This window comes from Mytilus galloprovincialis, chromosome 7 (assembly GCF_965363235.1).
Source record: "Mytilus galloprovincialis chromosome 7, xbMytGall1.hap1.1, whole genome shotgun sequence".
NCBI classification, from domain to species: Eukaryota; Metazoa; Mollusca; class Bivalvia; order Mytilida; family Mytilidae; genus Mytilus; species Mytilus galloprovincialis.
In genome coordinates, this window is record NC_134844.1 from 42,497,659 (window position 1) to 42,743,658 (window position 246,000).

General features: G+C 31.0%; 3 protein-coding genes across 7 annotated transcripts; 1 reads left to right on the plus strand and 2 right to left on the minus strand.

Annotated features, from left to right (window-relative positions):
- Nucleotides 1–17,142: 17,142 nt before the first annotated feature.
- Nucleotides 17,143–43,027, minus strand: LOC143083036 (potassium voltage-gated channel protein Shaw-like). Of its 2 annotated transcripts, XM_076259162.1 has the most exons (5): nucleotides 42,150–43,026; nucleotides 32,323–33,250; nucleotides 21,949–22,053; nucleotides 19,291–19,518; nucleotides 17,143–17,545 (listed from the first exon to the last, which is right to left on the minus strand). In XM_076259162.1, the coding sequence occupies exons 1-5, from the start codon at nucleotides 42,741–42,743 to the stop codon at nucleotides 17,481–17,483; spliced, it is 1,920 nt and encodes a 639-aa protein (XP_076115277.1). In that variant the 5' UTR covers nucleotides 42,744–43,026; the 3' UTR covers nucleotides 17,143–17,480. The 2 variants fall into 2 exon arrangements, with proteins under 2 accessions (XP_076115277.1, XP_076115278.1); XM_076259163.1 differs by lacking the exon at nucleotides 21,949–22,053 and having other exon boundaries at nucleotides 42,150–43,027.
- Nucleotides 43,028–77,887: 34,860 nt separating this feature from the next.
- LOC143083037 (uncharacterized) lies at nucleotides 77,888–85,037 on the plus strand. Of its 2 annotated transcripts, none has more exons than XM_076259165.1 (2): nucleotides 77,888–77,952; nucleotides 81,697–85,037. In XM_076259165.1, the coding sequence occupies exon 2, from the start codon at nucleotides 81,703–81,705 to the stop codon at nucleotides 82,684–82,686; it is 984 nt and encodes a 327-aa protein (XP_076115280.1). In that variant the 5' UTR covers nucleotides 77,888–77,952; nucleotides 81,697–81,702; the 3' UTR covers nucleotides 82,687–85,037. The 2 variants fall into 2 exon arrangements, with proteins under 2 accessions (XP_076115280.1, XP_076115279.1); XM_076259164.1 differs by lacking the exon at nucleotides 77,888–77,952 and adding an exon at nucleotides 80,565–80,761.
- Nucleotides 85,038–101,327: 16,290 nt separating this feature from the next.
- LOC143083038 (ephrin-4-like) lies at nucleotides 101,328–235,057 on the minus strand. 3 transcript variants are annotated; one of them, XM_076259168.1, is made up of 7 exons: nucleotides 234,743–235,057; nucleotides 112,157–112,277; nucleotides 111,358–111,532; nucleotides 109,892–110,014; nucleotides 108,280–108,297; nucleotides 107,160–107,315; nucleotides 101,328–106,046 (listed from the first exon to the last, which is right to left on the minus strand). In XM_076259168.1, exons 1-7 carry the CDS (start codon nucleotides 234,868–234,870, stop codon nucleotides 105,880–105,882), a joined length of 888 nt encoding a protein of 295 aa, XP_076115283.1. In that variant the 5' UTR covers nucleotides 234,871–235,057; the 3' UTR covers nucleotides 101,328–105,879. The 3 variants fall into 3 exon arrangements, with proteins under 3 accessions (XP_076115283.1, XP_076115281.1, XP_076115282.1); XM_076259166.1 differs by lacking the exon at nucleotides 234,743–235,057 and adding an exon at nucleotides 149,914–150,232; XM_076259167.1 differs by lacking the exons at nucleotides 108,280–108,297; nucleotides 234,743–235,057 and adding an exon at nucleotides 149,914–150,230.
- Nucleotides 235,058–246,000: the final 10,943 nt, after the last annotated feature.

A 246,000-nucleotide genomic window follows, 5' to 3' on the forward strand; every position in this document is an offset into this window, starting at 1 on the left:
TGTAGGTTGATGCCATCTGGAAATTAACAAATGAAATAGATGTCGTCATACCGCTTTGCTGTCATAAACTTGGAGAAATTCAGTTGTTTTTCCAAATTTGTTTCTTTCTCATATAGTCGGTGACAAATACGATATGCGCCAATGCCTTACCCAAACAGAAAATTTATTTCCTGATGAAGGTTTATAAAGAAAAAACGCTTCGGACACATGAAATTTATAGCGTGTTGTATTCATATTTTAAAATAATTTTATAAAATAAAATTTGTAAAACAATATATGTTGGGATTACGACTTAGCTCACAATTCACAACTACACGAAGTTCAAAGCCTTTAGTGTAAATATGTAAGACACAATTCAAATATATAATTACTTATGCCTTATGAATATATGAATATTGAATTTGTCAAACGGCCTTTAGGGTATGTGGCACCGTTAAAGTCCACAATTCATCTAAAGTCCACAACACCGCTAAAGTCCACAACAATTTAAATCTATAATATCAGGTGTAAGAAACAGAAAATTGATCTTTTGATAACAAAAAAAAAATGTTCGGACTTTGACGGTGCTTTTTTGTGGACTTTAGCGGAATTTGTTACTGTGGACTTTAACGGTGTTTTCTTGTGGACTTTAGTGGAAGTCATTTTGTGGACTTTAGCGGAAAGTTTGTGGACTTTAACGGCGTTGTGGACTTTAGCGTCAAATTGTTGTGGACTTTAGCGGTGTTGTGGACTTTAGATGAATTGTGGACTTTAACAGTGCCACAAGGGTATATTACAATCAGTAACTGTAATTGTTGTATGGTTGCTGTATATCATAATTGATCTACAGTCACACAGTTTGATCGGCGTTTTGCATTTGCGCCGATCTGCATTTCACTTGCGCCGAGTTTTTCTTTAGTTTGCTCTATAAAAAGAAAGGTAAAGTTCGAGAATAGTTAGATGCCTTGTAAGATTATTGAGATCCATGTTGGTTTTATTTCTTTTTCAAATAAGTTTTTATCGGTAAAGAAACAATGCGCGTCATCCCCATTTGCACAACAGCTACATGTACCAGACGGATCAGACTTAATACCAACGCTATTACAAATATACAAATAACACAATGATAATAATGTACCAGACGGATCAGACTTAATACCAACGATATTACAAATATACAAATAACACTATGATAATAATGCATGTACTATTAAAGATGTAGTCCAAATTGTATATATAGATCAAGGCTGATAGTTGGATAAATAATTTAAAATTGACAATTTATTCTAATTCTCCAGCATATGGCCTTTACGCGAAATATTTAAATTTATAAGTATGTAAGTTCGATGATTTGAGGCAATTCATATATATATTAACATACCAAAATAAAACTGATACGGAATAAAAGCTATAATTATTTGGTGCCTGAAATGTCAAAACTGTTAAATTATTCTAACATTTCACAATGGCTTATTATATTGATTAAATATGTAGGTTGCTATAATCTGGATATTAACGAATGAATTGGTCGCCGTCATATAACTTTGCTGTCATAAACTAGGTGAAATTCATTTTTTTTCCAAATTTGGCTCTTTCGCATATATAGTCAGTGACAAAAACGATGTAAGACAATGCCTTATCCAAAAAAGATATTTTATTTCCTGATGAAGGTAAATAAAGAAAAAAATGCTCCGGATGCATGACATTTATAACGTGTTGTTTTCACATATTTTACAAACAATCTTAATAAAATACAAGTTTTAGCTTTCTAAAAAGCTATGGACTGCTTCGTTCTCCCATTATTTAAGGTTATATGTGTGTGTGTGGTTGTTAAATTAGTATTGGAAATGTGGAATTTTTAGATATTGATTGATATAGAATGGATGTACTTTAAGATTGTGTGTTAAACACCCATGCTTTTAAAAAAAAAATTTCTTGTTGAAAATTAAAATAATTTTAAATTTAGACATGACTCTTGAGGTGAGCCTTTCTGTAGGTGTGCCTAATATATTGTCAGAAGTTATAAAATACAGATAATACATTTTTGTAAACATTGTATAGGAACATTGTTTAGCAAAGCAAATCGTACAAATTGCAGAATAACAAAGCAATTAAACACGTATTAATAATTGATATTTCGATATTGAATTTATCTGTGAAATGTATGCATAATAAAACGAACATGAATTAATGACAGTTGATCGGAACTGAAATACAGATAGCTAATTTTCCAGCATTCGATGTCTTATCCTGGACGAGAAATGTCTGTAATCCTTTTTCTCATTTCAGCCAATAGCTGTTGCTGTATCTCAGCCTTATTATAATGCAACTAATCAGAATCTATACGTGATGAGCAATTTATTCAAGATGGCGTGTATTTCGACTGAAACTAATAGCTCCGCACCGTGATGCGAAGCAAAAATTAGTTTGTACACAATATATGTTTGGTAACGACTTGGTTCATACCTAGTTATTATTTTCTTGATCTCATTTAAGGTCATTTTGACAGTTATGTACTTGCTACACGAAGTTCAAAGCCTTAGTGCAAATATGTAAGACACAATTCAAATATATAAATACTGACGCCTTATGAATATCTGAATAGTGTTAATTCGTAGAATCACAATATCTATTCGAAGTCAAGGAGGGAGAGGACGTATCGCACCTTTTCGTTTAGCAGTAGTATTTATCTTCACAACGGATAGTATTTTACTGATTGTCAAACGGACGAAAGGGTATACTAGAATCAGTGGCTGTCATGAATTGTTGAATTGTTAGTGTTGCAAAATTGATCGTTTGATCATTCCGTTATTAAAAGGATATACAGTCATTCGTGTATCGTCTTTTGCGACTGTAACTGAACTGCAGTATGTTAAGATTGTTTCCGTTGTTTAATGAATCTAAAAGTTTAAAAGAAGTCCGAGGCCGATATGGCAGAAAAAGTATCATAAGAAACTGAGCAAAATGACAATGATACATAAATGAACAAAGGACTACTAGCAGTTACTGACATGTTAGCTCCAGACCTCAATTAAACTAATTGAAAGATATGTCTTCATCATATGAAAATCAAGTACAATCCATGCCTTTAGGGGTTTAGCATCATGGTCATCATGAAATATATGAAAAGGACATAACTCGTATCATGCCAACAACTGGTTCAAGAATAAATGTGTTAATTTCCGATGCAAACTTCGGACCTTATAAGTGAATCAATATTAATACCAAATTAAGCAATCCTTAATGATTTGACAACTGTATCGTAACTATATATTCTTTTCGAATAAGTCTATTTATAGGTTTCGTTTGCTTTTGAGCTGAATTACGGACATTTTTGTGCTTTATAAAGAATATTACCATAAAATATTCAGTGGATGTAAAATACCTGAAAGTATAAGATGTCTGCATGTTTATTTATAATTACGAATGATGTTTTTGTACCGATGATAAAATTTAGCAAAATGTTTTGACTAGTTTGTAATATCGTAAACCATTGTGTTATAATTTTTCAATAACACAAAGATTTCTTCCGTTGAAATCAAATACATTGTTACATACACGAGCGAATCGAACAAGTTGAGATATACATATAAACAATATAAGTTACTATATACTATATTATGTAAATATTATTATTTGTAACATAATACGACATTTTTCCTTTGAAGTTTTTACGTGATAATCTGCTTAATAGTTCGGTTTTTGAAAAATCATGGTTTAATATAAAGATTGATATGTCATTCCATTAAAAAGAATCATGACGTACTTTATCCTTGCAACTTCATGTAAATAGGCGGAGCTTGGACTGATCTGATATTTTTTATGTTAAACCATGATTTAAACTCCGCCACTTTGTTACGTCTCCGTGTGATTGACAGTTTAGTAAATGCACGAGGACAAGGATTTCGTTTGATTACAAATAGGATTTCTACTTTCCGTCAATGACTTAATAATTTCAACGATTTTTTTTAGACACACCTCTTACGTCTAGGGGAAAAGAGGGGGAAAAGTCTTTCTATGTTGTGAAGTTACACTATTGTTTCAGATAAGGGTAAAGGTTGGTACCTTAAAACATGTAAACCCGCAGCATTTTTTGGACCTGTCCTAAATCAGGAATCTGATGTTCAGTAGTTTTCGCTTGTTGATTTGGGTCATAAGCGTTTCTCGTTTCTCGTTTTTATATAGATTATACCGTTGGTTTTCCCGTTTGAATGGTTTTACAAAATTTACACTAGTCATTTTTGGGACCCTTTATAGCGTGCTGTTCGGTGTGAGCCAAGGCTCCGTGTTGAAGACCGTACTTTGACCTATAATGGTTTACTTTTACAAATTGTGACTTGAATGGAAGAGTTGTCTCATTGGCACTTATACCACATCTTCTTATATCAGCTCACAAAACTAAATTGTTTTACATCGTCTTATCGGGGCCTTTTATAGCTCACTAGGCGGTATGGGCTTTGCTCATTGTTGAAGGCCGTACGGTGACCTATAGTTAATGTCTGTGTCATTTTGGTCTTTTGTGGATAGTTGTCTCATTGGCAATCATACCACATCTTCTTTTTTATAACCAGCACAATAACAATAAAAAATATGAGAAATTAACAACTATAGGTTACCGTACGGCCTTCAACAATGAGCAAAGCCCATACCGCATAGTCAGCTATAAAAGGCCCCCAAAATTGATCCTTATCGTCCAAACTACTTTACATAGATGCAGATTTATCGAGTCTCTGTTTAGGGGTGTGTGCCTGTAATCATGTAATAACTCATCGGTGTGCGTTGGTAGTCATTAAACCATTTCCTTCGGTTATAAAATTATCACACCAATGAAATAACGCATTATGATAAAATAATCAGCCTGAAAATGCCTTTGTTATCATGTAATCATGCAATCCAAAACACTAACATAGTCCCGTTTCATTATAGACATACTGCAAAGATTCCGTCTTGAACTTGCATTGCGGTGAGACCGTTGAAAGCATCACTGTGACTTTGAGATGAAGAACAGAAATATAACTGCTCTTCCGTTGTTTTGGGCTTTGTCAAGTGTATGTAGAAATTTTGTCTCACGAATTTATACACCATATTCATTGTTACTGATTACACAAACAATTATTACGACAGACCTACACATTAATACTATAATATATCAAATATTTGCATCAGTATAGACATTTGGGAAATATGTGTGCAAGATATAAAAGTTGAAGGTAGTTTTTTTATGATTTTCTTCACATAATGAATTTAACAGTTCTACATTTTGTACGTGTTTCTGGTACAAGTTAACTAGGCTATGAATAAAAATTGTCAATTATGATCAACATAAATTAAAAAAAAAAAGAAAACAAAAAAGAACACAAATACGTTTTGATATGCAAACTAGTCTATCAAGACTTCAATTTGGTAATTAAATGATGTCCATTTCCCAAACATCACTGATAAGAAACCGTTAAATTCTGTTCTAAATGAGGGACAATTTTCGTAGCTCTTTGTTACTTCCAAAAGTTTCCCACATGACCCAGACTATCTTGTAAAACAAACTGAACACTGTACGAAAGTATAAAAACAATTTTAATTTGGTCTGGACTATTTCTTTGATGTATTTTCTCAAGTACTGCAAGGCATCTCTACTAGCAGAAGAAAGGTTTTCAAGAAAGATAAGGCTTCCCAAAACGTTCTTAACAGTCGGTTGTTACGTATTGTAAAGCTGTTGTTATTTCGTTGGATTGATCAAGGTTCCCAAGTCCGAACAGTGTACTTTGGTTGCTGAACTAGTTCTTTATGTGGAATTTCCTTTATGATTAATAGGTTGAAACTGTCAGGTTTTCCCACTTTTTACGAGAGTGGCTATCAAGAAAATCTGCAAGGTTTATTTTGTCGATCTCTGCAAAGTTTTCCAAAGCAAATAACAAAGCTTCATTCTCAAATGGAGTCCGGTACTAAAAAGATATACATTATATCCGGTTTTACCTAACAAAACATTGCTTCTTCAAATATAACTCAGTCTAGTGCAATTGAACCATACAAGATTTAAAGTTGTGCGCACAAGATTAAAAAAGTTGTGTGCACAAGTTTAAAAAAGTTGTACGCTCAAGTTTAAAAAAGTTGTACGCACAAGTTTAAAAAAGTTGTGCGCACAAGTTTAAAAGTTGTGCGCTCAAGATTTAAAGTTGTGCGCACAAGTTTAAAAGTTAGGCACACAAGATTAAAAGTTGTGCCCACAAGATTTAAAGTTGTGCGCACAAGATTTAAAGTCGCGCGTACAAATATTTTTATGAAACATTATATAATGGTGGAATAAAACAAAAATATATATTAAGTTAACATTTCTCTTCATCAACTCAGAATATCTTCTAAAAACTGACATCCTAATTATGTTTTGAAGTGGTGGTATTTTTTATGAGAATTTATTCGATTCATTTTAATTCCTCAGATTATAACTTAATTAATCGACGCATTATTCAAAATGAAATTTCCGGTGAATTTATTAAGCAATTTTTTTTAAAATTATGCAACATTTTAACTGCAAGTGCATTTTATCGTGTGAAATATGCATTCTGTCCATGATCACCCAATTAGTATAATGCAATAATTCATTCATTAGTAGTTGTAATATTGAAATTTGTATGTCAGACGCGTAGAAGGTTTATTCGATCATTTATAATTTTGAAAGGGAAGCAACTGCGTCATACCTAGTACAAGGCTGACGAAGAATTATGTACTCTCTATTATGAGGCGTCTAATTTAATATAATTTGACATTTGTATACGTTTCTGTAATCTAGCCCATTATGTTGATGTATTAACTTATAATGTCTGTCAGATTTGCAACAAGTGTTAACTGTTGTTCGTACGTTTTCACATCGTGCAGGACTTTGATGTTCTTTTCTTTGATCCTAAAACTTGAAAGTGTGCAAGAAAGCATGTAATATTTTTGTCCGCATATAAATATTCTTCTTTCATCTGCCAGAATAGTCTTTAAAAATATAAATAATATAAGGACAATTAAAATTGCTAATTGAAAGATAACCTTTGCATCTTTAGTTTGTAAAGCTTTGGTTTCTTAAAGATTTTTTTGTAAGTGGAAATTTCAGTTTGTAAAACTCCAGTTTCTTAATGATATGCTTTTGATTTTCATGGTAAGGGGAAAGGGGACTAAGTGTACTTTTAAGTTTCATTTTTAGTTAACATTGTAATTGAAATTTTAAATCCTGTCATGAAATGTCAAACATATTATCATTTGTTCGTGTATAGTTGAGATAGTAGTTAAGGTTGTTAAGGTCAAAAAGCTATTGTAATATGTATGATACCACACTTTTACAAACGTCTTCTTATTCAAAGCTTTTAGGCGAAAAAATGTGATACTATTGATAGTTCAGTGTTTAATGTCCAGTGGCAAATTGTCCATGCATGTTCAAAACGAAAACAAATTAACAATCAATTATATTAGATAATTAGGTGCGGGTTGAAGTTAGAGGGAGGGGTTTGTGGAGCTGTCCCCGGAAATTTAGGGTATATTTTATCGGATAGGGACAATAACTTTGCCTTGCAACAGATCACCTCCAGAACCTCCGATGAGATGTTGCAAGGATTTTTAACGTACAAAGAGCCTGACACTCTCTTTACACTAGGGATCGGAGTTTAATGTTCTTATTTTAAACTGATGTGACTGCGTACTTCTACATCCAGGACAGCCAAACGAACGTCCACTTTTCCCAGGTTTCACTGCCAGTAGAAAAAAGACTAAACTTACCATATGTATTTACCCAGTCACCCAGTGACACTTATATAAATTGCACTCAATGATTTTGTTTATCTATAAGACACTCATAGCTATATATCGATATTTGACATCCACACTTTTCCTGAAAAGTTAAACGATTCATTAACTACAATATTTGAAGTGGCGGATCCAGGGGAGTGTTTCGGGTTGAAACTTTTTTTGACGATCTATACATTTGAATAAGTACATTTATCTGGAACACCCTCCCCCTCTTTCAGTCTATCCTGAGTTGGACCCTGCTCTGTCAAGGTTTATTGCTAAGGAACAAATGGGAGCCTGAGGACATGGCACCACTAATGTCTACTTGCATAGTCCAATGTACTTCTGTTAAGTTTGGGTCATCATTATGTAAACTTCGCTAATAATATGTAGTTATTTAACAATCTAAGAGCTGAATTTTAGGAAGATTGCACTACCACACTCCTCACACATAGTTACAATACAGTGCAGCATATATTATTCATCATGGCTATATATCTTAATTGTCAGTCTTTCATTTTGTCGTTAGCTGTGAGATATGATAGAGGACGCATCCATGCCTTACAGATTTATTTGCAATTTCTGACAAATAATAAGCACTATGGATGGCATGCTTAAATTTATATGATATAATATCAAAATGTTCATCTTTAAATATAAATGAAAGATAACCTTCCCACACACCGTTTCCAATGTTTTATTCTCTTTACAAAAAGAATACTTTTAGATTTCTAAACAAGCTTTATGGACAGTACCTATAGTTTGATACTTGGTTATGCCAAATATTAATATACTTTTAGTGTGCCCTTTATCTTACGTTTTAGTGTTGCCTTAACACATACTGGCTTTACTAGTTAAAATCAACTTATGCACTACTTGCATAAACGTTGGTCGATATATTTCTTGACATAGTGGACAGACGTTTGTCTTTTATTTGAAGACTGTGATATGTTCACTCTTGAACCGCCATGTCGAAAAAAAGAGGGGCGAAATATACCAGAGGGACAGTCAACTTATAGATTGAAAACAAACTGAAAACGCCATCATGGCTAAAAAAAAAATAGAAAAGACAAACAGACAAACAATAATACAGAAGACACAACATAGCAAACTAAAGACTAAGCATCACGAACCCCACCAAAAACTGGGGTGATCTACGGTGCTCCGGAAGGTTAAATTTAGTGTGTGTGTCAGCTTTTGTTAATGAGAATGATGGTGTAAAGAATGCCCTTTATCGTCAAGCGTCAAATGAGTCTTATCTTTTCATCTTCATTCGTCAAATCTCATTTTATAGCTACCGTTAACGTTAGCGTCAAATAATGTAAGATGATTATCGTTAACTTACGGTTCTTTAACAAATACATGTAGTTTACCGTCATTCATCATGCATGGTACCCTATTTCGACCCTCTGTATATTTTAGATGCCATGCAGCAATTAAATATCCTCATTTGATTGTGTTTTCATGTGTCTTGTAGGGAGTATGTGTCATGCAAAAAACTCGACTTTTTTTTCTCGAGATGTCTTAAGAGTTTGTTTTTTTAAACTTTAATTTACACTCTTTAGTATGACTATAATTTATAGTCTGTTTTAATGAAAATCACATTTAAAATATTTCAAAAAAAGTAAAAACGTGCTGATACTAATGATGCCATAATTGCAATGTCTGATGTATGACGTATGAAGTAGACATATATTGGTTCTAAGTTGCGAAGGTACTTTTTACGTGAAGGGTCGCTACTAATGGGGCATTTTTCGACAATTATAAAAAAAAAGAAGATGTGGTATGATTGCCAATGAGACAACTATCCACAAAAGACCAAATGAGACATTAACAACTATAGGTCACCGTACGGCCTTCAACAATGAGCAAAGCCCATACCGCATAGACAGCTATAAAAGGCCCCGATAAGACAATGTATTTTAACAATTCAAACTAGAAAAATATAAATTATGCTCACTGTACAAAGATGCTTACACTCGTTTATATTTTGTTGAAATTTAGATAGAAAAAATAAGATGTGATATGATTGCAAATGATACAACTCTCCAACAGAGACTAAATGACGTGGAAGATTATGTAGTTTTACTTAATCTCATTGTTTGGCCTTCAACAACGAAGCTACGAAACTGGAGAAATGAAAGAGAAAAAAAAACAGTCTGACTAATATACAACTCATGTTTATATATTTTTTCGGGATACATAGCAACAACTTTATCAAAATATATTTATGTTTTTTAATCAACTCCTCTCAAATTCATAAATCCTTCACTGCATGGTGTTCCCATAAACATCGAATTTGTGCACGTGATGAAATCGATTTACGTTTATTTTTTTCAAATATCCTACACATTTTGTTGAAACCATTGGTGTTGAGTATTACATACAAACTAATTTGTTATTTCAATGTTTTATTGTTAGCTGATTGATCGGGATTTACATTGGCCTCTGAGAATGAAAACGAAGCATATTTGATAAATAGTTTCGGAGAAAGATGGGAGTCAGCTGTTCTTGTTTTATCAATCCTTTCAGTACTGTGCGATGAAATTGGCTGCTGGAATACATAAGATAAGTTACAACATATGCGTGTGCCCTGCAAAACTAAATGATACTGTGAACCCTTTTCCTGTGTGGATATTTTATTTGGCATTTATCCCTTTCCAGTTAAACCGATTTAATTCCGCAATTTTCAAATGACTGAATGAGGAAAGATTCAATTTTTGCATATTCGCGACGATATATATTCGCGTTATTTTTCTTCTCGCGAAATTCACAAAAATTAGTTTGTAAACCAGTTAAGTAGTAAATAACAGACCAGTGTCATTAAATGCATCTGTTGCAAGTTAATGGAACACATAGTTACAACACATTTAATGAACCACCTTGAAATTAATAACTTCATCTATGATCTCCAACAGGGCTTCTGAAATTTACGCTCGTGTAAAACTCCGCTATTTTCCTTTATAAAAAAATTATTACAAACAGACAATAAAAAGCATTCAAATCGATTTAATTATCATGAATTTTGCTGATGCAATTGATAAAGTGCTGCGTTCAAGACTTTTCTATAGATTTAAATAGTATGGCATCTCTGGACAAACGGTTGACTGGGTACAAGTTTTTATTTCGAACCGTACACACACTGTTGTCTTAGATGGAAAGTCATCATTCACCGTCACATCTGGTGTTCCGAAAGATACTGTATTTGGCCCTGTCTTGTTTCTGGTATACAATAATGAACTACCGACTACTCGACCTACAGTTCAACTTAGTTCAGGCTATTCGCAGATGATAGCATTATATACAAATAAAATTTATAAATATCATACTATTTTGATGCTATTCCGTATGACATACTCATAAAAGCAGACTCAAGAACTAGGAAAACCATGCATTCACATACAAGGATAAACATACATTTAAGGACTCTTACAGACATTCATACATTCTCTATACAATACAGCGGAATCAGCTCGTTGTGGTACTTGTCCAGGCACCATCTGTTGGTTGTTTCAGGGAACAGCACACTCAAGCTGTTCTCTGTCCTATTATTTAATAGCATTTGTTATGATTACATAAAGTTTTAATCCTGCACAAAGTTTCTGTTTTCATTGCACAAATTAATTATATTTTGTTTAAATTGAGGGAGAAGAAGAAGAAGAACATGTTCCTTCAAGCGAATCACTGTCGTTTGGGAACGTATGCAACAATATGTAATCATCGGATGTCGATGGAATAGTGTATACCATAAAAAAAAAAAAAAGAAGACGAATTCCTTTAAGCGAAATTTTCTCTTTAAACCTATTAGAAATTACATTCTTAACTATTACTTTCGTTTGGGAAAATTTCATTTTAGTCAGTGGAAAAAACAGAAGACAACAGCGAAGAAATGGTGTCTATTGTCGAATTCGTTGATAAATACGAGATTATTTGTAAATTTACAACTCAAAAGATGACCAACTGTTTAAGTTTGAAAACGAAACTACTTGTATGAATGGTTCAGAGAGATGGACAAGACTGTGACCATCTAAAACGCAATTAGAAATAAACAACTCTTTCCCAAGACTTGGTACGTTTAGGTCCAGCAGAAGGAATCTTTGACATAAATGCTTGCGCCCAAAATATACTATCTATGGATTCATTTTCGTTGGATACAAATTTGTGTTGATTTCCAGGGGAACCACGAATCTAAATATTTAATGAATTGCAAATTTTCTAAAAGAACATATGCAGACTTTGCCAAAACAACGAAATCAAATATCCACGAAAATGCATGTTTTTCTCAATCCACGAAAAATTTGTTCCAACGAAATCTATACTATTAAACGAGAAGACCTCATTTTTGGTGTCGCTTCTCTTCTTTCCACAATAAATTAATCAACACGACTCTGTGTCCTATATATACAGTGCATAGTCGCATTTGTCATCCATTCATATGATTATTCAGATTGAGTTATTTTGGGAGAAAAACGAGAAAAAAGGCATCCGGATATTGTCCCGTCATTGGACGAAATTTTAAGTCAGATTATACTTCCGGTTTGCGTTTTTCTGTATACTTTGAACAAACAAATAGTACGAATAAAGTGTATTTTAATTCTGTTCAGAGTTTATTAAATGGAGAGGGTCTGTATACTATGTCAATTGACCACCATAGATCGATTACTAAACTAAGAATTGAAAGTAAATACACTTTATTTACATAGTAATATACAGATAAGCGCTAAAATTATTCATGTAAACTTTTGATACCTTTTCTGAAATTCTCCATTCATTAAATATTTTACAAAATTCATTGATTACAAAAAAAAAAGATGTGGTATGATTGCCATGTTGAGACAACTCTCCACAAGAGACCAAAATGACACAGAAATTTACGACTATAGGTCACCGTACGGCCTTCAACAACGAGCAAAGCCCATACCGCATACTCAGCTTTAAAAGGCCCCGAAATGACGATGTAAAAAAATTCAAATGAGAAAACTAGCGGCCTTATTTATGTACAAAAAAGGAACGAAAAACAAATATGTAACACACAAACAAACGACAAGCACTAAACTACAGGCTCCTTACTTAAATGTTCATAACATATTAAATGTATGTTCATATTGAAATTGATAGAAAACCAAAAATTGGGAATTTTGGAAATGAAGGAGGAGGTATAAAACTTCTAACAACACTTTACATACTTTTAACTCCGCTCTGAATGCCCGCGATTTCGCGGGTGTGTTCTAGTATATATGAATCCACAGTATGAAAAAAAAAACGTTTGATAAATCGAGTTATGCGATACGTCATATAAAGAGACTAATCTAAAGTGTTCAGATTTAAAATTTGAAATAAATATGCTTTACTAGTTCCATATAGACAGCAACCGTAAACCTGTCAAAGTAACCACTTTAACTCTACCACAAGGAATTGTATTTTAAAACATACGATACTTTTCGGGAAAAAATATAGGAAAACTAGATGTGTCAAAACGACACGAATGACCCCGTCTCAAAAAAGTTGAAAAATCTGCAATTTCAGTGGACACAAACATGATGGTAGACTCACATATCAAAAATCAGCTCAAAATCTGAAGGCGTATAGAAAAAAGTCCGCATAACTGTGATTTTCATCAATTTTCAATGTTGTAAACCCTTAACAGTTTTGGCAAAAATCAGCGGAGGGGAACGAAACATAAACTTGATCTGTAACTCATGATGGTTAACTCACATACTAAAAATCAGTCCAATATCTGAAAGCGTTTAGAAACTAGAGGCTCTCAAGAGCCTGGGTCGCTCACCTTGGTCTTTGTGCATATTAACAATGGACACAGATAAATTCATGACAAAATTGTGTTTTGGTGGTGGTGATGTGTTTGTAGATCTTTCTTTACTGAACATTCTTGTTGCTACAATTATCTCTATCTATAATGAACTTGGCCCAGTAATTACAGTGGAAAATATTTCCTAAAATTTTACAAAAATTTACAAAAATTTATGAAAATTGTTAACAATTGACTATAAAGAGCAATAACTCCTTAAGGGATCAATTGACAATTTTGGTCATGTTGACTTATTTGTAGATCTGATTTTGCTGAACATTATTGCTGTTTACAGTTTATCTCTATCTATAATAATATCTTACCATCGAGTCGTGCAGTTATGTCAATAAATTAAAACGGTAAGATTAGACATTAAAACACTAAAAACTAGGGTTTACCATTAATTTTTAACCCAACCATATGATAGTACTATTGTAAACTTATGGAAACACATGATACAGTCATGAAATTGAATATTTGAAATAGTACGACCAGAACAATACAAGACAGAGTTGTAAACAAAAGAAAGTAATGATACATATCGAATTTTTAATCCCAATGTACAAATTAGGAACCGTAGTTTTCATTTAATTTATTTATCAAAAATGTACGCTTGGGTTTAACAATGGAAATTAACACTGTATATTTATATAAACGATCAATCTTGTAATATTCAAGATAATAACCAAAATCTGAAAAAATTCCTTAAAATTACTAATTCGGGGGCAGCAACCCAACAACAGGTTGTCCGATTTGTCTGAAATTTCAGGGCAGATAGATCTTGACCTGATTATTAATTTTATCCCATGACAGATTTGCTCTAAATGCTTTGGTTTTTGAGTTATAAGCCAAAAACTGCATTTTACCCCTATGTTCTATTTTTAGCCATGGCAGCCATCGTGGTTGGTTGGCGGGGTCACGCCACAAATTTTTTAAACTATATACCCAAATGATAATTGTGGCCAAGTTTGGTTAAATTTGGCCCAGTAGTTTCAGAGGAGAAGATTTTTGTAAAAGTTAACGACGACGACGGACGACGGACGCCGGACGCCAAGTGATGAGAAAAGCTCACATGGCCCTTTGGGCCAGGTGAGCTAAAAAAGGTCCGTATAACTTTGATTTTCAAAAAATTATCAAAGTCCAAAGCCCGTAATTTCGAAAAGAATTAGCCGAGCAGAACGAAACTTAAACTTGATCTGTAACTCATCATGGGTAACTCACATACAGCTGTACCAAAAATCAGCCCAATATCTGAAGGCTATTTTTAGAAAAAAAAATCCGTATAATGGTTTGTTGCGGAATAACAGAATGACGGGCAAGGCTATATGTTACCGACAACTTCGTTGCGGGGCCATAAAAAAAGAAACGATATATTGAAACAAGTGACACATTCTTCATATACAATGGCATAACATAAACGGTACAATGTAACAATTTAAGTGCACCAGATGCGCCTTTCGACAAGTGAAGTCTCTTTATTGATGATCAAGGCCAAACTATTTGAAAATCCATGAGTCCGTTAGCTTTCTCGTTTGAATTGTATTACATATGTGATTTCGGGGTCTTTTAAAGCTAACTATGCGGTGTGGGTGATGACCAATAGCTGTTAATTTCTGTGTAATTTGGTAGCTTGTGGAGATTTGTCTCATTGGCAATCATACCACACCTTCTTTTTCATATATACTTGCATGATGAAGAATTCCATAATTAAAGATTGAAAAGAAAACCCAAAACAAATTATTCCCCTCGCTCTCTATCTCTCTCGTACAGCTGGTTCAAAACGGAATGATGGTGGTCTGTTGAAAACGCTTCTACCAAGCATAATACATGTGTTGTCTATTGAAATTGTTATCTGGTGAAGAAATATGTATGAAAAAAAAACAAAATCATATATCAAGAGATTATCTGAAGTGACTATTCTAAACATTATACTATCTTCAAGAATTTTAACGGAAGTTCACGCTTGATAGGATCATAGATTATTTTCAAAAATGTATACTACAGTCACAGTGGTAAATTAAAGTCGAATTGTATGTGACATATGTAATGTTCTAAATAAATTGTATTGTGGGTCAGGATATTCATTTTTAAAGTTGTACAAAGATTTATTTTAGAAACAGCAAGATTTGGTCCATAACAATTATTTTTATGTCGATGTCGATTAAGATGTTGAAACTTTATTTAGAGTGACCTTATTTTCGAAACATTTACATATTTCTAAGCTACATGGACCACATTTTTCGGTCAAACTGACTTCTGAGTAACGGGCAAACCACAGAATAAACATTTTAAATAAGAATTGAAACTTATATTATACGAGTTTCTTATACTATGTTCCTAATTTTGCCATTTTTTAAAGGGAGACGGATTTATATAAGTTTTGCTTGTTTCCAAATCCCTGTATTTATATTGTATAATTATATTTTGTACACTTTTTGAAAATAAAATATTGTTTAAACTAAAATTCAATGTCGCATTTTGATTTAGAACATTATTTCTGAAATCATAAAAGACAGCATGGTATAATGTTTGCATACTTGTTTGTTGACGCCTTTGTCAGATTTATGTTTATATTTGTTTGAATTGTTTTTTACGTCAGTTGTGCTTTGCATCTATTATGTGATAGGTTTACACAATTTCGGCTGCGACTTACTAAATTATTGACACCTTAACTTGACATGGTGTAACTTTACGCCATCACAGCACAAAAATGCTATATCGTGGGCATTTTGTCAAACTCATGGAACTATATAAACAACTGGTATACAAGCGAGAGGTTTAGCTTGCCATCAAACCATGTTTTACCAACAGTTTTCTTCAGAAAGTGCTTCTATTCAGTCAGTAATCTTCCATTCATTCTGTTGGTTGCCATCAGCGTTTGGTCTTTGTAATGTTTTATGGAATTCCTCCTCCCCCCATTTTCAATTCATCTTGAAGTTCGCTGATGTGTTGCTTAACTTATGTCCAAGATTCAAAAAGAAGGACAAAGATACTAAGAGGACGAGATAAAACCTTAAGTCAATGAAAAACAGACTACATCATCATGTAAAAGACACACAACAAAAAGAAAACGAAGTTCTACAAAACACAACAAATGAAACTTAAGACGGAGCTTCACGAATCCCGACAAAAACCAGGAGTGATAGTGAAAAATAAATATTGACACTTGATTGTTGTCTCTTTTTATTTGTCCTGTTAACTTATGCTAAATGTGTTGTGCAAATGTCTGTTTCTTAATTTAATGGTCAGGTTTGTTGAATAACAGCTCGTTAGATTAACATTCATTTCCTCCTTTGTTTTTTTTATATAAGAGCCAGTTAGTAGTCGGTTCTTCCCAAATGTACTGGCACAATAAATTGATATATTTAATGTACATTTACAGTTCTTATCATAATGGTCAATCTTATATAAATACATATATATCTATATATAAATGTTGCATCTCCGTAAGGACATTTTGATCTTTGACGGGTATGCTTTTCTGTTTAGGCATCAAACATGATTATACGTTATTAATTGTTATAGGTGATTATTACCATTTAATCATTACGGAAAGTTAAAATTATTTAAGATATTTAGAAAAAATCAAGAGACTGTGGAGTTCAATTTTAATGATGATAAACCATCATGATAGACTTCAGTAGAACATATAATAATTGGATATTCAAAATGTAAGGATTTCTCATGAGAGTAGTTCCATGGTCATGATGTAAACCAGTGCGGTGTTCTGAAAAAATGTGTATATCTGTTATTCTTTAATTAAACATCTACGCCTTTCAAGGTCGGTTTCTTTGTTCTGGTACTCTCTGGCACGTAGTTAAACGTCTTTACTTGTCAAGGACGTTTACTTTGAACTTGTACCCTCTGACACGTAGTCACACGTCTAAACTTGTCAGTGAGGTTTTTGTTTTAACTGGTACTCTCTTGCACGTAGTTACACGTCTATACTTGTCAATGACGTTTTCTTTGAGCTTGTACCCTGTGGTGCAAAGTAGCTACCTGAAATATACAATTTTGGTTGCGTTTATAATTCAGACTTTGAAGAACATTGGTTAACTTATTAAAATATAAACCTGGTACTACCAAAGTCGTTTCACAAAAACATTGACCTCTTGTGTATATTTCCTCTTTCGTATCTGTTGATCGTTGTTGTTTAGTCTGTCATCGGCTTTACTCTTACTATTACTTTTTTAAATTATTTTTTATTTGCTTTCATTTTCTAGTGTCTTTATAAATGTATAAGTTCGACTTGAGCTTCTGATAGATTTACTCAGTGTTGAAGACCATGAATACACTTATGAGCTCAGCAAAAACTGTCTCGTGTATCATTCAAACATTACATTGGCACATCGTTCTTTTTGTATGTGCTTATTTCCAAAACCAACACATAGATGTATACACAATATTGAATGATTACGCACATAGTTTGCGTTGTTTAAAGAAACATTTTTAAAGGCTTTTAAATTTTAAGTGCAAATGTTCTCTCAACTAAAGACCTTACTATAGCTATTAAGTAGAAGACGAAAGATTATAGCGCGTTGTTTCATTGCTATAACTATTTGCCAGTTTATAATTTAAAAATATTGTATATACACCTACAACATTTCGTATTTCTCTAAACGCAACAAATCAATTAAGTTTATCCATGTTAAAACAGCATGCTGATAGAACGCACTGAATAATTATAAAACAGATTATACATAATTTGTCAATAATAAATTATATCTTTTCAAGCTTAACTTACAGCAGATAGAAATATTAGAAATAAACAGATGGGAATTGTATAAAATAATGAGCACTGAAAGACCTATACATTGCCTCCAGTAATAGATTGATTAACAACTTGTTAATTTTTTGTTTCTGTCGACATCACTTTGTTTTTCCTACTAACAAAGCTGTGTGGAATGTTAATATCGTCGTTGGTACATAGTCAAAGCTTATTAGTTAAGACACACATCTCGTTTATCTCTCGTTAGATTAACAAGATAAATTTCAGATGCGATTTTAGATCATTTTAGTATTTCAAATCCCTATATTTTCGTTAGTCATATTATAAGAAGACGCACATCTCGTTTGATTAACGAGATAAATTTAAGACGAGATTTCTGTATTTCAAATCCCGTTATTTTTATAAGCAGATCAAAAGAAAACCTCATTTGACACAATCCAATGCTAATTGGCTTTACGTTCGTTCATATGGACAATTTAAGACTTTGCAGCAAATTATTTAAACCGAGGAATTGTATATTTAATATACAATTCCTTGTTTAAACCGACTGACCTCTAATATAAGATGCCAAATGACAGCAGAATAAACCATTAAGACGTATATTTTGACAGATGGACGTATTCGGATAGTGACATTCGCCATAATCATTTATACTACACCAAACACATCAAAAGCAAATTGTCATAGATGGTGACCTAATATATCAAACATGCTATAGGAGCTGGAATCACAACGGCCACTGGCATCGACTTGCCCTCCAATATAGATCCTTTTATCCAACTTATCTTGTTAGGCGACAAATGTTTTTTAAATATCAAATTTCCTTACTACTCACTCCCCATAATTTGTAAGTAAGATTAACATTGTGTTTCCTGATATATGTTTTTTTTTTTCTCTATTTTCTTCTGTTGCAAATGATTGCTTGTGAATTTTTTTCTACCTTTATCAATTGCTATTGATTATTGTCTTGTGTCCGATTTTTTTAACGCTTTGAACTCTGAATTTTACTATTTACCTCGTTTTAGTCTGTGTCGGCGATGAATTGGTAGTTCCTCCGCATGTTCATATAAAACACAATTTTCTTTACTGGTTTGTATATTGTTATTATCAACGTCTACGTGGTGCCGAATATCATCACATAAAACAGGCGATGACGTCACTGATGGTGTTATTTGATTGTCTGTTAAATCATCTGTAAATATCACACTTATACCAGTTGTACCATTTTGAGATTCTTGCGATGCTGAAATAAAATGCACATCTTTATTAAAAATGTGTAAATGTCAGTCTTATCAAATCTTTTTCACTTGAAACAATATACATGTGCTTTTAAATCAACATCATACATGCATCAGGAACACTCCAAATCAAAAATGATTGTGTCAGGGTTGTTTAAATAAAGGCAACAGTAAGTAGTATACCGCTTTTCGAAATTGAAAAAACAAATCCGGGTTACAAACTAAAACTGAGGGAAACACATCAAATATAAAAGGAGAACTACGACACAACAGAAACCCAACACTAAAATGTAATACACACAGAAACGAACTATAATATAACAATGGTCATTTTCCTGACTTGGTACAGAACATTTTAAGAAAACAATTGGTGGGTTGAACCTGGTTTGGTGTCTAGCCAAACCACGCACTATTATGGCAATGTGAAATATAACACTTAAATGACACCATTTCATGACATGAATACAGTACAACATTACCGACAGAGAATTACGCAGATAATCAATACAATATAGTACAAAGAAACAACCGAAACACGGAAGTGAACAAACAACTAACGACAATGCGATACAAACAATAACAAACTATACGATAACAATTGCCATTTTCCTGACTTGGGACAGGACATTTTTAAGAAAAATATGGTGGATTTGATCTGGTTTTGTGGCTAACCAAACCTTCCGCTTTTAAGGCAATGTTAAATATAACATTAAAATGACAACATTACATGACGGGGCTACAATGAAAATAAATGGCAGAACGTATAGGACAGAGAAACACACACAAATAATAGCTATCAAAAGGTACCAGGTTTATTCTTTAATACACCAGACGCGCGTTTCGTCTACACAAGACTAACCAATGACGCTCAGATCAAACAAGTTCGAAAGCCAAAACAAATGCTAAATGCGCTATATTCCCTTAAATTTAAAACAGGACAACACAGACTATTTATATTTATAAAAGGTCAAATTTGCTTAGATCGTCTGAATTATTTTCTCATAATTGGTAAATTTATGAACGGAAAATTTTAGTCAAAATCAAGTCAGTTGCAAAAGAATATACACTGGGCTTATCATTACCCCAGGAACAAACATTCATAGTGATTTTCATAGTGATTCAAAGTTATGTATAACATATATATAAAACACTCATTAAACGCTTATTGTTATATTTCCATGTTGCCAGCAACATTTTTCACTATAAAGTGTTCATTTGTTGACACCAAGAGGATTTTCAGTCGATGTTTGTATGAAGTTGAAAAGATGAAAAACAAATCAATTGTACAGTCGTCTGCTTTATTATAAGTTATCGCACCTCAATTTCTAAAAGGGTGGTAAATAATAATGCAAGTGTCCGTTCGTCCGTTGGTTCGTTTGTCATTGCCTATTCTTATATAACTGCTTAACAGAAGTTTGTGAAAAATTCACAGAATCTTACTAGCATTATGCTCTTATTCATCTGCTATTTCATTTCTTAATTTTAATCTAAATGAGATCCGGGGTTAACATTGGGTGACATGGACTTCATATACAAATAAAGTAAACATTTGTATCTCTTCATAAGAAACCATGCTTAAGCTAGCAGCCACTACGCTAGCAGCCAGTTTTCGGATATGTATATGAACCCAAAAGTATATTGTCAGTTTTCAATATATAATAAAGCAGTTTGAGACCGTTGCACTTTTCAATGAATTTTAAAAAATCAAGTCATGCGCATTAATTTAAAGACAATAGTAATCGTTGTCACTATACCAAACAGCGTGCTACCCGCTTTTGAATTTTAATATTCAACAGTTTCGGATGTATATAAAATCGTAAATAGTTATAAAATATATATTGAAATGCTTGCAAAATTGCTTGTAACATGAAATTGACTTTGAAACCAAAAATTATGTTTGTGATATTGTGTCAAATAGCTTTCCATATTCTCGGCATCCTGTCAAATAGTTTCTGAAAAGTAATAATTGTTCTGCATTACAAGAATAGAAAATTGCGCTCGTGCTTTAATATTTTTTTAATAAGACAAATATGTTTTAACGAAACATTCTATAAGTTACTGAAGCAGTGGATATTGATTGGACAAAAGGTTTTTTTTCTTGTGTACACACAGTATAGTGGGCAAGGATATTATTTATTATCTATACAAACAAAAATCCGTGCTATACCCCGACTTGGAATTTTGGTCAACTAGGCCCTAGGCCCAAAGCTTTCGTTTCCATCTAGTGTGAGTATTGCCATAGGGAATGTTTTATTAACATTACCGAAAGGGTTGGGGTATGGTGTCCGACCCCAAATTCTGACTTAATTTTAAAAAAAAAAGAACTAAGCCGAACTACACCCTGCATTTTTTCTCAAGTAGACATTAGCTACTCAGCTGTACTTTGCACATAGTTTCGAAAAATGTATTGCCTCAGGGAATTTTATAATCATTACCGTAAGAGTGGGGTAGGGTGTCCGATGGTGTAATTTGATTGTCTGTTAAATCATCTGTAAATATCACACTTATACCAGTTGTACCATTTGTAGATTCTTGTGATGCTGAAATAATATGCACATTTTTACTATGTGTAAATGTCAATCTTATCAAATATTTTCGCTTGAAACAATATACATGTGCTTTTAAATCAACATCATACATGCATCAGGAACACTCCAAATCAAAATTGTTTGTGTCAAGGTTGTATAAATGCTAATTGCGCTATATTCCCTTAAAACAGGACACCAAACACTAACTAGATTCAATATCAACTTTGCTTAGATCGTCTGAACTTTTTCCCCAATATTTGTAAATTTATTAAAAATCATGTCAGTTGCAAAACAATATACACAGGGCTAACAATTACCCCAGGGACAAACAGCCACCAAAGAAGCGGTATCAACCTATTGCTTGTAAATAAACAAAATACTTTATGCATTTGGTGCTTCTGAAGCTATAAAGGGACACACTAAAAAAAAAACAGATACAAACTGTGTGATACTATTATAACTTCAGGATTCTTGTCATGCTTGTTGTATCTTTTCGTTAATTTTAATTTAACTATCTTTTAATATCATCATTTTATAAGTCTTGAGTTTATTAAAAAAAAAAATGCTCATATTATGCTGAATTTTTCTTTCAATTTATCAAACTTTTCATTTTAAAACAACGTCGAAATGTTTCATCATTGGCACAGCAATTTTGGTTAAAAAATCCAATAGCTTATAATCTTTTAAAATCGTTGGCATGATGAATGCTCAGTGGTATTCAGCATGTCTGCATTTATTAGTGACTCAAATTTATATATGGAACAGATATTGAAATACTGTCACTTATTATTTCCCTGTTGCCAACAGCATTTGCCACTTGGGTGTTCATTTGTTGACGTGAGGATAGTGTAAGTACATGTTTGCATGCATTTGATGAGATAAATAACATAAATCAATTTTACAATCATCTGTTTTATAACGTTGTCGTACCTAACTTTCTAAAGAGGTGGTATATAATAATGGAAGTGTCCGTCCGTCCGTTTGTTCGTTCGTCATTGCCCCTTTTGTTCTATTATTGCTTAACAGATTGGGCAATGAAAAATTCTCAGAATCTTACTAGCATTATGTTCTTTTCATCTTTTATTTCTTAATCTAAATGAGATTCGGGGTTAACATTGGGGTGACAGTGTACTTCATCTACAAATTATAGTACGCATTTGTTTCCCCTCTCCGAAAACCGTCTTTATAAATCTGTTTCAGATACTTAAATATAAAGGAGGGGCGAAAGATATCAAAGGGGCAGTCAAACTCATGGATCGAAAATAAACTGACAACGACAAACAAACTATTGTCTTTGTTATTGCTTTATTTAGAGGATACCCATTTGGTAGTCGCAACTCCTACTTAACCTCTTATTACTCATATAGTATTTATCGAAATCTTTGCACAATCTTAACCATATAGTGCTTTTGTACACCTGTTATTTTGTTTAATGGTTAGAATCGTTTTTGGTGCTTCCCTAACTTAAACATTGAGTTTGCCATTGCTTTATCAATAAATGTGAATCGGAAACTCCTCAGCAACCTGTTACAACAATCTATTTAAAGTGTCTTTTATTTTCAAATAATAATTTTTATTGACCTCTATAGTTCATCTTTGATCAAATTCATTTGCACAGTTTTCTTCAGCAAATCAGCTTGTGATCACTACAGTCCACATTTACATGCTCTTTTTCTCATTAACTCTTGATCCAGATTTTATGAAATTTTCTTAGAATCTACACCAGATTATGATATGCATTTTGCGCCTCATATTTGTGTTTTCTCAATTATTCAGAAGGTTTCCCTAAACAAGATCATAGACTTTGCAGGGAGCGGAGGTTATCATTGTGTTATAACCAAGAGAAACACTATCAAGAAGAACAACACAAACATTAAATAATAACAACACATCCATTGTACATTTGAAAATAAACTTTTCCAGAATACAACAAATGCAACAAAAATCCAACCGACATGGCCTCATTATAAAAAGATTGAAAAAACGGAGTTTTATTTGAAAAATATATCAGAGACGAATGCAGAACTATAGCAACTTAACATAAATTTTTAAAAAAGAGAGATAATATGATATCGACATTTTTACTAAAATATCAAAATATCAAAATGAATCTTATATTTTTGAATGAACTAAAATACGTTTTCATTGGCATGCCTAGAATGTGACATATTTTGGTAGTTGGTATTTTCTTATCAGGTACAAAGAAATCGCTAAAACTGGGTTATTTTTTTGATAAAAAAGTAAGATACATGTTTAATAGTGAGTGTTATAGAACATATGTTTACTTTATAAAAACTTTTCGTGACTTCAAAGAATCTCAACTACTTTGAATCCAACAGAAAGAAGGTAGTGTTTCTGTTCTAAAAGGTTAAACATATCGTAGTTATCCAAGAAAAACATCCACACTTCAACTGGTGGATTAAAACGATATTGTTTAGTTGACATGTGTGTCAGCAAGTATGTGAAAAAGATTTGCTTCTCTTAATTGATGTTTAGGTTTGTTTCTGCTCTAAGTTTTTACGCATCTCAAGCCCTGGTTAAGATTTCGTATATAAGCTATTAATTACTAATATTTCTGAAACAATATTTATATAATAAACACTGATCTTGCTAATGAGATATATCAGTAGGAATCAGTGTCTCGGTTATGAAAACTCCAATGAGTTTCACAGACGTATAAACATACAGCATGTAGGTGCATTTAATGAGATTTAATTATTTACTTAAATCTCAATTAGCAGAATTTTTTTTAAATTACTGTGGTAGATGAATTTATTAATTCATTGTGGATAAATGATTTTATGTTCAAAATTGTTTTAAAACCTCATTTTTAATATAAACTAAATAATATAAATATTAAATAAATTTAACTGATGATATAAAGATGAGAAAATATGAAACGATTGCCAATGGGGCAACTCTCCACCAAAACCCAAAAATCGAAGTTTACAACAATTTACTATAGGTCACCGTACGACCTACAACAATGAGCAAAGCCCATACCGCACAGTCAGCTAAAAAAAACCGCACCGACTGAATTACAAATGTAGAACAAACAATTCAAACTAGGAAACTAACGGCCTGATTTGTGTACAAAACAATGAACGAAAAAAAAATATGACATACAGCGATAAACTACAACCTCTGAATTACAGGCTTCTGACTCGGAACAGGCACGTACAGAATGTGGCGGGGTTAATCTAGTTTATTTGGCGCCAGACCCCCTCCCCCTTTTCCAACAACCTTGACAGGGATGAAACAGTACAAAATATAAACAAACTATCAAAAATCTGTTGTAAAGGGCTTAAGTCATCAGATTGATACATAGCAGACAAACATCTACTCTTCCTTACCAGCTGTCTAATTATTTTTTTTTTGTCGATTAACAATTATAATCATTACTATTTAAAGTCGTTAATAGAATTATGTAAATGCCTTTTTTAGATAGAATACCAGAAATCAATATTAGTTTTTTCGGATATTTAAAAATTTCTGTATTTGCAGAAAGTTTTAAACAAAATGCATCATAATATTTTTTTTCTCTTATGTAAATGTAAAGTTTCATAAATTTGAACGATGATGCAGGGCGAACTTGTTCTGCTGTATATTTGATTCACTCATAGAATCAAACAAAAGAAGAGTATGTCTATACATATTCTTAATTGTTTTCAACAGTTGAAACATTTTTAAATGGCAATGGCAAACTATAATTATGTGCCTAATGTTTATATTTAAAGTTTGAGGCGTTTTGATAGAAAACTCTCAGATAATTGGTGCTTATTAAAAACCACAAATAGCTGCATGGTCAAAATAATTATGACGTCTGGTAAGGCTATTTTTATGTTTTGCTGTGACGTCTTCATACGACGACTATGAAAGCGTCATAGCAAGAAATTGCTTTCATGATATCATATTCATAATTATTTGGACACATAAATAGCTTAAAATTTACAACCAAAATAAAATGATGAACAAAAATCATCATTTGGTACGTAGCGTCATATGTTTATAAAGTATCTTATAATTCAATCGTTTGATCTCACTTTCTATTAATCATATAACAAACATTGAAGAGTCAAATATATCTAAACAAAAATAAGAACAACAGGCCTATAACAAGATAAACATAACAAGTAATTTAATAGCGAGACACAACATGACGAATAGGAAATATTTTTACTGTTGCTATAAACCTTAAACAGACAAAGACATAATCCGCCCTTAACAATTCATGACCATCAACAACAATGCATTATACAGAATAAAGCTACATTCCTATAAAACTTGGAACACAATAACTTTGTTTAAATAGTTCGATCCAAGATATGATTGTATTGATAATCGATGACAAGCAGCCGGGAACCAGTTCGCAAATCGACAAGAAATACTTTCCAAGACGTGTTACAAGGTCTTAAAAGAAAATGACTATGCAACGATTTTTAAATATTAAGATACACTACAGTACATGTACAGTTAGTTTATTTTGTATTGTGTACTGCATATAGTAAGTAGTATGTAACACAAATTTGAAAAGTCGCACATGAAAATTTACTTGATATTCCCTATTCATACTTGACGTGGCTGCGTACTTATACATCCCTATCATAATACGGTGCCTCAAGGTAAGAGTGGTCGTACAGGCTTAATACACCATAATCATACTAGGCAAGATTGTAATTTGGAAGAAGTAACTTATATTCATAATTGAATAAAGAAGAGGAGTCTTTTCATTTTCTCAGTGAGATATTTTTGTATTCATTATAATTTATACTTTAACAATTATTTCGGTTAAAGCACAAACATTATTATACGAGTGTTGTTATGTGATGATTAATACACGATAACTTCATTTGTGAAGCTATATACTAGATACGTTCTAAATTATACATTGCTATTTCTACACTTAATGTAAAACAGCTACTTAAAATAGAATGGAGATTGTATTAATATCTTTTCAATTATAAAACTGCAATCAGAAACAACACAGTTCCTGCGCGCTTTGACAAGAAAATTAAAAGGAGAATGTTTATTTCATCAAAATGTTATCGTTTGTACATCGAAGCCGATTTGTTAGGCATCTGTTGAATGGGGAATAAACATCGAGTAACTAAGTGTTAAAATAAAAATCTTTAAACAAACGTTGTGAAGTCATTTTCAGAATTACATTATATTCCTCCGGCCAGTAAGAAATCTATAACACTAATGTAACTATGTTTTAAGAGAAAACTACCATCAAAATGATTGCCTTGATTCATGGATTACCAAGGTATAAAACCAGGTGTTTATCAAGTAACATAGTATATCCTCCTTAACTTTGTATAAACAAAAATAATAATTGTTTCCTAAATACATAGCCAAAATATATAATTTGTATCTTACTTTTTTCTAATTCATATGAAGAGTAAAAATAAACTATCTTGTTACATACTACTGTAGAATGTGTATAACATTTAAACATTTAGTTGTATTGGTTGAAAAAAGTTAATGGTGGAATTAAGAAGAAAAGAATATCTTCATGTTTTGGTAAAATGTTGAATGTATTGACGGACGTCTCTACAGTAACAAAGGTAAACAAAGGCAACAGTATAATACTGGGGTGGTTTTCTCGAAAGTATCGTAAGATTCGTCCTAAGTCATAGATAAGAACAATTTTAAGATGGACTTAAGATCGACCTAGGACACTCTTAAGTTGTGTCTCGAAGCTATCTCAGACACATCTTATGTTAGGACGTCCTAAACATAGCCTATGTGTGAAATTCTAAATAGTTGAAGTAATTGTTTGATAAAACATTTATTAAAGACAAAACCAATTGATAAAATTGTTTACGAAATTTTGAAATAATATGTATTTAATCAAATGCATGATTTCAAATGTAATTATAAAAAAATATATCAAAAAGGATTGTGATTTAAAGTGGAAAACAAATTGTTTTGAAGTGAGAATATTGAATTCGAAGTGTCATCGTATCGTAAAACACGAAGTTCAAAGTTTAAAATCATGCAACATTTCTTTATACGAGTTAATAACCGATGGTGCATTTCATTTTATGTTCATCTTCACGTGGAAAAAAGAGAAAAAAGCATGCACAAAGCTAGGATGTAGATATGATGATCTTAAGACACCTAATTAGGTGTCCTAAAGTTAGGACGAAAAATGTGATAAATCCTAAGTTATGAGAGCTTCGAGAACACGACTTAGGATAAAGACTTGTCATAAGATGGTCTTAGGACACGTCCTAATCCTAAGATAGCTTCGAGAACACCACCCCTGGTCAATAGTCATAAATCGCTACTGAAACAAATCCGGGTCACAAACCAAAACCGAGGAACAACAAAAGAACAATAAAAACACTGAGCTGCTACAAAAAAAAACGCTAACGCACACAGAAACGGACTAGTTAATTTTCAAAGAAAACGGTTTCCATTTTAGTCTTTAATTGATATAATGTTGTTGAGTTAGTACCCCTTTTTAATCAAGTACACTTTAACGATGAAAGTTGTTTGTATTCTTATAATTACCGTATGCAAAAGAAAAGTTTTTGATATCAACTTGATTTCTTTTTCGAAATTTGCTTATTTCAAACACAGTCTACTGACCGTGCGATTCCCCCTCTTGGTATAAAAATACGACAAACGCCCTATGAGTAGTGATAACGATAATTCTAACAGGTGTACTATGCATACTGTTAAAAGATGATTTTAAGTAATGCTGAAACAATTAAGTTCATATTCCATTTATCGTGAACAAAAACTTTAGATCTTTCAAAAGCTCATTTTATTCCAGTTGTTTAAAGATTATGATTTTAAGTTATATTGAGAAAATGAAATTCGTATTCCAGTTATCATGAACAAAAACTTGCGCTCTTTAAAAAGCTCTTTTAACTTCAGTTTTAACAGAACTTGCTTAATTTTCAAGACTTGCTAATATACTTTTTACAGAATATGAATCATCGGGTTTTCTCGACATTCAAACGATGGTAACAAGAAAATCAATGGAATATTGTAAAATATAGTACCCAGAATATAGCATGTCTCAATATCTTCCTTCTTTCATGTCTTCTAATTCGAACAAAACATGGTTGCTGCACATATTTTTATCCCAAACACATGGCATACCAGCACGTGTGATTTCACTTTATCTTTAATTTGCAATAGCATCAATTATTGTGTATGCGTTATACAAATTATAATATAATGCGAAATGGTTGTATAAAATAATCTCAGGTATAATGTACAAAACAGAATGATGGGTTGATGAATTAAATAAGGAAAATAACTTTGGTTATAATAAGAACGAGGACATGCATTTTAACAGTCATTATTTAGGGAATCATCTTATTCTATAGTTGAGATGCCTCATTTCATTATATCACACAATAGACTTCGTCAATGGTTGATATCAGTATAGCACAAAGCCAAAAAGGATTATATTTTTGAGGGATGGCATATCTATCACATTCTCTGTGGTGTTTTGTTGCTATTTTATTGTAGGGTTAATTGCTGCTTCATTATGTATCATATGTTTCATATGAATATTCTGTTTGTCTTTTTACAGGAATGTGAAACGTTTTAGATCTTTACAGTAAAATAAATCACTCAGTAGAAACTAACAGCTGTCTGAACTCTCATCTAATTCCTCTGTCATCTTTCATAAATTCACTGATGATATAAGTACTTCAGCTACATGTTCAGTTCATGGAGACTGGCTATGTACTTCGGTAATGGTGTTAATCAAAACTAGAGTTAATGTCTACAATCGCATTATGTCAAATGCTAACTGAAACAGTTCTCATATATATGTAATTGGTTTCCATCACTATTAATATTATCGTTTGATTTCCAATTTGTATTGTTTCACATATTGTTATTCGGAGCTTTTTCATATAGCCATATACAGATACCTGCTGCATTTGTTTGCACCTGTCTTAAGCCAGGAACCTGATGATCAGTGGTTGTCGTTTGTTGATGTGGTTCACAAATGTTATATACAGATACCTGCTGCATTTGTTTGCACCTGTCCCAAGTCAGGAACCTGATGATCAGTGGTTGTCGTTTGTTGATGTGGTTCATAAATGTTTCTTTTTTTTTTTATACATATTATAGATTAGACCGCTGGTAATCCCGTTAGAATGTTTTGGAGCCCTTAATAGCTTGCTGTTCGAAGTGAGCCAAGGCTCCGTGTTTGACCAATAATATGGTTTACTTTTACAAAAGTTGTGACTTGGATGGAGAGTTGTCTCAAAGGCACTCATACCACATCTTCTTATATATATAAATAGGAATTGTTCATTTTGATGGTCGAATAATAACCAGTTGTTGTTTAAATTCTTGTCATGTATTAAAATAAGGAGATGTTGCATATGACAACAATTATTATACTTCACGTTAAAATGCCATATTTTGATTGGCTAATACGAGGGTGTTAATTTACTCTATCACATGGCTGCGCGGATGACATTTTTTTTAATGTTACCCTCTCGTCCAGACCAATCAAAAATCGACAATTTAAATTACAATAAATTAAATGTACATCAAGTGATTGAATAAAATGTTTGTTTTACGTTTTTGCCCAGATTGTATTATTTACATTCAGTATAATAAATAAAATAACACATAGCTTCCCCGCAGTTGACAATGTTTTCTAGGGGTACCAATCTGCTCTATCCCCCTCTCAGCTATGTGTTATTTATATATTGTCATATGCAACATCTCTTTTAATATATAACAAGAATTTAAACAACAACTCCTGGGATACCAATCTACTCTATCACCCTAGCTCTCAGCTGTGTGTTATTTATATAATGTCAGCAACTATAGGTCATTGTAAGGCAATCAACAAATCAAACGAGAAGACAAACAGCTTGATTTATGACAAAATAATTGACAAAAAAACAAATATGACAGTTAACAACCAACAACAACCACAGATACACAAAGAATGCCTTTTGGTAGATATAGTCTCATTGGCATTGATATGTCTTTATTTTTTATAAATATCGCATGTGATGACTTATTCTTCGGTAAATAGTTGTAAGGGTTTTATGCAACTAATATAACAACGATAAGTATACTATTTTCGGCCAGTGCTTTGAATAGCGGTAAATGAATTAAATTTCACATCTTACAGTGAAAAAAATATATATCAAAAGTACTTAAATATTTTTGTAGACGAATCCTCCAAATTTATAGAAATTATCATCTATAAATTTGATATCTGATGTTTTTGTAGTTTTTGCATTACATTTTGATCTTCAAACTGACAGTGAGTACTAAGTTTATTTTTTACATTGGAAAAATTATTAAAAGATCGTTATGCTTGCAGACGTAACTTTAAAATTTATCGAAATTATCTTTTTGATATCGGATGTTTTTAGGTGTTTATGCATTAAAATTTGACAGCGAGAATTATTTTGCTTCATTTCATATCTTCATAATTCATATATTTACATATCAGTTTTGAAGTTTTCATTTTAAAAATGAGTCAAAAGTTTTAATCGTTGAAATCTTATCAAGCAGAACACCTACAAACACATCATAAATGTCTAAATCTTTATGATAATTTATCTAAGTGGAGAGGATTGAGACTTATTTTAAAATTCTGTGGTTTTACGACATACGAATGAAAAGACCTATTATATCTAAGGGTGGTATCCGTTGAGATATTATCCCTAGAAATCTAAGGGGAAATACACATACAATGGAAAAGATTGTGTAAAAATAATGTGACGCAATATAAGATCTAATCGGTCGGTTAAAATAACCAAAAATAAAATCTGTAATGGAGAAAAAAAAAACACAATTTTAATACAACATTGTACAATGACAAGAACTTGCAAGGTTCAAATGTAGCGCATATTTCACGTAATGACCCAAATTAAAAAGTCACATTTGTTTACAAGTGTTCCGAAACTAAAATATTCTAGATTTGTGAAACAGTGCAAAGACTAAATCACGGATTAGTGGGAGTTGAAAATATAAAATCACTTATTGGTGAACAAATGCTTGACTTAATCAAGGATTATTGCACGAAAAACATTATAAGGTTAAATCAATGATTGATGAAAAAGAGTATGGTTCGGTAAGGCTCAATTTTGGTTACTAAATTTCCTTTTTTCCTTTTTTTTTTTTTTGTAAATTATCAGCAAAACGTACAGAGGAGAACACAAATTGGTCACATTGATCCCTGTATATGATTATGCTTCGTTCGAAACTTCACTACTTTGTAGCACAATGATATATCAAACAGTTTGCTTTTCTATTGTGACTTTTTTAGATACTTACTGTTATTATCGCTACCTAAAGCACTGTCCCCACTGGTTTTTCTTTCGAAATCTTTCCCGCAACTGTTTCCGGTTGCTGGTTTAGTTTCGTCTTCTTCCGCAATAGATTGGTTTGATATTGTTTCCTTAAGCATGTGTTCTGCACCAACTAAAATCTTTTTCGTTTTCTTTGGAAGTTTCATCTTTGCTTGAGCATGAGAGTAATATAATGTGAAATTATTGACTATTATCGGTACCGGAAGTGTTAACATCAGCAGTCCGCAAACAGCACATATAGTACCAACTAAGTATCCGAATCCAGTCCGTGGCGCCATGTCACCATATCCAAGTGTTGTCATAGTAACAACAGCCCACCAGAATCCCATTGGAATGTTTTGAAAATCATTCACAGAATTTTCATCAATCTGTTCGGCAAAGAATATCACAACGGCAAATATCAGAATGCCGATAATAAGAACTAGAAAAAGTAGAAGTAATTCTTTAGCACTGGCGCGAATTGTATGACCTATAATTTTAAGTCCACTAAAATGTCTAGTCAATCTAAGAATTCGAAAAATTCTTATTAAGCGCAATGCACTTACACAAAGAAAGACCACAGTACCTTCCATACTTAAAATTTCCAAGACTCTTGCAGCATAAAATGGAATAATGGATACAATATCCAACCAGTTCAAAGGTTCTTTTGCAAATGCTTTAAAAGTAGGACATGCTAAAAGTCGAGCAAATATTTCTAAAGTAAAAAATGCATTACAACCATATTCTATAATATCTATAAATAGTAACGGACGGGTGAGCCTCTGTGTTTCGGAAACCTTTAGTCCGGATAGTGATATATTAGGGTTGACCTTGTACCGGAACTGTATATGAGTCTCCAAACAAAATACTGCTATTGATGTGATGATAAAAGCTATGGAAATAATGGCATAAATCTGAAAATAGAAACAGAAAAATACATTTTAGATAGTTTGTAATTCAAAATATGTACTTTAAGTTGATTCTTTTGTTGGAAATTTATTATGGAAACGAAGAGAATGTCAATGGTTACAGATGCACGCTTTACACTCTGTAAATAAAATTAGATATGACTTCGTGGTATTATCATGCTGTGAGGTATACGTATATATACATGTATATATATATTTGCAGTTCATGGTCGTGTTATAGAGCACACCCTCTATAACAACATTGCAGCAGCATATTGCAACAATTAGACATTTGATTCTGAGAGTGAAAAGGAAAGAAGATTGATACAGATACAGACAATACAGGGCATATATACTGCAGCTTTCTTACATTTATAAAACCCGATGTTGTGTCTGAATGTCGTTATGTAATATGTATAATGATGTCACTTTAAGCAAGAATATGAAGGGAAAAAAAGAACCTCATGAATATGTAAGAATATTTGTCACTGGGCGTTAATTACCAGCATAAAACATTCGAATTTCATTTTTTAACAGAAACAAAAAAAAGCACACTAGAACATTGTGATACTAATATTGTGATAGTGCTACTGCAGGGGCGTATAAGCAATAAAGAGCAAAAAAAACTATTAATTCTACATTAAAAAAAGATATTGACTAAACGGATTAGATAAACAATTATACAAAGAATGAATAGCAGTTCTATTGCACAATTGTAGATCAAATCCCATATTCACGGAATTACTGTTCAGAGGCATTCTAGTACAGTACAATAACAGCCATAACTTATTTATGCGATTGCCAAAAAATATAAGAAGTTTTTAGAAAATTATCGAAAGCACTCATCGGTGTTCTTCAAATTTATCAAACTACAAGTTTTTGCATTGAATAATCTGTATTTACTTTTGAATTTGATTATTTGTGCCAAATTATCTACCACTAGAGATATAAATCTTCAATGGAAATGAAACACATTAAATGTTGCATTATACAGCTAGTTTACTGTTCTCACTTAATAAATCATAACTTCAGCCGTACATTGATGTTAACATACATCAAAAGTCAATCTGTACTTTTATCCTACATTTGTTTGTTTTAGTGAAATTTAATAGGAATGACTCTATTTCTGCATTTACGAGATTCAAGTGCACACCTGTATGTTTCTATTCAACTCTTCTTATTCTCTATTCTTTATGTGAGTCGGGAGCGTGAAAAAATAAGCAAAATTCCTCTTAAATACAATAAACAAATTGAAAATAGCTATACGATAGGTCAAACGATGTTCTTTAAATCAAACGGCTTTGTACAATTGTTACATTTGGAAACAATCAAACAACAGATTGTTCAATGACGCATTCTACTTGTAATTATAAATTATAATGGAAGAGGAGATGCCACCTTTCAAGGTGTTCCAAAATATCAACATAATGAAACATTAAGTATACTTGATCATTGTACAAGAAAAGTTATCTGTAATAACAAAAATATTGAACTCCATAAAAACAAAAACAAAAACGGTCGACTATATCAACCTTAAATCTAGAAAACATCTGTCAAATTCCTGATTTGGTACATGTACATGTTATTTTCCAAATAAAATGATGGGTTAAACCTCACGGGTTTTCTATCTTGACTGATCCATGTGTATACAATCCCCTCTTTGACTTGAAAAGTTTAAATATTTTAAAAGCGAAAAGCGCTGATAACCAAACCCAAAGATGTTAACCGATACAAAAAGATAAAATTTAGAATATAAATAATAATTAATCAACGATTGATGTCGAATTATCATTAGATTTGTAAATGCTGTGCAAAAAGAGAAAAATAAAAATCGGTAAAATATTAATTTTCATCAGTTTTTTTCATGACAATTTTATTCTAAGGACAGAGCTGGCTTGAAAACACAAATGTTTTTATTTAGGTGGTTAATTATGTGGTTATGTTTTACATCCGGGTATTGTAGAATCAATTGTTGCAGCTAAAGCCTACCAGAAAAATAAATTGTTACTGATGCTATGTCATTTTGTAGTCCAAAAAGATAAAGATAGCAGACCCGCATTTAAAATGTCGATTATCAAGAAATTTAAATAGAAAAAAATGTTGAAGTAAAAACATCCTTTTTATTGAAACCAAGCTTGGTAGAATCATCCAAACGTTGGTAAAGGTTGATAATTTTTTCAAGCAATACGTGTTGGTTATAAAAACCAACACAAAATTCTCAGTTTGATTTGTCATATGAAATCTAATGTCATTTAAGCGAAGAAAACGCTTATTCGATGCAGCTTCTTTAATTGATTTTTACAACAATTTGATGGTTGCAACAAAGTAACAACACTTGGTCAGCACCTCATAAGGAACATTCATGCCATGTTTGGTTTCATTCCATTCAGTGGTTCTCTAAAAGAAGTCATTTGTATGCATTTCCCATAGGGTCCTATGTTAAACTAAGTCCCCCGCTGGCGGCCATCTTGGATGATGGATCGGCCACAAAGTAACAACACTTGGTCAGCACCTCATAAGGAACATTCATGCCATGTTTGGTTTCATTCCATTCAGTGGTTCTCTAGAAGAAGTTCAAAATGTAAAAAGTTAACGACGACGACAGACGACGGACGACGGACGCCAAGTGATGAGAAAAGCTCACTTGGCCTTTCGGGCCAGGTGAGCTAAAAAAGGTCGTTAAATGGATTTGTAATTTAACATATTTTTTACAAATATAATTGATATTTCTCTTTAATTTCAACAAAACAAAATTGTTTTTACTCAGTGAACCTTTTTATATGGAGTATCATTAACAATGACTTTTAGCACAACATCTCCATGTATTACATAGCATTATTTAAAACAGACCGAGAGAAGCATTTCATATGTCTGTTTGTTGGTGTAAAGGTTCTTCATTTCAAATTTACTTTTTCAAATATTTATGATACAGACACGCAGATGTATACATATATACATGAAGTAATTAAGATCTGCATGCATGCAAAACTATATACTTCGTTTTCCAGAAACACTCAACACTCAACTTTAAGATATTTTAAACACGAGATGAAAAACAAATACGGACATGGAAGTAAACTTCAGGCATGACATACAGAGTTCGTAAACAAGAGGAAACAGTGTGCAAACGAGACATTATACCTTGATAACAGTAATTACTGATTTACATATAAAACATTAAGTGTTATTGACTAAGACATATACATGGTATTGTAAGTAATTATGTACATCTTCATTGCTGCTTTAAATCATAGAAATAGTATAACAGCCTGCTTTTAATTAACCAATTAACCTTGTTTTTTTCATCACAACTTCTAAAGCAAATATTGCATACCCAATCTTTATAAACTTTCTATCGTCTGCATGGTATTTCTTCGAACTATAAAGATGTCGTCTGCAACCTGCTCTACGAATGCAAAGTTAATCGAAACCAAAAGAAAAGGTGAGATAAACGTCAGTCAGACAGCAACTTAACAACTCAAAACATCAAAAAGACATCTAAGTTACTGTACAACATACACATTTAAAGCAATTTAGAATACAATTTTACTTTCTTTTCCTTCATTGATCTGCCCACTGATACCATGGAAGGATTATACTTCACTTTACTTCTCGTAGTTGATACAAATATATATTACACGAGGGGGAAAGATACCAGTGGGACAGTCAAACTCATATATTGAAAATAAACTGACAACGCCATAGGTTAAATCTACGTCGTTTGACGCTCGTTTCAATAGAAGTCTTTAAGATTTAGTGCAAAAAGTAAAATCACAAAAATACTGAACTCCGAAGAAAATTCAATCGGAAAGTCCCTTATCACATGGCAAAATCAAATTTAAAAACACATCAAACGAATGGACAACAACTGTCATATTCCTGACACATTTGATAAAAAAAAATCATCATGCATGACTGCAAAAATACATAAATACGAAGTATACAGGTAAGATAAATATTGGCCATTTCCCTATTTTTACAAATTTAACAAAACTGTATGTGCATGGTAATAGACCGATAAGTATATATGCATAAAAATATAATTTATATTTGTAGTAAATATATAATAATAAGATAGATATACTATAAAGAACTGTGATACAACTTCTAAAACTGTAAATTCTTCTTGACAACATTTACACACATTTCAGGAATATTAACGTTTATCGTAGAGTTGTAGATATTCCTATATGCACCAAGTGCGCCCCTTTAAAAAAAGAGCTTGTTCCTGTATACATATGGTATACATATATTGTCATGTATCCTCTTTTATGACAAAACTCGGTAAATATCTGTCTAAACATTGATTGATAACGTACATGTAACTAAGTATGTATTGCTTTACTTTATTTTTGCGACGTAGTCGGTATAATTTCGGTTTGTGCCCTTTGAACTTAAGGACGCTTAACTATGGCAACACAATACGCATGCTCGAAAATCCTTTCTGTGAATGGACAAAATGCTGTCATGGTGGGTGATTTGGTTGTGTTTGAAAAAACGTCTCGTTAATTATATGGTGATGGAAAGCAAATGAAAAACTATAAATATTTGAACTAGATCTTACAAAGATTTATATTTTTATTAAAATAATTGTTTCTCCAATAGCTCTTTGCATCCGTGACAGCTGTTTATTCGGGACAATTATATAATTTTTAATGTAAACTTTGTTATACGAACGTAGATGACTTTTAGAACGCACCTACGCATGTGAAATTTCCGCGGGGTTTTGGTGAATGTAAACACAAAGATACGAGGACCGAGAATACTGAACACAAACAGAGAAAACGTTATTTAAATGGTATCTTTGTGCTTCTGAAGGTTATTGAAATGATAGTTTTAAACATATACTCAAATTTAAATACGTCGGATATCTTTTTTAAAGATAGTTCTTGTTTTGAATGGTTCTACACATCATGTAGATATCAATATGTACTTATATTTTTGGCATTGCCGCTGATAAGATTATGGTTTTCTCAGACTGCTAGCATAATCCTTACACTAAATCCGTTGGATGTGTACTATATTTTATCTTAGTCTTAAAGAACAAGATTTGTTTATATATAGTTATTATTTCCTTTGAACTAGTTTTTTTTTTAAAGATAAGTCAATTTTATATCGTAGATGTAGATTATGAATAATGATATTTAAGATATTCGGTTAACGATATTCTCCCATTTTATGTGATGCTAGAAGGATTCACGATAATATATTTTTCCGAAATATCTGAATTCCTGACAGACGTAATAAATATCCAAATAGAAGATTCAAATCATATAAATTTGATTGAAATCATTCTTACATACACATTTAGTATGGAGTCAGAATATAAAAAGGAAAATTAAGGCAAATTCCACATTCTTTCAAAGACTGTATAAACCAAACTCCACTATTTTTTTTTTAAATTAGCTGTTCAATGTGTGGTTGTTTTAACAATTTGATACGTATCTTTTTCAAAATGAGGTTCTCGTCTTATTTGTAGGATTAGTAGAGAACAAAATGAACTTTTCTATCAGAAGTTTTGGGATTCAAGTTTATGTTCGTCAGAGGGGATAATCTTTTTTTGGCTGAAAATCCAAATGACTTTACCTATAAAATTGTCCAGAATTTCATTTTCTATAATGAAGTTGAGATAAATGTTTCGGTAATGGTTGAAATAAAAATGGCATAAGCCTTACTATGCTTAAATATATGTACGACATTATTCACATTATATTCTCCTCAGCATAATATATATCCCTGATGTTTCCGATTAAAATTTATGAAAAGATTGTGAAACAGAAACAAGCCCTATAATGTTAGTTCTAGCGTATAAACAAGCATTTTTTTCCTTCATTTTTTTACATATTTTTCAATAGCATCTGCGTTATGAGTCACAAGATGTATGCTCTAATATATACTAACATTTAACCATATTTTCATTCTACTTTTATGATTTTCCTAATGTTTGTTGCTTTTTGTAGACTAAAATGTGCTTTATTTTCCCTAATAATACCATACCATAATATCGGCTATTGATTCTGCAAAAGCAATACGTTACACAGAATAAAATTTTCTGTACGCGATTGCAAAATCCATTTCATTCCAATGGCAATCGGAACGGCAGACAACAATCTGTTGTGTACGATGGCAAAAACAATTGTTTTGAATGGCAATCGGTAACACAGAACCTATCGTACCTGCCTTAGTTGTTGGTAGCAGGTAATAGGGTATGTATATAATGCGCTCAAAAAGAAAAACAAATGTCACAACGCTGTTTTTAAATTAAATTAAATTACAGAAATGAATCAATTAACTGCTGCAATTAAATTTAAACAATAAAAGAAATTTATTTACACAAATAAATTATGTTGCTACTGGAATTATAACTAAATAACGCAAACATTTTTTATTTTTTTTTATAATAAATTTATATAAAGGGAAATTAAAAATTAGAAAGCAGACATGATTAAAATCAAGAGTTCTCCAATATCAAGTACAGACATGCATAAGATATTAAGAGCACACAAGACCATTCAAAAGTTATATTAATGTTAAGTGCAAAAAGGTCAATTCCGAGGTGCAAATTAAAGATTTTGATTGAATGATGATTGCTCAAAACAGCTTCCATTGACAGCCTTCTGTCTGAGACATTTATACATCATTTTGTCTGCTTGTTTTTTTGTTGTTTTCAAAGACATAGAGAACTGTTATTAATGTGTATAAATTCTTACACTATATCTATCTTTCATTATCGAGGATTTGTGTGCTAATACGTCATTTCAAATGGTTTCAGAAGTGTGATTATTTTTTTTTCTATCCTTCAAATTGTAAGCAATTGCAACATAGACATAAATCACGTACTGACATTATTATGTAACTTTCATATTTTAGACATTTGACGTGATAATTGAACTAGTATGAATAAAAGGTGGGTTTGATGGTATACTTGCTGTATTTCTTTGATTTTCTGGATAAATTTTCTCTGTTGTTTAGTTTTTTTGTTGTCACACATCTCATTTTAGAACCCCGTTTTTCTCTTTTTCCCTTTTCTCGAATTCTTGGGACAATGTTTTCCTTTTTTTTTTGTTCTTGTCTACATAATATATTATTATCGATTCTTTAAATCTTGTTCAGGCTGTCGTCTCGACAATGTTAAATACAGAGATCTATTTTTTACGACAACAAAATGAATGATTGAGATCAACATAAGGTCTTAGAAAATTTCAACTAGTAATCCCCTATACAATATGTTTAGCTGTAAATATCCCGGTATATAAACCTTTATTTATTTAAGTTTTCTCTATTAGAGTTTAAGCTTTTATCGGTTGTCTTTTCTGTTGTATAATGATGTAAACAGGATTCTCTAAGAAAATGATATATAGGTCAATCAGACAAAACTTTCAAGTAGAACAATCAAAAACACTGAACATCTATATGACATTTATACATGCTCAGCTAGTGATATCATATATAGACAGGTCTTTGTTCTGGTAACGGTACGTTTACCTAAGTTGTGTTAAGAAAAGGAACTATTAGTAAATAACGATAAGACAGCAACAAAAAGATTCATTAAAAGAAAACAAAACAAAAAAAAAAAGAGATCGTGTACTTCAGCATTTTCTATTTTTGTAGATATTTTTCTTGAAACAATACCATAAAACCTAGATGAACAATAGCAAACTCAGTAAACTTATTTATATATTTTCAGTAAAATAGAAGAAAATAGAGACCTCACAATCCATCACCATATCACGTTTTAAACAAATCATAAAAAGTGTTGCATTTTAAAACGATATGAATTGAGACAATCCAAATTCATTTTTTTAAAGCCAAAACAGAGATAGTGGATAAAGGTTTTTCCGGATCTTGGAGGGTAACGTGTTTCTCAATAATCAATTTACTATGAATAATATTGACTGTACCAGTCTTACTACACAAGATACGCATTTCGAGAAATAATATCTTTTAGTGATGCTCAGGGCCACAATAGTTGAAAACTCAAAACCTAATAAAAACCGTTGAAGAGCAGCTATGACAAAAAAGTATTGTCGTTTCGTCTTTTTCTATTGGTAAAATAAAACTCTTCGTCTATATTTGACTTCCGGTTCTAATTACCACTTGGGTATCCTCTAGACTTTTTTAAATATACATCGTGTACATTATTGTCTGCTGTTATAGACAATAGATATCCATCAATCAAAAAGTACATGTACAACTAATATAACTAATACTTTAACTTAACAGATTATTAGTTATAAAGTTAAAGAACTTAGTATCTGCATTTGATAAATAATGAAATTGAAACATTTTAAATGAATTTCTGTGTGTATGCCAACGTATATTTGTTCCGCCTAACAGATGCGGGAGACTTTGTTATAAATAATGTCATACTATCTGTTCCTGTTGGAACCACCATTATATACCTTTTTTCCGTAAGATATTTGTTTCAATGGATATATTATTACAGAATATTTCTTCCACTTGGAACTTATATTATGAAGCAACTTCTATTTCTTGACATACAGACATCAAGCTTTGTCGTCCCAGACACTCAAATGACTAGTCAATAGCGAGGAAAATGTCTTAGAATATTCCTTATTTGGAAAAGTTTCGTTCATCTTTTTAAATCCTTTCTAAAATATTAAGTGACTGCCATTACAAGACGTAAGAAAATTTTGTTTAGGAAATTTAAATCAACTTATAAATTGAATAACTGAAAATATATATGACGGAAAAAAATCAGGTCATTTTAAAATTGATCAGATAATATTAAAGAAACAAAAAGAAATCTTGGGGAAATATATGAGACAGTAATTATAATCCATCAATGCAACCATTTTGAGAATAAAATATTCTTAACCAAACATAAAACTTTTATATAATTATTCATGCGTTAGAACGTGCATTTAAAAAAAAAGCATTATACCTTTGAAGCTCTGTCCGCTCTTGGATTGTCCAGAAAATTCCAAAGCCGTGGTCTCAATTTATCCCAGCAAGATTTTTCCTTTTCAATGAAATCATCAGAAATTCCAAATCGTGCCCTCATTTCCATTTCTTCTTCATCATCGCTATCATTTTCATTGTCACTATTAGAAAATTCCCTCAAAGTTTCCTGTGCATCTCTGTGTGACCTATATGAATTCCAACAACATGGTTCTATTTGAGTTTCGTCAAGGCCCCAGTAAGCTAGTTCCTCTTCAAAGGCCGGCCCGCAGACATCCATTGGCACATGTAGTTTGCCTGTTCGGTAATAGTTTAAAATCATTTGAAACATACCGGGATGTCGATCAAAAAAGTATTCTCCTGTGCTTGGGTCATAGTCAGGATTGAGACTTCTGTTTTCTGATAACCATGACAGTCTTGTATCCGGAATAGCTTTTAACGTTGTTTTGTAAGTTTCAAACTTCCGACCTCCTACGTTTATACATATTCTATTTTCATTTCTCCTGCCAACAGACGAAAGTTTTGGTACAATTGAAGTTTTCGGCGCAAAAATTGATTTTCTAAAATGTGTATCCATCCCAAACAACTCAAAGAATGGCAAATTATATCCTTTACATGATTATTAATATAGTTCTGATAAGTTGTTTAGACATACTTCTATAGCGTGTAACTTTCACTGTTCGAAACCGATGTTAAGTGTGCTCTTAAAGAATAAGAAAATGTTTTAATTAAAATTGGCACATAACAAAACAACAAAAACAAAAGAATCCCAAAACACTTGAACATTGGACATAATTATAAACATTGATTCCATGCCAAAAACAATAAGATGTTTATGGTTTGTCGTTACTGCTTGTGTCTTGGTTAATCTGTAGATGATGTAAAATTTTGTTAATTGCTTAGCTCTCAGCCAATCGTAATGCTCGTTACTTCTGTGGTAAATCTTTGGAACAGACAAAATTCACCTGCCTGGAATATGAACAGGTGGAATGGATTTATGCTAGCAAATTGATATCGGAATAAATGTTTGGATAAACATATCTGTCAAAATTATCTAAAAAGATGGACATATTATATGTGTGAATGGGTTTGTTAAAACTCTTCAATACAAACTGACGTACAATTAACAATTAAGTGACTGTGATCGTTATATTTTGTTTAAACAGAAGTCATCTGATTTAAAATCAAAGAAAGAATCAATTGTCAACCGGACATTGTGTAACGAGTAAACTATGTCAAATCTGGAGTCAACAAACGGATTTTACATATTAGATACACCGAGTTTTTAATCTATCAGCTGTGAGATACTTCTAAGGTTGAGATCTCACAAAATATTTGTAAACCCGTTTTTTGCGACTGTCCCAATTTAAAAAAAAAAAAATCTGGCCTTTGTTAGTCATGTTTTTTCTTTTTTTTTTTTTTTTATTTTTGGTTTATTTATATGCTTCGGAGTTTAGTGTGACGTCCATTCTCGCTGAACTATAGAATATTTTTTAAGGGACCTGAAGCCCGCTTCTTACGGAGTGTTCTCGCAGTGTTGAAGACCCATTGATGGCCATCGGCTGCGTTCTGCTGTTTGGTTGGGTTGATGTCTTTGACACATGTTCTGTTCCAATTCTCAATTCTATAATTTGAAAAATTTACCGTACTGAAAAAAGGTATTTGCCACGCAATGACCAGTTACTGTATATTGATAAACTAAATGTACTACACAAAATCCAAAATTCATATTTATATCTGAGACCAATGTATATCTTATTGACATTCATGTTTGTATTTAATGACCAATTTCAAGCTGGTTTTTTATATTGATATTTATTTTCAGACATGTTGACCTATAGAGGAAGTCGAATATATTGCCAAGCAAGAAACATTTTATTGTATACTGCTGTTTAATAAGTTAATTTTCAAACTAGGAATACCATTGATGAACTTTGGCCATGTTTTATGCATTGAACCAAAATAGCACATGCGGTCAGTAATGAAACTTATGACTATCAAATAAAAACATAATGGATTTCCAATAAACCGGATGAAAGGAAATTATAAACAAATTATGATAAGATAAAATCCAGATAATATATACTACCGAAGGCGTTTAATCCCGACATAAAACCAAACGATCAATTGAATTCTCACATATGACAATGTGTCAACATTTGATTTGAAAAGGCAGGTTCTTTTTCATCAATTTTCGCATTTTTAAACTTCTAATTAAAAAATAAAATAAGGAACGTAAGCATCTTGCTACATTTGCCTGGTTTACTTTTACTGAAGCTGTAATAAAAAAAAATCATTTTGATGACAGATGCATAAAAAACATGTGTTTAAGTTTTCAGCGACCAGTGTTAAAAGGAACCTATTATCTTACAATATAAAAATAAGCAGCTGTGATAGGGTGAAAATAGGACAACTATCTATCATGGCATATTACAAGTCATCTATAGAAGGCCCCGATATGACATAATGTGAAAAATTAGAATGAGAAAACCTACGGCCTGATTTACGACATAGCATCAAACGAAAAACAAATATGACAGACAGCGATTCGAACAACTGTTTTTGATTATTTGTTAGACACCACCTTTTGTTCAGTACATTTAGCTGATCATTATAATAATTGTGATACGCGTTTGTGGGTTCATTCACTCGTACTTTTGTCCATTCGTTTTTTTCGATCTTACCTATTTTCATCCATATTTTACATCTGAAAGAACTCGTCAGCGTATGTTTCTTTAACAAAAAGGGCACTAGACGTTTTAAATATCTAGTTTTGGGCAGATATTCAGCTTACTTTGTGAAAAATCACACAGAGTCAAGGAAAAAATACACCGAAGAGGATATCACTGCCATGCTGGACTTTTTAATTAACAACATATTTGTTGAATTTGGAGGTTTGGTCTTCCAACAGACTATTGAAATCCCAATGGGTACCAATTTCGCTCCTCTACTTGCAGATTTGTTTTTGTATTCCTATGAAGCAGAATTTATCCAAGGGCTTGTACAGAAAGGAGGAAAGAAATAAGCCCAGTCTTTTAATTTCACCTTTCGATATATTGATGATGTACTGTCTCTTAATAATAATAGATTCAGTGATCACTTACATTTAATATATCCAAATGAACTTGAAATTAAAGATACTACCGACACAGATAAATCTGCTTCATATTTAGACCTTTTTCTCGAAATGACTACTGATGGTAGGTTGAATACCAAAATTTATGACAAACGCGATGATTTTAATTTTACTATAATCAACTTTCCATTTCTGTGTAGCAACATCCCAGCGGCACCAGCATATGGAGTATATGTGTCTCAATTGATACGTTACTCTAGAGCTAGCTCAAATAAAGGCAACAGTAGTATACCGCTGTTCAAAACTCATAAATCCATGGACAAAAAACAAAATCGGGATAACAAACTAAAACCGAGGGAAACGCATTAAATATAAGAGGAGAACAACGACATAACACTAAAATGTAACATATAGACAAAATCCCACGAGAATAACAAATATAACATATATATATATAACATCAAAACCAAATACATGAATTTGGGATAGACAAGTACCGTGACACGTCTTATCGCAATGTGAATTTACACTCAAAAATAAGAGAAAACAAACGACACAACGTTATAATGTAATACACACAGAAACGAACTATAATATAACAATGACCATATTCCTGACTTGGTACAGGGCATTTTTAAAGGAAAAAATGGTGGGTTGAACCTGGTTTTGTGGCATGCCAAACCTCGCACTTTTATGGCCATATGAAATATAACATCAAAATGACAACACAGGACTACAATATAAATAAATTGGAGAACACAATTGACAAAGAATCACACGAACAACAGCCAACAAAAGGCAACAAGTTTAAAATTTTAATACGCCAGAAGTGTATTTTGTCCACACAAGACCTATGTGTGACGCACAGATACAAAAGTTTGAAAGCCGAAACGAGTACAAAGTTGAACAGCATCGAGGACCAAAAGATCAAAAAGGTTGTGCCAAAAACGGCAAGGGTTTTCCGTTAAGTTACCAGAAAATCCCTATAATTTAGAGTAATTTATACTTTTGCAAACAGTAAATTTAATAAAATGAATATTCAAAAGATGTACATGATAAAGCTGAAGTATTAACTAATTACAGGAAACAACTGAAATACATTTACATAACCAGACATTTGAAACACAAAAGTAGACACATCCGAATACGTTTAAACCTCTACGCCAAGTGACGTCCTATTTGAAACTGAAAAATGACGAAAAAATGACGTCATTAGAATTAGTAAAACAGAGCATCAAAAAATGAAAAATGACGAAAAAATGACGTCATTAGAATTAGGATTAATTTAAGATTATATATTTGAACTAAATACTGATATTGCATTTAATAACAAAGCACATTTTAATTCTTATTAATATAAAACTGAGGTAGCAATTAACTATATTATAAAACTATGTCAGGTTTGTTATGAATCTAACTTCAAACGTAAAATATCGTACTGATTACTTTGAACGAAATCAAATCTGATAAATGAAGGCGGTGATTAATTTTCTTTACCATAACACAGAAATATAATAGAAAAGACGTCAACACATTTGACAAAATCCGATGAGAATTACAAATATAACATTAAACATTTAAACTAAATACATGAATTTGGGATGTATAAGTACCGTACCACGTCTTATAGTAATGTGAGTTCACACTCGGCAAAACAGTCACAATCGGGAATAAGTCACGTTTGGTAATTAAAAGATTAGACGACATTATGACAAAACACAATCTACCATGTGGTAAAAATGTCCTTAGCTAGTTTGGTCAACGAAACATCGTATGGATCCACCAAATCGTGATGGTGTCCATAAAATTTACGGAGTGTCAATTTTAATCTGTCCTCCTCATCAAAGTACGTTGATTTTGTTGAACGAGGAATACTGCTTTCTCAAAAGTTGCTAAGACAGGGCTATGAATCAATCAAATTAAGGTCATCACTCAAGAAATTTTACGGTTGCCATCATGAGCTGATTGGCCATTATGACAAAAGTGTGTCAGAAATCATATCTAATATTCTTTCTCAATCATATAACCTTCCATCATTACCCAACTGAACAAAGAAATAACACGACGGGTGCCGTATACGGTGCAGGAAATGCTTACCCTTCCGGAGCACCTGATTTCACTCCCGAATTTTAGTGGAGTTCGTTTTGTTTCTTATTTCTTATTTATAACTGTTGATGTATATGTCCTTTGTTTTTTTAGTCTTTGTTTACTCCTTGGTTTTGATTGTTATTGTCTTATTAGATTCCCACAAAATTCATTTGATAATTTGAATCACCTTTATGCTTTTTGCACCTCACATTTAATAATTATTTGTGCTGGTAAAGAATTTTAGTGGGCATTCTTATTCTATCTGTCTTCGGTGATGGATGGGAAAGAGAACTTTCTTGTCTTTCTTTTTAGATTGGCACTTTCAAATTTTGATAGTATAACATGTATTTTCCGTATCTTAACCGATGGGTGATAAGATTTCAAAGAGGAAATTAAGAACAAAACTACGAAGTAAGATAGACAACAATAAAGCTTCAAAAGGAAGAAGGACACTAAAACAAACTAAAGTCCACAAAAATATTACCTGAAAAGTAACACCCAAAAAACACGAAACTCATCAAAAATTGATGTGAACTCAGGTGCTCCGTATGCTCCAGAAGGAACATGTGTCTATCATCGTGTTGCTCAAGACGGAGAAAATTCAAGTTGAAAGTCGCTACGGCATAAACGAGCTTGAGAATGGAGACTTAAATCGTGGCTTCGAAAAAGTTATATCAATGTTTCTACATTAAAATTAAAGGTTAACAACCGAATTTGAAATTTGGTTCTCAAGAGAACCTTACCGTAATGTTTTAGAGGACAAGTTATCATACGAAACATACCTACTTGTAATTACGGTATCTTTTGTATCTCGATATGTTAGATGTGAACTATTCAATGAGATAGTCTTGTTATTTTCGATTTAGATAAGCGAAGGTGAGTGACAGTCTCACATCTCTTTGAAGATTACTTGCCTCTTTTTTGGTGGTAAACTTATACTTTAGGAATGAAAAAATATTTAACATAATTTAATTTAACTTACCGCCTGGTTAACGTACTGGCTTTTAAGTCCTCTATAATAATAATAAAAAAACAAATCTATTTTACAATTGCCAACGTCTGAGAATGTTTATCGTTTACATATATTATCAAGGGAGATAATAAAACAAACTTCTAAATATTTGTGGCTAATTTTAAGGAAATAGGTTGATTGTTCATCATTTATCTGAAAGAGCGAGAAATAAATTGAAGATAATGCTTATGTTTTTTTAAAAAAAAACTTAAGATGAAATATGCAGATTTTAAAACATGCAGTATAATTATTTCAATACTGTTGAGGAATATGGGCTCCGTACGGTGACCTGTAGTTGATAATTTCTGTGTCATTTGGTCTCTTCTGGAGAGTTGTTTCATTGGCAATCATACCACATCTTTTTATATATATATATGCGCTGCAGCTTTGCAAAATTTGAAAAATAAACTACAATATGAATATTCGGATTACAAATTTTCGACCTTATTTGTAAGAATAAATCCATTTAGCTCGAAAGTAATTTGTAAACGCAAATGAAGAAATATTTCTTAAAAGCAGTATCTGCAAATGCTTTTACTACCAACAGTATCTTTTTAAGCTGAGATAGTTTCCACCTTCATGCAATAACAATTAATTAACATAATGAACACAATGCATGAAAATGTACCATTAATTAATGCTCCCACCAAAGCACTACCTACAATCTTTGAAATAATACTAATAGCCCGGTTCTCTGCCTTGAAACATATGGGAATCTGACCCAAACAGATAAAAAACAAGGTCATTATATATCTGGTCTGCACTGTTCGGTACATTACAAATAAAAAAAAATAATCTTTTCGCTTAACAAGAAATTTGATAAATCTATGCGATAATCAGAATCAATTTCATAACTCAATTGTGCGTCACTTTATGATACTAAAGCAAGAAATGAAACCAGTAATAGTGAAAAAATCTGAAGCAGCAGAGACACGGATCTTCATAAAAAGCTGGAATACACGAAAGTAAATAACAGAACAAAATTGATCAGGTAGCAACGAGATGCAGGTACATATCAGTAGGACAGCTTTTAAACTGTAACAAAAATCCAAAACATATAACAGACAACAGAATTTCTTCAACTTTGAACAAGAGATTTGTATCTGTAAATGTTTCAATACATCTATGCATATATGTTGTTATGTATTTACCGTAGAAAATTGTAGGTTAAACCTCGTTAAATAGCTAGTCAAACCTCCCACTCGTATGCATGAAACAAAAGTTCCGTTACTGACAAAAAATAGTGTGAGCAGCCCAAACTTTCACAAAATTTACTTGATAGTAAAATATAATATACGGTCATAGAAAAATCTCATGAACATTATCACGCTCCAAATTGGTAATGTCGGTAGGTGCCAAGTATGTTTATACAACACCAACCAAAAGAAACGCATTCGAAATCAGTTGAGATAATATATAACACAACATAAACTGCTTAGAGTTATTTTACCGAACGCACACACACACTTTTGAGTTCAAATTGGAGTTATATATTTTTGAACACTTAATTATTACCGTTTTTTTTGTACTTTATTTTATTTTTCACATTTAAACCCATTCCATGCCCCTACTATGGTTTCGGTTTTGATATCGGTTTTGGCTTACAAATATGTATTATGCAGATGTCTATATGTAAACTCTTTAACATTTATACACTGGGGGAGCATATATATACCAGACAAACTACACTGCACTCGTATTCTACTTTCAATGACAGGTACTTAAGGAAGAACACTTTATCATGTCTTTCAATGTGCTATTCATACCGATGTTTAAAAATATATAAACTTTAAGTTTTTCTAAATTCAATTTGGAAGGTACTGGATTTCATTTCTCAACTATAAAAAAGATCAAAATTTGCTCTCTCGGTTGAAAAAAAAAACATTATTAGTAGCATGTATTTGATGTAAAATCAGTACGGATATAATACTGTGATTCTAACTAGTCACTTTTATGCTTTTTATTATATACCTTATTTCGGGTTGTTTGGTTTTGTTTTTTTTTCGCTTTGTTTTGAATTTCATTGTTTGTCTAGCAGAAATTTGATTGATCAGTAAATTTTCAATATTTTAATTAGTGCAAATTTGTATTTAGTATGAAATGAGAAAATTCATAGCATGTTAGTTTAAGGGTCTGCTACAAGCTTATGAACGGATTTTTGCCCACAGATAAATAGGCAATGTATGACTAAAATTCACTATTGGCATCATTGTCGGTGATATGATTGCTTCCGTTTCTTATAGCCTATCAATCTCTTAGATAATTTAGGGCTTCTTGCATTTCATATTTCATACTTCATATTTTCCATTCAGAGACAGGTTATACCTTAACTAAATTAAAGAAGGAAAGAAATGAAACCTACAACCGTGAGAAAAACACGAGGCATAACAAAACAGATTTGCATAGAAAGCTGGAATACAACAACAGCAAATAAATGTAACAGCAAGGTAAGTAAGGCAGCAACAAGATGAGGAAACCAAAGCAATGCGACACATTCTAACTATAACAAAAATCCGATACATCTAAAAGCAAGAAGAAATTATTCAACTTTCGTCGTTTACATTTGACCGAAACGATCATATCAAGTTGTATTTAAAAAAAGGCGACTGAAAGAAACAAGGGGACTAGAAACTGCGTTTAAACAGAATAACATAACGAAAAGACATGTAAAACGATGTTTGTTTGTACTGATGTGGATAGATACCCCAAATTCTTGGTCTTCTATATTCAAAATTGTGTTTATTACTTTATACTCTTTATATCGTCTATCACCCTTCTACCATCTCTATGACAAATACTACTGTAATTATTTCAGGAGTACGATGACAATTTACAATATCAAATCAACCCTGTAACGAAGAGCACAAACATCGTCATAATTCTATTTAGTATCAACAGCGGCTTACACTAAACATATTTGGTGCTACACGTTTACTTAATGAAAAACAGAAAGTTGTGTTTACAATTGTTATCGGTAAATAAGACCAACAACTATTTAATTATAACAAGAAATGAATTGAATGCATTCTGCAAAAATGATGTAATGTGCATAAATACCGAGGACTCTATTTGACAAACACTAATGTGAACCATAATCATCCACTCATGATCGAGCATTCAAAAGATGAAAGGGATAATTAGCATAAACAGCGAGATTTATCGCAAAGAAAAGGGGATTAATGCTCTTTTTAGAAAGAAAAAGTACTGACGCTACTTCAAGAAATCATCAGTCAACATAGCATATAAAGACCCTTTTAGCTACTAGAGTAACAGAGTTGCAATCGTAAGAATACCGTATAACGTTTTATTTTGGCAGATGTAAAATTTCGCGATTTTCATTGAATAAATTAAACGAAATATTGGCGGATTCAAAACTTTTATCAATACCTTTGCATATGCACTTAAAAATGAGCGGAATTTATTTTGGCAATTTTGTTCCATCCGCAAAAAATTTACACCCCGCGAAAAACACCCGCAATGCGGTACAAATGATTCCCCAGCAACAATACTTTACCGCTGTTCAATAGTCATAAATCGATTAAGAAAAAACAACAAATCCAAGTCTAAAACCATACGGAGGGAAACATATCAACTATGAGAGGAAAACAACGGAACAACAGAAACACTGAACTGCAACAATAATGAACGATCATATAAACATACTATTTGATAACAACTGTCGTATTTCTGATTTGGTACAGGACATTTTACGCAAAAAATGTAACCATGTTTTAGCGGTCATTTTCAGCTCAATGTGTCTTTTATCATGATGACACATTCTTGATTTTTCAGACTTATTTAAACACATTTAATATGGTTTAATTTTAATTAGCCTTTTCGTGAGATTCATAATTATTCATTTCTTCGTTTGACTATGCGGGAAATGTGAATATGCAACTAGGTCCAGTTTGATTTAGAACGCTTAATGATGCCATGGTCTCTTCAGCTTAAAGAATCCTGACAACAACTCTTTGAGTTGTCCGTATGTAGCTAGTTCCAAGGTAAAATTTGTATCCAACAATTTTCGGTAGAAATCGAAGTATTTCGCCTTCATCATACTTCCCAGAACCTATATATTGGCTTATATTGGTTAATTTATTTCAAAGAAGTCGTCTATAATTTGCATGAAATTTTGCCAATATAAATTAGTAAAACAACAACCAATTCATCTGAACATGACAACATTCCAAGGGATGTTCAAATAATGTACACCGCAAGCCCGCTATGCAGAAAATGCAGTTATTACTGATATTAGAATGACACACTTTTAGTATGATACTTTAGTGTAACTAGAATGTGACAGTCACATTAAAAGGACAATTACCTTAGTGAAACGACATACCCTTAATTTTTATTTTGGACCCGATATCAGATGAGTTGGAAATCAAATATGATTATAACGTTGATATTCATATCAGATTGTATAAAATTTACCCTTTTTTCTCAATGGCTATGGATGATGCATGCTATTGTCAAAAATCATGATGAGTAATTGTATTCCATGCTAGTATTTTATTCCTAAAGTCTCCAGCATAAAAAAAATGCTCATCCAATCGCAGGTTGAGAAATGCGGTCTTCGTTTATAATATTTCGGAGTAGAGTGCATGTTTTTATTCAGGTTTATTACATATTTTATTTAATCTTTGTTTCCCAAACAGTATATATTAACAATAGTAAGAAAGATGAGAAACCGACATAAAATTAACCACTTCATAAACAAAATTGTCATTTGTTTAGTTTCAAATAAGGAACAAGAGACGATATATTTATATTTCAAGATGTATAACCTAATATATCACAGTTAAGTATCAAAGCTACTTTAGCTTATATAATGTTTTCTAAGATCTATCAGGTCTGTAAATTAAAAATTAACATTTTTTTTACCTATCATATAGATGCTTTCATGTTATATATTAGCGCAAATGACATTCGGTAGAACGCGAAGATTTGTAGAACTTCAACACAAATAGATATTTCAGAATTGTTTGTAAAAAGCAGGTAAGAAATATTGATTAAAAAAACCTGAAGGCATGAGTTTAAGTATAAATTTAGATATTTTTGTTCCAGATGTCATTCAAACAAATCTGTTTGCAAGAGTTTGTAATGTTGTTTGCACATATGTTAAGAGATGTTTTTTTTTAAGTTGCCCTAAAATGTTTTACAAATAATGAAGAATATAAAATAACTGTACCTCAATACTGTTGAAACATCAACGTACAGGACTTGTAAACCGTTAATGTCATACAAACTATACAAATATCAAATATAAAACTTAAAGGCCATATTCACCATATACCACACAATTATTTTGTTTTGGCAATTTGCAAATTAATGACTTTATGCAACAATTATCAATATTGATTTTTGTTTTCATTAAAATAAGTAACCTACTCCGAAATGACTGTTTGTCGGTTTATTCATTTATCAAATATAAATATTTTTAAATATTAAAAAGTTTATGGTGTCTATATTTGATTTCAAGGCTTGGTTAGCTATAGTCTTAGTCTAACTCGTTTCGTAATAGGTTAACGTAGGTTATTTTAAATGAGACATAGGCTAATATCATCAAAATAAAAAAAAATTAGCTAGCTGATGACCATATTTCTATAATCCAGTCAACCATTTGAATGTAAGAATTAAAGATGGAGACATAGCAACAACTAGAAGAAAAACCCAAACCATTGAAATGCAGAAAAAAATCTATACATTTTATTTCTTGTAGACTCTGTGTTACAAATCATCAACACACTATTTCTTTTATTTAAAACATAATATGAGTTCTTAAAGCTTTTAATGTGTACATCAGTACCTCCCACGAACATAACAGTAAAATTTATGATTAATTATCTTTTTTAAATCTTTTTTTCAACCGGTCGTTTTTTACAGATGAAATACTACTATTGAAACGCAAACTGTAAGATAGTAATTATGTCCTATGATTAGTTAATATATTTATAGTTCCACTAAAATAACTGCGGTGAAGTAACGAATAAATTTTAAAAAATGAGTCAATGATCAATAAAAGTTATAAATAGAAGTCGTAAAAGCTGAAAATTAAGGGAGAACAAAAATTTTAAAAGTAGAATTCACTACACTCAAACTTTGAACAAAGTGTAGTTAAACTTAGAATGAAATTGGGTAATGTTTCAAAGAGACAACAATCCGACTTAAAAGTCAACAAACTATGTACTAGTTCAGTGATAATGGACGTCTTATTAAATTCCGAAACATCTAAATGAACTAAAATTAAATTCAAAAAAGACTAATAAAGGGCAGAGGCTTTTGACTTGCGATAGGCGCAAAAAATGCGGCGGTGTTAAACATGTTTTGTTAGATCTCAATCCTCCTCCTATACCTTTAGCCAATGTAGAAAAACAATCACAAAGCAATATGCACAGTAAATATCAGCGTTAAAAGAAGTTCGAGTCCGATGCCAGAATAGGTAACAAAGGAAACCAAGCAAAATGATTATGATACATACAATAACATAGGACTACTAGCAGTTTCTGAAATGCCAGTCCCAGACCTCAATTAAACTGATTGAAAGATTATGTCTGCAGATAAGAAGTTTGCAGAAAACCCGCTAACAGGAACTATTTCTTATGGGTCAACAAAAAACAAGAGACCCATACACTGAGAATACAACAAAGTTACTAAGTTACACCTGGTTTTAACTGGTGTATTGTATCAACAGGAGCATAGACGACTTAGTAAAATAAATCACAGAGTAAACAAAATATGTCGTTTTCGAACTTGTGAGAGGCCTGTGGCAAACCATTTTCATTTCAAAGATAGTTAATCACTTATGTACATGAACATACTATTAATATTTTTGGACTGGTTATTTTGAATAGATTAAATGCATACTTTTGAAAAACAAACTGTAGGATAGTAATTAATTTCTATGATTAATAATAACAGGAAAGTAAAAAATATTATTTTCTGGTTTAACTAATGTAACTGCGGTGAAGCAACATTTGAAGGGGGATATTTCACAAAAGTTACATAAAGAAGTCGTAAAATCTGATAATACTGAGACAACTACAATGTAAAGGTATGAAAAAAAAGACACAGAGACACAGGCCTCGCAATTTCACAAAACACTTAAATAAAATAACTAATTTCAAAACTTAATCTCGTTATACGATTATCCCTTGAGGGAAATGATACATTAAAGTATTTTTTATATATAGGAACACATCATCTTTAACCAGTGAGAACATGATTAGATTTGGTTTTCATTCAGTGCTGTATGCTGCTGCTTAAAGGTTATTAGTATGATTATATTACAACATACCCCACTGGTTTATTACTCTTATTGTTTACTATATTTGATTTTTAGAGTGCTTTAATTTGTAAGTGAACATTGTTTTACTAACTTTGCTAACTGTTTTTCTGAATGGTTGTTTAGCTGACTTTACGCACATAGTAATTTATTCCTATTGTTTCCTTCATTTATTTTTGGGTCAACTTTGCATTAACATTGTTCACCTAAGCGATTTACGCGAAAAACTGGTCTCGTTGTTGTTAAACGATTATCAATGAGTTGTATTAACGATGCATTTGTTTCTACATCTGTCGTTTAAACTTATATTATAAAGAACACTTGTTCATCATAGTAAAACGTAGTCATCCCTTTTCCATACTTTAACCTGTTTGTCAACAATGCGATATACGTAATTGCTCTCGATAGATTAATGACTCGTTGTATTACTTATTTGTTTATTTGTTCCAGATATGAACCTGGATTGTTGTTTTACTAATTTGTAATTTGTCGTTCTTGATTTGACCATTAGTCGTTATTTTGCAGGCTTTGCTGCCTGTTGCTCTTGACATGCCCATGGATCGTTGTTTGTTTTTGTTGTTGAAAGTCATACGGTGACCAAGAGTTTTCAATATCTACGGTTTGGTTTCTTGAAACTTGGCTCAATGCAATCGTACTACATTTCCTTATTTTTTAGTTTAAAAATTGTAGTTAAGAAGTAATACTTGTGATTTAAATCCAACGTATGTCGTGTATATTTTGTCTCAGATGTATGCTTGAAATTTTGCTAAATAATGAACCGTTTATACGTTACTCTTGAACAAATTCCGTCAATTTCGTCAAAAACATTTCTGTCTGACTTAACTGAAGCAAAAAAGCATTTTGATATGGTGTACTATGTTACTATGTACTTACTTTTATTGTCACGTTTCCTACATAAGTCTAAACGATTCCACGTTATTGTCTGAATGTAAAATTATATGATTATGTGGGGTTCTGTGTCAACTAGCGAAATGAAGTTAATGATGTTAATGTTAATTGATCATGATTTTATCCTCACCAACGGCAGGTATGATGCAAACACTTATTAATAAAAATGCGAGGAATATACCAGCCAAACAGCAATACATAAGCATTTGCCAATGTATACTGAATACTTACAACCGATCTGTGTAATTCATTTGGACTGACACTGTTAAAAAGGTACCGATATGTTGCGTATTGAAAATAAATACCAGCATGCAAGAACATGAAAGGTTCAATTTTTACTGCACCAAATGCAGTTTCACGATATGTTTCATCTTCTTTCGACTATGTATACATCATTTCCAGGGTTCTTTTACGTGGAATGATCATAATCTTTACGGACGCCATCACGAGTTGGTTGACCGTTATGGAATAACCGTTTCACAGATAATATCGGATATGTTCCTTACATGTATGTCTTAACTATAATCCCCTTCCCTTTTCACGAGTGTGACCTACCGACATGGGCTATTTACTGGGTTTGTAGTAACACGAGAAACACGACGGGTGCCACATGTGGAGCGGGGTCTGTTTCCCCTTCCGGAACACCTGAGACCACACCAAGTTTTTGGTGGGGTTCGGGTTGCTTAGTCTTTAGTTTTCTAAGTTGTGTACTATTATTTTTCTGTTTGTCTTTTTCTTTTTTAGCCATGGCGTTGTAAGTTTATTTTCGATCTATGAGTTTGACTGTACCTCTTGTATCTTTCGAACCTCATTTAATATCACAAGGTATTTGAAGTGACACCCCATCAAACCAGAACTTTTTAGGTATTATACATTTCACAAAGCATTAAACTTATTTTTGAATGGATAGCTGATCACATTTCTAAATCCCATTTATATGTAGGATGTAAAAACAAAATTAAAATCATAATTTAATTTTGTATATGTAACAAAAATGACAGTTGTGCATAATTGACGAATGTTTTTCTAAGGTGAGTGAGTTTCAAATGCCTTAAATACTATGTAAAACTGCAGCTAAACAAATGACCGTCCGACCAACTGCAATTGTATGAAAACTTTATAGAACAATATGAATAAAAGCGTGGATAGATTGGTGTCCAACTTCCAGAGGTAAATATTTCCGGACGTGAATATATTATTGGCATCAAATACAGTTTTGATACAACGGTGAAATTTTGAAGAAAAATTTGCAAACAAGCTGTTTTTGACCTAGTCAATTTAATTATACAAAATCATATACCTTCATGTGCTATTTCTTTAGATAGATGGGGTCGAAATTTACGACATTTACGCAAATTTCAATTTCTTTTATACAATAAATGCAATATGTTTCTCGTAAGATACAATCAAAATTAAATGTAAAGCAGTCTATGTACAACTTTGTTATTTAAAGTGAATCATCTATAGCTAAACTGGACTATTTTTTATTCTAAAATATATTTTAAACTTTCAACTTCATCAAAAGTATTTCTTCAATTTAACACTTTGAAGGAGTCTACCGATTATTTTATTCAATTTTTCTTGTTCAAATAAATGTCAGTGCATTATTACAATCAAAACAAATGTATGAAGTAATCTTAAAATCTGTTTCAAGCTAAAGCAAGCAATGCCAGGAAATACTTTAGATATACAGTTTTCATTTTGGTAATCAATTACCTATAAGAAAAACTGGTGTAGGAACGATAACTCATACTCAATATAAGAATCCGATGAGACAGGAAATTTACATAAATTATATAAGGAATATAAATTGTGCAATGAAAAGACAAAAATTCTGTCTTACTTTTTATTTTATTTTTTAAACATATGAATTACATTTTATGCGGGTTTTTTTTAGCGTCACGTTTTTTCTTGTGTCACTTCTCCTGATATTGTGACTCCAGATTTGAATCTGTTTTAACACCCCATATGTTAATGAGGTATGAATACCCAAATCTTATCAGCAATTCCTGCTTTCTCTTTTTATACCAATATTATTGATGGTATGTTTTTATTTTCTCACTCTCTGCTGAATTAAGTAGGGTTTTAAAATTGTTAAATACAATATATTAATAATGACTCGAGAAATGAATTTCAAATTTTATCAGTGCTTGTTATATTCTCTTCTTGGTTTTTCTATTGAGAAATTGGTGTCTCGCGGACTGTGATCTCTTGAGGTTATCAAGGGTTATTTCACTTTTTTTTTTTATTAATTCACAGTTTTTGACGTTAAGCAAAAAACAAGCAATCGATAAATATATATATACATAACTCATATATATTCCTTGAATTGGTTTACAATAATGCCTTTATGTGCGAGTATTTTGCTTTTGGCCAATTGCTTTGAATTAATATATATCATTTCTTCATTTCTTAAGGCAGGCCATGCAATCAATCATAGTACGTTTGCCAGGCTAGTGGAAATTAAAATAGCAAAATACCGAACATAATAGGTAAAAATCACTATAAAAACAAATAACTATCTCAACAAAGAAATACTACCTTAAGACACTCTGTAAATTATATAAAAGAAATGTCTGTTTGGAGTACAATACTATTTGTCCATGAAAGGCTTATCAGTGGACTGTTGTCTTTGGAGCAAGCACCTTTAAAATCCTGTTTCAGCATGTCTGTCTAAAACAAAGACGGGTTCTTTTTTCAGATTTTCCAGTGGACGTTGAAGGTTCATCCTTCATCATTATGAGTTGAGAGATTTCAGGAATATAAAAGGAAAAATTATAGTCTTCTGTTATTTAATAAAACCAACAGTGAATAAGATTAGATTATTATTAAATATTTTTTTGACGGAATAGTAAATAAACTCATCATAGATACCAGGACTAAATTTAGTATATACGCCAGACGCGTTTCGTCTACAAAAGACTCATCAGTGACGCTCGAATTCAAAAAAGTTAAAAAGGCCAAATAATTTTCGCATAATTTATGTAGCTGGCAAGGATATTCTTTTCCAAAATGAATTTCCCTTCAAACAAAAATCAAAAAGTATTTCCATTGTGCCAATCAAACGACAGTGCGTCAGAATCTAGAGATAAATTCTGGCATGATCGAAGATAGCAGTTTTCGTCCTTTCAAAACAAAGGTTATTAGATTGTAAAAGTTATTTATGTAATTCAAAAATATTAATTTAAACAAAACACATTTGGTTTCTTAGTTGTAACATTAAGATTTTGCAAGATCAAAGAAAAACATTTTGTCCGAGTATTAATTATTGTTATGTAAAAGAGAGGTGAAGGGTACCAAAGGAACACACAAACTCATGAGTCGAAAAATAAACTGCCAGCATCATAGCTATAAAAAAAAAGAAAACGACAAACAAACAAACAACATTACTCAAAACTTTACATACAAATCTAAAGACTAAATTTATTTCTATTCCGTTATATTTGGGTTTTCCCTATATATATTTCTATCTTTAGTAACTGTGGTTTATACAACAAGTTTGTAAAATAATGAAGAACTGGTTGGACAGTTTCTATATATAAGTCTTTAGTTAGTACTGCACGGGGATTTATTAGGCGGGAATACGGGTGAGTTTCTATAGTATTATATAAGTCCGATACTTGGATAATTTGTATCGAGGTGCTCACAGTAACTTCAAAGTAACAACACGTTCTGCATAGTATGTCCGACGCAGGTTCCGAACAAGACCATAACGCTACTGGTGAAGATCATCATGATACAGAGTTGACTACCGATGGGGCCATTTCGCTTTTCACTTCAGCTTTAAACAACGCATTAGAGAAACAGAAAGAGTCGATGATTAACCATTTTGAAGCTCGGTTAGGCAAAAGTACAAAGGCAACCGGTGCGACCAAACAGAATTCACATTCAAGAGCGAAGGAATAAAGATTCAACATTCGTTTAATTCCGTGCGCTTGGATAAACTTTCCGCCATTGAAAGCTGATTAAAGTTGGGCAACGTTACAGAAGAGTTAGTAGTATCATTTCCGAGGAGAAAGAAATACTTCGTAAGCATAATAAGATCCTTAAGATAGCTGATAAACACGGTTGGGACACGGTAAAGGAATATTTGGATAGTCCGTTGGAAGAAAATAAAGAAATGCTAATGATTTACGCGCTGCTATTTCTAGGGCTGCTAGAAAAAGAAATTATAAGCCGTACAATAAACCCGATACTGCAAACAGTTGTTCCAGTCGAGGAATATTTATATCCAGAAGCTTGTTTCGTGGCGTTAGCCAAGTCAGTGGTACAGACGGAGTCAAAGGAACATACAAGTGCTTCTACTGCAATCAACTCGGGCATTTCGTACGGAGCTGTCCCCAAAGAAGTACCCCTACAGCCACTTTTAGTGCACCAAAGTTCCGGCAGGATCAACACACAGAAAAGACACAGTAACAGCAAAGAAACTGACGAAGTTGAGTATTTATTTGAATTTGGTAACAATTATGAGAAAAAATCTGGCAAAAATCTTGTAAATGTTAAAGGCAATTTGAAAAAAAACATTCATCATATTGGAAAAATGTACTTCATGCTAATGATTTTATTATGAACGTTATTGATTTTGGTTACAGAAGTCCATTTTTTAGTGATCCACCTTCTGTTTTTCTTTAAAATATTAGATCAGCCTTACAGCATTCAGAGTTTGTTGAAAATTCTATTCAGGAACTTTTATCAAAAAATTGTATAACAGAAGTTAAATGCACATTTGTGGTTAATCCACTTACTGTTTCAGTTAATAGTTCAGGAAAAGAAAGGTTAGTTTTAGATTTAAGACATATTAATAAATTTGTCGAAAATCAGAAAGAAAAATTTGAAGGAGAAAAAGAAGCTTTAATTTTTGTCGATTCTAACAGTTTCGGGTTTAAATTTGATATGTAGTCGGGTTACCATCATTTTGACATTCACCCCGATCATCAAAAATATTTGGGATTCTATTGGAAATATGGCGATACGGCAAGATATTTTAATTTTACAGTTTTACCTTTTGGACTTTCATCGGCTGGTCATATATTTACAAAGACTGTACGTGTTCTAGTTAAATATTGGAGATCATTAGGATTTCCTATGGTAGTTTATTTAGACGACGGTATGGGAATTGCAGAAAATTTTGAAACTTGTTCAAAAATATCAAAAATAGTCGAAAAAGATTTACTGCTTTCTGGTTTTAATTGCAAATACAGAAAAGAGTGTATGGGAACCAGTCCAAGTGATTGACTGGTTGGGTTTCGTTTGGAATTTTAAAGATTGTACTTTAGAAATATCGACCAAAACATTGAGAACTTTAAAAGAGGCTATTTCTAATTTAGTTGAAGGTAAAACGTATTTTACTTGTTGAAACATAGCAAAAATATGAGGAAAAATTATATCCATGATTCCTGCATTTGTTAATGTTTGTCAGATAATGACAAAGCACATGCATTTGTTAGTATGTTTTAGAAATTCATGGGATGAAAAAATTCTAGTAAATGATGATGATTTAGAAGAGTTAAAGTTTTGGTATTTTGAGTGCGAGTATCTTTCAAACGAATTGTACCTACGAATGGAATGCCACAGCGTGTAATATTTACTGATGCTAGTCAGTACGCTGGTGCAGGATTTATTTCAAATGATAACAAAATTGTACATTTTATGTTTGATGGTCTTGATCGAGACAAAAGTTTTACATGGAGAGAGCTAAAAACTGTACAAAACAATATTTCATGTTTCAAGTCTGAATTAGCAGGAAAATTTGTCAAGTTGTATACTGATAACCAAAACGTTGTACATATTGTTAAAAAATTTAGCATGAAAATGGAGTTACAGGAAATTGCTTTAAGTATATTCCAAGGTTAATAATTATGATGATAATTATGATGATGGTGAAGAAAACCCCCATGATGATGGGGAAAATGTAGACAATGAAAGTGAACCACCTGCTAAGAAGCAGAACAAAGATGATAATAGGTTTTCATCTATGTCAAAGAGATGTAAGGTTCAAGAAATTTGTGATGTCAAAATTGATGAGGTCTTGGCAAATAATGTCAATGAGTTGTTCAGGAATGGTATGAATGAGGAACAATACTCTGATTTAACTAAAGATGAAAACAATGCCAGACCTGAAAATTGTGAAAGTTTGTCTATAGTAAGAATAAACCAGCTCATGTGAAATGTAATTTCACCAGGAGCACAATTTGCTGATATAAAATTACAATTTCTTGAAAGAACTATTGTAAAAGCAGCAACAATTCTAACAAAAACTGTCAACAAAATGGCTCTTGACGAAAACAACAATGCCAATGGTAACTCTGGTAGTGGAGAATACATTGACAAATGTAATGATGTATTGGCTTTGTTGGGCCATGCAAACCGCCAATTGAATATGACTAGAAGGGATTTTTTAAAGCCCGAAAGGATGGCAGAATATGTGCCTCTCTGCTCACACTCTGTTTCTTACACAAATAACCTTTTTGGAGATGATGTCTCCAAAGTTGCAAAGGACATTGAAGATTGTTCCAAAGTGGGAAACAAGTTGAAGTTTGGTAATGGCAGAGGTAGAGACGGAGGCTTCTTCAGAGGTGGTAGAGGAGGCCACAGAGGTACATTTAGTAGAGGTGGCTACCGTGGAGGAAGAGGTGGCTTCCGAGGAGGAAGAGGTCGAGGTTCCGGCCCTATTCCAAAAAACTCCCAGAGAGGAGGAAATCCACAGAAGTATTAGATACATCAAATGAAGTAAGTCATTGTTTTAAAGCTGGTGTATTGAAAAAGTTTTCCAATGAATGGGAAAAAATTACCTCTTACAAATTTATTTTAGATATAGTAAGCCATTGTCATATAGAGTTCATAGATAATGTTGAACCTAGGCAAGACATTTGTAATGTAAAATCTGTCTTTAACTCAAAAGAAAGTGATATTGTTTCAAATGAAATTCAAAAATTACTGGAAATTGATGTTATCAAAGAAGTTTAGTCAATGAAAGACCAGTTTTTATCGCCTATATTTTTAAGGCCAAAAAAGAATGGAGAATATAGAATGATTTTGAATCTTAAGAAGTTAAATGAATACATTGAGAATCATCATTTTAAAATGGACACTTTTAAAAGTACCATTAAACTTGTAACTAGCAAATCATATATGGCTTCTATTGATTTGAGACATGCTTATTATAGTGTTCCAATTGCAGAGAAACATCAAAAGTTTTTACGGTTTTATTGGGACGGAAAACTTTTTCAATACACATGTTTACCTAATGCGATTTCCTCCGCACCTAGAATATTTACTAAATTATTAAAACCTGTTTACTCTAGTCTTAGAGTTTTAGGTCATGTGAATGTTGGTTACATAGACGATAGTCTCTTATTAGAAGAGACTATAGAAGAATGCAATAAAAATGTAAATGACACAATTGAACTAATGTCAATATTAGGATTTGTCATACATGAAGACAAATCTGTTTTTCAACCATCAAAACAAATAATATTCTTGGGTAACATTATTGATTCAGAAAATATGATTATAACCCTTACTGCAGACAAAAACAAAACCTAGTTAAAGAATGTAAATGGTTACTGCAGAGAAACTTAGCTAAGATTAGAGATGTAGCAAAAGTCCTTGGACTTATAGTATCCTCTTTTTCTGCCGTTGAATTCGGTAAATTGTTTTATCGTAACCTTGAAAAGGAAAAAAATTATAGCTTTAAAAAACTCAAAAGGAGACTTTGAACAAAGCATGCTTATTTCTAATCAGATGAAAGGAGATTTAGAATGGTGGGTTGCTAATGTGTCTACTGAATTAAGACATATAAGCCATGGCAGTCCACAAATTGTGATTCAGACAGATGCCTCATTATTAGGCTGGGGTGGCATATTAAGTGATAATGAAATTGGAGGTAGATGGACAGATGAAGAATAAAAAAATCACAAATTATTTAGAAATATTAGCTATATATTTTACATTAAAATCCTTTCTTCATCTGATCATAAATAAGCTTGTGAAGGTTCTTACAGACAACACAACGGCAGTGTTCTATATATCAAATATGGGCGGCACAAAGTCCATAGGTTGCAATACAATTTCAAGACAGATTTGGTTGTTTTGTAAAGATAATGACATCTGGTTGACATGCACTCAGATAGCAGGCAAAGAAAATCTAGCAGACAAAAAATCTAGAGAATTTGATGACAAATTAGAATGGAAATTGGAAAGGTCTGTTTTTGCCCAATTATGTACTTTGTGGCAAAGGCCAGACATTGATTTGTTTGCATCTAGATTAAACTTCCAATTAGAAAATTACTGCTCTTGGAAGCCAGATCCATTATCTGCATTTATTGATGCATTTAGTATAAATTGGTCATATTTTCAGTTTGTCTATTTGTTTCCTCCTTTCAGTTTATTGAGCCGGTGCATTTTCATAATCAGAGAGGACGGTGCAAGAGGAGTAGTAATAGCTCCATTTTGGCAGACACAAACTTGGTTTCCGAGACTAATGCAGTTGTTAACAGACAATCCAATCGTTCTTCCAAAGAACAAGAAGATTTTGAATCTTCCTCACGATCCACAATCTGTTCATCCTTTACACAAGAAAATGAAACTAATTGCATGTCCAGTGCCAGGAGTAGCTTCAGAGAACAAGGATTTTCTAAAGAAACAACCCACATACTCATGTCGTCTTGGAAATCAAGTACAAAGAAACAGTACCAAGTGTATATCAGGAATGATTCAAATATTGTAACAAAAAACAAATTAATTGCTTTCAAATTTCTGTAGGAACAGTGCTTGAATTTTTTAAAACTTTATTTAAGGAAGGTAATTTAGTTTATAGAAGTTTAAATCTAGCTCGAGGAGCTCTTTCGTCTTTAGGACTTACTATTGACAGTATTTCAGTTGGACGTCATTCAATGTGATAAGATACATGAAAGGAATTTTTAATCTTCGTCCACCCAGACCTAGATATGAATCTACATGGGACGTTAGTAAAGTACTTCATTTTTTGCGTAGCCTATCACCAGTGAAATATTTAAAATTGAAAGATTTAACATTAAAACTTACGATGTTAATAGCTTTGACAAATGCAGCTCGAGTTCAATCAATTCATTTAATGAATGTTAATCCTGTACATAAAGTGAAGGGAGAATTTTATTTTTGTTTTGAATGAACTTGTTAAACAAAGCCGACCTGGTTATAAGGAGCCAACTGTAAATATAAAGGCTTACCCTCCAGATAGGAGACTTTGTGTATATACTGTGTATAAATAATATGTATTTCGTACCAAATTGTTTAGAGGGAAACATAAACGTTACTTTTAAGTTATGTGAAACCACATCAGCCTGTTTCAAGAGATACAATTTCTAGATGGATAAAAGTAGTAATGGCAAAAGCTAATATTGACACAACAATTTTCAAAGCTCACAGTGTTAGATCTGCGTCAGATTCTAAAGCAAAGATGAATGCAGTGCCTTTTTCTCGTATCTTACAAAAAGCAGGATGTTCAGATGCAAAAATATTTGCAAAATTTTATAATAAAAAGATTGAAAAAGATGAAAATTCTTTCAGCTTTAATGTGTTGAAGAATTAATCATAAGGTAAGACATTATATATTTCTTATCTTAGTATTCAGTTTTATCATTATGGCTTTAAAGTCTCATTTGGTCCCGGAAGTGTTACAACGAAATAAAATTTAACAATTAAACGAGTCTTGCCTTGGTAAAAGGCGAAGTTCAATTGTAATTTTATGAGTTGTGTAAACACTGAAGGGATTAAATGCCACACCCTCCCTCCCTAGTTAAGGGAGACCAATATGTAGTTATTGTGGGTCATATGTATATATGTATTTCGTTGTTTGTCATATTGATAAAACTTTACTTTGAAGACTGAAGTTCACACATGCGCAGCACAATCTCAGTTAATCCCTTCAGTGTTTACACAACTCATAAAACTACAATTAAACTTCGCCTTTAACCAAGGCAAGCCTCGTTTAATTGTTAAATTAATACGCAGACTTTCTGAGTAAAATCTTTGATTATGATGATTGGGGCGTTTCAATGCATATTTTTACGTATTTTAGTTCATTGTGGGGACCATTCACATGTGATCGTTTTTCGAATTCTAAAAATAGAAAAGAAGAATTTTTAAATTCTAAATATTTACACCGGATACCTCGGGGTTGATGCTAACCTCATTGGTTGATATCTTTGGCGGAAGTACATGTGATACATCCTCATTCTTTCAATATCCAAGATGTGTATGCCTTGGTGGCAATAGACCTAGGTGGTCATTTGTATGATTTTTTACATTTACCTTGGTGGCAACATTGAATTAAAAATACTAGCCTTGGGGATTTAGACCTTGGGTAGTTATTATCAACCCAGGTGGTCAGATATGTGTTGTGCCGTGCGGGGCAAAGTGCTATCGCTATATAAAATATATGTGGAAGTGGGGGCTCTGGCCATTTTGGAAACTTGTAGTTGAAAGGAGAATAATAAATTGTTGATACAGGGTAAATTGTTTCTTTTGTTACTTTTGAGTGTTGTGGACTTTTCGTTGATTATTACATCGTACATACTGATAGAAAATTCTCTTTAAAGACTTTGTTAGAAAAGAAAAGACTTATTGAGAAAGTGGAATAATTTAGTGTGAGATGTCACTTGATATTAATGTTGTTTACCGGAGTGATGTGTATTGAATTATAAGATGTCTTCGTCGAGGTCCGCGTTCAGCGGTCTGTTTGATTGTACATAGAATTGAATAGAATGTTTTTGTTTTCAGATGGTGTTACCTACAATGAATGAAGGAGAAGCGATATGACATTGCACGATGATCCATGTCAATGAGTTCGAACAACTTAAAAGGAAAGGATTTTTTCTGATCAGAATATGGTGAGAATAAATTCTAATTTAAGTAATGTTTTGATTTCTGAAAATAGGAAAATAATGTATCTGTGATGGAAGCAGCTTTATGTTCAAATGAACCTATTTAAAAGTAATTCTAATGATTTGTCCGTAGTTTCATGATGTTTACTATTGGATGTGTATATAACCTCATTGGTTGATATCTTTGGCGGAAGTACTTGTGATACATCCTCATTCTTTCAATATACAAGTGGTGGTTGGTTTAAGGGCTATGTTTGGTCAGGCAATATGTATTGCCTGTTTGGGTTGATGAGGTTCTTGATAAGTTCCCACCTCTCCCACCCATTAGTAACAAAATGTGGATATGTTTTTGTATTTAATTTTAATATTGGTATTACATGTATGCATTTTGAGTTGATGAGCACGAGACAACATTAGAAAAACATAAGCATTACCATTGGATCATGTTGACAAAACAAACCTTTGCTTTATTGATTTTCAATGGAAAGGTCAATTAGGGCAAGTGTATTGGTATGTTTGTGTTTGCTTTTTCATTACAATGGTAAAAATAAGATTATATATCTCGGATGACAATAATCATGATTATAATGCTTCATTTTATGAGCTCCAGAGTAGTTTTATAACTGAGAAACAACTGTGCACTATATCCAGTGAGCTCTACTGTATTGCATTGTGCATAGAAGTCCACATTTTGGTTTCTGAAACTTTTAGATATTATCTTGTATTCGGTTCTTTCCTCTAGAGATTTTTTATGCCCATAACTTAACATGAACTGGATGTAAGATTATATCAATCACTGAGGATATGTGTATTTCGTATATGATTGGTCTGGCCATAATAACTGGTTAGTTCCTCTAGTCTATTTAGTTAGTAAGTGTTTAAATCATATGCAGTTATGTAGAGTTAGAGGTACATTGGTTGTTCCAAAATGGAAATCAGCATTGTTTTGGCCTATTTTAGTAAATAGATTTACAGACAACTTTAAAGATTTTGTTATAGATTTTAGAGAGTATGTATTAAAAACCTATGAACTTTTTCACAAAAGGTTCACAAGAAAATAGTATATTCGCACAGAAACTTTTTGACAGCAATGTATATGTTTTGCTGCTAGATTTCTCTCAATATTAATATTGTGATGTATATTGGACAGTTTTAGCTGTAGAAAACGTTTCAATTTATAGTATAGTTCTTTCTGCGATGAGTGAATGCCGCAGTTAAGATATAATATGTGTGTATAACTTTTGTATGAAATTGATTTTAAATACTGCGATGGTTGAATGCCGCAGTTATGATGTATAACATCTTTATGAACTTTTATACTGTGAGAGTTGAATGCAACATTTTATAAATATGAATTGCGAGGTAAAATGCCGCAATGTTTGTTTTGTTACATGTATTTATATTTAATCATTTTTGCTTAGTATTCATTATACTATTTGTTTCCAGATCAATGGAAACAATTTGAGGCCTATACTTATGATTCGAGATTTGCCAGTGTCATTCGAGATTTATCGTCTTTCGTTGAATCAGCGAGATCCAGTGCTACCATTAAGAAATACAAGTGCTATTTTAAGAAGTTTGAAAAGTGGTGTTATACATGTTCGCTTGAGTGTTTACCTGCGACGATCACAACAGTTTCGCTGTATTTAGGTGGACTTATTCAACAGGGATCCAGTGTCGCAATTTTAGAATCTAGTTTTTATACAAGTAAAAGGTTTCATGATTTTCATTTCAAGCATAATCCTTGTTCAGATAAATTTTTAGGTCTTATTTATGAAGGTGGTAGGAGAATGTTAAGCAAACCTATAATTAAAAAAGAGCCGATTACGCCTGATATATTAAAAAGAATTGTTTTGAAATTTGGAGATTCTTATAATCTTAAGAAATTGAGAGTGGTAGTTTTATTTCTGTTAGGTTTTTCTGGGTTCTTGGGGTATAGCGAATTAGCCAATATCAAGAGGAACAATATTGAATTCTGTGACAGTTATCATAAAAATTTTATTGAGAAAAGTAAAACTGATTTATATAGAAGGGGCAATTCTGTTGTTATAGCTGCTACAGGTACAGATTTATGTCCAGTTCTTTGGTTGAAAAGATACATCGATTTAGCTAAGTTGAATTTACATTCAGATAATTATGTTTTAGGGCGCTTTCTTACTTAAAATCAAAAGCTGTTTATAAATTATTCAGTATTAATAATCCATTGTCATATACTAGAGCTAGAGAGATTTTGTTAGAGAGTTTGACAGACATTGGTATAGATAGGTCCAAGTTTTGGCTCCATAGTTTAAGAAGTGGTGGTGCTTCCACTGGTGCAAATCGATCTCATAGGTTACTTAAAGCTCATGGTAGATGGGCTTCTGATAAAGCTAAAGATGGGAATATAAAAGACACTTTAAAATCTCAGATGGCTGTCTCTCTGAATCTTGGTATATAATCTTCATACAACTTGGTTTTTTTTTCTTTCCCCCTTTGTTACTTCGAAGTGACTGCGGGCAAACCAAGCCTAAATTTTGACTTGCCTCTTATTTCGCCATGTGGATAGATTTAAAATGTTTTAAATTCGGACGAATTTATGAGGGAGAATTTAAATTTATTTCTATTCCGTTATATTTGGGTTTTCCCTTATCTATTTCTATCTTTTGTAACTGTGGTTTGAAGAACAAGTTTGTAAAACAAGTTTGAAGAACTGGTTGGACAGTTTCTATATATAAGTATTTAGTTAGTACTGCATTGGCATTTATTAGGCGGGAATACTGGTGGGGTTCTATAGTCCTATATAAGGCCGATACTTGGATAATTTGTATCGAGGTGCTCACAGTAACTTCAAAGTAACGAAAAGTTCTACAATGTATATTATTTTTATTTATTTATAATGATTTAGGTGTATTTGCTGGGATATATTTGTAATGTTTTATTATCATAATTAAATATTGTATCGCACAGAAAATAAGTTACTGCGTGCAAATCAAGCCTACATTTTGCCTTGCCGCTTGTTTCGCTATGTAGATAGATCAGAAATGTTTTAAATTCGGACGAATATATGAGGGAGAATTTAAACAACATTAACCCAATTACAACAGTATAAAGATTGATTTATCTGTAGCTCTTGTATCTCAAGTTCGGTGGGATAGATTCTTATAATTTAGTCTCCATATTTTGGATTGTTTAGTGTAAGAACAGCATCTATATAGCAGAAAATGTGAAGTTAGAGGATATTGTCAACTTCATATATTTCATCATAAAAGATTCTGACATGTTGTCACTCTCATTGTAAAACTTTTTATTTTGTTCATCGGAGGTCAGAAGTATTTCACACATCGAAAATTATGCGAATAAAACATTTATTTAAAAAAAATTGTTAACACGTAATTTCTTTTCCGATGTTTATGAAATTCAACTGTGCATCAAAATCAAGAGATAAAGTTAGGATTAATTGAATATTGCAGTTTTTATTCACATGTGGTTAAATATTATTCATTTACTGAAATAGTTATTTGATCAAACATACTGTATCTTAGCTTTAACAGTAAGTGGTTTTGCAGGGTCAAAGAAAAACAATAAAACTGACACAGTTTTACGGACAATAGTATCATGTGGGAATTGTGAGAGAGTGACATATAAAATTTAACTCAAGGACTACATATATTTGTTTATTCTTGTTCAATCATTAATGATGATGTACTTAAATGTACACATTCTGAAAATTTAATCCGATTTTCCTAATATAAGACAATCATTCAATTTGATTATGTTGCATTGTTTATGAACCGCTGCTCAATGGTGTGAGCCTATGCCTAACTGATATTAAAAAAATGCAAATCAATGTGTTAAGTTTTTGTGTATGATCTTATAAGCCGTTCCTTTTTTCTGTCTATTTTTGGGTGAGGTGATTTCCACTTTGTGTATTTAATCACAATAGCGTGCGATGACTTTTATGTTTTAAAATCGATTCTGTATCATACTTATGTTTAAAGTGTTGAATTCTGTAGTACACCTTGATTTTTTAAATTCCATTTGAAGTTGAGGAATCTTGGAGCGAACCATCCAATAAGATTCGAAAACTAAGTAGAATGTATAAGTAAATAAATTATTTTGTTCTCTCTTAGAATCGTTTGGAAAGGAAGTTATTATTGTTAGTTACGATAATCATAGATGAGCTAAATACAATGCCATAGAGTGCATTTTTTCATTGACCTTATGACTAATTGATGACATTTAAATCGTGTCAGTACGCCTATCAAGGAATATGGAAATACATAAGTTAAAAAGAGATCAAGAGAAAACAAAAACACATTTTTATTACTTATCACCAGGGGTTTCCCCTTTCACAGTTGTGATCTAATAGTATGTACATTTAAATATTGTGACGTAACATGAGTCAAGAATAGGCAAGCTCGTGGATTATATGATATTTTTTGTATATCTGATATAGATATTGGTATACTACATTAATGCATATTATTATTACATTGGTTGCAATGAAATACATAGATTTCCCAGTGAAATAAAAACCGATAATTTCACGTGTGAAATAAACGTGGTTATTATACTCCTATGACGTCATACAACAATAGGCGTTGTCAAGACGTAGATAACGTTGGTGGTTCAAAACAGAGCGAAGACAATGATATATTTCCTAATATTTTCTACTTTAATTTCAGAAAAAAGCCTTTATCAACGTAATAAAAAGTATAACTAAAAAATCTCGGAATTCAAAAGTTGAAAAATCGTAACCGAACAATACTGATAATTACCTCATGCGCTAAAAATTAAATGACAACTGCATGGCTAAAACAAAAACGACCAAAAGACAAACAACAGTAAACAAAACCATTGAAATCTAAAGACTTAACAGCACTAACTCAATCAAAATAGGGGGTGATCTCAGGTGCTTCTGAAATATATGTAGATCATGCTCCACATGTGGTACCAAACCAAACGCAGATAGTGCTGACCTAGCACTATTCAAAGCGGAATAACTCAAGCCACATTCAAACAAATAAGTCAGAAATTCTAACACAAGTTCTACAGACGTGTGAAATTTATCCTCTTTCCGTTCAAGACAGAAAATAAACCATTTCTTGATATATGTTTTACATTGTTTTTGAGTTCCTGATCTCCATGATTCTCTGAAATTCCTCTGTTTTGTAATCGGTTCCGGATATCCGACATACCATCAAATTCAATGTCTTTTCTAAAGGATGAACTATGTCCTTGTATGGTAGAGTCAATAGCTTTTTGTTTACTTTGATAACATATGGATTGTTTATTAACAGTTTCATTACTTGAACAAACCATGGTTGGGTTGGTCAAAGTGGTCCCACAAACAGCACGTCTGCCTTGTCTTTTATAATCTTCTTTACACAGCGTCCGATCATGCTGAAAGGAGGAAACATATAACTGTAAGAAAAATTACCCCAATCAAGAGTAAAAGCATCAACAAAAGATGATTCTGGATCAGCTTTCCATGAACAAAAAATTGGTAACTGAGTATTTAGATGTGAAGCAAATAAATCTATTTCTGGTTTATTCCATAATAAACATACTTTTTCAAAATTGTTTTTATTCAGTTGCCATTCTATCTGATCATTTAAATTTCTTGACTGATAGTCTGTTTTTGTATTTAACTTCCCTGGTATATTAGTAGCAATCAGCCATATTTGGTGTTCAATGCACCAAATCCAAATTTTTCTAGCAATTCTATTGCATTCAATAGACTTTATACCACCCATACTGTTTATATAGCTTACAGCAGTTGTATTGTCTGTAAGAATTTCAACAGTATTCAAATCCTCCTTAAATGATTTTAGAGCATAATAAACAGCTAATAATTCTAAACAATTAATATGATTATCTTTTTCATCATTGCTCCATCTGCTACCTACTTTTTGCTCATTCAAGACTGCTCCCCAACCTAATTTTGAGGCGTCTGTTTGAATTATAACCTGTGGGTTACCTCTATTAAATTTCCTCTTTTAAGTATAAATATTATCTGACCACCACTGTAGGTCTTGTTTCATTTCTGATGTTACAAACATTTCAGAATCAAAATCTCCCATAGGTAATTTTTATGCTTTAATTTTCTCTCTCTCTCTCTCTATTTTCCTGTAATAGAGTTTACCAAATCCACAGCAGGGAGACTAGATATGCGTATCCCAAGAACTGTAGCTACTTCTCTTATTTTACATTTATTTTTACTTTGTAATTGTTTGCATTCTTTAGCAATCGTATCTTGTTTTTCAACTGGTAAAGTAACTATCATTGTTTCCGAGTCAATGTAAAAACCTAAAAACTTGATGCATTTTTTAGGAGTAAAAACTGACTTATCTTTATGTACTATAAATCCAAGGCTTGACACCATATTAACAGTTTCTGTAACATTATTTTTGCATTCGAGTTCAGTATCACCTAATAGTAGTGAATCGTCAATGTACCCAACATTAACATAACCCATTTTATGCAAACTTGCATATACAACTTTCATAATTTTGGTAAAAAGCCTTGGTGCCATAGCTATACCATTTGGTAAGCAGGAATATTCAAAATATTTCTCTTTCCAAACAAATCTTAAAAATTTTCTATGCTGTTCAGCAATGTTAATAGAATAATAAGCATGTCTTAGATCTTCACTTGACATGTATGCATTTTCTTTAATCAAATTTAAAGCGCTTTCAAAAGAATCCATTTTGAAATGTTGATATTCAATGTGTTTATTTAATTCTTTCAAATTAAGTATCATTCTGTATTCGCCATTCTTTTTTGGTCTTACAAAAATTGGGGAAATAAATTCATTTATTTCAGATTCAACTTCTTGAATTACATTCATTTTTAATCATTTTTCAATTTCAATATCAACAATTTTTTCTTCCTTTAAATTGAATTTGGAATTTCTAATTGACATTTTATTTTGTATAGGAGGTCTATTGTCTGTAAATTCTATATAACAGTGCTGAACCGCATCTAAAATATATTTATCAGATGTTAATTTTCTCCATTCATTAACAAACAATTTCAATCTTCCTGCTTGAAAATCATTTGTGTTAATACTCACAACATCTAATTCCTGTACTTGTTGTAAGTCCAACGGGAGTTTTTTTACTCAGATTTGTCAATTGACCTTCAGGCACTACCACAACCTCTTCCGCCTCTGCCTCTACCACGGCGTCTATTCCATGAGGATCTCCATCCACCACGGAAACCGCCTCTAAACTGGCTATAACCGTTACCAACTGAAAGGCGATTTGAAATCTTACTACATTCTCCAATGTCTTTGACTGTTTTAGAGACATCTCCACCAAATAACCATTTATTGAAAGGTTGTGTTTTATTTAACAGGTGACTATATTCACCTTTTACATCAGGTTTCATGAGTTCTCTCCTAGCTAAGCATATTTCTTTATTTGCATGACCAAATAAAGCAAGAGAGTCCATACAGTCATCAAGAATACCTTCCAACTCAGGTTTGTTTTGAGTATCTTCTTTACCTAGAATTGTGTCTAGTCTATTAACTACTTTGGACAGATAAGTTGCCCCTCTGACTACAGTAGTCTGACATTGTCTCATTCTTTTGTCATTAGTTCTAGTTTTGGGCCATAACAGGTCCCATACTAACTGATCAGTTTGGACTGGTACAAGTCCTTCACAATTCTCAGGCCGATTACTCTTTTCATCTTTCATAAGTTCTCTGTATTTCTCTTCAGAAATACCATTTCTGAAAATATCTGTGATATTGTCTGCTAGATGTTCATCTAGTTTATCACCACATCTCTCACCAGATCTAAATCTTTTATTCATACTAGAAAATCTAGACTCTTCGCTATTTGAGAGAGTTTTCTGTTTTTTACAAGGTGGTTCATTACCGGTATCTTGAACGTCATCAGGTTCATGGACCTCGTCCATATCTTCATCTACATCACCTACATTATCATACTCATCATCATATTCATTATTATACAAAACATCTATACGTTTGTTCATATCTTCCAACCTTTTATTAGTTGAAGATGTCAGTAAGCATATTAATAATCACATTATTATTGCTATCTGATGTACTAGCCGACACATCGTGTCCCTTGTTTACCAGAGTCTTTCCTTTACCGTCCTTGTTATTACCTTTGGACCGCTACCTGTACTACTTTTACTGACAATAGGTTTTGAGCATTTTCTTTTAGCGGGACCTTTAGCGGGACCTTTACCCTTCCCTTCATATGCTATTTCATCTTCGTCCAACCTTAATAAGTCATCTTCAAAAGAAGATTTAGGAGTTTTATCTCCTTTCTCCTTGTGCAGCATGGCGTCCGCCATCTTTGTCAAGTAATAAAATAATCTCGTTTCACAAACGAAATAATTATAAGATTTTTACTTGCGTAAAAAATCTTTTTATAAAGACATATACTTTTATTCAATATAAATAAAATATATGTACAAGTCAATCACATTGACTTAATATATCTTTAATGAAATCTTAGTTAGAGAGGGGGCAAGGGGTTTAACTGTTATGCTGTTATGGGGCATTTTAATTCTTTGTTATCTGTTATTCTGAAAATATATTTACTGTTAGCTGTTATTGTCTTATTCTTTTTAGCTGTTATAGGACTATTATCTATTTTGTTATCTGTTATTGTGAGAATCTATTTGCTGTTAACTGTTATAAAAAATTGGAATGTTAGCATTTTGACAGCCAATCTTCCGTCGAAATTGAAGATAATTGAAATGGATAATAGTCTCATTGGCACGCTTACCGCATCTTCTTACAATGTATATCTATTGGGGTCTTTCTACTGGTAATATCGGGTGGCCCTGTATTTGCAGAAAAATTTCAGTATTATACATCACATAAACATATAAAATCAATTGGACCTAGGACCATTCCAGTATATATTATTATTATCCTTTGTAATAAATTACATTGTCTGTGAACATGTAGCAGTTTGTAAAAATTATAATTCACTTACTACTTGTACAATAACTTATAGTATGGATTTTGTTATAAAAAAAGGCATTGGTACACCCTATACATGCTATAGACTTTTTTATTCAATGACCACATAATAATGTTGTACTATTACACCACTGTCCCTGATTAGGGGAGGATTGGACACCAACTAGCATGCTAAAGTTGACGCAGTCACATTCTGTATGTGCCTATTTCCAAGTCAGGAGCCTGGATTCAGTGGTTGTAGTTTGTTACTGTTGTTACTAAGTTTCTCGTTCACTATTTTGTGGATAAATTAGGCAGTTAGTTTTCTCCTTTGAATTGTTTTATATTACTAAGTGGTGTGGATTTGAATTATGGCTTTGGGAATTATACAACATCTTTTTCTTTTAGCATTTATATTATAAGTGCTACTCCCTCTCTTTTCATTTACATTAAAGAGAACCCTGATCACCATATTTTTAAAAGCTTTTTAGCTGCTTCACATGGCGAAAAGTGAAGCTCAGAAACCATTGATGCAAATACAGATGTGTCTTCAGTTTAATTTTTCGACAAACACCCTTTTTAAAATCCTACAGCTTCTCCAATGCTGTACCCAAATTTTCCATATTCTATAATTTCACATAAGATACATGATTGGTGTTTCACTTGGTGTCATCCAAATTTTCACTAGGTCCAATTTCTATTATACTATCAGAATTCCCACTTGAGTCAATTTCTATTATCAGAATAACCACAACTGGCATGCGTGTTTCAGTTACAAGTCCTGTCTCCAATGATCTGGGTATTTTTGTATTTTATAAGTAAGTTTTATCATGAGGTCATTAAATTAAAACAATATATTGTGCATCAATGTTTTTTTTATTACATGTAAAGTATATATATATTGCTTTTCAGAATTTTTTTTTATCTAAAAATCAAATTGATAATAAAGTGTCACTGGCTGCACTACTTTCAAAAATTAAATAAAAAAACCTAAATCATTAGAAATTGATCCCTCAAATGCCCTAGATTAAAAATATCCCTATATCAAAAACAGAAACTAGTAATTTCGTTCAGAAAAATTCAACATCCATACTATAACTTATGGTACAAGTTACGGAAAAAAATCAACCAAGGCAGAACTGCCTGAACGACCGAAACGTCTTGTTTACACAAATTTTCTAGGTCCATACCACAAGTTATATACTAAGATCTACGAGTCATCTACTGGATTGGTCCTGGACAGATTCATTTTACTGTTATCTGTTATTATCCCTTTTCAATTCCTTGTTATCTGTTTTTCACCAAATCAATTCACTGTTTTGCTGTAATGGGGACCCCCTTGCCCCCCCCCCCCCTCGTTAAAGGTTGCGCATCGAGATAAACCCCGTCCGCTCGATAGCAAAGTTAGCAACACATTGAGGTTGCAGTTCCGCAGTACTATCTCATCTAATACTGGAAGTGTTATGACGTAATAGAATCACAATAGCGTGCGATGACTTTTATATTTTAAAATCGATTATGTGTCATACTTATGTTTAAAGTGTTGAATTCTGTAGTACACCTTGATTTTTTAAATTCCATTTGAAGTTGAGGAATCTTGGAGCAAACCATCCAATAAGATTCGAAAAGTAAGTAGAATGTATAAGTAAATGATTTTGTTCTCTATTAGAAACTCGAGCTTAGAATCATGTGAATGGGAGTTTTAATGATAGGCACGTAGAATCATAGATGTGTAAAATACAAAGTATTGGTGAACGTTGCATTCAGTGACCTAATTATGTCTAATTGAGGGCATATGATACATGTCAGTTCACCTATCAGGGAATTTGGACATACAAACGTTAAAATAGGTAGCGAAAGAAAAACAAAAACAAATGTTATATTTCTTATCACAAGGGTTGTCTTCCTTTGTACAGTACGTAATAATGTGATCAATCATTATATTGTCTTTCTCATTTTAAATACCTGAAATGTTACAGCATTTGAATCATTTTGTCCAGTTATTAATTACATTTATGTAAAAATGAGGCAAAGGATACCAAAGGGACACACAGACACATTAGGCGAAAAATAAACTGACAACATCATGGCTAAAAAGGAAACCACCCACAGACAAACAATGGTACACAAAACTTAACATAGCAATCTAATGACTACATGTAAACAACACTAACTCAATCAAAACAGGGGGTAATACAGGTGCTCTTGAAGGATAAGCATTTCAAGCTCAATATCAGGCAGCTGTTGTGTTGCTCATGTTAAAACAAATCAGGCGATAAGTCTTTTTCGGTAGGTCACATTCGATGGAAAGAAACGGGATTGTAGTTACATCAATTGGAACATATCCGTAGTCAGATGTAAACTTGATATTCCATAACGATTAACCATCGTGATGACGTCCGTAAATCTTACGAAGAACAATTTCACCACTTGGAACTCTTGGTTAATAAATAAAGGCAACAGTAGTATACCGCTGTTCAAAACTCAAAAATCCATGGACAAAAAACAAAATCGGGGTAACAAACTAAAACCGAGGGAAACGCATTAAATATAAGAGGAGAACAACGACACAACACCGAAACGCAACACACACAGAAACGGACCAAGCAACAGACAAAACACCACGAGAATAACAAATATAACATCAAAATCAAATACAAGAATTTGGGATAGATAAGTACCGTGCCACGTCTTATCTAAAAAATAAGAGAAAACACAAACGACTCAACGTTAAAATGCAACACACACAGAAACGAACAATATTATAACAATGGCCATCTTCCTGACTTGGTACAGGACACTTTTAAAGGGGAATAAAAGTGGTGGGTTGAACCTGGTTTTATGGCATGCCAAACCTCGCACTTTAATGGCAAAGTTAAATATAACATTGAAATGACAACATAATATTACAGGACTACAATACAAATAAAAAGGAGACCATATTAGACAAAGAAAAGCATGATTAATAGATAACAAAAAGCATCAGGTTTAAAATTCAATACGCCTAAAACGCGTCTTGTCCACACAAGACTCAATAGTGACGCCCAGATATAAAAGATCGAAAGTGAAAAAAGTACAAAGTTGTAATAGAAAAGGTTAAATAGATTCCTTGTGAGCAGCTACCTCTTATAAAGGAAATCATGTTAGGAAATACAAGCCTTGGAATATCATATTAGCTGGAGATGTATACTCTGTATGCAGGCACTGCTGAATGTTGCTACTAAGAAATGGAGAGTTTACAATTAGGAAGCTAAAATCACATCTATTGTCGTAGAATTTAGTTTTTTTACCGATCTTCAATATCAATTTCTAGATGTAAGTCAAAATATGAGACAAACTTAACTTTCGTTGTTCAAAAGTATATATGCATAATAAAAACTTTATAAGGATTAATTAAACTATAGCTATCGTATCCTTTATCGCAAGTTCATTGGGACATTGGGATGCTTTCAACATAGTCCCTAAATTTTGTGATTAGTAAGCGTGAGAACAGCATCTAAAGCGCGGCAAATGGTAAGTTAAAGGATATTGTTAACTTCATATATTTCTTCCTAAAATATTCTTGCATGAAGTAATACATATACAGTCATAGGACAAAAGTGAGTTCTCACGCAAAAAAATGTCCCATCATTTCAACTAAAATCGATATTTTTGTATGTATAACTTTTTATCAAACGTCAAAAGCATTTCACACCTCGAAAATCATGCTATACATTTCGAATAAAAAAAAATATTGTTAAAAAAGGTTATTGCTTCTCCGAAGTAAATGAAAATTTACTGTGCATCATAACTCAGAAATAAAATCTGGTAAAGATTGAAGATTGCAGTTTTAAAGGTGATTATTTTGCAATAGTTTTTCATTAAAAAAATATCTATTTAAACAAATACATTTGGTATCTTAGTTTTTACATTAAATGGTTTTGCACGATCAAAGAAAAACAATACTACTTTCATAATTGTACGGGCAATTGTATCATGTGGGAGTGTCATTTAAATTTGAAATCAAGGACTTCATATATTTGTGTAATCTTATTCAATCATTTATTTTGATGTACTCAAGTGAAAACATTTCTAAAAAAAAATACACAGATTTTCTAAATTGGACAATCATTCATTATTGTAATTATTTTACATTGACCATTATGAGGACTGACGAACCGCTGCTCGAAGGTGTGAACATATGCATTAAGGATATTACTGCAAGCAAATCAATAAAGTTAAAATAGGTGTTTAGTTTTTGTATATGATCTTATAAGCCGTTCCTATTCTCGGTCTATTTTTGGGTCAGGGGATTTCCAACTTTTTCTTTTAAGTTACAATAGACTTTATTGACTTTTATGTGTAAATGTAAGTTTCTGTAAACCTTGATTATTATTCGATTTGAAGTTAATGAATCTTTAGTTTAGAACACCATTTAGATCGAAAAAGAAGCAAAATGTAAGTAAATTAGTTTGTGCTCTTCAAACTAGTGTTTAAATTAAGTTTTAAAGTTATCCCCGTTTGTACGATGAATCATAGATGTGTAGAATACTATATTTTCATTGAATCACTTAGGACTTATCGATAGCATTATTTTATAGTATGCCAGTACACCTATTAGGGTTTTAGAGAATATATGTACATATTAATGCAAACATAGATGAAGAAAGAAGAAAACATTTTTTTTATTTCATAATGAATGATGTTGTCTCCCATTGCACAGTATATAATATTATTTACAGTTGCTGGATCCCCCCTGATATACACGAGGATATACACTTACTAGGACATAATTCAATTTAATATAATTACATTTACGCTACACCTAAATAGTTTTTGCGTTTGTAGTGTATGTCACGGTAAACTAGACAAGCTGTTTGTTTAATATGAGTTTGGTTTTTTTTGTTATCTAAGATTGTTATAGATTTTACATGTAAATGTTTACGAAACCTAATACTTTAAACAGGTGAAAGGCTATTGTGAATCGTTGTGTATTGTCGTTACTGAACTGGTAAGATTTCGTCACTCAGGGGTCAAAAGCGTTTCAAAATTTAAAAATTCTGTTATATATTGCGTATAAAACATTTCTTTGCGATTTTCAAAAAAAAAAAATGTTTCTGTTATCTTATTTTACTGTCAATTATCAAGCACCTTTGAAATCTGTAACACGAGAAAATGTAATAACAATGATATATATCTTAAACGAATGAAATTAATGAAAATTAGTGTGTATTTGTACGAGGTTCGAAATGCCCTCGTCCCACTGTTACAAAAACAACAGATTTTTATAAACAAAAAATATGTATCGTCTATTCTAAACTCAACATAAGTTCTCAGTGATACTCTATTTTGTCTGTAAGATTTTTGTCATTCGTTATATTCTTTATTTTCAGATAAAAATGTCGTGTCCTTTGATTACATTCGTTATTTTGATGACAGCATTGACTCCATTAATCGTAAAAAGTCATAGTCCCTGCAATGGTGAAAAAGTTCCAAAAGTCTACACACTTGCATCAGTAAAAACATGTCCTACTGGAGAGGAGAGGATACAAAAGGAAACTTCCTGTCATATATCAAACAATATATTCCACTGTTTACCTGACAGAGATGGTAATCTTTATACTTTTTGCGGAGTAAGCAAAAGGTACCTTAGATATTCTTATTTTGTTGCAGACAATAATGGTACGTTACGTCTAACCAACCTAGGATTTACGATATCTCCAGGGACTGCTACTGAATTATATTCCAATTTAAGCCAGGTTATCGTAAATGCCCCAGACTCGTTGGACAATTTTCCCATTTTTGAGCAACTGAAGGAGGAACTAGACTTTACTGGTACTGATGCTTGCAAACATAATTTAAAGAATTATGCATTACCAAGCCGAGATTCATGCAATATTATTAACATATGTGCTGAGCCTAAAGATGTTCCATGCATTAATATTTATGTTCTAAATGTTAGTAATGGTCATGGAAGTATCATAGAAAGGGAGTTCCCTCTACCAAAGACAAACGAGAAGAAATATGCGATGATTGCGTTAGTTCTATGTCGAATCTATCGCTCAACCTTGATGAAACAGTGTTCAGCAACTCAGGATCCCATTTCATCAACTATCCAGACCTCAATATATCCTAAGGATACTGTAACAACCGAAACACAGATCTGCCAAGTTTGCGACAACACGATATTTATCATTACTATTGTAGTATTAGTTATAATAATATTAGTATTAATAGTAGTTTTAATTGAGATGAAATTTCATTTCATTGAGAAACAATGCTGTAAAAGGAGACAACGATCATCAGAAAAGGGGGAATATGCACAACCTTCAGATGCATATGATACTAGTCATCAAAGCAGAGTGGAAATATCCACAAATTAAGCCAGTCCCATTTAAGCAAGGTCCTCATGTGTCAAAGAAGAATACCTCATATCTTTTGTATAAAATCTACAAACTAACTTGATATTTTTTTTACAAAAATCTGGATGTGAGTTATCTGGAATTAAAATTAAAAAAAATTATTAATCACTGCCTCTCTGTAAATAAGGCATCCCTTAGTTGAGTGAGTTTTAAAAATCTAATTTTTTTTAACCAAATCAATAAGATGTGGTCTGTTTAGTCTTCAACTGCTAGATAAAGTATGTTCTACTAAAAAAATATGTTTTTGAATAATAATGATATAGATCAAAATGGAAAAAAAGGATGATATACGTTGATTATAATACATGAACTTACATTTCGATAGACAGATCATGCTCTAAACAAAAAATGATCAATTTTACAATTTTTCATGTGATCACTTAGTTTAGTTAAAGTCATATTTTGAATACTATATAAATTACAGTGACGTACACAAAGATCGAATGACACTATCAACATTTCTTTTTTTTTTTCTTCTTTATTTTGTATAAATTTGAAAATTGCATCCTAATCAAAGATTTAAAAGAAAATTGAAGAGGAAAATTAGTCATATTTTTATCAGCAATTTAAATTTCCTCCATAAGTGGTTGACTTAAAATGTAAATGATTATTTATTTGTATAGTTCTTGTTTTTATGCCCTTTTATGTTTTTTTGTAATTTTGTCAAGTTTTAAACTTTTATATATGTATAGACTTACTAGAACTTTTGTAATAAACTAATTGTTATGTGTACATGCTTATCCGCCAGGATTTATCTGACTATTGTATTATATCATAGTAGATTTTTTTGTAATGACATGGTTTTCTTCTTATTGATAGGTTAGATGCATGTTTTATGTAGAGTCTTGTTAGATTAAATGCCCAGCTGAGAGGGCTCATTTGCCCATGGCCTCTCAAATGGATCACCATGATCTATTACTGGGTTTGCAATTGCCACTTACAACAGTAGAAATACATACAGTTTTCCAATCTGTGCAGCCATCCATTCTTCTCGTATCAGTTTAAGAGTTTAAGAGTTCCGTGAAGTTAATTTACAACGAAGCAGTGGTCATATTGACTTGAAACTTAGTCCATATATAAGTGAATATACATAAAAAAGGCCTTTTTTATATATTTGCTGACAGAATAATAATTGAAACATAGTGTTGTTATTTACGATCAACTAGAGCAAGTGTTGGAGGCTTGGATAGATTCAATTCATGCATGTTTGATTGAATTAATCAGTTAAGTTTCTTGTATATCAATGATGTATGTTTACATGCTTATGGCTGATGAATCCCAATTATTGTCACATTTATCAATTATATCTGATTTGGTTGTTGACTCATTTTTGTTCAGAATCATACAAGTTGGGGGTTAAGCTAGTTTTACAATTCAATCTACCATTTCGTCAGAAAATGTCCATAAGTCAAGAATCTGACAGTTGATTTCCATTAGTTTCGTTGTTTTATAAAGTCAGGTATTTGGTTTTGTAAGTTTTTATGAACTTCCATTATTTTTAATTTACCTCAGACTTCAGTATTCTGGTTATTAATATTTTTCAATCCAGTTTGAGTTGTTGTTCTTCTACCTAATATAATCATCAATATAGAACATACAGAAAATTTAAAAAAGAATTAGATTTGTTTTTATAAATAGATTTAGATCGATACATGATATCAAATTTTATAAAAATAAAAATAAGTAACAGGGTAGACATCGTAAATTACCTTTGGAAAAAAGATTATGTCCTCTCTGTAAAAAGGAAGTGGAAGATGAATATCATTTTGCTTTAAAATGTCAAATTTTAGAAGAATGTAGGCAAGAACTTTTTCAGGAAGTAGAGATTATAGTTCCAGATTTCACAAAAATGTCTGATGAGGAAAAAAATGGCATTTATGTTTACATTTAATGAGTATGACGTAACTAAAATTATTGTCATCAAGGGAGTTAATGATTTATATGTATTAAGAAACAGTCTAACTGATAAGAAAAAAACTAGTTCATGTAACAAAGTAATGACTATTCTATATTTTTCTTTTAGTATTTGTTATGATATATTTTATAACAATTACATTATGAATTTTTGTACTTGTACTTTCAAATTTCCAAAAGTATCACCTCCTCCAAAATATTTAAATATAGTCTTATAGAATATGAATGTTGTTGAAATCTAAATATTATATGTTTGTAATGATTGTCATGTTTGTTTTGGTAACAATCCAATGTTTGGATTTTTACACCAATAAAATGATTTGATTTGATTTGATTTGAATATAGTTTCTGTATAATGTACATTTTCAGTTAGCGATTCCAATGAAGTTTCTGTATTATGATGCAATCTTTTTTCACGAATTCAGAAAAAAAATGATTAGCATGTACGATATTTTAACATTTCTGATTATTTGATAAAATAACAAAACAAACCCATTGATTAAGAGAAATAAACTAGGTACACGGAACTTGCATTGATTTATGAAAAAAATCACAATGCAAAATTCAAAATATTGTCCTGCTTTCATTTTTGCTTTACTTCGTATCATGTTTTGTATTCAAAATAGTAAGCAAATATCAAATACAAAAATGTGCTTAAATTATTGATTGCAATTTGTCAACTAACACATTTAAATCAAAAGTTGCAGCTGATCAATTTATTTATGTTGCCGTATTTGTAGATATGGTCTTGCACATAATTAAAAGTCTCTATCCTTTACAGTTTTCAAGAATAAATCAAAACAAAAAGATGGAAAATGTCTTTAAAGACAATTCTATATAAAGATGACTTCGCTCTCTTTGACACTTTTTCTCTATCTACCCGATAAAATGTGAAAGCATTATCGTTGCAGGGCATTACTAAAAGAAGTAAACGGACGATTTCTATGTGTTATTTTGACTTATTTGAAGATAAAAAAAAATATGATAAATATTTTTTATAAGGCCCAAAAGTTTTATCTTTCTTAATTCCACCAAAACAAATATGAGGAAAATATATAAATAATCGATTTACAGTTGTCTTAATGACTTATATGTAGATCTTTTTTTTCTGATTGTTCTTGAGTTTTTTACTGTGTCATCTAGTTGGTGTTGTTTCTGCAACAAAGCAAGAAACGGGTGAACATATTCATTCAGGGACAATAACTCCTGTAATTGCTGGCGATTTTTTAAATTTTTACATATTTGTAGTTTAATTGGCTGATATTTTGTTAATGTAAGTTCTCTTTCCTATTTTTATTTACACAAACGTCCTAAAACATTTTATTATGTTTTAACTGGTATATAGAATTCTTCATTTGCTGATGAAAGTTTGAACGTTTATGCTATTTGCATATTCCTCTTTATATCTATTTAAACCCCAAAAAAAAATCATTATCTAAGAGCAATAACTCCTACAAGAAGTTAACTGACGGTTATTTACATTTTTTTTTTTTATCAAAATTTGATTCTAAGGAACAACTTATATTACCGGAGTTCTCCCGGGTCGCAGTCTTTAATTGTTGTATGTGCTGTTTTGTGGACCTGTTCGTCTCTCAGTCGTTTTTTGTCATGGCGGTGTCAGTATTTCTTCGACTTATTTACTTGAATTCCCCTTGATTTACCTTCTCGAAATAGTAAGCCACCTCTCTACCAACGGAACAAAACGACTTCTCCGCAAGCTGATGGAGGGGGTTATATATCAACTACTTCACTACTATAATTTAGTTTTCTATGTTGTGTTGTGTGTACTTCTGTTTCTGTTTTAGTTAACCTTTAACCTGAAGGAACGATGCCCTTCCAAAATCATTTCCCCTATATGCCGATATTCGATCACAGGACCCTTGTAACAGTAAGTCACAATTCTTCAAACTAATCTATTTTTAACGAATGAACACCATTAGTAATTCATTTACTGAAAATCAGTACATCTTCAATGATTGTCATGATGGAAGGTGAGAATTAAAATCTATGTGTTACGAAAAAATTTATTCATGGGAGACATGGATAAAAGATAAAGAACCTAGCCCAAAATATAATATATCAAGTTGCAACTACCTTGTTAATAGTTCACCAGCTGTTCTGCATAAATCTGTTTTGTTTTGTATACGCTTTCAGACCTGATGTGTATTAGGCTTCTCTTATGATTTGATTCGAGATTATCTGAAAATTATTTAGACTTAAATGTGTCATACCCTGTTATCGATACCATACAATTCAATTAATTAGTACCAAACGATTTAACAATCGGTGCCATTCAATTTTATATATCGGTGCTATACGACTTAATAGTTCAGTGCCGTATGATTTAATATATTGGTGCATGATGGTTTATAAAAAAGTTAAATCACAAAAATACTGAACTCTGAGGAAAATTCAAAACGGAATGTCCCTAATCAAATGGCAAAATCAAAAGCTCAAACACATCAAATGAATGGATAACAACAACTGTCATATTTCTGACTTGGTACAGACATTGTCCTAAGTAGTAAATGGTGGAATGAACCTGGTTTTATAGCAAGCCAAACCTCTCACTTGTATGACAGTCGTATCAAATTCCATTATATTGACAACGATGTGTGAACAAAACAAACAGACATAATAGGTAAAAATGTCAATACTACAGCAGTCAACATTGTACTATAATTCTTATCACTAAAAAAAACACACAAAAAAAACATGTAGCAAAGAAGCACAAAATGGCATACAGACCAAGCATATTAGTAAACATTATATACAAGAATACACAATTGCCATAGTACAATAACACAATGACGGGATGTATAAGTACTAAGCCACGTCATATATGTAACGCAGAAACATAAAAAGGCATATAGAAAAAACACATACCAAAAATGAAAGACGAGCAACAAACAAGTTTTCGAAGAAACACCAAAAGACATATATACAAAGCACATTAGCAAAATGAAAGACCAGAATATGAGAATATCATAAACAATAATGATAGAATGTACAGTACCACAAGAAACTTAATACGAATTAACACAGTAGGCAAACTGCGCTATAATGATGACAAACGTACAACTTATAATTGCATGAGCAAAAATATTGATGCCACATGTGAAGTAGGACCTGCTTACCTTTCCGGTGCCCATGAGATCGCACCCATTTTTTTGGTGAGGTTCGTTTTGTTCAGTCTTAAGTTTTCTATGTTGTGTTTTTGTGTTCTGTTTATTTTCTACTTGTGAGTTTCTCTTTTTCACGAGATTTGAAAAAGTTGCATATCATGTTGGTCTGGCCATAATACAAACTGTAACAAAAAGGTTTGGAGAAAATTGGTTTGAAATTCATCTTTTCTAATTTTGATCTTTACATTTAATATTCTATATTTATTCTGCTGGAAGCAAATAACACCCCAGATATGTACCAAGAATGCTAGAAATCCATTTCCCTGTATATGAACACATTAAAGCTCTGTTATTTCTACTTTGAACTTTATGGAGATCCTGTGGGAATAGTTTAAGGTTAATTTTAAAGTTACATTGTCGATGACTTAATATAATTTAATATTCTTCGCGACAGATATCTTGGTCTAGACTTGAAAATGTCCTTTAAAAATACATTCGTTGTTCGTTTGGGAATGGTTTTACGCGCAATGATTAACATGAGATGAGAATATTAAAAATGTCAATGACATGGCAAGACAACTTTAAACACAAACGATGTACTAATATCCGAAGGTTTCGTTGATTTCCGGGAATATTTTGACTGTTATAAATCTATAAGACCATGTAAAGAATTATGTATACTTTCAAGAAATGACTTAATCTAGTATGAAATTATCAAATATGTTTGTTTGATTGATGGTCGAGTATAAGAAATAGTTCACACCAGTATCAATTTGCTTACGGAGTATAAACTACCTAAAGATTAACACAGTATGCACTGTCAAACAGTTAAACAATGCAACCTGATATTCACTATATGTACTTTATCATAGAAGAGAAGCGAAAGGTACCAAGATACATTCAAAAAGTTGAAACAATGTAACAATGCTATGACAAAAAAAACGAATAAAAAGACAAACAACAGCATACTAAAACATAACACATAGAGCTACAGATTGAGAAACAAGAACTCCACTAAAACCTGGGGATGATCTCATGAGCTACGAAAGAATAAGCAGATGCTGTTCCATATATGCAACTATCATCATGTGCATGTAAGTACATGGCCATTTTTTTTCAGTAGGTACTAAAGTATGTCACATTCGAGAAAAAGAGGACGGAATTGTGGTAACGACAACATATATGTCGTCATATGTGAAACAGATACTTTAGTATATCAATACGGTGATTGTGTCCGTAACATTTTCGAAGGAATTATCTCACTTTTACAAGCTGGAACGCTTGGTTTTGTAGCTTCATTGTTTATAGCAATCCTGTATAAAGGAAATCATGATAAAAATTGCAAGCTCTGGAATATCGTATCAACTGGGAGCTTACTCCGTATGCAAGCGCTGATGTAATGTTGCAACATAGAAATGGAAAGTTCATTTAGAAAAATTATACACACCAAGCATCGTAAAACAGAAATAAAGACTTAAGCATTCTGTTATCTTAAAACTTTTGCAGCATCACCAAACATTAAAGTATATAAGGAAATGATAAGATGCAGAACAATCAATAGAATATAGTTACAAGTAAATAAACTCATCATAGATACCAGGATTAAATTTTTAATTTACGCCAGACGCGCGTTTCGTCTACAAAAGACTCATCAGTGACGCTCGAATCCAAAAAAACAATTAGACCCGTTTTAAGATTAGAAAATTAGAAAAATTATACACACCAAGAATCGTGAAACAGAAATATAGACTTATGCATTCTGTTATCTTAAAATCTATGCAGCATCACCAAACATTAAAGTATATAAGGAAATGAATCCAAAAAAAATAAAAAGGCCAAAAAAGTACGAAGTTGAAGAGCATTGAGGACCAAAATTCCTAAAAGTTTTGCCAAATACAGATAAGGTTATCTATTTCTGAGGTAGAAAAGAGTATTGTTTGTTAATCTCGAGGGTTACTCTTATAGGTCAATGTTTATATACAATGGCTGGAAAATAGGCAACGCACATAATTGATTGAGAGATGATCTTGATAAACTAGATATATCCCTTCAAATTTAGTCATTTGAAGGGGAATAACGAATACGTGATTGCTAAGAATGAGAAGCAGTGGACACTGAAACTTCCTGACTGGAGAAGAAGAGTTCTGAAATTCTAATACCCAGCATCTTTTGATCATTGTATTGATAGTATAAATTCCAGGGTTATCTAATTTTTGGTCGCGGTTTCCTCACACCTGTTATATTTATAAACAGAAGAAACTAACAAATTGCTCATAATCTGAAACTACATAAAAATAATAATAATAACCAACAAACAAAGGCCATGCTGTTATCGTCTAAGAAAAAAATGTTATTATTTTCAAGGAGGAGAACTCTTTATATCAAAATTTGACGTGTATCTGTATCTTGCAATTGTTAAAAACAATTAATAATACTGGTCAACCTACCAGAAAAAAAAAGAGACAATCGATACCAAAGGGAAATTCAAACTTATAAAGTCAAAAAATTAACTGACAATACCATGGCAAAAAAGGTCCAAAACAAGAAAAGACAAATTAAAGTACGTAATAAATATAATTTATGAATGCATACCCTTCTTGATTCTCGGTGACGGTAATTACAAAAACAATACTCTCCATAATCTAAAAATTGTGAAATCCTTCAATCCGAGATTATCAATATATCGTTACAAATCAGTATCCCTCTTAAGATATAATTAAATCCATGACGGAGACATTCAACTTGCTTAGATGGCATGAGTGTTTCCACTTTATACACGTTGGTTGTATTTTCTTGTTGTCTAATTTATATGTGAATTAAGTTGACAGTAGTTTACCTATACATGTTTAATTCTTGCTTCACATGAACAAGACCCCATTCAAACGCACACTCGTTCAAAATGTCACAATCCAGTAAACGACAAAATCTGCGTGTAAAACACTTAGATTAACATTGTATTTTTTTGCGTGTGTTTCAAATATATTCGAGATTTCAGTTTTGCTTGTGTTTTATGTGTATTCATTTATTTATAACAGAACATACTTTGGGATAGTTTGTTTGCTGTTCTATGTATGTTGCACGCGTTTACCTCTGAATAATTGGCTATGTTTTATGAATGTATATACTTTTGTCAATGAATACTTCCCTATATTTCAATGTCAGTGTTTAAAATTTATCTCGAGATTTTGTCCTTACTGATCTGACTGCCAATGATAAGTCAACCTCGGAATATTTGTTAGATGTTCATTATGCATGCGAATGTACAATAAACAAATATTAAACCTTTCAAAGCATTAAACCAAAAGTGCCAGAAAAGATCATCAAAACTGCAAAAGATAAGTTTAGTCTTTTTGAGTCACAACAGCTGTATACTGATTCTGTTACATTATAAACGAGAAACTGTTTGACTGTTACTTTAAGTGTCTTTAAATAACTGAACTTATAATTGTTTGCATGTGATTTAATGTTGGTTTGTACAAGAAAGGCGATAGATAGCAAAGGATCATTAAAAATCATAAGCCGACAATAAACTGACAAAGCCAACGCAAAAAAAAAAGGCCTAAAGAAAAAAGTACACAACAAATATATGAATTTAATTACTCCCCTACTTCCCAATGAAGGTAATTGCACAAAATCTAATAGCCATTATCTAAAAAAAATTCAAATCCTCCACCATCCAAGATTATACACATATCCCCAGTGATTGATATAATCTTGCATCCAGTTCATGTTAAGTTATGGGCATAGAAAACTCGAGAGGAAAGAACCGAATACAAGATAATATCTTAACGTTTCAGAAACCAAAATGTGGACTACCATGCACAATGCAATGCAGAAGAGCTCACTGGATATAGTGCACAGTTATTTTTCAGTTATAAAACTACTCCGGAGCTCATAAAATGAAGCATTATACTCAACATTATTGTCATCCGAGATATATCTTATTTTTACCATTGTAATGAAAAAGCAAACAAAAACTGCCAATACACTTGCCCTAATTGACCTTTCCCTTGAAAATCGATAAAGCGAAGGTTTGTTTTGTCAACATGATACCATGGTAATGCTCATGTTTTCTAATGTTGTCTCGTGCTCATCAACCCAAAATGCATACATGTAAACCAATATTGAAATATAAATATAAAAATATATCCACATTTTGGTACTTATGGGTGGGAGAGGGGGAACTTATCAAGAACCTCATCAACCCAAACAGGTAATATATATTGCCTGACCAAACATAGCCCTTAAACCAACCACCACTTGGATATTGAAAGAATGAGGATGTATCACATGTACTTCCGCCAAAGATATCAACCAATGAGGTTATTAACATTTCGATTCATGTCATCTGTCACACACCAACATCCTCCGGAAGATATCATTAAAGCCACGACGGAGACATTGGACTCGCTTAAATAGCATAATGCGTTTCGCTAGATATACGTTTGTAGTACATTCTTGTTGTGTAATAAATAAGTTGATGCGACTTTATTAACCGGTGTTCTTGTCAATTGGTAAGAAGAGACAAATCAAGGTAACAAACAAAACTAAGGGAATCGTATGAATTCCAAAGAATCGAGTTCGGTTTCATCGACATGATAAAGGTTCCCTGCTATGCATGCATCACCACTAATTCAAACTCACACTCAATCAAAGCATCATAATCGGGTATCATTAGTGGAGGGGGCGGGTTCGGGGTCGAAAACCCCTCTTATATTTGGACAATCAATGCATTTGAATGGGGACATATGGTTGCTCCCCTTTATCCTGGGTTGGGACCCCCTTTAAAAATGGCTGGATCCGCCCCTTGGTATAGGACATAATTACACCTTATGTAAGGATCCAGGGTTTTGATTGGTTAATAGCCAGTGTATTTTTCACCAATTTACTGTTATCAAATGAATATCGTTCATTTTTAACGCCGCCGGGGTATTTGCTAAAAGGATATGCCTTTTTTACCCTCTCTGCCGTGGTATTTGCCAAAAAATACTCTATCCGACTGGACGCTTGTAACGTCAGGATCATCAATGCGTTTTAGTACATTAACATTCGGTGTAATTAAACAGATATATCATGTTATTGAGGGGTATTTGCGTAAAATACCCCTCCTTAACATGATATATCTGTTCATAATACACTTCTCGGACACTGAGGTTTACTTTGTATTTGTCGCTTGAGTTTAAAATATATTTCGAGAATTCAGTTTTGACTGTGTTTTGTCGTTCTTTCTTTTTTAATATGTGCAGACAAACTTCCACACTGGTTGTTTGTTTGTTAATCTGTGCGTGTTAATCATGTTTACATCGGAATATTGATGTTATATATGCATGTTCATATACACTACACAATTTACATCGGCAAAAATATTTTACTTCAAAGAGTGGTAAAGCAAAAGGGCAAAAAGGATAACAAAATGCATAAGGTTAGTTTGGGCTTTTTGAGTCACAACAGTAGTATATTCTTTCGGCTACATAATAAACGAGAAACTGTTTATCTTCATGTATAGATTCTGAGTACTGACGTTTTTTATCATCTTAACAACGTGTTATATTGTTCTTTTATTTGTCTTTGTTCTATTATTAATATTACTTTTACTGTTTGGTCTGTTTTCTGTGATATCCATTTGACTTGGCTCGATATTTGTACACCCCGTCAATGTGTTTGTATTATCTTTAATTTTCGCTGGTGTGTTTTGTATGTGCGACTTTTTGTGCTTCTGTGGTTCATATGACGTGACTCTGTGCTTTTGGAGATCCCGCCATTGTGTTATTGTTCTATCACATGTCATACTGTTATTGTTCTATTATTAATTTGAAAATACTTTGAACGACAAAATTATTTAACTCCCGTAGTGGTATTAACCATATGTGGATTCTTAAAAATTCTAAAGAACTTCTTAATAATTTCAAATCTCGGTCTGTTTCTGAAAAAAGTTCTTACATAACTTTCGATTTTTTAACCCTGTATACCACCATTAACTATGTGAAATTATTATTTTTTTAAATACTTTGAACGACAAAATTATTTTATATTTCTTCCTATGTGACGTTTACATTCTCTGAAGTCATACACGCAAAGCTATGAATGTGGATTTTAGATTTGATAGATGCTTTTTGTGCTTTTTTGTTTAATATTTGTTTGTTTTGAGATTGTGACACAGTGATGACTGCGGTACCTATATTTTGACTGGTTTTTTTTACCTATTGCGTCTGTTTTGTTCACGCATCGTAAATATAATGGTAATTGACACGACTGTCATACAAGTAAGAAGTTTACCGCTATAAGACCAGGTTCAATCCATTATTTTCTACATTTTAAAATGACTGTACCAAGTCAGGAATATGACAGTTGTCAGTGGCGTAGCTTGCATGTATGCTCAGATGCTCAAGCATCCACATCATTTTGACAAAAAAAAAAGCAGCAGTTCAACTCAGGAGTATCCAAATGTAAAAAGGCTGAGGATATGAGGATAACGTATAGTCATTTTCGAAGCAGTATGCCTGGTTTTTCATTTAGGATAATTTAGTTTATGTAAACAAGATAGTTCAATCGAAGAATAGTGTTTCAAGTCCACGTCATCGGCTAAGGCAAGCGGAGAGGATGATGATACACAGACCAGTGGACATGTTTCATCTGAAATTGAATCTAGTGGAGTGATGGCTTCTCATCTGACTATAGCAACTAACAACTAAAACACCATATCCTCATATCGTTTCTTGTGACATGGTCACGTGATAAAAAAATCAATTTGTAATAGATCGTGATAATTTCTAGGCTTATGAATTCCCGTTTCTATTTAGGTTCAAATACTAATTTTATTTTCAATTAAAGAACAAAGTTCCAATGTTCCCCGCCATACACATTACATGTCATATTTTATCTATCTGACAAAGAGAATAACTAAAAAAACACTTTTTTCTTTTTTTTTTTATTTTCAATATCTTAAGAGAAATTAAAGCTTCACAGCAAATGAAAATCAATGGGATTTCCATAACAATTTATATTTCAAAGTTAAAAATATTTGATTACGACTTATTTTCGAAAGTGTCAAAGACATTGCTGATGATATAAGATTCACTACATCCGGACGCCCGGTTTTTTTATGTCTCCTGTAACGCGTTTAGCTAAGTAATCAAAAATCAAAACCCCAAGGTTGTAGACTCAAGTTCCTGGAAAGGGGAGTCACTTCAGTTCCTATATTTCGAAGTTCCTTAATTATACAGAAGTGCCGCTGTAAAGGAGTCCGTTTTTGATATGTCAAATATAGATTATAAGATTAAGATTAGGTGGGAAACTTTTACATAGAATATTTATGAATTGAATGATGGTATAGTTTCGAGGAAACAATAAAATTGGCTTGAAAATATAAATATATGAATTGGTGGGTATTTTGACTTTAAACAAAAATCTAACTAGTGTCGGATTCTGGGGGAGTACATGTGCTTAAATAAAAAATAATTTTCTGTATAAAAAGGTCAAAAAAAAATTTCGCCTCGCTCCGCTCGGCAAAACATCCACATCATTTCAACCCTGGCTACGCCACTGGTTGTTGCAATTGTCCATTCGTTTGATGTGTTTTGTCATTTGATTTTGCCATTTGATTAGGGAATTTCCGTTTTGAATTTTCCTCGGAGTTCAGTATTTTTGTGATTTTACTTTTCACCTCTTACTTTCAGTGCCTTCTACGTTTTTTTGTGATTCAGTTAGCTAGTACAATTTATCTGCGGATTGATCGTCTATTGTTTCAGGGCGCGTGTGATGTTGATTTTGGTATTGTTGGTTTGTGAGTTTATTTTTTTCCTCAAAATAGTTTTGCTCTATCTTTTATTTAAAGAGAAAGATATGTAAGATCTTTTTTACATCTTTGATTAAGTACAAAAGAGATGAAACATCCCTGCCGCACAAAAGACTAACTAAAACATACCCAAAAGAGTAACAAATTGCCTATACACAAAAACAACAAACCTAAATACGATCCATATAAATAACTTACTCAGCCAGCACAAAAGACAAATAAGTCGTGAGAATAACTGTACATACAAATATTGAAATCATTCGGTAAAATTGATGGTCATGTTTTTTGTTGTTGTTGTTCCACTACACTCTCGGGTTATGTATGTACTTGAAACTGACGTCGGTCATATTTTTATTTTGAAGATTAACACAATTGGCATTTACTATAAAAGGTTGTGCTTGTAATGTGTTATTGAACTATTATTTTTATGTGAATCATATCATGAGCGCAATACAAGATCGAAGACGGTTTTTGTTTTAGTGAGGTTTTTTTTGCTGGTTCCTGAATACTGTAACCGTAATATTTCATTTGTGTATTTCCTTATCGTTTCAAACAATCTTCAATCATATGTTTTCGATTGTCTTATCTTTATGCTAGAGTTGCAAGCTTAACATATAGTGTACATTATATATGATTGAAAATAAAATTTCAAAACCTATGAAGATTTACAACCTGAACATTTACAACGATGTTATTTACTATTCGCATATGCTTATTGAACACTGTCCGTCCCGACAGGTTCATCTTGAATAAACATGCCTAGATCTTGAAAGCAGTCACCATTCTAATAAGGTAACTTATTTTAAACTTTGGAGTTATTGATTCTCAAATCACAAAACATCATACAAAAAAAACCGAACTTCATTATAAACTCAAGAAGGGGATGTCAATATAAATCTTGACAAAACCACCAAACCTTCGACCATATCAACCAAAGGAAAGGGAAAATGTATTCTCCTTACTTTTCTGCTTCTTTTTAACTTAAAAAAGACAATTTCATTATTATTTTTTTTCTTTCACTTTTTTTCTCTAGCAGTTTAATATTCTTTTCTATATTTAAAAAGTTGTTATGATGTTATCAACTTGAAGAAAGTGTTATCAAGTCCCTTTAGGGTTATTATTGATTCATTTCAAACCTTCCTGTGTCGTGCTCATCGATATCATTTTTCCAGACCACCTTGGCTTTCGATCTCCGTCGAATGCAATGTGACATACGACACTAGTTTTACATCCTTCATTTATTTCTCCATTTATCGTGATTATATATAGATGATTACACAACCTACTTTAATCTTCAATAACGGGAAGGTTGTATATAAAACGATGTCTCATCTTGCCACCTTTCCATGCAAACCGACCTTCTGACCTCTGCTTTGTAACAGCAACAAACTGGATGGTTTATTTGGGCTTCAACCTCTTTTTTTAATTTACAGTAAAGTTATTTGTTTGTAATGAAAAAAAAATGTAGTTTCTTCATTCGCAGTCCAATGGTTCTTGTGTGGTTTGGATATCAATTAGTGGTATATTGTTGCAGCAAAGATTAATACATCATGTTTAATTGGCAAGTGCTTGACATTACGGGTGGCGATGATTCATACCTGACATTCCTGTGGAATTGAATTAAACTGCATTAATTTTACGTTATACTTCTGAAATGTGACAAGAATTAGATTTCATCTCAGGTGACCATCATTGCATGTTGAAGTGTCTATGCAATGGAAGCTTCATATTGACACTGAAGTAAGAACTCCTCCCTTGAGTTCGTACTCTAGATTATAAAATGTATTGTGTGTTGTTTATTTTGATCTATTTATTATCCTCGTTTGTCAACATTTAGTTTTTATTGTCTAGCTTACATGAAGAATTCTTAGAATAATAGAAATTTTATGACTCCCTATAGTCACATTATGATATATTATGTTTCATGCGTTATGATTTGCAATTATGTTTCCCATTAAGAGAAATAAAGGCTTCAATAACTTAATGACGAATAAATTTGATGATATTCCATAGTCAAGTTTTCATCCAAGTCTTTCTAAAACCGGTCTGGCTTTAAGTCCTATTTGAAGTAAAAACTGTGCAAATCTATTAATTTTGAGGAAAAATAAAATCATCGCAGAGAAATTATTCATTTACTGTCTGTTTATTCCATTTTGTAAAAGCTAAATTATATAATTGCGCTGTTATGTCATCATATATCCATAGTTGGTTCGAAGATTTCGCGAGTATTGTATGATCACAAGTAATCGTAATACAGATTTCAGTACCCACGTGTCGTGTTTCTAGAATAACTGTCAATGGGTACGCTAGAGATCAAATGTTTGAGATGCAAATACACGACATCAAAACTGATAGAGTCTGTATACTAAACTGCCAAAACCCTTACATGAGGTCAAGATTGCTAGATATAGTTGCAAAACATACTTTTAGTATAAATATATTTTTCATGCATTATTTAACATTGCACTCCATTTCTGTGGATCTATTCTATACTTCAGACACACATGTAATTAATTTTATTCGCCCGATAAAGGTACATCACAGTTTTGTTGAGGAGATATAAGATTTACATAAAACAATTGTGATGTGTTTTTTTGTTGTTGCTTTTTTTAAAGTTAAGGACAAAATTTAAAATATCACAGAAAATATTCTGTATGTTAATTTTGTTTACATATTTGAATTCGCTCATATTCAAAACCGTCATGGTCCATAAATAAAATAAATTAAGTTTGTATGATGTCACAAACAAAATATTCTACCTTTGAAATTGAATTCCAGTATCTTATTTCTTTTCATTTTTCATTTCGGTAATTACCTGAGGAATAGGATGTAATAAATTTACAATTATCGTATTGTGTACCCGGAACAAGACTACTCGTTAACGAATCCCAAATGGGAAAGTTAAATTTTACTTGGTGTCTTGTTACGTTGTTGATTACTAACATGGTGTTGATATCTTTAATGATGCACCTCAAAACATAGCTTGAAGTAAGGGCGTAATTGTCGTTCCTTGCACGCAAATTTACGTATTGTTCTAGACAGCATATTGGTAGGAATGAACTGAACATTATACTTTAATTGCCTTATTTTGTTATATTTTACGGGCCTCATCAATGCCCCCGTCTCTGTGAAGATTATTCATTAAACTTAATCACGAGTCTTTGTATGAAATTAAACTTTACATCGTTATTAGATAAGATTTACTTCGAAAAAAAAAAGATTTTGGCATATCGGACAATGTTAGACCTAAAACAAGGTTTGCTATGTCTTGTATGAGATGAACATACCATTTAGCAACCGAATAACTAAATTCTTGAACGAAATGCTTCTTATTTAAGGTTATCAACAAAAAATAAGGCAAGACAATTTCAAATTAGGTCACCAGACGCAAACATCTAAATTATTGTGTCGTCTACAAACTAACCCAATATTGCAAAAAATTAGTACTTCTGAAATTTTAACAACATGAGTCACTTCTGGGTGGACCTATGCTTTATATTAATAGAAGCAACAGTAGGCTATCGATCTAGGATTCAAATCAAGGTAACAAAACAAAGTGATGGAATCACATGAACTTCCCTAAAAAAAAAAATACGGGTATAAGTGTCTTCTGATATGCATACATCACATTTGTTGCGAATCAACACTCAGTACAAATGTCCCATGAGAGAATAGAACATGATCGGATGAAAAACAGATTATACATCTATTCTGGAATATGCATATATAAGACCATTAAGAAGCATGCATATATATGTTGCTATTGAGAGACGCTGCCATATCGTATCGGTCAACTCATTCGCGATGTTGCTTGCGAAACTATTGTCGTGTCTATTTCACTCGTTCTTCAGTGCAACTCTTTTGAGGCATATTTGATATGGGAATATACCCTAGCTAATGAAGTTCGCCTAGAATGAACAGACTCATTTAACATGTTAATTGAGATATGAAACGCCATTCAATTGATCAGTAAGTAATACTGCAAATGGAAGGTTGACAATTGAAAAGTTGAAATCATAACCTTTTTTATATAATTTATTTTGAAGACGCCCATCTGTGTCAATATTGAGGAATCCGTAGAGATATAAAGCAAATCTTCGTTAAGACTGTTTTGTGTGAGTTCTGCCACATAAGAGTGAACTAGCAAGTCGGCTAGAAGGGGTGTCCAATTAGTAGCCTTTAGATGATACCAACTGACGATAAAAAACAAACGATAAAACAAGCATTCACCGGCTGTGGTGTCTCACATGATTTGCTGATCATGATTGCATTTTATTTCAAAAAATTTGAAGTCAAGGTTTTAGGATATGTATAAGATGCACATAACATTATCAATGGTCCTTAATATGAGGTAAAGGTTAAAAAGATAAAGCCTGCCAGCAGGACTTGCACATCTCACAATTATTCGATATACGAAATATAGTTGCCCTATTGATAAAAGTATTCGAAAAAAATGACCTAATAAAGAAGAGTCCAAATGCTAAAAAATACTAGAAAGATAAGTTCATTGTCATATGAAATGTCAGATGAACATGAATATTAGCACATTACATTTATTTTTATACAACTATCATCAATGTCTTCTTATCTATAGTATCTTAGATACAGACTCAATCGCAGAAACGTCCACTGACCAATGAACTAAATGCTGTTGTAAATTCATAGTCAGTTGTCATTCTGCGGTTTATATGTTCATGTATTACTATATTATATAATTCTTTGTGCTTTGTGTTATTGCGTTTGTTCGTACTGTAATCCTGTAGTCAATTTAGCAGTATTTTTACCATTGTCGTATAAGCAGGTGGTTTGGCAAGTCATTAAACAAGGTACAACCCACCGGTTTTTCTTAATTTGGCCTTCACCAAGTCAGGAATATGTTAACTTCTGTCTGTTTCTATGTATGTTGGCATTTGCTTTTGTTGTAGTTCCGTGTCTGTTGTTTCCTTAGTTTTCCTCTTATAGCTGATGTGTTATCATCGATTTTAGTTACCCGGATTGTTTTTGCTTAAACGAATTATGACTGTTGAACATAGATATACTACTGTTGCCTTTTTTTGTTGTGGTAATAAGCAGTGTGTATAAGTTTCATAACATTTGGTTGAGACAAACTAGTTAGAGAATGGAAACCAATTTCGAGATGTACAAACCGATGTACAGAGGGATAAGGGTAAAATTAATGCTACGGTTGGGGAATTAACTGTTTAATATAGATTGAAGCCTTAAGACTATCATATATCACCATACAAACTATGAAAGATCAAGGTCTGAAATATAAAGTTTCAATAAATAGGTAATGGGGCTGCCTTATTGGAGTCCATTTTGTCTACCTTCTGTCATAGTCCTTCATGTCAAAACAAAAACTCTACATTTTTTTCAAGCAGACAATGAACAATGAAAATTAAAGCAAGGACTTCTGCCATATGAGCTTATCAAGAAGAGACCAAATGTTTGAACAAATAAGGTCATTGTCAGCTGAAATTTCAGATGAACATGAATACCTTACTTTTTTTCTAGACACCCATCATCGATGTTTTCTTATCTATAGTTTCTGATACCTTTTAGCATGATGAAAATGCAGATCTCAAGACAAGAGAAAACCATAAAATTGAGAATGGAATGTATTGATCAGGCCTTCTACCTCTCAAATTAAAATCTTCATACAATGGCACAATATTTGTTTCAGTCGAAATAATTATGGGTAGTTGTATACATGAGATGTATAAATTAGATCTTGGGGAAATAAACTCAGTAAAAGGGAAACTACAATATAATTTGTTCATTTCATTTATTTCATAGTTTTTTTCACATTGCTGACTTTTTAATCATTCACACAATAACAAATTTCAAACATATAATGTATTGTCATTAAAATCTCCACAGAAATATTGTACTACAACATCATTGTAATCATGATCTTCATCAAATTAAAAATTCCCTGAAGCAGAGAGACTGGACAATTTATTTACATTTTCATATCAGTTTTTCAAGGATACATCTTTTTTACTTCATTCCACATACATTTGCCATGAGGTAACTCTGTTGCAAACTACAACAAAAACCAAAACAAATCTACTCTTCAACTAATGGGGTATTTCAATTTGCATATTATGAATTAGATATTGAAAAAAATATAAGCTAAAAATAAATAATAATCTTATATTCAGGGGTAACAAACATATTGGGTACACAATGTTACTTTCTTTTAATTTTTCTGACATTTATTTTTTTTAGAAAACAAATAATATCACTGAAAAAATCTATTTGGAAGTAAAATGGGACCATGAATAATTCCAATTTTGAAAATGAAAAAACAAAATAAGTGATCAAATAGTCTGCTATAAAAATTAAAGTCTATGTGAAAAAGATGCTTGAATTTTACAATGCAGTTAAATCATTCAGTTGATTTACAGAGAGTTACCTCTCTGGAGGGATGTCAAACCCTTCTCATTTAAAATTGAAGCTTTTTCTTTTTAAGTTTCTGATTTTAAATGTTTGAGTTATAAAAAAGTATTCAGCAAGACTGATTTATATAACATATAACAGCAGTAATTAAAGCTAATCTAAAACAAAACAAACAACTCAAAAAACAAATCAGCAATTTGAAAAAAGAAACAACAAACAAAATATAACACAAAATCAGTTACATGTTCATTTCAATAATAATAATAAATTATACTTTTAAAGCACAAAGCCAGATATGACAATAAAGTCGTCTTTTTCATTGTCAAATATGTAATACTGAATCAAACACATTCTACTGTTGTTTCTTCTCAAAATATTTTTTGTTCATGTTTTAATTTCTTCAATAAAATGAGTTTTATATATTCAGATTTTTATTGTCTAGTTGTTTTTCTCTTTAACTCATGTTCCTTCAAAAGTATACTGAAATATTCAAAGTCGTGTTTTTGAATATCATAAAATCCTCATTAAAGCATAAAAAGAAATTTCTAGAATTACTTCCATCAAGACAATGCATTTAGTAACTTAAGTCAAAAGTATTCCTTATTAATGGTCTGTCTTTACATGAAAATTCTTTGTTAATAGAAGCTTTTATCAAAATTTTCAATTTTTGAACATGACATATTTTCTCCAAAAGATATCAAATAGAGAAAGTGGTTTCATCTCCTAATATGCCGGCTTATGTTTCTCAGAATTATCAGCAATTTCTCTAATAATCAAATATTATTATTAATTGCATTGCAACTTTGAATAAAGAACAATAAAATATTTCTTCACAAAGTATCACAAAACATTTTTATAAAGGGTCCTTAATTAAATTTGAAGCAATTTTAGGGGGCAGGGGGGACATGTTTGGCAAATCCATGTTTTTAAGAAAAAATAACAGTAGAAATAAACTAACATCATTTAAGCATTGATAATGCATGTACCATGTCTACATAATATATATACACTATATACACACAATTATATACAATCTTTAGTATAAAACAATCACACACAACCAATGCACAATATAAAACACTACCACACACACAGTTTGCCATTTACACCATACAAAACACTTAAAGGATTGCTTAACTTTCACCCATATATCTTTAGTATTCATAATTCACTGACATTTTCACAGAAAGGTTGCAGGTACTTTATTTGTTTGATAATTGAAATCAGATCTACATTTAAATGCATTGAAGTTGATAACTGTAAGTCCAGTGATTCATGAAAATTGGGTTTTCATAAATTTGTCTGTTCTTACAACAAACAAAGGCAAAAACTTGTACTGAGACTTCAGTTTTCTGCAAATAGTATATTTGTAACCCTTTAATTGCACAAATTTTTCTCAATATTTCCATCATATTTGGTTCTCATGATACATACTTTGTTGATTTTTGATGAAGCAATTGATGTTGCAAAACAATGGCATGAAGTTGGCTTAAAAAAATATGGGTTAAGCTTCTTTCAAGCTATACCTTTAATTTCTAAACTTAGATCCAATAGAGAATAATAATCTAGTTTTTTCACAAATCTTTTTTTGGAGTATCCATTGATACAAAAAATAAGTTAGGCTTGATTTTCATCATTTTATCTAATACTTTTGATTTCAGAAAAATACCAACTGAAGCAACAAATTGACGATTGACGCATCAAGAAATATTCTGATGAAATGAAAATTTTTAAATAATGCAAATATATGTAAATATATTATCAAAAAATATGAGTTTATTAAAAATTTGATTTAAAACATATCATTTGAAAATTGAAAATGATCAAAATTAGCATTTAAATAACTCTGTTAAAATAGTATCAAAGGAATCATTAAGTTATGAGAAAGTTTCAGGTACAAAAATATAATATGATTTCATTTAGAAGTTTTAATAAAATAAAATTTAAGGGGAAAAAATCATGTACACAAATCATTGTTGATTTTGTAAAATAGTACTTGCATGATCCAAAAGGTTTTGGGGTCATATAAAATTGATAAAAATTTGAAGGTAACTAAGGGGAATAACTCTTGAAAGTTAAAATGCTTGTTTGCTAGAAACTTTTAAAACAGCATGTCGTTTAATGGGTACTAACTAGCAGGCAAAGATGAAAATATGTTTTTTACTTGTTATTACAATTTCACTTGATCTATATTACACTCAACACATCCATTCATTTCATTGCCAACACACTCATTTATATACAAAATTAAGATAAATAATTGATTTTAGAGTGAAAGACTTGTTTTCACTTTGGAAATTTTACTCCAAAATAACACACAATATTTACAAACTGAACATATCTACATCTTGTATATATGCAAATCAGATCATGATTTAAGCCAATGAAAACTTGTATTCATAATGAGGCAGTTATGTACAATAATATAAATAATAGCACTTAATGTAAGTTGCATTCATTGATAAGTAATGCACTTTGATACACTTTTGTGATGCTAAAATATTTTGGTTCAACATGATAAAGAAAACATTGTAAAGATGTATTTTGTTTGTATTTTAAGATACTGTAAATCCAGAAATTATTGAGTGAATTTATTATTGCGATTTTGACGTTATAGATTTGAATTTTTACGATTTTAAGATCCTGTTTAAGGTGGTACCTAACACCTGAACTAAAATTAATTTGGCTCGTTTAATTTTCTTACAATTTTGACAAATTATTTACTTTCACCCTTTGACAAAAATATAAAATAATCAAAAAAGACTCCAAATTATCGACTCCATTCAGGACAATTGTAATGTGGAATAATAACTAGTCTATAGCTACACGTTCAATAGTCAAAATCTATGTAGCACTACGTAGCCACTACGATATTGAACGCAGCCCTGGTTTCAAAAATGGAATGTTTTGTAATATGATATGTTCTTGTACCATTTGTTTGTTTTTTACTTTTTCATTTAAAGATTTTATTTAACTAAGGTACTCTGTGGGTATAAATGTTTGGTAAAGGCATGGTACTAAAAAAGATTTTATGGAAACACGGAATTGTAGATATGAAAATGAAGACTATGAAAGACTGTTTGACCTTCTGACCTCATTTTCTTTCTATCAATCTTTATTTTCTATCTGATATAACATTCTTAATACAATGCTGTGGAAAATGCAGCATAATTTATCAGCTTATGCATAGAAAAAAAATGTGAATGAAATTTATAAACAATGAGACATGAGAAATCTATTTGGGACTACCTCTTACTTCAAAAACAATACTCATTTATCAAATATAAAACTAACAGCTTTGAGCTGTAGTGGTACCAGAAAACTTAAAAACATGATGTTGTAAAAATTGAGTATTCACATTTTCTCAAGTTTCAATCATGCATGAAAGCTTTCATACTAGCTGAAGATATTAAGACTTTTTTAATTTTCCAGCCAAATTATCAGCTCAAGAACAAAAATAAAATTTCTTATATTATTTCTGAGGCAACCAAATCAACATCACTTTAAGGTATAACTGATGTAATTATTGACATAATCAAACTGCCATTTCATTTCAAAACAAATAAAATTTTAACAATGAAAGTCACACCAAAAAAGTTTTCAAACTTGCTTTATCTATAACACAACAATTTAACAAGTATTGCTTCCATCCCATCATCCCAATAAAGAATATGATTGGCTAACTATTTTTTGTCATCACTGATTGCTTTCTTCCTGCCACTACAAGAAAGAAGTTTATCTATTGGCCAATATCCTTCTTCCACCATTGCAACAAAGCATATGATTGGGCAACTTTTTTGGTCATCACAGCAGCTAAGAATATGATTGGCTGATATGAATGTTGACAGTTTTGCATAATTGATGTCACTGTTCACTCACACACAGATCCAAATGCATACTTTAACTATGAAACTACTGCTACCGTTGTGGATGTATTAAATATGTCAATGTCATTAAAACTATTAAAGTCAAAGAAGGCCGCAATGTCCTTGCATTGTTTATAAGTCCACTATTTTTATTGCCTGTGGCATCTATTACAATTTGTTGGCTAGGATCACTTGGCTTCCCTCCTGGAAACTTTGTAGCTGAAAATAGAAATATATATCATTAATGATTTGATCTCAAATAATTGTAAAGTATTTCTTTTAACTTAGCTGTCCCAGTAACTACAAGGGTACTCAAATCACAGTCATATTATTTTCCTGTCATAAAAAAACAAACTTACAACATGGTCCTTTCATAGAATTTTACAATAAAACCTGTTTTTTTTAAATCTATTTTGTCATTTTCTCATGCCATTGTTCTTGCCGCAGCAGACTAGAGTACAATGAGCAATACGAGTACACCAATATCAGCGTGCAACTGGCAAGTATGTTACTTTAATCACCAACATTTTCCTTTGTCATTGTACAATAGAAAAACATTTTCAAAGATAACTTGAATCTGACAAAGCTCCGTGTTGAAGGCGGTTCATTGACCTATATTGGTTTACTTTTAAAATAAATTGTTATTTGGATGGAGAGTTGTCTCATCTTCCTATATCTATTCCTTTTTTAATTATCAATTTGTTAAAAAAAAACATTTACCTGAAACTAAACATGTGTAGTCATAGTTTCAATCTTTAGTCCTTGATATGGTTTTGAATAAAAACAGTATGATTTTGGGTGAACAAATGTCTGATCATGAACAAATAATGATGAGGATGATGATGATGAATATGATTTAATGCATTAAAATATATTCAAGTTAAATAGTGAGGGAACCATGGGTTATTTGAAATAAAATTTGTTTAATTCTTTGTAAAATTATGGTTAGGCTATATTTTTTTCAGTAGTAAAGACTGGTGTTTTGTTGACTGTTATACATCAAAATGCCAATACTTAACTAGCCCACTGTGGATTCCTTTATTTTTGTGGAAATCCGTTTTAATTGATTGAGGAGAAACTTGTCCTTTTTGTTGATATTTTACTTGGTGGTTTGGCATCAAAGTTTATACAGAAGCCCATGGAAAATCTATACTCAGTCAGACATCTAAAACTGTGGTTTTACCCATCCCCATGAAACTGACAAAAGTTGGTATCCCACAAATAATACTGAATTCATAGTTGTCCATATAACAATAAGTTACAAGATAAACCCATTGAAAACTTTTTTTTGTAGAAAATATTGTTGGAAAATAGATTTGATATAACACCTACTTGAGGAAGGTTTTTGTGTTGTAGTTGTTGTTGCAGGAGTTGGTGTCGCTGTAATTGGCTTCTTTGTTGTTGTTGTTTGTTGTGTTGGTGGATTTGGTGTAGCAGGAGGCTGTGTTTGTTGTCCTCCTGGAGTTGTTGTACTTGTTGAAGATGAATCTGAAGAAAAAAAATGAAATTGATTAACAAAAACACAAATTTGTTGTAAAACTCTCTTACAAATAAAAGAGAATTTAAAGTGTACGTAAAATTATATAAAAAAAAAAGTAGAGAGCAAATGAAGTTATAGAAAGATGTAAAATGAAAATAATTGCTTTTCGTAATCTGATCCCTTTCAGCAGTAAGATATAACATTTCAAACTAAGCATAAGCAAGTATTGCAATATTTTTATAAAGATTTTCATTTGAAGTGATATTTTTTTCTAAAGTAATTCAAATCTATTTTGTTTTCTACGAGGGACAATCCTACAACCTTATTAAATTTGCACATGAAGGACTAAGTTATGTCAGTACAAATTATTCTACACATGCAAAGGATTACATTTTCACGTAATCATGATCAACATTTTCACATAATCACAATAATGATAATCATGATTAACCAGTCACCACCACCTTCACAGGGAGTTCAAACAATTACCTAGATGATGAGGTTGATAAAATGCAATGAGATCTACAAAAGGTGAGTGGAGGGAAGAAAGTAATGAAAAATATCTGGAAAAATCTGATGAAAAAACACAATCTATTTTCATCAACATGCAGGAATAAATGTTGTGTTTTTCCAAATAATTCCAGACACAGGCAAAAGTTTCTGTGTTATATTAAAGATCAATTTCAATTTCTAAACTACTTGTTACAAATTTTGAAATATTTTAACCAGATTGTGAAATGTGTGCCAACTGTACAGTCTACATGATATACTGAAATGACTTGTTTTTGCAAATTTTATCCTTTAAATCTATCCATCATTCCATCAGCGTTAATTTTATAGCACTTATATGGGCCTTTCAGTCAATTGATGAATGAATGATAAAACTAGTTGACATTTTCTATAACTAAAGGATATATCATTTCATCCTTAACAGTGCACCAACATGCAGAAAAATAATTTCCTAGTACTCACAGCATGAACATATTTTGCCTAAGTGTAAAATTATGTATATCAAAATCTTTACTTAAACTCAAACCACTTTCAGATCACTTTTCCAATTTGTATATGTCGATGTACAAAATGGTAGGATAATACAATACAACGATTTCTATTCAAATTGGGTAAATATTACATTGCTAGGTAACGTATGTATAACAAAAAGGAAGTGCTTTACACAAAATATCAATTTCATCTTCAAGTCACATGACACGACTTCATTTATCTCTTTCTTACAAAATTACAAAAAGACATTTAAATAAGAAACTATAGAATGATCTTTGGAAAAATATACCATTAACTGTTATCTGCTTACACTTTTTGTAAAGAGAGGAAAATAAAATACATTTGCCGTTGCAGTAGGGTATTATACAATTTATATGGAGAATAAAATACATTTGCCGTTGCAGTAGGGTAATATACAATTTATATGGAGAATAAAATACATTTGCTGTTGCAGAAGGGTATTATACAATTTATATGGAGAATAAAATACATTTGCCGTTGCAGAAGGGTAATATACAATTTATATGGAGAATAAAATACATTTGCCATTGCAGTAGGGTAATATACAATTTATATGGAGAATAAAATACATTTGCCGTTGCAGTAGGGTAATATACAATTTATATGGAGAATAAAATACATTTGCCGTTGCAGTAGGGTAATATACAATTTATATGGAAAATAATATACATTTGCCGTTGCAGTAGGGTATTATACAATTTATATGGAGAATAAAATACATTTGTCGTTGCAGTAGGGTAATATACAATTTATATGGAGAATAAAATACATTTGCCGTTGCAGAAGGGTATTATACAATTTATATGGAGAATAAAATACATTTGCCATTGCAGTAGGGTAATATACAATTTATATGGAGAATAAAATACATTTGCCGTTGCAGTAGGGTAATATACAATTTATATGGAGAATAAAATACATTTGCCGTTGCAGTAGGGTAATATACAATTTATATGGAGAATAAAATACATTTGCCGTTGCAGTAGGGTAATATACAATTTATATGGAGAATAAAATACATTTGCCGTTGCAGTAGGGTAATATACAATTTATATGGAGAATAAAATACATTTGCCGTTGCAGTAGGGTATTATACAATTTATATGGAGAACAAAATACATTTGCAGTTGCAGTAGGGTATTATACAATTTATATGGAGAATAAAATACATTTGCCGTTGCAGTAAGGTATTATACAATTTATATGGAGAATAAAATACATTTGCAGTTGCAGTAGGGTATTATACAATTTATATGGAGAATGATACGGATCATTAAATTTGAATAGCATTGTCAGTTTGCATCTGTTGTTACATAACGAAGTATTGTGAAAACAGAAATGTTTTTTATTACAATTCACTGCATTATCATCATCTACCGCCATTTTAAGGTGTTTTTAAACTATTCTAAGTTAGCAGCTGATCATATCAAATCTGAACTGATAAAAATAGAAAAGACATATATATTTTGTGAAGGTCTAAAATACAATTAATCTGTCTCTCAGTCAATGTAATGAAGTCTTCGATTAACCTATAGTACAGTTCATAAATTAAAACACCCACCTTGTGTATTATTATTAGTTGATGAACAACATATATCTATTTTTAGTTTCATGTTTTTCGTATGACAGGCGCCAATGTCCTGATACTGGTTAGATAATCCTCCAGGCTTTCCTGTTGATGAGCCTGAAAATATACAGTCAATAATAAGAATAGTAAAACCTTATACAATCAGAGAATGAAAACCTCATACAATCAGAAACCTTATACAATCGGAGAATGAAAACCTTATACAATCAGAAACCTTATACAATCGGAGAATGAAAACCTTATACAATCAGAAACATTATACAAATGGAGAATGAAAACCTTACACATCCTGAGAATGTCCCTCTCATTTAGAACATGATCAGCATTTTAGTTTTAAGAATGGGATGCATCTTTTTGTAAAGTTCAATGGGGTGTAAAATCATTGACGGAAGTACATTTTAAATGAAGCAAGGAATCGCCTCAGTGAGGGAGTGAGTGATTCTAATTATGTGTGCACTACCTATATATAAAATGTTGAAAAGGTTTAGATTGCTTTAACCATGTTTGGCACATCTTTTCAGAATTTTTGTATTTTTAAGTCTTCAACTTTCGTGTTTGATTTGATATTTCAACTGTTTCAATTCAAGCACCAATAATGACTCTTATTTAAATGAAATCTGATTCTGGTGTAAAACATGTGTCTGAGTTTAGTGGGACGTCCTCTTTCACTGAACTAGTTCATATTTTTGTTTAAGGGCCGTTGAAGCCCACCTCTGGATAAAGGGATTTTCTCCCCGTCTTGAGAACCATTAGTGGCCTTTGGTTGTTTTCTGCTCTTTGATTTGGTTGATAACTCTGACACATTCCCCATTTATATTCTCAATCTTAATACTTGTTTATAACACACTGTACACAATGTTTTTAATGCTCTTAAATGTCATATGATTATAAAGGACATACAGTAAGTGTTGTTACATTTAGAGTGAATTAAGCAATTTAACCAATAAACCAGATGAACCCCACAATAGTTTATGTACTAGTACTAAGTTACGCTTACTAGACTTTTAGTTTACAAATGTCATGTTTCTCTTAAGTGTTGCTTGCCTCAACTCTTTATTTTTTCTCAATGTATGTGTTAGTGATGTACAAGTTCATTTAGATCAACTTATGTTCTTGACCATAATTATAAAGCTGTATATTTATGGTGTCCTTCATTTTTATTTGTAAACTGGTTTGAATGCTATTTCAGTGAACATGCTCAGCTTGAAAATTTGGAAAATGTATGCTATGGGTTTTACTTATTGTTGAAGGCTGTAAACTAAAGTGCCCAAATAATGTTCATTTATGTGTCATTTTGGTCTCTTATGGAAAGTACTGGTCGTCTAATTGGGCAATCATACTACATCTTCATATTTTCATATCTTAAACATTTACCAAATGCAAGACAGAACATTTTTTAAAGCTTCATTAAACCAATTATGCTACATTAAAACACTTACTTATCATATAATATGTATTTCCACTAGAAAAATCTGGAGTATTTGGAAATCCTTGAAAAGGGTCTATCCAAATAGTAAAGAATACATCACTTTTAGTAGGATTACTACAGTTTATAATCATTAATGATTTAGATGGGTCAAACACAGTACACTGATCATACTCAGCTTTGCTGACCTGTAATAGAAAAATATATATTGTAAGTCATCTACAAAATCTCAAAAATCATTCTGTTAATTTTCCTGTCTTTGCAGATGGTTTTTATACGGTTAAACCTTTCTTAGTCAGGGCAATACATTTGAATTAATGAGGTTAAATCATAGTAAATTCTTCAGTACAATGCCAAGTGTTTGAACAAGAGTTGTCTTTCTTCCTTTACTATTACGTACAAGAGTTGTCTTTCTTCATTTACTATATTGTACAACAATTACCTCCCTTCCTTCGCATCATTAGACTCTTTTATTTTATTAACACCTTGTCTCGCTACTATTGGAGTGCATGTAATATTCTAAGTTTTTTGTTTTTTTTTACCTGAATTTGTTTTTTCTTAACGAATTTCTGAGATTTGAACACAGGCAAACTACTGTTTCCTCTAAAATCTTAATGTCCTGTCAATCCGCTATGAAGCCTTTGTTTTTTCTGTAGTTTTACATGAGCTTTGTTAATTTTTGCTTTGTTTTTGTAATAAAATAAGATATCATTTAACTATTTCCTGACTTCATATAAAGACTACAAAATTTAAAATAGCATGGTTTTTATTGAGGGATGAGCTGGCGTGAATTTAATATTCAATATACTTACTAAATATATCACATAATATTCCCATGTAGAATTATCTGACATAGGTGGGTAGTATGGACAATATACATCTATGCTGTCAAATAAATTCACTGTAATTTTATTGTCTGATGTTGTAGAAAATCTGCAAGAAGAAAGATATAAGGTCATAAGTAAAAATGTTACAAGAATGAACCTCAAATATAGAAATTATGTGGTCCTGAAATTCTTATTGCTATTTGTCAAACCTTGATGATCGGACATTAAAACCCCTCCGCATTTAGTTGTAATTATTAAAGTCATAAATGAGGTTTTCTTCTACATTGAATGTTTTGAGGTTGCAATTGAATTTATTTGTCAGTTTTATTTACGAATAATGTTTCCTGTACAAGGGGAGATAATTAAATAATATATTGACAGTTGTAAAATTTATTCATTTGACCAAATATTTGCAATATATATGTATGTCATTTCCTTTGGTATGGTAATTTTAAAACTCCAGTGAATAATTTATCAAAGTCATACAGCTGTCTAACTGAAAATAATGAAATATGAATATCAATTTATACCTGTACAGGAAGTAACATATTTCAATGTCAAAAATTAAATTTTACAAATAATTTCATACAAGTACAATCTTTATTATTTTAAAACTTCCTTCTGTAAACATTGCATGTCTTTAGATTTGATTAGTTTTAATTCATTTAGTTTCCTATTTGTCTTTTCAAATTAATTGAACTCCATGTGATAATTAAATCCCAGGAGAAATTCACATTTCCTCCGGAATTTCAAACAACATTATCTTCTTATCCCGTAATAATATGCCACTTCAAGCCAATTTCTTCAGATCAAAAGTAAGCAAACAATTTTTTACAGGAAATTTGCCCCGCGTCTTCAGCCATGAATCTAACGGAAAGAGCAATTAATCATTTTTTGACAATTTAGACGGATGGTCATTAAAAGGCATTTGGAGAACGTAACATCTTATTAATTTTTTCCACGTTTTAGGTCTTGTGCAATCAGCACGGAACAAAGAAAAATACTGTTTGTTTACACAATTCGCGTAATAATGTTTCTTTCTCATTAATCTTCTTGCTCAAATTAATCCATCAAGAGTAGGGATGTTGTGTACCTTTTTTGACCTGCATGAAATGAGGGATAAAATAAGAGGTATTCTTTGAAGCTCATGAAAATTAGCCTGTCACATGTTAAAGGAAGGAGCAGACGGGATCTGAATAACAAATGAGGATAGTGTCTTCTTATCTAATCAACTAATAGGTCAAACTTATTTCATTTCAGGAATTCTCTTTTAAATTCTGTCTTTAAATTTCCTTTGTACATGAGGATCTAATAATTTGATTGATTAAAATGCGAATGATAACTTGTCACAAAAGTCTCAAATGCATGCATGAAATTATTGGTCGCATCTCACAAATAAAATGGACATTCTGCATCAATCTGTCTGTACAATTACAGTTTAAAATGCTATTATGAATTTCATTAGTTTGGACTTTTTGCCTAAATCGTAACAAAAGCCAAATATAATGTGAGTTATAATCCACAATTATTGTTATAATGCTTAACAAAGGTCTCTCCTAATATGGAGCACTTCTATGTAATGGTATCGTGACATTATGAGTGACACGTCCTTAGCAGATAGCCTATTGAAGTTGACTTAAAACAAGGGATGTAATCAAACCAGTCATGTACATTATAATTAAGAATTTCAAATCTGACAACAAAATTAGTCGCATTGACAATAATAATCCAACCAAACATCTGGGTGAAGTCAGTTTAACTAAATGGAGATAGGAAGATGTGGTATGATTGCCAATGAGACAACTGTCCACAAGAGACTAAAATGACACAGAAATTAAAAAAAATAGGTTACTATTTGGCCTTCAACAATGACCAAAGCCCATACCGCGTCTCACTTTAAAAATCTCCTCAAATATGTCTTCTACTATCTTTTTACTGACTGATACAAGACTTATACATCCTATTTTCATATGAAAAATTAGATTTTTTATTTGTTATTATCTTTATTTTTGTGCTTTCTTAGAGAATATGATAAACATAACTGGTTTTTATTTTTGCTAAATTATTCAATACAAAATCCAATCTAACAAATCAGTCAAAATTTAAAAAGCCTTGAAATATTGACTTATCAAACATCTAGAAACTTTCAGAATAGAATACTATCATACATATCATCTCTTAAGGCTGTCTACATGCATTCAAGTTTACAAAATGTAATATTCTTTTACAGTGGTTAATTTTGTATCATATCAAAATATTATTGACCTCAAAATCTCCCGAATAAAGACTTGACAGGTTTTTAAACTTTATCTTAAGTATCTATAAAAATATAATAAATCATAGGACAAAATAGACATTTTTTGAAAGCAAATAAATTATTCAAAAGAGAAAGAACCCTAAAAGATCCCCAAAAATTCAGAGTTTAAAAAGAATGACGTTAATTTCACGAAATTTAGTAAACCTTCACTTTTCAACTGTTGATAAGTATCAATTGAAAGGTTATAGTCGTTAAAACAGACCTATTTGAGTCTGTTCTCCACTTCAAATCATTGCAATAATATGATTTTAATCTCCTTTCATTTTCTAGGGACATTAACTGAAATTTATTTTAAACTATTGTTGACCCTATTAAACAGTGTTAAACTACTGCTATTGAAATGGTAAAAATTGCTTTCAAAATATTGATATAATAATAATTTATGACTTAAAAATTCATATTAAATTCAACAACATGCACACATAATCCCCTGAAGAAATATTTATATAAAATCTATAAATGATTTGTCTCTATTAAGCTAAACTGTACACATTCTGGTTGACAATTGTTACAATGTTTTAAAACAGGTGGGAACAAATTCATTCACAAATCATTTATCAAATTTTCAAATATTTTCTCACGTTAAAGAATTTATCTTATCTTTCTCAAATATTGCCTCATTTTACGCATTTTAAAAAAAAATTGACGAAAGTTATCTCCCTGTACAGCTATATCGTGTATTTTGACCGTTTCCATAACAAACTGTCAGATAGCAACAGCATACTTTTGCCTGATAGCGACATAGATTCTTATACTTCAGTTTCATTTATAATCAACATTGAATTAATATAAAGTCAATTTCACTGACGCTGCAATAGAAGCGGAATCAATATTTCTTCACGGATTATATATAAATTTACATATGCTCCGACACCTTGTCAGTCAAATGCTGTGGCAGAAATTTATTTTTTCTTATGTAACTGATTTCACTAATAGATCTGTCTGTTAAACTTCCAATGAAATGTACATAAATCTATATTCAGTTTCGAGCTTGACAAATATCTCTGAAGAACTGACCCAGGGTATGTTTGTTCATCGTAGAACATATACGTGTAATCCATCATGTGGGAACCTTTCAGTCAATGTGAATCATGGCTCTCGATTAATCATGTCCTTCTATTAATCTTCTGCATGTGAAAAAGGGGCTAAAAGATCGGAGCGGCTGTTTGATTACAACATAAATTCCGATAAATCTAGAGATGTTCACGTTGACTTTAAATTGATCAAAATATTTTTAAGTGACAGCATCATTAAATCTTTTCAATTGATAATTTTATGCCCAGTGGAAAAAAGTTGACCCCATGGCTCGTTAATCAAAACTGTTAAATCAAATCCTCATGAAGATCTGTGAAAATGTTGCAAGTTTGCATAACCTAATATGCCGCAATTCAAAGGTGGTGAAAATATTATTATATCCAACTTACAAAAAACAGTTGCATTAATCAAACGCAAAAACTTGATTAAATCCTACAAAATTCTCTTTGTTCTAATGAAATTAATTTTGCCTTCTCATCAAATTTAAATCAATTATTGGGAACTCCAACTGAACAAAAATATAATTAAATTTATCATGTTGGAAAATTTGCAATTGTCATCTTCATAATTAATTCAATAACAGATAAGAAAGGGTCCTTGCTACAATGGACTCTTGCTGGGACTAAATTTATTTTTAGATCAGACAACTCATTGAAATCAAATCAATCATAAAATTATTTCTTCATCAATTAACAAAATTATAAAAAAGATTATTCAGTGCACATGCAAGATAGAATTATTTATTGAGTTATCTCCCCCTTATCTTTACAATTTTGAGCGAGGATTGCTGTTAATAACCTGCCCCGGTCATCTGGTTACATTGGATAATAACAAAAGTGCAGGTTCCATTATTGTTAAAATTCTTCCATGGAGAAAAAATGCTACAAAGAAAGTCTTATATAAACTATAGTCTTTCATGGTAAAGTGATAAATCAATACCACTGAGAACTAAATATTTCATTTCTCCAGAAGACAAAAAAACTTGGGACATAAACTTTTATCTATAGCATTCACTCAAAAGAATGAACCATTACAAATATTAAAACTTTTATGACAACCAGACATCGTAAAATATCATAATCCCAATACCATAAATATATTTTACTGTTAAGAAGAATATTCTTAAGTTTGACAGATGTTTTCTGGTCTCCCACTAAATTGAGTATACCAATTAGGCTATTATTTTTTTTTTGTGAAAGAGACATTTCAAAAGTATAATACTGAAATGGTTTCGTTAATTATGAGCCCCAAGTTCATGGCTGTGATCAAAAGAAAACTAATTTACGCTTGCATTAGACCTAGTGACAGGTGGGCATAGGAAGATAATGACCACCTTGATCCTAGGGGCAGGTAATTTTGTAGAGCGTTGGGGTCTGACACCTTTACCTGTCTAAGCCGACACATGCTTCAGCGAGGTTTTATCTTTAAAGGAGCTGGTCAATGGTTTGAACAACTCCTGCAGTCATTGTTAATTACATGGTCAATTTCACAAACATCATTTCAAAAGCAAAATCGTTAAGTCTTAGCAAAATATCAGTGGAGCAAGATATTAAATTTGTTTTAATGCAAGTTACAATTTTAGGCATCAAACAGATTTACATATCTATTTACAGATAAGCACCTTTGAATGGTTTTCTAGGTCTTGCTTTTCAGACTTGTAATTATGGATTAATAAACCTTCAACTGATATGCTAAGATTATCAGTGAGTTTATATTCATCATTAACAGTTGGTTTTCTTCAAACAAATCTGATATATATATACCAAAAATATTGGAATCACAAAATAAATGATTTAATTTACTATCCATTATAAATAATTGCATAGCTGTCTTCTAAGAGTGAATAACTAAATTTTACTGTCAAATAACTATCTTCAAATTTGTGAACTGTTTAGACTGTATTGTGCTAGAGAGTTGTGACAACCTTGACTTATAATCTGGGTTTGACCTGTTTGACCATAGATAACAAAAAATAGTAGAATGATTTGTTGTTAGTATAATATCCTCGTCATTTCTTAGATTCCCCTACCCCATGCGCATCCCTGAGTGACCTCTATGGAAAAAAAATAAAAACATTACTAGCCTTTAAAAATTTCTTTATAATCTTCTACACATTAATCAACAGTCAAGCAAAATAATAAGGTCAAATCAAATAAATTCAAACAAAATCTGTTAGGTTAATAAATAATTACTTTCAAAGTATGCTGAACAATTGGTATGCTGTTATATTGTTAAAGTAGACAATAATAGGTTGTTAAATATCTAGAGAATTGTCAGAATGGCTTGCTTCTATCAATCATTACCAGAGAAAACTTTCATAGCAGATTGTCCAGACATACTCAACATCTAAGCACTTTCTGGAGAGTTTATTAGCGTCAAAAGTGTTATTAACCAAACACGGAAGCAAGCAACCTCAACTTCTTATGTTGGAGAAAAAAAATGATACAAAATTTCTGTCAGTGTCTGCTAAAGTGGAAAGGGATTCATATAAGTTGCAAAACTTGTTTCCCAATCCACTATAAATAAATATGTTTAAACTAAACTAAGCCAATATTATTTCAAGACCAAACTTTTTTTGGCAGAAAAAACTAATATCTGTTAGGCAGAGCTTTAAATTTAGTAAAAATATATTAATTACATTTTAAAGGCACATATTGGTTACAAAAAAAGCAGTTGCTTTGATAAATGTGATCTATATGCATGTTAGAACAGCCCTCTGGTATAAATAATCTAATTTCAACACTATCAAATAACTAAACTTTGAATATATATCCATATGCATGCAAAAGAGCAAAATTGAAACTTTAACTAAAATGCATCACGTCCCAAGTATTTCATTTCATAAGAACTAACATTTGTACTCAAATTATCATCCAGGAAAAAGATGGTCAGACCTTTTTCATATCCATGACCTATTCTACTCTTTGTAGATGTTTTTGTAGCAATATAGAAAATATAATGATGACCATCACCTGACAAATACAGAATTATTATACAATGTAACAAATGCTAATATAAAGGGAAGCCTACTAAGTCCTCTATATTTTACAATCGTCAAACTTATTCAGTTTTAAGCATTCCGTTCCCACCCACACATATTTGCACTAGATAGAGTGTAACCTCCCTGAAGCTATATATATCCATTCAATCTCTGATATAACAGCTCAAATTTCCTTTATGGAACTACCTCAGTATCAAATCACAATTTAATTTGGTATCGGTTTCAACTGCTTCCAATTTAACCAACAAAAAACAAATACATTTCTGTCACAGGGAAATGAGTATACCCTCTTTATTTAACCCTTAAACTTCCATTTACAAATAAAACCTCATAATTTTATAGCGTCTTTTATTAAATCAGCCTTAAGCAACAGTAAATCTTGGGTCCGTCTTTAATTTCCGAGCCAATTTGTACAGTGAACGACCATTAAACCTTATAGTATGGTATTGATCCTATTTTATTGCTTTTTTGTAGCTCTTTTACAATCGTCAATTTCTGACTTAATTTGTATGTATAAGGCGAAAACATGCAATGAAAGTTCATCTGAAAATCTTTCGTTTAGCATTAACTTGCATACTGCTTCTTTCTCATTGTAGTGCCATGATTACATGGATGAAACCTCCAATAATCCACGGTGATAGATTGTACCAATATCAATACAGGAGACAAATTAGATCTCGCTAATCTTTCAATTTTCTTTGATTTCTGCCCTTTAACCATTATCTATGTATACGGAATTGATTTTTTTTGTTTCAATTTGGGGTTTATTGGTAAATAAAGTTAACCTTCTGTTAACGTAGATTGATTTTTCAGTAAAAATGAAAAGATGGACTTTCAATTTATGTCACAATGAATTTGGGTTAGTCTTTTATGAGAAAATACAGTTATTAAAAGTTCCTAACAAGATGATGAATGGCTTATAATTGTGCAACAACCTTGCAGTGGGCTTCTTGTAAAAACATGAAATGGCTGAAAACCTAATAAAAGAAGATGCTTGTTTCAGAATTTACATGTTTTCAATAAATGTCTTTAAAGAAATTACTTTAATGTAGAAAAATGTTCTAAAGTCATCAATGAAAACATTATCAAATTATTTATTAAGCTAACAATCAATTTCTCTTTTAAACACATTGATTTTTTGATTGAAAATATGCAAATTTTAATCTATAAATGCATGAAGTCATAGCTTAACAAATAATGGCATGCTTTCGTGTTCAGTTGTTCACCAGCTAGTCACAAGGTTTTGCACATAAAATAATATTTGATAAGAATATAAAACGATTTAAAAATGCATGTGGTCCTTGCAATTTAAAAACAGGCCAAAGAATAAAAGGACAGTGGTTCAATTAACAAAAAATCTTAAGAGCTAATAATCTTTTTTTCAGATAAAAGATTTTGTGTGGAAAGAGCCCCGGAGGATCTGTAGTTTCTTTTAAAAAGATTTCAAATTAAAGAATTTCAACTCTCTTGGACTCTGACTACACTTGAAATATCTTAACTTAATGCATTCGAGAAACAGATTTGTAATACTCAGTTACACCGCCTACTGTTTTTCACTGATTCGTAAGGACAATTAAACAAAAAATAAATCTCTACTGTCAGGAAGAGTAGATTTCTATTTATTTCCAAAAAATGGTTTGAAAATAAATGAGATCGAGAGAATTCATACTTTTTCTGTAAAGGTTTTTATTTGATAAATTAAGACGGAGACGAACACAGTTATAGTGTAAGCCAGAATGTGACTTCCTCTTTATAATTTTCTTACTAGCTGTAACAATCCTGAAGGTTAGGATCCTGGTTATTGAGAAAAATGTGTCAGAGCAAACATGATGTGGTGACTTTTATGTTATTGAGATTTTCTGATTGGAATTGGAGATGATATTGGTTTACTCTGATAGAATGACAGACCATCTCTCACATAACTGTATAGTTTCTTGTTAAAGTATAAGAAACAGACAATTAAGGCAAACTCTGCCTGAAGATTCAAAGAATTCCTTATACATGTACTTTTAAAGTTGCTGTATTTTATTTTTAAAAATGTTTCAACTGGAATGTCATTGCAGTCAGTGTGTACTTATGTGAACCTCCAGTTTTAAAGATCATACAATATTACATGCAAGAAACTACCATTGCTTTCTAATCACAAGTCAAGTATCTCAAAGTTCCTGATGATTAAATTATTAATAATAGAAGAAATCAAACAAGTGCATAAAATATTAAATTAAAATAATAACAATTACATCATGATCAAATTGTATGGTTCAACGGGAAATTTCAACACAGTTGTTTGGTTTCCATGGAATTGTTTTGCTCTCTGTGAACTTGTAACTCAATTCCACTGTAACTCCATCTGGATGGCAATTGGAGTTTAATTGTAATTCAGCCCCCAAAAAAATCTAATTTTTGCTTTAGTACTGACAAATCTGTCTGATGCAACACTGGACAAGATGATGGAATCAGCCAAAAATGGTTCAATGATTATATTATTAAAGATCTAACAAATCTGCCATTTGTCAGATTACAGTCAATTTTTGTCATCAAATCAAGCTATGATACTTTCATTTTATATATATATATTATATATATATAAAAACCTTTACAGTTATTATAGAATTTATTTTTTCAGCAAATTTGCAAGGCCAAATTTATAATGCCACAAAGTATCCATTCTCATTTTTCATTATGACATACTGAGAATTATTACTGGGAAACTTAATCACCTTACTCATACTTTCTATAATCAATTTCAATAATGTTCATATGAGACTTAATAATTGATTTTCACCACCAGCAGAATCTCATAAACCTGCAGTAAATATCAAAAGTTATAAGTGGTCAAGACAAACTGGTCGTAAGTAATAAATTTCAGTTACAATTAACAGAAATCAATTCCCAAATATGTCAATCAATGGTCAAGAAATAGATGTTGATGTCCACTATACAAGCTGATTATTGCAGCAAATATTCTGAAAATTAATAGCAACAACCATCATAAAGTTATGGACATTTAATAATCACCCTGATTTATGGACATATTAAACTGATCCACAGATTTATTACAGATTTTCCAAGGACCTGTTTCTACCAGCAAATACAATATGTCATAGAACATTGGTCAACAAAGGGTCAAACTAGTTAATTCCAGGGTTAAAACAAAGTGAATTAATTTATTGGAATCAAAGAAATTGTAAAATAAATAATTGTTCCCATACTCAGGACACTGGTCATTCCAATTATTTTAGCTTTACCCAAGTGGTAGCTGCAAATGAGCTTCAATATCCCTTTCTGGTTTATTCATGATTGACCTGTCGGAGATGGTGGGGCTATTAGACTGACCAATTCAAGATGACTTTAAGTGATAAATGACCAGTCCAGCATCTGAATCCATGCTATGAATGACCATCAAACAGACCACTAAGATAACATTCTGAAAATTAATATTGAGACTGGCAATGAAAAAATCTAATTAGGTCTTTATCTTGTCATGACCACTGGTCAAGAGTGGACAAATAATGTTAAAGCCCGATAAGATGATAAGGGGTTATCTAAATTCTGTACACACAGGCATGTGGAGGTATAATTTGTTGATGAAAGACAGATGACACAACAATTAAGACTATAATTTGCCAGATATACTTTGCTACACTGCAAAACTCAATTAGAAAGGAACACACTGATGCAGACTAGACCAATGTTCATTTCATTTGTGTTTTATACCATCTGTCTATAATTTATTGCCCAGATAGTGGTCAATAAGTAAAAACTATATCTAACCATGGACAAAACTAATCAAAGTATAAGTCTTTAATGAGACATCTGTCACCATGAAACATCTCATAGAAACAGGCCGACTGGATTTTGTGAAAGATTTTCAGTCAGCTACCAGACACATAAATACAGGATAAACACCTGCAACTTCTCTAATTTACACCTATCTGGTAAATTTCATGCTCATCAGTTAATAGATGTCTGCCTATGATGTAATTTTTGTCTTATGGTCAAATATCATTAGGCCCTGAACTTTCTTACATGATCTTACATGAAAGGAGTTACAATTTTAATAATGAAGTAGACAAATAGAGAACTAATGCACTGAAACAGTACAAGACAGTCTTGCTTTGACAACGATATCACAGCCATTCGCATGAAATATTGGTTTGATTTTTCTTTCAATGAAAACACAAAAAAAAAGAAAGATTATTAAGAAAACTGGTAATTGTCTGAGAAGACATTATGTTGACTCTTAGTAGAAAAAATCTGTAGAAATGTCCATTGACGAAGACATTTCCATATCTGTATGAATATGAAACACAAAATCATTTTACAGAATGTGAATATTAATGGTTTTCTTGTCCTTTACGGATGATTATACAATACTATCTCCAGCTAACAAATGGATTTCAAAGATCTAAGAGAAGGAAAAAAAACATCTTTATACAATTGATTATCTAGAAAGGATATAATCACCGTCAAGACATCATGTCACAGAAAAAAATTCAAATAAAGAGGCGCATAATGTGAAAATGGCATTAATGACAGATAGGAGATCTTAGCAAAGTAATGAATTCTTTATCTTCTATGTGATAAAGCTACTCTGCTATTGTGATGCAGGAACTCGTACATAGATAAACATAACCTACAGATAAATGAAAATTTTCATTAAGGCAAAAACATTATTTGGTCTCCTTTGGTTGAGACATGTCTTTTAAATCTCTATGGATTGTTCAAAGGTGAAGAAAAATGAGCTTTAAAAGCAACTGTAATTTCTTATTAGCTGAAAACTTAATGATTGTATTTTTCACTCAAGTTGTTAGAGAAACATTAGCTACTTTTTTTTTTAAGTCTAATTATAGAATGTCTGGATTATAAGGCATTGTGTGACTGAAGATTATTTACTCCCTACAGATTATAAAACAGATATAATATCCTCACAAATGTCCTTCACTGATGGAAATTTGATAAGCTTCTTAGTGATAAAGATTATACACCAGAAAAAAAAAATGTCAAGCCTCATACTGACAGTGAATAAAGTCAGCCATTTTAAAATCACCAGACTATAGAAAATTAGAAAAAACATATTAAAAATATTTTGACTGAAGTTTTGATGGGTCTGTCAATATAACACAAAAATATACTCTTGAAATATATAGAGCAGGAGTAGATGCTGATTGATTCTATCAAACAGATGTATAAGCCAAAGTATCAGCAGCATCTCTCTGATAGTGCATGTTGTTATAAATTTCTAACAAGCAGACCAGGAGGTTGCGGCTGTTAATACTTATCCATGTTTATTATGCAGTTCTAAAATTACATGTTTGAATTATATAACCTTCATTACATTCCAGACTAGAACTATATTGACTAACTTAGTATATTCATTAACAGTTATTTAAAAGATGAAAACTTTCTGCACAAAGTAAACACCTTAACCTAAATTAAATTCCTATCTTTGTTGAATCTTCGAAATTAAAAATGGTGTTAAAAGCAATAACTGCACAAAGGATATATGATTTAGATCAAAATGACATTATATATTCATATGCATTAAATGCACTGATTAAAATCATCCTTAAACATTTTCAAATAAAAAATAAAACTCAATTAAATTTTCCCCTATTTATAAATTCTAAAGAACTAGATAATTCAGAATCTTATTACTTTCAAAATTATTTTAATTAAAAAATCATCATAAAGTTAAAAGTAAAAAGATGGCACAATTAATCGATTGAGTATAGATGGACAAAAAACGATAAAACAGCACAGAAAATGTTATAAGATTTGAATCGCTATTCCACACCTTACGATTCTTTACAGATAACTGGACTGAAGGCAATACAAATAATTTCCTTTTCTTGACAACTGATACTATCTTTTCATATTACTTTTTCAACACGCTCAAATAATTTTCATTTCAGGTTATATTCTATGCAGTCATTGGAAAAAGTATCACTTTTCTCGATTTTAATGATTGGAGAGACACCAAACATGGTTGTCGATTACTATTATTTCTGTACTTGCCGCATCTCAATTTTTATCATTGCAAATGTCACATTACATTGTTTAGAACCTGTGGAAAAATTGATGTTTTAACAAACTACTTAAAGCTCTAATAGTTTTCATCAATAAAAGACTACACTTTCTTGATCAAAATACTCCACAGGGAGTTTTACACTTTATAAAAAGATTTTTATAAACTATGTTAATTCAATGCAAGCTTGTAAAAGTCAGTTTTTGAGTATCATTGTGAGGAAAATTCTACACATTCACTATGGTGTAAATAATTCAAGTACACTTCCACAGTTTGAGAAATTTGAAATGGCCGAGTGAAGATCATTATTTACAGATAAAATACTACCCAGCTACGACGTAGTCCACTCTTCACTGATGTTGACCCTTTGAGAACCAAGTCACAAAGGTTTCATTTCTATCCAAAGTAGCATTAAAAGCCACCTTTTCATAGCTACTCAACGTTTCAAAATCGGAAATTGAATCACAGCGTTCACCAACTACATGCTGACTTTGCCGAGGTGAGAATTTTCTCCCCATATGTCCATAAAAAAATTAAATTAAATTAAATTGAGCCTAAAAAGAGTATTACGAATAAACAAATATTCAAAGGGATCTTAATTCTTTTTTATCTAGAAATTTAGAAAGAAGTGGAAAATTTAATATAATTCATGTTTTCTTCTGAAAAAAATATCATGTTGGTTTCTTTTAGAGATAAAAATTAAGCTATGTTAAGCCATGGTCATATAAGAGATCTGTATGACTTTTGTATAATACTGATATTTGTCAGGTTTTGAACTCTGGGCGAATTATTCAATAGCTTCTCTTTTATAAGTACTAATCCCTGTCTATGTTAAATTCACTTTGATTTATGGTTCAATCGGCCACCCATATTATTTGATACAATTTTCTCCCATTGTGTGTTAACACCTTTCTTTTGAACAAATGACCGGGTGCTTTGGTTTATTTACAAACTTTATAATACCACGGAAAATAAATCACATTTTTATTGCCCAAACGTAACTTGGTTCACATTCTTCGATACTTTCATCATTAAAATTCCACCCTTAAATTAAACACTTTGGCCATAGGTTTTATTCGATTTCACAGACCATAAAAAATAGAAAATTTGTATTTCCTCACGATTTCAATCAACTTGGTCAACATTTATTGTTTGCTGATTATTGGAAAAATAATATTAGTACAAAATGAGGCGTATATAACACATATATAACAACATGTGACAAATAATTCATCCTGCATGTACAGTAATACTTTTGTAATGTAGCTCGACATCTGATGTCTGATAGAGAGTAATAATTTTCCATTTTGTATTGTAATGCTAATTTTTATCGTATAATGCATTACATTTTCATTTGAAATGCTAATTTGTCTAACAAAAGTACCATACATACTTAACCATAATCCTTTTTATTGTTAGTTTTGTATGTTCCATACGTATGCATCATCTTGTTCTTTAGATATTATGAGAAACAAATTGAAAAAAAAATGACATTAAAAAACAGATATAAGCTACATTGAAAATTATTACTTTTTAATGTCAAATTACAAGGTGAAAAGCAAAGACAAAACCATAAACCTACACTGTTATAAAGGTTCAACCAGAAAATCAAGGGCTAAAAATTATCATTATATTTCCCTGGAAGATCATCTTCAATTTTTGAGACTAATTTTTGTATCCGTTATATGAATATTGTATAAAATGCATGGCAAGTTACATGACTTACAGGCCATTTGCGTATGTAAATCATACAGTAAAAAAAAATCATAAAATGCCTTGAAAACACACAAATTTTTAACCATACTAAGAAAAGACCCGGGCACTCCCCTGAACTTTATGCACTATACCATATTATCAAAAAGTATTGTTTGCTGTAAGCATGTCATTTGTCTCCCCTTGGGATTGTTTAAAGTATAGGTGTAACCGAGGTGGCCTTTTTAATTTGCTCCGGATGTTACTAACGTCATGTTTGTAATATTCTAAACATTTAATATGAATAAAATAAATCATGTCTGCCTGATTTCAAAGTAAACTGTACTCAATGTTTCCCATATATTACTCAAAACATGATATAAAGTGTATATATATACAATAAAAAACAAACAGTATCATATTATATAGGAAATATCCAGGTGTTAGATTGATTAGGGTGACAAGTTGTATCACTAAAAATACTACAATCCTTGACAATTACATGTAAATCTTCTATAATTATGTCAATTTTATCTAAATATATAAAATTATATCTAATGTCGAAGGAAGTACAAAATGTACATCCATAATGATTTAAGGAAAGTACTTTAATGATCAACCATGGCCATATTTAACAGGAACTACAATGTAGCTAACATGCATTGTTAATTTATAGTCTTGTACCTCATTCAACTGATTTATCTTTACATAATGAAATACTAGGATGTTCTTTCCTCCTTGGTTTTTTGTTCGAATACAGATCTAGAGTTGTCTTTGACTTAAATATGAATAAAAAGGGGATGTTTGTTACATGTCAATGAGAAGACTCCCCCATTGGGGGTCTGCGCATTTGTTATGGGCTAGGGAGACGTTTTTTTAAAACGATGAAATTTTAAGTTCACATGCCACACATTGGTATTAAAAAGTAAGTAAAACCAAGGATATCAGAGCACCTGAATTTGTAAGTTAACCCATCATTAATATATATTTCTATCAGCTGACATTGACAGCTGTAACCAAATAAATTGCTCTTCAGGTTACAAATATGCAATAAGTTCATTCGGTCATGAGGTTTTTAATTTCCTAGTAAAATTAAAATGTTAAAATATATATATATTCATTTTATTATACTTTAATTGATAAAAAGCTTTTAATTTAGATAAGGAATAAGAAATTTTAATAGAAATAAAAATGAATTCAATCTTAAAATGTTTATTAGTTGAAATCATTAAAAGTCTTTCAGCCATCTAAATTGAAAAGCTGTTTTTATTAATCCCATAGACAAAACTTGATCTGATGTTGTTAAATGCATTTAAAACAGTTCAAATTAAACAACTTTAATATGTTTTATTATATTGTTAATTTGGATTAAAACTTAAATATTGTCCATTGCGTGGGAAATGGTTTTATTTTAAAATAAAAATTCTTTCCCAAGAATCTGTATTTCGAGTTTAAATAGTCAATGTTTTGTCTGAGTTTTAAGTTTCAAGTTCCAAAAAAGGTAAAATGTATATGACCTTTCATAATAAATCTTCTTTCCCCGTTACTTTCCTCATTCCTGTTCAACACCTGGAGTTCCCTTGGTCCCCATCAAACATATACATGCTGATTGCATTAAAGTGCACTTATGTCCTTTGTGTCAATATGTATATTTGCAGTTGTGTATGCACAATCAATGGCAATTACGACTAACTGAATTATTTTGCTTTCAAAAAGCATTTTATGAGAAATCCTGTAATCTTTTAAACATTCAATTGTTAAAAAAAGGAAGCAGAAGATATCAATGGAGCAATCAAATACCATAATTAAATCAAAGAAAAACAGTCAACACCATGGCCCGAAAAATTAAAACAATGAAAGCTTTGCCAACGTTACAATTCACAAAACGCAACACAGTAAAGTAAAGATTGCAGTCATAAAAAAAAAACAGTTTAAACTTGTTGAAACTTCAAATATATTTAGCTCAGCTTTACATAACAATATTAACTGAAGAACTTTTGACATTGTAGAAACTTAACTATTAATTTTAATAAGCGTGTATATTATATAGCTTAGAAATTCGTAATAAAAAGTGCACAAAATGCTGCCAACTTTTCTATGCACACACGTATTGTTCAGTTATGTCATTTCACAAGCATGAAATTCCCAGTAGCTTGCCAACCCAATTAGATATTAAATTTTCAGGAAAAACTTGAGCCAGGTCCCATTGGCAAATGAAATATAATTTCATCCTTTAGATTAGAAAATAATTACAAATCAATTTACTATCATCATTCTATGCATGTCTTGTATGCATTCTTTATTGACGAAGTAGCGATATTTGCCAAAAAACACAAGAAATGTATTTCACAATGAAGCTGTTACAAGCTAAGATATGTCGTAAATAACACTCAGCTAAATTTCAGAAGGACTGCCCTGGAGCATTAATTTCTAACATTTACAAAGCTTAAAATTCTACTGCAAGTTTCAAATATCATAAGAATTGATTTCTTGTATAAACTGAATGTTTAAAACCAAAGATTAGTGGTCCTTGGTGGTTAAATTCTTTGATGGTATTAAGACCTATCATTACAATTGAGCCTTCACATTGAAGGAGACTCATGACACAAATGACAATTTAATATAATCTTATACAAATTTCTGTGCACACAAATTGTACAGATGCATGATATCAATCTTCATGAGTAGTCGTGTGATTGACAGTTTTCCAGCTCAAGATGCAATTGTCTTATTGCAATTGCTTTGCAACTTGTTGATCTGGACAGCTGTAGTTTGTACCAGAATCATGTCACTGCAGGGGAACTGCTGTCTATTTCATCACTATCTTAAAGTTGTCAACTTCAAATTGCTTTTCCAGTTCTTAAAACAATTTTTCACATTTACTTGAAAGTGTGAAAATCAATGCAGAAGATTTATTTAGTAAATCAAGATTAAACGAAATTCAACAAATGTCATTTGTAGAAAACCAACAATTAAACATGTAGTTTGATAAACTGTATTTTTTAAACACCCTTCAAAATCTGATTACCCCCTATAATTGGAATGTCAACCAATCTGGAATAGATTTGTTGACAAGTCCACAGTGAAAAGAAAACCCAGAATATAAAAATGCAAATATATGACTCAGTCCATACAAAAATAGCCAAAGATCTCCTTCTAATTTTTTTTGTAATTGTACTGCTTATTTTTACATTCATTTACTCAAGAATCCTTAAAAATATCTGTTTGTCTAACGATTTACATTATCAAGTTTTCCACTAGGAAGCCGTTGCAATTCTAAAAGCATGAATGACAAAACTGTCCTTATCAGTCAGTGAGATGGTAATGGAAGTCCAGTTAAATGATTTCTCAAAGCACAAATCAATTGACTGCAATGTTATTCCACCACATTTATCTTTCTCTTGCCCCCTTTTTTCCAATCAAGCCAATAATTGGTGAGATTTATTTTCTAGAATTGTGATAACAGTTTGTAACCATAGAATCTTGAATCGAATACCATCATATCCGTGTCAACAATAGTGGCTGTGTTGTCAAGCCGTTGACAAATTAACCACATTGTACAATGATGCAAGAAATTGTGTTTATTCTTGGAAGTAAAAAAGTTTTAGATATTCTCTCCTCTATAAGACATTTTTTACAGCAACCCACCAGTCAAACAAATGATATTAATATATAGGTATCTCAGATGTTCAGGATAAGTCTAATGATTGTGTTTAAAAGACTATAAATTCGCACTTTGACTGTACCCTCAACATTGTTTATAAAAAAAAAGATTTAAAAAAAAAACTAAAAAATCTTGGTTCTTTTTAAAATTCTGAAGTTCTCTAATTAGTATTGTTATATCCACTGCGAGTTTAACACCCACAGATTGTAACATTTCCATGATATCTTTTTAATTCGAAGATTAAAAGATTTAGCAGGAGAATTTTCTATTTTAATCAAGGTTAAACTTTAAAATCTTTAAGCATCTTATCTACTTTGAGAAAATACAGTTATTTTAACTGATTAATTTAGCAGAACAACACAAGACAGTCAATTTCCCAAAGGACAAGCAAACTATTGTCATAATTGCCATGGTAACGATTCTGAAAAACACCTGATAAATTCTTCAATAGACCTGAATCCCTTCCTTTGAGTTAATCAGAGATTTTTTTTTATTTCTCAGGTAAACAAACTATATACCTGAAATATCAATTATTTTAATTATAAAATCTGAAGAATACAGAATGCAGCCTCAAGAAAACTTAACACCATTGAAGCATCGCTCAATGACAGTTCTAAATATATCAACTAGGATATTTTAAGTCAATACAAAAAATTAAAATCACATTAGGTTGTCTCTAGGAGTCATGACAATAAATGGGGACTTTTGACGAGTTTATTAATTAGCATTGATTATAATAATCTTTCAAATCTAGAGGGCTTTGATGTTGAAAATTCAATTAGAACACTCATGCTATTGTATACATTACAAACAATGCTAAGTTATACTAACTGTTAACAAATATTGAGAAATCGACCAAAAATTTCAAGCGTTTTGACTTTTAACACTATTTCTAATGCAGTAATGTTTGTCAAGGTTAAAAAGACACTGATTATTAATAAACAGATGCTCCCTATCTCAGGAATAATCAACTATCAGTATAAATATTCATGTTTGTCCATTCAGCATCATTCAAAACTAAAATCCATTACAAAATTTTATCACTTTTAATGATCTCGATATGTGTGTTGTTGTATTGTCCCTATATCCCCATACTGTAATAACTTCCATCACGACAAAAAAGCTGCAGTTTTCACAAATAAAATGGAAATGAGATGGAGCATGCAAAAACATGATTATTAAATGTTATAAAAAAAGATAATATGTTCAAGTATGTCTACAGATATATATCAGTCCCCTAAAGCATTGGGGCTTGACCATTTGAATAGACAAAGTGTTACAGAGAGGACAGCGGTCACTTCAGGTCAAGACATGTACAACACTTAAAAAAGACTTAACAGAGATAAGTAGCAAACAAGTTGATAAATAATAGTATCAAAAGGTTTCACAAATTGTCTGTGATATAAATTATATTCTATTAAAATTTATTTTTTCTTCTCCACCTCCAATATCTGGTAGTTTTATCAAAGTGAACATACATAGGGCTCAGTATTAAATCTTATATGCAAACTGTTTCCGTAATTGTAAAATTTGTTGACCAATATCAAAAATCAACCAAAAAAAAACGAGCTTTTAAAATTGACTTCTAGAAATGTATCATATCTTTTGTATAATTCTGGTTTTATCATTGACACAACTACATTGGAAAATGGAAGCCTTGAACACATTTTACATTCTTGGCAGAACTTTATATATGATGATGTAATTTGACTGTAAAGTCAGTATCCAAAGATCATAAAAGATACCATTAAAATGACAAAACTAACATTTAAACCCCAAGGGACCCTCATAAAACTACTGCATAAAATGTACACTTGAACGTGCTGTTACAGTTGTAATACAGAGATGAAGAATTCTTTGTGCATATTCTGATAAAGAAAGTGTTATCAAAATATTTCCCATAGTGATAATCATATAGTTATATATAATACATTGAAAACTCAGATATGACTGACTAAAACCATGATGAAACTGTGGTACAGTTGTTTTACTGTGTTACAATAGTGTGTTATGATTTTTATCATAGATTTTTTGAATTTAAGAATCATGTCCATGACTAAAAGAGGATGATTATTTAAATAAAGATTTAAAGGCAAAGATCAGCAACATGTGTGAAGTACCAGCAAAGGGGAACTAACAATTCTGAACATACAATGTACTCCTATCCTCCGTGAACATCTGACTTTTGTAATCATCAGATTTATTCAAAACAAATAATCAGGACTGATCATGAAATTATCCAAGCATTAATACAATTTTTCTCAAGAATAGATCCTCTAATACAATGTAATGGCAATTATTATTGCAATGAAAGCCTGCAATAGACAATTCTGCATATGTAATAGTTTGCTTCACACCTAATTTCTACAAGAATTTATTAACCTTCCAGAAAACTGTATCAAATCAAAGATAAATAGTATCAACTGTCAATTATGGCATATTTGCTGCACCATAAAAATAATCAACATTCTATAAAATGCTCAACATCACTGCAATGTTTTACTTTTTACATAGGGGCGGGGTCTAATCATCAATTTGCTCAGTTATTTCTAATTCTCAATGAAAGATGTTTATAAATACTTTATCAAAATCATAACATAAACAAATTTGACAAGATTTTTATCATGTTTATCAGAAAATAAATATAATCTGTATTGATAGTGTCATGAGGGGATTAAAACTAAATATTATTGTCTCCCCCTGATAAATCCAGCAGTGGTATTCAACATCTGTCCAATGTAATCTTCCCTTACATAACTACTTGTGTAACTTTCTTTCTTATCTGAATTTTGATTGGGTGATTTACAAATTTTAAGCCAATAATGTATACTGTTTAATAATGTGTTTTTATCAAGACTGATAATTGGTTGTTGACAGATCAGAGGGTACTTGGATTTCTGATAACTGTTTGACCCTTCATTTCAACACCATACTGATAATTCTACAATCTTGCTGCTTCTTTAATAGATATTTTAATTTTGATCCTATTTATTTTCAAAACAAACTGTCAGTTCTCTGATAAGTCTGAATAGAAAAAACAGGCTTAAATACATTTCAGCAGATCATACCAGCAACGATTTATCCCAGGACAAAGACTAGCAGATAATTACTTATATAACACAAAGTTTCAGGAACCTTTGATGGACCATTTTCCATTTATATTTGTATCCTGATATTGCTCATTTCCTACTTCCTGTTCCTACGATTCACCATAGTGTTACACAATACCTCCCTCCTATTCATATACAATTATTGATCCCTACACCATATTAGTAAGTCCATCTGCCTTGTCAAATACAATTACACCGATGATGACCAATGATCTCTCCCTAATGGGATATTAACACCTTAAAGCTGTATATTTCTAGGTTCTCTTCTCAGCTGAGAAATTAACAACCTAGATGTTGAACTTTATATGTCCATCTTATAGAAAGTAAATGATAATGATCATTCTGCAGGAAATAAATGCAAGTGTAGGGGGGAAATAATACTTAAAGTAGGTGTCTCTTCAAGACAATCCAGTGTTCAATTAGTGCAATTAAAGACCCATTACCACTTAAAATCACACAAGAGCTAGAATAAGTCCTGACACATTCCCATCTCCCCCCCCCCCCCTCCAAAAAAAAAAAATAATAATTGTTGAACTCTGTGTTATTAAAAATACATTCCCAACAACTATTTACATCAATATTCATATTATCATAACCCTTTCTATGACAACTGAAAAGTTACATCCTAAAAATAAAATTTACTGAACATTGACATTCCCTCAACTACTGAATTTTTAATCAGATTTCCTTTTGACGAAACTTAATGAAGCTAGAATGATAGAGCACAGCTGCTATTAATGCCATGTACAGTCTTATATCTACAATTTCTAGACACTTCTAAGCAGCCTCTTAAGCCAGCTGACTACAATAACCAATTAAGACTAGCAATACACAAATGACAGATCTATTTACTCCCAAGTGCTTAGCAGAACAATTGAATCTGACAATGTTTGTACACAATGGTAATGGACTGGTCAGAGCTGTTTGATCTAATGGATGTCTTAATGACATTATCTATTCTATAAGACATTAAATGAAACAATCAAGATGCTTCTTCAGAATGGCCAGTCTTTATTGACCTATAGTGACTGTCTGTATGTGTCAAACTCATTTCTTGTCTGACAGTATACTTATCACTGGTCATCTTGTCATACCAAGCTGTAGGAGTAAGGCAATCCTTTTAGTTTTTACTGATAAGTAAAATTACCCCAGTGAAAATTGTTACAACATAAATATTCAATTCCTAAATTAACAGAAACTTTGTTGAAAAACTGTTCTTGAACAGCTAATAAATTCTTGTACTTTGATTCTAGAACCAATGTTGTGGTTTTAGAACACTAGGTATATTCATGAACATAAGTTGAAGAACCTCATTTGCTCTACTAATGGTAAACCTATAATCCTAAAGAATCAAAAGGAATACTCAGGTATTTCTAGGTTCTAGCATTCAATTTGTCAGAGAAGCATATAGCTAGCATTTGCAGCTTAGTTTTCAAGTTCTTGATACTGGAAAGTGCAGAAATGACTCTCCAAATATTTAAAGACAGTTCTAAACAGAACATTCATTTCCATCTAGCAGCTACAGTTTTATTATAAATCTAAGTTGGTATCAAAGTAAACAATATTAGAATCGATCGACAAAGAGAAAATGACAATTAAAAACTACTTTGTCACATAGGGTACAGCATTTTGTTTACAATATCTGGGCTAATGTTTGTTTAGCCCACATGACCTAAGGCCTATACACACAGTCATTGTTTACTTATGTCTATCATAAACTGGACCCTGGACATTCACTTTGCATATATCTACTTCAATTTTTAATTAGTGGGAGAGTGACCATTATGTTTAAGTGCTGGAGAAAAACTAATATTATAGTATTGTGAATTAACTTAAGATTTTTAATAATTTCTTGTAACATACCATATTTTTTACCAAAGTAAAGTTGTTTGCTAAATTATTCTACAAAGTTCCTGAATCACTTGAGTATATAACATAAATCATGCATTATGCAGTTCTAGCAAAATGTTAGAAGTCATCAAATGTGTGCATTACTCATTCTTCACACATGAAACTATACTTGTTTGTCAGTTAAATACATAATTAAAACATAAAATATAAAATACATTGAACAAATGAAAACCCTTGGAATTCTAACTTACTGCTGTACAATTATGCTGTAAGCTTGTCTCAATGAATAGAGTTTTCTATGCCTCAGTAATATGCTCTTGGTAAATGCAGTTCATTTTATGATAAATCAATACAATTTTATTGTTTTAATACCATGATAGTAAAAGATAATCACTAAAATAACTAGAAAACATGTTAATATTGATCACATCCAAAGTTGACACAGTTTATGACTAAGTTATATTGAAAATTCTTAAGACACATACTAAGGAAGAGTATTTTCACAAGCAGGGTGGGCTCGAAATTGTGACCACAAATGGTAAATATCTACTGCGTTCTCAGTAGGATAAAATGGAGAAATATGTATGAATTCCCATGGAATCTCTCTCATAGCTGGAATATCCAATATAAATGATCAATTTTTGTTTTGAATTTTCAAACAATCTGCTGTGTTATGTACATTTTCATTAGGAAATTATATCGGGTTTTTCACATTGCTGCCTTGTTAGAGCTTTGAGCCTAATAGACGAGGAAGTAAAATCTCTGCTGTGTTCATTATTCACATTTCTTGACACTGTACAAATTGCATTTGAAACAATACCTTGAAATATTTTAGAAAGTATAAAAAAGATGTGGATGGCAGTCAGATATTAGACAACTCACCATAAGAGACCAAATGACTAAGAAATTAAACAACTATAGGTCACCATACTCAATAGTGATAATAAGGTTTATTATGCAGTTAACGCTAAAAACGCGAAAATTTTCCCATATATGGTGACTGGCCATGGCCGTAATGTTAAAATTATTACAGCCATGACCAGATGCTCAAAATTCTCTAGACATAATCATGGAGGAATATAGTATACTTGTATCAGTCATAAAATAAAAGAACAAAGTTTTCTGTTTTATTTTTCACAGTAAACCTGTCAGAATTGTCAACATTAACTGACAAGATTATTTCTCTCCTGGAGGGGGGAAACAAGATCACATGTCAGATTACTACATATATGATGTCTTCTTCTATAACATTTACTGCAAGTTTATTATATCAAAAGTGTTTACAAAAAATAAGAAATTATTCAAAAACATACAAAAGCCTTAAGGTTTAAAGGAGAAATCAGCTGTTTAGTTCAAGAATCGTGACTTTTAAATGTAACCAAAATGGAGATGGTCTTTGATCAAGACAGCATCAAAGTTGCTGATTGTGATTTTTTGTTGAGAATCATACAGCTAAAGTACATAACACAGACGCAGAATTAAAATAAAAAAAAACAACAAATTCCCACTTGACATTTCCACTACCATGCAGGTCTCAAAAACATATTGGTTAACAAATATGAAGAAAAACCAAGAGTGACAGCATCTTTTACATGAAACTCTATAATCACATTACTTTCTCAAATAATTGTTTATTGGAAACAATACTTATTGTTTTTTTGGTCGCAAGGGGCAAATTTCCATTAGTAATCTTTGCCAAGCAAAACAGATTAATATATATGTGTCTGATCTACATCAAGGTTTATCGCCTGAGATGGCTTAAAGTAATTTGGAAATACATACTTCTTTCTACTAAACAGACAAAAAATGAATAAAATTTCTAAATTGAAATTAGATATTTGGACTTTATTTCCAAATCCTAATATAAAGAACAGGCTTTTACTATCAATTCAAATGTTTTAAATCTATATTCCTCATTTCGTGCATGCACTTTTTGTCTTTTATATTTTGTATGGTAAATTTTTAAATTTGGTCTTGTTAAGAAGAAAAGTAATATATTAAACCAATTGTATGGTCAAATAGACTACAAGCCTAGACATTCCGTTACCGTTACATAAGTTTACAAGCAGATGTGAGTCAACATATTGTGCAGAAGGGAGAAAAAAGAACAGTACAATGTTTTCATTCCCCTTGGCTCCACTGTTTATTTTGCAGCCATGAAAATCTATGCATGAATTCTATAAACAACAAAACAAAATCAAAACGTTGCCATCATCAATTTCTTGGTCTAATGCAAATGAGTACAAATTTTCCAGAAGAGAACACAATCACCTAATTGGGAGAGATAACTATTGGCTCCTGGAATTAATTTTTCAACAGACATCCACGAACCCAGAGGACTATGAGACTACGGAATTGTGCAAAGATTTTCCCCGTTGAGGAAAAATGTCACTTTATTTGCAAATTGAGCTTCAGATTAATTAGGATTTTGTTTTTCTACTCCGTGGTTCTGAATAAATATTTAACACCATAATAGATGCAAATTTCCTTTCGTACAAACCGATTTCAATCACAGTATTAAAAAAGATTTCATGAAGAAGAAAAAAGGCAGGAAGAATTTAATCTATTATTTTAGAAGATCTGTGCATATATTCGCTTGAACTATAATTGACCATTGTGAAGTTGTACTGAAACATAAAACACATCTTCACTGACATAAGACTGCAGATGTATTTGATACAATGCTTGGTAAAGCAGAAATATTGTCCACCAAAAAGTTATTTCAACCAATCAAAATTAAACAAAGAGTTTGCCTTTAAAGTTAATGTTCAGTTTTACAGAACTAAATGTGAAATTTACAGGATATTGATAACAATGTTGCTTCAGGGTATTGCTTTTAATGACACTCATCTGTGCACAATAGCTGAAACAGATTGAATAAAACTGCAACAAAATAACATTTTTACCACACAAACATTTAACACTTGAGCAAACTTAAGATAACGGAGCAAAAGGAACAAACCTATTTGAACTACAAACATCAATTTGATTATTTTCCGATCATGTGTAAAATTGCTAAAAATATTACATTTAAAAAGAGTAATAAATGTTGTGCAATTGTTTGTGAATTAGTTCCAATATGTTAACTTTCAGTCTCATTCAACCTGCTTTTATGGATAGAAAAGTTGTAATTTCTGTCAAATTTGTAATTGATAACAATATTTGGTTATGTAATGACTAAAATACTTCAAATAAATGGTAACTATTACATCATTTAAATTAAACTGTTTTAACATTCCAGACAATGTTTATTTTGGTTTTTGGAATTCAACATATGTACAATGTTGTTGCAGAAAAAATTGTCCCCAAATAATTTTCACACATTTAGTGTCAATTTGTACAGATATGAAAGGATAAGGATACATTTTGCTATGCGGTCATTTCGATCATTTCGGTACTGGTATTTCTGACAGAAATTGTAGTTTGGCCAACCTTATTATTTATCTCCTCTCATTTGGTTTGTTTAATTTATATAATGGAGTTTATACCACCAAAATTGACCTTATACAAATGGACATTTAGAAAGGATTCGCTTCAATTATAAGGACTGTTCTCTAACCAACTTATAGAAGGCTATTAAATTGGACAGGTTTTTGACCTCTCAATAATATAGGTTAAATATACATCCTAAAGCCACAAAGATTGTCGAAAGACTAATGTATAAAAATCTATCATTTATTTTTTTAACTTTTGTCTCGCCCAAGATATCTTACACTAAGTGATATTCTTTGGTCCCCATTTTACCAAAATAAACGTTAGTTGAGACATCTGTCATGTAAACTAATAGATCAAGATCATACTACTAATCATCTTAGTCAATGAAAAAGAATTAATTAAAACCCTCAAGTCCAATAAGAGCAACATTTGATATCATTTAAGTTTTAAAAGGCTTTAATTTATTTAAAGTTCAAAAACTGTCAGAAAATATCAAAGAAATGAAGAGGTTTCAAGTAGATGTTAAATACAGACAAACTGTCTGTGTTCAGTGATTTGTCATAAAGGTCTTTACCTCATGATCAAATGTGTTTTAGACTGAACATACAACATGTACAGCTCTAACAGAACAAGTGAATAGGTTTTCACAAAGGATGTATATTGTAAGGTTAAATGTCATATTTCAGGTTCCCCTTTATCTCTGAATAAATCATATTTCATATGATAAAGATAAATAATAAAAAGTTAACTGATACAATCATATTTGATTACAAAAAATATTAACCTCATACATATGTGATTATATACCATCAAAAAGTGTATCACTCAAAATTGCAAATTAAAACTTCCATGGTCAGACTCTTTTACCCTCATTGTGATAAGACTTTTTGTCCCTTTTTACACCCTCAGATTTTATCAATGAATTATTCTCATTGCAGTTCTGGTTTATTGTATAAAAACTATATACACACATGTGTAAGTTCCGAGTACTCTAGGTATAAAATAAGCATACAGTTGGACCCAATATTAAGATTCAACTAATATACAGCATGAGTCTGTCGGAATTTTGGTTAATTGTTTGCTAAATTTTTTCAAAGTTATTAAATTACTGGGTTACACATGTTTTGACTCACTTAAATGACAAAAGCGGTATCTAATTAATCACCCTATATTAATTTCCTTTATATTAAATATTCTCAAGCTCAGAAGGATAGAGACATGTTAATTTCTTGTAATAATTCATCATACAATGACACTTTTAGGTCTAAATTATGGGAAATTTATTCAAATCACATTTTAATTTTGAAATATTTATAGAATGAAAATCTTGTGTGTAATTATGCTACATGTAACTGTAAATTCCTTTATGTGTCAATAAACCCGTGAATGTAAAAATATGTTGCAGTAAATTGTCTGTTTATTGGAGTTTAATGACCAAATACATATTTGCACATTCTTGACAATTGTAGATATTCTATAATGCCATAAAATACTGATATTCTATAATATTCCATGGAACTAACAGCTCACATGGGAGCAATAGAAATGATCCCAGAAATTCATTTAATAGCTTCTGTATCTCCAAATGGATATTCTTAATATTTATTTTCTCCAGCAGACATATAAACACCTAAGCCTTCCTCACATTAAACATTTGTCCTTAATTACTAATCATAATCAAATATTTACTCAAGCAAATGAAGAGGAGATGTTTTTTGTTAGACATATTACTTAAATAGGTTAGTTATATCTAAATGAAGAATAGGATAATTTTCCGTGTAAGCTATTTATCAAGGGTCAAGAAGTTCCTATAATAAATGTTTATTGCAGTGATTCTTTTGCCAGTAAAACGATGTCTCAATTTCAATAGCCTGCCAGTGGCCGATTCTTGTGGGTAACAACAAAACTTGTTTTTAAAAATATCGCCTCACTTAAAACGCTGAGTACACTATTTTTACCATTACAGTTAATAAAGATCTCCGTCTTTCCTTGAGCTGTTGATCTGCCCTTCTGTACACACATATATATATAGAGAGAATCTAAGTTTTAAAAGTACACACAAATTCAAGAATTAAATGATTCCTTAGCTACCAATGAAAGTTTTAAGAGTATAGAAATGAGAGTTCAGAGTTCCCCTATGCCATAATCATGCATCAATACAGTAACAAACAGTAAGTTGTACAGTAGGGATGATGTTTCATGATACTTTCATCACACTTATTAACATTGTGACATTTAACCAGGGACTTTTGTACATATTAAGTGCATGATTTGACAGACATTTGTACCACCCATCAACAGATGTGGTTTATACTGATACTGTTAGGTAGGAGCTGTCAACACATAAAAAAGGAATATAGAAACATTAAACCATGATTATACTTAAATTCACACCATGAGAATGCTTTTATATCTTTGTCTGACCTTTGTTGACCTTCCACTTTCTAAATGCCATCACTATAGGAACTTTCTAAATTCCTCATATTATGTAAATTGAGAGCATTAATATATTTAAAATGCAAATGTACCAAATGAGAAAAAAATCACAATTCCAACGAAAACATAACATTAAAAGAAGCTTTCAGCCTGATACACACAGACATGCAATACAGCCATAACTTCCACATAAACTACATGAATATGATTCCCGATCGTCACATGCTGTTTTGACTTTTTTACTTTTAATGAACCTCGGTGACATTAAATGTTCTCAAAAGCCTCTTCTAGTTTTTATGTTGACACAGGGCTTCTGTGGACATTAACACTTCTTTAAAAGCTTTCTCAAGATTATGGTTCTTTTTGACAAAGAAGCATTAATTAACCTAAAGACTTAAATTAATCAAACTTGATCACTATCTTCTTTAATAAAGAGTTTAATGCCATTAATTAATGGGGTACATTAAGGTGAAGTGGCTTAAATCATAAATCATGCATGTGGAGAAATGGGGTTCGCTAATCTATAGTGTCCCATTAGCCATATGGCACATGCAGGTCTTGAAATCTTAAGGCAATACACATTTCCGTAGCCTCAAAACCTCAAGTCACAAAACCAAAGTAATGACCGACCCCACTAAAGCCAATAAAACAGTCATTTGTCACCCTGTAAGACATGTCCATTACAAAATTAAAATTTGTGGTAACCTTAAGAGCTAAGGAATGAGACATTCTTTTGATGCTCATTTTTTTCATTTCCTGCCAACAATCAAAACAGTGCTGAATTCTTTATTCTTTATAAAGTAAATATCAAACTTACTCAGAAGACTATGTTTTCATCAAATTTTAAAATAACAAATTAAAACACTAAGATTTACACCAATTTTCAGACTAAGAGAACTCTACTACAATTTAAGACCTTTATAAGGTCAATCAGAAGCACGTAAAGGAAACTAATGCACTTCAGTATGTTTAGAATTTTTGCGACTTTACATGAATGTGTATTTATTTTGACTTATAACACTGTGTACTACTGACCATGATAGCATAATACAATATAGAGTGAAAGGATATCTTTTTCAAACCACCTTATTATCGACAATTTGCTGATCGCCATTAATTAAATGCACCAGTTCAACTAAACCTTGCAAAACTCTGAAAACTTCTACCTTACAGGAGATATACTGATAATACATTATAACTTGTTCTTTATTAAAAACGTCTTAATATATTGTAGGTGGTCTTAGGAATTTCCAAACATATCGTGACAACTTTCTAAAGCCAAGAAATATTGACAGCCCTAATGACACAATTTAACTTCACTGAATTAAACACTGGATCAACAGGTATTGAAAATGAAGAAATTTGTCATGCAAGTGATTTGGTGAGATGAAAATCAAGTCCGATCATTCATTTCTTTGTACAAAACCAACATCGATTCATTTTAGTCAGGATGTTTTAAAATATGTTATTTTGACTGAGACTTGAGTAAGGAGAGATAGTATGAGATGTAGACCATTACGGCTGATCTGACAGGGTACAATGGTGGCTATTGTGTTCTGAATTCACTCCATGATGCATCACGCAACTCATTACTGTCAAAAAACTGTTTAAATTTCAAATGAAATAGATCACTTATCTTTTGCACACTTGGTACACCTTTTTGTCAATATTTAATGTTTATTTTGGGAAATGGGTTTCTTTCACATCAATGAAATCTATTTTATAGTTATTTTCTTTGATTTGAGATATCTTTTATGCATTTAAACTTACAAAACATATTTTTTGCACTATATTCAAAAAGGTGCGTTTGATTTTGGTAATGAATGTCAAAACTTTAAAGACCAAAAGTGAGAAAAGATGTAAAGATATAACTCAAGTTTACATTTTGATCATCTTTTATGACTTTGAGATGATAATAGGCAGGTGAATTTATCCTGATCTATTTTTCCAAACATGATCAATGCCTCTATCACACTCTCTAACTGATTTAAGCTTCTGTGAGGTAAACCAAAATGCACTTTTTGTTCTCATTTAAATATGTCGAACATCTCCTTATGTTCGTATTTTTAGGGAGGAATAATTTACAATGTTGTTTTGAAACAAACTTAATAATAGATGTACATTGCACATGAGAGTTCTTTAACATTGTTCTTCTAAAGAATTTTCATCATCTAAAATGAGATATTTTATCGATTAACCATTAATTAGAAAATATAACAAGTTATATAAAGGCATAATGAAACAGGATTCTTTCTAACATACCTTACAATGTATATGTAACAATTTATTTTTGAAAAGGCAATAATTTTTCATTAAACCAGAAACATCTTTTGGTGGCAGCACTCAGAACATACAGTTTCATTAATTGTATTATGAGAAGTGGGTTTCATTGGGGTCTAAGCGTGACACATGATTACCGATTTTTTGTAAGCGTGACACGTCAAGCGTGAAGTCAAATTATTGTGCCGGGAAAACGGGAAATGAAGTCTGAGGGACAAAAAATAAAAATTGCTTACATACATTATGTGTATAAGCAGAATACAGGAATCGGACAAAACAGTAAGCAGGATCAGGGATCAGAACCCCCCAATGAGACCCCCTGAGAAATGGCCATCAATTATTGGAACATGGGTAATAAGTAGATAAAATTGTTATGTCCCCTGAGACAGTTTACAATCATGAAGATTCATTTGTCCACACAAACTGTTTGCCTAGGGGTGGTATACAATAATATAAATTACTGTTATTATTACATGCAACTTGTAATGCATAGTGATTAAAGTATGTGTCAAACAAATGAAAATGTAAGGTAAAAGACTAATGGATAGTCTATGTTGTGACGAGATAAAAATGTTTTTCTTTAACCTAGATTGGGACTTGTCTCTTTCATGTCCCCCAAACAAATCCCCATTACATTATATTAAAGATTGCAAACATGTTACATAGTTCTGATTTTATTTTTTGTTGGAAGAGATAACAAATTCTTTTCCAAAACATAAGAAACAATATTAGAAAGGAATCTTTTCAGTTTTGAGAAAATTTACATGCATGATTCAAAGATCCAAATGCCTAGTGTTGGATTTTCAGGAATAAAATCAGTCAGTTTTAGAATTGATTACAATCTGCAGCAAGGTATATGATGTACATTAATTTACATGAAGTATCAAACTTCCTTACAGATCACTAACAGATGGATTTATTTCAGATGTTCCCTAGTTGTAACATAGAGTAATATTTCTCTTCTTAAAATATAATCTCACTTTACCAATAAATTATATTTTCAGTTTGACCCTGCCTTCAGCCTCGATTGATATTATAAACTGCTACTGATGTAGTCTCTTATGGGCAATACTGCGTGAGGAACATGTATATTTTTTGACCTATCATCTTACAAAATTTACAAACTGTTAGCTTTATGTCTCTTTTGAGAGACAAATTACACAATAGAAAAGCGATTTTTCATTATTTGCTTAAATTTATGTCTTTTTTACATCTGATAAGAACCTTTAATTGAACTAACTGTTTTTAACTACCATTATGGTATTTTTGCAAGAATTCCTTTGAACTTTTAATAGATATTTATTTTCTTTATTATAGAACATTAGCCATTGATTACTAAAATATTGGGTTTTTTCTCTTTTCTATAAATATCAATTTTTTCACACTGTTCTATTTCAACACAATTGCATCACAGATCATTTTCACATAATGTCTAAATTTTTAATTTAAATGATTTTAGAAATAATTATTTATATTATAGGGACATAATTGAACATGAAGTGCATTTAAATGCATCCAAGATCACAAACTAAATGCATAATTCAAGGGTGAATTTGTAAACATCTCTCAACCATAGAACCTGTAGTCTTTTTTTTTAATCAAATTGTATCAACACTTACACAAGAAATAAATATATACTTTGCCACAAAAATAAAGACAAACATTTTACAAACTAATTTCATGTTTCCAACAAAGTGCAAAAGGTTAAAAAGCGTTAACAAAATCTGCAACACTATCTGAAGGACACAAATTTTACTTTGATTGTTTTGTTTGTAAAACAAACGCCTTAAGAATTAATATCAGTACCGATTTTAAGTGCAATGTAAATTGGTTGTAATAATGATAATGTTGAATCAAATTAAAGACAAACATGTAAATGTTTTATACAGGCTTTTATTAGCTCAACTCAAAATCCTATAGTTTTCTCAACAAAGAAATTTGTAAAGATTGTTTGATATCGGACTTTATTCTGCTAAAATTATGTTTACCTACACAAATTATATTCATCCTATAGTTTATTCTGCTACAATGTTGACAATTCGCCATTTTTTAACCAACCCTCAATAGGATTTTACTACAAGCAGATTGCTTAATGTTAAAAACAAACTTTATCATTGTTAGCATTCAACAATTTTGTCAACAAAAAGGTGTGAGGGATATATATTAGCCAAATTAAGTTTCACTAAGCTGTGACCAAGAATAAATTTCACAAATTTACATCTAATTCTAACAAAAAGCTTTTTGACATCTATTTCCTTACAATTTGTGTATTCTAACATCTGTGACCATGGTAACCTTTTTTTGAAATGTTACAAAGTTTAACCTGTATTCAGTTGTATTATACTTGTTTGACTTTAGGGTGAATTTATGTTATATTAATGTTAGACAAAGCAATTGCTTTACAGACTATATTGTGTCATGATACTCTTAAAAGCTGTCACAATAAAAACCCTGAAATATTGCCAACAACTGCTATAAATAGATACAAGAAGATGTGGTATGAGTGCCAATGAGAACTCTCCATCCAAGTCAGGATTTATAAAAGTAAACCATTATTATAGGTCAAAGTACGGTCTTCAACACAGAGTATTGGCTCTGTGACACCGAATATATAAACACAACAAAAATGTATATATCAAAACTTGTAAGTACATGAAACATATTCATTCACATTAAGACCTAATTTCGAAAAACTAATGACGCAACTAAAATTTGTTTAAACCTAAACTAACTAACAGTTTGAACCTATTAACATCATTTAAAGTAAGAATATTCCCAAAACCATTCATTATTACTGTCTTAACTCCATGAAGCTTGGTCTTTACAAAAGCCTGATTACAGATTTAATAAGGCGACATTTCTTGGTGAGAAAATTAGTATCTTCTCTATTTTAATCAGTTGAATCACTATGTGACATCAGATTTACCGAAATCTCTTAATTCTGTTTTAATGAGGGGAAGTAACTCTGAGCTTAGTAGTGTTGAAAAACAGTGAGTAAGTCAGTGTTAAGCTAGAATGATTTAGACAACAATCCACTGATTTAATCCTGCCAAAATTGACAGTTTCACCACAGATGTTAAATATTGAATCAATTCACCTACATGTATTTTCCCCTATTGAGAAATATCAAATCATTTCAGCAACTCGATTCCATCTGATATTATACTTAAATTTATAGACATTTTCATTGGAGAGAAAGAAACCATATGTAACTATCATCAGCAGTTAGACAGTAAATGATATATTTTTTTCCTCCTATGATAGAACAAGTTGATAATGGAGCATAAAAATTCCCTTGCTGCATGTCTTCTCATTACCATGTAGTAAACCGACTGTGCACTGCATGCCATGTTTGTTTTTTTACTACATCTTAAAATTGCTCATTAACTGCTTCAATGCATTTGTCTGAGAATTCCCTACATTTCTATGTAAATCAAATTAATTTGACAGGGAGCTGTAAACAAAAAAAATCTACCTCAAACTTTTTGCTTTCTGAGCCTTCCTATGCCAATTCACATCAGTTAAAAGTAAGCATTTATACAATGTTTATCAGAATTTCTGGGAGTTCTCTTAGTTTTTTTTATTTTATAAAATAGATGCGCAGTGAGTAGCATCCTGTATCTGGTGTGAAAATGAGAACAAACCTTTTTCTTTTAGACTTACTGCAGAATTTGAAGTAAATTAATTTTTATGTTACTTTGTCATGCACATGCCAGTGTATTTTTTATGTCCTGTTCTAATGCTATACAAAATATAAAATTTTTGATGGATTTGGCAATTGGGCTTCTAGGACAATTATATAATAATCAAATCTCCACTTCACAATAAGGTTGTTCTGAAGTTACCTTTGTTGCAACATAATATCTTCACTTTACAATTAAAACTAGTTTTACAGTTGCCAGACAGATAACTTGAAACCTATAATTATGTTTAGGGCAGATAAAATTTTCTCTTTGTCAAATCCTACATTGAAGAATTTAATGACTTTTTCATTGTAAATTCAAGTGTAACTAGAAACTTAAGGTTTTTAAACAGTAACACCAGGGACCTTGTTTGTTTTGATAGAAAACCTTCTCAAATCCAAGTAAATGAGTTTTAACTTATTCAAATATTTAACAAACCTATTAACCAAGGTTTTTCATATTTATAAATGTGATTTTAATGGCAAGACTTCCTTTTGAACCCCCTATGTGTATGCCTTATGCTTATTTGGTCGACAGAGGGGAGCTCAAAAGTATTTGTCTTATGGTCTTTCACTCTAATATCCTAAACCTGTTGTAACGGACAACAATGATAAATATACCCTGTTACAATAATGTAACCTGAAGATCCTGTCGTTATATTAGCATTTCCCGTTATATTCCGCTGTGATTAAGATGGGTTTGATTATTCAAGTTAAATTATTTGTGACATATAATATCAACCAACAAATATTTCTCAATCTTACTTTTATAAAGTGTAGAATGTCTAATATCTGATTTTTCGACACATTATACGCCAACTTTGGTATTTTTGAATAAATTGATAGATTATCCTAAAGAATGCCATCCAAAATACAAACTTGAATAACAAAAGTGTTTTAAGAACAGCCTTAGGGATTCTATTTGAACAACCAACCTCTAATTTAATCTCTACCCAAAATAAAATACAGACACGTACTATTAAGATGAATAGGGGATTACAAGAAGAAAAAGTCACTTTAAAAAGTACTCTAAAATATGCAAATTGGAGACTTAAATGAATAGAAAATAAAGACATAAACAAGCCGATTCGCACGGATTATAAAAGTCAGTGTCTAAATAATAATGGGGGAAAAAACAAATAAATTAAAGGAAAAGAAAAAAATTGTACTAAAAAATGTAACGATGCATGGTAGGTTGTAATTGCAGGAAGCAGGACAAATCTCCCAACTGGCAAAACGCCCCACACCAAATCGCCCCACTTTTTCACCAACTCGCCCTTTTCATAAGTGGGGTATGTTGTTCAAACTTTTTGCAATGGGATTTTACCCTTTTTTATAAGTGGGGCGAGATAGTAACCAAGAGTAACCAAGAGTGGGGCGATTTTTTATAAAGTGGGGTGAGTTTGTGAAAAAGTGGGGCGATTAGGAGTGGGGCGATTTGCCAGTGGGGCGCTTTGTCTTGGATTCGTAATTGCAATTGTATATACATGTATGTCAAATGTGACAGAGCAAATAAACCAAAAACATAAAATAAAAATACCAAAAGACAAAGTAGAGATCAAATTAGTTTCTTGTTATACAGTATGCATGAATACCCAACCTTTGAAACATTCATTTTTTTCCCCATCTCAAATTAATATTTGGTTTTATAATTTTGAGAAAGCTGTCATATAAAACAACTGTATTTGTATAAATTACAACTTAATTTGTAATTTTTATTATCAATCTTTACATATTGCTTGAAGCGAGATACAAACAATCAATCACAAAAAAGACAAGTTTTCGCCAATCATGTTATACATTGTCTTTGATCGCTGACAACTGCTTCAATACAATATATTTCAGTGACACTGAATTCCTGTTATGAAGGAAATGGGGAAAAACCAATGTACACCAAAATATAACATATCATCTTGTAGCATACAGAAACTATTCCCACATGTAATTTTGTCAAGGTTTAGACTCATCTCTACAGTATTTTACATTAATCACAATAACACTTCAAACAATTACATTTTTTTTTTTTAGTGTTTTCTCCCCCATCATGATCAATATTACAGATTTATAAGAATAGCTTCACTTATTACATGAAAATCACTCGCTGACGATCTTTGAAGTTCAATTTATACTTTACTAACTTTTTTATGAGTTATTAGCAGGCAACTTTCTGTTAAATTTTCAATTATTCAAAAAACAATTATTATAAATTTCATTTAAGGTTTCTGAATTATAATTTACAGCGATTTTAAATCAATTTCAAATTACATCATCTATAATTTTTTGCAGTATCTTTAGGTGAATAATGAACTGTTAGTCAACTCTTTTCCAAATCACATCTATTATGCAGTGTAAAATTTGATTAGGCGGAAAATTTCAAATACTTTTTGATTTCAATTGTAAAACTCATTTATAATGAAAATCTTATTATAAAATTAGAAATTTAACTCATGCTTGCTGTTGATAATTTGTTCCAATGACAACACTTTTAACCTCTTATTTCAAATTCAAAGTAACTTTACAATTTTTGACATATTTCATATAATACTTATTAAAGTTATTTTTAAAGTTTCTATTTCATTTTAGTGTCACTTTTCTTACTTTTTATTAAACAAACAAAATGTCACTTTCAGAGTGTTGAAGTAATTTTAACAAAAGAGACAGTTGTGTGAAATTCTTGAAAAATTGTTATTCACACCTTTAGGCAATAACAAATTAGTATTGCTTAAATTTAAGCTATAATTATTAATATCATATCATAACAAACTTAGATAATTGGTTTAACAATATAGATTTAATTAGATAAGTAAAATCTAACAAATCATTTAATTTGCCTGTAGTAAAAAATCAAAGTAAAAAATATATGTTAGGTAGACTTTTTAAATCTAATTAAAGAAATTTGTAACAGATTTTCCAGTATTAAACTTAAATCCGTTGACGAGCTTTCTGTCATGAAAACCTTTTGATCTTTTACATCAAAGTGTCTAAAATCCCTAAAAATTAATTTGAACAGGTAAAATATTTGTCTATGAGAAGTTAGCTTTTTCAACCACACACAATTTTAAATTCATCACATTTCACGGATCTTAAAGAGATGAATATCTCAACAAAATGTAATAAACGATCTACAAAGCTCGTTTAAAGGTTTCCAGGTGTTACTTGACGTGCAGGTAAAAATAAATAATAAAAAATAAACAAAATTACAAATACTTACAGAGGATTTGAATTATTCCAATACAGTGGTGGCAATTTTTTGCCAGTACTTGTTACTGAAACTGCTGGCATACAAAAACTAGTGAAAGGTATGAGAAAAATGGAATACTGCAGGTAAAATAACATCCCCCAAAATATATTGCGGAGAAATCTCCAAGTCTTCATAATTACACTTCATTCAATACACACATTTGTTAATTATTATCATCCTAGTAAACTATTCATCTTGTTATTTTTCTGATATAAAAATCCATATCTGAGAAAACTGTAAAAATTTATACACGTTCCATGCCTGTTCAGTGATCAATTGTGTTTTGAGTGAAATCAACAACTGAATAGACCGCGAGGTCACATGATCGACAACTCTCAGCGGGGCACCAATCGGGGATTTAAACTGATTTATACTGAACAATTGAATACCTTTTCAATGACTTTTGTGAAAAGGGTTAATTAAAAAGCTGTTTGTTAATTTTAAATGCTTTTTGAAGGAAAATGAACATTTTAGTATCTTATTTCTCTTTCTACAAAGAGACATTCATTTCAATAAAGTTATGTGCTTACTCAGATTATGTAGATCAACCATTGAAATATTGATTTAAAATATGAAAATAAAAATAAATAGCACACTAGATTTTTCCCAAATGACTATAAATTTTAATAATGAAAAACAATTTGTTTTCATTCACTGATAGTTTTATGCAGAAATTGATATGTATCAGTATATAGTTTGCATTATCTCAAAGATAACAGAATTGTTAAAAAAAAAAAAAAACACATATATTATTAAAATCAAAAACAAAAGTCAGAAAAAAATGTAAAAAAACAATTTTCCTATTATAATTCATTAGCAAAGTAGAGAAGAACAATTTCTTAGCTACATTATATATTTTACAGAAAACTTAACCTCTATAAAAAAAATTGCAGCCACACACATTCTAATTCATATCAACTAGCAAATATCTCATTTATGAATAATTTACAATTGAAAACCATTTGAACTTCACAAGAGTCTAATCTATAGCCTAAAATGACTTAATTATTAAAACTAATGTTCTTGCTCTATAGAATACAATGATGTTCAGAAAATGATTTTTCATCAGAAAGACTTTAATGGAAGAAAATAATAATGAGCTATGGGAAATAAAATCCTTCTTTCAAATTTATTTATAGTATTGTATTTTTATTTTTTTTAATAAAACTACACTTTTGCTAATAGAAATTAAAATTTCAAACATTGAAGCATATATAGACTCTGAAATTCTTAATTAATTTGATTACCATGCAGTAACCCAAATCAAGATGATATCTACTGTAAGAGGAGATTGGTAGATAAAATCCTGATAACTGAGTATCCATACTGAGTACTAACATGGAATTTTTATATCTATATCTCTTCAAATAGTACTAAAGAGGTGGGTTAAGGGGGTCTTAAGTGTCCCATACACCCTTTACGAAGCTTCATATATGGTAAATGCATAGATTTTTAGCATATGAAACTCCTAACATTATCTAGTGAAAAGTGCACCCAAGTCATCCACCGTGTAATTTAAGGCACATTTAGAATGATAACAATTTTGTAAAAGTATATGAAGATAACCTGCTATCCACAGCATATGACAAACAAATGTCTACAAATTGAGCAAAAATGAACTAACATCAAAAACTGAGGATGTATATATGTGCTCTGGAACGGTTCCTGCTCTGAGGACTGTCTTGTTGCTGATCGATGTTTAAATGAAAAATTGAGAGATGTAATTCTAGGCGAAATGAACAATAATGGTTGAATATGGTATTTTACTGTTAAACATGAACTACCATAATTAGCCATATTTTTCCATGGTATTACAGTGCCAATAACCATAGTCAGCCATGGTCAACCTTGAACATGAATACCAACCATGGTCAGGATCAAATTTAACAACTGTCAAAAATGGTCATGGTCATGCATTCAGCGATGGGCAAAAATTCCATTCCAACCAGAAATCAGGTGATAATGTATATCATATTATGGATTTTAACTTGAATAGAATACAATCTTCATTGACTGGTCTGAAAAATCAGCTCATTTCGAAGTATCATTCAACTTTTAAAATGTTTGGATAAAAAAATTCAAATTAAATATTGATACTTAAAAAAACTAACATTCACAAGTTATAAATGATTCATGATTATTGTTATCATTAATTTTCACATAAAATAATTAAGTGCCTAATGACCCGCATCAACAACTCATTTCATTTCAATTAAAGAAACCTATAAAATTCACAAGTTGCACAAGCAAATACACATTTCTTCAAAAGATAAAATAAGTTTTCTTTGAAACTGTTGATTAATTTGTGAAAAATATTTCTCCTACATTTGATAAAAAAGCAATTAAACCACAGATGTTTAGGATTGGGATACACATTCAGTATAACCAAGTTGTTATAATGACGAACCATAATATTTCCCATCTCCAGATCATGTCAGTCAAGCCATTTCCCCCTTATCATCATAGTCGTTCTGTTACATATTATTGGTGGGGATAGAGATAAAGTAAAAGATTCAAATTCTTCAGAGCTTTGATTAGAAGTTAATTGTGTAAAATATCTTTCTATTTATGAAAAACTTTGGCACATTAATTAATAAAATACCCATGAGATTTTAACAGCTTCATTTGAACAATTATTACGTAATTATGCAAGTTATTTTTTTGTAAGCATGTGCAAGAGAGGAAGGAGATACCAATGGGATATTTCAGCTTTTAAGTTTTTGCTAATTAATTAAATGTTCAACGCTTTGATATTAATCGCAGTGTAACTGTTGAATGAAACCTTCCTTTGAGAAAAAATACAAAATACAAAGCTATTTTATAGGCAAATCATAATTAAAACAAATGGATGCTGTTATTTGAAAATTGACACCAATGGAATATATGATTGATTTTCTTTTACTTTATTGTCCAGTAGCAAACATTTCATGCATATTCAATACAGGAACAGATTTATACTACTAAATCTAAAAGGTATGTTCTGCAAAGTGGTTCTATATCAATGAATGCATGACATTTGGACTGGAATTATAATCAAGAGGTAGATTTTGATAGAATTCAAGCAAATCAGTAATTTATAAATTCAAAAGAGTTACAGTGCTTGTTACATATTTGTTTTTCGTTCATTTTTTACATAAATAAGGCCGTTAGTTTTCTCGTTTGAATTGTGTTACATTGTCTTATAGGGGCCTATTATAGCTGACTATGCGGTATGGGCTTTGCTCATTGTTGAAGGCCGTACAGTGACCTATAGTTGTTTATGTCTGTGTCATTTTGGTCTTTTGTGGATAGCTGTCTCATTGGCAATCATACCACATATTTTTTATATTTAATGTTGATGCCAGTTGAATAGAATGACTTGCGATAAAGTAAGAGAGCCCTTCAAGGATGATTTTAGCAAATTTCAAGGTGAGAAACACCAATAAAAGTGCCATTCTTTTTTATATAAAGGATATTTCCTACTATTAAAACATTTGTTTTCAAAGTTTCTTTACCCAGGAACATATATATGTTAACTGTTCCCAGCTTTACTCAAAGACCACTTCAGTTACAAAAAAAATATCAACAAAATGTAATCATAAATCAATAATCCAATATTTAGTCTGACATCATGTTTTATTTAACTTAAACAAGAGCTTTTAACATAAGACAGTAAATCACCCATATTCTGCAAGGACAATATTTACAATGACCTCAGGTGTAAGACAAAGCTATACATTGTAACCCTTACTATTTAATAATTATGTTGATTTTAGGGGTCATACGCAGACTTGACCTGAGGATATGTACATGTTTAGTGATTATAGACTTTCATTTGATCTTAAAGACAGTAATTAAAGTATTACAATACAAACTGTCTAATAAATATATTGAGAAGAGGAAATGTAATTTGTCTGTCAAAAAAAACATCAAAAACACGATCTCTTTTTAAATACTTATTTCCTTTAGGAATTATATACACCAATAGATCACAAAGGAGAAGGAAAAATATTCACACACTATTTCTGACCATGGACATCTTTTTCATGGTTTTGGATAAACAAGACCTCTGTGGTAATGAAACAAGCTACAATCTTCTTAGTGCTATATTAAAGATACTGTTTCTACATTGATGGTAAAAAATATTGCTTGTAATGACTGCATCAAATAAGCAGTACTGGGACCTACATGTATATAGTTGTTAATTTCTGTGTTATTTAGTCTCTGGTGGAGAGTTTTCTCTTTGGCATAATACCACATCTTTTTTTTTCAATATATATCCAATATAAAAAGTATGTAATTCATTAATTGTTAATGTGTGTCATTGGGGTGCTTTCTCAGTTGATGTGTTTCGCACATTTCTTTTTATTCATAATTAAAAGCAAGAACACTTATCAATCTGATTACAAATGTACATGTTTGCAGTGTAGACACCACAAGACACTGTCATATTTTTCTGGATCTCAGTTCTGGATTGTAAGGTCTCCTATGATTGTAATAACAATGCTCATTGTCTATCTTATAATTACATCATGAGATCATAAAAAGCTAAACAAATGATTGTCATTTCATTCTCTGAGTCTTTAATATTTGTGGGGGTAAAAATGTGGATGAATGTGATATTCAAATAAAATGTCTGATTGTCATCTTTGAAGAACTATCTTTTTTTTTAAAGTCCATTTTTCATTTAACCAGAGATGTCTTATGTCATTACATATCTCACACATGAGTGAACCCTGTTGATATAAAACTGTCTTCTTTGCATAAAGCTTCTAAATTTTTCATTTAAATTCCAACTGACAACTTGCAGTTAAAACCACAAACCAAGCAATAAAATATATAATTATGCATAAATTATAATTATGGTCCTAAAGTTCTACACTTCCATTGTAACAATCCACCTTCATATTTCCGTTTGACATAACCTATGTCATCTTCATGAAAAAAATCCAGGAATTTAATTATTAAGTGATGAATTTTATTTTTTCTGAATATGAATATGTACAGTCGTCTACAATTCAACCACCAAAATAAAGTTTTAAAAAACGCATAGGAAGCATGGTTCGGTCTGAAAATTAAATGTTAATAAAAATAAAATATAAATATATGAAGTATTAAAACCTTTGATGTAAGACCTTTTCATCAAACTATAACTTATTATCCATGCTGTTGAAATTTATCTTTTGCAAATGAATACCGCAAGTTAAACAAATGGCTATCTTGTCAAAAGGAAGTCTTGCCAGGGTTTTAAATAAGAAGAAAAGAATCGACTTGCTTTTAATATCAAAGCTTTAAGCAACAGAGTGTTTGAACCAGTGACCATGAAATTGCTGTAAGAGTCTTGCATAATGTGAAAAATATTAGGAGAGCATCTACGCCCTGATTAACTTGGCTAAATATTCAATTTGGGATGTTTTTTCCCCTTGTCAATAAAAAAATTGTGCATTAAAATCCAATAAAATCCTTCAATGCATCTTAGAGTGACAGTTTTGTATAGGATCAAAGACAAATTAAAGTCTGATGAATGTCAGCTAAGGCACTTCAGACAAATCAATTCCAATGTTTACATCCAACTGAACAGGATTCTTAACTGTGTTTATATTTGGACAGAACTGGACCACATTTCTTTCAATTGGCTCCTTGCAATAAGATGTGCTGTGAACACTAACAAACTATTTATACCTCAAAGGCTCAATCTTTTTTGTTACAGTCACGTTACATAAATCACAAAAGTCGTGCCAGTATAAGAAAATAAATAATATAAAAACTGATTAATTACAATCGTTTTAGAAAATGTTGATGAAGGACCTAATGACCAAATACCCCCATCCCCTTTCCCAACTCAATTCTTAGGTCTGACTCTTCATCATATTTTAGCAGCTGCAGAAGAAATATTAAAGTTGGACTTGTTTTTGAGTACTATGAAAATTCAGCCCGAGTTATGACTTATTTGATTTTTAAGTCTCTAAGCAACTTTTAAAAGTCAGAAGTGAAAGTTTCCAAAGGAATTAGCAAACTGGATCTGATCTCTCACGTATTTATCTTTTTATATTGATCAAAATTATGATAAAAGAAATAAATTGTAATCCAAAAGAATGTTATGCTCATGACATCTGTGTTTTTATTACAAAAAAATCCAAATAACAAAATTAATTACTATAATTAAACTCAATAAAACCTTTTAGTGGACAATTTTTAACAGATATTATTCAAAATTTATCTTTCTTCTGTCAGTTTTAACAATTTTTGTCAACTTACGTTTCTCAACGCTTTTTACATAAAGTCACTTAAATATATAAAATATCCTGTAACTCAGCAATAAAACAACTATAGTGTCACTCTATGACTTTTCTATAATATTTCATATTCTTAAAAATACATTTTTATGACTGTTTAATATTAAACCATATCCATACAGAATTACATTACTCAATCAAGGACAAATATTTATTTTCTCGTCTCCTTTGAAGTAAATATGATTTATTCAGCGTAATATATTTGTAAACTAGAGAAAGTGGCTCATCTTTTGCTCTCTTGGCTAATTTAGAGTGCAAAAATACTTTAAATTAAGTTTTATATTGAACTTTGTAAATCATATGCTCTATTAATCATATATAGAGAAGAAACTGTTAATAAAATAGACTAAGTAAGATTTTATGATAAAATGATGTACCGACAGCAGACATGAAATTTTGTAACATGAACAATGAGGTGGGTCTCATTGGGGTCTAAGCGTGACGCGGGATTGCCGATTTTTTGTAAGCGTGACACGTGAAAGTCAAATTATTGTGTCGTGAAAACGGGAAATGAGGTCTTGCGGGATCCGGGAAATGACAAAAAAATGAGAATTGCTTACGTACATAGTGCAAGCGGGATACGGGAATCCGACAAAACAGTAAGCGGGATCCGGGATCGGAACACCCCAATGAGACCCCCAATGAGGACGAATCTAATAAATTTTCAAACTCTTTAATTTGAAACAGTACAAGTGAGAAGAAACAAGAACCAACCTTTGTTTACCTAAAATTATTGTCTCATTATTTGCTTGCTTTATAATGGTTGTTTTAATTACTCTGCACCAAGTATCATAGTTGGTCTGGATGCCCAAGTTGCATGAAAATACACAATTTAACTTTCATTAAATGCAGGGTAAATCAAGCACTTTTATTAGACTATTTACTGGGTTTGTAATAACAGGAGCAACATGACGGTCACCTCATGTGGAGCAGCATCTGTGTACCTGTCTGGAGCCCCTGAAATCAGCCCTAGTTTTAGGTAGGGTTTGTGTTGCTTATAAGTCTTTAGTTTTCGATGATGTGACTTGTGTACTATTATTTATCTGTTTATCTTTTTTTTTCTTTTAAAGCCTTGAAGTTGTCAGTTTATTTTCAATCTATTGAGTTTGAATGTCCCACCGATATCTTTCGTCCCTCTTTTAGGCAAACCAAAGTAATTTTCAAAGTACAATTGTGCCAAACGGAAATATGTTTATAAATTTCTTGAATATTTTTTTTGTTTTATGTCAGAAAACGGTGATTCATTCTACAACAGATATCAGCAGAATTACACAATTTAATTGAAATGTTTACTAGACTAAACAATATAAAGGAAAAATCAGATAAAATTTTAACATTTAAATCTGAATATAAACATTTTATAAACTAATTTGATTTATACATAAAATATCACAGAAAACATCTCCCATTCATGTTCCTCTATCAGTCCATTATGATCACGGTTTTCTAAACAACTTCAAATAAATCAGATATATTTTTAGTTAAAAACAAAACTTGAGTTTTGGCTTATTTGATGATGACAAATTCTATTAGATCAAATGTGTTTTCTTACAATGATGTTATCAATCAATAACACAAACATATGTTCTGCCTGGACAAACTCTAAATGTCAATAGTTTGAAATTAGTTTATTGCATAAATTTCATACCACATGAAAGGACATCAAATGATACCTGGCCCGCGGCACCAAATAATTTTTTATTTACACCCTCAATATCAAAAAGTATCTTCAACAACTTTCCTGAACAAAAAGATGCAATCAGAGACATTATAGAAACTGCACTGATACTTATTGTCATATAAGAAATGCAGTGCCTAAAGGTCTTTTTCAAGCTGAATCATACTTACTTTTTCCGTTTCATCTTTAAACTATCTAGACAAGTTCAAGAGCAGAATATTTGTAATTTACATGTGAGTGAGTTTAAAACTTGTTTAAGGACTGATCAGGATTTACCTGAAAAATTGAATTTTATTGTAAAAGTTCACAAAAAATGAGGTTCTAGAAACTCAGAATGTTCAAGAAAAAATGATGATCTAGACCAATTCTTTGAATTTGAGACAAACTTTTCGGTGGTGCAACAATCTTTATTGTTTTGGTCAAACCATGGTTGGATGTACTTTACACCATAGTCAACTATGGTCCCCATGGATTTTCCACCTTTGTGACCATGGTTGACCATTGCCATTAATCTAACCATGGTTGGATGTTTTTTACACCATAGTCAACTATGGTCACCATGGATTTTTCATCTTTGTGACCATGGTTGACCATTGTCATTAATCTAACCATGGTTGGATGTGATTTAAACCATGGTCAACTATGGTCACCATGGGTTTTCCACCTTTGTGACCATGGTTGACCATTATCATTAATTTAACCATGGTTTGATGTGCTTTACACCATAGTCAACTATCATGTCACCATTGATTTTCCACCTAATGTGATAATGATTGACCATGGTTGGGTTTGCTGTAAACCATGGTCAACTATGGTCCCTATTGATTGTCTACCTTTGTGACCATGGTTGACCATTGCATACATCTGACCATGGTTGGGTGTGCTTTAAACCCTGATCATCTATAGTTACCATGGGTTTTCCACCATAATCAACTATAGTAACCATGGGTTTTCCACCTTTGTGACCATGATTGATCATAATCATTAATCTAACCATGGTTGGATGTGCTTTCAACCATGGTCAACTATGGTCACCATGGCTTTTCCACTTTGTGACCATGGTTGACCATTGTCATACATCTGACCATGGTTGGATGCGCTTTAAACTATAGTCAACTATGGTCACCATGGATTTTCCACCTTTGGAGACCATGGGTGTGTTTGGATATACGCCTATTGTGTATAAAATATCAAACCATAGGTACCTATGGGTAATCATAGGCTGCCTCAGGCGTATATCCAAACACACCCCATGGTTGACCATTGTCATTAATTTAACCATGGTTGAATGTGATTTAAACCATGGTTAACTATGGTCACCATGGGTTTTCCACCTTTGTGACCATGGTCGACCATTTTTATTAATTTAACCATGGTTGGATGTGATTTAAACCATGGTTAACTATGGTCACCATGGGTTTTCCACCTTTGTGACCATGGTCGACCATTTTTATTAATTTAACCATGGTTGGATGTGATTTAAACCATGGTTACCTATGGTCACCATGGGTTTTCCACCTTTGTGACCATGGTCGACCATTTTTATTAGTTTAACCATGGTTGGATGTGCTTTAAACCATGGTCAACTATGGTCACCATAAAGGAGTATGTTCAGTACGGTCCTAAAATGGCACCCCTTTTTTAGCTTAAATTTCAAATTCGGATTTATTAACCAATATCACAATAAATTATAGTTAATACAGTGACTAGATAGGAAATAAGCCATTTTGTTGAAAATTTTACATTTCTGCATTTCATTAATATGACATCACAAATTGCACTCATATTGATTTTACAAAAAATTCAATGAAAATGGGTAAATTTCCATAGATTATTGGACAGGAAACATAGAGCGCATACGTCGACAACAAAGATCTTTTTAAATAATGTTTGTGAAGACATTTCACATGTCTTATTTGAATATTAAGTTTGTAGACGCCTGCGCTCTATGTTTCCTGGTCCTTAATTTGGTTGAAATCCAGCTGATTTTGTCAAATTTCACTAAAAATCCCTTAAAATTCCATTTAACTTTCTCATGTCTTTAAGGCAACTTGAAACATTTATTGTCTTGTAACCATGAACTTTATAATTTGGGCCAAATATGACCCTTACCAAACTTACTCCTTTGCTACCTTTTTAGCCATGGTTGACCATTGTCATACATCTGACCATGGTTTAATGAGCTTTAACCTATGGTCACCATGGGTTTTCCACCTTTTGTGAACATGGTTGAACATGGTCATACATCTGACCATGGTTGGATGTGCTTTAAACCATGGACAACTATTGTCACCATGGATTTTCCACTTTGTGAACATGGTTGACCATGGTCATACATCTGACCATGGTTGGATGTGCTTTAAACCATGCATGTCAACTATGGTCACCATGGATTTTCCACCATGGTTGATAAAGCTTATAAGTATCAGCTGCAGATTTAGAAATATATAAAAGAGGGGAGAGAATCTAGGGGGTTCTAATAAGATTATTGTGGATCTGCCAATAAATGTTAAAACGCTTTTAAGCTTTGCAATGTTAAGCATCCTGGCATTTGCATCCTTTTGTACAGATGATTTGTTGGGGATTTAAAACTGATTAATATGCTTTTGTGTGTTTTCAAATTCAAAGATCTATTTTTTCTTTGTATAAAATAACTAGAAACCCTGTACAATAATATCACAGAATTTCAATTTGGAACTGACGATATTTTATGCGTTTTACAAGAAGTCATGTTATTATGCTTCAGTAAAATTATTACGATATTAATTTTAGACTTGGTTCTCCCACTGGCATTATGTTTAATTTTTGCTGCAATATCAAGTATAATTCCAAAGCAATTTTCCTAATTACACAGACCAATCAGTGCAAAATTATATTTTGATTCAATCTTTTATTTCAAACCCTGTTATTACCATAAAATTAAAAAAAATGTTTCATGAAAACCAGAATGATTTACAAAGGTTCTACAAGAATAAATTGAATTTATCTGTATTAGTTTTTGTTTTTAGAAGGTCAGTTCCTGGTCAGCCAGGACAAAAAGCATGGAAAATTTGACCAATTAGTCAATCTCCTTCCATGTCCATATCATTGTTAGCAAGAGGAAATTGTTTATTTCACTGACAATCAAATTACACCCTTTGAGCTGTAATTTTCTAAATGGACATGTTTTCAATTTGTTCAGAATCTTAAGTTTCTACTCTCAGCTATAAGTCAAACAGCAATGGCCAATCAACTCCCTAGGGAGCCATCTAAAGACCATATGTAAGTTAATTAGATCCCCTTTAATGAACACCCATGGAGAAAAGTTTATGGACATAATAGATTAGGTCTCTGAATAAACAGATGATTATGTTTCAATTAACCTTTAACCCCTAGAGGAATTTCATAGCTGTTAATCTTCAAAGCAGTGTGTTACAGCAGTGTACCTATCTTATGTAACAATTTAGACCTTGCTTCCAATTAAAAAAAACAAGAAAAGGCATAATGGAAAATCATCCCTATCATCTATATATCTTTTATATTATGAAATCTGTAAGAAAAACGTATATGGCTGTCAGTCGAATTGGTGCTTAAAATTCCCTGTTTCACTCAATATCTGTAATGTGTCCATATCCAAAATAAAAAATGGAAATATCAGATGAAACAAGTGAAACTGCGAGCTACTGCTCACTGATGATACCCCCGCCGCAAGTGGATAATATTAATAGTGTAAAAATATGCAAGTGTTTGGTAAACAGGAAGTTGTCGAGTGATGAATCTGAAAACGCATCACACGGTATAGCTGACTTATATAAATCCTGAAACCAAATTTCAGAAATCCTTGTATTGTAGTTCCTGAGAAAAATGTGACGAAAATTTTCAACTTGGCTATCATGTGTAAAATCAGACAAGTGTTCAGTAAACAGGAAGTTGTCAAGTGATGAATCTGAAAACGCATCACACAGTATGGCTTACATATATAAATGTTGATACCAAATTACAGAAAGGGTGGATGTGTAGTTCCTGAGAAAAATGTGACGAAAGTTTCATGGGACGGACTGACTGACGGACGGACTGACGGACGGTACGTCGGACGGACGGACAGACAGAGGTAAAACAGTATACCCCCCCTTTTTTAAAGCGGGGGTATAAAAAATAAATAAAAAAGAAAGCAAAAACTGAATGTAAGCTTTATCAAATCTAATAATCAATATTTTAAATGAAATATGACAATTTTTTAATCAATTCACAATATTGTGTGACTGTTAATAACAGTACTTGATTTTCATCATGAAGATCTACTCATTCTAATGTTCATAGAACTATTGCCCTTCAATATGAAAGTTTGTGTGCAATATATGTTGATCTATTTTTATAGTATCCGCTTATACATATATAAATTTATAGAAATTTTCACTGCTAAATATTTATACATTAAAAACACATTTATTATACATGTGCAACTTTGGCCTGTATTTGTAAAATTCTTTTCTTTTTATTTAAACTTTTCACCTTTCTCAGCATCCAAGGCCCTAATTTATATCAATAGTAAATTATCATTTATCAAACCCCTGGGGAGTTTTTAATATACAATGTAAACCTACCCCCACCTCTGCTTTTTTAACACATAACCCCCAGCAGAGATCTATCCAGATGGTCTCACCAAAGACTGACCCCTGTAAATCAGATTGGTCACTCTTTCATTAAAACTTCACATCTCCCCATAATTCATTGATAAGTAGGCTTGAAGTTCTCCATACTAATGTTTAATTTATAAACTTAATTATTTTAAACAGATAATCATGGTGGAGATACTAAATGCATGTTAATAGTATGATAATTAAGTCTGTCAGATAGGTGATAAGATAAAAGAGTTATGTCCCTTTAGTGTGAAAATTTATAATGTTTAACAACATTTTTATTTATTTACTACCACCTCAATCATTGGTTGAAGGCTTTTTGTAAAATGAAACCATATGAGATATAATTTAACTGCACAATTGAAATTATGTCTTATATTCAAAAATCATCATTTGATCTATACTCATATATTATTGGAACTAAACTTTTTGAGGAGGTGACACATTTCCCAAATCCTGCTTTTATCTAATTCTTTCAACTTTCAACTTTTTTTCTTCTTTTTTTCCAGACCCCCCTTTTTCACTCTCAATAATAAATTAGGCTATATACCATTCTCCAATTTTTACCACCTTTATCCCACATTACCTCCCTTTTTTAATAAAAGAAATTATTTGCATTAAAAATTTAAACTGAATTGTAAATTTCATGTAAAAATAACACAATGTAAAATGTCCAAAATAAAAATATAAAAAAAATCAAAGTATGTCTCAATCTCTCTGATTTCGAAATTCATCTTAAAATTGTTATGGAAGAGTTGAATTTGAGTTTTAAACATGTTAAAAAAAATTTTGTACGTTTGTATTAGTGTATTGCTGAAGTAATTTTGTTCCCATTTAATATGAGCTTATTGTACTATTTGAAGAAATAGTTATTCAATCACAAACAGCTATTATTTTTTTCTCATTTGTTTAAACACTTAAAACCAGACAGGGTAATGTCAAAGTCAAAAGTTTATAGCTGTCTGGGGCTAATTATCACCCTTATGCTATCCCAGAATTCTTTGACATGGAACAATGCATGCTGGGATAAGGACAATATGGTCTGAGTTTGTCTGGTCTTTTTAAATCTTTGGTTATTGTGTCCAGACAGATATAGGTGTTTCAAGTCATTATTACTTAATAAATGAGATGACCCTTGTCATAAAAGGATTAACAACTTTTCAACTTTACTGTTTTCACACCTTGTGTCAAAGTGACAAACTATTTTATTGTACTAAGGCTATGTGTATTTACAGATCTATTTATATCTACAAAGAATATCTAAATATTTACAGTTTAATGAGTTTTGTTTGGATTAAGGAGAACATTATTTGATAATTTTTTGTATAAGTGAGAGAACAAATATATTTATAGTATAATATTATAATATTTTTTCTCTCATTTTAAACACATCTATTTAAAAAAATATATATATGATCAGAGGCATATGTATACAATTGTATGTCTCTGGCATTATATCCATTAGAAAAATCATGAAGCGTAGAACCTTTTTCTCAACAAAAGCGGGATTTTACCCATAATTCATCAGAGTAATCGGCTTTCCGTTGTCCACGTCATTTCATCGACTATTATATAGGCTCTACTAGAGTTGTGAATCTCTTGTATAATATGTCTCTGATATGATTTTAAAAATAGTTTTTGAAAGCAATGAAATATTAATGGATAGTTGCAAAAAGAGAAAATGTGCCCATGTCTTTTTTTTTTTAAAAACTCAACTTTCAATGACCTTGTCCTTTACTATTCCAACAGACAAATGTTGCTTCATGTAGCTAGACTGACCATGGTCAGCATTCTTCTGAAATCGGAAAGGCTAATTAACTGAATAAGCTGAGGTCATTGGAATGAATAGAAAATATAGATATGTATAATAGTGCCTTGTTTGACCTTCACCTTACTTACCTATCCTAAATCAGAAAGCATTCAAAAACAGATTTGTTTTCTTCCATGTCTAGCAGAAAAATACATACAAACAGTTTAATCAATTTGTAACTAGCATTTTGTATATTGCACAATCAGCATAAACAGCTGATCTTTGCCATTATAAATGAAAATATCTAAGAAAAAAGTTATAGCCTCTATTATCGCAAGCAGCTGGTTAGATCTCTCTTCACACATTTTTCAAATAGTTGTTATGAAACTAATCAACTTTTATGCTGATGCCATCTGGCTTAACACCTCAACCTTTAAAACAGATTTGTTATTAAAAATAAACATTATCAATCTCAGTTTATAGTACTTCCTGGAGGGGGGATGTCATCCATCTCAGATAATTAGGCAACAAAAGTAGTAGATGCAATTTTTTTTTACCACAGATTGACTTGGCTAAATCTAACCCAAGTATCAAAGTCCTTTTGTCTTGTAATGAATTTTTCAAAAGAACCCTAGTACATGTAGTAAAAACAGTATAAACTGTATGGAGTCTGATACCAATACTATTTTGGTCGCTGTTGGAACACGTTTAAACTAGTGGTGATAATTATACATTGAGGACACTGTGAAACTGACCTGTTAATAACATTTAAAATTTTGGGTAACAAATTAAGAAATATTCCAAAAAGGTAAAAAACCCTAAACTGGTTACCTGTTGTGTTTGCTTACTGTTAGTTACACTTACAGAATTACAAGGAATGACAGACCAGTTTAAGGAAACCTCAGCTTACAATTATGAAGGAGATAACCCTTATAATATTGATTTAAGGTTTTAGAGCCTTTTATACTTTACATACATAAAATTAAGAATGGAAATGAGGAATATGTCAAAGAGACAACAACCCGACCATAGAGCATAAAACAGCTGATGGCCACCAATGGGTCTTCAATGTAGCAGGAAAATCCCTACTTTTTTTAAATAATGATAGCTATTGAAAACTTGTAAAATAATCCTTTTCTTTCTATACTTCACATACACCCTACATTATCTATAAAATAGCTCTAGAAAAACCAACTGCAAGTAAAGTGTTTATCTATAGTACTATTAAAGCTCTATAAACAGGGTGTAAAAGCTGATATCTTGTATAATATAGAGATAATACCCAGCATCTGGACACTGTCAGAATTATGGCCAAACATAATGTTAATGTTCTGTTATATAAACAGGAAATAAAGAGGAATTTATATACAAAGAGGTTCATTCATCATTTTTGTTCTAGTGGTTTTGTAACACATATACAATATGAAACTATGAACATTCTAAAATCAAGGCCAAAATTACAAAGTAAACCAGAATTTATTCTTGTCTTTGTTATTTTTGGAAATTTTGCAAATATCAGTTTTTGTATAAGTGCTATTTTAGCATTGATTGAGGAATGTGAAAATATCAGCATGTAAAAAACTGTAAAATCATCGTTCTAGAATTCTGAGATATCAGAATTTTGACAAGTGAAAAAACACATTTGAAAATGAATCTGGAGCTTTTTCAGTCTATTATACAATTCTGCATAAAATACATCTTTTTTATAACTAGATAATTAATTCAGTATTAAAACAAGTTATCTCCCATTATCCAGTTCTATAATCAATTGATAAGTAATACCAAGGAGGTTATATTAGAATATCTAATATAACCTCCTTGGTAATACAGACCATGCATTCCCCACAATATGGACAAAACATTTTCCGTGTGCCGCAATAAATCACATGCTGAAAAAGATCTCGGTTTTTGGCTCTTACATAACACAAAATAATCATTCACAGCATAAAGTAATATTTTCATGACAGAAGAAAACATTTCATTCTAAATGTCAAAATTTCATTTCATATACAATCCTAGAATCATTTTCCCCCCGAGAGGAATCTCTACAAGATTTACTACAAACAATTAAGTTTGCAATAATTTGACAAAACAGTTGTAATTGTAAATTATTTGACAAAATATTCTACAAAACATGTCAAACTTTTGTTGCTGTCAAATAAAAGTGAAAACAGAATAATTTAATTATCCATCTTAAAGATACCACAAGTTTCTCATTAAAGACTTCATTTCACAATTTTTTCCAACGATTTACTGTCCTATTAAATATGTATTTGTCGGATGTCTCTGTACAATATTTGAACATAAATAACAAAATATTGTTAAAACAACATGACACATTGCTTCAACAAACTACTTGTCTTTTTCAGTTTTTTGCTAATTAACAAAGTGTGTACAAAAGTTTGTTATCAGGAAAGACATAAATTCATTGCAATATACGTCCAACTTCATCAAAGTTTAACTGAACACACTGCATGTGGGCAAATGAATATTTCAAAATTTGATGTGACTAATTTTGAATTGAATTTAATGTCATCCAAACAATTCATCAAAAATGCAGCTAACAAGATTTTCAAAAATCTTTAACTTGTAATTACTAATATTTTCAAAGGATAATGATGCAACTCGAACGGCAAATGCTGAATGCATTTGGTACCATTGCACTGTAAACTTAAATTTTATTGAGTATTTTTCATTCTTAATGAAGCTCCTTGACAGTCATTACTCAAATTGTGTTCTAACATGGCTTTCAATTATAAAAATGGTTTTTCAAACATTAAATTCGTATTTTTGAGACATTTTTGTACTCAAATTGGACAATTTACCTTATTAACTCTTTTGTTAATTTATTCAAAAGTATGATATGAGAGTGTCATTTTGTACATGAAAAATTAGCAAGCATTTTAAATTAAAACAGTATATCATTAAAGTGCCATATCAGTCTAAATGTCGAAATATTTTTTTATGGTTTTATCTCTTTCAAATAAATTAAGTATTCGATCGCAAAAAACCCGATTTCAAAATTCCGCGTATTAAAAAAGATATCAAAAATGAAACAGTTAAACTATGCCTAACATTTTTCTTTCTTATTTTGACTAGACAAATATCTCATTAACTTAAAGGTGGATAAAACTTAAGTTTTACTGTTTCCTGTTTAACCAATCCTAGAATTCGAGAAAACAAATAGGCAACAAAACACAATTTGTGAACCCTGTACTTCAATGCCAGGTTTTATGTTCCACCCCAGACCTCAATTTGCACAAATTGACATTATAGTTCTCTATGTCATACCGCTTCCTGCACAAATTGGCTACCACAACCAAGAGTACTGAATGTGACATTAAACAACAACAAATGAACAAGCATAATTATTTTGACACATTTTTGTCAATAGATTCCAATAACGATACGGATATAACTTTGATTGTTCTCGGCCATACCTATGGTTCAGTATAGAATTTAAAAAGTCTACTAGATCAATGTTACACAATTTTGGGGTTCAAGTTTTCAGTAAATCTAGAAAAAAAGCTTTGGTTGCACAAAATATATTAAGTGTTATATCCTTTAACCATTAATGCATCCCCTGCCTGATTGCAGAAAGCCTCATTATTCAAAGCATTGAAGTGTTGGATAACTTTTTGTTATGAATTTCTTATGACATTGATATCAAGTTAAAACATGTTATAAATACTGAACAATTTTTTCATCTAAAATTCTATGTTTAATAGTTAAGGAATTTGAATAAAACAAGCATTTTCAATATTTCTCTCCGAATCTTTTCTGTTTTCCATTGTTTCGACTTAGAACCTGACAGAATGAGAAATGAACTGAACATAACAATGATAGTAAAATATGAATTAATAATTTGAAAAGTTGTAGGTGTCCCATAAAACAATACTTTCTCATAATCTGCATACACTGGGTTTCTCATTAATAATCATATAATAACACAATTTCACTTCTCAATGTAAAATCTATTGGAATCTATTGGAAAATTGACAATGTTATTTGTTTATAATTTGATTTATGAAACCGAATTTATTTACCTGTTTTAAGATGAAAGAAGAAGAATTTCAATTATAATGTTTAAAAAGTGACTGGTCAATATTCATAACTGATGACATTTAAAAATTCATTTTATTGAAAATTATCAAAGTCCCTCAATGTGTTTCTGGCCATTTGATACACGATACACTTCACAACCGATTTAAATCATAGATGAATCGATCCAATGCAAAATCACCAATGGCACAATCTCATTGGTAAATTAAAGTATACTTAAACCGAAATCCTACTTGAACAATATAAACCTTGTAACCATAGCAAAAAATGCAGTCTCAACTATTGTCATCTTCGGATTGACCAAGTCTTGGTAGTCATTTTAACTTATGGACAGATTCAACTAAATCAAAATACCAACTTGCAAAATGTTGAACCCAAGCTTGACCCATGGCCATGCTCACTCACTCGGTTGCAAACATTATAATTCATATAAAAAGTAGATGATTGTGGCACTTACGTATACAGCAGACAAACTCCCTGAATGAAAGACCTAGAGCTTATGGTTACCACAAGCTTATGACACCATGCATTTACATACTGCAAACAAATCTTCACAAAGTTTAATTAAAAGATGCTTGCACAAAACTTCATTAATAAGTTAAATATGAAACTTTCAGTATGCATGTGCAAGCAAACTGTGGGCAATTTGATTATTGCAGGAATGTAGTACATGCATATATATATATATATAAATTTATCAATTGGGCTTATACAAACTACATGTAATAGGGAAATAAATTTAAAAAACATGCTGGCCTAATCAATTAATGTATGGGTGTAACTGCTTAAACCATTCATAACCCCCTCAAGGATATTTTAAAAACAGTAAAATATGCAGCTGTTTGTTTGTTTCAAGTCGAGGTATGCTGTACAAGGGCTAAAATTTGTAGTATGATTTATGATCATATAGGAAATAGCATTTTAAGCAGCTGGTCATAAAATTATAAGTATTCTAGGCCTAAAAAGTTTCTTTGGTAATAATCTACAATTTGATAGAAGTTCGTCAAGATTAAGAAAATGCAGTCTAGTGCTATCTATTAAACCATTTTGGCAATGCTCTAAGGTATTGGTAACTTAAGATTTACATTTTCAAAAATATTTCACAAGAATTGCACTACCAAGACAGTTTAAGCAAGGAAATATAATTAAACACTTGATAGTTTTGATGAAGTCTAAGCATCAAGTCTGACATATAAAGTTTATGTATCACAGATTGCACTGGTTAATGAATTGAAAGCTATTCTGCAGAGTAATCCTCTTGTAATATTGGTGCATACAGCTATAGTCTCACTTGTAATTAAAATTCCAAATCATTTGGTAATATATACACACTTGTAGGTTTTAATGCATTTGCCAACAATGTGTGGTAGACAGTAAAATTGATGATAGCTATCAAATCATGCAGAGAAAATCACTAGGATTGTAGTATCTTCTCTACTAATATTGTTTAAGGCATAAATATTGTAAAAATTAAGTTCACATTCTTCAGTTTGTTTTAGAAACTTTTAAAACATTAGTAAGGCACAGAACAGACTTTTAAAGTGTCAAATGCTTAAATAATACTTGTTTTATAAGCGCATTTATTGCCACAGCTAAGAATAGTTATGTAAATTGTATTTTTCTTGTAATTGAGAATTTTTAAATAACAACTGTGCCAGTCTTGATTTTTTTGGCATTTTAATGGGCCATCAATTTCAAATTTCAATTTCAAATGCTTCTGCATATTTCTAAAGTAATGAAAACTCACCAGAAACCATTTTTGAATCCTCCCATAATCTTATTACCAAAACCTATAAGGGCTCATAATTATTTAATATATACTTGATATAAAAGTCAGGTCTTTTATTATTTCATCACTTATGGCATAAGTCAATAAAAAAAAAGAGGCAGAAAATACCAAAGGGACCATCCAAAATTAGTATTAATCTCTGAAGGAAAACATAACCTAATGGCAAAAAGAGAGACAAAAAGACAAACATACATGCTAAATTGAATAATTCATAAAAAAAAAAATTTAAAAACTGAGCAATTGTAACACAAGAACCTTGAAATGTATAATTGTCTATAAATGAGGATGGGGCAGAGTCTCCCTATTTTCACATTTAAAGGTGATCACAGAACATCCACAATCTGATAGTTTTATTCATATAAACCAAATACCTTACATTGGCCCTGTATCTGATGGATTTTTTATAAAGGTAGTTTAAAATTGATTTATGGTTAGAAACACAAAAATGAATTTGTTCACTTTTCACCAAGACATTTTAATTGATCGAATATTTTCATTTAGAAGGCTATTTTTGAATTTTCTAGAATCAAGTGTTCTTGCTATGTTTTTAGAGTCCATTATTTGATCTACAAAGACTTTATTAATTGCTACAAGATCAGTGATTATACCCCATTAATCTTTGTAAAATATCTCTGATTCAAAATATAATGTCCATTAAACATCTATAGGAAACTTAACTTCCATATCCCATGCTATACCCTGCCCTGTAATTAGTCACATAAAACGTCCACTATTTTCACAGTACAGGTGTGAATTTTATGGTCAAGAATTAGTACCACCTGTAATGGACCTTCTGTCCACTCTGTAAAATTACTGGTCAGTTTGTTAATGACACGCATTATAAGAAAATAAAATGAAATTATTTAGATATGAAAAAATCATGACCTTTTTATCTTAAAACAAGAATGTGTCCTCAGTACACGAATGCCCCACTCGCATTATCATTTTCTATGTTCAGTGGACCGTGAAATTGGGGTAAAATCTCTAATTTGGCATTAAAATTAGAAAGATCATATCATAGGGAACATGTGTACCAAGTTTGAAGTCGATTGGACTTCAACTTCATCAAAAACTACCTCGACCAAAAACTTTAACCTGAAGCGGGACAGACGGACGAACGAACGGACGAACGAACGGACGAACAAACGAACGGACGCACAGACCAGAAAACATAATGCCCCTCTACTATCGTAGGTGGGGCATAAAAATGCCTTCTAAGATGGTCTAAACTTAAAGATTCTGATAATAAAAGTTCAATTATAAAATGCAAAATCCTTTTTTAATCAAGACCTTTTTTGACAGATGGTATAGCATCAAAAAGTGTACTTTAAGAGCGCATTTGTTTCTAACCTAAACGATGTAAACGATTACGCGCGTAGTCGTTTAATCCATTTGTTTCTTACATTTTTTGGTCAACATTGACATCGTTCACATAAACGATGTACGCGCAAAATAGTCGCGTAGTCGTTGATCGTTTATCGTTGAGACGTGTAAACGATAAATTTGTTTCTGCATCTGTCGTTTAAATAATTACGAGCACGTGTTGTTTTCGCAAAGTCCTGGTTATTTATTTCCCGCACTTTTACCTATTTGTTTACAGTGCGTGAGTGTAATCTATTTCTGTCTGACTACGTGGGGTCGATAAAGTTTATTAAACGATGTATTTGTTTCTAGCAGCTTAACGTTTACTAAACGATAGTCATCGATGACAAAATTTCGGGTTAGAAACAAATGCACTCTAATTATGCTGTTAACCTTAACAATGCCAAAGTCAAAGAATTGCCCATAATTACACCCATATATAGATAGTCAACCGCCAAAGTCTGTTCTTGATAGATACAACCCTCATCAATAGTAAGCCTAAAAGTCAGTCATGTTTCTGCTGAACCTTTACAATTTTCAGTTTTGCCTACCATTATAGTAAAATTAAAGCCTTTAAGAGCAGAGTTGGCAGACCACTATCTGTCATTAAATTATTTATAACTAATAATAAATGTTTACTATCAGTTTAGTGCATCTGGTATATACATGGTATTGTCCTCTCAAATGTCTATCACTGATTTTAGTTTTATGGTATTACTTGAATTGCAATTTGACACTCAGATGTCTTTTATTTCTATTTTTGGAAGCCTGTCATGAGTTACCAACTTGAGGCGGTTTACAGTAAACAATGAACTACCTCTAAAAGTTGCATTGAACATTAATACATAAAACGGGCAATTATTCCGTTTAGCAGAGAAAATTATCATAGGAAAAATTTCGTTACCATATAAAATATGTTAATTTCTTGTATGCAATTCTTTATATATATACATTGCAGCTAATTTGGAAAAAACTTTTGTTCAAGCAACATAAATACAACTGAAAATCACTTTTTAATTAATACATCAATTGTAAATTTTTACAATCGTAGAAATTAATGGCAGAAGAATGTCCGTAAATTTGATTCCATGAGCATTCTAAGCCAGTTCTGGTTAATTGCTTCTTTTGACAAGACTTGGTTTTAACGTTGGTCTTACATGTCAGAAGTCATAATCATTGTTTCACATGCAAGCGATGCCGACAGTTTCAGCTCACTCAGGCAGAATAAATACTATCTCATTGTCTTTGGAAAACCACTTCATCCCTTACGATTCAAGTCCTTTCACTACAACTTTAATTTCATTTTGATTTCTGATGATTATATTTTTGAAGCATTTGTCACTTGATGTGTAAATTTTAACTTCATTACAAGGTGGATTCATGGAGTTTAAGGGACATTAATTTCTTCTTTGTTTGGTATTGTTCAGGATTTGATTTTATCAATTTTCAATGATATTTCCCTTATTTCTATGATCATCTATGGATTATCTTTTTTTCATTTATTCCAATTGTCTATTTCAAATTAAAGTGATGAAATTTCTAATGGCTTAAAAAACATAATTTAAATGCAATTACATTTCAAAAAGTTGTCAATTTCTTAAAATAAATTTGAAATTCAATTTTAGAATTACCACTTTTCATATTCAAATTTTAATGAATGTGTTTAATTTTTATAAATGCTGATTAGAGATTTGATTAAAGCGCATTCAATGTTGCTGTATGACAGAGTCAATTGTAATAAATTTTGATACTTTTTATATTTTCTCAATGGGAAACCCAGAAAATGATCAATTTTGATAAAAAAAAAAAACTTACCAAAAAGAGCGCAACTGTATAAAGTAATACTGATAATTTTAGCCTTGTTCTTTATGATACTGTGCATTTGTCATGCAAATAGTACAAAAGGTATTCTTTATAGTTTTAAAATAAAATTGCTTGGGGAAACCCCAAAAAACAATCAGTTTTCCAAATACCAAATCTGGCTGAGGTCACACATGGAATTTCAATTTTTGTTTTAAAGTAATTCTGTCAAGGTATTGGTATTGGTCCAACTCTGTGTAAAGTAAACAGCACTAAAAAAACCTTGCATAGACAACATTGAAAATATATATTTATTAGTGCATTACTAGCACCATTCCTTTACCTTTTTTCTTTTTGCTCAGCATGTAGGCAAGAATTTGTGTGTCATGGATAACCCTAAGCCTTTCTTAAATTCTATCAAATAAAAATTGTTGAGTCAATATAGGTCAAAACTGTCCTTTTGACAATTAAATGGGTCCCTGTTGGTGTTATGACACATTTTAAAGCAAATAAATTATAACTTTTCTCTTAAGCATGGAGTACCATGGGCAACATTAACTATCTCTAAGTGACATATTTCTATCTGCTGAGTTATTTTGCTATTAATTTGTCTGTGTCGTCTGGACATCTTTGCAATCCAAGAAATAACTATGTGATGACTATAATTGCATGTTTTTGTATGAAATGGCACTGGTCTCATTTTTTTTTGTCTCCTCAAATGTTTCTATCTTAGACAACAGCTGGTCTATCACAATTAACTTTCCAGACATTCTCTCATTATCAATTCATTTTTCATACAAATCTAAATATAATAAAACTGTGAATAGAAAACAAAAACTTTCAAGTGATCAATCTTTATACATCTTAACTTACCGTCTCCCATGGTATATCAAACCTCAGATAAGCCAATTGGATGGTGAAAATGATCTAAATACTGAAGCTATAAATGCAAGTTATTGCAAATTTTAAAATCTTTTATACTGAACAATTGATAACCAGAAAATGAATATTATTTGATAATAAAGTGCCTTTCAATAGCAATTTCAGCATAGTTCTATAACATGATGTTTAACATTTCTTTAAATATTCAAATTAAAATTCTGTATGTAAGTTTACATCTTGGAATATCCTTTACATCTTCAGATAAAAGATAAGCATTCAATACATTAAGCAGACACAGATATGTTCTGTTGTAGGGTAATAGGTTTTCATTCGACTCTTTAGTCTTTTTTTATTTGTATACAAATACCTAACCCTCTGCATCTTTACAATTTTTATTCTGCTTAATATTTAAGAATAGTTATATCTACAGATATTATACATCATAATGTCTATTGCAGATCACGCCACCTTAAGTTACTGTTTAACTTCATTAAAGTACATTCAGAATATGTCCATCAATGAATAACCCCAATGTATGCATGCAAACAAATAGTCTGACCTGACAATGTAAAAAAAATCAAATTAGTTCCCTTTTATCAACAGCAATTACGCCCTTTTGAACAAAGTGTACGCTAAGACCAATTCCAAATAAAGGTAGCATTACTTATCAATCATGACACTTTGTGTCGTGATAGAAAAATCTTCTGACACAACCTTAATGGAGAAGCAGACAAACGTCAGCCAAATGGAAAAATATGTCATTAATTACTGGCATGAAATTTTTGTTTAGATATAACCTAATATGTAGCAAACTCCAGCTTCTATCTATCAAAAATGTGATAAATTCGTCTTTTTTTTTACGTCAACGGATAACAAGAAATTGTAATGTAAGAATTTTTACATCATGATTTTTGTTAAAATTTAACCTAATATGTAGCAAACTCAAGCTTCCATCTATCAAAAATGTGTTAAAATCGTCTTTTTTCCCCCGCCGTCAACGTATAACAAGAAATTGTAATGTAAGCATTGTTAGATCATACTTCTGTGTGAAAGTCACGATGATGAAGTAATATAGAGGTCTAAATGATAATCACACTGAAAAAACACTGTCAGACTTGATTTGCAGCAATATGGCAATTTATCTCAACAGGAGAGTCTACCCATTAGTTTCTATCAGGAAACTCATCAGAGAGATTTTTGTCCTTTTGAAACATTTATGTATACAAAGCTTGTAAGATCTATTGGTAATGAATTTCATTTTTGGCTTCCTATTCAAAGTATCTAGACGCTATTTGCATCGGAATCGAATAGGTGTCAAAATCATAGCTGGGAAAGTGACTCACAAGACAAGTCGTTATATTGGGGGATTTTATATATCTCTAATTTGAAAAATCTTCCCTGAAAAGGCTGATATTGGTTAATTGTGACGCAAAGGATTACACTAATGAATAAAACATTTTATTGAATGCATGCAGTTAAATTCTTATGATTAGTTCTTGAGTCACATGACATGCTTACAACTGTATGTAAAGATTAACCGAGGATGATGTTTTGGAATTGTTGCCATCAGATGAATTTTTTTTAATCAGAAACTTCAAGACAGATTAAAATAAGCTAAATACTCTTTACAAAAAAAATTGAAATAGTTCTTCAATATCTAATATTTTACAATGATACTGTCATCGGAAACTTCGTTTGTAGACTTAATCATTCTCTAAAAACAATTACATGAATAACAAGGTGAACATTTTTTCCATCATGTACATGTATGCAATATTTCTGTGAAGTATCATTGGAGCTGGATTGAAAAATGTAGGAAAGTTAAGATATATCCACTATCTCAGGCCTGTCTGCTTGCTCGGAGCTTGCCCATCCAAAAATTACAAAAAAAGATCAAAATTGCAGTTTTTAGCTATCATTGTTATGTATAATAGACAAGGAAGGATATCGGATAGGTCTCTTTCAAGGCACACGATCAGTTTATACACAGAAAAAACACAAAACACAAAGGGAACAGTGCTGAGATTTGAATTGGTCAGCCTTGGTCACAAAATGTTAAACCATAGTTGATCATCAAGTAACAGTTTGACCGTCGTTACCAACAGCCAACCATGACCGTTGTTACCAATAGTTGGTGATGGTAGCCATAGCCAACTATGCTGCATTTTGACAGGGGCATGAGTGCTGTAAAATAAACTCAGGAAAAATTATCCTTGCAACTTTTCACCTTTTAGTAACATACCTTTTTTTATACGATATTGAAAAAATATTTAACCAATAATCGGAAAAATATGAGCAGGACACTCTCTTGCAGTTTGCAAACAATGCACCTTCTGCGTTTATCAATCACTAAGTGCATTTTGTAGCATGAGGTAACGGTAAATGCAAACCATAGCTCCGTTGGCATACAAACTTCCAATGAAGCATACTCATAACATCATAACCAGATGCATATTTTTCACTGGGTAACACCTGCCAGTCTACCAAAGGCTCAATTTCCGATCTACAAGTTCTAAAGTATACCTTTATGTTCTTTGAATAAAAAACTTCATTAATTTCTGATTAAAATATCTACATTTATCATATTGTTATGTCAAAAACACTCCCAAAACAGTTGACGGCTGATATTAACCAATTAATATCTTAAGAATTCATTGATACCTAATTTTCAAGAACAAATTGCAACTTCAATATATGTTAACAAAAACCAGGTGTCCGTAATTTATCATTAGAATGTATGTTGTACATGAAATTAGTGAACAAATTGAATTCTTAGCTCTTGTTAATGTCTAATCCTATCATACTTTCATTTAGTTTTCAGAAAATGGCCACTTAATTCTCTCAAATAGAAAACCCTCTGTTAAACTTTAATAGATGTTATGTCTGAAAAATTCAATGTCACATTAATATATATGCAATAAAAGTATGAATAGATACCAATATGAGAATTACAATTCAGACTGTTTGGAATCCTTAGAAATCAGTCTGAATAAGTCATTCAATAAAAGTACAATAATTACAGCCCTAATGAATGTAATACTTCAATTTATTGAACACACTTTCATCCATACATTTCTTGCTTTACACATCCAAAATAGTCAGTTAGTTGCAACAATTCATTTTATAAATGAAGCCATACTTTGGAAATCATAATTTAGGAATATCATAAACTCTGGTTGTAATAAATGATTGCTTTTTGCCTGTTTAATGTCTAGTTGCCTTATTTCTAGATTAAAAACAATTTAGCCTTAATATGGGTACTATTACAAAAGCTGACCATTTGATACCAAGCACACCTCTACATTCAGGAATGGCGAAGTCTATGATTTAATTCAGGAAAGAGTCTTGCTACTGCTAGCCATATAAACATAGGATTAAGTTTGTGTAGCACAATTTTTCTTTGGGGTGAATCACTTTTTAACTCTTCAAGATTTGATGCAAGGATAATAAATTCTTGAACCTGTAAAGAAATGGCTAATAGTATACCAACATGAAGCATTCTAATTAGACGTGTGTATTTATGCATCCTGCATTGAACAACTGGATGTTTCCTCAGCACTAGTCATACAGTGTTTCATAGGAGAAGTCCAGATGGCCATTTAATTTCAGTAACCTTTGGTACAAGTTGGTTCTTCATAAGCCAGAAAGAGAATTGGACAAATATATTTTTTTTACAGATGTTCATATCAAATTGCTATCAAAACTCTGCAAAACACATACACTCACTGTGAAACGATGCAATCATCTCTTAAAGGGATAGCAGTGCAATATTAAACAGAGATCAATTTATGTTTTGAAAGCATCATTTGCTGTGTGGTTTGGTGGTTAAAACATTTGTCAGTATGTATCAGCCATATCTAAATGGATAGATCAATACCACTGCATCATCCAAAGACAACCTAACTCAAACAATGTCCCTTGTTTTTCAAAATTGAGACGTTATCAGTGAAGGAACATCACTTTTTTTTTCCAAGACAGATATTTTGATGTAACCGGTCAGATAAAGAAATTTGTCATTCTATTAATTCCATCATTTTTGTCTGCTGTTATGTATAGACAGACAGATTACTTTGAATTTCCCATATGGAGTCAACTCTGGTTTTGAAAATCTTGATATAATTCATGATAACTTCTTGTCTATCTACTTTTTATCCTTGAATAAATGATTACTTTTGATTGCTTCAAATTCAAATCAGTTATCTAAAGAAGAATTATCAGAAAATGAAATCTTCATCATGTTTATTAATAAGTTTGATACAAAATAGACAATAACTGTCAAAAATGTCAATAACTTGTGAGCTTGAAAACAAACTATCTACTATAATTCATACATTCTGGTATACAGCAATCCTACATCATCAGTGTTTCCATATGTATTTTAAACAAAGGATTTTTTTTTTCAAGAATTGTATTGTTTTATAAACATTCAAGAATTGTATTGTTTTATAAACATGATTGTTTTTATGTATGCCATAAGTCACTGAGTTTCTTAAAATCTTAAAAGTCATTAGGCCTTGATCTAGAAAAATCAGTCATATATTCATGTCTCATAAATGAAATTATTTTTTCCTGATTGTAGAACAGCAATTAATAATGGTAAGAATACTACAATCTCAAATGTCAAATTAAAAAAAATTTGAATGGCTTTTAATTTAGCCCACTGCTTATACATTGTACCTAAATCTCACAACCTTTCAGTAGGAATGGGAGATAAAACCCTGCAAGCAAGTAAAACAAGAACTCGTAATTTATATTCTGAACAAATCCATCTCTGATTTACATTTAACTTCCCCTCTGAAGATGTTTCTCATGATTGTGTAATTTGTTACAATTAGAGAAACATGTTTTGGCGCAATAAAAATTACTAGTATCACGTTCATCACACAACAATTAAAACAATTAGATGATTATGAGGTGTTTGGAATAGGGTTCTTATTGTTTCTCAAGTAATATTTGGAATAAGGTACTCAAAGATGTTATTTAAGTTATTTCTAACATACTATGTGTTTATAACGTGTGCATTATACCTAACATAACTATTAAATTAATTGTTATTTGGCACAATTTGTGATGATTTTTGAAAGTTATAGTTTGTTTTACTACATCCACATGCATAATAATAACATAACATAACACACTTTATTTGGAAACACTCAGACACATATTTACATGTGTAACAAGAGGCAACATACATAGTCATAATTATGCAGAAGAACTTTTGTTTCAATCTGAGCTTAACTTCATTTTACCTCAGCAAAATCTATGTGAAATTGAATCATTACATAAAACTCTTGTAGCTGAGAATTAAATAGCCAAAATGGACTGATGTGCATCGAATGAATCATCTAAAATAAACTTTAGACCAATTCTGAGTGTCACATCAGGAAATTAGCTTTCTCCACTTGAACAGAACCAAGATTAACAAATAAAATTGACCATAATCAGGTTTTAAACTAAAAGATTCAGTTCCAGTCATGACTTCAGTCTGTTAAAATGGAGGTGAAAGAAAGTTGGATGAAACAGGAAGTTCTTCTCACAACAGGAAGTTGACTGTCTTCTGCTGTATTGTTTCAGCAGCATCTGAGTCAATCAAATGTTTGGAGTTTAATGCTCAGTCATGAAGCTTTGCCTTTTTAAGCTTTCATAATGGCAAAAAATACACATAGAAGAAAAAATATTGTCTCGTCAAAATCATCAAAGTTGTCTTGAGCTGTTTCAAGTTTGAATGGTAAATTCGCTAATTGCGTGACAAGGAATTATTTCCCATGAAATCATGAAATTATTGGAAAATGTGACTGGTAAAGTGAAATGTATAAAGGATGTTGGTAAAAGCTTGTATGTTTTTTTTTCTGACTGCAGTTCTAGTCTGCTTTATTGAAAAATTGATTTAAATAGTTGTGCTAAAATCATCAAATGCTTCAATGTGAAGTTAAAAAGAATACAAGGCCATTTTCAATATGTATCCTAGTTGAACAATCAAATCGTTTCTCAGAAGAATATAATTGGCTTAAGATAATCTGAAACACTCAAATAGTCACATCCAATAATTCCGAACGAAATTCGTATTCAAATACTGCTGTTCTTGTCAGATGTATCACTATAAACAATTGTAAGTGGACAATTCAATTTACGTACAACACCGATCTTCAAAATAATGAGACATATAAACTATTCTTAACATTAAGTGATTGCCAAGCAGCATGAATACTTTTGGAAATAAATCTTCTTTAGCCTAAGCAACATGTAGTTTAGTTGTATCAATTTTGCATGAGGGAGCAATTTGTCAACATTTGCATGTAAATGTTATTACGGAATATCACAATTTAAAACAATAAGGAAGATATAAATCTTTCATACATACACATTATTTTTTTCCATCAGACAATTCGTGTTTATATATAAAATGTTCTTTCATGTAATATCACTACAAATTAATATAGACTTAATATTAAAACAATTGTTTATAAAAAAAAGTAAGATTTGATTTGTAGTCTTTGGCTGAGGACCCAAAGTTCATGCAGTTTATGAATGTGGAAATTTAACATGCAAGTCTGTGAATAATGACTCAACCTTTAGTGTCTCAATATGACGTCATCCTTATATATTAATTTTAACAGATAAAACAAAATTTAGTCCTATATTCAACTCAAGTCCGACACTGTCACCAACTGTCAAAGCTAAATTTGTTAAACACTTCTTCACATTCTTTTTGAAGAAGACATAATCCCAACATTACACAGTATCTCTGAGATGACCTGTGATTCTCTGTTCAGTTTAATTCTTAATGGTATATTCTTAACAGCAATTCAATTTTTAAAGCATGATATATCAAATCAAGATCTCTAAGTCAAAGAGAGGCGAAAGATACCAAAGCATTAGTCGAAAATAAACTGACAGCACAATGGCTGAAAAAGAAAAGACAAAAAGACAAACAAAATTACTCATAATACTCTATAATTTCTTTTCCTCAGAGAACTAATGCCCTCTCTTTAAACATTCACATGCAAAAACCTGTTTCAGGGAGAGAAAAAATGGTTTTGTGTTCATATTTTTAATCTATTTTTCAAATTAGAAAAAAAAGACAAACATTCAAAATTTTGACCTAGTTCTCCGTCCTTAAATTAAGTTACCCCTGGAGCTTTAATTCTAATGTATTTGTAATATTTGATATAATAATTATAAGATTCATTTTTCTCTTTGTTCGTGAATCTTTGAAATAAATCCCTGCAATTCATCCAAAAATAAATTAATCATTGATCAAACTGACTGGTAATATTTCAAGCATTATCACTGAAATTAGAAGCTGGTAATTTGGAGTTAAATGGACTAAATATTATAATATCAGATTTATTCTTTCAAAGCAATAATTTTCAAAAAAAAAATTACGCAAAAACTGTAAAAATTGCCCATCTATATTTGCATTCTAATTTATATAACTAACGAGTGCTGACCATGGATAACTTTGCATGGATAATTTGACAAGATTTTACAGAATGTCAACTTTTATAATAATGACAAGGACCATTATGATTTCCATGGTAACAGCAATAACATAGAAAAGGACATCAGAAATTACATTATAATAGAAATAGACGATGGATGAAATATGGATAAATGAAATAATATATTTATAAAGAAAACTAATTGTTTCTAGATGGAGTGACAATGGTTTTAATCTATATAGAGATAACGGAGGAATATGTTTTCTGTAATTTTAGGGCGGAAGGATGCTATTAATGGTGAATTTGTAATGAAGGATATCAGGGATTAACTCATGCCGATTTCATTACAACTCATTGATTTCTACAGAGTGTACTGATTTTAGAGATATTAGAATAAATAGACTATTTTATTACAAATTTGCACCTCATATTTCATTTAATTTTTCATAAATAAAAATTTTAAAAAGGCAAAATGTTTTTATCTAGTGAAATAATGGAATAGTGGTGTTGTTATCTTTACAATAATATTCTTATATTACACTTACTAATTCGTGATTGCAAAATGTGAAAGCAAATGGCAGGAATTCATTAATGAGGCAGCAATGACTGATGCAACAAAACAATGCACTTTTAGAACTAGCACAACAGAAAAGGAAAAATTGTTTAACATCCAAGTGTTAATTTGGTTAAGAAAAAATAGTCTATCTTCATAAATTCAATAATTAAAAATAGTCCTACAGTCACTTTTAAACAACACATTCAAAAAGTCTGAATTTGACTTGATGTGTGTTTAATTTCAATGTTTCTAGTCTGACCAATTTCAGTAATTAGATAATAATTCTCTTTAAATCTTTATGAACTGTAACAAATAAACAATTATACCAGCAAAACCTGCTTCTAAGAAAGGGAAATAACTGATAAATTCTGAGAAAGGGAAATAACTGATAAATTCTTAGAAAGGGAAATAACTCAACAACTAGTACTGGACTTGGGTATTTACCAGTACTACTTCATGAAAAGGGGAATAACTCTCTTTTATCTCCTGCTTTAGGAAAAACCTGTCTAGAAAGGCTAATTCCAGCAAATTATTTTTTTATCAGATTTCAATCACAAATAGTAAAGTTATTAACTATGAATACAGGAACATCTGACATTTTAGCATAGGCATACATACTATGTAAATGAAGGATGGGAGAAGCAAATGGTTCATATATAGTGTGCTATTAATACCTCAGATACAAATGTATGACCATTTGGGAAATATTTATCAACACACTTTATTTTTAATAGATATATGAAGGTTAACATTCAAAACAGCAGCAATCATGTTGTAATTGTTGTATCAAGTACTTATGTAAATAAAAATTGTTAATTTAGTCTTGCTTAACCATGTTAACTATATTTGTATTTAACCAGGATTACCATTTACTCTCTAAGTGATGAATCAATCACAAATATTTCTGCCATAAACTTATCAATTGATTTTTAGATTAGCGCACGAGTTCGTTAAATAGAAAAAAAAGTCGGGAAAATGCAATCAAAACATTAATTTGACCTCCTAAAAAGGTCAACAGCTTGGTGACTCAGCACATCCAATTTTCTCCTGAAAGAAAAAACATCTGAAACTGGTTGAATTCATAGTTTTGATTCTATTCTTGCCCAGGAAAAAATTGAAACATTCAATCTGTAGTCAAAGCAAAATGCTACATACAAACTAACGCCACACTTCGATACTTTAATTAAGTTCTTTATAAAAATTAATTCATTCCTGGATATCAATATATTGTGCAGTGAAAAGAATTAAATTGAATTCTTTGTGAGCGAGATACAGGATTAAAGTTTTAGAGTCGGAGAAAGAAAAAACTATCAATTCATGCACTTTTGTGTTTGTCTAAAATCAATGCAACTGTACCCAAACCTTAAGGGTTATATCGTAAATATAAAAAGGTAAAAAAGATTGGATTATATAGCCAGGAACAAAAAACTCAATACCCAGGAATTACGTTAAAAATCATCCAACCAGAAAAAGATTTTAGAATAAATTTCATTGGATATCGGTTCAAGTTTTAAGTAGATAAGTTTAATCAACTAATTCTGTGAAATGAATGTGTTTTTTATGTATTTGCGAAGAAGCGTGCTGAATTCATCAGTATCTTTCATCCAATTCTCTACAACAGATATTTTGTGAACTCAAGTACATTATTTTTCTATACAGAAGCAAATAATTGTCAACTCACTTGAAAAATGTAGCTCGGAAAGGCTAATTGTTACAGAATAAAAGAGATACAGTTTCGTTTTAATCTCCGCTTCAGTATTCAACAATGCAATGAAACAAATTGTATTCCATGCTATTTAAAGATATCAGGCTTCTGTCTTTCATTTAGCTTCCGTTTTAATGGGAGTGACTTCATTAAGTTTAGATAAACATAACGTCAACCCAAAGAAAAGAATTTCCTTCAAGATTTTCAATCAACTTTTTCTCAAAGCATCACTGTTTATTATAAAGATTGGAAATACATATTAGTCCAATAGCTAAAATGATGAAGATTAGATCTTCAATATCAAAAGAAATGATCCCTATTAAACATTGTATTTTTGTGGTACAAAAGGTTTTTAGCTTTAAACCACTTTTAATTTGTTTGAATTTTTGATCTAAATCAAGAAAATATTGCACCAGGAAGTAAAAACTACAGAAATAATACTGTAACAAATGGAATCTGAAACATTATATTTCTAGCCTTCAAACCAAAATAAACTCAGTGGATTAAAGTCATTAAACAGACAGAACAAATAGAGTCCACAAAGTACACATGAAATTCTACAGCATATATGCAAAAAAAAGTCAAAACTTAAAGATAAATTGAGAATAAATTTTAAAGAATCCTGTAAACATCTGCAATTGTTGACGGCACTCGATCTCTTAAATGGAAGTCTCAATTGTACCAATTTTTGCTAAGGTTCTTTAAAGACAACCTTCCTTCAAGTTCCTAACTTTGGTGTTAATGTATTTCTGCTTTACTCAATTGCCCAAAATTCTGGTTTCATTTTGAATTTCATATACATCAGATAGTACAGTGTAAAGCAAGAGTTCATCAGGGTCTTTTTTCCAACATCTTGTAGGTTTAACACAGATTATCCTTAATCTGATAAATTACTCTTCTATTTCTAATAAACAAAGCAAATTACTATTAGACAAAAAAAAGTCTTTCTTCTACACATTTATTTTTAACAAAACAAAAAGTCATATTAGTATAAATGCCTCAATCTTCAAAGAATATGTCACGAACAATATGTGCCGTCACATGACATTATCTTGTAAGATCGAAAACGTAGGGTCACAAATTAACATTTCTTAATTATAAATGCAATTACTGATTTGAGATAAGGATTTTTTCTTTATTAAGGTGAATCCAGAAAAACAAAAGAATAGGTCCTCCACAAATTTCCGATCAAAGATAAAATTTTCATGGGTAAAATACCATGAATTCAAATGTGCCATAATTACCCTCATTAGTCACAATAGACTGTTTCAACTTACACCCAATTCTAAAGAAAATATTGTGACCATATATCATAGCTTTTTAAAATTTGCCAAAATCCGATTGACGCAGTGACATTTATGGGATCGTAACATGCAAAAAACTTATCATGTATGCTTTACAATGGTATCAATACTACTCTAGTTTTGTATTCAAATTTACTTTTTGTGAGTTTTACATTTTTACAATCAAACATTTATAAATATTTTTGTACAATATATATTTGAAATGGAAATGAGAATAAAGGATAATTCTCTTTTACAGTTAGAAAATTATATTTTGACCATTCAGATCGACCAAGAAAGAATATATAGTGACAAATAATTGTAAAGTAAAAGTTAAAAAAAAAAATCAGACATCAAATACAAATCTCAAAAAACGGAAATCTCTTAATTTCAAAATAGAATATTAAAATCTCCAGTTTACAAATTATCTTTCTTTAAATACATGGTTTGTTGCAAAAATATATTCCAAAAAAAGGGATATTTTAAGATGATAGAGTCACGGACAGTCAAAATGTGAAAATAAAACATCCCAATAAGGTTCGGACATAAAAATTGTGAATATAAACCCATGGAAGTATTATATAAAACTGACTTTACAGTACACCTAAAACTACTTTAAAACAGCTAAAACATAAGTGCATCAATTGTGCATTAGAATGAGCAGAGATCATATAATCAGTCTGACAAAAATTATCATCAGCTCATTAACTTCTATGCTCTTTCCAGATATGGTGCAAAAATATTGAACGTATATAAAAGTATGTAATGACGAAGTCTGAGGTTTTAGCTAGACCTACAGGATTGTCAACTGGTAATAAGCAATCTATTTCTTAAGTCTCCTATTGTACCTAACTCCTATATAAGTCTTCACCCAGGGTTAATTTGTTACACACATTTTTTTATTTGCCATTTTAGCGGAAATTTAATATAGTCTCTTTTCACAAAAATATTGATGAAGTTTTATCATACTGTGTTATTTGAAAGAAAATTCTTTCTAAAATGAGAATTTGATAGAGATAATCGTGTGATGGTTATTTATCATATGTCAATAGTAAAATGTCTGATAAGTTTTTCAACACAATTAGGAGATGTCTTTGAAAAAAATCCAATAAATAAACAAGAAAATCAAATGTCGTCAAATTTTTAAATAAAAAAAACCTTTTCAATTTGAAATCTGAAAGCCTTCTATTTGATAAAAGACTGGTATTATAAGCTATCTGCAAAATAAAATCAATCTTTTTACCATTTCAATTCTGTAAATCCATTGAAATCTGAATAAAAGAAAGATTTTTTTTATTTTGATTTATCGGTCTGATCAATGTCTGGTTTTAAATTCAAACAGAGGCCTTGGGTTGTTGAAAAACTTCATGAAAACTTGTATAATTTTAACGAAAACATAAGTCTCGGAACTCACCATTACAATTTTATCGTGATAAAATCATATTGGAAAATCTATGTACTTTTGGATTAATTGTAAAATAAAACTGTTGAAAAACACCTTAATAAAACTGTTGGAAAATAAATCTTAATAGAAGAACTGTTAAAAACTGTTTATATTCTAAACTGTTTTCTTTTAAAGTGAGTCAAAACGATCTTCAAAGACAATAATTAATAAAAAAAATCTTTCACTGATTCACCATTTTTGACTAATACTTATATTTGTTGGTATGTTGAATTATAAAGCAACAGCCGGCCATCTCATGAATATAATAGAAATTAACATTACAAACTAATTAATCAAAAAGGCGAAAAATGTCATAAGTATAGAATTATATAGATAAACCTTTACACCCATAGTCAATACTAAGATAACCTGTTCGCTCTTTATCGTGGCAGAAATGAACATTAACACAACATTTGTGTCAATTATGTATTATGTATCGTATTTCTTGACAAATTTATCGTAATTTTTTGGATATTTTATGTTTAATTTCAATGATAATTTTAATCAGAATACATATTCTTGACAGCCTTTAGTGATAAAAAAGTGATCAATGGTTTTTATTTTATAGTTAGAGACATTTAAAACAAGTATTTTGTCAGAAATTTATTTCTTCTGGTTGTATCACAATATTTTAAAATTAATAACTTATATATGATGATTCTGACTATCTGAGAATATATGGATGATAATTTGACTCTACAGTACGTGTTACCCCTAACTACACAAATTCACAAAAAATTACCTCTTGAAGATTGCTTATTATTTTTAAAAGATATAGTATTGCCTTTGAAATGGTCATGATTAAAAGACTATTATAGATGACCATGTGTTATGTGTCTTGCTCATTGTTGAAGACTGCATGGTGATCTTTTCAACTAAGCTACCAGTTTATCATTTGGTTTTTGGTGGAGAGTTGTCTCATGTATACAATCATTCCACATCTTAATTTCAATTAGATTTTGTAATCATAATAATATGATCATCAGTCATCTTATATGCAGAAAATTGGCATATTAAGGGATGGTACGATAAGGAATCTTTTTCCGGCACCCTGAATTAAAAAATGGAAAACCATTATGAATGTCAAATACCAAACTTCAGTGTTCCAAAGATTATCAATCATGCAGACTATTCATTTTGGCATTTTGGTCATACCATATCAGCCTGTTCAATTTTCTTGAAAAAAACATAATTTTTAAAGGACATGCAGGCCCGGCCGGCCCGGGTGAATAATTTTACTACTTTAACAATTTCAAGTACAAAATAATGGCACTAATCATACATTATAAAGGTAAATTCATTTTTTCTCCAGAGAATGAACCCTGTCCTGAACTTGACTCATGCTGACAAACATTTTCATTACAGCTGACCATGTTATCACAAGTTTGTCACTGTATAAAACATGAGATATGTTTTAATCTGGGATAATACTCCTTTATCTAACACTTAGACCAAGTAATTACTAAATAAAGTTTTCAAGCATGTAGTTATCAACGCAATATTAAAGACCACACGTTCTTATCTTATCCAAAAATTCACTTTCCATGTACAAAATGACAAGATTTGAGGGTATCCCATAGACAATTCTTTGGTAGTTAGGCAAACCTCTATAGGTTTCCATGTCTTGTAATGAATCGCTCAAAAATGTAATGGACATCAATTAATTGAGAAAGACACAAAGTGTTTTGGTTGTCCCTTAGTGAAATGAATTTGTCAAAACAACTGTGACATGTATATTTATAGACAAACACACATGACATGGATAAAGCAGACCACAAATAAGTTCAAAGCCATTGAATTTAAAACCAAAGTTTGAATCATTAGTTAACCAAGGGGAGGTAATTGTTCTATCAGTCTAACAGTGGTTTGAAAGTAATAACAAATTCAGAATAATTGTTTAATTTCATTTTTATTCTTTGTATATTAATAGATATTTCAAAGTAATAAAGCTACTTTAAAGTTTCAAAATTTGGGAAAATTGATACATTGGTTGGACCGATGCCATGTTATAATAATAATCGTACAAGAATGCATATAAAATGGATGCTCTGTTGATAATCATGCCTATCTCAGATTGGAAACAAACTAAAATATGTACACGATAACCTATCTTCTTAACAAATTTAGGATTTTTTACAAGAGCTAATGTATTTTAAAAGAAATGACAAACACTTAATACACCTGTTGTAAGAAGGAGAAAAAAAACACAAATTTCAACACTTTAAGAGAACACTGTCTAAGATTTTTCGCTGAAAAAAGCAGTTTATCTACTGACAAATTTAAAATGAGATTTAAAATGATGGCAAACTAAATTGAAATTAAGTTATAAATGAAACAAATTGTGAGCCAACTGCCAACAGGTTATCACAACTCGTTGCAATAAAATAAAATAAGACCCAACAAGTGTTAGACATCACTGCCTACCGAAGACAATTTATCACGTTAGATCAATCGAAAATTACTTCTTTATCTTCATTTAACATGAGAATGAATGCACAGAAAAAAATATCGAAAACGTTAACCATGGAAAATTTCCCATATAGAACTGTGTGACATTGTACAGCGGATTTAATGAACAAAAAAGAATTTGTGATTTATCTTAAGTTGTGAGGACAGCACTGTCAACTAGTGTTTGAAATAAATTGCAGAAATTGTAATAAGATTAAACGTTGACAAGATACTTAAATCTACTTAAAGCAGAAATTACGTTATCTTTAGAACGATCTCGGTACAGATGGTATTTGGAGAGGGAAGAAATATATTCTATCTGATTCATCAATTGAATTTTGATATCTTTTGCGTTTTATCCCATTACTAAATGTCATTTAATTCTCAATTTTACTTCAATAACATGCAAAATATATTATCATCAACAATTGTATGGAAAATTTTTAACATGGAGAAAAGGATGTATGTCTTATTGAATTTTAATAAACAATTCTATAATCAGACATATTTCTTTTCTAGATTAGTGACTTCATAGGCAATACAATATTATAATAACTGACTTCATAGGCAATACAATATTATAATAACTGACTTCATAGGCAATACAATTATAATAACCGAGTCAAAAATTTAACACAAATGAAGAAAATAAACTTTCAGTATGTTTATAATCTACCAGACTTCAAACTTTACAAAAACATTAAGTTTGATGTTTAACTGCATGTATATACAAATTTATGGAATATTATAATAAAAGTGAAGATTATAAAAGTTAACACTACATGTACGCAGGTTTGTTAGGCTATGGAAAACATGAAATATCAAAGAAATTGCAATAAACTTTAAATAATTCTTATGCTGATAGAAAACAGCTGCTTCACTTCGGTTTTCATGTTGTTTTCATGTTTGTTTTGAAATAACATTTCTACTCATTCCTTCAAAGATAAGACAATGTTCTAACAACAAGTAGATTTTTTCTTAAGAGTGCAGTGTACTTCAATATTATCTGAAACTAAAAATCAGAAAAACAAGGTGGTTGACCATGGTCCCACTATTACCTTTCAACAAATATGACACCTAAAACCAACGTCTTTTCAACTTTAAATTAATACCTGAACCAGATATAAGTTAATAGCTCCATCACCTATTGACTTTTACTTTTAATTGAAAAGGACGATGTATCATCTCTACGATGACAATACATAGATATTTTTGTGATTTGCTAAACCATGAGAAAATTTATAAAGCTACAACTGTTTACTGTATTCCATCAACAACTTACGACAACAAAAAAGGCCCACTAGCTGCTGAACCATAGCTCGTAGGTTCTTTAATTTATGATAAATTCTTACTATTTGTGGTCCATAATAGAGCTACTAACAGATCTTTCCTATTTCAAAACATTCCGAATTGCGGCCTTAGTTTCTATCTTAAACAAATAGTCATAAATATAATTAGAACCTACAAGCTACAGCTCCGCAGCTGAGACACCAGCCTGATTGCTACCACCCATAAATCTAAGACAAATAATAGTCAGCAGAACATACTTCAAACCTAATCTGTATCTCGCAAAATATATATATTCATCATACTTGCAATATTGAATCCGCCTAGACTTTCTGTATCTCATATACTAAACAAACTATGAACGTTGTAAACAATGTTTAGAACAGTTGCTGCCAGCAATTTATTTTCAGACATATTTAAAGTAGGGAGCTGGAAATCTGACAAACAATAACACGTTCTATAGACAATTGTATTACTTGAGAATCAACCTGTAGGTCTTAGAATCGTCTGTCAATGATGAAAAGCTTTAAATGAATGAAACCATATTACCCTAAATAAATACCTCGGAAATAGGATTCTATTTGGGTAACTTATAATGTCACTAGACTTTTTTTATGGATTTAAAATTGATTGAATAAACCAAATGTTGCAAGAATTTATAATGTTATAAGTATGAGATACATGATTGTGTAATAAACATTGGCAATCATACCACATCTTCTTTTTTATATCAAGATTAAGCAGCCATCCCTATATATATGTGACAATTCTTATATATGATATGGTAAAAGCACATTCAGATCGTACACACATCAGGGAAAATCTATAAACATACTAGATTAATATAGCAATTTGTCCACAATAATCATAAAGTTTCTGCCTTTTACATTTACCATCATTCAAATGTACATCTAATCCATAGTGGGTGTTCTTTCCTTTGTTTCTCAAATATTCAAAACTCATTTTCATGACAATTTAGCCGACAGAACAGAATTCAACTGGGGAAACTAAAAAATGCAAAATCTTCAAAATAGAATTAAGAGTACAATGGTGATCTTCTATACCAGCAAAGAAACGATAAACTGGACATAAAGTTGTTCAATTCAACATAATTTTATAACTCTATCATACAGACCTGATTATTAAAAACAAAAATAACAATATTAATCCATTAATTATGGATAAATCATTATTAAATTGATGTTTGGACATTGTTTATGATTGTTTATTTCTGATATCAAATCTCCGAACTTCCTGAAACTAACACAATTATGAACATTACATATTGGTGTTCTCCGTGGATCAATCTATGGACGATCATGGAAAACCACATAGATTTCAATAGAAATCGACAAATTACAATTATATTCTCCGAAAGATTGACAGAAATTAAGGGTTTTCTTTTTAACAAAAGATTGATATTTCATATTAAAACCATTAACAGATATTGTTCTGTCAAGAAATATTGGTCCCATATATGGTATTTAATGACTTCATTCAATTATGAATATGAAATATCTTGTTTTACAAGTCCGATTTTTTTATCTCTCAGACAATAATTGAGTTACAATAAGAAAAATGTAAAATGATTTGGTCATTACATTAATAATTAAAACTAATATTTATCTATCTAAAGTAAAGAGAATAAGCCTTGGTCTACTAAGTGCAGCTATATTAAATTATGTACACAATATAAAATTTATATAATGTGATGAAAACAATCATTTATCTTTATTTAGGCAGTTATTGTATTAGAAATAATAAGTTTTGGGTATATGTTTTTAAGGTTTAATATGCAAGATAGCAACTAAACGTCATTTCTGAATAGAAATACTACACTTTGAAAGCCTTAAAACATAAATTGTTTGTTTATATTGTTTCATTTACTATCAAGCAGATTTAATATTTATGACTAGAAAATGCACTTTATAGATCAATATTTATGATGAGATAAATAACCAAGAAGAATGTTTCTATTAAGTTCTGTTGTAGAAGCCAGAAACTCTGAGAATGCTGCAGCTAATTTGAAAATGCAGTTCAAAGCCATTAAAATTAAAATAAAAGTAACACACAAAATTTAGGATGGAAATAAAAGCACTGTTTGTAAGCACTGGTATTTTACAATTGGTTGTGTTATAAGCACCGGAGAGGATTTTGTGTGGTGACTAAAAATAAACAAACAGGGCGGCGCTTCTCATCCATCAAAGCGATATTTTTTCAGATTCTTTTAATTTTGCATATATATTGTTTTGCTCTAAATTTTCAATGCCACAGAAGGGAATGTACTTTGGTCAGATTTTTTAAAAGAAATTTCACTCTAGTCTAACAACAGAGGAAGCAAGACCCTTAAGAACCCTTGCTCTAGCACTGATATATTTTTCCAAATCATTAGGCGTAAACCAGACCCATAAAATGTATGTCTTTCCAAAGTAAAATTGAATAGATGAGTGGGGAAATATTTCAGCTATGGACTTCATGTCTCACATGCACCCTGTGAAACATGCACCCTGTGAAACATGCACCCTGTGAAACATGTACCCTGTGAAACATGTACCCTGTGAAACATGCACCCTGTGAAACATGCACCCTGTGAAACATGTACCCTGTGAAACATGTACCCTGTGAAACATGCACCCTGTGAAACATGCACCCTGTGAAACATCAATCATAGTCAGTCATTTTTCATAATGCATTGAAGACCAGATATAAATTCTTAAGAAAAATGTCTGAATATACCTGTAAAATAAAGTAAAGTTTCTTTCCTTTGAACAAAGCCATTTACAAACTGATAAGAACCATAGTTGACATTTTTTACCAAACTATTTAAATTTCGTTTGATTAATTCCTAGACATATGTCCGGTTGCCTACTGAAATAAAAATCTAGGATCAGCATAAATCCATGATATCTATCCCTGACAAACACAGTGACATGATATAGTCCCCACTCAACAGGAAGATGACCTGTTGTACCACGACCTTATAAAGTCACGTCACCTACAGTCTTAGTCGGTTGACAAGATATTACCCTTTGTAAGTAGTCTTGCAACTTCCGAGAGTTAGCAAGAAATAAATCTGATAAGACCCTTCTCTTTTTGTCACTTCACACCCTCCTGTAAAATTTTAAATATTTAATCCGACTGGTACATCCAAAAGACAATAAAGACTTATTTGTAACTAGTAGAGTGCATCTGTTCTGTTGTTTGTCGAGTTTAATTTAATAAATTATCTTCTTCCTTATAAATTATTGAGAATAATCTACTGTTGATGGTAAAGTATTGTATTGAATAATTGTATGTAAACTGCTATCAAACAATACAGTTTATTCAATGTTGGGATGTTGATTCAAGGTTCTTCATTATTCTTTCATTAGATAAAGGAGATTCTCTCATAAACACATTATACTGAAATACTACATTAAACACCAAAAATTTAAAAATTAAACAAACTGAAAACTTGAAAATACTTAACTAAATTTGAAGTAGACAAAATGCATTTGTCCTGTCTACAGTTACCACCTAGGAGACAATTTTAGGTAATATTTCACATAATTAATGTCTTTTTAGTTTCAAATGCATTGCATCTATTCATAAATAATTACCACTTATAATGAAACACTAAAATGTAAACTATGTTCAAAGTAATAAACAGCTGCATTTATCAGACAACTGTAAATTGAAACGTGGATGACATGAAACAAACACAAGATGTTGACATAACTCCTAACAGTAAACATTAATCATTGAATCAAATTTATTCTTCTGAAAGATTTAAATTTCAGGTGTAAAAATGACAAAACTTTATCTTGTTTGTAGAAAATCGTTAGATTTGATCAGGGTGAAAAAAATTGAAGCTAAATCAAGTTGATTTGAAATGATAATTCATGGTTTAGATGTTGCACAGATTTATAAAACAACAAAAGAATTTTGAAAATAGATTGCATTTTTACTCTTAAATTTGATTGAACATAATAAAGATTTTATTTTTAAAAATGAACATGATAGTTTCCCATTAAACAGGCTCTTCAGAAACATGTTCTAAGGGAGATAACTCAAAGACATTTAACCAACTTTAAATCTTCAAGAAATAACACACATACATTTAAATGGAATTTTTCACCTTTTTAATTCACTAGAAGACCCAAAAAAAATTTTCAAATTCAATATCTACCTGACTCATGGCAACTGTTAAAACTATGCCCAGGGTCTATAATTTTCATGTCAATTCAAAGATCAAATTCCTACTTAAACATAAATTATTACTGTAGCTTAAAATAAATTGCCACAAAGTTTCATAAAAGGTACAAATTTTATCCCCTTCTTGGGTTACATTTTGCAAATCTTTTGTTCTCAACAAATGCCCAGTTAATAGCATAAAATTTTAATGATAGCTTAAGATCAAAGTTTCAAAAACTCGTCAAATATGTTTAACCACACAGGTAATTTCAATGAAGGTGTGAAACAATTATACACCAGTTAAGGTTATACATGACAATGCTAAATGTATTCTTTCAGCAACATAAATCTTCCTCTTAAATTGATAAAAACTATTTTCATTAATTTAAAATTTACAAAGCCAGTGAAAATGTGTTGTTTAATAATAATTCAAAATCACTGTTCTGGTAAATTTAATTTCCAACAAGGATATTATATTAAAGAATAAAATAAAATGACTATATTACAACGTCTTATAAATAACACACTCTAAATGCATGACTCATAGATGTATAAACATTTATTTTATAAAGTATACTTTTTTCATATTTTGAATCATCAATGTTTATGCATGTTGGACTATTGCTTTAAAGAAAGAAAAATAATTAGCCTGTTGTCAGACTTGGATACAGTAGTGAAGAGAATGATGGCAAATATACCACATCTGTATATTGAACTAAACTTTGGATCAGATTCACGTATTACAAAAAAATAAAAAAGTTTTTCAAATGTTAAAAATAAAGTTGCATGATAAAATTTTGTATCTTTTGAAGAGTGAGTGTTCCAGAGCAGCTGATTTTTATCTCAAACAGTTACCTCCATCAAAAAATATTTCAAATCAATTTAAATAGATATAAGGAGATGTAGTATGAGTGCCAACTAGACAACTCTCCATCCCAGTCACAATTTGTAAAAGTAATTTAAACCATTATAGGTCAAAGTATGGTCTTCAACACGGAGCCTAGGCTCACACTTAACAGCATGCAAGCTATAAAGGGCCCAAAAAATTACTAGAGTAAAACCATTCAAACAGGAGAACCAGCACCAAATGGCGGTTTCCAAGAAAATACAAATACAATGGATAACTATTGTTAACATGATGACACCATTTTAATGAAGTAATTTTATATCTACTGACAAATACAAGTATGTCAAAAATTATGACTGTTGACACTTAAAGACCGACTCAACCATAAATATACTAATATAACCATGCATATATAATCACTGTATCAGAAGGGAACATCGTCTCTAAAACCAATGGCCTCATGTTGCTACCCTATGGTTTATCATATCTTATGAAATGTTATATTTCTATTTAAAGCTTTTGTATACTTTTTATAATAGAGTTTTGTAAGATATTTCCTACAAGTATCATGGTGGTTGAACTTTGACAAAAGCTGCGGTCATTTAACTCCTAATGAGTTAAGTTTATGTCCTTGTTCATCTTTTGCATCTATCCGCAAGTACACATATGAAATCGTACACCAAATATGACAGTATCTTGTGTGTTTTTTATCTTCAAAATCATACGGTAAATCTATCCTGAATTAGGTGGTGGCACATGATTCATTTCACCAACTTAATTTAAATAATACAAATTTTAAGTCAGGTTAAAAGGGTTATTTGTGGTCAAATAATTAACGTAAAGATTTGCATGACAAAAATTGATTTCTAAATAACAATTGTTACTCGTATAAAAAATTTAGCCTATAAACAAAGCAAGGAACACACAATTGGGATTTGCCTTCTCACTATTGATAACAAAATTATAGACAGATAAAAACAATGCTGCTTTTTATTTCTTCTTCTATTAAAACAGTATTTATTGGTAAATTGCCTCAAATTATACATATTACCATATTTTGTTGCAGTTTAACTTTTTATAACTCATCATTTAGTCCATTTTTTGAGAGGTTAACTGAAATACATTTAGTCTATGAATAACTGTATGAGGGGAGATAACTCTAACAGCCTTATCACAGTCAGAAGGTGAGTGGGATATCATTATCAGCCAAGAGTAAATAATTCCTATAATTTATTACCTGATGACTGTTAAATACTCATGTTTCTCTTCATGAGGAATAAACATAAGGACTATCAGAGAGTTCATAATTTACAAATCATCAAATAATTGGGTGGTAATTTGTTTTCAAGTTGATAGTGTCTGCCTTAAAAAGTCTCACTGTGGCAATTCTAGATTGTTTTATTACATTTTAATGGTTCAGTAATGTAGACACACTTCTCATTTTGTATATCATATATTTTTTGTAAACAAGAAATATAGTGCTTAACTTCTTATGTTTATTTTATGGTATTTACACTGGTTCAATTTTTATTATTTTCTTGAGTACTTGATGAAGACAAATCTACATTATTTGGTCTCTGGTGGTTTGTGGTCTCATTCTGGCAATCATACCACATCCGTATATGTAGTAACTTTGATACACCTTTAAACTTATTTGTGTCAGTATTGTTCTATAGCAAAATAATTGTCTATAATTTAGGGATATGCATTAAGCCACTATTATAGACTTTTATACATTGTTTTAAGGGTCCACATAAAGGGCCTACAAGACCCACAAAAAAGAAATTCGTTATAAGTATACAAATTACAATTACAGTTCATATGGTGACTATTTTAAGATTTGTGTCATACTGTCTTTTGTTCATCATTTTTCCACATGTTTTTACATGGGATTTTTTAAAGAATAGGATGGCCAACCTCACTTGTTCTAAAACTGCTTAGACTATGCAAAAACATATCAGTTGTTTATTTAAGAAGAATAAATGACCTGGAAGCTGAGAATTTTTATTAATGAAATGTGGATGCATAAATTTTGACCAGTCTGTGTGAATTATCACAAACTTTTAACTTGATGAAACTGTGAAGCCAGGAAACAGAACATCTCATTCTGTCTTCTGAGACTCTCTTTGTAATATGTGATCAGCTTAAAAAAAGAACGTTTGAAACACCAATATAATTTCACTGTACTTTTCTTCATTTTCATGACCTGAGTGTTACACAAACATTTTTAAAAGTAAAATAGTCCATATGACAAATATAAAGGTTTCTTAATCTAAACAGGAAATTATTGTTTTGGATTGAAAACATTTAAATTACAAGGCATTGATATACACTGAGTATATATACATATATGTATTAATTTTTTCTTCCTTTTTCATAAGAAAAATAAAGAATGTACCCATGCAGTACATCTTATGGTGCCCACACAAATATTTTTCATTTCCTTCATTTAACAACAAAATGAGAAAGATAATTCTTCACACCAACGAGCCTAATACTCAACTACAAATAAAAACTGCATATTTATGCTAATGCGATAGTATTGCAATCTAAATTTGTAATACATTTGCAATAAATGTATACAAATAGATCTATATTTGTAAAGTCATTCCACAATAACATTTTATTTATACAGAAATGATCTTTAAGATGTACTAATGCTGAACAATGGGATGTTTTTCACGCTTTTTATCCAAGTTTAATTTACTCTATAATATCAAAATGCTTTGTAAAACTACAAACACAAATATAAAATTTTCCGGTCTCTTCGGTCTTATTAAATGCTGTTTCAACGGTTGTAAGCAAATGATAAAATTTTCTTTACAAATTCATCACGCTCAAAATTTTAATATTGTCAAAGTTAAAAATCTTTGTAAGTAATGCCGTTAAACTGTTCATGCTTCATTAACTGAAGCGTTCATTGTGACATTTGTAAAATTTCGGTATAATAAGTCATCTTATAGAATTGGAAAGCCTTCTCCGACTCTAAACTATCATTAAAATCAGATCATTAAACTCCATGATAAACAACTTGATGTAAAATACAGAAACTATTAGTGATGATGTATTTTGTGTAAGTTTGTGTACAGATATTCAACTAAAAGATTTGAAACTATAAGAAAATTTCATTCAACATTTTCATGACCCGCTATAATAAACCATGATCTAACATACTCAACCATGATTTTAACAGGTTAAACATGGTCAAGAAAACCAGCCTGTTGTAGTGCAAAACAATAAGTTGAAAAATCCCAAACCATCATCTGATTTTACATGACTTAAATGTGCCAAAAAAGGATCTAAGACAGATAAAAAAAAACATAAAGGCAACCAGGGACAGTACCTTGAAGCTTCAGTAGCATATTACACATACTGAAATCTTGCCCGTTATCGTTAAAATTTCAACTTTTTTCAATCTCCATCAAAATTGGATAATGATAAACTGAACATATACTAGGATTGAAATTTTGTTTGCAAGATGACAATTTTGTCTTAATTCATTAAATAACCGAGTGACAAATTTTACCAACCTAATTTGCATACATTCAATTTGAAAATCATGAAAACAGCAAATTTCCAATGAAACTAAATAAAACAAATATTAAAATCAATACCATAGAATTTACAGATAACCTGGGCTGACATATTTTACTTCACAGCTAGATTTCAGGTAGACTTAATTAAACATAATTATTCATCTTTATAATGAGTCTAAATAAGTCATATGGTGCAACAATACTTATCCTATATTCTGACAAATAGAAATGGCCACTAAGATGATTAAGGATCAGATATTTTTCATTCTTTATACCCAATCTTTTGAACAGACAAATTAATAAAATAGATTTTATTTTTTACCCAAATCCAGAACCGAATGTCCAATTGTTATAGACGAAAATAATTAAATTGGCTTATTAGAGGCCATTGATGCTTGGCCTGCGGTTTCTTTTGTCCAGAAAATTGTCCTGGACAGGGGTCAAACAAGAACACAGATTATGCATCAGTTTCTATATGCATACAACTGTTTGATAAAGATTTCAACAGACTAGGATTTACAGCACTATAAAAGCAAAAAAAAATCCTTTCATTAGACATATGTTACAAGCTATAAATAACTATTATTGGACTTAAATTCATTATATAAATGAAACAGCCAAAACATTTAACATATTTTTATACAGGACCGCTTTCAGTAAAATGTGGGTTTTTTTTCGGAGGGTCAATTCAACTCAGCTTCACTCTCTTCACAGACTATAGTTTAGAGCAAGCAAAACCAGAGCTTATTATTTGTCTATCTACCATTCTATGTTGACTTCACATCAGTCATTCATTAGAAGGATAAGTTCGATAAGTTAATCGACCAATAGCTGCCAGCATTCAGTGGCAAATATCATATGATACTAAAATGTTAATGAGATATGAATATATCCTGCTTTGTACTTCAGGCCAGCTCCACAGAGATTTATATGTGTGAAACAGTTCATTTCAATTAGAAATCGTCCTTAGCAGATAAAACTGTCCAATGACATCATTTATACCCAATTCATGTTTGCTAAAGCATTCCCAGTAGAAATTATTGTCATATTATGATTGTTGTATGTGTTTTTCATACAAACAGGCATAACACTGAACCACCCATAGAAAATGAGCAGTATAATAACCATTATAAGGTTATATGAGCTGTAATATATATGTCTGACATTGTTAATTGTATTCCTGGCCAATTCAAGCATAGACTACTACAAATATGATACGTAAACAAGCAGCTGGCATGTGGATTTATAGCAAAGACTACCTGACTAAGAGTTGGTGAGTGGTAACATTTCTACCTGCCATACTAACTCGAATAATTCAAGCCCTTTCCGTGTCCGATTTTCTCCCACACGAGGGCTTGAACTCCTTATGATCATTGGCCGCGTCGCCTGCTCTCTGTGAGAGAGAACCAATCAGCGGCGATCAGGATAATGAGTCTGCGCAACTCTCTTGTAATTGTCTTACCAAACACGTGTGTTCAATTAACACAAATCGGATAATAATTAATTAACATCAATTAACATCAGTTTACATCATTTAACATCAATTAACATCCGGAACTCCTCCTTCTTTAGCTGCCAATCTAAATCAAAATTCCCATATTGCAAAGCGGTGTGAAAATTCCGGTTGACAGTCTTGATCGAGGAAGACGTTCAGGCGTTAATGTAGCCTTCGTAGATCAACGGAATATAACGACTGAATTATTCGGGTTACTGCCATACATAAGCTAGCATTTAAAAAGTGTGTCTGACTTTATGTGCAAGAGTGGTAGGTCATATGAAACTAATACCTGATTGTCCTGCATTATGCATGTCACATTTGCCCATGGATGCATCAATTGCAATATTCAATCAATTGATCAATCATGCAATCAATAAACATCCCCAATGGATGCTTCCTTGAAATACAGTTATTTTGCTTCCAAAAAAGATTGAAAAACAAGAATGTGTCCAAAGTACATGGATGCCCCACTCGCACTATCATTTTCTATGTTCAGTGGACCATGAAATTGGGGTAAAAACTCTATTTTGGTATTAAAATTAGAAAGATCATATCATAGTGAACTGAATACTAAAATTTATGATAAAAGAGATGATTTTTCATTTCCTATCGTTAATTATCCATTTTTAGATGGTGACGTTCCCTTGTCACCATCTTACGGTGTTTATATATCTCAACTTGTACGATTCGCTCGTGTATGTAACAATGTTTTAGATTTTAACGAGAGAAATTTATGTATTACTGAAAAATTATTACACCAGGGTTTTCGATATCACAAACTAGTCAAAACATTTACTAAATTTTATCATCGGTATAAGGACATCATTCGTAAATATAGCTCAACATGCAGACTTCTTATACGTTCAGGTATTTCACATCCAATTTTTTATGGAAATATTCTTTATAAAGCACAAAGGTGTCAGTATTCACCTCAAAAACTAATAAAACCTTTGAATAGACTTATTAAAAAGGGATATAGTTACGATACTGTTGTCAGGTCATTAAAGATTGCATATTTTGGCGTTAATATTGATTCACTTATAGGGTCTTTGCATCGGAACTAAACACATTTATTCAAAAACCAGTTGTTGGCATGACACGGGTTATGTTCTTCTCATATATGTTATGGTGGTATGATACTAAACCCCTAACGGGAAGGATTGTGCCTGATGTTCATATGATGAAATCATAATCTTTCAGTCAGTTTAATTGAAGTCTGGAGCTGGCATGTCAGTTAACTGCTAGTAGTCTGTTGTTATTTATGTATTATTGTCATTTTGTTTATTTTCTTTGGTTACATCTTCTGACATCAAACTCGGACTTCTCTCGGACTGAATTTTAATGTGCGTATTGTTATGCGTTTACTTTTCTACATTGGCTAGAGGTATAGGGGGAGGGTTGAGATCTCACAAACATGTTTAACCCCGCCGCATTTTTGCGCCTGTCCCAAGTCAGGAGCCTCTGGCCTTTGTTAGTCTTGTATTATTTTAATTTTAGTTTCTTGTGTACAATTTGGAAATTAGTATGGCGTTCATTATCACTGAACTAGTATATATTTGTTTAGGGGCCAGCTGAAGGACGCCTCCGGGTGAGGGAATTTTCGCTACATTGAAGACCTGTTGGTGACCTTCTGCTGTTGTTTTTTTCTATGGTCGGGTTGTTGTCTCTTTGGCACATTCCCCATTTCCATTCTCAATTTTATGTATACTTATATATATATAAGTTTCAAATTCATTAAAAACTACATTGACCAAAAACTTTAACCTGAGATGGGACAGACAGATGGACGGACAAACAAACGAACAGACACACAGGCCAGAAAACATGATGCCCCTCTACTATCGAAGGTGGGGCATAAAAAAAGAATTTGGATGGGGTATAATGTTACTTAAGACACACTATTCTTTTATGTCTGATGTTTCAATCTGAAAGCAAAATTTAATAATCTTGTGAGGAATTTGATAGAAGATGTGCTAAAGAAAGGGAGTGGCATAAAAAAATACACTTATATTCAACAGTACCTTAATTGTCTATGATATAATACTTGAGTCAAGATAAAATGTTTTAAGAAAGGGTAAACACTGCAAACCAACCATGAGAATGAGTTTCTTAAGTACATTACAAAGACATTCACAAAGTACCCAACATGTTCTAAATGTCTCAGCAGTAAACTCCCTCAGATTTTTGACAAATTAGTCAACCTATACTTTTAATTAATCTATTGACGGTCTTATAAACCTTCATCATCACAGTCGATGACCACCATATTGGAACTAATCTCTTGATTTGGTTCAATAAGTTAAAATATTTACTGAAATGAATACTACACCTTTAGCTCATCAGACTCTATTATATAGGGAACAAAATATCAAATATTAATGTATTAAAATGCTGACGGAAAACTCAAATGTCTTTTATATCTAATAAGTAGTAATAAAATGTAACAAAAGATGGTTATAAATCTATATTTAAGTCACATTTATAACCAATACAACATTTGGTGTATCTTTATAAAAGTAATATTGGAAAATTTCTGTCTTTTATATTATTAAATTAACTGTAAATTATTTGTGTCTTAAGAATATAATCAAAAATATTTTATAGGTTTCAGAAACAAAAATCGACTGGCTCCAATAATTGTAGCTAAAATGACTGAAAATATCTTAAGCCATATGAATGCATCTATAAATGAGTGTTTTCCATGCCTTGTGTTATACTTTTCTACATGGTAAGATACACTACTTGTAACCGATAATAATCATGATACCATATATATACTCAGTACAATAATCAACAAACATAAATCATTGGATAATTTTGTCATAGAAAAGAAGATCCTTTAAAAGTTCCAAATGGAAGAAATTACAGTCTTTGTTCCTGACGGAATAAAGAGTTCTAACGGGAGAAGTAAGATATAGCATTCTTATAAAAAGTTTCCAGAAAAACCTCTGTAAAGAGAAAAAAATCGTTATACCCAACTATTTGAACTGAATAATTGAAAACTGTGTAAGTAACTCTGGTAGTTGAAGATTCTCTCCACCATTTATAATAAATTGAGTAATATATAGTAAGAGAAATATAACGACTGGATTATAACAGTTGGTCCTAATACATTAATTCAAAATTGCAGACTGAATCCTTAGTAAAAAAAAATAATTACAAGTTTCAATGACTGCATGGTTTCGGAACTAAAACAATGAAGTACTTGTCGGTTGATTCTAGTAAACCAGTAAATGCCACTCAATATGTCTACACAAAAAAAGCACTATAATATTTGACACAAAATCTATAGCTTTTACCCATGTGTTAAGCTCTCTGCAAACTTTTCACACCGCCATAAGTCAGTAACATTGAATGGTGTTCATCATAAGTTATAACCTATGAACATTGAAAATATTACAGGAGAAAAAAGTAAAAACTCAGACATGTTTAGTTTTTGATAAACTTGAGAGATAAAATCTTAGTGAGAACACCCCATGGGATAAAAGACTTAACGCTAGATTGTATTCTGTCCTGGCGGTAATCTAGGAGACACAAGTGTCATCACTTAATCTCTAAACACAAATTTTGATAACTTAACATTGATACACATTCAATTAAATTCACCTTTATCAACTGTTATTTATTATGACACAATGACAATATGGGATTTCTGAAATATTAATAAATGTATGTTAGGAATTTAATTACATAAATTTATAGATTTTAGAATTTAGAACATATTGTTTCTGATAAAGATAAGTCAGTTAAGCTGTCAATTTAAAAAATACAATATATGAGAATTATTTTTGTGAATTCCTTTGAAATTTTATTGAAAAACTGCAGCTTTACATAAACGATAAAAAAAAAAAAAACAATATTTACATGTTTAAGAAAATAATAAAAAAAAAATGATAATTGAATAAAAAGAATAAAAAGGTATATTGGTATAATCTGTAGAAACCCTCGACATTAAGGTCTCTGGTGGATATTTGACTCTGGCAAATTTTCTAACCAAAACTTTTTTTATCTCTGAGTTGAGACAGATAGCTAGACTGGAATAATAAACCTTCTTTCACCTTAATTTATTTTCACCTGGTAATCATTTTACGTGCTTTTTTCATATCTTTTTTATAACTCTTTAATACCAAATTTCAAAGACTGACAAGTTAGATGACTCATGCACTTATTTCTAAGAGATATTTCAGTTTTTGTACTAATAATATTTAGTAAAAGTGAAAAATAAGTTAAATTTTACTGCCATGTTTGTTTAGATTTCCTAATACATTAACTTTTATTTCAATTTTAAAGTACGAAGATTTATATGTGTAAATACTGGCAAACTATGTCCTTGAAAAAATCAGTTACATCGAAATCCATAAAAGCATGTTTTAAATTAAATGTGCAAGTCTTACAAAGACAGGACAAAAAACATTTAAAATTATAGTGTCAACATGAAAATCTATTGAAGAAAAATAAATATTTAGACAAGTGACTCTCCGCCTACTTTATGTCAGGCTGGTATTTAGCTGCACCTTATAAATTATTCAAATGTTGCTGAGATTCAGTAAATAATGGTTCAGACTGTTAATTAAAAAGTAGAAACAAATTTGTCGCAAAAAAAAATGGTAGACAATATCTATAAAGTGTAGTTGAAGTGATTATCTCCCTTTCGTGTCTTTTATATTTACCTAAGTTGGAGAGCTACATTTTGTAATTTGAACTGCATAATGTAATGAATTCATCAATATTATATCTATACTATTCAAAGAAAGCAGCCTTAAACCAATCAGAAAATCCCATATAGAATAAGATCAAAGAAAAATATCCAAATCAATCACTTAACAAATTAGTTGAATGTCTAATGATTTAGCATCTATAATATAAAACCTCAGTCAACATAGCTAGATTCCATTAATCTTTCAGCAAGTATTACAAAAACTTAACACATGATTCCAGCAATGGTTAGCAAATGAAATTCCTAAACCCTGAAGATACAAAAAGACAAATTAATCTTACTGGTACCTATTTGATATATTTAAAAAAAAAGGTGGTGAACCTAAATATCACGAAGGGATAATAAACTTAATATACCTGTTGGTGACCTTCTGCTGTTGTCTTCTCTATGGTCGGGTTGTTGTCTCTTTGAAACATTCCCCATTTCCATTCTCAATTTTTTTTAATATATATTTACCACAATTGACATTGATTTCTGCTTTTTTAATATCCAATTGTATTGAAAGATTTCATAAGAATCTTTTTATTTGTATGCACAGTGTTAAATAAAAAATGTAAAAATTATTTGAGATGTTTTGTACAAAGTGGTTCATGGAAAAAATTGAAATTGTTCACTCGGTTTAAATCCATGTGGACACTACATATATACCAATGAAAGACGTGAAAGCTAAAGGGACCCTCCTTATAAATCTGCTTTACTTGCAGAGTCAATATACATGTATGTAACTTACTGTAACCTACTGGAACCTCAAAGTGATAAAAGCAAATAACTTTTAAAAAAATTAAAAAAAACAAAAAAACATATAAACGTTTTTTTATTAAAAAAGTAAAACTGTTCATGGCATAAATAGCAAATAAACAACTTTCATGTCTATATGATTGCCTCACACTATGCAAATGTTTATAAACAAAAACAAGGTTACAGAAATGTATGATAGAAATAACAATTTTGAAAGGAAATTAAATAATTTTATCTTTATTTGATAAAAATATGTTAGCGCACTTAAGATATTTAATGTTTTACTTTTCTGCTTCATCAATTGTGACAATAAAACAAATTTTTTTTTAACATGTACTATTATTTTAAATATCAAATGAACATTTTATTTTATGTTATCACAATCAAGGAGAAATAAAAAAAAAAAAATAGCTGTTGGATACATATGTTTTTGCCTTGCCTACACAATCTGTTAAATTTATGTAGGCCATGCAAGAACAAAAGTATTTAAAAAAAAAGAAAAAAAATATTGAAAAAAAACGGAAAACATGTTGCAGTATTTTCAAACATTTGAACTAGATTTTGTATTTAGCCGATTTTTTTTAATTCATCAACCGATTTTATAATCAACCAATCATCACAATGATGTTTGACAGTTTTAATTATTCAAAGCACATATTTCATATTATCTTTTTAATACATTTAAATACTTTTATAAAGTCATTAAGCAAACATTTACATAAAGTCTAATTTCACCACCTTGAAAGGTAAATATTATAAAATGCTCAAGATGTCTCTTCAACTTTCTTTTCATTTTCAAGATTTAATTGATTTCAACTCCATTTCCTTCTGACTGTACAAATACAACATGCACTTTTTTGCACGAAAAATTGAATATTAAGTCAACTTCAAAGAGATAACTTTTATCATTCATTTACACAAAGAAAGCGATCTTGTCTTTTTTAATTTGAATAAGTTTCCTATTTTGAATGTTAAGTGAAATCTCGACTCATTAGACTAAAATTGATGATGTAATTTCGGTTTGGACCACATTAAATTAGTACTAAAGAACAAGCATGAAAAGAATATAGCTTAAATCTATTCCTTTCATATAAGTTAGTTTCGGAAAAAAAGCCACTGCTTCTTATTGGTTACAATTTGCTCCTCTATAATATGAGGGTTTTTTATTACTTGGAAAAACCACTACTTATTGGTTAAAATTTTAACAGTCAGAATCTAGGAAAAAATAACACAGTTCGTCATCATACTTCCTGAAGACAATAAGTCAGATAAAACTGCTTTTAAAATATCAAGCCAAAAATAACTCGACTTGACGACAAGCAGGCATGCAAAATGTGACCTTGATCTTTCTTTAAGTTAATTGTCCTCTGCAAGATCATTGTTAATAAGTGATTCCAGCAATTTCAAGATGAAGGACAGCAATAACAGCACTGTTCCTTTGACATACTCAAGTCATATCCTAGTATATCCTAGTATATAATATGAGGCAATAATGGACTGTGGCATTTGTAGACAAGACTTATTTTGATTCATTTAAGTGTTTCAGAGTTTAGTGTGACGTCCTTTTAGGCTGAACTGTGCTATTTATTGTTTAGGAGCCAGCTGAAGCCTGCCTTCTGGTGTGGGGTTTTCCTCGCTGTCAAAGACTCTTTGATGGCCTTGGGCTGTTTTCTGCTCTTTGGTGGGGTTGCTGTTTCTTTGACACATTCTCATTCTCAATTTTATTTGTCTTGTGCAAGTCAAGCAATTTCATATATTTTTTTTTTCAGATCAAAAAGACTTATGAACCAAATAAACATACTTATGTTATGTAATGGAAGACATGCAATAATAAGGTGAAATTTTTTACTGTCTGCAATGCGGACAAAAGCTACAAAGAGATCCAATTATGATATATAAATTTTTAACCAAATTTTTATGCTAATTCAGACAATGCAATCACATTTTTAACAGATTTGGCTATAGAATTACCGAGACATCTCGCCTTTGATCAAAGGGGTGACAATTCTTCGTCAATGTATTACTGAGGTGCCGAAAAATCATGTATACAAATGCCACAGTCCATTATTGCCTATTTTTATACCTTGCATAAAACATAAACAAAACAATGAAAGGGTGGATCACATTTACTGGCATGCGTATGATAGGATCTTTGTTTGGACTATAAATACAAAAGCCGTTTAAAAATGTTCAGTAGATCGTGTTTCAACAATAATAAAGCAAAAGACTTCATTAAAATTTAATGTGATTTTAAATATGTGATTTTACAAGGAAGCCATGTAACCTACGGACCTTTATGTAACAAATGTGCATGGAATTTTTTCTTCCGCTACGAGAATATACCGGTATATTGCTTACTCAGTATCATCTTGTTACAAACAATTAATGTAAAATCATCTGCCAGAAGCAGATTTAGGGGGGGAGGGGACAGGATATCCTGGCTCCCTCCTCCTCCTTTTGTGGAAAATATTTTGTTGACTATATAGAGAATTACTGAAGCATGACTGAAGCTGAGGCACCCCTCTTGTGCAGTCAGTGAGCCCCCATTATGAATATTTCTGGATGTGCCACTGTCTCCTTTGACATATTAGTAGGTATATATAGAAGATTGAGTATGAGTGCCAATGGGACAACAACACCTCTCCATCAAATTCACAATGTATAAAACGTTCCTTTTTTTTATTCATATACATTTTATTTCAGTTGCCTTATTGGTAAATAGATACCTGTCACCTTACCCCTAAGGGTAGAAGGCTTTTAGACAAATATCATCTTTCACATCTTTAAACATCCTTGAGGTACACTTAAGAGCAGTAGACATAATATATTGACTGTACATTTAGCATGCAAATATATTGTGCAGATAATGAAACTTTACACCACATTAAACAGAAAATACAATTGTACTACCACCCATAAACATGGATCGGCATGGCCTGGGGAACATATCAAATTTCGCACTTAACTTTATATAAATAATGGACATATTTTCTCATAAATATCTAGTTTTTATAAAAACTATCATAATTTTTATATGCATTACATTTGTGCAATAAAACTGAAAATGTTGTTGACATTTAATATTATCTTCCCACACGGTTGCAATGAATATCCGTATCCATATCTGTAACCAGGGGGTTAAGGGCAAACCCTTTACAAAAAAATACTGGTAAAGTTTATTACAGTTTAGATTTCTATTGAAAGTTTGAGCTTTTCGACCCAAAAAAAACTGGGACAGATCCTCAGAGGAATCCTTACTACAGGGGGCTGTTACTGGTATTCAGGGTATTGTATAATCTCTGCATATTATAGCAATACATGTATCAGAAGTAATGGCAAGGTATAATCATTTTTACTACTTTTTCTTATTGAAGTTATAAAACTAAGTTTTTAATTTTTCATCACATTTAGCAGCCATTATTTGACATGTTCAATGCATTTTAGGCTGCATTTCTCAGCAGAGACATGACATTATATAATTCAGAAACAACTGAACATAAACATGTCAAAATGTAAATGTGTTATTTGAAAAAAAGGAAATGTGAAACATTTGTAAATGAGACAAAAACCTGTTAAAACCCAAAAACCAAAAGTCCCAATTGCATTAGTTTTGATTATGGCAGGACTAAGAGTCAAGAATTAGCAGACTAATCCGATATCAAAAATAGTTTCACCCGTGAAAAAAAAGACACTGAAATGCAAATAAAAATAATATTTTACATTAGTTCATTGAATTTTTTAACATCAATAAATATGTAAATCATATTAAACCCTGATTTTCTATTGTTCTATTCATGATGACATTAAAAACATTACCAAAACAAGTCCATTTAAGATGGGTGGTATAATTATCAAGGATTTATTATTATCATACACAAATTATGCAACAAATATGTGCATTATTAATACAAAAGCTGTTTTAAAAAATTATCAATAAGGTTTGAATGTAGCTATCTGATATCTGTCCTTGGTTAAATACAAAAATCATTTTTTTATTGTAAACAAAAAATGAACAAACATCATGCAATGAACGCAACAATACTCTTCCCTTGAAATAGCTAAATGACTACATTCAAATTAAAAATATGTAAATGATCTATTTTAATCTAACGAAATCTTAATAACTTTAAGGTTTAGGTTTACCCTTAAATTATTACTCTCATTTCATTCAATTATTGGCCTTCATACACATTAAACCACTTATTAAATATTGCAATAAAAATTATGAATAAATTTCCCATTTATATTATAAATTAGCACTAAAAATAATTTGATAGCATTTCTCTGTCTAAATTGCCTGCACATATGAATTGATTTTAATGTTGTAATTCTGCTTGAAATTTGAAGTGATTTGCATAATTACCATTAAATTTTGACATTTATGATTACATCAAAAACAAAAATAAACTGACATGAATTTATGTTAAATTTGAATTATAGGTTCAAATTTACACTTATTGATATAAGTCAACAATGCTGTAAATATGTACTGTCTGTGTCAATGAGGCAGCAACCCTAAACAACACAAATAACCAAGAGACATATATATGCATAATCTTCCAACAATAGACATGACTGGTGTCTGACAACAATATGGTAAAGGTCTAAAGCTCTCAGAGTCTAAAACAGTTATGTATTGTTTTATGTGTACATGTTATGCTGCCCATCAAGGGCCCTTGATTGGAATAATAAATATTCTTATTCTTATTCTTCTTATGAATGAGCCAAGATTCTGTGTTGAAGACCATTAATTTGACCTATAATGTTTTACTTTTACAAATTGTGACTTAGATGGAGAGTTGTCTCATTGGCAGTGTCATGCCACATCTTCTTATTTCTATGTAAATAATTTGGACATCTGACATCTAATACCAACCTCTCCAAATAACATTAAACATTAAGATATAATACAAGACATCTACTAAACCTAATTCTTAACCTGACAACAGATTATAATCTTTGCTTAAATTTGCATAGCTGTAGACCTATGATACATAAAATTTCCTATAATCTTGTGTGGTAAACTGTTTCTACCCATACCCTTAACACAATCTTAACCTATGATCATGCAAGCCAATGTCTTACTGGACATTTATTAGAGCATGAATATTACCCTGAAATAAGAACTTAAAGTAGGCCGTTAGTTTTCTCGTTTGAATTGTTTTACATTGTCATTTCAGGGCCTGTTTATACCTGACTATGCGGTATGGGCTTTGTTCATTGTTGAAGGCCACACTGTGACCTGTACTTGTTAATTTCTGTGACATTTGGTCTCTTGTGGAGAGTTGTCTCATTGGCAATAATACCTCATCTTCTTTTCTATAATTAGTTTAATATCACCTGTGATGGTATTAGTTCTACTGGCCTTGCTGTCATAAAAATTAGAATATGATTGTTGTTCTCAGACTCAGAAATAAACAAATCAAAATACTGGATTTGATGTTCCTAGCACACATTTTGTACTCTGAGTAATTGAGTAAAGTTTTATGATCGAGCGCCCTTGTTGTAACCTACCATGCAGAGCATTTGAGCTGGAGCATTTAGGGTGTGATAAACTATTAAATATACACGAATGTTAAAAAGCAAAAAGTTCATTCAAAACCTGTGTGTTGTTGTAAATCAGTAATTTTAATAACAGGAATTTAATAAGACCATCTACTCCTTTACTCTTTATTGTAACAAAGCAACCAAGTTGTTTATCATCCAAGAGATGAATTATCTTGCTTTAAAGTGTGATTTTTACATCAAGGTGGGATTCAGGAGTCTGGAAAACATTGACATAGACATAGACAACTTTATTTCTATTCAGCATAGCATAAAACATACAAATCTCCTTTCATCAAATTACTGAAAAAACTTTTCAGGCCTGATTATAAGTATCACTAAGTTAACATTCTTTTAATGAGAAATCTAAACTTCAAATTATCAGTACAAGAAATGTTAAGTGTTTATATTTCATAATTTGTTTATTCATCTTGTTTGTTTTGACATCTTATATCAGTTTACTGATGTTACAAAGATAACATTATGAGTTATCTAGTTATCTATTAAATGTATTTGAAATATGAAATTTTATAAAGAATGAGTAAAATACATTATTTTTATGTTATAAGCCATCATCAGTTTCAGGAAGTTTTGTAGAAAATGCAACAAATAAATATCTAATGCACTTTGACAATATGCACTTTAAATAAAAAAATATAGAAACCATTAATTTTTTTTTTAATCCAAACCTGTTTTAAGAATTTATTCTACTTAAGGTTTATTATTGCATATGTAACCTGAGAGACATGATAATGCATGGAACATATACATGTAGATTGGATCAGTAAAATGGCTCTAATTGTTATGCATTATTAAATAGGTGGAAGGAGAATTTACAAATTTGTCAGATGTATATTCCATGAAATTTATTTTTTTTAATAAAATTTATGTTTTTTTGAAAAAGCTTTCAAAATTTGAATATCACATTGCCCTGAATTATTCAATTACTCCTTTTACACAAGTAAGTGGATGCAGAAAGGGGGTTCTTGAACTAAATAAATGCTTAGATGTTCAACATTTATCCAGTTTCAGATCCAGGGGGGAGGATTCCGGGGTTGGAACCACATCCCCCTACACCCTTTTTCTTAGGACGACCAATGCATTTGAAAAGGGACATATAGTTGGAACCCCCCCTTTCTCCTGTTTAAAAATGGCTGGATCCGCCCCTGATTTTACCATTTTTCCCATTATTTTGATAATGGTCACTTTCAAGAGTTACAAGCTTCCATAAAGACTTAAATGTATATTTGTTATTTCCTCCCCATTAATAGTATATGTAACTATCAAAACAAAGATCAAACATATTTCAAGTATTATTGAGGTGTCTGTAGATCTATGATAAGTTTATTAATACCATCCACTAAAGAATATTTGGTCTTTGTCTGTGTCCAAACTGATCTAGCATAACATGTTTACGTCAGTGATTGACATGCAGATATATAAAATAGAAATGATGCAAATGATGCACATTTGTAGTATCTATAAGTTCTTCTGATAACAATAATGTGTTGACATCAGAGATTGTGATGCAATCCTTCACTTTCTATAACTTTGATATTTTAATCAAATATGTAATCTGTCTGAAGATTTGCTGCATAGTTTAAGACATTCTTACAAAAGCTAAACAAAAAAGAGTTGATGACTGCTTACTCACCTAGAGGTTACAGTTACATTCAAAATTCCCAATATTAACTTTAAGTATTATGGAGAAATAAATTACATTTTATGTAAGGAATGGTTCAGAAGCCCATGGTCTGTTGCACTGCTGTTTTTTTTTTTTTTTTTTTTTTTGTTTACTACATGTTATCCCTTTTAATGTATTATTTCAGTTATCTGATATAATTTTAACACTATTTTTTATACCAATTACATTTATGACTGAAGCATTACATTTATAGATCTTGAACCCTGTGATTGATGCACTAACAGCAGCAATGCAGTAAAATATGTTTCGACTGTCACTGCATTAGAAGAAAAATACAGGTAATTTGTTGCATTAAGACACTCACTCCACTCACGAGACACCTCTTACAATATGCCCCTGTCTTGCTTTTCATTGTGTTGTATGGTTGCTGTCTCATTGATAATCCACTTTATCCATACCCGTAGCCAGGGGGGGTTCGGGGGACCCCCCTTGAAAACAAATAAGCACTGTTAAAAGTCGATGTTCTGTTCGAATTGTGACTGTTAAAGTCGAGTTTGTTAGTCCAACGAACCCCCCTTTGGAAATTCCTGGCTACGGGCCTGTTATCTTATCATTCATTTCATACAATAACTGATTTATCAACATTTTCATAATACCAACAAGACTGTAGGTAGTTATCAAACAGTTTCATTATTGGTGAACTTTTAAAATTTGATTGAATGAATAATTCATGCTTGATTGATTACTTTATGGCCGATTAAGTCCTACAGCATATACTATATAGATATTGGGGATGATAATACTACATGTCAAAGGAATATTAAAGCCTTTAGACAGTAAGTCTTACACAGACACACTCTATCAGGTTTGAAATGTACTCTTATCTAACATAAATCCATCAGAGTTCATCGAAACCAATCACCCTAGCTACCACAACACAGTATATTAACTGAAAGCCTAAAAATTGCTCCTATAACTAATTGTCAAGTGTTTAACATTAAAGAAGCAAAAATAAACATTTCAAAATCTGTGGTTTGACCATTAACCAGCATACAATCTTAACCCATCATATGACCTGTACCACGCTTGTAGCAAGCAGAATGAATTAACAAGCTCCATTCGCTTAGACATTATAAGCATGTTAAATAATATTCAAAAACGTACATTTTTAACATTGAAGAATCCCACACACATTTATTATCTTTTATAACATAATATACATGTTGGCATTGATAGAAAGTTAAATCCCAAACGATGCTCCCTTGATAGCTATAATAAAACTTTTTTTTATGTCTGCTTTGGAAATCTGTGTACTACTAAGGTCCAAACGCATCAATTTAATTAATTAATAAAGATATCTGATATTTAATGAAATGAATTATTAATGAATGAAAAAATTATCAAGCCTAAAGTTGTAGGTTTGTTTGCATAAATGTCAAAAAAAGATAATTAAACATATGGAAATCGTGTAGACTTTCAGAAATATTTTTTGCATCAAATAATAGATATAGTTTGTATATCATGGAATCAATTGGCGGCAAAAAAATCTTATTGATATTTATCTTAACCATGTACATGTTGAATGGAGTATAATTTGTATAAAGAGATGTGTTTTCTATTGACAAGAAACATGTCTTTGTAGAGTGGTGTCTCAGTCAGTCTTTGTGGATGTGCAAAGAGCTATGACACTCTCACTGTATTTCTTATGAGGATCTGTTAAATCATTCATTAAAAACATCCTTTAAGACCATATCATGCAATTCCTTATAGTATACAGTACTGTAGATGCAATAGGTAACAAATTTCTGTCAATTAATAAAAATAAGCTGAACGATGACTGAAAAATCCATTGTTTTGAAATGGAAATCAGAAACACAGACAATTTTCTGCTTGACAGCCAAATCAATTGCTTTACTAGGAATTGTGAACCTTCCTATTGTATATATCTACCTTACCAATTAAAGCCTTTTAGGTGTGAGCATCCAAAGTAACAGGTTTACTTTTTTGTCCAAGAATGATTTTCAATGATATGATATGGACAATCTTAATTCAGCTTGTAAATAACTGAAGAATGATACTGTTGACTTCTAAAGGTTTTTTCCTACATCGTGTTGTTGTTAGATTGCTGTCAGTGTGTAAGTGGTATATCCAATGTACAAGAAATCCTTTTTTATTCATTTTTTTTTATTGAAATTATCATGCTGACAATTTTAATTGTGACTGATACAAATCATATCAAGTCTAATAAAGGATTTAATCTGAGGATTATCTATCAAATAAATTGTTTAGATCATGATTTATAATATTATCTCTTAGTCATTGAATCACAATGAAAAAATACTCATAAGTTCAAACTTTAAATTTGTCAACATTTCAAAACCTTTAAAAAAAACATTTTTAACAACAGACTATGGAAGACCACTAGGGTAAAACAAATAAATCTTTTTTAAATTCTTAATCGTCTCGATCGACATTTAAACAACACTAATAAACCTAATTAGTGGGCGATTTTGACAGCATTTAGATCGAAATCATTAAAAAACATTCCCTTATCTGTAAGTTAAACTGCAAACTGATTGATCTGATAAACATTCAAATATTGGAATTTCTATCAGATTATTTCACATTTACACTCCAACCATTGTCTGTTTAGTTGACATTCCGCATTCTACAAACTCAAATCATGTAAGACATGTAAACAATAGCCGTCAGAAACAAAAGACGACAAAGTTAGTCATGTTTACAACCATTAACTTTTCATCCGCTGTAAACGATCCGATATCCTACCCTGGGTAGGAGATTATGCGTTTTGTTGTAAAGTTATTAGGTGAAGACCATGCCACAACTCATTAAACCAACAAGAAGATGATTGTGGTCAAGTGTCCATAAATGACTATTATGACACTTTTAAGGAGATTTTAGACTTTGATTATCTTTTGTGGTTAAAACTGAGTTTTCACATGTTTTAACACTGTGATATACCAAAGTATTTCTGTCTTAATAAACTCATCATAAGATACAAGGATTGAAATTTTGTATTTGCAAAAGACACGCTTTCGTCGAAGGCTGAATAGATTTTTTCTCCATTCAAGACTAAGAGAAAATCACTATACAAATGCCAAGCTATTTATGTTCCCACTAAATTTTATCTACAAGTAAATTCCCCTGAAATGTTTTTGAATATCTAATCGTGCATCTATTTCATATTTGACCTCAACATAAACATAATACAATTATTGTAGTCAAAATATTTAGTCTAATTAACAATAAAAATTATTCATTAATTTAACCAGAGACATATATACACATGTTGGATTTAACCACTTGTAATGTTCTAGACCTCTTTCATCAGAGAAAAGCAATATTTTTTTTCAGTTAAATTGCTATTAAAATAAATGAAGTTTTCAAATCAATTAAAAATGTGAAATTAAAGCCTCCACCCAATTTTCCTATTTTGTGAATAATATCCTATTTAATTGATCTTAAGAAGAAGAAAAAAATAATTGAAAAAAATGAAGATGACCTTTGGTGACAGAGTAAATGTCACTTCAAGGATGATCAAAGTTAATCTACTCAGATCTCCATTTATAAAAGTTCTAATTTTATTGGCCTATAAAAATAATCTACATAATGATAATTTTATTAATATTGAGCTTCCTTGTATCAACAAATGAATTTTTAATTATTAATTATTTGTGTAACAGATTTTTTGATGTTCTACTTAATTTCAACTAAAACATTGTATCTGTTGTTTTATATGTTTAACTGGACTAAGTGACATCTGAAATTTCATCTTTTTATCTATTTTTAAGAAATTTGAAGTATTCCATGCCATAATGAATAATCATTGACTCTGGCGGGAATTCTACAGTTTGGGTTGCATGTGAACAAACTTAAGTGTCATTTTCAATTTTTTTTTTTATTTAATCAATGATTACAAGCCAACATGCGTTTGCTGTGACCACCCCCTAAATACTTATATAACTATCCACAAGGTCAAAACGCATCTAAACAACAAATAAAAAAATCCACAATTATTATCAATAAATATTTTTTATGCATAAAATATTTGTTATAGCTTAAATGAATACAGATATAATCATCCGCAATGTCACAATGCATTAATAGGGACATAAAAAAATCACAATTATCACTAAATATTTTTTCCCATAAAATATTTATATAGTTAGTAACAGCTTATCTATATTACTTTATATCAATGTAACCTTTACAATTTTCTAAATTCTGCATCCACCTACACTTTTACTTTTGGCATACATTTTACTTTCTTTTTTTCCCATGACCAATTTTCAATTACATTTGAAAAGATATATTTATCTTAAAATACTCAAGAAAATTAGCAATCTATTTTGTTTAAAACTTAAAACAGCTGCTGCTACATCAGCAACATTTGGAATTTTATCAATTAAAACTTTCATTATCACTTTAAAAAAAAATTTGAATAATTTGAGAAGTGTTTTTTTTCCACACCTTTTTATACAGAAGCAACTGGTCAGACGTAACTGACATATGCAACTGTGACACTTATGTACTGTCATGGCGTCATTACAGCGTCTACACATGCTATAAAAAATGTAATCCAGCTAAAACAAATGTTTACATATTGCTTTAATGCAGAACGAACTTCAAATGAAACATAACAAATTAATTGCCTCAATTTGTAAGTAATTTTGTATAGTTTCTGTGCAAATTGATGGAAATCTTTGCTGATAAGAGTATTTAGAAACCTCTTTCACAAAATTAATCTTGTTCAACATGATGCCAATTAGTATACAGCCTTTTCCCTAATTTTTGGCTGTCAATCATAATTTCACTCTTGCAAATTACAAAAAAAATAATCCATTTTCCACCCTATTTTTTAACCATGTCAGATTTTGATGTAACTTGGTGCATATGTATGTGAAATAGTTCAAGGCATTGTTTGTTATGTAACCACAAATAAAAAAGCTTGATGACTGGTGAAGTGAAATCATCCTATTTGCTAGCTATTGTGACTGGCTATATATTCTTAATGGTATAAGGTTTTGCCATTATAGTTCTTGGAGTGCTTCCATTCACAACTGCACTAAATCTTTCTTGTAATATCAGGAAGCAAGACAAATGTTTATACAATTTCGAGTAATTTGACCATGTAATTCATTTCAGCAATATCAGTAGTTATTTCGGAATTTATGAAATCGAACTTTGAACCAACGAGACACATAAAATCCTGATTCATAATGTGATTTACAAGAAAAGAAATAAAAAGAAATTTTATTATTTTTTCCAACCTGTTACATTTAATGTCAACCACAACAAAATATCATCAAGAATCTTATCAAGAATATAAAAGAAGGACCATGTACAAATCATTGGTATTGTCACTTATACCACACCTTTAAAAATCCATTATTTTTTTTTGAATGTCCAAGGTGATAATGACAGGCCATAGTCTTGAGACATAATGATAGCCTATGTTTCACAATTGACCACTATACAATCTAAGAAAAATGGCCCTTTTTGACTTTAATTGTCCTGTTTTAGAGAGAGTAGTGTGACCTTTGTACTCATAGATTTCTGAAATTTGATCAGGTCCATCTTGTTAAAACTGTAATACTTTTAATGAGATCCTCTGTCACCTCACAAGCAGCAGAAATTTGAAGTACACCTCTTTAGCCATGATCCATTCTTGAAAAGATTACAAGCATTGTTGTACATTATAAATTCAGTGTTGAAATAGTAACAACAAAAATGCATTATCAGAAGTTAGCAATTTGTACTTCTGATGGATCACAATGGGTGCAAAACTCTCTGATCTTACAATCATTTGGCTAGCTGACAGTTAAATTCACATTTAACAAACTATTCATCAAAGAATTATGATTTTTATTAAATTCTTCATTTATATACAATACCTTTTCGTACAGCGTAGTAAAATATCAAATTTATTTGATGAGCTTTAGGTTTTGCTCATTGTTAAAGGACTTAAAAGCTGTACCAAAACAGTGACATATAGTTGTTTACTTCTGAGTCATTTGGTTTCGCAGGTGGAGAGTTGACTCATCATCAGTCATACCACATCTTCCTATTTCTGTATAAATTTGATGACGACAACTTCGCCGGCTTCAAACAGAAAAAAATCCAAGATGTTCATGAGGGCAAACAGTACTTTAAATGACATTGGTTTGTAGCCGAAACTGGACAAGATAGGGTGACTATCATTTAGATTTTCGTACGAGGATCACCTTCAGTTACGATTCTGTATGTGTTGTGGAATAAATGAATCTAATTATAAATTACTATAATTACAAATATAGGACTTATTCAACCGATGTTTGACCCTATAAAATCTTTTGAAATAAAGCGACCGATAGGTACAAATTACAGGGGTGCATATCATTAAAATACTTATATGATGAAAAATTTAGTTAGGAATTCTGGGACATGTAAAAATGTCTATAGCTCGATCATTTATTATATGAAAACTAAGAGAAATAAAATGCAATTGGGAAAAAGCAATGGTCTTGTGGCTGCATTCAATGATAAAGTTTAAACAAAAATCAATTCAAAGTTTTATATATTTTTTGCGGTTTTTATAAAAACCTCTTTATTTCTGGTCTACTAAATTCTCATTTTATGTAACAAAAATATACTTATATACATTTGGTATTGCCCTTCCCTTTATAATTCTAACAACCAGAGCAGGTTTTAAAATTAAACAATTATTTTAATTTAATTTTTATTATTCAAATAAGATCAAAACTAATAACCAATAGAATTAAAAACTTGTGTAATGATGGCCATTGTGTAAGTTTTACCTATTACATAAAACCTGGCATGGAAAATGAAGCCAAATTATTTACTTAAAAGCTTGTTCAACATACAATATTATTTCAGCTTGTATTATTCTATAACAAAAGATCAACTAATTTTTAATACTAAGCAGATTATCAAACTATTATTCAAATATTTAAAATTGTTTTAGGCTTAAAGACCAACATGTTAGTATAATATCTCAATTTTTTTCAAACTTCCTAGAGTTGAACAACCAACTGCATGGAGTTTTAAAATCAAAATGCACATGCTAAATACACCTCATTTTTACCCTAAATATGCAGCAAAAAATTATCTAAAATTGGGATTTCCATAATTTTTTCTATAATGCCACACTATCGAAGACGTTTCAAACACATTTATTATAGCAAGGATTTGTATACATGTAGCAAGAATCCTTGACTATAGTAATCTCTGCTTTAAAAAAATCAACAATTGCTTTTTTCAATTTTACAGACAGAAGTAAAAATGCCTTGAATCTGTCAGACTCTAAACTAATGTTTCATAAATTTCAATATTAAAACCGATTTAATTGGTATAACAGGGAATTTTAAATTCAATGAATTTTTTTACACATTTTTTTATTCCTCATGAAATTTAAATATTTCAAAGTCTGGACACATTCTTAACCAAGGACAGCCTGCACACTTCAACAGACAATGGAATAAAACACTTTTCACCTGTTTTAACAAGAAATGCTTTATCTGAAATTTACATCTCCATAATTACACCACTCTCAAATTTAAATGTTCTCATTATTTTTTTCTGCAAATGTGTTATGAATTGTGAAACTAATAAACCTCCAAATATTAGCTTTGATTGACATTTGGTTTGTCAGAAAATTATTACTGTGGCTAATTTTACCAAAATACTTCAAGATCAATAAATCAAGAAGCTTTTTGAAAGGGTGGTCTAAAAAATATTAGCGGCAGAACAGTAAATTGTTATGATATTTGAAGTACCGTGGAACACCTCCTTACTGGTACTTGTTATGTTGTAATTGCAAATGGTCCAAAAATTATATAACAAATAAAAACAAAAAAAAAGATTCAGAGATAGAAAAGTATCTTTGTAAATTGATGATATGTACCTGGAACTTCAAATCAACTGTGCTTTAAGATAGTACCATTTTTTAAAACTTATTTTGCCCTCTATCCCAAATATACTATTTCCAAAGCAGGATTACCGGTATACAAAAATAAAGATTTTTTTTATGGCCCTAAAATAACAGAAATCAAAAATTATTTTAAAAAAATTGTACATTGAAATAGCTAGCTTTCATTGAAGACCTGTTGGTGACCTTCTACTGTTGTCTGTTCTGTGGTCGGGTTGTTGCCTATTTGACGCATTCCCCATTTCCATTCTCAATTTTATTACTGGATTTATCTCACAAGAAATGCTCAAACCCAAACATTTGAAAGCCAGAAATGTACAATTAATCAGTTGGGAATCGCTTAATTATTACATAATAAATATATATATAGTTTGCTTTGTTGCTTGCAAATATAAAATATAAATATTGCAATGTTCATTGAATAAACAGATCATCATTCTTTAAATATTTAAAGCACCATTCATAAAATTATAGCTGTATGATATTTTGTCACCCATCTTTAATAATAAATAACAGAAATGTTAATCTATCATAAGGTGAAGACAAACTGAGTTATCTCTCTTGATAAAAGGTCAGTCACAACAAACAACATCTTGACCTTTGCAGAAGCATAAGGTCACTTATGATAACCCAGGACAGACAGATATGATAAAACTGATTTATCATATATACATTTTTGTAGTATACAAATCAAATAGTTCACTTGAACAACATTTATTATGTATACTGCCAAAGACTTCACATTTCTGGTATTAGTTACTGCATTAGAAAATGGATTCACAGTTCAGACTCTTAGAGAAAATCAAGTTGTCTTATAAAAAGTTCCTTTCTTTGAAGGTTCCTTAAATTCATAGAGAGGAGTAAGACAAGGCATAATGTTCTGATCTTTATAGTGAAGAACTATATTAGTTTCTGAGTGGATCCGATAAGGGATTGATTTGACCACTGGGAAAGAATCAAACTGAGTTCGACAAGGAATCAGATAACAGTCAAAGAACTTGTTTTAAATAGATAACTGCAAGAGTACAGATGATAGAAAGACTGAGAAATTATGGACATGTTGTGTCTTACCTATCCAAGTATAATCATTATTGCCTTAATATACAGGGGCCAGCCTATCCAGGATTTTACGTTAGGGGAGTGCAAACTTTAATTTTTTGCCGAGCTGACAGAGGCAAATTATTTTTTTTAGGCAAAATAATCAAAATATTCTTTCATAAGGTTAGGACAACCCATGCTTTGCAAATTTTAGGTGGCATATGATTGCCACGCCCCCACTTGAATCTGTCCCTAATATACTTATTGCACTTCATATGCAAGAAGTTTGGATGTATTTGACAACAAAAACAGAATTCATGAGTTGCTTCTATTTTACCACCTACAGAATGACAGCTGTCTTCAGCTTAATTATCAATCAGAAGCAAATTTCTGGGTATTTTTAACATAAGCACTGTAAGATGTACATTTGTAATTGTACAAGCATTACATGCATTGTTAAAACAGTTACATTTTCAAAGTCTAATATATATGTTGGATGTCAGCATGAAAAGTTACTCAAATTGTCATTGGCAGCGCATATATACTGTGAAACCATTGATGCAGAAAGATGCAGAGTTGAAATGTGAGTAATTTGCACAGTCATTCCTTGGAAAATTGATAATATATTTAATCTATCTTTTCAACCCAAACAGAAAAGAAACTGTTGTACTCAATAATTCTCCTTTAGGAAATTATAAATTATCTAGTATTACAATAATTTAATAATAAAATACTTTGTACGGAACTGAATCAACCCTGTAATACAATACAAGACAAAATATATTGCAAAAAGCTCAATTTTGTATGTCAATGCTTGTAATTTATGTATAAATTTATTCAATTCTGATGTAAAAATTATGATTAAAATGAAATTAAACAGATGAAATCTTTGAAAGAGGAAATTTTCTCTGTGAGATATCGCTCAGTGTATCAAGTTACATGCTTATTTCTCTCACTAAAAAATGATCAGGGTTTAATTTCAAAGGGAGATAATTTAAATCAGTTTATTCTATTAGATGTAATTTTATGGGTTGTTCACAGCTGGGGCCTATTGTGTATTATCTGATATACAAGAACATATAAACTTATTTTACATAAAATACTAATGTAAATATTGGATAATAAACAACCAATAACAACAACAACAACAATAAAAAGCTTAAATTTATCATTTCACAACTTTGAATAGGCAGTATAGTTATCTTGTCAATTTATATTTAGGTCATGGTCAGTTTGAATTGATGGAGAAAGCAGACAGTGAGTGACCTGTCATGCAAAAATATACTGATTTAAATTCCTAAACCCCAAAACAAAAAATCCTAGCTGTAATGTCAAGTTTAAAAAAGTCATTCTCCGGAATTAATATTTTTTCCTCAGGTATTGTTACCAGTTACTTCTCTGTAGTAGGACATTCTGGTACTCAGTTAAATAAGAGCAAAGTAAAGAAGTAAATTCCAAATTTAATTGGTATGTGGAAAGTTAAAGGTTTAATGCTTAATACTATAAATGACTAAAACATAATCAGAAAACAGTAACCTTTACTGTCCTATACCAAAGACTGATTAAGGTAACTTGTCGAAAAATTATAGAACGGGTTAGAGTCAAAATTTGGTAATATGAAAATGGACTATTAGCAATTGTCACAGAAAAATAACTTATTTATACTTTTTGTAGCTAAAGAATTATTTTGTGCCAATGTGACTTTCAAATAAATCAGAAATAACTGGTTTAAACATATTGAACCAAAGGAGATTCAAGCTTCATCATCAATGTCATTATTAATCCTACTCCTACAATACAATAAATGATAAAAGTCACTGCCCAGACAGAAAAAATACAACATTGATCTTGTGAGATTTGAAACCTGCCAGTTATGTTCTCTCACAGTCCAACTAATTCTAAAAATGTTTTAATTATTAGATCATACTCAGACAGAACATGACAACATGGATGTTACATGCTGAACTTTACATTACATGGATGATGTCAATTTATCTACTTGGAAGTCAGACTTCTATCACTGAAGAACCAAGACAGTTATTGAACAATTTGGTTTTTTTTTCAACAAGGCCAATGTTTCATTGTGTCAGACTAATGACTTGTTCTTTTTCACAGAATTCAATTATGTATGTTTAGTTTTTTGCAAATCCTATAAAAAATATTCTTCACCTGGTGGATTTTATATGAGTTTATAAAAGCATTTCCCTTTTTTCAGAAGAAATTATTATTATGTTGCATGTTTCAGTAATGTAACATGATGGTCAACTTATAATAGACATACAAAAAAGAAGATAATGTATGATTGCCAATGAAAGCTCCCAAAGAGGAACAACAACACAGAAATTAACAACTTATCAAGACCAAGACTATAGGTCACTAGTATCGACCTTCAACAATGAGCAAAGCCCATAACGTCTTAATTAGTTGTTGATGCACACAATTAAAGTTATTTTTAAACCCAGCAAACCACTTGTCTATCTTTTCCTATTCAATATTTTTAAAGATTTTATTAGGCCAATTTAAAAAAAGAAAGAAGAAAGAAGGGTGTGAAATGGTAATATATTAAATAGTTCAATTTCGTAGCATTGTGATCAAGCCTATAAACTACATAAAACTTTAAAATGGTTTTTGTTTAAAGTGGTACATGTATATCATTGGCAAGCTGAGGAGATTTTGCAATGACAGAGAACATAAACCCAGTGGTAATTGAAGCTGCAGAAAAGATTTAAAATTTAATTAAAATGTCAAAGTTATTATACCTTCTACTACTCCAAAAACATTCTTTTTCTAAAGTTTCTATATGTTTCAAGAAGAATTTTAAAACCTTATTACTTTGGGTAATTAATCTTTCTGATCAACAGTTTTCTTGTTCATAATGGGACTTCCTTGCTCAAAACATACACAGCATTTTAAGAAGTTATTGATCACAATAGTAAAATAAATCTGTTTTAAACTCATCCTATTTTCTTTCAGAAATGCAGAGGTTTTTTACAGACATAATATTACTTTGATTAAAAAAAAATATCCAACAATCTTCCTTAGTTCATGATCAATCTATATGCCAAAGTTTTAAGATTCATTTTTTATTTCAGAAAATAAATTGAAAGTTTATCAATACTCAGGATTAAAATGCAATAAGGTGCAACAAATATTGATAACAAACAGAAAGTCAAATCTTCTACCTACAATAGATGTGAAACAGAATAAATATTGACTTTTCTTTCATCAAGTAACTTTAATATTCAAAAAAAGATTGTACCGACACCTTTTGTTGATAAATATTCTAATTTCCTATCTCTGGATGTTCCTTAAAAGGCTACTTGTAAATTTTTCATATCTAAGAACCTCACACATATAGTAATTGGTTAGGTCGACTTTTCTTCCATTTGAGTAAAAAATATTATCAAGGTTGAATGTATACAAGGCAGAACTATAGAAATACTGTTCTAGTCCTGCTGTGATCTGAAGAAACATCAAACCAAGTTTGATTTTGATCTGTCAAGTAATTTTTTTCAGATCAAAAGACTCAATAGTCAATCTAATGATTTTTTCAATAAATTATTGGGAACATAAAAGGATAAATTAAATATGAATAAATAAATGTAAAAATCAACTGGTTTAATTTATAATAATCCTATAAAATATAACGCTTAAAAATAATTATCTAACATCCACCATTTTTTCTGCTCTTTTAAATATGGAATGGATCGGTGATTTTAGAGTTTATCAAGTTTAATGTACCCGATTACATTTTCCGCTCGTAAAGTCATTTGAAATGGCAGCGGGATTTACGACATGACACCAAATAAAGGTACAAAGTGATGTAAACAATTGTCATTAAAGCAGTAATGCAAAATTCATTAGTAATTCTGTGCTAGGGGAGACATTGCATTCCGCATGCATAACATGCATAGGTAGAAATTCACTGATCGTTAAAAAGGAGGGTCAATAAGGATCTAGCTGGTACTTGAGGTTTAATTTTTTAATTGTTTTTTTCGAGTCACTTTGTTACGATTTTAAGTACATATCTATCTGCACTTGCAGTATTTACAAGCCATTAAAATATTTCTCAAAATACAATCCACTTTCTTTCAAATAAAAGTGTTTTAAAGTCAAGATTTTTTTCCATTTTCATACCCTGAATGTATTTGTTTGCCAGCTCATAAATTTGGTAATAAAATTTTACACTGGATGTTCAAATCAATTTCGTAGCCATAAAATAAGATGTCGTAAAAAAATCAGTCATCAGAATATCAACCGAAATATAAATATTGACAGAGATTAAAATATTACTAATTCATTCCACAATGGAATTCATGAAACCCAAAACCATGAAATAAGCAAGTGCGATGATGGTCAACAAAAACAAAGTGAATAGCATCTATATGGCTTTTATAATCAAATTAATAGCAATCTGAACTAATAATCTATAAAATCATTCATCTAATGTATTTAGTGGTCATTGGAAAAAGTGAACATTTTCTAAATCTATTTGGATTATGACAAAACTGCAGGGTAAAACACACAACTAATAGTCAATGGAGGCCATGATATATGGTCACGTCAAATAAAGCCATGGTCACTTTGTCAGCTTATAGTTTGTGTAAAGGAGTCTGTACAATGATATTTGGTAGGAATCGATTGAAGCTATTCAATTATTCTAATAGGTCTGTATTGAGGTACAAGAAGTTAGAACCATGTAGTCCTCTAGTACAAACATTTAATCAAGAAGTATCACAGTATTCAGATCGTTGCTACTTGACATCAAATACTCAAAAGCAACAGATTTTTTTCCGTAATTGCTTAAAAGCTATTCACACAATCTAAATTGTCTCAAACACAAAATTCAATTGCTGTAGAACTATTAAAAGTTAAAAATTACAAATGTGAAAAAAATTGTATCTAATACATTTTTATTTTATCAGAAGATTAATCAGCTATGATCCAGCAATAAGTTTATTACATGTATTCTCTTACAAAACTGTGTGGATATCAGTGGACAACTAATCCACTTAATCCAGAACACTTTTAATCGTGGAAACCAAACAATCCCATGGTTAAAACCTGCTAAATATCAACCATCCTACATTTTGTACCCAGCTTCGCAGTCAAGCACTTGATATTTGTTGTCCACAAACAATATTTTACAACACTTTGTCAGAGGAAACTATTCAAGTACAATCACTTTTATGTAGTAATTAAATGTTAAAATTAAATACTGTTTAAAAAAATAATAATGGGAAAACAAGCATACATTATATATCATTCTTTGTCCATAGATTAGTAGAAACACCATTCTAACGATGATGATGCAATGCATTGAATAATTCTTTAATCTTAGATAGCACCACCCAAAATATTTAAATAAAGTCATCAATTTTATGGAAATTAGAGTGCAAAGATTTTGTAAGGTACAGAAAATGGTCGTATTACATTTTAACCTATCATCTCATTATCGTTCAAATCACTGTTGGTGTGAAATTATAAACAGTGAAAATCCACCCAAAACAGTCTGCATTAAAATAACAAAGAGTTAAATTCCTGTTACAATGTTTTCATTTTAAATTCTATTACAGGTTATAACATCTTATTATAGGAGTAATTGCCTAGCTGCTAGCTGTTATCTATTTACGAAACCTTCATATTTCATCAGTAATTATATATAAATGATGACTGACGGGGAGATATTTGATATAAATACCTTTTTTCTCTTTTCATAAATATTCAAATTTTTTAGTGACACAATATCAGTCCCAGAATCTTTCTTTTCTTTCTTACAATTCTTTGTTTGGTTAAAGTAGGTGTTCTCTGAAGACTGAGAACTTGAGTAATTTATCTTAAATATTCCCCAATTGGCTTCGGAGTCTTCTTTAAAGTTTTCTGATAAAATGTTTAACATCAAAAATCTTAGTGGAAGATTATTTTCAATATAATGCATGCAATTAAGATCACCAATATTTTACCATCATATAGCCATTTCCTACAACCCTAGATCACCCAAGATTATTGGATTAATATTTTCCAAAAGATTTATTGTTACCCTTTCCAAGTATTTCATTGTTACCTTTTCCAAGTAACTTCATGTATCAGTTTTTTAGAGGCAGGGCAAGGGGGCGAGGGGGCCAGCTACATATATATATATATATATATATATATATGTATGCATAGACTAATAATTTGTTCCAGTACTTACATTGACTAATTTGTGCAACCCCATCCCCCTTTTTCAAAATCCGGGACCTGCATCTCTAATATGTGCTGTTGTAAAATATACATCAGAAGGCAATTCTTAAATATCAGGTATAAAACTAATATTCTGTTGTGGTCACCATCAAATCAGCAAAACCATTAAGGGAAATTTCAGATGCCATGGCAACCAATTTGGAAACATTGTTGGTACATGTGGCAAAACTGCACTATAATTAAAGACTGTATCTAATTCTAAATAAGATTAATAGTCATCTTAAGGTTGACTAAATGAAATTAATTGTACGATTCCATTGCAATCTCAGGTAGTTCAATAGGTAATGTGTAAAGTAATTAATGGAGGAAATTTTCTGCCTTCAGATTGGAAAAAATAGACAATGAACATTCAGATCAAAAATGTTTTGTATGATAACCATTATCATGGATCAGAAAGTCAGAAAACAATTAGGAGAAATAGAGAAACAACAGAAAGAAGAAAATAAAACCAACATCTCAACCCAGCAAGCCATAAATTTTCATAATAACAGCACAAGATTTAGTTTCAGCAATTAAAGTAACATTTATTCATCTAATTCACTTTTTTCGCTAGTTTATAAATAGACTGAAATGACGTGTCATATGCATTTGAAGATACCTTTTTCTATCTCAGCTTTTTTTTTAATCATCAATAAAAATTATAGTTTTACTTCAAGCTCAATCACAAATCGATAACATCTGTAAGAAAAAATTAAAGCTGTATCACATATACCGGTGTACAATCATTACGATCCTTCATTAAAATGACACATTTATTTATTTAATATCATGTGATATACTAAGTATTATTTCGGAATAATTATGATTCAGAATTTGTCATATTAATTAAAGAACTGTCCAGTCAGACAAAAGCCTGTCAACCAGTCCACTCAACTCATCAAATACAAGAAATACTGATATACATGTACATGTATTCCGTTGTACGTGCCTTCTTGTTAGTTAAACAAAATGTAAATTTTTTTACTTTGGAAAAATCCTACCAATTGTTGATTTGCAAGGGAATCCCTGTTGAATTTAGTTTTGTATGATTTTATTTCAAGGTTAAATATAGACATGAGAACATATAATATGACAAACACACCTAAAAAAATTAAGAAAGAGTAGAGTATTTAAAAATTGAAAATTAAGTGAATCATGGATAATAATGAAATAAAAGTTGTAAACACAAAAAAAAGTAAAACAAAGGTGTCCATGTTCAAAATGCATGTGCCAATTCAAGTTTATGGATTTCCAATCTGATGGTCAAGGTTAGAGATTTTATCAAAAATATATTTTGACGATTCTACATCCTTGTTTTTACTACACCTCACTTTGGAACTGTATATCAAAATTAGGATCTCTTGAAAGGAGCTAAATCCTCTGTAAACCTTATCACTTCACAGAAAAACAACTTCTGTTATACAGCATCACATGTGATAAAACTCATAATGGTGACAATTAGGCATTATACTTGTTTACTATAATATAATTCAAAGGAAAACGTACTACATATAATTGCTTAATAATAGGAAATACTTCAGCTTCCAATACTGTTTCACAAGTTCTCATTCACACAATCACTAAAATCAAATCTCATCAAAATTAATAGACACTTTACATGTTAATGATGCTGAGAAAAGATAATTTTTGAAGATTACAAAAAATATAATCATAACAACTTCAATATAGATCTATGAAGTATACATAATATATAATTTACTATAAATACATCTTGAACATATCAAATCTTCATAAAAAACATGTATTAGATAGCTAGGGAATATAATTGTAATGGCAATTTTATAAAATGGAGAAAAATATAAAATAATACTGTGAAAAAGCCCCCCTAAATACAATAATAAATCTGTTTACAAAATGCATGTTTGTAACAGACTTATGAGGGGGGCATAGATTAGTCCTTCTTTTATCTACTGAAAATATATCTTATTTTTGGGAAAATTTATCAAAAACAAGTGCTCGCTAAATTCTCACCATTTTTTTTACCATGTAACAGACATTTCAATGCCCCCCCCCCCTCTTTTTTCAAAAAGTATGGATTTTCCCCTTCATATCACATGAATGTATTTTCAGAAATGTTTTTTTTTTAAACACAATAACATCCTAAAAGTAAGTGACCTTAGGTAAGTCATGAGCACAATTTTGTCCTTATCAATTTTTTCGGTCAAACTGATTTTTTCTTTGTTCGAATGTCAAAATTTAAAAAAACATTCACTTGATATATTAGGCATGATAAAACATTGCACTATTTCCGTCTCAAAGTTTCCCTCAAGCAAAAAATATATCTAACCCAAACAATATCATTAAACCCCATTGAAGAAAGAACAAACTGACAACGCCAAAGTGACAAATATATTCTTTTTTAACCAAAACAGGATTATGATATGGTACAATACCATTAAAGAAGCTTAACAATTTCAGAGGATTAAATGTGAGATTAGTGACCTTTTACTGTTAGAATAAATGTAGTTTCTTAAAATATTTACTCTGCATTATAAACAGTTTAAAACAGTTTAATATTTTAACGTTTTATTCTGATATAACAGTAAACTTGCTAACATGATCGTCCAAACTATCCCCACAAAAGTGATGATTGCACACCTCACGATTTAAATATTTTCATGAACAACTCTCTTGAATGATATTTTTTCTCATAAACAAACAGATTATAGCGTGTAATTTACTATAATTCGTTATGAATGATAGATGTCCTTTCATTATTAAACAGTCTAGTAACAAAGAAATGATACATTCGTTCAAATGATCTAGCAAAAAACATAAAATTACTGATAAATTTATGTTTTTTTGCAAGAAATGAAATAAAGTTTATTTAATCCATTATGAGACATCTCTGAACATTTTGAACTATTTGCATAGTAAAACCATCCATGGAGCAAGATCAAAAACATCAAAATTATAAATTACTTATTTAAATTTTCTGGTCATTTTCCTCTTTTAGTTTTTGTCATCTTTTGATTCCTTTGATAATTTTTTTCTGGCATTTGTCATTTCATTCCTACATGTACCTAATACCCTTTACTTTATTTTTGTATGAACATTATTTTGGTTCTTGCAATATAAAGGTAAGAATATGCATATATATATAGTCAAATGCGTTTTGTTTAAATATACTTTTTCACTTTTTTGGTCTTTTGGAAAATGTTGTTTGTGCTGTTTTTAGACCCTTCTACAACGAAATTTGTTTTACATGCACACGTATAAAAATTGCGGTTTTTATCCAACGCAATCATAGGTTTGAACGTAGTTTTCAATTTAGACTCATTTATATATATATATGTATATATATATATGTATGGTATGTTATTTATCTATGATAATATGATTATTATTATTCGAGTGCTGGTCAGTCTCTGAGTGGTCAGTACATGTAGTCAAGTGATTCAGGGCAGTATATATAATACATTATATTGTTGATTTTGCTCTGTATCAAATATCATGAAATGAACATTTAAATTTTTTAATGGACTTAAGTTAGTGAATACATAGTTGATTATCTTTGGTCCATGTTTACAAATACTTAAATAGCTGTCTTAAACCCTATCATCAAATACACTTTATTTTATATGTCTGGCCAAACATCTAATACACAAGAAAATTAGCTTTTAAAATTCCAAAAGTTTCTATTTCAAAAGGGGAAAAATCTTGTATCTATTTACTTGTGAACATTATGTAAACATTGCTTTATCGCCATAATTATGCAAAATTATAATATTTAATTGATTCTTTATATTTAAAACAAAGAGTTTTAGAATATGTAATAGCGTACCTTTCAGGTGAAATTGATTTATGAAGTCATAAAATAATTCATTTCATTTCGTCAGCATGTTTCTGTGGTTTTTGATGTTACATGTTGCAAGTTGTCACCAACTAACGTTAGTTAACGTTAACATGTATCTTAACATCATTAATTTATAATGGCTAATAAACTGCAAAAAAATATTAATCTTTCTTTCTATTATACATGATGATGAGCCATTAGGGAACCCTTAACTGTGTTTCATGTACATTTCTATTTTGACAAAAAATGTTGAATTTATTTTCTAGTTGTGAGGTTTTTACGATAAATTAGTCACTAAAATCTAAATCATATATTATTTATCATAGTTAATTCTTTTTTTTTGTGAAAATCAGTAAAAAGGAGGGGCATTCAAAATTTAGTTTTTTAAATACAGGAGAGTCTGTATATTATCTTTTATAAGTACCATTTGGTTTTAAGGACGCATTTTCACATACACATTAGATTGGGAAAATTCATTTCTATTAGACAGCAACCTAAAATTAGTAACTGACCTTGGTATAATTATCCATTACAATGTTTGTATATATCAAATGTCTAGATATTAGTCAACAAGGAGTTAAGAGGGCCCTGGATTTTTTCTGGAACAATATGCAGTACACATAATTATCTTTTTCATGATGAAAGGTAAAACAGACAAATCTGCAGTAAAATTCACTACAATTGTCTCCCCTGATTTTGCTTAAGAATTAATGTAAGCAACAATCTAAAAAAATATGTGTAAAAGTTTTCAAAAAAAAAATTAACATAAGTCAGCTATACATAATAAATTTGGAAGATATGAAGGCGTATAACCAATATTACAGGAAGCCAACAACATGACCATGATTTAATTTTCAAAAATTAAGAATAGACCACAAGAATTTATAACATTCAAACAAATCCAATCTTAAAAAAAAAAGTAATGACGCTACAGAAAACTCTTACATATATAATTTAAAAAAAAACTTTAATCTAGATCAATCTTATATGTTCTACTGACATTTTTTTTTATGATCAGGAAGTTTTATTGTAAAAAAACAAATATGTCCAGCTGTTTAAGTTGACTTCAATCTAACATTTAACACCTGTTAAGTAAGACAAAGATTGATAATGTGTTATAACTGGTTAAATTACAGGTATTTGATCTACCAAACATGCTTATACATTTGTTGACACATATATCTTATTTCTACCCTGCTTAATTCAAATTTTGTGAATTATTAACTGTCCCTTATATTATCAGATCACACAGCATCCAACTTAGCTGCACTGATGTATTTGTTACACATATCGTATTTCTACCCTCTTAATATCCATTTTGTCCCATATATCAAACTTTGCTGCACCAACAAAGCATTTTTTCAGTCATGATCTAAAAGAGGGGGAAAAGATACCAGAGGTACATTCAAACTTCATAAATCAAAAATAAAGTGACAACACCATAGCTAAAAAAGAAAAAGACAAACAGACAAATATATAACAGTACTCAAAAAAATGAACATGCAGCAGCGATAAGCATATGTTTGACACATTTGACCATGTATTATATCAATAATTGTCCATTAAAACATGAAAATTAACTTTTAACACCCAGCAGTGTCTAGTACAGCATTGTTTTGTTTGAAATTAACTTCACTACAGGGTTGTGGCACATTGAACTATGACAAAGTGTTTTGACTTGTATCTGCCAAATGTCAGCGCAGCAATCATAATAATCATATATAATATATTTTTAGAAATGATCAATAATACGCTGCATTCTGTGGGAACTTTTTTCAAAGAAACAGAAAACATCACAGAACAATGTATAAAGTGGCAATTTCCTGAAGTTTTTCTGTAATTTTCTTTTATCTTAATTACAAAACATTTTCCAGACATCTAAAATCAGCTTAAGGTAAACAAATGATTCCAGATTGGTAAACAATTTAATTCTTACTAAATAATTAATCTATTTTATATTACATAACTGGATTATAGCCAATAAATTCACTTGATTTTGCTCCATAATTTCAAATGATGAATAATTACAAATAAGTGTCCAATTCATAAAATGGTAAATTGAAAAATTTTAACACCTTTTAAAGGTTATATAAGAATATGATTAATATCCATAAATAATAATAAATTTAATTCAGAGATATTTTTTACACGCACCTTTTTAAAATTGTTTTATTAAAAATTCCAATTAACAATTCAATTTAATTTAACTAACAATTTAATTTAATTAACAATTTAATATAATTATGATATGAAATAAATTTGAATATGTTAATTTATTCTAAATTTTCAGACTTTGAAATCAAAGTCAATGTGAAAGCCAAGATTTTTTAAAAGTATAAGAAATTCAAAACTTTTTGGTTGAAAATAGTTTTATGTTTTCTGTTTATTCATGTGTATAATACAGATTTTATCTCTATCAAAACCAAGGTAAACTACCATTTAATATAAACTAAAGCTTTCAACATTTTAGTAGAACTGACATAAATAAAAATATAAATGGCACACCTTGCATGCGTTTAAAATCTGTCTTTTATTTTCGAGATATGTGACATCTAGTTACTTTTTTGTCCCTTGATATGTTGGGGTACAAGCAAAAAATATACAGCAGAATAAAAGTAGACAAGTAAGTATATAACCATTACTTTCTATTTCTAATAAACATCATACATCAAAATATAAAAATCAAGTACTCACAGAGAGTTTGTTTGGTTCCAGTATAGATAATATGTTTGGACTCTTTGATTCGAGTGCACCTTTTGAAACATAAGAAATATTCCAGTTGCCACTATTACAGAATATACGTTTGTTAATTTCCACGACATTTTGAATGAAACAGGTTAAATAAATTCTCCGAACTTCACAAACAGCTAATATATACACTTAATTTCTTCTTTGGGTCACTGTCAACTCATATTTTCACGTAATTCCAAACTTATTGATATTTTTTATCCCCATCTTTCAGATCTCATCTTTCTTGCTGTCACTCAAATGTTTTACCAGTATATCACGTGGGAATATACCTCTCTATGGGAGGCAACTCTTGGAGTTTTTCACCTGTCAAGTTCTTTAAATATATCATATGCTATTGGTTATTTAACAATGCATTCCAATGACTGACTTCATAGCTGAATAACTTTTAATGAATATTATAATACACCTTGCGTTAAGTCTATTAGTCCACTTATGTATTACACAAATGTGTCATTTTTTGTGCGTGTAGTAAATTTAATTACTTCACAAAGTCTACAAACTAGATTCTTCCTTGAAAAAAGGAAATATATTTTACCAAGAGCAATTTTTACAAAGAAGACAGGGTTTTCACTGTCTTGTCTTGTTAATGTTTGTTCAATCTTTTCTAGTCGGAAAGCGTGCTGTTCAATCTGATAAAACAAAAGTTAACATCTAACTAAATTGATAATGTTTCCTGTCATATCGAGTTAAACATTACATCAAATCACTTTTATGTTGGGGTTCCAAAATTTATCATTTGACATTTGTTTAGTATATCAAGGATTTTTATAATTACTACTAAAATCTTTAATTCGGGATGAAATGTGCCAAAGTTAAAATGCTTACGCCTATATTCGAAGGCTAACTTGCTTACCACCCATCTGACAAACCAAAGATGAATATAAATATTATAACATGCCTGTCTCCGAGACTGCTTTCGCTGGATTAAAAGGGGGAATACGTACACGCTTAGACTGGAAAATATCACAATTTAGCAACAGTAACGGTCAAAACTGAATATATAGTTTTCTGGTATAGCAGCCCCTCCTTTATGAGATGTTATAACACAGAATTCGAGCGTTTTTGAAGTTTTCAACCTTGAATAAACGCAATTTAGATATGCTACTTTGCCCGTGGGTAATATATAATATTATTGTTGTATTTGGTTTTTCTTGACTGATTATATTGTCAACACATATAAACAAAGCCTACATAGCTTAATAATTAAACGGATACATAACAATGTCAAAGCTTCCATTGAGACAGTAAGGTAGCTGCTTCATCAGCATTTCGACCAAGAAAAAATAAAACAGAGAGGGATAAAATACATTCCATTGTAAAGAGTAAAGATGATCCCAAATTTTAAAATGCTCTGCACTTTTTACACATACGCTCCTTGTCACTAATCTAGAAACAGAGTAAAAAAAAACGTCAGTCCTTTTGTTTCGTGAAAATTGCCAACGTAGTTCATGGAAATATCCTGTTTCCAGATAATGTATAAAATAATACATTGTAAGAAAAGGCTCTGTGTAAAATAAGTGATAAGAACTGTCAATTTGTTAGGATGCTTAATTGATTTTTACTCATTTGATAAGTTTGATAGATGTTTTTCAACAGACCGTGCACTGTATATTCCTAAGGGAACCAACTGTGCTCTTCTTACCTACATGTGTCTTTATTCAAATATTAATTGATTTACCATAATAAAAATGAAAAAAAAAATCTTTTTTCAATTAATAATTTTACACACTTGAAGAAATTCTTTGCTAATTAGTAAACTGATTACCAACCATTAAGTAAAACTTACAACAAAGACTGACTAGTAATTTTTAATAGAAAAACTACTAATTTTTACCAGAAAGAAATATGTATTAATGTTAACTTGAAAAACTAGTAACTATTGCTAAAAAGACTAGTAATTTTAACTAGAAACAAAATATAGTAATTTTAAACTAGAAAGAGTGAAATTTTTACTAGAAAGACTAGTTGTTCTAACTAGAAACACTGGTGTCTTTTACAGGAACAACTAGTATTTTTGACTAGAAAGAATAGAATTACTAAATGCAGAGAATCTGTAGTAATTTTTACAAGATTGATTGATTGTTGGTTGCTTTACGGGTTTTTACTAGAAAGACTAGTAATTCTAACTGGAAAGATAAGTAATTTTTACTAGAAAAACTAATAATTCCAACTGGAAAAACTAGTAATTTCAACTAGAAAGACTAGTTATTTTTACTAGAAAGAATATATTGTAATTTTAAACTAGAAAGACTCGTAATTTTTACTAGAAAGACTATATTGAAATTTTAAACTAGAAAGACTTGTAATTGTTGATAGAAAGAATATATAGTAATTTTAAATAGAAAGACTAGATAGACTAGTTATTTTAACTTTTTAACTAGATAGACTAGTAATTTTTACTAGAAAAACAAGTAATTCCAACAAAAAAGACTGGTATTTTTACTGGAAAAACTAGTAACTTTGACAAGAAATAATAGTATTACTAATTTGGGAGAATATGTAGAAATTTTAACCCGAAAGAATCTGTAGTAATTTTTACAAGATTGATTGATTGTTGGATGCTTCACGGATTTTTACAAGAAAGACTAGTAGTTTTATCAAGAAAGACTGGTAGTCTTAACTGAAACGAATATGTATAGTCATTTGTTAGCTAGAAAAACTATTAATTTAGACGAGCAAAATAGTAATTTTAACTAGTAAAATAGTAATTTTAACTAGTAAAATAGTAATTTTAACTAGTAAAATAGTAAATTTTACCACTAAAATAGTATTTTTTACTAGAAAGACTAGTAATTCCAACTAGAAAGACTAGTAATTTTAACTAGAAGGAATATATTGTAATCTTAAACTAGAAAGACTTGACATTTTTACTAAAAAGACTAGTAATTTTAACTAGATAGACAAGTAATTTAAACTACATAGACTAGTATTTTTTACTAGAAAAACTAGTAGTTCCAACAAGAAAGACTGGTATTTTTACTGGAAAAACTGGTAACTGTGACAAGAAAGAATAGTATTACTAACTTGAGAGAATATGTAGAAATTTTAACCTGAAAGAATACGTAGTAACTTTTACAAGATTGATGATTGATGGTTGCTAAACGAAGTTTGACAAAAAAGACTAGTAGTTTTAACAAGAAAGACTGGTAGGTTTAAATGAAACGAATATATATATACATGTAGTCATTTGTTAGCTAGAAAAAAACTAATAATTTAGACTAGTAAAATAGTAATATTTACTAGACAAATAGTAATTTTTACTCGAAAGACTAGTAATTTTAATTAGAGAGACTAGTAGTTTTAACTAGAGAGAACATATATTAATTCTAAACTAGAAAGACATGAATTTTTATACAAAGACTAGTAATTTTAACTAGAAAGATTAGTAATTTTTATTGAAACACTAGTAATTCCAACTAGAAAGACTTGTAATTTTTATTAGAAAGAATACATATAGTAATTCTAAACTATAGCTATAGATAGTGTTTCTATCCATGCCACAATTACACCAATATCAAACCGGAATTTCTGTCTGAAAATAATTTTGAATTGCCCCTTCGGAAAGAAACGCTTTATCATATCGTTTGTTGTACAATGTATTGTTTTATGGGTTTCTTATCTCTATCTTTGTTTAAATAAGATGGCCAAAAAATGATTGACTTTGACTCATACAAGGATACGAAGATATTCCTCAGAAATTTATTGAAGAGGTGTTTTAAGATATATTTACAAATGTCGATAGTTCTATACAAACAAAAGAACAACTTTTAATATTGCACGAAAATTAATCATGAATCTAAGAGGGTAATTTCACCATCTGACAATCCAACTTACATCACGTTATGCAGTTTGCATTTGGTTTCGGGTTTATGACTTAAATCCAGTGGAATGTACACGAATCACATGTTTACCGCCGAACATGGACTTAACTATGAATTGTCAAATATAAGATGTTTGTATTTTGTGTTTTTAATGTGTCATACTTTGATTGAAATATGAATTTATTATCTGTAATAATCACTTGAAGGATAATAAAATCTTGGTTATAGCATGTTCCTATTTGACCAAATACTAACTTAACACTCCGTCTGAATAAAGACCAAATTAAATTAGTCACTACTATAAAAACCAAAGGGACATTTAAGAGAGAGGCGAAAGATTACAGAGGGACATTCAAACTCATAGATCGAAATAAACTGACAACCCCATGGCTAAAAAGGACAGAGAAAAACAGACAACTAATAGGTAACACACGACACAACATTGAAAACTAAAGACTTAGCTACACGAATTCACAAAAAACTGGGGGTAATCTCACGTGCTCCGGAAGGGTAAGCAGATCCTGCTCCACATGTTGCAACCGTCGTATTGCTCTCAAACTATTAAATCGAGAAAAAGGAAAAGACCAACAGCAAACAACGGTACACAAAACACAACAAAGAACACTAAATACTGAGAAAAATAACCCCAACAAAAAGTTAATTAAGTTGTTGTACAGACATCAAACTAAATACTGAGAAACACGAACCCCACCAAAAAGTTAGTTAAGTTGTTGTACAGACATCAAACATTTCGGACTCTCTAATGTGGTTTTCAAACGAAGCCTAACACACACATCGAGCCCTGTAGACAGCCCATAATGCAGTGACTTAAGAAAAAGATAATGTGCACTTTATCTCCTAGTATACTATATATAGAGAATTGGTCACTGAAAATATTCACCGAAAGTCATGTATGGTCAATATGGTACCATATAATACTGTCTATATATATTTGTTTGACCTAACATTAATTCCCCTAAAAAAAATGTTGCATGCCATAGATCCATTCATGTCGGGAAACATATTCAATAGCCATTTATACGTAAAGATCAAGTTGAAATAATTTTCCAGAATTTTTGGCCATCTATTGGCCATGGGAACAAATTGTAAAAAAGGATGAAACTTCAATTTCACTATGATGACAGCATGTCCCCATCAAACAAACAGGCAATTTTATAAAAGTGTTTGAAATATTTCAATTAAAGATATCGACTAATATCTCTACTTCTGTTAAGTTTGGATGTAAATTTACCAACTTTATGTTCTGTTTTTTTCTTCTTCTGGCAATTTATACTTCGATTAGTAATTTTTGATGTTTTAGATTAATGGTGATATAATCTTTTCTTGTAAGAAATCATTTCTTGTTTTTACTGACGACGAATATGTTGCATATTTCGTGCCTTACTTATTTATCGATGTTTGTTTAGTTTTAGATTTTAATTTGTTTTCGTGTTTAGTGTGTGGTCTATGGATATTCTGCCTCTGTTACGAGAGCATTTTTGTCACTATATAACCACAGACTAAACAAAACCTGAACCTCACAAAACATGTGTTACTTTGTGTTACAACTTACTTGGCACGAAAATAACACAAAGGAGGGTGATGTAAGCTAAATGTTACAAATGACCCTTATGTGGTAACTTAAAATAAAACACGAGTTGAATGCACTTTAGAAAGGTGAAGCGAAAATAATTAACATGTAATTATATCCTAATAAACTTCATTACAAAATATCTTATGTGTCATTTTACAATTTTACAGTTTCTAATTTCCTTCATAAAAAGGCCCCCAAGCAACGACTCATAGAAATACAAAAACGGAAATGATTATTTAAGAAGACCGCAAAGGTGTTCTCGTCTCAACTTCTTTTCAACATTCAAATTTAAATGTTGTATTGAAAATATTCTATTTATATTTATTATTTATTGTGTACGCATGTCTAAGTGATTATATTGAATATATACAGGTTTATTGACATGTTCTTATGTCATCTTCCAATTTGCTCTCTGTTGTGTTTTGTGTTTTGTCGTTTTTCTTTTTGTTGCCATGGTATTGTCAGTTTGTATTCGACTTGTGAGTTAAGTTTTTTCTTTGGTATAATTCACCTATTTATATGTAAAAGATAAATTTCGAACAGGTATCAATGTCGCTCATTTTTGACAGAGGGTAGGCTGTATCTGAATAGTCATGAGAAATTCACATCAATTTAGCAGGAACTACACAATTATCGCCTTTTCGCTGTTTCGTCTTTTTGCTAAGTTTGTTTTAAAACAACATAAGACATATATCTCTAAAAGTTAAATGCATGAAAACGCAGGTAGTGCGCGCCATCGTAATTGCAAACGTAATACACCGATGAAAACATCAAGGTTGGTGAATATAGTGTAGTAACCAACTCTCTCTCAATTCAGTATGCTTATGCTTAAACCTTCAGGAAGAATATAAAAAAAACAACATTTGAACCAAAGTATTTAAACGTTGATTTACCTTTCCTTTGGTCTAAAAAGAAAATCTATTTTAAATTTTGAATAAAACGGTTAAATGATTGTATAAGCCTAGTCCATCCCGTAATAAACACATTTCAGGCTTAATATTTTCTCGCATCTGTTTATAGCATTTTAATTTTCTATAAAAACGTTCTTTTATGAAAAAATCAAATTAGCATTGTATCTGTAAAAAAAACCTTTCCTATAAGTAAAAAAAGGGGCAAAAATGCTAAAATATCTGAGAAGAAACTCTTCGTGAGATTCAAAAATTAGGTCGTTAGAACTGGTATATATATTTGAAATTTTAGGCAATAGTAACTTCATCGATGTTCAAATTTTATACATGTATTACAGCCGATTTCATAGTGTGTGTAGCCAAAGGTAATATCTTTTGTTAGCTTGCTTGTTAGCTGAACCGTGGAGTCATTGTTATTTCAGATAAACTACCATCCTTTAAGAGTAGACTAGTCCAGCAGATAACCAATCTCTGTCTGTTGGACTAGGCTTCCTCGAATGGAGGGTATTATACCTGACCTTATAATGACTTCACGGTTCAGCTAACAAGCAAGCTAACCAAAGATATTACCATTGGCCTCACACTCAATGAAATCGGCTGTAGGACAATATAAATCAAGACACATAACAAAAACTGAGGGAATCTCATGAACCCATAAAAATGAGCGCGACGTGGTAGAACGCGTCTCCTGCTAAGGGGTGAACATTTGGGGTAGACTTGCTTGATTTAAAAGACTCTTACGTTTGTTATAATCTTATTAGTTATTCGAATGAAGCATAATGATTATGTCAGCTTCATATTTTTTCATAATTGAGATTGAATTCTGTCCTTTTACATATATTTGAATGGGAAATCATATTAGATATAATAACACAGTTGGACTGGGATTTATTCAGTGAGTTCCACTTATTTTAATTTATTTATATTGGGCAACACTTCAAAACTAATTTATCTTTACATTTCTAGTGCAAAGTAAATGCATTGTAATGGTGATAATTGATAAAACTTGTAGTTTGTCTCTCTACGAGTGCATTTAACAACAATTGATTATATTATGCCTTTAATTCGGAATTTTGTCCCATCTTAAATTAGTGTAGACATAGACCCAGATTAGATAACGCAACAACTGAAAATACCATCAATTAATGAAATCTTAGTGCTGATACATGAACAATGGAAATAAGGTTAAGGTCAAGAAACCCTTTTAAAAAGCCTGTTTGATGGACACGTATTGTTTTACATCTGTTTACTCGTTTATAGGTGACTTTTAACTACCTAAGCTGAAATAGTCCCTTATACTTTACAATATCATAATATAAATATGCGAGATAAAAATGTGAAACCAACTAATAATGGATTTCTACCACATCTAACATCTGCATTTTTATATATTCAAAAAAATAAAGCGTAACAACGTGGTAGCTTACACCTGATTAGCATATACATGTCTTGCTTTCAATGATACTTGCTGCATACAAGACGACATTTTCCCCATGCAGGACATATATGCAATATAATGTCAGTATTGCCCGGTTTGGACACATTTTCTATCACTTGAACTAAGCAGCTGTGTATTCTTAAAAAATCTACAATACAACCTCTTTTCGTAAACAGCTGTAAAAGTTCATATCACGACTCTAAATTCCGGGGTTGTAATAACATCAGCAACACGAAGGGTGCCACATCTGGAGCAGGATATTCGTACATTTTCGTAGCACTTAATGTCACCCGAGTGTTTGGTGGCGTTCGTGTTGATTAGTCTTTTGTTTTTAATGTTGTGTTTGTGTATTGTTGTTTGCAATGATGTTGTCAGTTTATTTTCGACTTGTGAGTTTGAATGTCCCTTTGGTATCTTTAGCCTTTCTTTTAATGCTCATCTGCATCTGCCATAAACAGTCCTTTTTAAACATCATAATAAAAACCTTGAAAATGTCAGAGGTCTTTCCCTTTTTGTCCCACGGTAGTGTAGTAGTATCAGTGCATTTAGAACTTCAATTCAAAGATCCACTATTTCATGGAGTCGATTATCTCTGGTCCTAATGGTGACTTTTATTTGGAACTTTTGCTGTATAAAGATATTCTTTACCCAGGGTATAGTCTGCAGGAACAGGAATTCTGCCTACAAGATGTATGAACATAGTTGACATGGTGATTGTCATATACCCTACCAAAACCGTTTAGGGAGGTATAAATGCTACAGGGGTAGACAACATGTACATAAATAATTTGAACATGTATGCCAAACTGTTATTCAGATGTTGATAATGAAGTCTTTTTATTTCATAAGTTTACTATTTTCAAAGTATTGGGATGCACTACCATATATCAACATTTAACATGAATAGATATATGATGATGTGGTATGATTGCCAATGCCTACTCTCCATCCAAGTCACAATTTATAAAAGTAAACCATTATAGGTCAAAGTACGGTCTTCAACACGGAGCATTGGCTCACACCTAACAGCAACATAAAGGGCCCCAAACATGACGAGTGTAAAACCCTTCAAATTGGAAAACCAACGGTCTAATCTGTATAAAAAAAAAATAAACAAGAAAAACTTACCCACACCAACAAATGACAACCACTGAACATCAGGTTCATAAAGCACAGTTGATAATCAAACATCTAATTATAATGCTATAATATTCAGATGCTTGTCTATGTCAAACCGTTCCTATGGTCTTTTAACATTACCGTGACACGAGAGCTTTATCCCGTGTTGGCAGCCTCACAGTCACAGCTGTTAAAATAAAGATCAGTAATAGAAGCGCTTAAATTTTTCGGATTCATGGGCTTATTTAATGATTTTGTGTTATATCCTTTATTTTTATTTACTATTATACCGAGCAAGATCAACACTGCTGCACTGAAAGTCATTTAAGATCCCATCAATATACTCAACTTTAATCTACACCACTGCAAACCCTGAGATTTGTTCAGGCCAACCATTGAATTATGTTTCGACCTTGTGGCTAGACTGATACCAAAAGTTGCAAAGAATGTCTTCTTTACAGTTTACGATTCCATTCATGATATTTTAGACAAACTCAACAGTCAAGTAAAAGAATTACTACTCATATACCTTCATAATATCATTGCTACTCCACTATGGTTACAGACAATGGAACAACAAAACAAATGGACATATGAACCCGCTACACCAACAGGAGATAGAAATATTTCATTTTAAATGACATAGAACTCAGCAACTCCATTACAGACTCAAAATCTAACACAATCAACTATTAAGAACTCAACATCAAAGATATGACAGGGTTTGAATCTGATGATATGTAGCCATGTTAATTTGCAACAAGATGAATACTGAACTTCAGGCACAAAATACACACCTATTGACTCATCATTGCCAAGAACACAGACCTGCACTACATGCATGAAGTCTCATTTAACGTGATCCCGCACATTAAGAAAGTCAACGAAATGTTGGAAACCTTTTACAAATTCTTCGAATAACCAATAAATCCTTGTCAGTTATGATAGCCTTACATGAAGTACCGTTCTACATGACCAGACATTGAGAGATCAGCAAAGACCAAGATGGACATAGACTATTCAAGAGTTTAAGAACCCCTACACCTTGAGATCTTTACTTCTTCTAGCAGACATCTTATCACACATAACCTGCATGTCATTAGTGTTGCAAAAGAGAAATGTCTTAGCATGTTTGAAATACTAAGGCTTTTCTATTACCTAAGCTGTATTTGGCAAAACGTTTATGGTCCTCAATGCTCTTGAACTTCGTACTTAATTTGGCCATTTTAACTTTTTTTGATTCGAGCTTCACTGATCAGTCTTTTGTAGACAAAACACATGTCTGACACAAATACAAGATTTTAATCATGGTATCTATGATCGAGTTATTTCCACCTTTGAATATTTAGAGAAGTGTTAACAAGAACACCAACGTTGATCCCACTTGAAAAGAGAAATACTCGAACAGTCCTTGGTTATTGAAAGAACATTAATTGAAGATGTCAGCATCACACAAACAACATTAGCTGACTTTGATTCAAATTACTGACTTAGTCATTCTTAGAAACAATGACCAAGAACATTGCAGATACCAACTTGTAAATCTTGACCTCTCTTGCACATTAACTTGGACATCATATATGGTTATACAGAATAAGAGGTATAAGCACAGAGGTTTGGCATTAACCCCGAGATTCTTTTGATGCAGTGGTCAGGTTTCAATGAGATTTTCACCACTCGAGACCAACAATAATTTCCCCTGAATGAACTAAAGAGGTTCCAATCAACAAAACACAAGAAATCTCAACGAACAACAGCTGTATACATATTAAAAACAATACACTAACCAATATATAAGAATATCAGGTTCAAATGTGACAAAGACCTGTTCAACAGCATTCTATAGTAGTTGACAGGACATACTTTGCCAAGAAAAAAGATTAGTTAGTATTGCTTGAATATCACTTTTAAAAATTGTAAAACTTTTTCAGTGTTTAATGGATGATTCTATGTGTATCTTCCGTCTTTCTTTTTAATATTTGTATACTACATATACATTTTGTATTTGTATATTACATTGTATCTGATATACTTTGGTAGTGCTTAGTACTTTTGTTTATGTATGCAATGCAATAATGTGTCCAGTACACAGATGCCCAACTAGCACTATAATTTTCTATGTTCAGTGGACCGTGAAATTTCAAGTTGATTGGACTTCAACTTCATCAAAAGCTCCCTTGACCAAAAACTTTAACCTGAAATTCAAACTATCAATTTCTATGTTCAGTGGACCATAAAATTGGGGTCAAAAATATAATTTTGCATTTAAATTAGAAAGATCATATCATAGGGAACATGTGTACTAAGTTTCAAATTGATCA

Bases quoted from the DNA above. Each gene is read 5' to 3' on its own strand.
- LOC143083036 (XM_076259162.1), bottom strand. From the start codon at position 42,743: ATGGATACACATTTTAGAAAATCAATTTTTGCGCCGAAAACTTCAATT. The intron at 19,519-21,948 runs GTAATGATTATA...ATTTTATTTCAG, and splicing joins CACCCTACCCCACTCTTACG to CATCGCAAGAATCTCAAAAT. The intron at 17,546-19,290 runs GTAAATAGTAAA...TGTATATTTCAG, and splicing joins CCGACACAGACTAAAACGAG to GTAGCTACTTTGCACCACAG.
- LOC143083037 (XM_076259165.1), top strand. From the start codon at position 81,703: ATGTCGTGTCCTTTGATTACATTCGTTATTTTGATGACAGCATTGACT.
- LOC143083038 (XM_076259166.1), bottom strand. From the start codon at position 150,077: ATGAAGACTTGGAGATTTCTCCGCAATATATTTTGGGGGATGTTATTT. The intron at 111,533-112,156 runs GTAAGTATATTG...TTTCTATTACAG, and splicing joins AATATTATGTGATATATTTA to GTCAGCAAAGCTGAGTATGA. The intron at 110,015-111,357 runs GTAAGTGTTTTA...GTATATTTTCAG, and splicing joins AAATACATATTATATGATAA to GCTCATCAACAGGAAAGCCT.